Source organism: Dermochelys coriacea, chromosome 8 (genome assembly GCF_009764565.3).
Source record: "Dermochelys coriacea isolate rDerCor1 chromosome 8, rDerCor1.pri.v4, whole genome shotgun sequence".
Classification (NCBI taxonomy): Eukaryota; Metazoa; Chordata; order Testudines; family Dermochelyidae; genus Dermochelys; species Dermochelys coriacea.
Window position 1 is genome coordinate 6,526,709 of NC_050075.1, and position 280,906 is coordinate 6,807,614.

The 280,906-nt window shown below is 49.7% G+C and overlaps 6 protein-coding genes across 9 annotated transcripts; 2 read left to right on the forward strand and 4 right to left on the reverse strand.

The window, feature by feature from the left end:
- Nucleotides 1-26,941: 26,941 nt before the first annotated feature.
- Nucleotides 26,942-37,631, reverse strand: SMIM3 (small integral membrane protein 3). The gene is made up of 4 exons (XM_043490749.1): nt 37,572-37,631; nt 35,578-35,839; nt 29,050-29,328; nt 26,942-29,008 (listed from the first exon to the last, which is right to left on the reverse strand). The coding sequence occupies exons 1-3, from the start codon at nt 37,629-37,631 to the stop codon at nt 29,132-29,134; spliced, it is 519 nt and encodes a 172-aa protein (XP_043346684.1). The 3' UTR covers nt 26,942-29,008; nt 29,050-29,131.
- Nucleotides 37,632-44,250: 6,619 nt separating this feature from the next.
- On the forward strand, nt 44,251-62,423 carry DCTN4 (dynactin subunit 4). 2 transcript variants are annotated; one of them, XM_038412759.2, is made up of 14 exons: nt 44,377-44,599; nt 46,977-47,047; nt 47,628-47,806; nt 49,523-49,566; nt 51,321-51,428; nt 52,228-52,248; nt 53,240-53,313; nt 53,753-53,865; nt 55,068-55,177; nt 56,330-56,403; nt 57,337-57,391; nt 58,028-58,135; nt 58,617-58,714; nt 59,156-62,423. In XM_038412759.2, exons 1-14 carry the CDS (start codon nt 44,465-44,467, stop codon nt 59,367-59,369), a joined length of 1,404 nt encoding a protein of 467 aa, XP_038268687.1. In that variant the 5' UTR covers nt 44,377-44,464; the 3' UTR covers nt 59,370-62,423. The 2 variants fall into 2 exon arrangements, with proteins under 2 accessions (XP_038268688.1, XP_038268687.1); XM_038412760.2 differs by lacking the exon at nt 52,228-52,248 and having other exon boundaries at nt 44,251-44,599.
- Nucleotides 62,424-65,340: 2,917 nt separating this feature from the next.
- RBM22 (RNA binding motif protein 22) lies at nt 65,341-76,907 on the forward strand. Of its 2 annotated transcripts, none has more exons than XM_038414491.2 (11): nt 65,341-65,572; nt 66,214-66,267; nt 67,336-67,365; nt 69,219-69,351; nt 70,171-70,271; nt 70,432-70,604; nt 72,467-72,667; nt 73,360-73,524; nt 74,008-74,096; nt 74,720-74,851; nt 75,580-76,907. In XM_038414491.2, exons 1-11 carry the CDS (start codon nt 65,519-65,521, stop codon nt 75,708-75,710), a joined length of 1,263 nt encoding a protein of 420 aa, XP_038270419.1. In that variant the 5' UTR covers nt 65,341-65,518; the 3' UTR covers nt 75,711-76,907. The 2 variants fall into 2 exon arrangements, with proteins under 2 accessions (XP_038270419.1, XP_038270418.1); XM_038414490.2 differs by having other exon boundaries at nt 65,432-65,683.
- A 531-nt stretch (nt 76,908-77,438) lies between these two features.
- Nucleotides 77,439-90,363, reverse strand: MYOZ3 (myozenin 3). 2 transcript variants are annotated; one of them, XM_043520299.1, is made up of 7 exons: nt 90,039-90,363; nt 86,415-86,504; nt 85,743-85,897; nt 85,005-85,082; nt 84,031-84,169; nt 83,191-83,371; nt 77,439-79,451 (listed from the first exon to the last, which is right to left on the reverse strand). In XM_043520299.1, the coding sequence occupies exons 2-7, from the start codon at nt 86,494-86,496 to the stop codon at nt 79,277-79,279; spliced, it is 810 nt and encodes a 269-aa protein (XP_043376234.1). In that variant the 5' UTR covers nt 86,497-86,504; nt 90,039-90,363; the 3' UTR covers nt 77,439-79,276. The 2 variants fall into 2 exon arrangements, with proteins under 2 accessions (XP_043376234.1, XP_038270381.1); XM_038414453.2 differs by lacking the exon at nt 90,039-90,363 and having other exon boundaries at nt 86,415-86,986.
- Nucleotides 90,364-92,779: 2,416 nt separating this feature from the next.
- Nucleotides 92,780-152,463, reverse strand: SYNPO (synaptopodin). Its single transcript, XM_038414746.2, has 4 exons — nt 152,343-152,463; nt 134,961-135,903; nt 106,985-109,035; nt 92,780-98,858 (listed from the first exon to the last, which is right to left on the reverse strand). The coding sequence occupies exons 2-4, from the start codon at nt 135,442-135,444 to the stop codon at nt 97,842-97,844; spliced, it is 3,552 nt and encodes a 1,183-aa protein (XP_038270674.1). The 5' UTR covers nt 135,445-135,903; nt 152,343-152,463; the 3' UTR covers nt 92,780-97,841.
- Nucleotides 152,464-210,996: 58,533 nt separating this feature from the next.
- NDST1 (N-deacetylase and N-sulfotransferase 1) lies at nt 210,997-278,563 on the reverse strand. Its single transcript, XM_038413796.2, is given in 21 exon segments — nt 210,997-214,493; nt 214,821-214,923; nt 218,069-218,177; nt 220,857-221,027; nt 221,555-221,709; nt 221,712-221,728; nt 222,551-222,567; nt 222,569-222,595; nt 222,597-222,649; nt 222,652-222,675; nt 223,119-223,134; nt 223,136-223,216; nt 223,922-224,007; nt 224,010-224,103; nt 224,757-224,885; nt 225,646-225,831; nt 228,689-228,843; nt 230,025-230,112; nt 230,750-231,232; nt 234,511-235,368; nt 278,282-278,563. Coding segments are annotated over 20 exon segments (2,520 nt in total). The 5' UTR covers nt 235,021-235,368; nt 278,282-278,563; the 3' UTR covers nt 210,997-214,477.
- Nucleotides 278,564-280,906: the final 2,343 nt, after the last annotated feature.

The window sequence follows — 280,906 nt, forward strand, 5'->3', positions numbered from 1 at the left end:
AGCAGACAGCAAACTCTGGAGAGAAGCTCAGAATTGCAAGACATAAATGTGAATCCCTGAACTCATGAAAAACTGAATAGCTCCGGGGTGGCTCCCTCTGCTATGCTGACTGTAGCTGTCTGGGCTACAGATGAATATTCCCTAGTGGGATCCGTGTAGTTCAGGGAGGTGGGCTGAAGCTGCCAGGGACGGGGTCTGGATTCATCAGAAAGGGGCAATAAAGATTTGGGATTTTCCTGAGCACTCAACGGTGGCCTCACTTACGTATTTCCATAGCACCTAAGAGCCCTGGTCGTGGGCCAGGAGTCCACTGCGCTAGGCGGCTGTACGATGAGCATTTTTGAAAATGCCACCCTGAATGTTGGGCTCCATTTGACAGCGCTCCCAGGGGCTTACCATAGCCCCACAGGCCCCCTCTATGTTCAGCTGACATGGACAGTACCAGGAAGAGACAGGAGCACTTGTTAACGTGCCTGAGAGTTTGTTCCCCTTCAGGAAATGCTGAGCTCTTTAAGCTTTAGTGTCTTTATCAGAAAACAAAATAGCCTCCTTCACTTAATTCCTGCTGTGGGTGAAGATCTCGGGCAGGTGTGCTGCTATGGAGGAAGGTTATTGAGACTGGAGGGATTCTGGCTGGAGAAAGCAGTGTGTAACTTCTCTGATTTCAGCCAAAGTGCCCTATGCTTCAGAGGATTACATAGCTGGAGATAACAAGGAGCATCCCAGGTGCCTCTAGATACTCATTCTGCATTCTGCCAAGACCAATCCTGCCAACATTTAGAAAGGGTAAACAGGGCCACCTACATAATTACAGGCAGGTCAGCCTGACATTGATCCCACGTAAAAGAATAGAACAGCTGATATGGGACTTGATTAATAAAAATTGAAGGAGGGTAACGTAATTAATGCCAATCACATGGATTTACAGGAAATAGATCCTGTCAACCTAATTGGTAACATTTTTGATGACATGACAAGTTTGGCTGATAAAGGTGGAAATGCTGATGTAATATGCTTAGACGTGTGTCAGGTGTTGACTTAGTCCTGCTCAACATTTTGATTAAGAATCTTGAACAATACAAAATAAACACAGCGCACATTCAATGGATTCAAAACTGGCTAACTAATAGGTCTTAATATTTAACTGTAAATGGGGAATCATCATTGAGCTGGTATGTTTCTAGTAGGGTCTTGCAGGGACCAATTCTTAGCTGGATGCCATTTAACACTTTTATCAATGACCTGCTGGAAGAAAACATAAAATCATCACTGATAAAGTTGGCCACTGACACAAAGGTTGGGGGATTTACTGATGGAGAGCAATCTGGATTGATTGACAAGCTGGGCACAAGCAAACGCTATCCATTTCAATATGGCCCAATGTAAAGGCATACATTTAGGAAGAACATATGTAGGCCGTACTTAAAGGATGGGGACTCTATCATGGGAAAAGGTGATTCTGAAAAAGACTTTGGGGTTATGGTGGATAATCAGCTGATATGAGCCAGGACACAATCACCTCCGCTCCCCCGCTGCATAGCAAGATGTGGGGCCGTGGGCAGGGTGATGTGATGAAGCGGGACTGTTCTTAATGTTTACTCTGAATATTGTAGGGGTGCCTCAGTTACCCCATGCAGTTCTTAAGTATCTAGGTGGTGGGATAAGGGTGTATGATCATGGCAGAGCCCTAGAGGGCAGGTGTGTGCAGGGGTCTGGACACAGAGAATGGCCAACACCCTGTTTCCTGGCAACTGATGGTCTGGGCCCTTCCCCCCTGCAAGGTGAGAGCTAAAGGGTTGCAGAACAAAGGAATCAGGTGACCTCCTGGCCCGGAAAGGGACAAAGCCCAGAGGAGGAGGGGCTGGAGGGGGAGGAAGTTTGGGGCTGGCTGGGGATGAGGAGTGAAGTGCAGACGTGTTTGTCTGGCTCACTGCCCTCCCCAAATGGACCCAGCTGACGGGTCCTGTTCTCTGCACCTACAAGCTCTGTGTTAGACCATGTTCCTGTCATCTAATAAACCTTCTGTTTTACTGGCTGGCTGAGAGTCACATCTGACTGCGGAGTTGGGGGGCAGGATCCTCTGGCTTCCCCAGGACCCCGCCTGGGCGGACTCGCTGGGGGAAGCACACGGAGGGGCAGAGGATGCCAAATGCTCTGAGGTCAAACCCAGGAAGGTGGATGCCATGTGAGCTGTGTGTCCTGCAGACAGGCTGCTCACAGAAAGGAGACTTCCCCAGAGTCCTGCGTGGCTTCCTAGGGAGCAGTACCAGAGCATCGCCCCGGTTCTCCGTGACAGGCTGCTACAGCCATTTCAGACTGGGATTGAGGCTGGGGGAGCGGAAGTGATTGTGCCCTGGCTGGAGGGACCGGGCAGCCCCCCCTCCAACGCCCTCTGCGAAGCCCAGCTCCGGAGGGCAGTGCCAAGCCCCTGGACGTGCTCGTGGGGAAGGAGACAGGACCGGCTCTAGGCACCAGCAAAGCAAGCACGTGCTTGGGATGGCCGGAATGCCACCCCTGGAAATGTGCCGCCCCAAGCACGTGCTTCTTTGCTGGTGCCTAGAGCCGGTCCTGCTCACCATCCCTCTGAGCCTGCGGACACCTCAGTGTTACGCTTCTGATCACAGAAAACCCAGCCAGAGTGCGAAGAGGGGCCAGATTCTGGATTCGATGTGTGAGCAAAGGGACCCTCATGTGACTAACAACGTCAGGGCCAGGGCCGTCTCCTGACACCTTGGCAATCTCGCATGGTCCCAGGAGTTCTGTATTTAGCACCGGGAGTGTGATAGCTGCTCTGGCAGGCTCCCTCGGCATCTCCTCTCTGGGTTTGTTGGGAATGTTTGTAAGGGGAGGGCTGGTGTAGGCATGGGACACACCACCTCCCCGTCCAGCTGTGCCTCCCGCCCCGAATGCACCCAACCCACTGCAGATGATTTGACGTTCCCAGCTGGTGTCGGCACCGAGATGGGGATTGCAGCAGCCCTGGAAGGGAAGGAGAAGTGCAAGAGAGCTGTGTTAGCTCCATGCATAGAGCAGGGCAATTACTGCAGCCCCACTGACGTGCACGAGCCAAATGGGGTCATGCCAATGGTTAAAGGAGTTGGGGGGTGGGGAGAAGAAACGAGATCAGGGCTGTACACTCCTCCACCACAAGCCCCACCACACACAGCTAGAACAGAAAGCGGCTCCAGGTTCCACCATGGATCTGCCCAGGAGGGTGTTTAGGGTGTCAAGATGGGCAGCCGGCGCTCTGAAATCAAACACAGTGATCAGTGTCAGGCTGCCGAGGCCCTATTCCACTAACAGCTCCCGGGAAGCGGTGGATGAAGCACGAGGCCCGGCTTTCTGCGTGTCCACGGATCACAGAGTTATGTCCAGGCCAGTTGCCCTTGCGGGGGGTTGTACGTTTGCTGTCCCCACTGGGCTGGGATGAACTGTGTGAAAGATTGGTTTCAGAGTAGCAGCCGTGTTAGTCTGTATTCGCAAAAAGAAAAGGAGTACTTGTGGCACCTTAGAGACTAACAAATTTATTTGAGCATAAGCTTTCGTGAGCTACAGCTCACTTCATCGGATTCACTTCATCGGATGCATTCAGTGGAAAAACTGTAGCTCACGAAAGCTTACGCTCAAATAAATGTGTTAGTCTCTAAGGTGCCACAAGTCCTCCTTTTCTTTGTGTGAAAGATTGCGGCTCGTTCGCCCCGCGTTACAATATGCTGCGTGAGCTACTGGCATAATATAAGCTGGCCCTGCACAATCACTTGTGCATCCTCCTGAGCTATTCAATCCCTAGACCAGTTCCTCCAGCATTCAAGCCAGGGGGGATGGGAAGAGCTTGTTATGTCACATGCAGTTGTCAAATCACTAATTGCTGGCTGTGCTTTCCACGCACTGAGGTGTCTTTCACTTCTGGTTCCCCCCTTCTCTCTCACCTCCTTGGGTGGTGACCCCATGCCAGACCCCTATGGCAGCTGGGACACAGCAGAGCTGGCTTGTTTGCTGTTTGCTTATTCTTTGTGACATCTGCAGGCTTGGGTGAAAAATACACCATAGAAGAAATCAGCATAAATCTGGTTACCGGTGTACCCGTCTTTGCCTCAGCATAGTTCCCCTCCTCCCTCCCGCCCCAGCGGAGCTGGCTATGTGCAGCCCCACAGCAGATATGTGGGGCACCCCATTTCCATTGTATTTTCCCGGGCATGGGTTTTTACTCCCCAGGGGATGATCAGGACTTTCGTTTATAGCTCTGGGCCCAGCTGTCTCATAGAGCACAGAGGACGTGTCTTGGAAAGAGAGACAAAGGAGCACAAAATGCCTCTATTGGCCAGCAGAAAAGCCCTCAACCAGGGCTCTGGGTAGGCCACAGAGGATTGTAGCTAATCATTGTCACCTGGCTTATCAAAGAGCAGGGGGCTGCTGATGCAGCCATTGCAAAAGCAGTTGGCAAGGGAGGGAGACCAGCACAGGAGCCACCAGGTATTCATGCAGGAAACCACTCAATGGCCTGGACTAGAAAGGCAGTGGGGGCAGATGGTCGTGGGGTATGAGGGTTGGGAATGGATGCAGAGGGTCTAGGTGAGATGGAAGAGCAGCAAGTGCCTTGGGCGACAGGATCTGCCCAGACTGTGTAGAAATGGCAAAGTGAGTGGAGCCGAAGGCTGCTTAGGGCCTGGCCTAGGACTTGGGAAACCTGCCTGCAACTCCCAACTCTGCTGCCAACACCCTGTGGAGCATTGGACGAGTCTCCCTGCACCTCAGTCAGGACTGTTACAACCCCCTGGGGGCTTGTCTCTCCCACTGGCTTTCCTTAGGGGCAGAATGTGCCCAGGGCTTGGTGGCACCTGCTTACGTCAGCAAGGCTTTAAAAACAGCAGTCCATTGTTGCCTGCTTGGTTTGTTTGTCAGACCCAGGAAAGCAGGGGATCAAAGACCAGCCTCACCCGCTCCTGAAGTGCAACCTGGGATTGTTTACAACAGCCCTGGGACAGGGGAGAGGAAGGGAGATAGGGGTTGACCATGACCCTGATGCCTGGAATGGAGCCTGCAGAGATTTTGCAAGGTGCCATGGGGAATGACTGGAAAACCCTGGAATGGACGTTAAAACTCCCTCTAGAGCCGTGTGCTGCATGCCTGGAGGCCAGAGGCTGAGTGCAAAAGGAGGAATCTGCACTGCAGCTAGCACCTCAGCACCCCAGTCAGAGACCAGGATTCCAGGGTGCTCACGCTGCACAAACGCAGAACACAAAGACCGTCCCTGCATCAAAGAGCCCCCAATCTTGGTCGGAAGCAATTAACATTCAGATTTATCCTTTTCAGACCCTCCCAAAGCACCAACGGCAAATGCACCTTTGCTTTCCGGAGCAGGGCAAATGACTCCCAGCATACAATTTGCCTAAGGAATTTGGCCTCCTTTCCTCTTTGGGAAATAGTCCTGAACAGCTAGGAGGGCACCTCATGGTGCCTCTGTGAATGAAGTCCAGTCTATGGATTCCTCGCAACTATTCACTAGGGCTACGGCTTTCAGGAGTCACTATTTGAGCTATCTGATTGGTCACCTTCTATTGATTCCGCTCTCTGATTGGAGGCCTCCCAAACCCCCATGGAACTGTCAAGAAGTTTGTGGTATCGATCAAACCTGCCCCCATCCTAATATCTGGGTCATGGGTAAACCTTTGCTTCTTATATTTGCAACCCCCCCACCCACCACCACCCCTTTCACGATTTGCAAACACCGCTGCGGGTGAAACTTGGTTCACAAGAATGGCCCTGGAAAAGAAAAACATCCCCAGTACTCGTGCTTAGCCGAACAGAACCTGCAAACCCTCCGAGGGTCTCCTGTCCCTAGGTGGCTGCTCAGTGCATTCTGTGGGGTGGATATTTTCAGTCCACTTCCTAACTGGAGACGTGTCTGCAGCAGGAAAAATGACCTCTGTGTTGTATGTAGCTAGGTAGGCACTGTGATTTCATTTCCTCTGCACAGCACTTGGCATTTGGAGACACCTGCTGTGGAGGCAGATCTGGGGCAGCATGTTAGAAAGGAGGAGACGCTCGCTGGGTGCTCTCTCCTGGAGTCTTTCGTTTTGTTCTACCTTGATTTGATGTTTCCCTGAAACTCCAGCAAGCGTCATGCAGGCTGGAAGTTCGGAGCTGCTCTGTGGCTCGGGAGAAGCAGAGCTGCCATCACAGTTGGTACCAATGGGCATCTTCCACAATGAGAATAAGGATGGGCAAGGAGACCTGAACTCCCCGCTTCCTCGCAGCGGTGAACCCTCCATAGCAGAATCCAGGGGAGGGGTTAGGGTGGGGAAAGTCTGCCCCAGCCACTAGCTGGATAAACTGGGGCCCTTAATTTCCAGGCTTTTCATTCAAGCCCTTTTCGCCACCAACAAAGTAACGGAAAGGAAAGGGAGACGCCTGCATATTTCCAAAGCAGGCAACGTGTATGTCTTGTGCTGCGGCCCAGGAGAAGTGCTAAGGGCAGCCAGGACGATGCAAAGGAGGGGTCTGTGGATTAGACCAGGGGTCTCAAACACGCGGCCCACGGTATTTTCCTGCCTGCCCTGCCCCCCGCACCGTTCCGGGAAGCAGCCGGGACCTGGGGGGGGCATAGGGGTCTGTGTGTTGCCCTGGCCGCGCCTCCAGGTACCTCCCCCAAAGCTCCCATTGGCTGGGAACGGGGAACCGCGGCCAATGGGAGCTTCGGAGAGGTACCTGGAGGCGCGGCCAGGGCAACACACAGACCCCTGTGGCCCCCCTCCCCCCTCCACAGGTCCCGGCTGCTTCCCAGAGCAGCGCAGGGGCAGGGCAGGCAGGCAGGCAGGGATCCTGCCCTGCCCATGGTGCACGCCGAGCTGGACCCACCCCCCGAACCCCTCCTGCAGCCGAACTCCCTGCCCTGAGCCCCCTTCTGCACCCTGCACCCCGAACCCCTGCCCTAAGCCCCCTGCTGCACCCCACACCCCTCCTGCTCCCCAACCCGCTGCCCTGAGCCCCCTGCTGCACCCAGCACCCTGACCCCCTGCCCTGAGCCCCCTGATGCATCCCACATCCCTCCTGCACCCCAACCCCCTGCCCTGAGCCCCTGCAGCCGAAACCCCTGCCCTGAGCCCCCTGCTGCACCCTGCACCCCGAACCCCTGCCCTAAGCCCCCTGCTGCACCCCACACCCCTCCTGCACCCCAACCCACTGCCCTGAGCCCCCTGCTGCACCCAGCATCCTGACCCCCTGCCCTGAGCCCCCTGACGCATCCCACATCCCTCCTGCACGCCAACCCCCTGCCCTGAGCCCCTGCAGCCGAAACCCCTGCCCTGAACCCCCTGCTGCACCCTTCACCCCGAACCCCTGCCCTAAGCCCCCTGCTGCATCCCACACCCCTCCTGCACCCCAACCCCCTGCCCTGAGCCCCCTGCTGCACCCGGCACCCTGACCCCCTGCCCTGAGCCCCCTGACGCACCCCACATCCCTCCTGCACCCCAACCCTCTGCCCTGAGCTCCCTGACACACCCTGCACCCCTCCTGCACCCCCTGGGGGCAGGGAGGGGGCGGAGTTGGGGTGGAGATTTCGGGGAAGGGGTTGGAAAGGGGGCATGGAAGGGGTGGGAAGAGGCAGGGCAGGGGCAGGGCCTCATGGAAGGGGTGGAGTGGGAGTGGGGCCAGGGCAGCGGGTGCGGGGGTGGTCAGAGGTGTGGCCCTCGGGCCAATGTACTAGTCCTCATGTGGCCCTCGTGGTCATTTGAGTTTGAGACCCCTGGGTTAAACCAATGTAACTAACCTTCGCCCTTATTTGTCATTTAATCAGAAGTCAACAGGCTCCATTCCATTGCCTAGCCCCACGTTTGTTACTACAGATGTTTGGCAGGAGGTGGCTTGTGGGAAGTAAACAGGATTGCTCCTCCAAGCAGAGCTGCTCTGTGGTCTCCCTTCATTTTGGGCTTCTGCTAGGGCCTGGAGAAACTCCCGCGACCAGCTCAGAGTCTGTCTGGAATAACAGTGCCCTAGTGTTGCCAGCGCTCACGATATTTATCATGAGAGTCGCGATATTGGGTTGTTTTCTGAAAGCCCCAGCTCCTGAATGTGTGGGAAGAGAGAATCCCAGCTTTCATTTTTAAAAAAACTATGTTTCCAGCCTTCCTGTTTATGGAGAAAAGCTGGAAAATGTAACCCGAGTGCACCCTGCAGGCTCGGAAACTAAAAGGCAAATCAAAACTACGCCCCATGTAATACGCTTTTTAAAAACCCTCAGGATTTTTTCGCCAACTTCATGACTGGGAGGTGGGCTGGTTCATGGTTTTTGAATGTTTGGGGTTGCACACATGAACACCCCCTCCCCCAAAGAAAGCTTTTCATAGCTGGTATTTTCATATCAGATTGCTTGAAAAGTCCTTTTTTGGGTTGACTGAAAAACTGAATGCACTTGGAGAGACCAGGCTGGGCTGCAGTTCGCACGGGCTGTATCAAAACTCGCTAGCACCATCTTTAGGCTCTGAGATGTATTTATCTTAACTAGGTATAAGAAATATAGATTTGGGATAAGGAGACCCGGGAAGGGATCCCTAGTATCAAGCCTAGTGAGACATATACGTGCTCCCACTTCTGCACACAAGTTAACGCACCCTCATGCACCTGTGCAAACTGAAGCTTGCACTTTTGCAAGTGCATGCATCTGAAAACACATACTTTACACACGCACATGTACACACGTTGGCAGCTGCATGCTTTTGTATTTGTACCCACAACTCCACCCTTTCTGCAGCTGCACACACCTGGTGGCACCCACTCACTTTGACACATGTACACTGCAACACACTCCTACATGCCCCACGCATGTCTCTCTGCCACTGCTCAGGACCTTCCACCTTTCATTGCTGAATTCATTTTCTTCCCTTTAACCCGCTGGCCACCTTTCGAATCGTCTGCTTTGCCACTGGCTCCTCCGCAGCGTTTCGCTTGAACTGGTTCCACCCATTCCCATTCAGGTCAGACATCAGGGCCTAGGCTGGAGGAACTGAGCATCAGGCCAGGAGTTGCTTGTCCTCTGCTTCTGCTGCCAAGTGGGAGGTCTAGTGTGAAGTGGCTTTCTCCTGAGGAAGGAGAGGCCTGGCCTGTGAGTTATAGAGCTTGTGACTCTGAGGGGGAATGGAGCCCCAAACAGCTCCCTGCATTGCTTGCACTTCGAGTTCAGCCCTGCTTCCAACTCAGAGAACCTCCTATCCTTATTAGCCCATGCAAATGGGGAGAGAGCTCCTTATCTCAAGCTAAATGGCAGATCTTTCTCCTCCTGGGTTGGCTCTATGTTCTCTAATCAATGAAGCCATCCCCACATGTATTGGTCCCAATACACCCTCTTATCTGCTCATCTGACTGCAGTGCTAGCACCACCAGGGCATCTGCACTAGGAGACACTCAATTAGCGTTATGAGCTGTCTGGATCTGCCTGAACACAAGATTCCTGCATGTGCTCCATAAGCCCAGTTACCAGCATCAAGATCGCAGCAAAGCACGAGCCTTTGACGTCTCCCAGGAAGATTACGTCCGAAGGGCAAGCAAAGAATTCCCCATGCTGGTGAGATGAAACTTCCAGAGAAAGGCAAAGCCTCGTGCCAACAATCACCTCTTCTTTCCATGCCAGATCCATTTGGAATCCTTCCAGCTATGCAATCCCCTTCAGTACTCCTTTGTCTCTTCTTCTGGAAGCTCTTCACATTTGACATTCAGCCAAAGCAGGTTGGCAAGTTAATTGTTCAGAGTGCAATTCAGAGACCCATTAAAGACCCACTGGCGCTTCCTGACAACGTGGGGAAAGGTTCTCTTCAGAAACTATTCTGCTGCAAGAGTCTTTCTTTTCTGCACCATTTCCCACCGGTTCTTCATTCTTCTTTTATTTACCATTAACACTTCTGTGGTGCCTTTCGTCTGAGGATCTCAGAGCACTTTGCAAACATTAATTAATCTCCACAAATGCCCTGTGAGTTCAGCTTTACTGTCACTGTTATATAGATGGGGAAACTGAGGCATGGGGCAGGCATTGACCAGCATTCGTCTGTCACATGATAGAGCCACTGATTAGTCGCTCTCCCAATAAGCAACGGGATGCCTTTAGAAGCTGTGCAAGGGGAAGGATGCTCCAGCAGTTAGGGCACTAGCTTGGGACTCAGGAGACAGTGCTTCAACTTTCTGCTCTAGCACAGGCTTCCTGGTGACTTTGGGCAAGTCACTTAGTTTCTCTGTGCCTCAGTTCGCCATCTGTGAAATGGGGATAATAGCGCCGCTTTCTCTTGCATGGGGTGTTGTGAGGATAACTAGATTAAACACTGTGTCTGGTACTGCCATGCTGAGGGCCCTATAAGTAAGATAGATAGATAGATAGATAGATCAGTCCCTCCCCCTCCCCCCCCCGAGGGAGTAAAATGTGTTTTGAATTCTAGGGCTGATCTGGGCCTTTTCCATTCTTGTAAATGATGCGTCCTGGTCTGGAAAGCGCTTTCCTGCCTGACCCTCCAGAGGCTGCCAGGCCAATATCTGACCCACTGGGATGCCCTTCAGATGCCTCAGCCCAGAACGACCCCGCCATGATGGCACAAATTGTTCCATGGGCTGAATTCTTCCCCTGCACCAAGCCAGCAAGGCGGAGGAGGGAGTGCATTATGTGAAAATAATATATTTTAAAGTATAAAACAAAAAGTCTTTGTTTTCTAAAGCCAGGAAGTCAAATTCTGCCCTGAAGAATGGTGCCACTCTGGAGCAAATCCAATTACTTCAATGCAGTCGCTGAGAGCTGGGGATTGTCAACAAAGTACAGGCTGCATTACAGCCCCCTGAGAGCTAAAACCCATGACTGGAGCACGAGGAGCAAAAAACAATAGCTTGGATGGCTCAACTCAGATCAGCACCCGTGTTGCGTCTGCCTCTTGCAGCTCGTCAGCGGCCAGCAAAGGCATTTTGTTCACTGGTACAATGCCCATGTCGACGTCACCTCTGGAATTTGTTACCCAGGGAGCTGGTGTCAGTGATCAGACTCTGTGTTACTTCTCCTCCCTCCTTTAGTACCCTGACACTAGCTTGCATGCACTCCCCAGTCTGAGGACTTGGTCATCTGGTACCATGATGGGAGCAGGAACCTGGCAGAGGAATAGCCATGGCCTAGCGAGGAAAGCCTGGATGTGCAGCCCATGAAAAAGCCTCACCACTTTTTCCTGAGCACAGAAGCCAGGCCAGAGGCTGAGCAGGTGTCCAGTTTTGCAGCTGGAGGCATGCAAACCGGGAAGCTGTCTTTCCTGAATGTCTTCATGTCTTGGAGAACAGGGTTGTACCTTCAAGCTCTCACCAAGATCAAGAGTATGAGGAACAGTGCTCAATTGTAACATGCCGTGCAATTTCTTTCAAGGAACAATCTGTACAACCGGCAACATACGATTTATCTAAAGTCCACTTCGCCTTTGAACTTTTGTTCTAGTTGCACGGTACGAGGCAAAAGAATAACAGCTTATGATGGGTGAGGGACACCAGCTACCTTTGCATCACATCTTGGTGTAAGGACATTATTTACCCAGCTGTCTGACAGCAGCACTGTTCTCTTCAGGCTTCATAAATCTTCTGTACTTGCTGAATCACAGTGGGGAATCAGGCGCTCTTGGGATGTTGAGGAGTGGTAATACGGCAGTTGCAGCTTCCCATGCTATGCATGGACATTCTTTAGAGGTTTCACAGGTAGGAAAGAATATTGCTGGTGTTTGAATGGAGAGAAACGGATGGTGTTCGCGAGATTATATAACAGAGAATGGAGAATCTAAGAAGTGGGGGTTCCTGAGAGTAAGTGGGTTCATTTTAGCTCCCAAAGAAAGACTGGCCCAGTGGGTGCTAAACAAGGGGGTGGGAAAGCAGTTGTCAGTTCTATGTCCTGTCTTCTCTTTAATAATTCACTGAGAGAAGGAGGAGCAAATCCCAGCATCATGCTGGGTGCCTCAACCAGTCAGCTGGTCTGGACCAGCCACAGCCCTATTCACTTAGGGCTGCCAGGAGAGCTTTGTGCTTTTCAGGATTGAATAGGCGGGGAAGCTTTTGCCACACAGGTCAAGTAGGAGACAAGGGGATGGTCCAGTATTTAAGGAGCTTGTCTGGGACTTGAGCGATCTGAGTTCAGATCTTCCTACTCTTCCTGTGTGACCCAGTGATAGTCATTTTGTTTCTCTGTGTCTCCATTCCTCACTGTGCAACAGGGGTTATAGCTGTCTCTTACTCTTTACACAACAAAGCATTGTGAAGAGACTGCACCAGCACACGTGGGTCCCAAATAATGGTGTCTGCTAAATATACACAAATGGGCCAAGCCTAACTCCAGACACACGGCTGGCCTTTGGTGGTTCCTAAAACACAGAACATGGTGAGCACCAGCAGAGGGCTTACACACTATCTAAAGGGATATACCACCCTATTTCCCGGCCTCACAGGGCCATTGTGAGGATTACAGACCAAACATTAAAGATGGGGAAGTGTTCTAACACAACAGGACTGTGGACCAGCTAAATACCTTAGATAGACCAATATCTGGGGTGATATCCTGCCTACAGCAAACCTCCCATTGACTTCAATGACATCAAGAGCCCACCCATTGCTCAGAGTGGGTCCAATCCAACATCCGTTGCCCAGTGAAGCCACTGGAAACTTGTGAACTGACATAACTGATTGGCTGGGGAGCTTGGGTGAGTGCACAGCTGGGGGAAGGGAGGGCCCAGGACTGATCCTGCAGCATTATTCTGCAGCTGATTATTATTTACAGCACCCACAAACGTGCCTGGGGGTTGGACTCTTTGTAGGAATGCTTGTGGCTGTAAAATTGGCCGGATGACCTCCAGCCAGAAGCAAAGAGAACACACCCCTTTGCTGGACCTCTCGCAGCTCTTGCAGAAGAAACTCATCTTCTTGCTAGCCCCGAAAGAAGAAAACTCAGCCATCTGGGTGTCGTTCCCAGCCCCGGCACTTCGTTTCCCTGAAAGCTGTTGTTGTCTGAGCCTCTTTATCTGCTGCTTTGCCTGGCAGTGTGACAGAAGCACCCTGGCAGAGTCTGGCAGCTTAGGATGTGGGCACGTGGCAGGAGCTTGCTGCTTGTGTTTCCAGAACTAGCTGCTGTATGGCCCTCTTTCACTGCCCTGGCAACAACCTTTTGCCCTCGCCTCCCTCTGCCGTCAGCTACTTCTCAAAAAGAAAAGGAGTACTTGTGGCACCTTAGAGACTAACAAATTTATTAGAGCATAAGCTTTCGTGAGCTACAGCTCACTTCATTGGATGCATCCGATGAAGTGAGCTGTAGCTCACGAAAGCTTATGCTCTAATAAATTTGTTAGTCTCTAAGGTGCCACAAGTACTCCTTTTCTTTTTGCGAATACAGACTAACATGGCTGCTACTCTGAAACCAGCTACTTCTCAGTTACAGGCAAAGCCGCAGAGCTCTCAAAAGATTACACTTCCCAATAAGAGAGAGAAAGAGAGTGAGAGGCAATTAGTGCTGACAACTCTCCCAAATTTATTGCATGAATGGATTCTGGCACCTGCTGCACAAGCTTTTGTTCCTGCCTGAGAGCACACACTAATATACAAGCCATACAGGCCTCCAGTTTCTCCTGAAATTTCGAATGAATTAATTGTGTGTGTCTCCCACAACAATTCCCCAACCTCTGCCCCCAACCCCATCACACATCATTTCTCTCTCACACCCCCACCTTGCATATCCACATGCATATGCACAATCATGCATACTGCAGTCATGTCTCAGGAGAGCACCCAGTGAGTAAGCACCACAGACCAGCGACTTGAGCCCTGTGTGTCAAGGCCTGCTTATGCAATTGTGGGCATTGTCGCTGAGTCAGAGAGTCTCACTCATTATCTGGCATTGTTGAAGGTAGTAGATGAAGAAAAAGGGGAATATCAGATGTCTGACACAACTGACTGCTTCTCTTACTTCCTTACACATGTTTGAATTGACTAGAACGGGGCCAGTCACTCCAGAGTTAAGAATGCCACTGAGTTTCCTTTGTGTATTTTAACCTTTTGTGTAATGATCAATGTGGCAGGTATGGCAGCAAACTCATTCATCACCACCTCTAAATGTCAACAAATAAATAATTTCAGTGTCTAAAATGATAGGAGGGATCGATGCCCAGAAAGAATTTTTCTATAAAATTTGAAGTGAATGGCACAAGGGGTTCCTGAATTATGTCACCCTACAAAAAGAAATTCCTTCAGCACCTCACAGGATCAGGTCCTTAATTAAGAGTGAAAATGCTATTTGTCCAACCAGGAATATGTAAAATGTGCATAGGTGTATTGTGCATGACCATAAACCACCATACAGTTAAGGTTAGGAGATTCTAGATTTTTTCTGATTAGTGCTAAAATTGAACTGCTTGCTCTGGATGGATATGGTAGGATATTGTGTGCTTTGCTTCAGGCATTGCTCTGGGGCCAGAGTTAAAGTGATTTGTGTGCTTTGTCTGAGCAATGCAAACTATATTTGCAGGGCTTTTGACATTTGGGATTTTTCCTTGGCTCTGACATTCTTGAAAAATAACACACTATAATACTCGCTTATAGAACTCAAAAGAGTTATTGGACCACTGCAGGTAACAACTCCAGCACAACAGGCAGAGCTCAACCTTCCTACTAATCTCCACCTCCCAAATCAGATACAGCAACATAAATAACATAACAGACAACAACTTAATATTAAGATACAGATACAGCGCCATCTATTGGTGGAGGTGCTGCCATTACAATACAGGCAAACCACTGCTATGGGCCTGCTACCTTAGCTTCACCTTAACCAAGCTTTTTGTGTGGGCCTATAAAGAAGGAATGGCTTGGAGTCCAAGTATCAGGCATGACACAAATGCTTGCAGGAAAATCAAGCTAAGCAGAGTCCCCAAGGGCTGCTCTTGCACTCCTCCTCCATGCAGCAGGGCTTGTTAGCTATTAGATGGAGGGCAACCAGGTCTTCTGTTGGCCTGTGTATATATGTGATGCCCCTGCACCATGCTCACTGCCAAGGGATAACAACGTGGCACCTGGGAGGGAGCAAGGCATTAAGTGGGATTTAAACAACCAGGGAAAGACAGCAAGTGTTTGTGTGTGGCCCTGTCATGATAAACAGCACTATAGGAGATGTACAGCAGCCTCCTTGAGAGGCGATGGCAGGAACAATAACCAGAACCGTGCTATGTGCTCTGCCAGGGGCAGTGATGTAGTGACGAGTGAAAGGGTCAGCCTCAAGAGTGGAGTTTGACGTAGTGGGATGAGACGAGAGCCATGGGCATGGAGCCTGGTCCTGAACCCCTGCCCTGCAAGCCTGCCAGCTAAAAGAGACACCGTTCCCAAGGCATTTACAGAATGTCCCACATGGCCCCTGCTTGCCTCAGGATCTCCAGTCCCAGGGTCAAACACTTCCCCGTGTTCAGTCGAATTCTTCTGTATTCTTGGTGGGAGCTGAAGTGCTGCTGAGGGGTCTGGGGAAAGGGGGAGTGAGTCAGTAATTAAGGATCAGTGTGATGGGGCATATGTCGCACACTGGCAAATAAAGGGTTATCACAGAGCCTGAGGGCCCCGCTGGCCTATTCTGTGGCACCTGAAGGGGAGAGAGCTAATTAAGGATTAGATGCAGATGGGGAGATTCAGATTGGGTGATTCTTATAAAGGGAGAGGGTTAGGGGAGACACCTATGTTGGAAGGAGGAGAACCAGGAGACAGGAGTTCTCCTCTCTGTGGGAAAAGGAACCATGGAGAAACCACAGGGGTGGAGTTAGCCCCATGCTAGGCCTGGTGAAGAAACCAAACCCATGGAGGCAGTCCTGTCGGTTGGTGTCCCAAGAGAAGGGCAAGGAACTGAGAAGACCTAAGGAGTCTCCTGAGAATAACTGCCAGATACTCGGGGAAGGGCCCAGAGATACTGCAAGGAGACTAGAGGTAGGGAGGTGCCCGGGAGGCAGCAGTATGTCCAAAGGGGAAAATTTAGCAGCTTAACACAGGGTCCCTGGGCTGGAACCCAAAGTAGAGGGTGAGACTGGGCTCCCCTACCAGCCCCAAGGAAGGGCATAAAAGTGTGACACTATTCAACTCGGGGTGGGGCTGAAGACTGAGTCCAGGGCAAGGGCTGCGGAGAAGCCCAAGAGAAGGACCTTTTGGGACCTTTGGATTGTTTAGCTGGACTTCTGTAGCCCTGGATGGGGACTGAAAGTAAGTGGGACCTGGGCAGAGGCCAAGTCATCCAGAAGAAGTCCACAGCGGAACTAGGTCAGCTGACAAGATGGGAGGCTAGAATGAAAGGATCTCTGCAATGTCCCAACCAGCCACCAGGAGGTGCTACAGTGATAAGTAAACCATGTCCAATCACCCTTCAGAGTTTCATTCTCTGTCTCACTGGGGTCTCAGAGCATCCCCCCATTTCCTTTAGAGATCTCGCCATCCTTCTCATTGTCGCCACATCCACACGCTCTCCAACACAGACACCTCTTCACTCCTTTCCTGGGCAGGGGGTGGAGGCAGCCCCCTTGGATCTTGACCAGATTCCCAGAACAGTCCATCCCTTCTTGCCCTGACTGGTCCCTATTCTGTCATATGCGCAGCCCCTCCTCCATCGCCTCTGCCTCTGAAATGGATACAGGGGATCAAACCCCCAGCCCGCCTCAGTGAAGAGGTGTGGATTGGATTGACTGGGCACATTCACCAGGACTGGTGCAAGCTCAGGTCACCAGGATTTCCCCCCTGCAGAGTCAGGCCTCTCTAGGCAGCCATTTTACCTGGGTATCCTTTGGTGTCGTCCTCATGCTCAGCCAGCTTTCCCCACGCTCCGACTGGCTGCAACTACTGTCCAGGCGTCAGTCCTGGGAACATGTCCTCAGCGTAATGCTCCGGGACAGGTACCATTTTCCCAGCCTATGAACCTCAAGGGGTTGCTTTCCCTTTGAGAACGTGCTGCAGTGACTCTGCCTCCACACAACCTGTAATTCTATGGGTCTCACTGATGCTGAGATTAAAGGGGAAAAGAAAAGAAAAGAAAAGAAAAGGAAGAGCCAGATTCAAACAGAGGAAATGGCCTGTTGCTCTGTGAAAGCTCATCTCAATGGGCACCAGCTGCGTCACGACAGCAAAAAAGCAAAAGCTCCTGCATCTAGAGTGCTCATCCTCTGTCCCCAGCCCTTCACTTTCTTAAAGCTTGTCTAAACGAAAACTTCACGCATGGCCCATCTAGCCTGCCACGCACTAAGTGCTCACGTGGACCCTGCTGCTGTGCCCTAAAACCTCCCTGGTGTGGTCTGATCTTCTCCCATGTCAAAGTGGGGTGGAGCAAAGTGCACTAGAGACCTGAGTGTGCGGCAGCACGGGTCACATGGACACTCAGTGCACAGCAGGCACGTGTGGGATAGATTTACACCTCAGCTTGCCATCAGCCAAGTGTTCATTTAGATGAGCCTTTAGACCCAGCACATCTCAGACCCATTTACGGGTGTCCAGAAGGTAGTGGTCTAGTGGGTGGGGCCTTGGATTCTGTTCTTTGCTCTACCGCTGACCTGCAATGTGACTTTGGGCAAGTCACCTCCTTTCTCTGGTTCTCCTGCACTCCTTGTCTTGGTTAGATGGTGAGCTTTTTGGGGCACTCTTACCCCGTGCTTGTACAGGGCCTGAATCTTGCTTAGGACCTCTAGGTGCTACAGTGATATAATAAATAACAATAAAATCCTCAACAAGAAAAGGAGGACTTGTGGCACCTTAGAGACTAACAAATTTATTTGAGCATAAGCTTTCGTGAGCTACAGCTCACTTCATCGGATGCATTTGGTGGAAAAACTTATGCTCAAATAAATTTGAAAGCTTATGCTCAAATAAATTTGTTAGTCTCTAAGGTGCCACAAGTACTCCTTTTCTTTTTGCGAATACAGACTAACACGGCTGCTACTCTGAAATAAAATCCTCCTTCCTGCTCTCATGCACTGACTCCGGCAGGATTTGGATTGGCCCTAAATTCACGGACCAGAGCCCATCCTCTGGTCATTTGTGGTGCAAAACCCACAATGAGCTCCAGAGGCATAAGTTCTGCCTGGAGACTGGCTGCAGCATCAGGTTTCTTATTAGCAGTTGCTGCTGGTAAGAGATATGAAGAATAGCATCCCACTTTGGTTTCCTTATAATCTTCTAGGAAATAACCAGCCCTAGACTTGGCATCCTAGGCATACAGATGAGGCTTTCCCATTCTGTGATAATAGTTATGATTTTGAAAATGCTTCCTGTCCTGAATCCGAACAAAAACTTAAAATATCCAATCTTCACAAACCAAAAATCTGGAGAAAAAAAATAAATCAGTTCAGGTAAATTGAAACATTTCATGTCAATAACGTCTAAACATTGTCTTTTTCATTTTGACCTTTGTTAATATTCTCTGATTATATATGTTAACTTAAATTTCAAAACAAAAAAAGCAGTTTTGAACTGAGATGGGAGCATTTGTTTCGAAAATGTCGAACCGGGACAGTTGGAACATTTCTAAACTTTTTTTTTTCAAAACCAGAAATTCGTCAAAACCCCCCCTTTTTTGTGAAAAGTTTTGGTATAGCCAAATTGGCATTTTCCACCTAATAAAGTTTAGTTTAAATCCTCCCAGATAGCTCACGTAGACATCTCTTGACTGTCTTTAGAACTGGAGCTCTTTGGGGAGTGGCTCTGCTGGTATTCATGCACCTGGGATCATTACCTGAAAGCACAACGGACACTGCAGTTGCACGAACTATTTAGATGCCTTGTTCCCTTGATCATGAAGCAGAGGCAAGCAAGCCCAGCAACTCTAAGGCATCACTCTCATGGCAAAGTGTGTGTGAATTTCAGGTTCATTGCTGACAGGTTTCAGAGTAGCAGCCGTGTTAGTCTGTATTCGCAAAAAGAAAAGGAGGACTTGTGGCACCTTAGAGACTAACAAATTTATTAGAGCATAAGCTTTCGTGAGCTACAGCTCACTTCATCGGATGCATTTGGAGGCAGATTTGGCCTACATGGACGGGAAATGCCACTCCGTTCCTCTGAGAAATACCATGAGAAGAAAGGACCTGGCTTTGACCTCTGGTACTATGCCAATGGCCAAGAAAAGGCCAAACGAGTATTTGCTTATTTTATGTAATCCTGGAAGGGTCTGAGGAGGGATTTCCAATTCTTTGCTCTAACTCAACCTAAATTTAATCCCCAATTGTCATGCTTAAAAAATGGACCACCCCGTCCATGTCCTCCCCTCTGCTAGCCTTTTGGGCTGAGTTTTTCCCATAACAAGGAGGGGTTTGCAGGCATTTGGCTGGAAATATTTGCTCCAGGGCTGAAACTTCACTGCTGTGGGAGCAAGTCTTTCTTCTCCACTTTGGAACGTGGACAATACAATATGGCGGGGTGCTGATAAGGGCAGCCCAGCGAAATCAGCCCAGGCAGGTGTTTTCTTTGTATCTATAAGACCAACCCAACGTTGTTATTCCTAACGTGATGTTTTATGGACCATCAGCCGAGCAAATGTTGGGGTTAGCTTGGAAACTGCAGGGTCCGCTCGTTTTGTTTGCTAGGCCCAGAATCACACAGCACCAGGACATGCGTCTTTATCAACATGTGGGGAAGGGAGGTCAAAAGTACTGGATAGGTGAACCAAGCTCCGTAGGTCCCAAACTCCGTCCCTCGTCCTCCAGGCTTATGAGGGCTGGAAGGATGAAGAGGCAGCATGCTCAGTCTCTATGGGTTATGTCTCCATTGCTGTTAGTCCGAGCTAGCGTAGCCTTGGTGGAGCAGCCGCACTGCAATACGCTACCAGTGTCAGCCCCGTGTGACTGCATCCACAATGGTGCTGTACTAGCACACGGATTTCTAGTGGGGTATCCCATGGTTCTTAGTGGTGCATTAAACTGGACCACTCTACAAATTCATTTGCAGTGTATTATGGGAGAAGCAGCCTGTGCTTCCGGGGCTCCTGGGCAGAAGTGCTCTTACTGATATCAAACCACAGTTTTACAAGAAGGCTGGGGTCAGCTACTGGCCAACTGGCAGTACCGGAGAGGGCTTTCTTGGATGGCGTTTCTGCTCCAGTGCTGCGGAAGTGTAGCAGGAAATGGAGAGATGAGGTGGGTGAAGTAATATCTTTTATTAGCCCAATGTCTGTCAGTGGAAGAGACAAGCTCTTCCTCAGGTCTGTGCTGCTCAGAAGCATGTCTCTTCTCGTCACAGACATTGGGCTAATAAAAGATATTATTTCACCCACCTCATCTCTCCATTTCCTGCTACACTTCCGCAGAGACGGAACATTCAGTGGGGGTGTTTTAGTTGCTAGCTTTCAGTACTAAAAAGGGGGAAGGGTGTATGGGAAACCAGGACCCTGAGACTGCCAGTCCCCAGGAACAATGGGGAGAGGCCAGTGCTCCAGGTCAGCCTGAATGACAGGGAGGGCAGGCTAATCAGGGAGTCAGGAGGCCAGGGAGGTCCTGTCCTCTGTATGAGCTGGATTTGCCTGGGTCAGACAGACTGGGGCCAAGCTAAGGAGAAAGCAGGGGCCCAAGCTGAGCTGGGGAGCAGAGCTGGGCCAGATCCAGAGGGACCAGAAAAGCAGCCCCGAGAGAGCAGACCCTGTCCTGGGAGCAGAGCTGCAGCCCCAAAGCCAGAGGCACAGCCCAGGGAGAGCAGACTTGCCCTGGGAGCAGAGCTGCAGCAACCAGAGCCAGAGGGGCCAGAGACGCAGCCCAGGGAGCTGGAGGCAGAGCAGCAGCAGCAGTGCAGAGACCGAGTGGCGCAGCTGGGGCTGGAGCAGTCCGGAGCTGGGAGCGGTGAGCAGCTGGGGAGGCCAAGGGGGATCCTGGGCAGCAGGCCCAGCACAGGGAGGCACCTCAGCCAAGAGGCTCTGCAGGCCAGGCGTGAATCGTAACCCCGACAGGGCGGGGGCGACACTGGGAAGAAGGGTCCTACCACTTAGAGCCTGAGAGCATGTGGCCACCACCAGAGCGAGTGTCCAACCCACAGCATCCCTGCAGCACGGCCAGGGCCGGAGAAGAAGGCCTGGGGCTTACAAGGAGCAGACTGTGAACTGCCCTGACGTTCCAGAGACGCTGTTTGTGATGTTCCCTGCCACAGAGCGGGGTGATGTGTTTCCTTTAACCTTTCCCATTATTCCTTATTCTTTTTAAAATTAATTGTTGATTAAATAACTTGCATTTTCTTTAACTTGTATGTAATGGTCAGTAGGTCAGAGAAGTGCCCAGTGCAGAGAGAGTCCCCCGGAGTGGGGACACCCTAGCCCCTGTCCTAGGTGATCACAGCAGGGTTGGGGGTCGAGCCCCCCCAGGAATCCTGGGCCCAGCCTTGTTGGGGTTACGAGGACTCTGCCAGACAGGAGAGTGGAAGGGGAGTCCTCAAGGGCAGGGAGGCCAATGGGTAAATGAAGTGGAAGTGAGGACTCAGATCCTGTCGCTAGCCCACTTCACCGGGGTCGTGCAGAAGCCAGGAAAGTTCCCCACAATAGCGGGACTATCCCCCCGCTTACACATGCACTCAGCCATGCCTGCTAGCTCAGGGTTCAAATCGCTCATGCCCAGGAAAGGGCACTATGGGTAACACCTGGGCTAACTCCGCAGTGAAGACATACCCTTTGGGGAAGGGGAGCAATCTCTGATCGCTCTTGTGTGGCCATTGTTCACAGGCCCCAGAGGAAGCCACATCCCACCCTCCGTGGTTAGAAGGAGGGGAACCTGCATGTGGGGCCTCTGATGGGCTAGCACGGGGGAATAGTGTGGTGGTGGAAGGGTAGATCCCAGAGGAGATGCTTAGCCAGTCTCCCTCCAACAGCGACATATCACAGGGATGTTTCAGTGCGTGGCAGCCTCATTGGGGCCTGCAGAGCTTGTTTTCCAGGGAGTCTTTCCGGGATATTGTCTGTCTATCGGGGCAGTATGCTTGTCAGATATCTGTGCATCAGCCTCACTGAGCTGACAGACTGTAGCAATAGTCTGTGTGGGCAAAAGGCTCCCTTGTGCCACTGACACACACTGGCCCTTACTGTCTCAGAGATACAGGCATGCATATGGATGTGGTGGAGTAGCTGATATGGGGTGATATGCAGAACTGCACCTCTGTGCCGCATTGGAGGCCCTGTCTGTGCTACAGTTCAAGCCCTGCAAGAAACAAAGCCTAATTCATAGCATTCCTATCCAGCTGAATCTTAAATGTCCATGCAGTGCCTGTGTCGGGACATTATCTGCAATGCTGTTAGGTTCCAGGGAAAGAACCAGGAGATTCAGTTATGGTTTCTGGAAAAAAACGAGGGTAAAACCCATGTCAGTTGCTCTGGAACAAAGCCAGTTTCTTGCTGAAGGGCAGCATCTGCATTATGGTGGAAAGGAAGATTATTTTTACATTAAATAACATCCTCCAGATTTGTACTTGTCTTAGACTGAGAAATACGTGCAATTCATTTATACAGGCCTTGCTGTCAGAAGGATAGGCCAGCCACAGCTACTTCAGTTGGAGTGGAGATGCTCCTTTGAAATTCAGGCCTGTGGTTGCTTTAAATGTAGTCCCTGAGAAAGGAAAGCAGATGTTCTTCTGTGGTTTCATGGCTTCTTTCTGATCACTAAGCCCCTTCTTAGCTAACTCACCCGTGTGTTCCATCCTCAGCGAACTGCTGAGCTCCTGGTATGCCACACTGAGCATACGTTTGCCTTAAATACATATGTTAACCCTTTGTGTAACGAACAATGTGCTGGGCATGGCAGCGAAGTCATCTGCCCAATGCTTCGAGGTCCCTTAGAGAAGTGCTGCTGAGAATCATAGAATCATAGAAGATTAGGGTCAGAAGAGACCTCAGGAAGTCATCTAGTCCAACCTCCTGCTCAAAGCAGGACCAGCCTCAAGTAAATTATCCCAGCCAGGGCTTTGTCAAGCTGGGCCTTAAAAACCTCTAAGGATGGAGATTCCACCACCTCCCTAAGTAACCCATTCCAGTGCTTCACCACCCTCCTAGCGAAACAGTTTTTTCTAATATCCAACCTAGACCTCCCCCATTTAGGAGCTGGTCCAAAGCCTACTGAGGTCAGTGGGAGTCTTTCCATTGGCTTCATTGGGCTATTAAAGTTTAGCTAGGGGAGTGAGAAGAGTTTGAGAGGCTGAGGAGGGCTGGGCTGGGACTGCGGGAATATGTGTGAGGAGGAATCAGGGGAAAGCTTTGGACCTCACTAGCAGCCACAGGATAGTCTTAACTGACTCCAGATGAGGCTTTCAGAATATGCCAGGCCTGCTGGAATGAGGCAGAGGGATAATAAAAGGAATGTAAGTTGAAGGGAGCTGGGGGAGGGCTGCAAACGATTTAGTGGCCCAGCAGAGGAGAGGAATTTCCTCTTCTTTTTTCCCCAGGAGAATACATTCCTGTACCCTTTCTAAGCCTCCAGCATCAGGAAGTGTCTGTGGTTCACAATGAGAAACGGGTTCAGAGAAGAGCCAGCTAGCCAGGGCCAAACAGAGACGGTGCTTGCCTCCAAAACACAACCGTCAGCAACGCTCGCTGCTCCTCCCCTACTTCCCACACGCCCAATCCTGACCAACAGCCCCCCCGGAGCTCTGCACACTGCTCTGCCCAGTGCAGCTCAGGCCTGACCAGTAGCCTCCCGGGAGTCTAGTCTTCTGATCCACCCACGCACACTCTGCTAATGCCCTGCAAATAATCCCACCTGCCTTCTGTAGAAAAGTGGTTCAGCGGTTAAGAGGAAGCTTGGAAAATCCAATCCACCCACAAACGAAGTACAAGCCTGGGCAGCAAAGGCTTGTTTTGATAACTTAGAGCCCAGTTCTGAGTAAAGAGCCACTTCCTGCAGAGCTGCGGACACAGCTGTAGCATGCTGTACTGAAGCGTAGCAGAATAGCAGTGGGAGGGGACGCTGCATTTGTTCTTCCACAGCACAGTCTGGCGGCACGGTGCCCCATAACTACCTATGGCCAGGGGTCAGGGCAGCTGGGAACACATGGCCAGAGGCCACAAAAGGAATCAAAGATGGTGGAGCAAGTCAAGAAGGCAAGGAGCAGAGCCCCTTCCAAGTGAGAGGGTGGAGGAGGCCCCAGCTGCAGCAGGATCAGCCGGAATGAGATGCAGCACTAAATGCAGGGGGAAGGAAAACAGATTTCTCCTGCTCTCAGAACTGTTGTCTTCAGCGGGTGCTGGGAAGGGCCCCCCCCCATCTGCCTTTCCCCAGCATGGCACTCTTTCAGAGCTGGTTTGGAAGCCCCTGTCAGAGGCCAGGTGGCACGATGGACTGTGTGTTCTCTGGGAACATGCCTGTATCTCCTGAACAGTGTCCTCCGTGGCCAGGGACATCACGTTCCCTAGAGAGAAGCACAGTGTCTCTTGGGCAGCCTGTCCTCTAACAACCTGGGCTGCCTGTGGTCTGGGTCTGGAAGCATTTCCTGAGCTGTGTGTTTGCTGGATGTAAACAAGTATTTCCTGGGCACTGTGTACTCTGCCAAAAAGAGGCACATGCTCTCCAGTGACAGGCACATTTCCTGAGCAGCACTTTCTTGTTCCTCTGGGGAGATTTAATCCAATCCCTCTCCTTCTCTGCATGCTGAGCCCCTTCGCCCTGATACATCACCAACTGGTCATTCACAAAGAAAATCTATTAGCTCTTTCAATAATTGAATCTGCTGATGTTTTCTTGGGAATAATTGTTTCTATGTATTTAGGACTAATCATACCCAGTTGTCCAAATAAATCCCTTGACGAGAACTGAAGCTCTAGGTTTTAACTTTGTACGTTCATAATTTGGAGCAGCGCATGGCTTCCTCATTTACAAGAATATATAAAAAATATGGTAAGCTACTATAGATGTACTTGTCACGATCCCACAGCCAACAGCTCTTCTTTGGAAAGACGTCCATTCACGGCAGCAGGCTTTGGATCCAACCCTTTGATGGCTGAGCTTCCCACCTCCTGTGAACAACCCTGTGTTGCCAATGCAAACACAAGCTAGGCTGAACTGCGTGGGCCATCAGGCTGCCCAGGAAACGATGCCTGATGGCGTGTCAGGAGTGCTCGGGAGCAGAGGAGGAAGTGCCCGGTGTGCTCAGCAATGAAAGAGAGCAGGATCAGCGAGCGGTGCCAGGTGTGCCTGGCAGTGCCATGAGCGAGCATCTTGTGACGTGCCAGGGGCACGCTGAATTGGGAGCACGACCGGATCTGCGGGCAGTGCTGACCATCGGCACACTGGGGATCAGAGACACGGTTCCATGCCACTTCATTGCAGCTATATTGCTTTTAAATCTGTGCCTGGACAGTTCTCGCCCTCTCTGCCCCAGCTCATCCCCCCTCAAGCCACACACACAGTGGAAACTGTCACCACAAAGTCCTCTAGAATGACCAGGGTTTAGTTTGGATTTAACATTGTTTCTAGTCCGGGATGCCATACCGTTGTTATGGTAACTCAGTAAATACCCAGTGTTACCATAGTATCGAGGCTTCCTTCATAGTAAACAGGATGTTGATCTCTTCTCATTTAAGCAGCTGCATCGCTCCCGTGGCGTAGATCACTATCCACTGGGGCTGTGGCCCCAAGACCGTGTCAGAGCCCAGGTGGCATTTCCCAACAACTGCTGTGCCTGGTGCACATTTAGTTCCCATTGCCCTTAGCCGCATGGAGAACAGACATGTTTTGTCCAGGAATGGAAAGCTCAGACATTTCAAATCAAGGGGCCCACGGGATTAAGTAGCTGTGGGAAACACAGAAGATGTTAAAGCAAGGTCCTCTCTGCTCATTCCTGGTCCTTGTCCAGGTGGAAGTTAAAGATCCCATGGGATAACTCCAGCCTCCGGGCTAACAACGTGAGAGCTGTTGCTCATCATGTAATGGCAATTGTGTTTCCCCTGTGCAGGCCTGGCCTAACTCATTACTTTGTAAACTAAAATGCTTTGAAACGCTCTATGGAAAGGAGAATACTCCAGCACATGGAGCAGAGCAACTAGGAGTCAGGCCTGTAGGGTTCCGTTCCTGCCTCTATCACTGACTTAGGACCTGATTCTCCATCGCCTTGTACCTCATGCTGTCATTCCCATGGTCTGAGCACCCTGCACTGCCTGTACTACCGCAAAGTCCACAGGTGCCTTCAGCCCCAGCACCTTATCAAGCTGCACTGGAAAAATGCTACCCAGCCTGAGACGATTCTGCCGAAAGAACGTCAGCAGTGGAATGTACCTTTCCAAGCTGCATCACTGTATCGTCAGCACTTTTCTATCTCCCATTAGCTCCTCTGAGTGCAGAAACAGGGATGTAGACAAAGATAACAGCTTCCCACTGCCTCTCTGTGGTCTCAGAAACCTGCAAGCTTCCACCACTTTCCCACATCACAGCCTTACTCATCTTATGACTTAGCTCCGTCTCTTGTTTGCTCACGTAAAGCTGGTTTCAAACCCCAGATGTAAACAGAAGCCCTGCACCAAGAGCCGTGCTATGCTTCACGCAGTGAGGTTGTGGTGGTCACAAGATGACGGGGGAGAGGAACGAGTTATACAGATCAGTCTGAACCTGAGAAACTAAAACTTCATGCTGCAGCACCCCAGCAAACACTGTGAGTCTGTCTGGTTTTTGTTAAGAGTTCTGTGGGATTTTATCTTGTCCATTTGTTTTCCATTGACGCTATTTACTTTATTCAGCATATTCATCTCTCTTTTTGTAGATGGACCTACCTCTGTAATGCGGTGCACTGAGGACGTACACAGTATGTTACAGAGCACAGAATAAGAGATGGTCCATGCATTGAGGCGCTCCCCATCTCACACACGAACAAAACCAGGGCCACGGCTCAGGACAGGCAGGGAATGCAGGCAACGCTGCCAGTGACGTCAGTGTAGGAAGGATTTATGGACCTAATAATGTCCTTAGCACAGATAGAATGTCACGACATCCACACATGTAGAATAAAGTCCATTTATTCCATGGATTGGTGCAATATCACAGTTTATATGATGGTGATTTTGCTCACACATGTCCTATAAATACATTTATGTCACACTTTTCCTATGTACATTGCATTCACCCTCCTGTTCCTTTTTTCCCCATAACTTTTTCTTGCAACTCAAAAGGTGCAAACTTGGCAGCTTAAGTTTTGAGTTTTAGTGTCTTTGAAAGCAACAGCCAGTGAGCAATGGTTGCAGCTAGGTACAGCACGGCCAGCTTCTGGGCAGCCTTTCCACACATAGCTTTGCTAGTCCCGAGCTGCAGCACCTGCCCCTTACCTTTCCCCCGCTATTCTGGTCTCAGGACGCAACTCACGAACCCCCGTGAGCTTCCCCTGCTGTTCCGTGCCTGGGTCCAGCACATAGTACAATCAAAACACTCCTGTCTTGAGTTTTCCCAGTCCTTGGCCTCCCTCTCCTGGACACTGGCTGCTAACTGTACCATAGTACACAGAACTTTTCCGCTGCACAGAAATACCCCCTGAGAACACACAAACTCACTGCAGTGGTGCTTTAAGTGAATTGTGAGCCAGTTCTCCCAGTGAGAAGGGGGAGTGCACTGCCCTGCTAGCCCTAATGCATCCCTTTGCACTTACATACCTAGGCCCCGTTTAGGAATGTTCTGTCCAAGCAGTCTCAGCTGTTACAAGTGAGGATAAAATAACCCTGGGCTGCCTTCTAGCTTTGAGTCTATAACCTATATCCAGAGGGTGGAACCAATCCAGACTGGCTGCTGAGTACTAAGAGGGGCTCCCTTCTCCTTCTCCCCTCCCTGCACTTGCTCTCTGTGTGCTGGCTCGGAATTTGCATTCTCCTGTTTTGTTAACCGTTTCCTCCCCATCTTTGGGCGAGGAAGAGCGGAGGAGCTGCAGGAGAACTACTGGGCTTGCGCTTATTAAGGACATGGAGCAGGAGGGTCCTTCAGCACTGCTTTGCATCCAGCATGGATTTACCCTCTGGCGGCTGGTGACGGTCTGTGTACCACGAGCCCAGCTCCCAGTGCCCGGGTATCCCTGTCACACAGAGCACCATACTAACGGACTCCATGTTGGCAATCTCTGGAGAGAGGTCAAGGGCTGAACAGACCACCCAGACTGAACTGGCCCGCAGTCCTGGAATAGGGGCCTCCCTAGAGCAGGATGGAGGCATATTGCAACCTGGGACTGATCCTGGCTGGACCCAGTCAACGGGCACCAATCTAGCCCTTTCATTACAACGATATTAAGAAACCAGAACAAGGTGACAGGCCCAGAAAGGGGGTGACTGGCTGCCTGGGGGTGATGCCGTGTCACTCCCAAGAGCTGTTAGCCAAAGGGCCTTCCTCTGAAACCAACACCTAGTACATTTCTGGTACAATTACACCAAATGCCTGCAACACAGCAAGACTGACACGGCTGCGATTGGCCCCTTCACTGTGCTAATGATGTAGATACAGTCCCATGGCCTGGCAAACCCAGAAGCCAAATGCACCCCTGTTTTTGCCACCTTACATGGATCCCCTCCCCTCAAGCCAAATAAATTGCTTTCACTTAACTCCACTTCCCTTCCTTGTTCTTCTCCTGTGGCTGGGGGAGCTTGGGGCATGGAGACAGAAGATCCCAGCTATGAGGAGCCAGAGGTCACCAGCCCCTGCCCTCGCAGCGAGGGAGAGCGGCATGGCGCGAGTCGCTCAATGTCCAAGGCCACCGCATCTGGAAACCATTTCGACAGCTTTGCTCTCAGAAGTTGAACATTTTCTTTGCGGCCCCTGGCCTGCAGCTTCCCTGTCATTTCTGAGTGGCTCACCAGGTAAATACGAGGGGGCCATTTTGATTGGAGTGCATGAGATGAAGCCCAGACAGGGGCTTTCTGGGCCGCTGCACCCACTGAGGGGGACTTGCCCATCCAGACTCCAGAAGAAGCTTTGTCACCAGTTGGAGTGGGTGACTAACCTAGCTCCCTTGGGTGCATTTGGGTGACACACAGGGATTTCGGGTCCCAGGAGTATCAGCCTGTGCTTCCTGCCATGTCCTGGCCAGCACATTGATCCCTGCCCCTCCATGGTGCTGCCTCATATGGAGTCAGCTCAGGGAGCTGCCTGCTTTGCCCACCGTCTTTTTCTCCAGCGTGGTCTGAAGGAGGCCACCTCGGCCCTGGGCTCTGTTCTCACACGACCCCGTTGCGTATGGGGTGAGTCCGCACCCTGTAGATGATGACAGCCATGGCAGGGCACAGCACCATGAATGTCATGACAAGGATGGTGGCCAGGATGATCAGCACAATGACCCAGATGTCCAGGATGTGCTTGGGGATGACAGACGTGGTGGAATTTGGGCTGCTCATGCCTTCCGTCCTCTTCCTCTCTGCCACAAAAAGAAAGAGTTACGGATAAAGCAGGGCACAGAACAGCACAGTCCAGAAAAGACCAAATAGTTATATATTCCATCTCCGCCTTCCCCCTCCCCTCTCCTCCACGGTTCCCCCTATCGTACCCCCTCCTCATCTTCCCCATCCCATCTCTAACCCCCCCCCCCTCAATTACCCCTGGCACTACAGAATGGCCAACTGTCTCTTTCCATCTCGCTCCTGGCCTTTTCCAACCTAGGCTGAAAATACAACTTTCCTCCCCTGGTTTCTCAGGTCACATTAAGGCCTCAGCCTCCTCCAATCTGCCCTTTGCTCTTTTATTCTTAACAGCAGTAGAGCAGGGCCACAAGCAGGCTAAATGGCCTTTCGGGTGAGATTTTCAAACCCTACCCTATATGTCTGGAGCTTGTCTGGTGCTGCTGGCTAATGTATTTGGAAACCCTGCTTCAGTTTTAAACTTTTACAAACCTCAGTGCATCAAGGTACCTCCTTGGCACAGTGTATTACTTTTGCAAGCATGTGTATTTTGCAGCACTCTGTGCAAGGCAAAAATGTAAACCCGTGAACTCACGTTTCAAACAAAGAAGCTTGGTTTGACGATTAGAGAAGGAGGCTGGGTGCCAGGCCTTATTTCCATCTCTTCCATTGACTTGCTATGTGTCACTGACGAAGTACCTTACCTACTATGTATATACATATATAATAAATGTATGTAACTCCATTTACCCGCTGTTAAGTGGCCCTAGCAAAGCCGCTGTGACGAGGCCCAGCGTATGCAAGGCTTGGATAAAAGCTGCTGTAAAAATACTAATTGTTAATTATTTATTATTATACGACTTGAGAGAATGAAGCAGTGACCTGGGCATTCTAGCCAGTTATACTGTGATGTGTGAGTTGCTGAGGAGTGGAAATCTTTGAAATTAGTGAGAAGAAGAGCTTGGTGTAGCTCAAAAGCTTGTCTTTCACCAACAGAAATTCGGCCAGTAAAAGATTTTACCTCACCCATCTTGTCTCTCTAATATCCCGGGACCAAAACGGCTACAACAACCCTGCACAGGAGAAATGCAGCATCTGATTACCACAATATCAATATAGATATTATTTTAGGCTGGGAGTTTCAAATGAGACGAGGGGAGTTAGGTGCCCAAATCCACCATACATTCAATGGAAGTTGGGTACCTAATTCCTCTAAGCACTTTAGAAAATCCCAGATTTAAACTCAAGGCCCTGGCTGCCAGTGTCACGTCTGTTTGCACTGGGGATTTCCATGGGGATTAGGGATGGAACGTCCAACTGACGCGCTCCATCCTGGATCTACTTTTCTAGCTTCTCTGCTGGATTCTGACAACACTGGGCTGTAAGATTCATGCCGTGGCATCATCCACTGGATTCTGCTGCCCTTGAGGCATCTCTCTTCCCATAATTGTGGCTTTCTGAGTCATGGAGTTAATAGTTTAATTACCAGAAAATCATCAGAGGACACCATCAGGTAGGACTGACGGGCTGTGGTTTATCTTTCTGGTCTTATATCCACCCCCGCACTATCTGCTCCTCTTTCATGTCTTTCCAGTCAACTCTAGAGTGTGCTAGTCAGCAGAGCAAACCTCCCTCTGCCTCCCCCTTTCTTCTGCAGAGCTTTCTCAGAGCTGAGCCCAGGATCTGGGTGTTATCTTGTTCCCAGAGCTTAGTGGAGCAGTGCAACAATCTCTCTCTTAGGTCCTTATCTGGCCTCCATCATCATTGCATGTGAGCACCTCACACTCTTTTAATGCATTTATCCTCACACACCCCTGTGAGGTAGGGCACTGCTCCATTTCCCCTTTTAATGATGGGAAACTGAGGTACTGAGCAGCTAAATGACTCGCCCAAGGTCACACAGAGAGTCTGTGGCAGAGAAGGGAGTTGAACATGGGCCTCCCAGTTCCTAGGTTAGAGTCCTAACCATTGGACAGCCCTTTCTTTCTAAAAGGGAGGGACGGGGGGAAGGACATTCAAAGTAGGGCCTGGCAAACCTTTGTTTAAACAGAACCAAACATGACAAAGACCTGTCTCTGAGGTTCTCGGACCCATCTGCTTATGAACAATCAAGGTGTGATGGAGTGAGCAGAGCTGATTGTAATTAAATCCTGAGGGATGTAGGTGACATTTGTTGGTGTAAGGACTTTTACACCAGCTACACTGGTCTTCTGGACTGAGTCACCGGCTCTGCTCCTGGTCCCCCCAGGAACCCTTATCCTTCCCCATAGAGCTGAGCGTAATGAGTGACCAGGAAGGGGAGAGACGCATCTTTCCCAAGCTCTGAGCAAACACATTTCCCTGTATGAGCCTGGGACCCAGACCAGGCTTCACCCACTCCTGCATCACACATCTGTTTACGAAAGATGTGTCTGGAAGGGAGGACTGGTTGAAATTGGCATGCAAGTGTTGCAGGTCTGTGCACTTCCATGTGGCAGGGGAGAGGCCTCCTGATGTCATCAGCAGGTTCAGGCATGTTTCAGGGCAAGAACTCGCTGGCCCGTTTCAACTGACATTAAAAGCTAGTCTTCCAGTGTAGTGGGGGCTTCACTCAACAAAGACGACCTACTCTGTGCCCCGGCCCATCCAGAAATGCAGGGGGGGACTGAGTCAAAAAATAGACCTCTGGGAAGAACAAGCTTCTAGTTGTGCAGCAGAAGAAAGTTACCTTGGTCAAGGTGTAGATCTAGTAACCCCAAGGGTGACAAATGGTGCACACACTTAGGGGCTGATCCTGCAATCCTTACTCATCTGAGTGGTCCCGGGGAAGTCCGTAGTCCCAAAGAGGCGCTTAGAGGCTATGGCGGTGGACATTCTAAGTAGGTATCAGTCTGGGAGAAAATATATTTCCTCTTTTGCAGTCTCAGTGATGTGCCTTGTCCATCTCAGATGGCCAAGAGACACAGCTCTGATTCTCCTCCCCCTAGAGAAGACACTCAGAGTCCATCCCGGGTCAGCACTGAAAACTTGTTCTGTTTGAGGTGCGTGGATGAAATGTACAAGCTGATCTCCTTCTCTGGTGCACGTGCTAGTAAATGTTGGCCACCTCAGGTAATCCCAGGGAGAGAGCAGGATGGAATTATTTTGGCCCAAGCTCTAAATGGATCATAGAATCAGATTTTGAGGTCAGAAGGGACCATTATGATCATCTAGTGTGACCTTCTGCACAATGCAGGCCACAGAATCTCACCCACCCACTCCTGTAACAAACCCCTAACCTATGTCTGAGCTACTGAAGTCCTCAAATCGTGGTTTAAAGACTTCAAGGTGCAGAGAATCCTCCAGCAAGTGACCCGTGCCCCATGCTGCAGAGGAAGGCGAAAAACCCCCAGGGCCTCTGCCAATTTACCCTAGAGGAAAATTCCTTCCTGACCCCAAATATGGTGATCAGCTAAGCATGTGGGCAGGACTCACCAGCCAGATGCCCACAAAAATATTCTCTGTAGTAATTTAGATCCCACCCCATCTAACATCCCATCACAGGCCATTGGGCATATTTACCACTAATAGTCAAAGATCAATTAATTGCCAAAATTAGGTTATTTCCATTCCCAGCACTATAAATACGGCATGTGCACCTGCCGGCACAAACCCCCTAACGGAGCCTTGGATGGCGCCCTGCATGCTATGTCATTCTGGAGCTTTATCTCTGGTGCTGATCAGCAAGTACTTCCACTATTGCAGGAGCTTATGTCACACTCATACCAGCAAAGGTAGTGCAAGAGGACCCAAGATGTCAAGCCTCAACGGTCCTGCAGATAAAAGCCCTAATCTCAGCTAAAGCTGGCTGCGGATGTTAGGTCAAGGCTCATGCAGATTCAAAGGTCAGGCTGCACCCACAGCAGAGCTTTGAAAGGATTTCTTGAAACATGGGCTGTTTATGCAACCACCATGCCTGGTAATTGCTGCAGTACAGCACATTCACCCTCTGCTACATGAATGCTCATTAGTGCTACAAAGACTGAAGATCCCACCAGCACTCTGCTTAGAATCACAGAGGTTAAAGATGGATGAGGCCTAGAAGTTCATCCAGTCCCTGTCCACTGTCACTGCTTGGGGCTCAAGACCAAGATTCAGTGGCACTGTATTTGTGTCCGAACTGCCTCAATACTGCTCTGCCCATAATGTAGTTTTATGATTTGCCAAAGAAAACACCCCATAGGAGAGCAGGACTCAATTTTTGAAAATGGCGCTTCTGGCAAAAATGTATAACTCAGTGGAGCACCTAACGTGTGCATTTCCTGCAGCCAGGCATGCAGCTGTGGGCATGTGCATGCAAATTGACAGACAGACATCTAGATGGTCATTTGTAGGTGCATTTACTGTGATCCCGTGCATACGTGCGGTGATTGTGGATGCTAATTAGGCTCCAGTTTGGCCAGGCTTAATTCTGAAAATGTTAGGTTAAATGGCACCGAGTAGGGTAAATCCCTGTGTTATCATCTTTGGAGATCTGGGTTCGAAACTTAGCCTGCAGCAGGTTAAAAAAGGTAATGAAGGTTGGTGGCCATAGTTTAGTGCCCACTAGATGGGTATCAACATCACCACTCGAAACAACACGTGGCACAACTCTGTGCTCCGCACTGGAATAACAAGGAGTATTGCACCTTATGACTGAGATGCATAGGCAGAGCTGAGAGGTGAAAGGTTTGGGGCAGGTTAGAATAAACGTCCATTGCCAGAATGGGACACTTGCATTGAATGCCTGATTCCAGCCAGTGCTGACAGACCCTCGTTCTCCTGGGCACTGAATGTCATCCCAGTTTATAAGATATTAAATGTCACCAGGGAGGAAGCAACCTGCACTTAGGACCAGATGTTCCTCTCCCTTCCCCTTTGTCTGGGGTGAGGGCATGGCCCAAATGGGAGAGGGCTCAGGCAGCTTCCTACATTCTGTAGCACAGTTCCGATTAGCAAGGTTTTGCACCATCACACTCACCCACTCCCGATCTCAGCCCTAGGAAGCCACATGTCAGAGGGTCTATTCCCCACCTCCTGGGCGTCTCTCCTATCATTATCCAATATTTTGCTCTCACTCTCCCAGGAGATAGCCTGGCATCCCAGCTGGGCTGTATAACAAACCCTGAGCTCCGTAACTACACATGACAAGGAGACTTTTCTTTTTAATTCTTTCACCTTAAACTTCTATTAATGAATTTTTCCCCCCCTCACCCTTAATTTAGAGAAGTATCTGAGGAACATTGCAGGCTGGGCTTATTCTAACTCCACAAAGGATAAGGTGGCAATTGCTGACACTGCCCTTTTTGTGGAACGGGTCCGTAACTAGTTTTACTGCTAGCTGCTTGAATGTCAGAAAGAATTCTATCCACAGGGAGCTAATTTCCGAGTGGTCATATGTCTTCCCCACTCCAGCGCTAACACCAAAGCACTTACGCCAGGGACAGCGAGGAGAGCTGCTCTCATGGCAGAAGGCTGAGAGATCCCGGTGCCAAAGCAGCCATCATCCAATGTCATATCAGTGCCAGCAACCCTGAACTGAAATAAACATACAGCAAAGGCAATAGACTAGATTCTGTTTTCATTTATGCTGGTGTCAATCAATCACTTACTCCAAAGACGTGTGAAAGTGAATGAGGATCCAGCCCAGGCAGGTTAAGGCTGCTGCAGGAACAGGAGCAGTGACTTTCTTAACTTTTGAACATTCATCTATAATCATCTTTCAAAGATGGTTCAGGAATAAATTAGTCACTTTTACTGAAGCATAGGGGGGACTATCTGACATGGAGGCGCATGGGGGAACTAAGGACTGAGTTGCTACCAAAAGCTCTTGTTCACCCTGTAGCTCTGTCTCATCAGTGATTCGGATCATAAAGAGGGAGGGAGGGATAGCTAAAAGGGGAAACAGTGATTGCAGAATGAGGCAAAAGCAAAATGTGATGATAAACAAGGAAGACATGGACACACAGAAGTTATGAGAAAATCACACGTGGTCCCTCACTGTTGGTGGCTAAAGATCTCAGCAACAGCACACATGCACCCGTGCCTTTCCTTTCTGGCATGAGTTGTGTTTTCAGAAGGCAGGACTGGGCTAAGGGACCAGGAAATAAGACTCTGTCAAGCTACTCTACTTGGGAGATTAATCAGATCCTCCTGCACTTGAGCGTGTTTGAAATTCAGGGGCCAAATCCAAATTTTGCACCTGAAGATCATCTTTAAGAATGAGATGCTGCTGTGCTTAAAAGCTAGTGAAAAAAAGAGCTAATAGTTACCTGCTGGCGTCCTGGCAGCTCGGTGACTAGGGGACTCCTTGGGAAGAAGAGGAGAGAGAGACTCAGACCATCTTCCAAGGTAGCTAGCAGACAACTTTCCAAGCCACCATGCTGAACCAACACACTGGCTCGTAATTTTCTGTGTAAGAGAGGAAGATCGGTCCAGCCCTTCTGAGTCTTGACTCCACCCTTCTTCCTGGAAGCCCAGAGCCTGTGAGTGAGTGGGTGGGTGGGGAGACACAGTGCGTGTATGAGTTTCTCTCTGGTTAGATAGTTGCTGTGTGCAGTTATGTGCAGCCCTCTGCTCACACCCATTCCAGGAAGAGGGAATGTATAGTCTGACTGAACAGCCTTTGCCTCACTCACTAAAAAGGGAGCCTTTGTTTGCCTCCTTCTGGCTCAGTGCTGCCCAGTGGCCATGTACACACCAGGAAAGTGCGCACATGGTTTAAGGCAGTGGTTCTCAACCATGTACTCCTGGGGGTACCCAGAGGTCTTCCGGGGAGTACGTCAACTCACCTAGATATTTGCCTGGTTTTACAACAGGCTACATAAAATGCACTAATGAAGTCAGTACAAGGTAAAATTTCATACAGACAATGACTTGTTTATACTGCTCTATAGATTGAAATGTCAGTACAATATTTATATTCCAATTGATTTATTTGATAATGATATGGTAACAATGAGAAAGGCAGCCATTTTTCAGTAACAATGTGCTGGGACACTTTTGTATTTTTATGTCTGCATTTGTAAGCAAGGAGGTGAAACTTGGGCGTACGCAAGACAAATCAGACTCCTGAAAGGCGGACAGTTGTCTGGAAAGGCTGAGAGTGGTTTAAGGGTTCCAGCTGCTGCGTTCAGAGTTGGTGTGAAGGCAATGATTGTCAGGAACTGGGGCAGGAGGAGCAACCAATCAAAGGTTTAAAAGTCATGGATCCTGCTGGCCCCAAGCCCTTCCTGCAAATCCCAGCACCCTCCTCCATCATTCCTACTTCATCCCTGCAAATCCTGCTGCTCCCCTTCATAGAATCATAGAATCATAGAATATCAGGGTTGGAAGGGACCCCAGAAGGTCATCTAGTCCAACCCCCTGCTCAAAGCAGGACCAAGTCCCAGTTAAATCATCCTAGCCAGGGCTTTGTCAAGCCTGACCTTAAAAACCTCTAAGGAAGGAGATTCTACCACCTCCCTAGGTAACGCATTCCAGTGTTTCACCACCCTCTTAGTGAAAAAGTTTTTCCTAATATCCAATCTAAACCTCCCCCATTGCAACTTGAGACCATTACTCCTCGTTCTGTCATCTGCTACCATTGAGAACAGTCTAGAGCCATCCTCTTTGAAACCCCCTTTCAGGTAGTTGAAAGCAGCTATCAAATCCCCCCTCATTCTTCTCTTCTGCAGACTAAACAATCCCAGCTCCCTCAGCCTCTCCTCATAAGTCATGTGCTCTAGACCCCTAATCATTTTTGTTGCCCTTCGCTGTACTCTTTCCAATTTATCCACATCCTTCTTGTAGTGTGGGGCCCAAAACTGGACACAGTACTCCAGATGAGGCCTCACCAGTGTCGAATAGAGGGGAACGATCACGTCCCTCGATCTGCTCGCTATGCCCCTACTTATACATCCCAAAATGCCATTGGCCTTCTTGGCAACAAGGGCACACTGCTGACTCATATCCAGCTTCTCGTCCACTGTCACCCCTAGGTCCTTTTCCGCAGAACTGCTGCCGAGCCATTCGGTCCCTAGTCTGTAGCGGTGCATTGGATTCTTCCATCCTAAGTGCAGGACCCTGCACTTATCCTTATTGAACCTCATTAGATTTCTTTTGGCCCACCCTATGCTCCATTCCACCCTATGCTCCATTCCCAGGCATCCTGCACTGACCAGGGGTCTAAATTTCCCAGCCACTTGCACCTGGAGGAGCCTTGCGTTCTCCAAACCATTTCCTTGCTATTCCTTTGGAAATTTAAAATGAAAGAAAATAATTGTACCAGGGAGCTTGCTGCCAGGCCCAAGACTGAAGCAGAGAGGGCCAAGGGTCGTCGGCTCATCTCCCCTGGGCTGCTCTTCCAATGCCAGGCCTGGAGGCACTAGGAGGAACCACCTATTGCATCCACACTGAGCACCACCAGGGCAGGTCCCTTCTGTGATCATTCTCAGGTGCTGCTGGAAATGTGGGGACCCTGACTGAAGAGTTTGGACCTGCGGCAGCACCGAACCAAATTCCTTGTGAAGAGGGCTGCAGCTAAGCAGGAGTTCCTGGGGGAGCTGGGAAGTCCTGAGGAGGGAAAACAGACTGAAATTCTGCAAGAGAGGAAGGGGGTGACACGACACTGAGTTCCCTGAGGAAACGGAGACAGGTTCTTGGGTCGAAGACTCATTCATCCTCGTGGTTCTCTGCAGCCAACCGCTCTGCCAACCCCCAAGCATGCCCCATCCCCCGCAAACCATCATTTTTAAAAACATGTAATCAAGTTGGGTTCTTCTTCTCTGGTGCTCAGGAGTCATATTTCCACGCTTCCTCCACAGCCAAAAGGGCTAGAAACTTCCCTTCTTTTTACATAACAGCTGATGCCTGCATGGAATCACTTATCTCCAGGAACTGGGGCGATACGAAACGCAAGCCTGACCCTCAAGTCACGGGAATGGGCAGTTCTGAGTCAGCACGCAGGGCTCTCCAGTGTTCTGGGACCCGTTTGTTTTGCTAAGATTTGGCATGCAGTTCAAGATCCTGACTGATTGTGACAAGAAGGCCAGCTTTGTTCCTGAATGCTGATGGAATTTTCCACTACCCTGGGCGATATGAAAGGCCAAGGGGGAAAAAAAATCAGTCTCTTCCTGGTTGCCTCCAATCACTAAAAGAGAGAGTCAAAAACGAACCAGAAGAGCACCTCCACTTTTTGCAGCCACTCTTATGTATAGCTCAGCGAAGCAGGGCTTGAGAGCAGCCTGCGAACATGGGGAAGGTGTAAACCCCGGGGAGTGAGAGGGGTTGTCTGGGGTGGTGCCTGCAGGAATAACTAGGAGCTAATAGGGTAAAAGGGAAAAGTGAGGCTGATAAGCATCTGCACTGAGATGTTGTGAGCTAGTCTCCAGTGGGAAAGGTTGGAACTCCTTGAAACATTTGCAATTGGGATGCTGGATAATGCACTGCAGGGAACAAGCCTGCAGTGGGAGGGGACTAGATCAGTTAATAAGGCTTTTCCTGCTCTGATGTCTCTATGAAAACGCGGCCCCATGGAAGAGGTACACCTACAAGGGACTATCTATGTAGGGTACTTAGATGCCCATTACCCTAGTATCTGAGTAATTCACAGTCTATATCCTCACAACACCCCTGTGAGGCAGGGCAGCACTAGTATCCCTGTTTTACCGGGGAACTGAAGCACAGAGGGGCAAAGGCCCAGATCCTCAAAGCTATTTAAGCTCCTAATCTCCACTGAAATCAAATGGCTTGTCCAAGGTTAAACAAGAAGTCTGAGAAGGAGCAGGGAGATGAGGCCGGGTCTCCTAAGTGCTAGGCTAGTGCTCTAACCACTGGATCACCCTGCCTCTGGACGGTTTGCTACTATTCCCTTTTAGATGGTGTGAAACTATGCTGTCTGTACACAGAGCATGAATTGGTGATCATGCTGCCAATCCTAATGTTCCATCGGTTCTTAAAATGACCCACAAACAACTGGAGGGCAGAGGCAAATTGAGGCTGCTTTTTCACAAGAAAGTCCCGTTCAGTTTTTGCTTGCCAGTGAAACGTTATGGACCACATCCAGCTCTAATAGAAGTGGGTACAACTCCACTGGAGTCATTTGCGCCAGCTTACACCCATGCATCAATTAGGTCTCCTATCACCAGCATGAAGCAAACCAAGTGCAAAGAGAGTTAGCTGAGTTGGAGAATTTCATTGCTACGAGTGGGTGTAGAAAGAATACCAAGTGGGTCAATTCAAAGGGATTGGGACGGAAAATAGCCTCTCACACCAAGCCAGGAAAGAATTTGAGGAGGAAAATAATGAGAACATAGTAGACAAGAATATGGTGGGGAGGGACTGTAACCTCCGAATGTATCTGAGTAACAGGAAGCCATCTGAAATCACTACACAAGTTGCATCTATCCCCCACCTGCCTGAATGCCTAGAGAAGCACAGATGTATCTTGGTAAGAATGTGGGGAGGCTGGAGACTTTCTGTGCCTTTAGTGGAGCTGGCTCAAGCCCAGGAGATGCTAGTGGGAAACTCCAACGTGATACTGCAGAACTGGAATTAATTTGCAAACTGGACACCATCAGATTAGGCCTCAATCAAGACTGGGAGTGATTGGGTCATTACAAAACCTAACCCTAATTTCCGCAATACTAATTTCCCCCAACTGTTACTCACACCTTATTGTCAACTGTCTGAAATGGCCCACTCTCATTATCACTTCAAAAGTTATTTTTCCTACTTTGGTATCCTGCTGTTAATTAAATTGTCGTTAGACTGACCTCACATTTGGTACGGCAGCTCACAACTTTTCATGTATATATACCTGCTCCTGTATTTTTCACTCCATGCATCTGATGAAGTGGGTTCTAGCCCACAAAAGCTTATGCCCAGATAAATTGTTAGTCTGTAAGGTGCCAGAAGGACTCCTCCTTGTTTTTGCTGATACAGACTAACACAGCTACCACGCTGAAACTTCCCACTAACAATGACCTGCAAACATGGGCTTCTGGGCCTCTCACTGTCCTGCAGCACTTCCCAGTGGAGGATTACAAAACAGCACACATGGAAAAACTCCTAACTCCTTTCCTGAGAACAGCCAGGTGGGAAGGAAATCCCTAGCACACATCAGTGACTTTAATAATGCACTGTGCTTCTGCAGGACCTTCCATCTGAGGCTCTCTGAGCCAGGGATTCTCAAACTGGGGGTCGGGACCCCTCAGAGGGTCGCAAGGTTATTACATGTGGGGAGCTGCGAGCTATCCCAACCCCGCTTTGCCTCCAGCATTTAATGGTGTTAAATATATAAAAAAGTGTTTTTAATTTATAGGGGGAGGGTCGCACTCAGAGGCTTGCTATGTGAAAGGGATCACCAGTACAAAACTTTGAGAACCACTACTCTAAGTGCTTAGCAAAGATTAACAAGTTAAAATGCTCCAGGGAGGTCACTTATTTTCCTAATTTTACATATGGGGAAACTGATGCTTGGAGGGTTAAGAGACTCACCCAAGTCATGGCAGTGCTGAGTCTAGAATCCAAATATCCTGACTCCCAATCCCATCCTTTATTCACTAGTGAGGCCTGCTCTTAACATTCTTCTGGAACATATTCATGATGGATTAACTCTCATAGGTAACCCACTGCGTGGTTACTTTTCTTTTTAGAGGTAGAAAAGCAGTAAAAACCAGGGCCTGTTGTACCAAGTAAGTATGGTTTATTAACCGTTCACTGCCACCACGTCACTTTAAAGGCATGAGTTCCAGCTTCAGAGCCAATCTGTTTGAGTAACAGAGTTCATCACAAAATCCACAGCATATGCTCTTCTCATCCTGCAATCCAGGTCTCTCTTTTAAGACCTAAATCACTTGTACCAGTAATGTGTTTTATAAACAGGATGTTCTTGCTCTGCTGAGTCAAATACTCTGGATTACAACAACAGGTTAACAGAAAAGTCCTTCCCGGCAAGTACTTTTGTAGCGCAGAGCTGCTCTGCTTCTCAGCACTGTTACAGCAGAGAGCTACTGCCAGTCCCTTGGCCATAATAACTCTGGCACTTCACAGTCAAGTTTATACTCATCATGGTTTTGAGCAATGGTGAAAGTCTGGGGGTTTTTAAGGCACTTCCTATAAAAGGCAGGGAAATTCTGCAGACATGATGGCTCTCTATAATTAAAAAGATCCCAGCCTGGCACAGTTCTTCCTGGTTGGCATTGAGTGGATGGTGGCACCAAGTTTGTTTGAGCACTTATGTATTAAAGGGGATCTCTGACTAGATGGCTCAGCAGATTGGCAATGATTTTGTCAGTTATTGTAATTTATTTCCTGTAGTTTATTTCCTCAGTGTAGTTTACTATCCTGTAGTTTATTTCCTCAGTGATTCACCACCACCATTAACTCTGTTAACATAGCCCAGAGAACAGCATTTGGTATATGGCTGATGCCTAGGAGATGGGCAATTATGTGTCTTATTGTCTTTGGTTAGGTTCCACATAAACTTCAGTTATTGATGTCTGTTGTACCTCAGCGGCAGGCTTTTTACAAAATGTAATGGGGGATCCCAATAGGATCCCAGCCTACATCTCCTTCCCAGTTATGCATGTCAGCGGCACTACTGAGAGCTTAAGGGCTGATGCATTGATGTAAGTCACTCTGCTACCAATATCTCACTTCATAAAGCAATTTCAGATACTTTGAGCCAAATCCTACAGTCCTGGAAGTTGAAGGAAATATTGTCTGAGCAATGTAGTATGTGGCACCTTGGACACGAAGAGCAGTATATGTAGCCAAAACCTCTATTCTTTGGATACTGTGAGAATCGAGTGCAGAGTTGCCGACTGTCACAATTTTACTGCAAGTCTCGCATTTTGCTGTATTTCTTAAAGCCCCAGCTCCAGGAATGACAAGACTGCACAAGGATCTCAGCTTTCATTTTTTAAAAAAGTAAGTTTCTATCAGTATGGTTGCACAGAAAAACTTGAAAATGTGTAGCCAGGCTCAGAAAGTAGAAGGCAAATAAAAAGAACTTCATTTTAAAAACATCTTATTATTTTTAAAGCCAATCTCACAAATTCTGAGGCCTGACTCATGATATTTGAATGATTGATGCAGGCAACACTGCAAGTGAATTGTGATCCCATTCCCTCTCATTAGCTCCAGATCAGCTCTTCTTTTTTTAAGCTTAGTTTGATTGCGACCAGCAACCAGGCTGACCGGAAGAGATGGCAAGGTGAGGATGGATGGAAAGCACAGTGATCAAGCACAAAGCCTTGCACACAGGGAATGTTTGGTAATTCTTGTAATGATTTTTTCTGAAGAAGCTATACCAATTCTGTGCTGCTCCCCATCTGAGTATGAAAGAGTTATCTGTCCGACTGGGTGGTTGACAGCCCTGGCATAGTGCTGAAGCTCTGCAGCTGATCACCTCAATTATGTGTCCCAGGTCTCTTGTTAATCTAAAGGACGGAAGGAAAGCTGGGACCCACAACTGACTAGCGGGGACTGGGAGGGAAGTAGGGCTCCATACTCATAAACTGGCGCTGTGGGGTTTGTGGAGGGAGGGAGGGAGGGAAGGGAGAAATTGAGGTGATTTTGTAAGGGAACAGCAAGGTGAGATTAAGGGGAGTTGTGAGGTGCAAGGAAGGAGAGACTGAGGGAAGGAGAGCTCCCTGCAAAGTCAGACCTAGGGGTGGTGGGAACAGCATATCCTTTCTGGGAAAAGAAAAAACAAAGTCACAGAGAGATCAGCATGTCTGTGAGGAGATGCTGCACCATCAACTGAGTTTAGCAGGAGACATACAGAGCTATGGTGGCCCCAGCTGTTCAAACTGATTTTTATATCTTTTCTTACCACTGCTATACATAGTGCTATGAGAGCAACACATGAAATAAGGTTTCAGAGTAGCAGCCGTGTTAGTCTGTATTCGCAAAAAGAAAAGGAGGACTTGTGGCACCTTAGAGACTAACAAATTTATTTGAGCATAAGCTTTCGTGAGCTACAGCTCACTTCATCGGATGCGTTTGGTGGAAAATACCAAATGCATCCGATGAAGTGAGCTGTAGCTCACGAAAGCTTATGCTCAAATAAATTTGTTAGTCTCTAAGGTGCCACAGGTACACGAAATAAGTTGTCTCTGAGGCTTGAGACAGCATGAAAAGGTCTTGTTTTGATTCTCCAAGGAGGCAAAACACCCATTTCTGTGGGACAAAACCCAAACACACCAGAGAAACAAAGCAGTTATAATGGCTTCAAAAGGCAAGGCAGCATAGTTCTCAAACTATTTGGGGACACTTTGGGATGGTTTCCCAAGACAGGCGGTTGCTCAGTAATAGTGCTCTGTCTTGTACAGATTTAATTGTATTATCTAAAAATGCACAGACTTTTCCCAGTAATGTTTAGACCTGGGGACTTTCACACATATGGGCTATAGGCATAAATTTGAGTTCAGCTTGACGAAGTGGAAAGGGGCCATTTTGGCAAAGATTTCAGTGTCTTTTACATAACATGGCTTTTTTGGGTGTGTGCACGCCAAGTCCTGGATTTAAGCCGTTATCATTGTGCTCCATGGTTGGACACTTTTGTCTTATTGTCTCCTTACGTTTCCTGTCTGTCATGGCCACCAACTTACTCATAAGAACGTAAGCTCTTTAAGGCCAGGATCATTGTTCTGTTCTGTGTTTGTACAGCGCCTAGCACAGCGGGGTCTGCTGGGCACTACGACAACACAAATACGAGGGTCCAGGTCAGGAACAGAATCCGGCGGAGACGAAGAGCTGGCAGGAACGGGCTCAGACATCTCAGCCGCCAGTCCCCTGAAACCCAAGGGAGCTGCCCCAAGAGGGGCACAGCACCTGCTGGGGTACAGGGCTGGCTCTGCCGCCTGGCCACAATCCCTCCCGGTGGCCTGGCACAGGGCGGGCCCTGCCCCTGCTCGGAGTGGGGGGGACTATGGCTTGGCTGGGGGGTGCCCGGGGCCACCCCATGGCCCCTATAGACTCATCGCCTGCTGGGGCGCCAGAGAGCCCCCTATAGAACCACGTGGAGAAGGACCACGCCTCCCCCGCCCCCATGGGCACTACCCGCTGTGAGGCCCCCTCCACGTGACTCTCCCCGGCCCGGAAGTGGCTGGGTGGTCACGTGAGGGGGGCGAGGCGAGGCGAGGCGGTGGCTGCTGGGCCCCGGCTCCCAAGATGGCGTCGCTGCTGCAGTCGGAGCGGGTCTCGTACCTGGTGCGCGGCGAAAAGGAGATCCGCGCGCCGCTCTCCCAGCTCTACTTCTGCCGCTACTGCAGCGAACTGCGCTCCCTGGAGTGCGTCTCCCACGAGGTAAGCCCGGCGGCCGGGCCGCCGCCTGCCGAACCGGAGGGCGGCCCCTTGACGCCTATTGGTCACGTCGCCTGCCGCGCAAGCCTTCGGGTTCTTCTCATTGGCTAGCTCGCTACGAGGGGGAGGGACTGAGGTGGCTGTCGAGCCCTCTGCGATTGGCTCAACGGCATGAGGCGGGGTTGTTCCCACCAGGCTGGCTTCTTGATTGGTGTGTATCGCTGTCTGTCCGCTAGCTTCGTCTTCTGATTGGTTAGCGCAGGCACGCGGGGGTGGCAGCTACTCAGGCCTGTCTGGACAATAGGGAGGGGGCCTAGCTTCGCAGGGGCTCCCCATGTCCGAGGCAGGTGCTGCCCTGGGGGAGGGGAGAAGCCCACCTGGCCTCATGTGGGTTGGCTCCCCTCCCCCCCGTCTCTATCTTTGAGGGGATCAGCCCTAAACAAGCCCCCTCCCTCCAGTGCCCTGGGCAGAGTCTCCCCCACCTCCTGTTATTAGCCAGAGTGCCCCCCCCCCATGGCCTGAGCTGTCCAGAAGTCCTCCTGCTCCCCTCCCCTAGCAGGGTCTGGCCTTCCCCTTGGTTGCCTGATATTGCCCCTGCAGCCCAGGGATAACCCCAGGATGGCTGCTGGCAGGTTGGCACAGCACAAGGACCCACTGCGGTGTAGCCAGAGGAGCGCTGGCCTGGGAGTCCTGACTGCCACTGACTCACTGCATGGCCATGGGCAAGGCCTGCGCTTGGCTGCTCTCCCTCGCTGTAAGGCTGGGAGGAGGTGTGATATTCTCCAAGCTTTCAGAGGGATGGCGGGGCGGAGGGGGGAGTGTTGGCAGGTATAAAACTCTCCCCAGGCAAAGCACTGAATGCAAAGTGCGATAGAGTAGTGTCTTTTCTCGGGAGACAATGGCATGTATTGTCCATCACAAATAAGCTTGCATGGCCGCTGGGACTTGCTCTGAGTCCAGATTCAGGGTTCAGAGGTAGTATTTTGTGGATTTAAAAAAAAAAAAAAAGTTTTCATCTGGACTAGCCATTTTTTCTTGTATTTGAAATCAAAGTAGATTTTTGCAGGCAGGAATTTGTTTTTCAGCAATGAAAAGGTTCATTCAAGATCAAGGCCTTTTCACACTTAAAATCTAGATAGTGATCAACTGAGATTATGGAGAAATGTTACCCTCTGTCCAGAGACTGCTGACACTTGAAAATCTATCTTGATCAGCATGTTTATATCAAACAAAACACAAGAGATGTGTTTAAAAGCTTGCACAAGTTATTTTAATTAGTGAGGTATCAATTCCAAGGTTGCTAATTTGAGCACTGCAACTTCTTGACAATTATATTCAGAGGTGGATTTAGTAACAAGGTCATAAGAAAACTGCTCTGATTGTGTTTGTGAAACCTAAAACACAAATGGCTTAAGAAGTGAGGGAAATATTGTTTTCTATATGCAGATTACAACTTTTTTGAAAAAACGGTTATATTTTGACATATCCTAACCAAAAGTTGGAAAAATAATCTTAAAATGATATTCTGCCAAAATTCCTGGAGTTAGGCTACTGGTTTGGTTGCCTTCTGAAGTATCTAAAGACTTGTAAAGTACTCAAAGTGGAGATGAAATAATCTAATGTAAATAAAACTTCTGTTTGTTCAAATGTTTCAGCGTTTGTTAACAATGTAAAAGGGTTAGTAAGCTGGCTGCATCTCTCATACTGTTTATCTGAAGTGACTGAGCTAGTCATCACATACTAAGACAGGAAAAATCTGTATTGGCAGCCCCAAAACCTGAAGCAGTTTCAGATAACAGTTACCAGTTGTTAATTTCAGCTCTGTCAATAAAAGGCTGTATAAGGAGACAAAATATTCCCATTGATTTGTTCTTTAAGATACAAGATAACTATAAAACACTTTCCAGACTATTAATCGCTGACCTATGCAGTTATAATGCCAAAATAAAGTTAGACACATGGTGAGCATATATGGAAATAGAGTGGTCATATAGTTGGAAAACGATGAAAGGCCAGAGTACTCTATTGACTTAATTATTCAAGTTCAGAAACCGATGGCTGTTATCTTGAGGCTCTTGTAATCTTTAACATATTAAGGCCCAGTCAAACTTGGCCTGTTTCCTAGATAGTAGCATTTAATCCTTCTCGACAAGATCCTCTTCTGTGGTAAGATACTAAAGAGAAACTCCTTGCCAAGCCAGACTAAAAAATTTCAAACATCAGACATCTATCTTATATCTTCACTGACTTCACATTGCTGTTACGTTCCATAAAACATTTTGAAATCATGCAGCAAGGTGTTTCAGCTGCTGCTGCTATCCTGTCTGGAAATACACGCATCATGAGGGATGAAGTGACGTCTTTGTCTGTTGTTTGCCAGGTGGACTCTCACTATTGTCCCAGTTGCCTGGAAAATATGCCATCAGCTGAAGCAAAGCTGAAGAAAAATAGGTAAATTGGCTGCTTCTGTACTGCAATGTCTCCTCCTTTAAATCCCTGCTTTTTAAAGCTCCTTACTTTGAGCAATCTTTTCTCCAGCATTAATAATCCCCTGGCCCATTTATGTACTGTTTGGCCCCATCACCATAATGTGTGAGTTTCTCAGTCTCCCTCTCCTGAACTGTTATCCTAAGTTTTGTCTCACTTACATTGTGATCTCTTGTGGACAGGAAATGTGTCTCACTCTGAAGTGCTATGTATAATTTTTGGCACTATAATAAATGTTTTGTTCACCTGCCGTCACATTTATATGTTGTAGATAAGCTTTGAAATGACATTAAATCCCTAGTACAGTTTTCCAGTGTTACCAGCTCATTCTGTCCCCCCTTTGGCTGACTTTATGAAATCCTGTTCCTTCACTTATTGAATCTATATGAGCACAGTGTTTCCTAAAGCTGCTGTGAGAGACCAAAAATGCACATTTTTAGTTCTGAGTTGCTGTTCTTTAAGAACATTTCTCTAAGATTCTTATGTAACACTAAAGTTCTGCCAAGGATGCTTCAAGCTCATGACTTTCCCTTGTCTTTGCCAGGTGTGCTAACTGTTTTGACTGCCCATGCTGCATGCACACGCTTTCCACCAGAGCAACAAGCATTCCTGCTCCACTTCCCGATGACCCAGCCAAAACTACAATGAAGAAAGCATATTACCTGGCCTGTGGATTTTGCCGCTGGACTTCCAGAGATGTGGGTATGGCAGATAAGTCTGTTGGTAAGTAACTCAGTATTGAAGACAGGACAGTGACTAATGTTGGAAGAGAACATTTGTTCAGAAATATTAAATAACAAAAATTGCTCCCAGGTCTGTTGTGTATGTAACCTCAGTAAAACTTAACCACAGAATCTGAGCTGGATACTCCATCCTCTTGGTAAAAAGTGATCTTGCCACTTAGGGAGTCTCTGAATTGAGAAGTGTTAAGATTAGTTAGTTAGTTGTACTTCTCACCCTGTTCTACAATAGTGCCACTTGCCCAGTAAAAGATCCAATTGGATTAGGAACTCTTTTTTTTTCCCCCTTAATCAGAACAGTTCTCTATATAACAAACTACCATTATTTCAGATTCTTAAGTAGATCAGTTTGACAGCACAGATGCGTGATGTACTTTATGATAACTCCATCACTTCTGTAAATTGGCACTTCTATTAAGATGACAAAATATGAGAATTTTGAAGCCTTTTTAGATTCAGTATTTGAATTTAGGTTTTCCCTTCAAGGCATTTTTCAATTTTATATATTAAATCCCTTGCCTAGCAGGGTATATAGTAATTACAGAAGCTGCACAGTCTTACTGGTTAGATTAGACTGTTAAGACACAATCCTGACTTGACACAAGCAGATCCCTGTGGCTGCCCAGAACCCTGTGACTATAGTTCAGAATGAGTGCAGGATTGGGACCTTCCATTGCAAACTCTGAAGGGCAGGGACGCTGTGTTTTATTTGTTAATTGCCTAGACGCTTGAGTGTTGCATTTAAAAATATTGGATACCAAAGTGATGGATAGGCTATGTTGAGTTTTTCCTGCAATGGAAGCTTTTTTTTTTTTTATATCTCGTAGTCTTGCCATCTAATTTATATTATATTCCATAGGGTTTGGCTGTCATGTAACTAAATCATTACCACACTCTTCCTATTCCTTGGTTTTACTTACTTTGTATCATTTAATTTCCTTGTGTTTCACTTCATGATTAATGTACTGTAAATAATTGTTTTAATACTGTGTGATTAGACTAATAGTAATTTTAATTATGCTGTGAAGGGAGTAAGATCAGCTTATGATTCTTCAGTGACTTTATGTAAACTGGCAGGTGGCATCCAAATCTGGGACTCATTTATGGAATGGTTTTAAAAACCTAATCAACAGTTCTTGTTCACACTGAGACATCTTCGGGGATACTTTGAGTAGAGGTGGAAACTAGTTTACATTAATTCATCTGCAAGGACATTGTGATTCCCAAAGAATTTGACTTCTGAAATGATTGCATCTCCTGTCAACTACATAAATAGCACCCGTTAGGCCCTTTGATGTAGATAATGTGATTCTTTACAAGCATATTATTGGTTTAAAATGCTGTATAAAAACTGATCAAGTAAGCTACTTCTCCATGAAGCTTCATGTGAATAGCCTTCCAAATAGAGGAACCTCATGGACCTTTCTAAGACTTCAGCGTGGCGTTTCACATGATCTGTGCTACTGTTGGTGGCAGCCCCTAGTGTGTGGTTTTAGTGTTTAAACAAGCATCTTATTACAACAAACAGGCAAGATTTATCATGAAAAAATTGAAAACTTTGCCTACAACTTCTCATCTACAGCCTTGTCATGGAAAACACTAATGTTGAGTCTTAGGAACAGTTGTTCTAGATGCCCAGAGTATTGAGCATGAGAATCTTCTCCTTCTGAGGACTCTTGTTTGTTTTGTTTTGTTTCAGCCAGTGGTGGTTGGCAGGAGCCGGAGAATCCACATACACAGAGGGTAAGTGAAGGGGAGAGATTAAGCTTAAACCTTAGGAGGGTGGCATAGGACAGAAAGGCTCTGGTCTTACTTGTGGATCAGTGAATTTTTGTATCTCAGTTATTCTTAAGAAAGAAACTGTGGTTACCTGTAGTCATGAGGTCAGCGTCTTGGCTGAATTCAGCAGAAGGAAAGCCCCTGGAGAATGCCAGATCCTACCACAGGTGTAATATTTTATATAGTGCCTCTTGCACAGAACTTTGGGATCTTTCAGGACAAACGACATTCATACAAACATTGTTGAAATGCCACCAACTGGCATAAAGCATGTGTGGTGAGGAAAATGGTAGGGCCAAACCAATACCCTTATGAAAAGTGCCATGAATATTTAACATAACATAGATGCAAAACCTGTAGACATATCTCCACTGCTCTGATGATCAATACCTCCTCATAATACACCTTTCAAGATCCATGGGTCCTAAGCATGCCTATCACAACATGTGGTATACCTCCTCTAATGCCCCAGCAACAACTATGTGGGTGAAATGAGACAATCGCTATGCTCTCGAATGAACTCTCTCAGAAAAATAAGACAACACATCATATCACCTGTGGGTGAACGCTTTTCACAAAGTGATCCATAGCTGACTTCTTAGTCCTCATCTTCAAAGGAAACCTGCACACCAGGTTTCAGAAGATGAGCCTGGGAGCTTAAATTCATAACGTTGCTAGACACTTAATATCCTGGTCTTAATAAAGATACTGGATGTTTGGCTTATTACAACAATCTGTAACCCTCTAACTCCCCTTTTCAGTCCTACAACTGCAGAGATGTTAACGGGCTGCTTCACCTGGAACGGTCTATTACAATGTGTGTTAACTACTCATAGTAACCCTCTGTTCCACCCTTTATTTAGCTGTACCTTTCCCAGACCTGAAGAAGTGCTCTGCATAAGCTCAAACGCTTGTCTTTTACCAAGAGAAGTTGGCCCAATAAAAGATTTTTACCTCACCCACCTTATTTCTCTAATGTTCTGGGACCAACAGCTACGACGACACTGCAAACATGAATATTTAATGGCATAGATCAGACATGACTTTGCTTTCTTGGACTTCATCTGAAAGTTCCACATACAGAAACTAAGTTCCAAAGAATTGAAACTAATTGGAAGGATGGCTCTACCTTGACAGGAACACTTTTATTTTAATTAGCATGCAAACTGTTTAAAAAAACAAAACAAAACACCACTTCTTGTCTATGTGAACAGAAGTTCTTTCCTGGTCATCCCCTCTTCTAGGCCTGGAGCTCTCCTGGTCCCCAACATAATATATCTTACTATCCTCATCCTCTATTAAACACAGTTGGTCTCTGACAATGAGATTGCCAGTTGTTCTCAACTGGCCATGCCGTATTCTCCAGACTTTGGAGAGTGTCATGTGTTCCACCCAATAGCATGAAAAACATCTCAATTACTGAGGTAGCTGGAAAGTGAAAGCTGGGTAATGTGTTATTTTTATGATAGAATTGGTCTTGAGATGAGCCATGGTAGAGGGTGTTGAGGAGCAATGAAACGTCTGCTCCTGTTGCCCATTGTGTGGTAAGACTGAGACACATCTATACTTCCTCAATGTATTTTCTTCAAAATAAAACCAGTATTGGCAATGGTAGGAAATACTTTATGGGAAGGGAAACTCAACAGCTGGATGAATGCCATTGGCCTGTCTGGCATAGTGTTTCACACAGTATATAATTGATCCTTTTTTTCCTTCAGATTAACAAACTTGTTGAGTATTACCAGCAGCTGGCTCAGAAAGAGAAGATTGAGCGGGACCGTAAGAAGTTGGTGCGACGCCGAAACTACATGCCACTGGCCTTTTCGGTGAGCTGGGACGGTGATGCTCCTAGAATAGAAATAGTGGAGCACAGGAGCAGGGCTTCTTTACTGCCTCAGTTTTGAAGATTAGATGGATAATAGTGCTTGCCAGAAAAAGGGAAAGAGATCTATTAAGAAGGATTTAAGTGAAGAACCTATACTTAGTCATTCAGGCCTATTCGGGGAGGTGGTAGGATCAATAATCTTCCCTCCAAGAATTTCACTAATTCCCAGCCCCCTGCAGCTAATAATCCCTGAAGGATCTCAAAATCTGCTGCACAGACGGTGTGTGAAGGGATCAGCTCAGCTAGCACTGAAATGCAGCCACTTCTTATGTGAGGACATTGCAGCAGTTCTGACCCTGTGTAACACATCACTGTTTTTTAAAGGATAGGAAGAATCTTTATATATTGAAACTATATAGGGGAAGCTTAGACAGATCACAAGTGCCAGAGTTGGAATTTAGCCAGGATACCAGGGTTAATACTTCTCTGTACGATTCTGTACAGCTGGTCAGACGTTCATCAGATACTTGCCAACTGTCCTCCTAATGCAGGATTGACACATACTGGTTATCTGCTAAAAGTCTTAACTGAAGTTGGGTTTAACAATTTATCAGACCCGAATAGTACATTTATTGTAACTACTAGAGAGAAACTTACTTCATTTAGCAGAATAAGTCTCTGTACGCTTGCAACCTTTTGGTTAACTGTATAACCAGCCTGCTCTGTGCATTTGCTCTTGTCTTATGGCTGCATTTTTTGTCTCCGTTGCTACCTGCTGCTTTTTTGGGGGCTCTTCACAGCAACACACAATACACGTAGTGGTAAGTTTCTTCAGTTTCTGCTAGTGTTAAAGCTCTTGTAGTGCAACTTGAAACCACTCACGTACCAATAGTGTGTCTGAAGTCCAGCCCAGTTTGATTTTTAACATCGTTCTGAGCTTCATTATAAATCTTGTAATTTATTAACATAGGGTTTCTTTTTTTTTTTTGGCCCTCAGACACATAACATGTTTGAAAAAGAGCACTTGTCGACACATTGACTAAGACACAGTCCCTGCATAGACTAACACGGATGCCCAGTATGGGTGTCAATAATAATCTTCTTACCAATCAGCCCAACCCATCAGATGAAAACCTCTCATTTAGCTCCAGATGAAGCAAATTTTTGCCTAATAGGATGAGCCTTGCAGCAGTTCCTTGAAGGTCTGAGAAGTCAGGTTCTTTAGGTCTCACAGCAGCAGGTCCTCTACCTTTAGCATCCTGTCTCCAGCTGAGATCTAGTAAGTCAGTGAGCACCTCAGCTGTCCTTGCATATTATGGTCATGCCTAGAGGTGGGTAGACTTAGGTCGCCAGGTCCCATGCCATCCAGAACTTTAATCTGTATTCCACTTTCTCCATCTACTTCTGATGGCAGTGCAAAGTGGTTCAATCTGTAATATGCTCACACGTACCCACTTCTTTAAGGCAGGTGAGCTACTGCATTCTGCGCTAACTATAACTGAGTTGCCTTCAAGAGTACAACTGAGTTCAGCACATTGTAGTTGTTCAGCCTGGTGGTAAAATAATTAAAGCTTGACAAATCTTTGACAGTATACTTCTGCCCCTCCCAGCCCACAAGATTTTATATATTTTTACCAACAAGATTTGCAAAGAAAATCTGCGAATTATTGAGCAGAGAGGAAACTCTTCCAGTTTGCTTTCATTTGCTTGGCACCTATGCTTGTCATGCTGTCACAGGCTCAAGTTTGCTGTAGGCCTGTGTCCTGACAGACAGCAGATCTGGATTTGGTGGTACTGTTTTCCTCCTTGTAGGACAAATACGGCCTTGGAACCAGACTCCAGCGTCAGAGGCCTGGGGTGTCCATCAGTGCTCTTTCCGGACTCTCGTGAGTTTTCAGGGTTTGGTACATTGTCGGGAGGGATGAAAGGGATAAGCAGGAAAATAAAGATATAAATTGAGAAAGATGGTAAGTTATTTGATATTGTTGGAAAAGGGCTTCATCTCTACAGGAGAGCTGGGATCATGTAAAATGCCAGGGCAGAGGGAGTGAGTTCACTACTCAATCTCCATGCTGTCACTCATCTTGTAATTTACCCTACAGTTCCTAGATATTGCAGAGATCTCTGAATAGAAGTTAATAAAAGTCAGTTACTTCATACAGTGGTATGAGTTAAGAGGGAATCTCAGCCTTAACGCTGTTTTGTTGTTTTTTTTCTTTCGTTTTGAGTGTAATCTGACACTTTATTATGGTATAACATTTTCAGTCATTAAAGGTGTACCATGTTTAATGACTCCCTAATTTCTCTTTACTTTTTTTGCTTCAGCCTGAAAGAAGGAGAGGACCTGAGGGAAATGAAGATTGAGCCCGCTGATGCTGTAGAAGAAGTGGAACCTCTGCCTGAGGATTATTACACAAGACCAATAAATCTAACAGAGGGTAATGGCTTAACATTCCATTTTGTTTCTTGTGCTACTGCTTACCAGCTAACCATCAAGAACAGCCTACTCTTTGTCCACATTAAATGATCCTCCTGGGTTTTTAATGTTTGCATGTTTTTATTCATTATATTGCTTGAGATGGTGCAGTGATGCAACTTAGTAAAGAATTATGAAATCTTTGGCTTTTTAAATTACAGCATTAATTGCTTGAGGTCAGACTTCATTGTCTAATAAGAAAAGTTGAAGTGAAAGTCTGAAAAGTCTGGACTGTCCTGTTGCATTCTTGTGATTAATGACTATTTGCTTTGGAAAACTGGCAGCATTTGGAGGAGGAAAAGAGCAGACGTCCTTGTTAGTAATGACAGGAAATGAGGGAAATAGCTGTGCTGACAGGGAGTAGACTTGTACACTAAGCTTTATAATAACAATTGTGCATTACTTTGGCATAAGTTTTTAAAATAGTTTTACACTCCCTTGGATTATTTAGCTGGATTTTTCCTCCTTTGTCATGTCTTTGTAAATTGGCTGAGGAACTATGGGAGCGAATAGTATAAAATATGAAGTTCAAACAATCATCTAGATTTTCTATTTTGAGTATGCCATTGTGCTACTTAGGCTCTGTGCCAAATGTCTATCCTCTCCTTTCAAATCCACAAAAGCAGATGTTTAAGAAATCTGCATTGCTTTAGGAATACACCTTTTGGGTAATCCGGTGCATGAGTCTGAACTGGGCAAACTCCTTGGATCAGAGACTGCTATTTCTGTCTTGAACAGTGCACTGCTCAACTGATTTGATAATGAAAACAACAAAGAAAATTGTATTTTCCATGGGGGAGTAAAATTTTTCAAGGCTGCAATCAAGTGCTATTTCCTGTTCATGCCTAATAAATTTCGAATGGTCATGAAGTGGCTTTAAAAGTCTGGTCCCCAGTTTTATGGCTGGCTGTCATTATTATCATACCTATGTCTACAGTGCTGGGTCTTGCTCCTTCTTTGTATAGCTGGCTTGCCTTTGTGTCCATGTGCTACTGGAAATCTTAATTTTTTTTGATCAGGGCAATTATTGAATTACAGGAGCAGTGATGTATATAGTTCCTTAAATGGAGCAAGAGTATACTGTAATCTCAAACATACCACATGATTTTATGTGACTCTAGTTGAGAATTAAATTTGGATTTTTGTTTTCAAATATGTGCCCAGTGACTACCCTGCACCAACGTCTCCTGCAGCCTGACTTCCAGCCAATCTGTGCTTCCCAGCTCTACCCGCGCCATAAGCACCTTCTGATCAAACGCTCACTGCGCTGTCGGGTAGGTAACCGGAAACATAGATCAGCTTTTCCCTCGGCTTTGGAATCCTAAACTGTGAGGACCCAACTAGAAAACTAACTTGCAACTGCATTTTGTCTCTGAAAGTTCCAGCCTACAGTAGTGCTAAAGGATCCTGAAATAAGTAAACTTCTAACAACCAGCTCGATATGGGCTTGGTGAAGCATAATAAGTCCACTAAACCTGTAGGGCAGGGTGAGGCCCATGGCTGGAGATGAAAGGCCAGATTTTGAAAGTGTTTAGGTGCCTAAAGAAGCAGATAGGCACCTAACACCCAGTGACGACTTGCTTAGGCATGTCTGAAAATCCCACTAGGCACCTGTTTGCATCTTTATGGACTTAAATACCTTTGAAAATCTGGACTTAAATGCCTTAACTAGCTGTGAGATGGGAGTACCTTATATAGTTGGTATTATAAAATGGCCTTTTGTTTAAAAAAACAGAAACCAAACCTAGTCAGTAAACATGGAAAGTCAATTACCAGTGATATGACCCAATGCAGAATACGGATTCCCTTTGACATTTCAGTGTCCCAACAGAAAATCAGAGGACTGAACACAGGCATAGAAGCCAGGAAATCTTGAATTCATATCCTGGTTCTGCTGATGATTCACTATATGATCTTGGGCAACACATCTGTTTTCCATCTAGCAAACGGGGATAATCTTTATCTAACTTCCAGAAGACCTGAGGATTAATTAGTTAATATTTTAAAGTATTTTGAAGATGTAAAATGAGATCTAAGTGCTACATATTATTAGCAACAAATAAGAATACAATTTAATTTCATCTGAAGGAAAGGGTTGTAGTAACTCCGATTTAGTGCAGATTTGTGATGAGATTGTAGTCTTGCATTATGTAGTTGCTTGTCCATTTGTTTTTTGAAAATGGGGAGAGAATCCAAATTCTTAGGTTTTCAAGGTAGTACTGGAACTGGAAATTTTCAGTTTATCAGAATTTCGACCAAATGCCTTGACCAAATTCAGGACAATTTGTGTGTACTAGATCCTTAGGCTGACAGAATTAGTAAATAGAACATCCAAACTATGATACTTGCAGTTCCTATTGTTTATTGTGTGGCTGTACACAATGTGTGCTTTGGTGATGTTTAAAATATCTTTTCATCTCTTTTAGAAATGTGAACATAATCTGAGTAAACCAGAATTCAATCCAACATCCATTAAATTCAAAATCCAACTGGTTGCTGTGTGAGTATGCTGGGAATGGAGGGGGGAGCAGTATCTTGCTATGTATTAATATCTAGTTAAAACCCTACTTTACTTTCCTCCTCCCCCTCCCCCCCAGCAGTGGTCTTGATGTCAAAAATTCAGGAATAACCGGGGTGTAAAAAATAACATGGTAACAGAAACTAGTTGCGGACACATAGGAGCTCATGCAATGTTTCCTTAAGTAACCCAAGAAATTGTTTTTAATATATCTAGCAGAATGTGGTATGCAGTAGTGGAGAGAGTGTTGCCAAGGCTTAAGTAGATCTACAAGCACCAGCTATGAAAAATTGTAGGCTTTTCATTTAAAACTTAAGCAAAAATGATGATCTTTGATCCTTCAGCATTGAGATGTCGTTCTAGGTGGCATCATGCAAATGAGCACAAAAGCTATGCTAGCATAAACAGGTTTCAAGTAGAATCCATTGCTTTCAGGGACAATTACAGCATACTTGTGTTTTTTAAAATTACCCAGAGGGTACATATTATGAGGTTATTCTCAATGCAGTATTACTAGGAGCTCCCTTGGCACTCTGCTGTACAGTATCTCTTTAAAGAAGGTGATTTTAATGTCAGTTAATAATTCCCTTTAAAACTTTCTAGAACAATGTTACATTAGTTCTTTGAAATTCCACTTTCCCACTTTAGTCAAAAAGTAAAATGAAATTCAATAAGTTTGAACAATCTGAAAAAGGCACTATCTCTTGTTTAAAAAAATAAGTTTGTAGTTGATAAGAGTTATTTACAGAGCACTGGATTTGTCTGTTCTGCATAATTCTTTTGATTGAAATGTATCTTTTTAAACAAACTAAAGCATACAGTCTAAACAAGTCAGATATGTATCTTTGTGTTGGTGGACTCTTGACAGGCAGAGTACTGGCAAAAGCAGATTCATGTCATATCTTTCATTTGTAGCAACTACATCCCGGAGGTGAGGATCATGTCCATTCCCAACCTGCGCTACATGAAGGTCAGTGCTTCTCTTTTCTTGTCCTCTTAGGGTGGAAAGTAGAGTGTGAATGGTGGATCCACAATATTTTGAAAAGGTACTCTGGCATGATGAGGGACTAGGTTTGTGAAGGCATTAGCTTCATGTAACATGTATCTAAATGGAATGGAGTTAAACGGCAACTACTGCAGTTCAGAGAAGGTACCATAACTACGGGATGGCAAGATCTACCAGTGGTGTGCCTTATCTTGGTCTGGGATGATGTGGGTAAGAAATATTTTCACTTTGAATGAGTGGACTTAAGTGTAGTATGATACTGGTGAATGTCTCAGATGTACCAGTATGTCGGGAATGAGAGCTAATTGAGTTGGGAGTCAGAGTAACTTCCTAGCATACTTTTTCACTCTATAAAATTGTAATAGTGAGATGGAAGTGCCCTTCAGAAGTGTAACATGGCATAGCATCCTTTTTCTGAATACCTACATCCCATGAGGCGGATGGATGGTATTCATCAGCAGAGTATTCTGTAGATCTTCAGGGAGTTAATGTGACATAGTTCTGAAGGCAGCATTAGTCATCCTGAGGTCAACTCCTAAGGGTGAAAGCTGCTTTCTCGGTGTAATTGGTTCCTAAACTGTGCACCCTGTATCTCACCAGGAGAGCCAAGTTCTTCTGACTCTGACCAATCCAGTGGAAAACCTCACCCATGTCACACTGATGGAGTGTGAGGAGGGAGACCCTGATGACATCAATAGTACTGCTAAGGTATTGCACCTTCTTGCTATACAATCTGATAATGCAGAGACCTATTCCAGTGCACTGTGCTTTCATGTGGGCTGGGCTGGGCTGAGCAGCACCTAACTTCTCATAAGCTACAGGAGGATTCATGTACATCAGTCTCAGCCATGTGTCACGCTCCTTATGTGGGAGGTTTAAACCTTAAACCTAGTGCATTAATATCACCACTGTACAATTTGAGAAAAGTTGTAAATCACCTTCAACAGGTTTATTATCAGCATCTATAACTCAGAAGATGTAACTTTCTAATCCAAGGGAAAAGTGTGATAGAGACCATTTTGATAAGGAGGAAACAGAAAGGGTGGAGGAAAACCAGAAGACTCTCTTCTTCTCCCTCTACGGTGCCCCCTGACTTGACTAGCCGTCGGCAGGAAGTGCCTACTCTGATGCTAGATATGCAGATGGTGGGATGTGTGTCAGCACTGCCCTTCTCTGTATTGTTTTGCAGGTGGTTGCTCCTCCCAAGGAGCTCATCCTAGCTGGCAAAGATGCAGCAGCAGAATATGATGAGTTGGCAGAACCTCAGGATTTTCAAGATGACCCTGAGTGAGTTTTTTCCATCTTTCATGTGTGGGGGATAACTTGGTTTGTGGTACTTGCTTATATTCAGCAACTTCCTCTTCTGTTACTTTTCCTCAGCACATAGGCTTTTGTCAAGCTTGAGCAATGTAGAAGTTTTGGTTTTTTTTTTGTTTTTTTTTCAGTCTACAGTGCGGATTGTTCGGGAAACATTCACTTCTATATAGGTTGTGCATTGCAAGCTGACATGGCAGATTGAAAGCAGCTGTTCCAGCTGTCTGTTCTCTGGAGAATCATGCTAGCTTTTCAAGCAGAGTTTAAAACCACTAGTAGTAATTGAAAAATTGTATAGTTACTAGTTGGCATTAGAATAACTCAAAGATCTGTCCAGAGATGTTGCATCAGTCCCATAAAGAGAGAAGCTGCTTGAGACTTGGCTGATCTAATACTCTGCTTCTTATTTTGCAGCATTGTAGCCTTCAGAAAGGCCAACAAGGTGGGAGTTTTCATCAAGGTCACTCCACAGAAAGAAGAGGGCGAAGTGACCGTGAGCTTTAAGGTGAAGCATGAGTTTAAAAATCTGGCCACTCCAATTCGCCCCAGTGAGGAAGGCGATCAGAGTTCTGAGGTCATCTGGCTCACCCATCATGTGGAGCTCAGCCTTGGCCCACTACTCCCATAATGGCTTCCAACAGCTGGATCCATAAAGGTGGCCACGGGACAGACTCTTTTGCCATGACAGAATACATCCTGTTGAAATCGTGTTTGAAACCTCCTTTGTGATGTGTACACACACCACAAATTCCAGCCATGAAAGGAGGAGGAGGTTGCACGAGTCAGGGGAGGTGGAGGGGAAGGTAACTCTGTTGTTGGATGATTTGTTCTGTAATGCCCACTGTGTGAATCTGTGGCTTTCTCACAATACCACATGCTTGTTTAACTTGCAGCACAAAGAAGGCCATCTCTAGACCTGTGTTATCCCTTGCTGAAGTCACATTAGCATTACCAACAAAAAACCCCAAACCCTTACGCTGGCTTTCCTCTTCTCCACATCAATCCCATGAAGTCAATATTTAAATACTCAACAAAACAAATCCTTTCTCTGGTAGAGCCTGCTGTTCATGAGCAAACATTCCAGGGCTGTGGCCCTGTCTCTTCAGTTACAATAACCATCTGTTGCAGCAGCATGATACGCTCTTACTTGCTTTACATCCCCTATTAGAATCTCATTAGTTTAAAATTTTCTTTAGCCCATGCACTCAAAGGTGTAACTGGTTTTTATTCCCCGTTTATGAAAAAGAACGCTTTGCTCTGTACAGCTTGTTTGGGAGGCAATGGATCTTAAAAATTTATTTGCTTCTAGTGTTGAAATATGGTCTACTGTAGCTCTTGTGGGCTTGGCTTATAATTTTATATCATTTTAAGCCTTTTTTGTGAGAAACTGTAGGTTATTATGCATGGTACTCTAAGATTTGGGAGGACCAATAGGTCACTGAAGTGAAAATGCTGCTGCTTCAGTTTTTATTGAGGCTAGGACACTACTGAGTGCAATTTTTGCATTCAATAAATTTATTTTTAATGAATGGTGAAATCAACCAAAGAATATGACAGCTCAGATTATTTCAATACACACACAGCCTTTAAGGGTTCAGGAGTGTGCTCAGTATGTTTACCAGTGACTTGGGGGGGGGAGGGGGGCAAGTTGTGGGCTCCTTGAGCAGAAAAAAAATAAAAGGAAGAAAGGCTTATCCTAACCCTCCGCACTTCAGGAGTATATACCATGCCATAACATAAGCATAACTTATGTGCTACCATAAGGCTTATTTTGGCTGCAAGTCAGATCTAAAACCAATTACAAACAGCATGTCCATGACTCTGATTGTAACATGCTACTGCTACCACTAACTACAGTATTATAATGCAACCAGTACAGGATTTCTCTTCCTACAAAGATTTTTTTCAGTTGCTCTTAGTTAAAAGCGGTGACTTTTGTGAAACATCTCCCTGAATGAGCAGCAAATGCAGACCACAAAAATCTTTATCTTGGGGCTTTGATATGCAACCTGAAGATAACCAAGGGGCCTTCAAGCCCTTCCAGATATGCTCTGTTTAGTTAAATAAGGAACTTGTGTACTGTATGTGACTCTGCCGTTCTGTAATGTAAGATGTGTGGCATCTGGGAAAGGAGAAACATGCATAGTTTTACCTTAGTCAAATATTAATGTAATGAAAGGATTGGGTCATCATGGCATACAGGAAGTTCTACCCTTTTTATGTCCAGAGGGAGTCAAATGGATCTGCATCCTGTTTGACAGCCTTTGGGAAGGAGCTGCACCTTATCTGCGCGTTTGTGCAATGGATATCACAGCAGAGAGGGACTTAATGTTTACAAATTTGCGTAGATGATACACACATGTACAGCATGAGTTTAAGTGTAGCCAGTATTTATTCATAAATGTATAGTGTTAATAAGTGTCTGCTACTGTCTTATGTAACCAAATAACACTTAAGCTTTGAGTTTTCTTCAGTAGCCAAAGTAACTGGCAAACTATCAGCACTATCTATCAAAAAACATCTTTCCCAATCTAGTTTTTGGCTGGCTGGCTGGCTGATATTTTCAAACTGGTTAGCTCACCACTTGTAGCTGAGTTTAGATACAAGTTCGCTCTACTGAACTACACAAGAAAGGTTCTTTAGCACCTAGTTGTTTTAAGAAAATCAGATGTGCTCTGAATTGCTACCTTGAAAAGTAAAGGGCACATTGGCTTTGAATGGCTTAACTAGTTCAGTGAATTTCTTTTCCCTTAAAAGCTTATAGGAGATAGAAAACAGCTGAAGTTACTCCTGCGTATATTTGTGCAAAACATCTCACTTGTTCCAATCGAGAACAATGGCAGCACTCTGCCTTTACCCATGTTAACTCTATTAATGACAGATTATTGTGTTGCTTTATAGTTTAATTTATGTGGTGAACTTAAATAAAGCAGACAAAGCTGGCTTTTTTTATCTTGTGCAATAATAGTACTTAAGTGCAGTAAAATGTTAATGCTCAATGTGCATATGAGGTAGGGATCATTCCATTCATCAGTTACATGAGGGCTAAATTTCAACCAGAGTTGAGTGCCTTCTCTAAGACTGTAAAAGTGTCACTGGAAGAGCTGGAATCAAGAGCTCCTGATTGGAAATCCCATCCTTGCTACTGGATTATGCTGTCACTCAGCTGTTTGTAATGGACTTCAGTATTTTTTTCACATGAACTATTCCCAAACCAGTTTAAAACAGTGACATTGTAAACATGTAATTGCACTTCTGCCACTCTCTATCTTCATCTCTACACTATCCAAGAAGTATAAATCTCTCACAGGGGTGGGTAACATCTGAAATCCTGTATTTTAGCAATTTAGCCCTTAAGTTTAGCTATGGACTCAAAATAGGACTTTACAGATAACCAGCTGTATTGGGTTTAAAATGTTCTCAGCTTTAAGAGCTGGCCATGTACACTCTGTATAAATGACAGCAGGAGGATACCAGCACAAGGCACCTCTAGTTCTTTCATTCTATCAAAACAAGAATATAAAAGATCATTTAGAAACAAGTTTGTGATGGACAGGAGCACAGACTTAAGATGGTTTAGGGTTCCTTAACTCTCCATTTCCATAATTTCAAATGTTTGTCTTTCAAAGTTTTGCCTTTATTTAAAATTTCCCAGCTTTCAATAAAATTTTATTAAAACTAACAATACCAAGGTATGTTCTTTAAACTGATACGCAGCTTGGAAATACTTTTTGATTTTGGTTGTAATTATGAGAGGACAATTGAGGTTATCTTACTTCGTTCTTGAAGGTAACAACATAAGAATGTCCATACTGCGTCAGGCCACTGGTTCACCTAGCCCAGTAGCCTGTCTTCTGATAGAGGCTGGTGCCAGATGCTTCAGAAGGAATTAACAGAACAGGGCAATTATCAAGTGATCCATCCCCTGTCGTCCAGTCCTAGTATCCCGCAAGCCAAAGCTTAGGGACATCAGAACATATGGTTACATCCCTGACCATCTTAAGTCAATCAGTGGCTGTTAGCTATCTTCCATGAACTTCTCTAAGTCTTTTTTGAACTCAGTTATACTTTTGGCCTTTATAACATCCCCTGGCAATGAGTTCTACAGGTTGATTGTATGCTGCTTGAATAAGTACTTACGTTTGTTTTAAAGCTGCTGCCTATTAATTTAATTGGATTGGCCCTGGTTCTTGTGCTATGTGAAGGGATAAATAACACTTCCTTATTCTCTTTCTCCACATCATTCATGGTTTTGTAGACCTGTATCATATTCCCCCCTCCACACACACACTCCTCTCTTTTCCAAGCTGAATAGTCCCAGTGGGTGGTTTCAAAGAACTACAGTGACTCTAAGATCTTTCTTGAGTGATAACAGTGAATTTAGACCCCATCATTTTGTATGTGTAGCTGACATTGTTTTCCAATGAGCATTATTTTGCATTTATCAACACTGAATGTCATCTGCCATTTTATTGTACAGTTGCTCAGTCTTGAGAGATCCCTTTGTAATGCTTTGTAGTCTGCTTTGCGCTTAACTCTTGAGTAATTTTGTATCTTCTGCAACCTTTGTCACATCACTGTTTACCCCCTTTTCTAGATTATTTATTAATGTGTTGAACAGCACTGGTCCCCGTACAGCTCCCTGAAGGGGGGGTGGGAGGGGCTCTGCTATTTACCTCTCTCCATTCTGAAAACTGACCATTTATTCCTACCCTTTATTTCCTGGCTTTTAACCAGTTACAGATCTATGAGAGGATCTTCCCTCTTATCCTATGACTGCTTAAGACCCTTTGATGAGGTACCTTGTCAAAGGCTTTTCTTGGGTTCCCTTATAAACGTATATTACACCTTAATGGATAGCAGTACATCTGATAAACTTCAAACTTACATGTTCAGATTTCTTAATTTACTTAAAAACAGTCCATTTACAATCCTACCTTGATCACAGTCTTCAGAAAGTACGTGGTAGCACAATGCCTCCTGACTCCTTTAAAGTCCTTTAACTCATCTGCTTCTGCAAAAGGTTTTGATGCATCTGACTATGGTTTGAATGCCATAGACAGGAGTGCTGTAAAGCAGGAAGAAGTCCTTGTGGTGTTTTTTAAGATTCACAAGAAACTAATGTTCTCTGTGTGTGTATATCAATCTCTCCTCTGTTTTTTCCACCAAATGCATCTGATGAAGTGAGCTGTAGCTCACGAAAGCTTATGCTCTAATAAATTTGCAAAAAGAAAAGGAGTACTTGTGGCACCTTAGAGACTAACAAATTTATTAGAGCGTAAGTTTTCGTGAGCTACAGCTCACTTCATCGGATGCATCCGATGAAGTGAGCTGTAGCTAACGAAAGCTTACGCTCTAATAAATTTGTTAGTCTCTAAGGTGCCACAAGTACTCCTTTTCTTTTTGCGAATACAGACTAACACGGCTGCTACTCTGAAAAAAGAAACTATCTGTGGCTTATATCAACTGGACTCCCAGAACTAAAAGTGCTGTAAACAATATGTCAACTGTTAAACCTGCATTTGAGTACATGAGAGATTGTGGTTCTTGGCACCAGCGTGTCCAGCCCAAGGGTGAAGGTTTTTCACAACTGCTGGAACCTCTACAGTCTGTCTATGGATCACAACTGTTGCTGGATAAAAATATCCTTCCCCCCACAATGAAATTAATAGACCCTTAAAAACAGAGGCCCTACACCCACAGTGCTAATGGTAGCATGGTGGTCTTGCAGTTCCAGAGTGGTATCTGACAACTCTTCATCGGATGCTATCACACACACAAACCACATTGCATCCCCATGATGCAGCGCAGGAAGGGCTGGTGCTAATGGCTCTGCTAACAGACCAGGTCCATTCCTGGACACCACAGGTCTCAGAGCAGACAAGGGCAGAGCTCATGCTGTGCCCCAGGACGTGTGGCCGTGTCCTCGTCAGGCTAGACTGCGCCAGGAGTCTTTTTCCATAATAAAGTGGGAAGTTCCCCCCTCCGGGGGGGCGTCTCCCCCACCCATCCCCCCAGGGCGGGGTTCTCTCACCCCCCTCTCGGGGGGGCGTTTCCCCCACCAATCCCCCCCAGGGCGGGGTTCTCTCACCCCCCCTCTCGGGGGGGCGTTTCCCCCACCAATCCCCCCCAGGGCGGGGTTCTCTCACCCCTCTCAGGGGGGCGTTTCCCCCACCCATCCCCCCGGGCGGGGTTCTCTCACCCCCCTCTCGGGGGGGGCGTCTCCCCCACCCATCCCCCCAGGGGGGGGTCTCTCACCCCCCTCTCGGGGGGCATCTCCCCCACCCTTCCCCCCCAGGGCGGGGTTCTCTCACCCCCCTCTCGGGGGGGCGTCTCCCCCACCCATCCCCCCAGGGGGGGGTCTCTCACCCCCCTCTCGGGGGGCATCTCCCCCACCCATCCCCCCCAGGGCGGGGTTCTCTCACCCCCCTCTCGGGGGGGCGTCTCCCCCACCCATCCCCCCCAGGGCGGGGATCTCTCACCCCCTCCCCGGGGGGGGGCGTTTCCCCCACCCCACCCTCGGTCAGGGGCGCCACTGGGAGCTCTGGTCCCCTCCCCCGAGGTGAATTGAAGGGCCAGACGCCCCCACCCTCCCGCTCTCTATGGTTTAGCGGTGGCTGGAGGGGCCGCCGGCAGGGGGCAACGCGCCAGCTCTCCGGGGGTCACGCCGGGGTCACGGCCCTTCTTCCTTTCGCGGTGCATGCCGGGCTGCGGGCGGAGCGGCGCGCGCGCTTCCGCCCGGGCCTTGCCGCTGCGGGTACCGGGGCTGGTTCCAAGATGGCGACGTCCCTGGGCTCCAACACCTACAACCGGCAGAACTGGGAGGACGCGGTAAGGCCCGGTCGGGGCCTGCGGGGCCGCCACCCTCCCGCTGTGGGCGTAGCCTCCCTCGGCGGCCCGGCCCGGCCCAGGGAGCCTGGCGGTGGCGGGGCTCCGCTCGGGGTAGGGGTCGAGGGCCGTGTGGGCGACTGAGGCGGGTGCTACGGTGTGGGGCTGGGAGGCTGTCGGCCAGGGGCTCTCTCCCTAGGGGGGTGCCGGGCCTTGCTCCCTGTCTGGGGCCGCTGGGTGCTGACCCCGGGCAAATGACGGGCACCGACACGGTCCACGGCCTCCCCCGGGGTTGCTGGTGTCTAATCTGGGCTCCTGACCGCGTGGGGTCTTGCCACGTATTTGGGAGTGTTCTGCTTTTTCAATAAAAATAACGGGGAGCGGGGGGGGGTGGCTCTTCACAAGGCTTCAGCTAGTAGCTGGTTGGGACGTGTTGGGGGGGCCTTTGGCCCCCCTTTCCCCCACCCACCCACACACGTTGGGTAGTCAGAGCTTTAAATTAGTACTGTCCAGTCCAGCATCTTTGGTCTGAGAGAAGCAGACTGCAGAAATGTTGCTGCTGAACAGAGGCGTAATCTGAAGTGAGTTCTGAGATTTAGTCCTGACTGTGTTTTTTTTTTTTTCCCCCCCTTTCCTTGATGCAGGACTTCCCCATTCTGTGTCAGACATGCCTTGGAGAAAACCCCTATATCAGAATGGTATGTGACTGCTTTGAGTCATTGTCCTTTAAGGTGTATGGTGAGACTAGCTATTGAAGCACTGGTTTAGGGGACTAAAAATGAGCTCAGACAAATGACACAAGTAGGAGATGCCAAAATGCATGCAGGCCTCTGTGTGCTGCTTCTTGGCAGCAGAACGTGCGTGCACAGGGGAAGAGGGCTAGATTTCGGTATTGGCCAAGGGCATGGGGAACACGATAAAACAAATCAAACAATCAAAAACTTGAGCTGAAATCAAGACCGCTTGTCTAATGGTTAAATCATAAGAGATGGGATAAACATGGATTCTATCACAACTTTTGACGATGACTCTCTTCTTGACTTAGAGAAATGTGACCTACTGAAAGGTTAAATGACTTGCCCAATCTTTAAAATGTGCTTTGATATCATTTGATGAAGGTTGCTTGATCCTTGTTTAAATCCTTGTTCTTTTACCCAGTGCATTGACATCATCAGTGAAAGGCTGTGTACGTGTCACCATTCTATTTTGTTTTACCTTTCCCAACACTAAGTACAATCATGTAGCGTATTCTCATTTTAAACATCTACCTTTCTCCACTCTTCTCTTCCTAAGCACATTTTAGTCTATGCAATTCTAATGAGCTATAATTTTTAATGCAAATATCATCTGTGTTTCAAAGATGGATAGAGGATTTATTTTTATGTGTTACGGATCTCTGGATGTTTTGTCATTGTTTAGAAAACAGATATTAAAAATCTGAAGCTGAGGGGTTTCTTGAAAGAATTAAAAATGTTCTATTGAATATTCTGCCATCAGAAAAAATGGAAGGGTTTGGAAGTGTTTTCCTCCCACTTACCTTTCAAAGGCTCTCCAGATTAAGTGAAAGCCATAGGGTCAGGCATCTCCAAATGCAACCGTCACATAGAGAAAATATGCAGATGCTATGGTGGTACCACATGTGGATGGTTGGGTGGAAGAGATGAAAGCAGGGGAATATTTTCTAAGGCATGTAATATATGATCATAGCATTGACTAGTAGCTTGTGGGCTTTTTTTTTAGTAACTTTCATTTGATTTTTATTCCAGACCAAAGAGAAATATGGAAAAGAATGCAAGGTATGTTTGTCTTCATTGTAAGAGTTGACTTCTGGATTAGCTCATTAGTTTCCGTTTAGGATTAAGATATAATGCTGAAAATATCAGCTTCAAACAATTGCTTATTCTTGTTAACACTTTAAGGGTTGGGTTTTGCAAACTCTTGAGCATGTGAATGCCCTGATGCCTACAAATACTTGACAACAGTTAAGCTACTGGTGTGCTCACTGCTTATCATGCTGACCAATGTTGTCACATTGTTTCCTTGTATACTCCCCCATCTCTCTGTATCCATCTGTAGTCTCTTGTTTTACACTTAGATTGCAAGCTCTTTGGGGGAAGGGGCCATCTTATTTTTTTTCTGTTTTTCTGCAGCACCTAGCACAATCGGGTCCTGGTCTGTGACTGGGGCTCATAGGTGCTATAGTAATACAAATAATTAATAACTCTAGTCATGTGATTTATCCATGAAAGTCAGTGGGGCTTCTCATGTGAGTGAAGTTACTGATGATTGTACATCTTTTCAGGATTGGACCCTTAATTATTAAATCTGAAAAATGTTTAGGTTTATTTCCTTTATTTCACTATTTAGTCTGGTTATTCACTTAAAAAAAAAAAAAAGTTTGGAATTGTTCAGATTCACTTCTACTTCTAGTCATTTTCACTCGGTCTCTTGCAAGAGCATAGTGTTCTAAGGTTTAGGTTTCAAACCCTGTAAGAGAATAATTACACCTGAACAAAAATAACCTAATCACCTAGTGATACAAATTCCTTCCCTCTCGCCCCAGGAGTGTGTGGTGTTGCTCTTTAACCCCACCCTCCTAATGGATTCACTGAATCCAGAGGTTGGCACCAAAAGATGCAGTGTTCAGCACTTCTGGTGGGAAGGTTACTGACATCTACTTTTCCAGAAAGAGTAGATGGGGGGGGAAGTAATCTCAAAGAGGTTTGAATTTAAATGCAAACTAAGAAGAGAATCAGATTTATCAGTTGCTGTTCCTCCAAAAAAAAATCTCATAACATAGCGGTGGTTAGTGCTGGACTGGATTACTATTGAATTTATTTAATCAATCTAGCATTTTCCTGTTAAAAATTCATTTCCTCTTCACTTTTGCCTTGGCAAATGGGTGGTAGATGGAACTTGGCTTCCCTCTGGATCTCAGTAACTCCCCTGCCAACAAGTGGTTCATGCTGGGTATCTCTGATCAAGCCGGCCTTTGTGTTTCAAAAAGGAGAAAGCAGGAATCTTTAGTGATATCCCTTGGAAATATAAAGCAGAATGCCTTGTATTAACTCCAGTGGAGGAGTTAAAATGTATTGTTTCCCTCTTTTCCTCCTTCCTACCATCATCTCCTTTTCGTTAGGAAACCAGAGTGATGTACTGAGAGCCAGCTCCCCTTCCCCGAATCCAGTGTACAATGGAAGTAGAAACGTCCTCCCCACAGAGACTGTATGCATTACTTCAGAGTAAGGCCATCCTTTTCTGGGCCTAAATGCCTGTGGCCAGATGGACTGGGTCCCTTGCTATCCCAGCAAGTATATAATTTGCAAACATATCCTACAAATTAGCTGTAATGAACCTTTAGTGACAGCTCTTTGAACTAAGTAGAAGTTCTCTTTGCCTTGTGCTCTGAGCAAAGTTGCAAGAGTGTTCAAATCATTGCAAGAAAGTCCAGCCAAAACTTTCTTCTCCTGTCAAAATGGGTTTTTTGAGTTGTTTGCTTGAATTTTTATGTATTAAGGTAGTAACGTTAGGCAAGTGATTAAAAGGGAGGAAGCCTCTAGTAGTAGTTGAGTTTCCATAAGAATCTGAATGCTAGTGTCATTGCTGGCTGCAGTTAGAGTGGTACAAGTCACTGCTCTCTTTGTCTCAGATTTGTGCCAGGCCCTTCACAGTGTTTCGCTGGTGCCCAGGTGTTCGAATGCGCTTTAAGAAGACAGAAGTGTGCCAAACATGTAGCAAGCTGAAGAATGTGTGTCAGACCTGCCTGCTTGACCTGGAATATGGTGTGTAGCTGAGGTCAATTTACAAAAAATTCAAAGTACAGATTGAGACTTAATTCTGCTTATCTCCTATCTCCGCATAGTTTTAATACATCTCTAAATAAATGTGTATCTCCATGACTCTGTGTGCCTAGGGCATGGAGATGCATATTTATTTAGAGATGTTTGTATGAGAGAGAAGTTGAACAAATCTGACTGCGATCTCTTCTAGGATATACCAGAAGGCACATCTATATGCCAAATGGTGCTCCTGTCTGTGCATAAACTTTCCAGCTCATTAAAGACTAAATCGTGTCTAATAATTGTATCCATTCTAAAATAAGATCTTCCCATATACACTAGTGCTGTGATGTGATTGACTGTGTTCATATTACTGAGTTGCTATGAATTTCCAAGTGTGTTTGGACTTTGATACCAAATGGATCTTACTCTAACTGTAGAGAGGATTAGACTCTTGACATTGCATGCCCTTGTTCCTGGCAAAAGTAAAAATAGTTCCACTGGTGATGCTAGATGTAGGGTGAATTATATTTGATTAACGGAATCCCCACTATTCAAATATGTTTCAGTAGAATATGAAGCTTTTAAAAAACTACCATGAAACTAGACAAACTTTCAGTCTCAGTTCACTTTTCACAGCCGGTGAAGTAATAATATCAATAGGAAATTAATTAATGCAGTGTAAAACAACAAATCAGTACAGATTTGACTGCTCTTCAGGACTCCTGTCTCTGAATACATCTACGTTAGTATGTTATAATAACCACTTTTGGGCTTTCTGCTTTCGGTTAATATTAATTTTGTTCTTCCGTTTAATTTTAGGGCTACCTATTCAGGTTCGAGATGCAGGACTCTCTTTTAAGGATGACATGCCTAAATCTGATGTCAATAAAGAGTATTACACCCAGAACATGGAGAGAGAAGTAAGGAATGCATTTGTAACAGAATCTGTTGGTGGCTTATCTCACTTGTGCTGTAGATTAAATGAATTAGATAATCTTGAAAACTTCCTGGTTTATCTGATTATGTGCATCAGTTTCCTGTCCCAAGTAATGAAATATGCATTCTTTACCTACTGCTTAGATTTCAAACTCCGATGGCACAAGACCAGTTGGTGCTCTAGGAAAAGCTACTTCTACTAGTGACATGTTGCTTAAACTGGCTCGGACCACCCCTTACTATAAACGCAACCGACCCCACATCTGTTCTTTTTGGGTGAAAGGAGAATGCAAGAGAGGGGAAGAGTGTCCCTACAGGTACAGTTTTGTTTGAAAAGTTAACATGTTAACAATGGCTGGCAATATAGGGAATTCTCAGTAAAATGGAAGTAATGCAGTGTCTTCATAAGCATTTTTGCAGATGTTGCAGGAAAAATTACATAATAACAACCACACTGGGTCAGACCAATGGTCCATGTTGCCCAGTAGTCTGTCTTCCGATAGTGGCCAATGCCAGATGCTTCACAGAGAAGGAACAGAATAGGGCAAACATTGAGTGATCTATCCCTTGTCGTCCACTCCCAGCTTCTGGCAATTAGTCTTAGGACACCCAGAACATGGGGTTCCATCCCTGACCATCTTGACTAATAGCCATTGATGGGCCTATCCTCCATGAACTTATCTAATTCTTTTTTTTAACGCAGTTATAAGTTTGCCTTCACAACGTTTCCTGGCAATGAGTTCCACAGACTGACTCTGTGTTGGGTGAAGTAGTACTTCCTTTTGTTTGTTTTAAACCTGATGCCTGTTAATGTTATTGAGTGACCCCTGGTTCTAGTGTTATGTGAAGGGGTATATAACACTTCCTTATTCACTTTCTCCAGACCATTTATGATTTTGTAGACCTCTGTCATATCCCCCTTTAGTCATCTCCTTTTCAAGCTGAAAAGTCCCCACTCTTTCTAATCGCTCCTTATATGGAAGCTGTCCCATACCCTTAATCATTTTTATTGCCCTTCTCTGGAGCTTTTCCAAGTCTAATGTGTTTTTTGAGATGAGGCAACCAAAACAACACACAGTATTCAAGGTGTGGGCAAACCAGTGATTTATATAGTAGCATTATGATATCTTCTGTCTTAATATCTATCCCTTTCCTAATGATTCCCAACATTGTTAGCTTTTTTGACTGCTGCTGCACATTGAGTAGATGTTTTCAGAGAACTATCCACGATTCCAAGATTTTTCTTGAATGGTAACAACTAATATAGACCCCATCATTTTGTACAGGTATTTGGGATTGTTTTCCACGGTGCATTACTTTGCATTTATCAACACTGAATTTCATCTGCTGTTTTGTTGCCCAGTTTTGCGAGATCCCTTTGTAACTCTTCATAGTCTGCTTTGGACTTTACTCTCGAGTAATTTTGTATAGTCTTCAAATTTTGCTACCTCACTGTTTACTTCTTTTTCTAGATCATTTATGAATATGTCGAACAGCACTGGTCCCAATACAGATCCCTGGGGACACCATTATTTACCTCTCCCTCTCCATTCTGAAAACTGACCATTTATTCCTACCCTTTGTTTCCTGTCTTTTCATCCAGGAGAGGACCTTCCCTCTTATCCTATGACAGCTTACTTTGCTTAAGAGCCTTTGATAAGGGACTTTGTCAAAGGCTTTCTGAAACTGAATGTTAACTTAACATACATCACCAGTGAATGAATCCCTTTGCAGCAAGTTCTTTCTTGATCATACTGTGTGTATTCAGCAGTGAGCTGAAACATCAATCCCCAGAACAAGTGCAGCTTTTCTCTTGCATTGTTCATTGCCTCTCTTTGCAACATCAGTTCTTGCAGCAGAAAATACTGTCCCACAGTCAGTGATCTGAACATATCTCAGCAAGTAACTTTGTTTGAAACCAGTTTCATGGAACCTTGGTTGAGCTGTCCGAGCTGCTATTTGTTAAAACTCTAGGTGGCGAATGTTATAATAAATTAATAAGTAATTTGGGTTCTTAGGGCTCTTTAATTGTGTGTCATTTTGGTGTGATTATTTGAATACTGTTAGCTGCTAGTTCTCAGATAGCCTTTTAAGGAGAAAGATGGCTGTTGCAGTCATGTTAGTCTGGTGCAGTTGTAACAGTGCAATGTTATGAAATGCTTTGTTTACTCTACTTTAGACACGAGAAACCTACAGATCCAGACGATCCTCTGGCCGATCAGAACATCAAAGATCGTTACTATGGTATTAATGACCCTGTAGCTGATAAGCTTCTGAAACGGGCTTCAACCATGCCTCGTCTGGACCCACCTGATGACAAAACCATTACCACACTATATGTAGGAGGCCTGGGAGACACCATCACCGAGACTGATCTGAGGTACGTTGGTACATCTGAGTTTGCATTTGCTTTTCAGCTTGAAGACTTGATAATGGAGAATTAGCTTGCTAACATTTTCCTAAGATGCTTGTCACAGTGTTCATCTTTAGCAAGCATTTTGTTGAGGTTGCTATGCCTGAACAAGAATGAAGGGGGCTGTTCATCCCTTGCTTATGCAGCCCCTTCATTTGTCCATACCAGTCAGAGGTGAGTGACCACTCTCTTGTTCACTTTTCCCTAACCAGAAGCTGGCAAATAGGTCTATTTAGAGGAGCGCAGAATTTCTGGAGGTGAGAATACGGTTAAATCTAAGCAACATCACCTGTGCTGTGTTTAAATTTTTCTCTTCCCCTCCCACCTCCACCAAAAATCCCCCAAAAATGTATCATTGCTGTTGGTGCCCTGAGGATCTCATTTTACACTTGTACAGTTGAAATCCCCTCATGTAACCTCCATCTTCCTAATTCCTGAATTCTGAAGAAACCCCTGGCACTGTTGCTGCATAATTGTATGTAGGGATTAAAGTTCTGTGACAGGCATTTCCCATCTTTTCTAACACTGGATTTGAATCCATGATATAGAGGGGAAAGGGTGCTTTTCTCCCAAGGGTGTGAGCATGTGAGACCTTTAATTTATTTTGTGTTTTATGGAGAAGAGGAGCAGAATCCAATTTTGCTGTCCTTTCCTTGCAGAAATCACTTCTACCAGTTTGGGGAGATCCGGACGATAACCGTGGTACAGAGACAGCAGTGTGCATTCATCCAGTTTGCGACACGGCAAGCTGCAGAAGTGGCTGCTGAGAAATCCTTTAACAAGCTTATTGTCAATGGACGCAGACTCAACGTCAAGTGGGGGAGGTGAGCAAGTGGGAGAGGAAGAGGGGAAGCATTTATTTCCTTTTTGGAGGTTTTCCTCTGGATATTGTTTTTGGAGAATCCGCTCTTAACTGAGCAGTTCAGAATCATGGTACGGTTCTTATTCAAACTGTTCCTTATTCAACTCAAAAGTCTTGGTGACTTAGAACAGAAGCCAAGTGTGTAAAAGACCCAAATATTTAGTGGGTTGCCTGTCTTTTGGTGGGGAATGAGGTGTTGGAGGGTAATTGGCATTGGGTCTCTTTGAGAAATTCTATTTTGGGGTGGGTACGCTGCTGTCTGAAAAAACAGCACTAACTCCTTTTGTGCCAACTCCCCAAGTCCCTGCTGCTAGCATTCTGTAAATTCTTGATCCTTGGCCTGAAGTAGTGGGTCTGGGATTGGTGATGTAAAACTCTCTCTTGTGAGGGTCTACCACTCTGCCATCTCCTTCTTCAGTTCTAATGCTTTTGACTTTGATTTCAGGTCCCAAGCAGCAAGAGGGAAAGAGAAGGAGAAAGAAGGTACTACAGAATCTGGTATAAAGCTGGAGCCAGTCCCAGGACTACCTGGAGGTAAGGGAAATGGTTCCATACCAGTGATTGCCCTCTCAAACACACAACAGCAGGTCACTTGCCACCATGAGGCAGAACAGAGTTACACTTCTTGGTTTGCTCTCTATACCGTTGGGACCTGGGGCCAGTAGGGCAGCAGCACATCTCACTCTCAAAGCAGTTAATGAACCTGTGTTCAAATAAGAGCTGGCTGTATTTATGGGCAATGAAGGGATCTTTGGCTCGAAGGAAATTCAGGGTGACTCATGGCCTTTTTTACAGAGTGATTGAAAAGTTACAATGGCTTAGAATAAAGGCACTTAAATCATTGAGACCTTCTGTGGCATAAGATCTGGTTGTGTGTTCTTGATCCATTCAGTGTTATCTGTTGGGGCAGGCAATCCCAGTTGTTCAGGATTGGATTCAGGTGGCTTTTCATTGTGGAAGGGTCAGAGCCGGTGGAAGGGGTCACGGCTGTTGTTCTAGAGGTTCACTGGCATCCTGCGTCTGTTAGATATATACTACTAACAAAGTTCCTGTCGGGAGAGCTGATTGCAGCACTCCCCTTAGGGCTGGGGTGGATACTTGCTTATATTTTGCCTGCTAGCTTTCACCAGTAACCAAGGGATGTTTGTGTCTTGAAGCTCTTCCCCCTCCTCCAGCTGCAGAAGAAGAGGCATCTGCAAATTACTTCAACCTACCTCCCAGTGGCCCTCCAGCCGTGGTTAACATTGCCCTGCCACCACCCCCTGGCATTGCTCCGCCCCCACCTCCAGGTAATTCCCTCCCTCTTCCCCACTTGGTGGGGAGAGTTAGAACTATGTCCTTTACCAAAGAGGGCTGGAATCAGGTTGGTCTTGCCAGATTACCTACTAGCAGATGCTCTCTATTGTAGTTTTCTGTGGTACCTACTAAGTATGATCTGGGTTTATGAAACAGCTTGTACTGTAGAACTGGCTCTCTGTTAGACAGAACTGCCTGTGCTGTAATGTGTTCTCTGCAAAGTTCTGCAGTACCAGGAGAATCCCATAACCTGTGCTGAGGCCAATCCTGCTTAGCTGACGGACGGAATGTTAGTGTCAGTATTTGACTGTTTGTATATTCAAAACGTGAAGCCTTATCCCGGTGGAACTTCAAGAAGTGTTGGGTTTGTCCAGCTGCGCTGGATGGTCTCGTTACCCAAATACTTCTGGTATGTTCAGTGGTGAAAACAAAACATTTGGCAGTTGGTAACATAATAGGGAGCAGGGGAACAGGCACTCGCAGAATTGGAATCTACACTCTGTCATTGAATAGCAACATGTCCTCAGCTATTCATTATGCTGGCAGAAAGGTTAAAAGGGTGTAAATTGGGATTCCTCAGGAATTGGGGAAGGAGGAGAGGGGGCACCCTTTCTGTGGGCTCAATTATGTTTTGCTTATCTGGCTTGAATGACACATAGGCAACAATAAAATACTTCATCAGGATGCCTGGTAATCTGACACTTGTGTTCTGTGTCTGCAGGTTTTGGACCACACATGTTCCACACCATGGGGCCTCCGCCTCCCTTCATGAGAGCCCCAGGCCCCATCCACTACCCTTCTCAAGATCCACAGAGGATGGGTGCCCACGCTGGGAAGCACAACACTCCCTAGCACCCATTGACCTGTTCACCGTTTGAGTAGATGTCATTTTTTGGTTACCATGGTAGCATAATATGTTCAGCTGTGGGCGAGCTGGAGACTAAGCCTTGCTTCCTGCTTGCACGCACAGGGCAAGCTGAGCTCTGTTGTGTTGCCACTAGCTAATCTGGTCATTCATATAACCTGAATCATTCACTTACTATCATGGGTGGGGGATGTGGGAGGGAGGAATGTGGAGAGACGTGATCTAGAGGGTCCATGAATGAATTGTACTAGAATTACAATCCCATCAGTGTGTTCAATTTTGCACATTTTGAAATAAATTTTTCTCCTGGGGAAAAAAAAACACACCTTCAGCCGGTTTGATAGCCTCAGCAATTTACACCCTCAAATGGATTGGGATCTCTTGCACAGACTTAACTGGAAATGTTGCTAGTAATATTCATTCCGGAGTCAAATAACTAGTGATTCATCATTGAAAAAAGATACCAGGTCCTCTAGCACTAAACCAGAACTCTCCAAGATAATACTGAGGGGAAAGGAAACTATCATCAGGCGCACAACTTCCAGGGATTTCTCCTTCTACTTACTGTGACCTTTTTTTCTTTTTTGGGTTGCTTTTCTTCTGATCGTGAGAAAAAGTGGAGAATCCTAAGCTCCTATAGTTAGTCAGTTAAGTGCTAGGTAATGCAAACAATTCCCCTACTGTCAATTCCAGTATGAGCCAAAGAGGCGCTCAAGCAGCCATCTATTTCAGATAGACCAGCTGGGACCTTCCCGCCCCTCTCCTTGGAGAATGAACATTGTTACTGAAACTGCCAGAAATGAGACAGCAGTAATACTGCAAGCTTATCCAGTCTGAACTATGGCTTTTGTGGCCTTCGCGTAAAATGGCTCTCAAGCTGTGAAATGGACCAAACCGTTTTCCATTTGATTGTGTGATTTTTTTTTTTTTTTTTTTAAGAGCTCTGTGTTCATCATTCACCCTGGAGCATCTGTTCTCTGCATAAAGTCTGTAATTTAATACAGTGCATAGGAGTCCGGGTGGGGGATTTTAAAGTACAAAAGTCTGTTGCTTTGATGTAACTGATCTGTAGATATGTTTTGGTAAAGAGAAACATGTGATGAGATAAAGCCTTATTTACTTGTTTTTGTTTTTTAAATTAAAATGGGCAGATTTTCCAAATATTTGGACCCTGCTTCCAGAGGTAAAATTTGTCTGAGTATTGTCTGACCTTGCTTGGCTGAGCCCTCTGTCCTCGTAAAGATGAAGAGTGGCGTGAGATAGCTAGCGTACAGCCCCAGTTCTGCTTCATCGTGCGGCTCTTTGGAATGTAGGGCTAGGCCCCTGCTTAAGTGGAATGTGAAGTTCTGACGTTGCAGGCACCATGTAGGATCTTGCATAGGAGAATACGGTACACTAGGAGGTGCACTTGGTTAGTGCATTGGCCTTTCATCTCTGGAGACTTGGGTTTAACCTTGGCATAGGTTACAGGCAAATGAGTGTTGCTGGTCTCAGGTTTAGCCCTCAGTCAGTAATAATCCACAATATCAAAATACAGCACAACTTGGTACTGTTCAGGAGCTCCCAGAATAGCGTGTTACAGACAGGCTTTTGATGATCCATTGACAGATCTGTGTGGGGGAAGCTGGCACAGCATCTGCTTGTACTGGGCTTGACTCGAGCCAGTCAGTGCCTTATTCTGGAAGCACTAATTTGACAAGTATTAAACTCAGAGGTTTTAAAATATAGCTGCTTTATTTTCTTCAACCAGATTTCTGAATGTAAACATGGTCTCCAGCTCACAGGCAAAGGAGAGGGAGATGGGCTCAGAGCTGGACAGTACTTCATAGGCACAAACCTTTAAACACTTAGACTGGCTCTTTTACTTGTTCAGTTTGCCCAGGTGTGCTTCTGGGGGTGGGTGGAGGAATGAACATTCCCCACTTGAGTGTTGCATTGCAGTGGTGAGTTTCCCCAGATAGTAATTAACTGAGGTACATGCTTTTCCTCTGTATGGTCTCGTTGGTGTTAGAAACACAGTGGTTGTATGTTAGGTTATTTACAAATAAGGCAGCCTTTTAAAATTGCACATTTACCAGCCTGGATATAAAATGACTTGCCTAGCCTAACCCAATGATCCAAACAATATATTATTACTCACCCATTTAAAAAAAAGAAAACAAGACCAGTTTTGCAAGGTTACAGTAGGGTTATCGTACAAATTTGACACAACTAAACAAATGTAGAAAATGCAAAGTTGAGCTGGAGCTTTTCTATTCGCCAAGGTGAGTGGGAGTGTTTGGAATATACATGGGTTCTGATCTACCCTTTTTTTGGTAGCATTCTTCCTTTGATGGATAGCTCTGTTCTATATACTGTGCTTGTGTGCATCCGAAAGGCTGTGGTCAAAACACTCTTGTTGACTACTTTCTGCATGTGTTGCATGAAGGTCTTGCTAGCCATAGAAGTGTTTTGTTACGTAGGATGTCCTCTCCCCTAGTGGTACCACGTTAATCAAGCATTGATTTGTATGATCACATTGGCAATTACTTAAATATAGACGGTTTTTTGGGGCTGCGCCAATTGTGTACTGCATCTTAAATTGGCAGGATCTGATCCTGACTATTATTGAAGTAAAAAAGAAAATCTGAGCAGGATCAGGCCCTCCATAAATAATTGTAATTAAGTGGTGTAAATATTGAAATGGTGGTGTGTAAACTCGGACAGCAACCTGTTAGGGGTAGGAAAGGAAGTGTAACACACCAACCAGTAACTAGCAGGGAAAATGGCATAGGTTCCTGATTTTCCCAGTTCGGGTAGTGGTGATCTCAAGCACTCCCCTCACTTTTATGCAGAACATTTTTTTGTCTGACAGCCAGTCCCGCACACCCAGCCCGGGGTAGTTTCTTAACGGAGTTAGCATGTTAAAGGAAATTACATCTATCTCCTTATGTGTCAGAAAGCCATTAGTAACTTATTTCACTCACTTCCCCAATTACCACACTGCCTTATCACTCCCCCTCCCCATCTCAACCAAAATTACATTTCTACAGCACTGCCCTTAAGCTAGGATTTCTCTGAGCAGCCACCACCTGTCAATGCTGGTGTCAAATGTTTCAGCAGAACAGTTGCAAGGCGACTTGATGTGATGACAACTGGCTCTTATGCCATTTGCTACACCACCAGAGCGAGGACAATGTGTTTAGAATAAAGGCACTTAAATCACTGAGACCTTGTGTGGCATAGTATATCATGGATGAGGAAGTTTACTGGAATCCCATTGTTTTGTCAATGAGACCTTGTCTGGTCAATTTGTCCCCCTACCACAATAATGGACACCTAGGAAAACCTTGTAACGTGGTAGTCCAGGAATGGCTCTAGATGTGAGCTTGCTGGGGGGTGTGTTGAAGTGGATGACATGCTGTGGCCGCTGGGCCTTCACAGGGTGCATGGGTAAGAATATCTACTCCCCTTTTCTGCTGTGCTAAGGAGTACCTCTACCAGCAATTTAAAACAAAGCATGTTTGAGCTTAGCACAAAGCATTTGTGGGTAGGAGAAGGGAGTAAGGTTACATTACAGCTCTTCTGTCTCTGGTAAAATCCGTACCCAGCCCTGGGGTGCTCTGTTAAAGCTGGGTCTATTCCAGACAAGCTCCAAGCTGTTCGGAGTGTCTGTCTGAGCCGTCATCTCCAACCCAGGCACGGTGAACACATCATTGAGTAGCACTCCACCAAATGGAGTAGGAGTCCTGCATGCACAAAGGAAGAAGATTTTCACACATATCTACACACCTCCATTTAGCATTTTCATGGGGAGGGGGCGTACTTCTCCTGGTAGCCCTGGATGGAAAAAACACTTGGGCCTAGTTGATCCTCAAGCATCCAATAGCAGCCTGGTCACCTAGCAAAAGCCATCAGTTGCCAACCTGTGTCATGAATGGCAGCTGTCCTTCTTCCAGCCACCATAATCCCCACCTACTCTGTTTCCCTCAGGTCCTCACAACATTCATCTCCTATAGACTGAGCCTCAGACAGCTGGTCTTCATCCAAACTCCTGTAGAGAGACAGGGTTGCTTGTCTCACTACCTCAGCAGCCTTGGTTGAGATGGAAAGGTAGAGCTGGGTGTCAGCCCCCACAGCTACTACACCTGACTTTTCCTTAGCCACCCCTGCCAGCATCCATGTGTGTGTTGAACAAGAAGAGGCATTAGAGAGACCCCACACATGAAAGGTCTTAGGGCAGCAAGTCCTACCCTCTGCTCCCCCTTGTAAAGCAGAGTGAAGCCTCTTTTGTGCAGCCAAAGCCTTCTGGAAGAGACTGCAGCTGTGTTAACACTACCTCATGATCAATGCTGTTGTACATATCTTAACAAACAACCTGCTTCTCTTGGAATGTGACAAAAGAGAGCATTCGTGCAGGGGCTTGAGCTGTCATTTGTTCCTGGAGAAACAATATAAGGCTAGAGGTGTATTCCTGTGGAGTAGTTAGAGTTGTGCTGAATGTTAGGCCTTCATTTAAGGCAGAGCACTGTGTTGGGGGCAGCAGTAAAGGGTGACTGGGGGCATATCTACAAATGTCTGCTTTGGAAAACGTGCTCTGTTACATTGTCTACCCCGTTACTCAAGTAACGTGGCATCGTTTTCTCACAGCAGTGTCCCAGGAAGAAATAGGTGCTGATTGCAGCTGTGAGCCCCACTTCTGGGGGAAGTGTGGATGATGAAGGGTTGTTCCAGAAATGCTTGGTTCCCCCAAGGAGTATGTGGCAAGGTAGTTCTCAAAGCCTTGTGTTACAGCTCATGTAGGACAGGTACCATCTCCTTAAGCCTCTTCAAGGTCTTTCATCACCCCTCTGCCTTTTGTAAATAAACCAGCCTGCTTGAATTCAGTCATTGAAGAGGTTGTGAGCTTTCCGCCGGTCTCTTACAAATGTGAAATATCCCAGGGTTCATCTCACTTCATAGGCAGGATTTCTGGCTTCTCGCTTAATACAAAAGGCAGCATTCATTTTCCTAAGAGCTTTGGGTTGGATTTGTTTGGGGTGGGGGAGATGAGATCAAATGAAAAGAGGTGACTTTCAAAATCAGGACCTTAGATCCACAAGGATCATGCTTTTTTAAACTCTGTTTAAATTTGACAGCTGTAAATTCAGCTTCCCGGCACTTTGTGCCTCACTGAAGAGTTAAAATGGAGGTGGGAGACTTGGCTAGCATCTAGCTGTATTAAATATCAGTTTCGGGCTTTAAATAGAAGAGCAGCAGTTCAGAGGGAAAATAACACAGGGTGAAGCTAGGCAGCCTTATACATCATATAGAAACATGCCCCTGTTTGAGTTTCTGTCCAGAAATAAATACTGAGGTAAGGGCAGAGAAACATGACCAGCCTGAGAAACTAAAGAGCAAGTGACTGCAGCAACTCCCCCGTCCCTCTACAGCGTATGCCTGATGGAGCTGGGGACGGGGAAAATTCTAAATATTTGAATACGTTGAGGGGTAAGGAAATCACAATAGAAACCCCTTGGCTTTTCCACCCTTTGCTTCTAGCTGGCTTCCTTCCACTTCCACCAGGGCCCTGCTTTCTGCTAGCTGGCTCATGTGCTCCCTGCTAGTTACCCCGGGTCCGGTGCGGGAAGGGGTTGGCAAGTTCCTCGCTAATATCTTACATTTATACAACACCTTTCATCTCCATAACAACGCGGGGCAGCTACTTCCTGCATAACTCAAATACAGCCACTTTAGGGTTCGAATAAGGCAGCTGCTTAATGGGGCCCACTGACATTACGCAGCAGCTTGGGCAAGAAGTGAGGAGGAACACCGCATCCATCTGAAACCGTAGCAAGAATTCAGCTAGGCAGGATGTAATTATCCAAACAGCAGTTTGGCCGGGGGACCAGGGTGAACCCCAGACCTACACTCATGAAAAGGGATTTTTGGATCCTCAATGACCAGAAGGGGTCAGGGCCTCGGTGTTACGATTCAGCTAAAAGACATTGCTATGTAAGTTCAGTGCCCCTAACTCCACGCTAGGTTACTTGTTCTCTACTGACGGAGAAGTGAGAGTTCCTCTGCTGGAACCCTCGCTCCTGCTGTCTGCAGAACACGGCGCTCCCTTGGCTGTCTCCCAGCCGCGTACTTTACAAACCCAACCCTACTGTAACTTCTAGGATCTGAGGAGGCATAACAAAGAGTAAGGTTAACCCTTGCACAGAGTGCCTGGGGCTGCACCCTTTGCTGGTCGAAGAATTGTGACAGTTCAGTCTCCAGTGTGTGGCTGGAAGGAATCAGGTGACTTTTTAGCACCTTGTGTAAGGATTAACCTAGTGTCCTAGCTGCTTCTGCAGCTATCTGTCACCTTGTGAAAACTAGACTAGCCCATGAGCTGTCACTTAGCGTGGCCACGGCCAAGTGGGTGGAACGTAGCCTGCTCCGAGCACAGGCGCCAGCTCTGTGGTTGCTCCATGGCTCAAGCACCCATGGAAAAAAATAAGGGGTGCTCAGCACCCACCAGCCTCACTGGTTCCAGTCGGGGCTCACAGCTGATCAGCTGTTTGGTGTGTGGGAGGCGCTCAGGGGAGGGGGTGGAGCAGGGGTGGGAAGAGGAGAAGCGAGGGTGGGGCCGTAGGGGGAGGGGGTGGAATGGGGGCGGGGCCTTGGGGCAAAGTGGGTGGGGAGCAGCCACCAGGAAAAACACAAGTCAGCGCCTGTGGCTCTGGGAGGAACGACTGTGAACTTCTACAATGCTTTATATCTCCCGAGCACTGTGCAATCAGCGGTGGGTCCTCCCAATGCCTGTGTAACAAACATTGGCATTATGTTCTCAACCCTGTGTAACAGGTGGGGAAATAAGGCACGGTGAAGTCAAGTGACTTGCCTGAGGCCACCTGACAAGTCAGTGGTAGGGCTGGGCTTAGAGCTCAGGGGTTCTTTGAGGGAGGGGCTTTGCAAAGCGTTTGGGAAGCTTCCCTTTTTCTGTTGAAGCTGCCCTTTGATGGAAAAGAATTCGGCCTGGGCCCATTTATTTATGTTGCTTCTCTATGGTGTATAAAGAAGGCACAAGCCTGTATTTAGTTTCCCTTTGCAGGTCACCTTTAAGAGATGTCCTAAGTATTGTATTCCCTCTTGTAGCCTCACTGGGATCTGCTTCCTCTGAGGAGCACCCACGCAGGAATGCAATGGGATAGCCAGGGGACAGGCTGTAATTTCAAGAGATCCAGGTTTCCTGTGTGTCCCATTGCAGAGATGTCAAGGGTGCTCCATCTTGTTTTTGTGCTGCACAAGACCCCTGTCCTGCCCAGCCTTTCCCAGCAGCAGTTGCTGTAACCAGCAGCTAAAATGGGGTTGCAAGAAAAATTGCAAATAGAAGCTCTTAGCAAGGTCTCCAGCCATCTTTTCATCTCCAAGCCTGACCCATGCCCCAGGCTGAGTCCTCCATCAGCTCAGAATCACCATCATATCCCAGCAAACATGGTGGATGTGTCTGGTGACCGTTACCTGTTGAAGCTCCTCAACTCGAAGTGGCTGGGTTTCCTGGGCAGTTCAGGCAGCTGGCTCTTGCTCTCCACCCGATAGTCCTCACTGAAGAGGAATTCCTGCCAAGGGGAACAGTAGCTCTTAGGGATGGCAGTGAAGTTGAACTTCTCTGGTGGAACTTCTTTCAGCGGTCCAGAGTAGCCTGCATTTTGGAGACAAGGCTTTCATTACTACAGCAGGCCTGCAAGGCAGCAGCCAGCCAGCTTCACTGGATCCAGGCCTGCCCGGGACTGTCCTCATGCGGACAGGAACTCTCCCCTCCCATGGGAAGGGCTCGGAGAGCAGTGGAGCTGGCCAGGACATGGTTTTTCCCATGAAAAATGTAGAGAAAAATGAATTTTTTTCTTTTTATCTGAATGTTTCTTTTGTCCACTCACCGACATTTCAGATTGTCTGGGGTTTTTTTTTGACAAATACCTGCAAAAATGTATTTGTTTCCACAAAAGCATTCTATTTTTTTATCCAAAAACCCAACTCTTTTTCCACTGAAAAAACGCTTTGGCAGACTGCCCAGCCAGCTGTACTAACTAGGTTACAACTCTGCAAGTGACATCTCGGGAGGGGGCTTTTCTTGTCCCATGGCATGGCTGTTCCCTGATTGGCTATGGCTGGAGTAGTGAATTCTAAGGCAGCCCCATGCTACCCCTGCATTCACACCAGGGAGGGCTCCTTATCTTCTGCCACTGGGAATCATGGGGGCCACACGCCTTCTATTGATAACAAGTTCTGCAGGTCTGGCTCCTCATCACTTCATTGATGTAGCTCTGTTGTGGTGATCTTTTTCTGTTGGCAACTCCTTACCTGGGGCCAGGGCCTCGGGATTGAGGGCTTTACTCATTTGTATGACTTTGTTTGTCTTCTTGGGCACTTTGGGAGGGGTCCCCTGGCCTGCTGCTGCCACGTGAAGCTCAGTGTGATAGTTCTCCTGGCCCTCGGAAGACTAGAGAAGAAAGAGCGATAGGAGAAGGCTATGGATGGGCAACAGGAGAGATCTGCTCGGCTTGGCCCCTGACAACCAATGTAGAGAAGATGGAATAGCAAAGGGCAGAGGAGGGGACTTAGTTGCGTCTCCTGAAGGGTGATAACTTTCTTTCTCAGGGATGAGAAGAGCATATTGCCCTAGCTAGAGCCTGGCATGGCAGGGCCAGGTGCTGGGCAGGAACTCCCCCCATGCTCTTCTGCTAGCACGCTGTAATGCATTGCTGCAGCATCCCCTGCCCTGCTAGCCCCAGAACCTCATACAATTCCACCCGTAGGCCTACATGAGGACCTACTGGCCCCCTGTTTTCTAATCTTTGGTCCTTTCCAAGACACTTGCATGGTGAATTTGTGATGAATTGCTAGCATCTTGGAGGAAAACTACCACCTTGCTTCACTTTTGCCTGCCCCAGTGGGAGATTGTCAACCTAGGTCCCCAGCCATGGAAGGATACTTATGGAGGTTGGACCCGCAGTGCTCCTGCCTCACTCAGAAAGAAGGAAAAAATGAAATCAGGGTGAAATACGCTTACCTTCATCCCAACTGAATAGGCCAGCATGCACAGCGGGGCCCAGAGGGCCACTGTCCAAAGTGCCTTGACGTAAAGAGCATGCCAGCCCCCTCATGGCCCTTTCCAGCATGTTCTTGCTCAATGAATGCAGGGAAAGTGACAGGACACCAGGCAAAGCACTGATCTAGAGCTGCCAGTGAGGCTACTTCAGTAACTTAGCTCCAGCCCAACTGGCTAGCGCCATCCAATGCTTCTCTTTCAATAATGGTGCCTCAAGGACACTCACCAGCCATACGTCCGGTCTTCCTGCCAGGTCCCCCTCAGCCATGCCATGTGAGCCGCCTGCTGCCATCCTGCTCGAGCTCTGCGGAGGGCAGGGGGAGCGACGTCACTCTCTCAGGGGAGCACGCCCCACACACAGCCCCAGTGCTGGGAGCATGCAGTCAGCTTGAGGGCTGGCAGCGCACATGGTTTCAGAGCCTGGTTTCCTGGCTCTGACCCGGGGATCATTTCTACAGACACTGGCCACGGCAGCTGGCAGTGCCCGGTGGTGACAGCCCAGCTCTCCTCACAGCTCATGGTGCACGGGCCCACAACAAAGATGGCTGCCTTCCCCTCACATTCCTTCCCGTTAAAACATGCAGTTACAATAACTGTGCAGGGCTTCCTGTTAATGTAGGGATCCCCATATCCTGGGCTAAGAAGTGCCCTGCCTTTCAGGGGGCCTGCTCAAGTTATGCTTTACATGTACCCCGGCAAAGGGCGAGGGAGGTAGGCCGGGGTGCTGGCGTAATGCCTGGTGTGCGTGAGTGTTACAGCTCCCGCTCTGTGCCAGTCTAGAGGACCGACTTTATTACAGCCCCCACGCCCATTTCTGGAGCTTCAGCTCAAGCTGCAGCAGCTCCTGCCGTTAACTCTGGAGGTCCTGGTTCAGACCCCGGACTGTCAGCCAAGAGCGCGACCCTCATGCTGACCCAACAGGGTCAGCTCAGATTTGGGTTCCCGTCATGATGAGGCGACTCACGGCTCTATAGCCAGTAGGATGCTCCAAGATGAACTTCTGCACCCGCTTCTGCCTCTGTTGGAACAGCTGGGACCCCTTGTTTGTCTGCAAAGACAGCTCTTCCACCATCAGATCCTGGGGGATGCTGACCTTCTTCCCCAGGTCCAGCTGGGGGACTGAGGACACACACAGAGCAGGGCAGTGAAAGCACAGGTGTTACAATAGGGGGTTAGGGTCTCTGAGCAAGGGGCCAGTGGCTGTGCATGGGGCTGCCAGCAGAACCTCGCTCTGGGGAGAGGGTCAGCCCCTAGGAGTGACAAACATCTTGCATAGCTCTGCAGTGCCCACCAGGCTGGTTCAGAAACTGCACTGATGGGAGCCACATCCAGCAAAAGAGGTAGGGACTGGGGGCTTTGTGGGGGGATGAAAAGGGAGGATAGTAAGGGGATCCCGATGCTGGGAAGGGCTTCGAATAACATCTAGCGATGTGGTGTATGGGCACCATTAGTGTTAATTGACAATGTAGTGTTCATTCGTTTGGAAAGTCCAAGGAGGAGACCAGTAACATTAATACCCCGGAAGTCCAGGGGAGTTTTGCCAGTGTCTTCAGTGGGTACTGGATCAGCCCCTGTGGATTGCATGCGACAACCTGGGGCTACTCTGTAAGTCAGTTTAGCACAAGGCATCTCTTACCATCTCCCGCCATCTCCCTCACGATGGCCATCGCCTGCCTTTTTCTCTCTTGGGTGTGGTCCAAATGCATGATTGGGAACATCTTCCCACCTGGAAAAGAAGCAGACAAGCAGCAGGGCTCACACGTCAGGGCAGACCCTGGCTGCTACTCACACATTACCCCCAGGGTGCCAATTGCCCCGTCCCTGGGAAGAACTTATCCCAGGTGGAGTTCTGAGATTCGTGTGATGGCTTTTTGCAAACGGTTACCCTGGGGCCCAGCTCTGCTCCGTTTTGGAAAATATGCACAAAACCAGAGAGAATGTAGCTGGAAAAAGGGGGTTTCTCTTCTGCTTTATGGTCATAGGAACTGTATCATGCCACCACGTCACCCCAACTTCACCGCAGACCTCTCCCATTCATTTCAGGACCAACCCTCCATGTCTCTAACACTATAGAACTTTTCCAAGTGACCACATCCTGGCCCTCTGTGCTCTCCTCCCCGTTCTCCCTTCTAGCTAGTAATTCTTGGACTAGCTTCTCTCCAACCCTTCACACGCTTCGCCATTGCTGGTGCGAGAGCCTCCTCCTCCACAGCTCCTGCCACCTGGTGCCATCTCCTGCAGCAACTCGCCATCTGAAATCTCTGTGCTCCCTGTTCATGCCTCTTAATTCTGCCCTCTGTTGCTGGCTTTATGATTGAGCCACTCAATATATTCCCTAGGCCAAGTTTTTGCCCCAAGGCTCTCTGTCCCTGATACAATACCCCGTCCTGCATTAAACTCTGCCAAGCATTGTGGGGGGCTGTCTTGTCCGAAAGACGCTATTCAAAATATACAAATTAAATGTGCATTGCGTTGTATACTGAGCTTTCTGAGCTCAGCTACCCCTCTGCTTAGGCCCTGAAGCCAGAGCCCTTGGGACTGTTAGATTAGCTGGCTGGAGCGACGTTTATTCATAAACGTCTGCTCCTTTATATGTAATGTTGCTGGTGTCTGACTTAATCCATTGTAGGAGTGAGTTTCACAAGCTAATGAATACGTTGCATGTTTCCTTGTATGTATTTTGGGGCTGTATTCTACCCTAAGTCATGGTACAAAACCAATGCTTGGAACACAGGCAGAATAGGGATCTGTCATTTGATCAATCAATCGTATTTCTAAGGTTGCCTGTGCCATCTAAGCCTTTTAACTTGTACCCTCCTGAAGCCAGGAAGAAGCTGAAATCAGTCACTTTTGCTGTGTTTGCAAGTCACCCCCCAGGAAGGTCCTCACTGGGCGCTTTGTTAAAGAGGAAAAAATAGTCCCCATCTCATTCCTCCCCCCACCCCACCCCCGTAGAATCACAGACTTATCGAAGTGTCGGGCTAGAAGGGACCCCAAGAGGTTCTCTAGTCCATCCTGCTGCATTGAGGCAGGATTAAGTATACGTCTCTCCCCGTGTGGTGCACGGACGGATGGGGTCCCCCTGCCTAACGGGGCAGCAGGCCAAGTTATCAGCACCTTGCTCTGCTTTGTGGGTTTCGCTATGGAGACTGTGTCTGCTCCTTGCTGCTCCCTGAGCTCCCATTTAGCCATGGTCTGTTTTGAGCTCCTGACATCGGTAGAGCGGGGAGTTGTAACCCGGATCCTTTGGTCAGAGAGGACGGCATCCGGGGGTTCTTGGGAGGATGGTCTCAGCAAGCTTGGGGACTAGGTCTGGAGATGCTGGGTGGGGAGTTTGCTTAGGAGGGTTTGCTGGGAGTTTCAGGCCCTGCAGGTGCAGCAGCATTCCTAGCAAGTGACCCTGCTACAGCCATAACATAGAACCACAGGGGCTGCTTGTACAGGGAAGGGGGGAATTGATCCTCCCGATATATGGCAACTCCTCTAGGACTCGGTGACCCGGGGGGAATCCTCACCCCATTGAAGTCAATGGAAGTTTTGTCCTTGCTTTCAATTCAGCCTGGATCCCCACCCCGAAGCAATCAGAGGACACACAGCTTCCTGAAGGAAGAACCCACTCCTAGCATAGCTTGGAAGGGTAAACTGGCCTCCACACCTGCAGTCATGCAGGGTCCTCGCCTGGCAAAGATCTCTGGACTCAGAGTGGGTTCGTGTTCCACTCCCCATTTCTAGTGTAGCCAGGCACTGGCATATGGGTTTGCCATTGCCCCTCCAGAGCCCAGCCAACGGGCTCACTGGAGAGGGCCTGAGAGAGCTCCTATTCACCCTGCCCCAGAATCCAAGAACTAGAGTCACCCCATGGAATTAAAAGGCAGCAAATGTCAAACAACTGAAAGGAAATGCTTCACTCACTACAACCTGTGGAACTCACTGCTGAGGGGTATTAAGGAGGCAAATATTCCATTTCCAACAGGCCTAACGTACAGCCATGGATAAGATTAGCCTCTGCAGCAGCACTAGTAAGGAAACATTACAAGACACCTCATGCTCCAGAGTATAAGCTGATCACCAGCTGGGTACAGGAACAAACTTCCCCTCCACTGCAACTGGGGCCATTTTGGGGGTGTTACTCTCTGCAGCATCCAGTATGAGCCACTGTGGGAGGCAGGGTATGGGGTGAGATGGCCCATTGGCCTCTCTGTGCATGGGGAGTCCAATGTGAGTAGCCATTTCTCTATAATGTAGCCAACAACTCCACAGTGCTGCCCCACCCCCCAGCTCCCATGTCCTGAGTTGCTGCCCATCTTGCCCACAGCAGCGGCTACCTGAGAGCTGCAATGCCTGCTTTGCTAGCTCCCATACGGGGGTTCCTCCCAGCCAAGCTGACTGCTCCCAACCACCTCCCCAGCCCTCCCCTCTTCCTGGGGCTCAGGGATGGAGAGCCCCCATGCCCAGATCTGCTGAGTGGCACCCAGGGAGCCAGCTGCTGGCGTGGCGGCTTCTCGCTATGGCTCCTCTTCATGTCCATTTGCTTGTGTCACCTGCCCTTGTGTCTTTTCGATTATAAACCTCCCAGGGCCGGAGGGGCTAACTCTGGGTCCGGGTTTGTACGGTGCCAAGCACAATGGGGCCAGGGCCCAGCCCTCTGAAATAGACATGGGCAATAACACCCCCATCCTAGCCTGCTGGGGTGGTGGTATTTCCTCAACACCTGAACACACAAATGCAGGTCAAAGCCCTCTCCTGCCCAGCTATCAAGATTTTCCTCACCAGCACCAGCTACCCTGCCACTCTCTGGCCACCCATCTCTGAAGGCAGGGCTGCCACTAGCAGCAGCAGCAAGGGTAGCAGTACCACAACCCCCCTACAATAACTCCCCCCCGCTCCCCCACACAACTCCTTTTTGGGTCAGGATCCCTAGAATTACCCTGTGAAATTTCAGATTTAAATAGCTGAAATCATGAAATGTACAATTTTTAAAATCCTATGACAGTGAAATTGACCAAAATGGACCATGACTTTGGTAGGGCCCTAGCTATTAACTCTCTAGGTTCCAGCTCTCAGTGAGCCAGAGCTGAGCCAGCCACACGGAGATGAACCCTAAATAACAAAGGCGGGGGACAGCCTGCTTCTCAGTGGGGGTCAAACTCCAGCCTGCTGCTGAGTTCCCGCCTGCTGCTTTTGGATGTAGCAATTCTCCCCCTCCCGTGCTATTCCCCCCAGCCCTCCCCCTCCGAGTTCAGAGCCAAGCTCTTCGTACCTGACTGTGGCACTCCGTAGACTCTGTCTTGCTGCGCTGCTGTCAGATGAAAGGAGCTTTCCTGCTGTGCCCGCTCCACCCAGGGATTAGGCCTGGGGTTTAGGATTCCTTAACAGCTTTCACAAATCTACCCCAGGGCCCAGTGTTTGCCAGTAGCCCCTGTGCCTGTCTTACCCCCTCTGTGCCCTGCTCGCGCTCAGCCTGGACCATCGCTGAGATTCCTCTGTCCTAATCCATGTTACATCAGACATTTATTTCTGGCTGAGAAGGGGGCGGGGGGGGGAGGCAGTGCAGACCCCTGGTGAGCCAAGCTCTCGACTGCTAAGAGCACATACAAACACAGAGGTGGATGTGTGTATGTACACAGGTTTCAGAGTAGCAGCCGTGTTAGTCTGTATTCGCAAAAAGAAAAGGCGTACTTGTGGCACCTTAGAGACTAACAAATTTATTAGAGCATAAGCTTTCGTGAGCTACAGTTCACTAAGTGAGCTGTAGCTCACGAAAGCTTATGCTCTAATAAATTTGTTAGTCTCTAAGGTGCCACAAGTACTCCTTTTCTTTTTGTATGTACACACACATACACTCTCTCTCTCTCTCTTTCATGCTCATGCATACAAAGCCGTATGTGTGCACCCAGGTAAGGCGTTTACACACAAATGCATAAACATGCCCATATATATGCAGGCATTTGTACCTGCACATTGGGGGGGTGGAGGTATGCGGGGGTGGGGGGGTTAGCTATTGTGCAGCACTTCAAAGACAGATAGTGCCAGGGAAGTGCTAAGTGCCCTAGCAGGGGATACAAACTAATGCTGGCACTCAAGAAGGGAAGTTAGAAGCTTTCGCCAATAATGCCAGGGCAAAGGGGTATTTGATTAAAATCAAAGGCAATCCATTTATGATATATACAGGGAAATGCTGTTATGCGCTTCTTATTTATTATCATTATTTTTGGAGTACATATGTGTATGGAGTACTTCGCAAAACACAGAGCCACAAAAGGCCCCCTGCCCCAAGGCATTTACTGTGTCCAGTTTTGGGCTCCACACTACAAGAATGATGTGGAAAAATTGAAAAGAATCCAACGGAGGGCAACAAAAATGATTAGGGGGCTGGAGCACATGACTTATGAGGAGAGGCTGAGGGAACTGGATTGTTTAGTCTGCAGAAGAGAGGAGTGAGGGGGGATTTGATAGCAGCCTTCAACTACCTGTAAGGGGGTTCCAAAGAAGATGGATCTAGACTGTTCTCAGTGGTAGCAGATGACAGAACAAGGAGCAATGGTCTCAAGTTGCAGTGGAGGACGTTTAGGTTGGATATTAGGAAAAACCTTTTCACTAGGAGCGTGGTGAAGCACTGGAATGGGTTCTCTAGGGAGGTGGTGGAATCTTCTTCCATAGAGGTTTTTAAGGCCTGGCTTGACGAAGCCCTGGCTGGGATGATTTAGTTGGGGATTGGTCCTGCTTTGAGCAGGAGGTTGGACTAGATGACCTCCTGAGGTCCCTTCCAACCCTGATAGTCTATGATTCTATGATTCTACTCTAAAATTCAAATGAAGGGCAAAATCAAATCTGCAGAACTCATTGCTACAGGATATTATGGTGATTAAACAGTACAGTTCACAAGCGTGTTAGTGATTTAGAGGGGTAAGCATAGTATCTGCAGGGTCAGCAACGAGAATCAAATTACAAGAGGACGCAAACTTCACAGGTCAGGCCTAAGCTGTTCACCAGCTGGGGTCAGGAGGAGTGGCTCCCACGCATGTCCGGGTTGTGGGATAGCACCGCACAGCAAGGTGTAGGGCTGGAGCTACCTGAAGCAATCCATTGGCCGCTTTGGGCTCTTATTTAGACTCACATCTGTGTAATAATGCTAAGGGGGGGAGGGTTGTTTCTTCAGCTCACAAGCCCCTCTTGAGGAGCCTTCGCAGCCCAGTTTGTAGGAGGAGAGCGCAGGAAAGACCCCCCCCCACGGCAAACATACATGCTGCCATTACGGGTTGAGAGTCTCACGCCAGCCAGCTCTGAGCCGCATCACCGCTGAGCCCTGATGGTACCTACCCAGCCCGACCGGAGGATCTGTGCATTCCAGCCAGCTCGACTACAGCCTTCCACCGCTAGGGACATTGGGCAAAGCTTTTCTCCAGCTGTCGATATGGGTTCAAATCCACCACTGGCTCAATTGACCTGGTGGCCTATGTACTCTAGGGCTCCCTGGTGGCACTCACCCCAGCAGCTAGCGACGGGGTGGGGTGGGGGGGGTGTTATTTCCCTAGTGTAGATGAGATTCCTGTAGCTGCCCATCCCGCCTATGTGGGGCTCTGACACTGATCATTCAAGCAGGGAGCGGCAGACTAAACCCAGCTGAATTGGGAGGGGGAAGCCGGGGGGGGGGGGGGGACACACACAATGGGAAATGCTCATTCAGCTTTGCTGCCATCTGGTGGCCATTCCTTATCACTTCAGGTCTAGTGTAGGAAAGGCCGGAAGCCTACAAACCCCCCTGGTGTGAGCCATTTGGGAGCGCTAGCGAACCCCAAACTGCCCCTGCCATAAGCGAAATGCACGAAGCCTAAGGAAGTTCTTAGCTACCTTTAATTTTACCCCAAGTAGGTAGATGCTGCAATTGGGCCAGCTTGGACGCCCTGCATGCCTAGGGCACTGAGGGGGCGGGGGCGGAGGGGGGTGTCACACCTGGCAGGGTAGTCTGGGTTCAAAAGGACACATGCAGGCCAGACTGGGTGGGATAATGCCGGCTTTATTTTCGAGCGTGGTATACAGTGATGTGGCAAAATGCGTGTCAACGAGCAGCTGGTGAAGCAATGGCCAGGAGTTCCTGATGCGGTCTCTGTGCGGAACAAATGCACCTGGGCACACGACGGCCCAGCAGCCCAGAGCCGCTGGGCACATGGGGCTGGTGTGCCCTGCTTGAGCGGGTCTCTTTGCTGAGTAGTGAGTAATGGATCCAGGCAGGCCAGCCCCTGCGGCACTCAGACACCTGCTCAGTGGGGTCGCACTGCACCGTGGTGATGAGGCTTTGGGACAGTCCACTGGTTCCTCCCAAGGGATCCTCAATCCATGGGCCCCTTCCCCTGCTGGAGAAGTGGCACGCTCTGAATGGAGCCATTCCAGCCCCCTACCCTGCCCCCTCCCTCCCAGTGGGACTGCTCCCTGCCCAGCCCCCTCTGAATAACCCAGTTTAAAGGGCCCTCGCCCACTGGGCAGTAGGGCTGGCCAGTGTGAAAGGGAAGCCCAATGTGCGGAGTGGGTCTGGCTGAGTATCCCAGGGAGGAGCACGGCAGTCAGAGATGGAAAAAACTAGTTACTAGGGGCCCGCTCTAAAGCCCATTGAAGTCACTAGATGTCTTTGGATAAGCCCTTAGCTGCAGGGCTGGGATCTGCTCCCCAGCAGAGAACATGCAAGAGCCTATGGTGCTCCAACCCTGGAGGACATTTCATCTCTGGTTAGTGAGCTAGTTGTGTCCCTGCACTAATGCCAGGCTGCACGTGTACTGGGGGGCCCGGCAACGTCATTCTGCACTGCCCAGCACTCATCAATAATCAGTTAGTATTTATCTAACCTACAGCAACTAGCATTTAACCAGCTCTTGCCATGACACGCCCCATGGCCTATTTGGCTTGTGCTGTCCCAAGCGACCAGGTTTAAAACAACCCCCATTTCACACCTCCCTTCACTTACAATAACCTCTGCGGTGCCACTTCTCCCGCTAGCCCTCTCCTCATTGTCCCAGGGGTCTTTCTGAACAGCTTTCCAAGCCACACCACTCCATGCCCCAGTGCGCCGCTCAGCCCTACGGAGCATCACCCCTTCTCAGCACTTGCCCACACATGCTCTGAACACCTACCTGTCCTCCCTCTCGCCGCACACATCCTCCCTGCAGCAATGACCCAGCCCAGGCCCCCTCACTCCCAGCCACAGGGAGCTGTGCTTGCCTTGGCCATGTGATTGTCTCTGTGTGATCAGAGCGGGACCCGTGCACTTCATTGGCGCTACGGATCCATCAGCTACAGGCTGTGCAGACATCACAGGGTCCCACTCAGAGGCTCTTTCTAACCCATCCTAGCAAACCTGGTAATAGTGCATGTGATCTATAGCCAGGCTGGGGGTTTGGGTTTTGTGCTCCTTGCTTTGGTGCTGGTGTCAGATTCTTGCCTCTCACCTCTGCAGACTGAAATGCTCTCTGTAGCCCCAGGTCTCAGCATGGGTCAGCAGCGACATTAGCTTCCCCCACACATTATGTCTCTAACTAGGACCTTCAGGGGACAGCCACCAAATGGCACCAGTAGCAACCCTGTGGCATGAACCGCTGTCCATGAGACATTGCACTGGGACCCCACATTCTTTTTACATGAGCCAGTAAACAGCTCCCCAGGGAGAAAGACTTTTGAGCTCTCCTGGCCTGGGTGTCCCCTCACAGCAGTAACCTGGAAGCAAAAAAACTCTTCATGTCGTTACCAATCCCTGGAGACACCCAGCCCCACAGGGATGAGCTGGCTGGTAATGTCCTGGGCACTTTAGCTAATGACCAAAGCTGTGTGTATTGGAGACGGTGCTCTCTCCCTCCCAGCCCACTGGCCCCTCTCAGGAACCTGCCCCTCTTCCTTGCACGCCTCGGAGCAGGGCGTCTGGGCTAGAGCAGAGCTCGTCCCACTTCCTGCGAGCTGCCCCTTCGGCGTGTGCACCCACATTTCTGCAGCCCGATGGGGGCGCTATAGGGTGGAGGGGTGCTGGGGCGAAATGGACAGGACATAAACTTGCCATGAACATAAACTTTTGTGAAACCTTGTTTTGGCTTGTTTAGGGATGAAAAAGGTAAAAAAAGTCTCATTTTCAGGGTCTTTTCTGAAACATTAAACGGGCCGTTTCCAAAGAAACAAACCAGTGCCCCAGAGATGGCCCTGGGGGAGGGCGGGGGAGACATTTTTCCGTGAAAAAAATTTCACATTAAAAATTCCGAGGGGTTCAAAGGGCTCCTGCAGTTGCCCCAATAACCCCTAGAGGGCTCCACTTTGTGGACTGTCGCCTCCTCCTGGGAAAACACGGCCGAGCCCGGGGCTGTTCCCTGGCGGGTGCCAGGCGCTCCCCGGCTGTCGCTCTCTCTTGGCTTCATTAGTTTCCATGCTCCCAGCAGAAGCTGGCCCTGAGCATGTGACCCCCCCCCCGCTTCCACGCCATTCTTTTCGTGAAACCAGAGCAGCAGAAATGCACCCAGGGGGCTCTGGGAGGCCAAGCAGCTGCGGGGCAGGGCGGGAGGGCGGAGATCTGTGCACGGATACGGTAACTCCCTGGGCGAGCTGGGCGCGGCTCGGATGCCTGGGTTCGCAGAGGCAAACCTTTCCTCCACTTGCTTCCTGCGGAACAGGGGCCCCCCTCCCGCCCCGGCAGCGCGGTGAGAGTTGCGGAGTTTTTGCTCTGGCTGGGGTGAAAGGAAGCAAATCCATGCGTCTGGGATATGCCTGCATCCCAGCCCACTCCTGCCTGCACCCCATCTCCAGGTGCCCCAACAGTCCTTGAGTTGGCCCTGGTGTGGTGGCGCTGCACCTGGCGGCGCCTCATCCCTTGGCGTGCAGGAGTTCAGCAACATCAGTGCGCCAGGAGCATAAGCCAGGCAACCATGCAGCCCCAACGGCTCCCCACAACCCCACCCCGCAGGGCCTGTGATCAGCACCGGGGGCTAGAAAGCCCAGGGGCTGGGAATGGGGAGAACGCGAGAGCGCTGTGTCCCACTGAGTGCAGACGAGGACGGGCCGCCCTCCCTGGGCTCACCTGGCATTAAAGCCAGGCACACTCCTGCCTTGAAAGGTTAGGGCAATAAAAACACAGGATGGCCAGCTTATCAGGGGCAGAGAGGGTAACACCTGACACTGCTCTGTGCCCCCTGCCAGATCATAGGCTGCATGCCACGCTGCCAAGCATACAAAAGAGAGAGAGAGAGAGAGAGTGGGGGGATGGATCAGCCCAGGAGGGGCTGGGCTGGCCAGGGAAAAAGCAAATGGGCTAGGACGTTGGTTTTCTTTCCCCAACACTCTGTGCATGGCTGGGGACCATGACGCTGCCGGGGCTCAGTGGAGAAGCTCTGGCTGCTCTGGGAACCTGCAGCAGTGAAATACCGTTGTACAGGCAGGGTCAGCAGAGCAGTCTATAGCCTAGGCCAAATTCAGATGCCCCCGGTCTCCCCTCTAGTTTGCAGCGGCCTCTCTCGGAGACTGTCTATCAGCTAACAAGGCTGATGATTCACCCGGTGACTCCCCGCAAACAGCCTCTGGGCCAGACGTGCTGCCGATGACTCCAGAGCCCCATGGCCAGGTGGGTGGCAGTGCCAGGCCTGGCCCAGTGACAGGACGGCACGCGTGCCTGTCTGTGCATTCACCTAGAGCTGGCCTGGACAGGGCCTTGTACCTTCCCAGGGGACTCCTTCCCAAGTCCCTCAGCACCGCTCCAGTGGGCTCCTTTCAGCGCCTCCTCACAGCCAGCCGGAGCGGTGCAGGGCAGGGGGAGTCCTGCCAGGGCCGAGACAGGGCCCGGGACCCATCGGCTCCATCCATTCTGCCGCGGGCCACTTGCTAAGAGGGAGCCCACCTCCAACCTCACCCCCTGCTTCCGCTGCTTGGGTCTCGGGGTTGTTCAGGGCTCAAGCCCCCAGGCAGGGTCCAGGAGGCCACAACAGCCGGAGAGGGCAGCTGCACACGCTGCATGGCTCTAAATCTCTGGTGGCTCCAAGGGGGAGCCTTGGACAGGCCTCCCCGGCGTCCGTTCTCCAGGAGCCGGCTTTAGCTACAGCCAGCTTGGCAGGGGCGGATGGAGCACAGTCGCGGGATGTTGGTGTGGGGTGTAGGCTTTGGTCACAGTCCCGCAGCGGGGCAGGGAATGCCGACTCCTTCACGCCCTGCCTGGGCGCTGTGGATCGACCTAGGGCACGACCTGCCCCCCTGCCAGGGGAACTCCGGCTCCCCTCTGGGACATGAGCTCCTAGACTCACCACGCCTCCCTCGAGCGCAGGGAGCCGCCCTGCCGGCGGGGCCCTGTGGCCGCAGGATGGGAGCCAGGATTTTGCTGTTCACTCCCCCGAGGCAGCTCCAATCTCTCTTGGGCCCTGGCAGCTCTGCCCTTCCCCTCAGGCAGCTGGAAGCAGGCCTGATCCATGGCTCTGCAGAGCACACAAAGGAAACAATGGGATTCAGAGGCAGCAAGCTCGAAAGCACACGGCTGGCGGCCTCCCAAGTCCCCTCTGGCCACTTGCTGTCTTTTGCTGGGGATTACGCGGCCGGAAGGACAGTCTCGGGGCTGCCTGTCAGCCGTCTATGTCCCCCTTATCCCGGGAAGAACAAAAGCAGCGCTAGGCTCCCTAGATGTCATTGCTGGCTCCAGTCCAGGCGGGAGAGCACAGTCTGGGAAAGCAGAACACATGCAGGGATGGAGTTATGGGCTCAGCAGTGGTGTTGGCTTGGGGCAGGAGCGGGGGGAGTCTGGATCCAGCAAAGTTAGCGGGCACCCTCCCATGGCTGGCTGTCGCAGGCCAGACTGCCATCTGCAAGGTCCCTGCTCTCTGGTGCGCCGCCTGTTGACTAAGCTCCTGGCCCGTTCTAATCCCGCAGCAGGTTTGGGGAGAGGTGCCGTGGTGGTGGGGAGAGAGAGGGACTTGTTATCATCTGTCCCCACAGCCCCCAGCATCCTCCCCCCCGCTGCGTGGCTTGGCCTGCAGGACCGGGTGCTGACGAGTCCATGCATCAATTCAACGGGCTCCAAATGCATTCTTGCTCACTTCACTTGTCTCCTCCTGGCCTAGGAGGTGCAGGACGCTTCCGAGGGCAGGCGGCCCTGTTTCAGCCGCACACTCCCGTTCCAGCCCCGGGGGCAGATATTAAAGCTGCGGATCCCAGGAGACTTGACCCCAGAGTCTTCTGAGTTGATGGACACATCCGAGTCCGTGGGGGACCTGGAGGTGTAAAGCTTCACGGGGGACCTCGCTCCCGCAGGGGGCGACTGCACTGGGTGAATGAAAGTCGGCAAGTAGGAACCCAGGCTCCTGGGACTGGTACAAGAAGATGAGTTGGCTGGTAGCACCCCAGCGCCGGTGGGTGGCACGAGAATCCTGTGGCCATCTGTCCAGGTGGCTTTTGGAGATGGCACTGGATTCCTTGGAAAATGGCTGCCTGTGGTGCCAGGGCTGCTGCCAGCTGCTGCGTTGAGCGCTGGTGCCCTGGTGTTTGCAGGTAATGTGAAGGACCTGTGCCAATCCGTCCTGGCTGCGCGCGGCGACTGCAGTGGGCTGACATAGGTCGGTGAGTGGCTGCCCAGGGTCCTTGGGCTGATGCAGGATGAGGTGTTGAATTGTGGGGTCCCGATGCTGGTATGTCTGTGCCCATCCACCCTGGTGGCTCTCGGAGACTGTGGACTCGGGGAGTGGTTGTCCAGGGCTCTTGGGCTGCTGAATGGGGATGCGCTGGCAGGTGGTGCCCTAGCGCCGGCGGGCGGCGTGAATGGCCTGACGCCGTCAGTCCCCAGGGCTTTGGGGGAGGAGCTCTTCCTCCTGGCAGCATTGATGATGTTCCTGGCGAGCCGGGCCTGCATCTGTCGGCTGGCCTTGGGCTCTGCCTCCTGCCGCAGTGGGGAGAGGGACCTCTCGCTCCACGATGGTGACATGGGAGGAGGGGGGCTCCTCACACTGGCTGCTCGCAGGGCCTCCGCAGGCCTTTCCTCAGGCTCCGGCGTCGGGCTCGCCCAGCCCTCGAAGGGGCTCGGCTGGGGCACCAGTCGTGGGGTCCGGGTCAGGGAGGCAGGCAGGGACACGCTTCTTTCCTGCAGGGGGAACACAGAGCACGGCTGAGTGTCAGGCTGACAAGGGAGGCCGGGGCAAAGAGCCAGTGAGGGACCCTGGAGACCGGAGCATTGGACTGGGAGTCAGGGCTCCTGGCCCCGCCACTGACTCGCTGCGTGACCACAGCCAAGGCTTGTGACCTCCCGGGGCCTCAGCTTTGCCGCTGGTAGAGTGGATAATTACACCCACCGCGCTGGCAGCTCTGGGAGCGAGCTGTTAATAGCTGGCAAGGGCTTTGAGATCCTCAGATAGCACAGAAGGGCAAACCCTTCCTCTGTCTCCTTCCCCCTTAACCCCGCCCCACCCCGCCCATCCCTCTCAGCCAATGGCAGGGGCAGGTTGCTAAATGTAATGGCATGCCAGGAAGCCCCACCTTCAAAAGGTGGGACTTCCCAGAGTGAAGCCACACAGCTGGCCAATCAGCACCTCCCAGCCAGGCAGGCTGTGTGCCTACAATACCAGCCTCACCCACCTGACCCCTGCCAGCAGAGACAGCACAAATCCTTGCGAGACCAGCTCTGCCGTGGTTCTTCCCCAGCCCCGGCTACAACGCCACGTGCTCAGCGCCCGAGGAGCGCTGTGCCGGGGGCAGGCGGCAGCTGGGCGGTGACTGGGTTATGTTAGCACCGTGGGTCCATTTATTCCATCCCGGAGATCGGGAGAAGCAAACCACACGTCCAGGCATTTTTAGCCAAGAACATCCTGCTTTCTTCTAAAAAAGAAAAGGAGGACTTGTGGCACCTTAGAGACTAACAAATTTATTAGAGCATAAGCTTTCGTGAGCTACAGCTCACTTCATCGGCTTTCTTCTGATGCTCTCATCTGCCCGGCAGGCACTTGGGCTCTGACGCTGTGCCCCTTACTCACGCTGGGTAGCGCTTGCTCTAATCGCCTTGGGACTACGCCCCCAAGTGGGTGCTCCCAGCGTGAGCGAGGGCAGCAGCACCGGGGCCTCCCTTGGGTCATGTTCAGTACGTAACGCCTCCCTTGCCCCTTTATAGCCTGGTGCCCATTAACCACTGCAGTGCTGTATTCCTGCTGTCTCCTGGGGCCCTGCGTAGCTCTCCCTCCTGGCCCGGTTCTCAGGAGGAGCGCTGGCTTGGCACATGCCAGGCTGTCCCCAGAGGCATGACGCCCAATCATGCTCTCAGCGTCCTCAGTGCATGGGGAGGGCTGGCCATCGGGGGTAGCCCCCTCTGAGCAGCAGGGAACAGAGCAAATGCCACTCTGCTCCAATGGTTGGAGAGATGGCATCCAGCCAAGCTAACGGAGGGGGGATGCAGAGGACGGGGGGGGGGGCGAACAGGACGGCCCATCATTAGGTTGTTCTTGTTCTGCTCGCTCCTCCCCCCGTGCTGCTCAGAAGCACAGAGCCTCGTTGACAAGCGGGTGAGAGCCCTGTCACGCAGGCTGGCCAAAGGGAGGGAAAGCCAGAGACAGGAGCCTAGCAGGACAGGTCCGAGCAGGGCATAGGTGCCCAAGGAAAGTGACAGTGGCTGGGGCCTGGAGCACCGGGTGCAGCGGGGACAATGCTTCCTTGGTCCAGTAAAGCAGGAGGAGACAAGAAGCCAGGGCCAGGGCTTTCCCATGGGTTGACCCTGCTCCTGCTCCCAGTGAGCTCGTGGGCACCAGGACAGAGCTCAGCTCTGAGGGCCTCGGGCTCATCAAAAGCCCAGTGGAGCCCTTCCATTGATGTCAATGGTCCTTGGTTTAGGTCCCCTCTGAGCCTCCCTTCCCGTTCCTTCTGCAGTGCTGGATCCACGTGCCCTGACTCGCTCTCAGCCCAGCTCACGCTCACGCCTCCTAATCCCTGTGTCCTTGGCACGGGACGTGCTCCGATTCTGTTCCTAGCCCGCGCGCTGCACACGGGAGGTTCAGCACCCCCAGCGCTTGCAGCACACCATCTGTAGGCATGCTGCATCATCACAGCAGAGACTCAGCCCCAGGGCACTGGGCTCAAACACCTAGGGATGGTTTAAGGTTGGGCTGGGCCATGCGGGAGCTAAAGAGGAACCCTTGGATCTATCTCACTGCTGTTCCCGCCAATCACCTGAGGCCCTTCCGGTCACCTTCTGCTGCTACCACTTGTTCCTGAGCCTTGGCAACACGTAACCTCAGCTGTGCCAAGGATACGCAGCCTCCAGCCCAAGCTCTGCCTCCGACCATGAAACGGCTCCGGGTTGGACACTCCTGCAGGGAGTGGTTCAATTCCCTTTAAAGGCAATACTCCAGCTTTCTGGAGGTCCTGTCTCCCAGCCCAGGAGCTGCAGAGGGCACCAGGGCATGGGGCTGAAATGCCTACCAGGCCCGATGGGACCCAGCTCAGCCACAACCCAGACAGCATTTGTCAGCTGCTTTCTGACTAGAGTCTCCAGCTATCCAGCAGGGAGAAGCAGCTCATGGCACATGGGCATCCCCTGCAGGTGCAGCCAGGGCTGCCACGCTGGGCTGGTGTGAAAGAGAATGAGGACAGACTGAAAAGTTTCATTGAGACACACAATAAAAATCCTCCCTCCTCCAAAACCCAATTACCCCGCCCTGGTCTGGCCTTACCAGCCAAGGGGAACTCCAGAGGAGCATGCTAGGGCATGCCCTGCCTCTGCAGGGGCATCCAGGCCTGGATTTGCAGTGGGCATGTTCAGTTGAGACATGGAATTGTGCCGAGCAATCTCCCCTGCAGCTGACGATGGGCAGTGTCCTTGGGCCACTCCAAGGGGCAATTTTAGCCCTACCAGTGACTAATGTCGATATAGTTGTGGGGGTGGATGTGCGTCTGTGCATGCCCCTGCATGTGCACACATGTGCCTGTCTGTGTGTGGGCATAAGGAGGTGAGATTTCAGCAAATGTAGACAGACCCAAGTCAGCTTTCGTCAAGCTCACTTGCTAAAATAGCCGGGAAGATGCATTACCATGGGTGGCAGCATGGGCTGGCCACCAGAGTACATACTCAGGATCCCAGGTCGGATGGCACTCAGACAGCTAGCCCATGCTGCTGCGGCTTCACAGCTATTGTGAGCAAGCTAGCTCACTCCAAGCTAGCTCACGCATGCCTATAGAATAGCGGCGGAACTGGTGACTTTTAGGTAGTGTTCCAGCCAGAAGCAGGGTGGAACAGATTCACCTTGGGTCCTGTCACTCCGCCCTGACTTCACTTTCCTCTTCAGGAAGATCAAATTTCAAACTAAGTCAGGGAAACATCACAACAGCAAATCAACCAAGTACCAGAGTGGTGTGTAGCGTAGGAGTGCTGGGGTGGTTTTTTCGGAGACAGAGACCCTGCCCTATGCCATCCCACTGACTTCACATGCTAACCCGCGTTTACACAGCACCTCTGATTCCAAAGGTGCTCCCAATGTTTTACACCCAACGGGACAACTCTGCTGCTGGAGTACATTGACACAACTCGGTTGACTTCAGGGGAGCTTTGCTGATTGACACCAGCGGAGGATCTGGCTCTATGTGTACAGAGCGAAATGGCAGGGGGAAGCCGAATGTAATTAGTCACTAGGCATGCGGTCGGGCAAGGGCATCACCAGGCCAACTTTTGCCCAAAATGCATGACGGGATTGTTGATTACCTGTCACATCTCTCTGGGCCCATGACAACAGGATTGCCCTAAATGACTCCCTTAAATGACCTAATGTGCTTCTCCATACTTAGAGCACCAGCAAAGCCAATACCCAAGGATGGCAGAGCACAAGAGGCCCCTCCCCACTACACCTGCTGCCTCCAGGGGGGTGGTGATGGAGGAGGAGGGAGTTGGAACAGAGAAGCTCCTTGGGGCAAGGACAATCTTTTGATTCATTATCTGTACAGCACCAGGCACGATAGGGTCCTGGCTCAGGGCTGGAGGTTCTAGAGACTCCCACCAAACAAATCATAAATAATAACCCTGAAGCTACAAGACAGGCCTGTTAGTTTTGCTACTCAGTGTGTTGAGATCCAAGAGGAAAGAGCAGAAAACAGATTAGAGGTCTGTGCATGTATTCAGAGCCAGTAAAGAAAATGGACACAGAGGAATTAGAAGCACAATCGAAAGTAACCTTGTTAATATGGAAAAAGTGGAGAGACCAAGTGAGCTACAAAAACTTTACTAGCGTCCTGCCCTGGATTAATTCAGCAGCTGGGATCGCAGGCTAAGTTTCCAAAACACATGCTCAAAAGTGAAGGGAAGGCACTGAACGGTGACAGCTTCCTCTCGGCCCGGTTCCTTTCTCTGGCACACTCCTTCAGCTGCATTTGTTCCAGGATGTGCTGTGAGTCACTGGCCCATCCCTTCCCCGGGAAGAGCCAACCAACCTGACACTGCCCAAACCCATGATCTAAGGAGGAAATGAGGTTTGTCCAGGTGCTGCAGCACCTAAAGGCCTCGTCTAGCTGGCAAGCGTGTCTGGGCTTCCTTGCGTCACTGTTCTGGCTAGTGAGCCTGGAAATCAGCCTGGAGCAACCTCTCCTACAGCTGGCTCAGAGCAGCTCCAGTGATGACAGTGGGGGTTACCCGCATCCTGTGGCATAACAGGCCCCCTGTGCCTCCCCCAGCTCGTGTCTCCCTGGCACAATCTAGCCAGGGAGCTGCCACGCACTGTACTGTAGCTATCTTGTCACTTCACGACAGTAAACCCCTCCCCAAAGGCTTGGCCAAGGGGCCCTGCAGCCATCGTTCAGACCTAGAGTGGGGAGAAGAGTAAATCACATTCTTCACCCCACAGTCAAAGATTTGATGAAACTCATTGACTACATTATTTCACGAGTATCGTTTGACCTTCTCTACCTGGATCAAACGCCCTGTGCAGCCAATGGGGGTTTGACCTGAGTAAAGACTGCAGGATGAGCCTCTTCCCCTGGAAATACCCAGCTCTTCCACGACAGCCAGTAAACACCCAGCTAGCCCATGAGATTAACCCTGTAATTGTCCCACTATTCCACGACACCTGGTAAACACCCAGCTAGCCTATGAGATTAACCCTGTAATTGTCCCGCTCTTCCACGACACCTGGTAAATACCCAACTAGCCTATGAGATTAACCCTGTAATTGTCCTGCTCTTCCACAACAGCCAGTAAACAATCAGCTATCACGAGATTAACCCTGTAATTGTCCTGCTCTTCCATGACACCTGGTAAATACCCAGCTAGGCCATGAGATTAATCCTGTAATTGTCCCGTTATGCCACAACACCTGGTAAATACCCAGTTATTGGACCCTGTAAATGCCCTCTTGCCATATGGTAAGCATCCTATTGTTCCATCCCGTAAGTACCTGACTTACCAACACCCTGCGACTCCACAGGCACTTGCCTTATATGTAAATCTGTTTCCATTGTATAGCCTTTGCCTTATCGCTTCTGACCTATGCCCTCACCAGTGAAATGGCAGGTAGCAGGTACAGTAAGCAGTACTGGCAATTCCCATGGACTGTAAATAACACATCATCATTTTGCCCTGTATGGTAATGTTTCATTACCCTGTCTGCTCCTGATGTTGATTCCCTGTCGGGAATTGTTTCACCAGCGTCCCTGCTTGGGAATGCTGACGTGAGCTTTTCACTCCTTCCATCCTGGCCTGGCAAAACAAGGTGTCAGCCAGGCTAGTGGGATCACAGAGAGACAAGGCAGATTAGACTGTAGCATTTGGGGCAACAGCATAAATAGTGTCCCAGCTGTGGGAATTTTGCATGTTTATTTTACTAGCAAATCGCCTAACGGAACCTGGGTGTAAATTACGGTGCATGCCAGAGACACACTATAAAGTGCATCCGATGAAGTGAGCTGTAGCTCACGAAAGCTTATGCTCAAATAAATTTGTTAGTCTCTAAGGTGCCACAAGTACTCCTTTTCTTTTTGTAAATACAGACTAACACGGCTGCTACTCTGAACACTATAAAGTGCTAGCTGTCGGTTTAACTGGAGACCTTTCCTCCAACTGCTTTTTAACAGAACAATTGGCACTATTCTACATAGCTGTCAGTTTTCTTATCCCTGACGGTTATTTTGCAGGTAGCCTGCTTTCCCCTGTAGCAGTCTCTCCTGTGTGTGTGAATAAACCCCTTGCGTGACTAGGTGTCCGTGAAAGGGCTTTTTCTCTTGCATTCTAGTATATGAAGCAATATCCTGCAAACTGCAGAACGTTACATTCCAATGTGAGTGGAGAGTGCTTCAGACATTTGCAAACCTGAATCCGTACATTAAATCTGATATTTAGTCAACTAAATATAAGGAATAAAAGAGACCTGATTTGCAGAGCTAGGGCTGGTCAAAAATTAGCTGGCCAAACTTGTTTTCAATGGAAAACTGGGGTTTTGACTCAGTGAAATTCTTCCCCATCAGTGTTTTCTTTCCATGGAAAATGTAGAGGAAAAATTGTTTTTTTCCAACTTTCCCTGAAAATTTACCCAAATCCCCCTTCCATTTTCTGACCATTTCTACTCAGCCCCTACATCTCCCATTAACTGCAGTGGGGCTTGTGAGGGCTAAGCACCTCTGCAAATCAGATTTAGATTTAGATGCCTTGATTTAGATGCCTCAATATGGATTTAGGTGCCCACCTGTAGGCACCTAAATCCACCTTTGGTTGGAACATTTTGGCTTAAACAAATACATTGCTATGTCAGGTTTCGAGCCCTAGATAACCATGCTCTTGGCCAGCTGAGGAAACCCAGTGACACCCATTTGAACCTTGTTCCTGGAATCTCGTTAAGCTGCACTGATGCCTGGGACCCACTGTGGATGAATACGAGACTTGGTGTGTGAACGCACAACCTATTCCAGAACAGAGGAATAACACAGCCCCAAATGCACTTGCTTTGTTGATTTGAGGAGTGTGAGAATACTTGCTAGTGCACAAGTGTCTGTCCGGCAGGGGCTAGGTTCTGCTCCCAGTACATTCAGAGGAACTCCGCTGACTTCCCCTGACACCCGAGGTGACCATCTGGCCTAAACCTTTAATAGCACAGAAAAACCCATCCTGCAGCATCAGCTGTGACGTGCTATGTGGCCCTAAGCTGTCCCTGTGGCTGGCCTCTCACAGCTGCTGTGCCATCTTTAACAAGAAAGCACTGTGCCCTCCCCTACACACCCCAGCTGACTAGAGCAGAGGGGCTCCAGGACCAATGCCCCCACTCCTCTGCCCCGTTGCAGAGGCTAATACCATTGACCCTACAGAGTGCCAAGGGAGTACGAAGTGCCCCCTTTCTCGTACACCGAATAGATCTGATGCTAATTCTTAGCTGGGAAGGGAACTAAAGAACAGGCGGAGACTAGCAAGGTTCTCCTGTCATCTCAGTGCTGCAGTGGCACTCCTTGTGCTCTGGGGGGGGGACCTCGAGTGATGCTGTTAAACTAAGGCAAAGAACAGAAGAAAACAGGAGAAACGTCAGGAGCAGGAGAAGAAAGGAGACAGAAATGGAAATGCCACCGCCCCCCTCTGGGAAGCCCTTTGGTAAGGTGCACATGACATAGTCAGTGGAGAGAAGAGGCTGCAGCTGAATGGCCCGCGAAGTTGCTGAGAAGACACGCAGAAGGCTTTGCAAAGCGGAGATGGAAATTCAGAAGGCTGAGCCAGAGGATTGATGCTCCATAACGTTGCCAGACAAGGGAAAAGAAAAGGCACCAGAGTTCCTGCTGTTTCAGTGAAGCTTCTAGTAATGATCTTCTAGGGTCTGCACACTGGGCCTCTTATTAAACTCAGAGGATGCATCTACTGCTTCTCTCTCCCTCCAGAATCCAGTCTGCAAAACTGTCCAGCTCTCATTACATGGACTGGGCTGGGCTGGCTCAACAAGCATCTAGCTCTCTCTGTAGGCTTTAGGCTACACAGCGCACTCCTCCTCCCCTGGCCTGGCCCTGCATCAGATACTGCCCAGATTTTGCTCCTCTTGCTCAGTTCAACATCCTCAGGACCATAATGAGCCAACAGCTGGCAGAGGAGGTCTGGCTACAGAAGGGCATGTTCTTTGCATTCAAAAACCTCCAAGCTATTGGTTGGTTAGTTTGGGTTTGTTTGGTTTTCTGCACATCAATCACCAGTTAGATATGACTGTGGCCAGTTGAGGAACCCCTAAAACACACATTCTAACCCCATTACTTGAAGTAAAAAGAAGGTTTCCACACCTGGGGTTCAATCCCTGCATTCCTGGTGGAATAAGAAGGTCTCGGAGCTTGGAAGACTCCTTTGGCTCTTGGTGACAAAACTCTGGAAGGGGATGCAAAGGGAACTTCTGGTGGGGCACTTGTTCTGATGTCTTGGGCAATAAACACAGTCCCAGAGGATGGAGAAAGAGGACCATATGTTGGCTTGCTTGAACTTGACAGAGCAGGAGAATGAAAAACAGGGGAAGGTGTCAAGGGAGATGTTGGGCACGAGGTATGTCTCGTGTAAGAATTAGAGTTGGGAAACATGGCTTGTGGCGATGGTGCCCCTCTTGGCAAAGACCTCACCGGTTCTTTAGCTGGGGATAGGATGAACAAAGATGATTGGAGTTGGTACGGCTGCTGCTTTGAGATTTCCAGCTCCTGTTGGGAAATCTCACTCTCCATGATGTTGCTGTTGTACAAAGATGCTGGGGGAGTTTTTGATGACCTGGCTGGACTCTGGGGTGGGTGTTTGAAAACCATGGGTGTTACATGAATATTGGAAGCATACTTCCAGGATGGAGGCAGAGACATGGTGGGCGAAGGGGACCTGGCCAAGCCAGGGTGTGCCGGGGACTCAATGACATACTTCTCCATCCTTGACTGCCTTCTGGCAAACAGTTCAGCTCCTTTTCCTTTCGCTTCGGTTAGGTTTTGATTGGGTTTCATTTGAGGCTTAGGCTGTATGCTTGGGGACTTCAGGCATGAAGACCACTCTGGGGCATTGTCTGAAGAATCCAGGTGAAGCCCACCTTTCAGTGCATTCTGATGCAGAAAGTTGGAAGCTTCTGCCCCAAGAGCAAATGGTTCTTCCTCTGGGACTGGTTCTCCTTGCTCCTTCTGCTTCTTCCTTACATCTGCATTCTGCACTAAGTTCAAAAGATCTGGGTTAGGAGCCACCTTTGGCTTTTCAACAAAGGTGAACATGGATTTTTTAGTTGTTCTCCGGGTTATGGACTCCTCTAATATTCCTGTTTTATGCAAGGGCGTAGATCTGCTTTCTCCATGGTGAGGCCCTTGCAGAATGAGAGGCTTTTGTTCTGCACTAGGATACAAGGCTGAATATGCAGGAGGTGACCTAACCCTAGTTACTGGAGGTGGACTGAACAAGGTCTCTGCATAGGTGGGGGGCGGAGGAAGTTCTACCCCAGGGCTTTTCTCCGTTGGTTGGCTTGTTGTAGCTGATGATTGAGTCCCAAACGGTCTTGCTGTTCTGTTCTTCACTGGCATGGGTTTAGCCAAAGTGAGGTGAACTTCGTAATATTGTTTATTGGGCTCCCCATTCCACTCTTTGCTGGTAACAGGAACAGCCGTCTCTTTGCTGGTAACTGGAACAGCAATCTCTTTGTCAGTCATGGGCACATTCTGCTCTTTGTTAATAACTTCTCCATTCTGCTCCTTGTTGATAACTGGGGCCGTCTGCTCCTGGATGAGAACTGGAGCATTGTTCTCGCTGTCAATCACCAGTGCATGTTCATGCTCATTGGCGCTAGGTTCTTGCACTCCGTTGGTTGATGCCACCTTTATGTTCTCCTTTAAGTAGATAGTTAAAGGGACCTGCTGTATGTCTCCACTAGGAGACTCCTTGAGGGATGGCACTGGGATTGTTTGGGGAAGGATCTCCTGACTTTTGACTTCATTCTTTGGCGGGGACTGTGTTTTCTCTAGGCAGGTATTTTCCTCATATTCTTCCATATTGCCTTTAAGGATCTGCAGTCTAGGATCTTCCGTGCAGAGCACTTCTTTCAGTTCTTTGCTGCCTTCTAAAGTCTGTCTCAAACGCAGCAATTTCCCCTGGTTTGGGAAGCTGCACGGAAAAGCTCTTGGGCTGCCTCTTGTGGCTGCTTCCTCCCCACTTTTTCTGGTGCTTGCCAAAGTGAGCTCGTTCACCCTCTGCTTGCGCCTGTTGAAGAGCAGCACACCTTTGGAGTGTGAGCTGGGTGGGTTCGTTAGCTGGGCTGCGATTTTCTGGCTCCTGGCTTTAGCCTCTTTAAGCTCCTTCTCTGAGAGACTGGCACTCCTGGAGAGATCTGGAAGGAGAAAACAAAGAGAGGGTAGTATGAACAAGGAGGGACCAAGGAGCCTGAAGAATGCAAAACTCCATTTATCTCTGCTTATTTTCTTATACTCACACACACACACACACACACACGTCTCCTCTCTGCTCACGTTGGATAGGACGAATCCTGCATTTGAATCACTTTGTCTACTACTGTGAGTCTCTAAAACTGAGAGAGCTAAAGCCCAGTACAGAATCCAACAAAACACTAAAGCCGGCAAGAACTCAACACACATCAAAGCAAGATGCTTTGAGCAAATCAGTGACAAAATCCCCCCCCCCCCCGCCTTGTAGTTTAGGAACAAGAGGGCGGCGGGGGGATGTTGACCAAACATGCTCCCCTGTAGGTACATGTGGAGTATAATGGGGATCACGCTGCAGGGACAATAAACAAAGGGCTGTGGTGCAGATCCTGGAAGATGATGGAATTAAGGAGAATTAGTCTTCAAAAAAAGGGAGCTCTAGGTGGCCCCTCGGGTGACTGACAGCTGCAGATTGCATCCTTGGATAGCCGTGGGGACTGAATGGGGGGTGTTGCAAGACTTTCCATGATAGCACGGAAAATTAAATCCCTCGCACTGCAACTCAAGAAGTATCTCTTGTGTGTAGTGGGGGAGGGGGATATTGAGCCTCTATTGTGGAGTGTCAGAGATCCTCCTTCTCTCCCCATTTTCCTAGCCTTATGTTGCAATGACAGTATTTCCAGCTGGGGAGCATGGGATAGGGCTCCATCTAGATCCTGTCCATGATGCTCCTACATTTGTTAGCAGGGTAGCTGCAGAGCAGGGGGTGCACCCCAGTGGGGTGAGGTGCATCCAGCCCCTGCCACCCTGTGAGCCACCGAGTATAATGGAACCTACTGGTGTGATGCCTCCCGTTCCATCCCCTGCCCTGCAAGCCCCTCAAAGACAAGGTTTCAGAACACTGATGAGAAATGGGATTTTGAACAGAATACAGGTTGGAGCCATCGTTGCAAGGCAAGGAAAGGCTGTGCTATGCAATTATGCTGATTTGCAGTAACGTTCAGGAATAGAGATGAATACCAATAGCCAACAGCCCAGTGCAGCAGGCTCAGAGGGGAGATGGGGCCTGTACAGCTTCTCTTCTCCACTGCATGGGAAGTGGCAGGGACAGGAGATTTCCCTATGGCAGCCCCCACATCACCACTGGTCTGGGCCATGCAGCATCTTCCAGGATCTTAACCAAGATGCAGGTGGCTGCTCCAGCATCAGCAGGGTCTATAGGGCTGTTCCTTTCACACAGAGGGATACACTCAGAGAGAGGAACAAGCCCTGGAATGTCTTAAGAACACAGGTAGCTCCTGGGTCATCAAGTCCAGTCTACAGCTACAACTCAGTCATAGACCTCCATTCGCTTGGGTCCAGGATCTAGCACCCTGCAAGGTGGGAGGGTCCCAGAGTTCGGGCTGCAGCACCACAATTAAACAGCTCCTTAGCCCGAGCCCCGCAAGCCCTAGTCAGCTGGCACAGGCCAGCCACGGGGGTGTATTGCAGTGTAGACACACCCTAGGGGCCTTGTCTCGCAAGGAGAAGAGCAACAGCCGGAGGTACTGAGCACCCTCAAGTCCCATTGAGTGGAGAGATTCCCAAGATGGCACCCTGCTGTCTGCAGTGCTGAGAGGTTCACCCAGCAACAGCCATACTTCATCGCTGTGCAGCCTTTTCAAACCTGGAGTCGTTTCTTGCTCTGCATGAGCTTGTTCCCCAGCATCACAGCCTCCGCTCACTTAAACTAGACCTTTGCCTCAACACTGCAACTGGAGGCAGCCTGTACCAGGTGGCTGGCACTACCCATACACTAGAGATGAGAAATCAACGCGAGTCTCTGTCCCCAGAGATGAACATGCAGGAGAAGCTCCAGAGGTTTGGTCCAGGGCAGCACAAAAAGGCTGGATGCTTCTCGGCACTGCATTGGCTTAGAGACGGGACTGGCAGTTTAACCCGGGCAGTATTTCTTGGATGCTTTCCAGCACTCCTTGGCTCCACTGGATCCTGCAAGAATTGTCTTGTGTTGTTACAACAATTCCACTTCTGGCCCCAGCTAAAAGCAGGAAGCGCCTGAGTTGAGTGGGGAATCAGTTTATAAAAGATTCTCCAAAGTTCTGCCAACCCTGGAAAACTTCAGTTCAGGCACAGGGCACCGTTTCACCCATCCCTGCTCTCGACCCCGTGCAATGCATCGCTGGGGGCTAGTTCCGAGTGATAGGGGGCAGTGGGGATAACTGCACTGGTTATACATTGCCGTGGAGCTGGCAGTCAGGGAACTAGATCTATACCAGACGTCCATAGTAGGTGGGTTTAATGTAATCAAAACAAGCAGACAGGAATTGGAACAGAAGCCTTCTGATCGTGTTATGGGAAGTCTACCCCTGGCTGCAGCAGTCTGGCAGTTCCCATCACTTTCCACGCCTGTCTGCAGAAAGAAGCGAGCTGTTGTCCATGTGAACCTGCTTGGGAGAGCACCTCGCTGCCTTCTATACCTCGCTGCCTTCTAAGACCATGCATTGCCTTTGGGAAGACAGAAAAGCCCCCAATTCCTTCACTCCTTGCAACATAACAGTGACTTTGAAAAACAAACAACAAAGACAACCACTGGGTGGTTGCATCCCTGTCTTCTTTCTAGTGTGTGTGTCGAGCTTTGCTTTATGGTTGCAGTGACTGTATTGGAAAGGAATTTATTGAAAGACTTCAAAAGGTTTCAGGTTGCAGTTCATTTGGTTTCAACCACCCTGCACAAACATGCTCAGAGCAGGAACTTGGCCGGCTCTGAATTATCTCACAGATTCCCCTGGCTCTTTAGACTGTCCAAGCGTTGGCTAACCACAATGCACACAGCCGATATAAAGTTAGGAAAATAAACCTTGCTTTAGCTGGAAATGTCACAGCATCACCCATGGGTAACCCCTTGGGCGGCTGATGAACCCTGTCAATGCAATGTTTTGTTGGGTTTCGAAGCAACACAAGATGGCAGCATCTGCCAGGAAAGCTGTATATGTTGTGGCCTGTCAGATGCAGCCTGAAGCAGTGGTTCAATCTAATTAAGCCACAGGCTTCCTAGAATAGCACCCACTTAGCATTCCATGGAAGTGCTGAAGACATGCCAATTGCGTGACTCTTAACCCACCGAAAATCCATTTATGGGCCTCTGGGCTCTTCAAATGGTGGACAAAAGGCTGGATATGGGTCAGAACAAAAGCTGTTAGCCAAGTCCAAAAGGATGTGGAATGCATTTTCTCTGGGTGAGCAATTTCCTAGGAAGCAGTGTTCTGAATCTCCCATGATTTAACCCAGCTGATTAGAGGAAACATCAGAAACAAAGTACAGTCATAAAAAGTTTACAGCCAAATGGACGACATTCCTAACTGGATAGCAGGGTTGACGCTGCAGAGCCTCTGTCTGGGCAAAGACTATTCCCAACTCAGAGTCCCCATCTCACGCTGGGATCAGAATCATGCTAGCCACAATTAGGGCTATACCCAGCTATTGCTAGCAAAGTCCCAGCACAGTTCCCATGGAGAGGGAATTTCTTCAGCCAAAATATGCTACCGACCTCCATCGTTGGGAGGGAAACCATACTAGAAGCTGCTGCAACTGTCCACAATCACACGACCATGGCAGCAGCTTGTACTGTTCCCATCCCAGCACGGATCCCTGAGCCTCAGAAAAGAAGCTGAGTCAACTTTTGTGTAGTTAGCCACTGGCTCCTCTCATCACAAGCTGCTTTTGGAGCTCCCGCCTTCTCCCTTCCTTACACGGGGGGAATCCGAGGTGACGGGGCAGCAGCGGGATCCCAGAATGGGCCGGATGGATGGCAAGAGGAGACAGAGTGGAATGTAAACAGAGGGAGAATGAAAGAGGGAGGAAAAAAGAGACTGATGGAGGGAAGGTGGGATGGAAGGAGGAATAGGGAGGAGAGGCAGGAAGGGATGTGGCTGCTTCTTAAGGCATCTACCACCACCCTGGTGTTTGAAAAAGACAGATGGGCCCAGCCCATGAAATTCAGAGCAGGAACTGCCCTTCTCCAAAGCTTGAGGGCATTTGATCTCAGGGCTGGTTTGGGTCCCTCTCAGCCATGCGAGGGAACGGTGCCCGCCCCAATGTGACCGTTGCTTACATGCATGTGGGCACAAGTTCTTGCCTTGCTAGGGCATGCCATGGCACTCTGTTACCACATGTGGGCCTGGCCTGGTGAACCTTGAACCCTCCTATCTCCCTGAAGGAGGCATCTCCCAGGCAGCAGCTGGAGGAGGAGGAGCTGAGGACCCGGCTCTGATATCAGCTTGCCTGATAACCACCCCCTGCCTGGAAACCAGGGTCAGTAGGTGGTCTGAGAGGCAGCGCCTGTCTAGATGAAACATGTAGCTAATGCCGGCTGACAGCTGGGCTCCACTCCCCTGCGCTGGTTCTGCTCCCGCTCTCTCTCCCCATCTGACAGGGTAGCCAGCTGGAGGGGCACCAGCAGCCACAAACTCCAATCCAGATGACTAAGGGATGGGCCATCCCAATAGCTGGGGTTGGGTTTTTTTGCTTGGTATCCGAGGCGTCCAGCACAGGGAATGGTCACAGGTTCCACCCTGCCTCCCTACCCACATCAATCTGTCCCAGAAGAGACACCACTCCCACATTGCCCAGCGAGGGATGCTGAAGGAGGAGTGGCAGGAATGGGTCTATTTGGGTGGGGCAGGCTGAAGCAGAGGAGAATCGATCAGACTGCACGCCAGGGTGAGCAGGCCAAACATGTCCTGTTTCTGTGGGTAAGAAGCCAATTGCCTGCAGGGTGCAGGAATCTTCCCGACTCTAACAATTGCCTTCCTCCCATCGCTGCCCACTGCTGGAGGTCATCAGACCGTGGGGCTGGCCATTCCTGTATTCTCTGGAAATTACAGATTATTGCTGTAACACCCCAGTGGGAGGGAAGTCCTGCAGACCGAGGCTGAGTCCCTGCCAATTGTCACCCTTTTATTAGCCCCCTTGCAACCATGGGGTGGCCACCAAGCTCCAGCTGAGGGGACGGGAAGGGAATTCCCTACAGGCTCTGGGACCTGGCATGGGGCAACACTACTGAGAACACAAGGAGACTCTCTCTCTCTCTCCCTTGACCTCATGGATCTCCCGGACGCACCCAGGGAGCAAATGGCAGAGCTGGGGACCCAGCCCAGGGCAGCACAAGGACAAGAGCGGCTGGAGTGACATTGCACGTTCAATGGCTATTGGCTTTGTCAGTGCCTTTTGCACCTGTTCCCCTCTCCTTGGTCAGTCCCTCTGCCAGTGCACCTCAGTCCTGACCACCTGCCTCTCCTGCTAGCCCTGAGCCCCTCCCACCCCAGCTCTGCCAACACATGGCAGTCTTACCAACAGTACCACACCACCTGCTCTTCCAGTCCTGGGCCACCATGCTGAATGGGTGGCAAGCTCTTCGGGGCTAGGGTCGTCCTCTCCTATATGTTTGTACAGCACCTGGCACAGTGGGGTCTCGAGCTACCGCAATACAAACGTTAAACAATAATAATAGCAAGGCTGGATTGGGATTCTGTGCTGTGCCTGTAGGGCAGTGAATGAGGGGCTAGCCAATTCTGATTTGTGGCCTAGCTCAGGGTTGCAGCCGAGATCTCCAAAGGTGAAAGGCAGGTGTATCCCCACCCACCAGCTCCCAAGTCTCCAATCTCCGTAGATGTTATAACAGCATTCAGTTTTGCAAGATCCCTGTTTGGGGAGGCATCCAACTACCTCTCACCGGAGAGCGCCGTACCCCCCGGCTGAGCTCTGCCCATGCTCAGCCCTCAGCATCTGCCTCCAGCAGGGAAAGGAGTGTTTCCGATCACACCGGAGTGATTTCTCGGAGACGCAGGGTGTCCCACGAAGCAGAGGGGTTTGCTGTAAGCGTGTCAGGACAGAGTCACGAGCCAGTCCCTGCCGGGAACCCATGGGCATCTCTGTTTGATCTGGCGGCAGATGAAGGCCGACAAACACGGCCTTGAACCAAAGCTCCACAACTCCCAAAAGCCACAGGACGTGCTCTGATCTCTCCTCAGAGCTTATTCTGAGGAATCCATGGTAACTGCCCAGCGGTGCTGGCTAAAGGAGGGAGCGGGCGCATGCATTGTATGCTGCTACCAACCCAGCGCCCCCAATTCAGGAAAGCACTTACGCACGTGCTTAAGTCGATGCTACACGTTTAAAGCTCAGGGCACGCTTCAGTGTTTCAGGGTCAGGGAGCAGGGCTGGTACTTTGGGGCAGCTCAGACTGCACAGAAATCTCACATGCAAGGGGTTAAAATTCTTCCTCTGTCTCATCCTTTGCAAGAGACCAGCAGCCCCAGGGGACAGGGGTCTGGCCATGCTTTAGGGGTGCACATAACCCATAACGGGCAATTGTCAGCGCCAAAGACCGTGCTCTGCTACTTAAGCCACTCAGCTGGGCTACTCTGGGCATGTGCTTGGTAGCCTATTGCCTATGCTTGGTTATTGGCCCTAAGCCATGCCCTCAGGCCACCATAGGCCCCAGGCAGGTGGCAACATTTTGCCCCATTATAACTAAAGCAGGGATGGGGGTTGAAAATGAATGTAAAAGCCGGTGATGCAGGGAGCTCCACATGGCGGGGGAAAAGACGGGGCTTTCCATTGGCTCTCCCCTTCCAATCTGTGCCCCCTGGATAAGTGAGAGCCTGTGTCATATGGGGTTAGACTGAGCCTTCCGGCTCAGTCCTGAGGAAGGGGTGGTATGTGGCTGCGCCCCCCAGGAGGGACTCCAGGAAGCAGCTGTTACTTAGAGACACAACCCTCCCATGTGTTATTTCACCCCTTTCGGCGACACCCTACCCCCGCACTGAGCACCCAGCTAGCTATGGAGACCAGCAAATGGGGGGGGGGGAAGAGAGTCAAGGCTTCTCCCACCCCCTGCCCTCTCTCTGCCCACGTGCCCAAATTGGAGAGTATTAGGTGAGCAGCCCTGCTCTCCCCTCTGCATCCAGAGCCACAAGTGAAGCAGCTGTTCCTCGGGTAAGCAGGGAGTAAGGGGAACCCTCGCTCCCCTTTAATTTACGGCACAGCTGATCAGTGCCTGGGGACAATCTAGCCATAAATCAGCAGCAATTTACTATGATAGCTGAGCAGATTTTGACCTATGGAGAGAGTGTGTGTGTGTGTGTGAGTGTATGTGCACGCACGTGTCTGCACAAGTGTAAGGGAGTTCCATATGTGTGCATATAGGAGGAGTGTAAGAGAGGGAAAGAGAGGGAGAATATGTGTGTAGGAGTGTAAGGAAATTCCATGCGTGTATGTGTGTGTGCAGCAGGAGTGTAAGTGAAGGAGTGTGTGTGTGTGTAAGCATGTAAGGGAGTCCCATGTGTGTATCTGTATGTGCATGCAGTAGGAGGAGTGCAAGAGAGGGAGTGTGTGTGTGTGTGTGTAAAAGGGAACTCCATGCATGACGCCGGCAGGGATGCTCTGGGCTGTTGCTGACACTAAGTCCAGCTTCTCTGATCATGTCTGAAGTTAACTCCCATTCGTTTAATGCATTTTTCATTTTCTTGCCTTCTGTGCTGGTTGGGATCCTTCCAGGCTATTTTAAGCAGTGGTTCAGACTGTAAGCCTACCAGCGAAGGAAGGGCTGCATTACTAATCCAACCCTTTCAGAGAGCTCAAAGTAAGAAGACAGAGAGCTCCAGTGAGGGAATGCTGGTCTGCGCTGGAAATTTCCTTTTCATCCCACACAAACCTGCCCCTCGACGCAGCGTGAACGGGCTTGTGGAGACTCCCCTGACTCAGACAGGCCTCGTTTCCTAGCAGGAGTTGTTCGACCCCCTGAGGAGTTGAGCAGCTAGGGCACAGCGAAGCCGAGCAAGGGGCATGGGAACGGCTGACACCTCCCCGCTGGGAGCTGCACGCGAGAGCGATTGAGCTTATTCCTGTATTATTTCTATACCGTCTCTCTGAAATAAACAAAGCCTCGAAACTATGGTTGTGCGCTAGGCTCTGCCTCAGTTAACACACACTCAGAGCTCAGCCCTCCTGCCTCGCTCTGTCCTATTTTCTGTTGTAACCCCTGCTGCGTCTCGTCTTAATTCAGGGTTCCATGAGCAGCCCAGGAGATGGAAATCAGTGGGACTCCTTGAGGCATATGGTACTATTCCATGAGTAAGGAATCAGATACGCCTCTTCTCTGCCTGTACTGCACTCAGTGCTGTGAGGCTCTGATCCCGGGGCCTGTTATTGGTTACTAGCCTGCCGGTGAGTGCACTTCTAGGCCTTACCACCAACACACAGCATAAAGCCTGGAGTCATCCATTTTGGGCTTATATCCCATTAAGGCAAATTAGTTCTGCCAACTTGTCCTTGTTCTCCAACACCACATTCAGGACTGGGCAGGGCGCTGTCTGGGGAACTCCCTGCCTCAGGATGTCTGTCAGACTCCCTGCGGGGCTGCTTTCCAAAGCCATTGTTAACCGTTCCTGTGAGGTCAGCGATTCCATGAGTGTAGAATTCTCCCAGTTCTCATCTGGCAGTCGGTGCAGCTGGGTGGGGCCGGAGGTGGCAATCCATAGCTGGGATGAGTCAGGGGTGAATGAGTGTGCTCCTCTTTGCAAAACGCCATGTGGTCCTCCAAGGCGGTCAGTGGGCATGAGCCCAAGCCTGGGTCTCCCTTGCCCAAGCATGCGCAGCCTCTGGCTGTGAGGAAGCATTTAACGCAGGGAGGAGTGAAGCCCTATGGAGGACCTGGGAATTCCCTCTCCAGAAACCAGCAACAGCCCTGCCCCAGAAGCCTCGAACGGGAGGGGGATGAGCAAACCGGAGCTGGGCAGAGAGCTGGCAGGGAATCCTGCAGCAAGGTCACCTGGGAAGTGGAAGGGACACTAGCGGTGCAGGAGCAATGGCTGCTGCTGCAGGGACAGAGTGGGCTGACAGCTCTGGGCAGGGGAACAGATCTAGGGAGCAGTCGCAGCATGGCCCCAGGGAGCCTGAACCACACAGTACCCGAGAATCAGTCAGAGCCCAAAGGGAAGGAGACCCCTGATTGGTGACTGAGCGGGTGGCGTGGGGCAGAAGCACGGTCCTCTTCATGTTCTGCGTGGACGGGAGGCACGGGGCCGTACGTTGCTGCAGTTGGCAGGGGGCAGGACTACCTGAATCTGCAGCTGAGCGGTCGACCCAAGGCCGGACCCAGCTGAGAAGGCCAGACCAGCACGAGGGCGATGCTGGCAGAGACCCGCCTCAGCAATGCCCACTCGCGCTGTAGAGAGACCGGGACTGGGGCAGGCCCATCCCCCTGGCCGCTCGGCTCCAGCGAGGCTGACAGGGCTCCCCCCCAGCCATGAGTCTGATTGTTGGGAGTTTATTCAGCACCCCTCATGGGGATGCCTCAGGTTTACTCCAGCAGTGGCTTTGGCTCAGCAGTGCTGTGGGCCCTCCTCAGATGGGGAGGTGTAATGCAGCAGGGGGAAGGGTGGACTCTCACCCCTCCGCCCCCATAGCGACACAAACCCAACCAAAGGGAGAGGCGACACCCACTACGGCTGGAGCGTGTGTCTCTTTGCTCTCACAGCCTAGGCAGCACTGCACTTCTGCGTGTCCCTCTCCGGCGTCGGCCACACCTTAGCACAACCTGTCTGGCTCCGGCAGAGGGATCGTCCCCAGAGCCCTCGTCACATCATGGCAGACAGGACACCACTAGGGGAGGATTCACTGCATGGGCCTCGAGACGTATAGGACCCTCTATAGCTGCCAATGGACAGCATGCATCTAAAAGCATTCAGGGGTGCACGTGTGTGCACTCTCTCTCTCACACACACACACACACACACACACACACACACACACACACACAGAGTGTCTCCTCTCTCTCCCCTACTGTCCCACCGACTCTGCCACAGTCCCCCTGCTATTTCTTCCCGATTATTCTTCATAGCAGGAAGCCATGGCAGGGGGACCTGGAGCAGGGCCAGGGGAGGCAATGAATGGGACATGTCCTCCCTGCCGTATGCTGTCAAGGGGATCCAGCTCCTCAGAGTGGGATGCAATTCAGGGTGAGGGGCCCCAGCCAATCTTGGCAGCATGGGCCCTCCCTGGTCACACCTGCAAAGCGGTGCCGGTTGCTGCGGATGCAGTCTGCAAGGAGCTGGACAGGGTTGCCCCACCACAGCGCTTTCTGAGTGCGAGGGCCATGCAGTCACGGAGCGGCACAGAGCCAGCACCAAGCGGCTAGCCTCTCTCCAGGCGGATGGCCTCACCTCTGGCGGATGCCCTGAGATCTATATGCATGGGGGGATGAAATCCCGGCCTCTTCTCTGTCTCTCATCAGAACAATGACCGGGAAACTCAGGGAGCTGTGTCTGCCCTTTAGGCAGGGCCCAGTGTACACAACAGAAACCCATTCAGTCTTTAGCAATGGGGCAGACTGAGGGGAAGTGTCAGAGAAATCCAAAATCTCCCTCTGTCCATCCCACACTCATCGCTGAGTGGCTGCTCTCCTCCAGCCTTGCCTCTGAGTAAACAGAATATGGCCCAGTGTTGGTAGACACGAGCCAGGATTCATTACCTCCGCTGGCTAACACTGCCTCTGGGTGAGTGGCTACCACGACCCTCTCACTTCTTCCACAGAGGTGAGGTCTTTTTCTCCTTAGCCCGGCCACAGTGGGCCAACTTCATCCCTGGCGCAATCCCACTGATTCCAATGAGTTACACCTGGGATGAACGGGATCCACCCTCACCATGGCCCTAAACGTGCTCAGCACTTCACAAAGCAAATATGGAGACCCAGCCTCAATCCACATCTACATACAGTACATGGGGATGTCCCATGGGCTGGTTTTCGAAGTGGAGAATGTAGGTTCACATCCTGCATGTGGACCTTCAGGTCAGCACTTGGGCCCCTGGAATGACACTTGTCTGCCTTTGTGCAAGTACGGCCTCTGAGTGAGGGATACGGAGGTTACAGCATGAGGTCCCTGGCTGAGAATGAGGCGCAGGGCACGCCTGTCTGTGCACACCAGAGCCAGCTGAGAAGCAGGAAGAAATTAAGGAACATTTTTGGAAAATTGTGGTTGACGGGAACATTTTGCTTCGTTTGAAATTTTCCAGCTAGCTCCGCTACGAGTGAGAATGCACAGCCTCTCTTCCCTTTAGACTCTCCATTGTACAGAGATGACAATCCGCTTCCTGTGGAAACTCAGAATAAACACGTGCACACAAATTCACACCTCCTATAGACACCCCTCTCTAACGTGCATCCTCCCCAAGCCACACACACTCACATCCTGCGAACACCTGCAATGCACATCCTCCTGCACCCCCACCCCTACACAGCACACAGACCTATGTCCAAAGCACACACCCCCATGCATTCTCCCTACACAGCACTCCTTTACCCTACACATCTTACTATACAGATAGGGGGAGAAATGCACTCCCACTTTCCCTTTCATATCAGGCGCCTCTGATTCCCTACACTACTAATCCAGGGGGAATTCCCCTTTTTTACAACACTCCTCTCCATAAAGTGCACAACCAACACTTCCCAGACCTTTAGCAAGGGGTCCCTCTGTGGACTGCGTGTACAAGCATTGTACATCTCCTAAGGAGGAGATTGTACATTGTACATCTCCCTGTCTCCACAAGTACGCAGGCAACATTCCTCATATTCTCTTTATTCTGTATATTTCTTTAAACCCTTGTGTTTTTTTCAGAATGTGCACCGGGCAAAACCCAAAGCAAACTGGCTGCCAGACAACTCACAACCACCCACCTTCCGCTATTATTTAATTAGTGGATGCGTCTGATTCTGTTCCTTCGGAAACGCTCTCCCTGCCAAGGGAAAGGTTGAATCATTTGGCGAGGAGGAACGAAAGCCCTCCCCGTGTTATTTTAGCACCTGAAAGCACGGCCTCTACCTCTCCCTCTCGCAGTGAGAAGCAGATTTAGGGGGAGCTGTGAACTCCAAAAGGTAGGGAGCTCAGTGGGGCTTTAGCAAAACTTCCATGCTGACAAGCTCCATCATGCACTTTGCAGCTGTGTCACGGCTGGCCCCCACCCATCTCTCCAGCTTAACTACTTCTGTTTGACAGGATGCAAATTCCTTCCCCCAGTCCCACAAAGGATTTAGCCAGCTCTTTTTTGGTAGCTCCATTGTCCCAACACGGTGCTCCCTGTCCATCAGCACTGCGATCAGGGATGCATCCCTGACTCAAACAGACAGCACCAGACTAGGATCGGCCTGTTTGTTCCTACGGGGCTGGCGGGGAGGGGGAGGCTAGGATAGGGTGTAAGTCAGGTGGAATTGATTCAACCATGGTATCTCCTGCCTGGGGCTGGCTGCTTAAATGTGCTTCTGTACAGCGGGTTCGGGGAGTGAGAGAAGCTCTCGTGGGATGTCAGAGAGACAGACTGGAGACTGCTGCAAAGAAAGAAAGAAAGAAAGCATATGGTTCTCTTCTCCTGGAAATGATGAGTCTGTCTAAAGCAGGGACATTGGAGGTCAAAATCTTCTCTCTTTTTTTAAAATGCAACAAACATTTGCCTTGGCTTTGCTTTGGCAACAGCACAGAGGAGGGAAGCAGTGTTTCCTCAGCCAGCCAGCGCGGCTGACACTGGCTGGAGAGGGGCCAGGCTCGGCCTGGGCTCCATTTTCAGCAGGGTCACCCTCTCGGTGTTTATTTCTGAGGGAGAACGGAGGAATATGGCTGTGGAATGCTGGAGCTGCTGAGAAACAAGCCACAGGCTCCAGATGTTTGTGAATTTCATGCTGAACGACTCCAAACCCGTCCAAGTTATGTTGTGTCCAAGGCTGCCTGAGAAGCAAAGCTCTCAACGGAGCCATTTCAGAGTCTCTCAATCTTGCTACTGCCTTTTAGTAGCAACCGGGGGGGGGGGGGGCTTTCGGGCTTGCTCTCTAGTTCTGAGGATGAATTTGCTATTGGGCAGTGAATTCCTGCTCAGACCAGCTGCACTGTGAAGGTCAGTCTCACTCACAGGCCAACACACAGCATCACCAAGATGCATGGGCACAAGTGTACATACACGCACTCTGCTCAGTATGGCAGAGACAGATGTTTTCTAATGGCCTCAGCACAGGCCTGGGAGCTAGGAACTCCTGAGGTCTAACTCTGACCCTCTAAGCCAACTACACTGATTTACACCGGATCTGAGGCCTTGGACAAGCCACTTACAGAAGAATTTTGAAAAACCAGCCACTGATTCTGGGTGGCTTGAGTTTGGAGCATCCAGCAGTAGACCCCCAAGGGCCTGGTTTTCAAAGGTGCAGAGCACCCACATCTCCCATCGACTCCCACTGGAGATAAGAGGGTCCAGCTCTTACGAAAAGCAGGCCCAAGGCATCTCCAGGCCCATGGGCATGCCCAGACTCCGCACCCACGCTGGAGAACGCTGACCTATCTCCCCTGTCTCAGTTTCCCTTGCTGTGAAGCACGGAGAATAGCACCAGTTCCCCACCTCCCAGGTGTATGAGGATGAACGGGTTGGTGCACGTCATGTGATCCGAAGAAGAAAAGCCCTGCTTAAGCCGTAGGCATTATTATTGATGAAGGCATTGCCTCTGGCTTCATCTGAGCGCTTCTACTGAAGCCCGGGACCAGCGGGCATCCGTGCTCACGCACCCTCCATTAGGGAAGGGTTCCACAGGGGAGTTTGCAGGTGACCCTGCTTTGTGGCACTCCCCTCCCCACAACCAGCTCAGTGTCACTTTGTCCTTTCCCAACTTTTAGAAGGTACTTTACCTTTTTTCCCCTCCGATGGGGATATTTTCTTAAATGGCCATTCTGGTCCCTATATTTATCACTCCACATTGCCAGTGATGCCAGCTGGGTTTTCTGTCAGATATTCTAGGTCTTTTTTCATCAAAAGTCCATTTCAAATGTTCCTATTCAATTATTATTACTAATAATAATCGCTATTGTGTGGCTTTTTTGCAGGGCTGACCAGCACTGTGAGCCCTCCGGCAATGCAGGGGAATTATAGCTAATACAATGATTATTAACTGTTACAATTATTCCTCTGCAAAAGCACAGCCAGACCCACACCGCCAGCTCCCACCTGCTGCAGCCGTGCTTCGCCCTGGCATCGCAAGTGGCACTGCGGGACTTAGCCCATTGGCATACACGCCTCCCATGTGCAGTGGCATAGACATAAACTTAGCACTGCCCTGCACACACCCCTCCCTCCACGCCCAAAGCTGTGCTCTGGGATGCATTCATTCTGTCGTCCCTTGGCATCCTGCCTTCCATCACCAGTCTAGCTCCAACAGGGGCCTTCCGCTTACCTGCCTCCCCTCCCCACTCCATAGCTCCGATTCAGCCGTGGACTGTGGTTATTTAACCTGCGGGACAAAAGGGCCACATCCATTCCTGGCCCAGGAATAGGGTTTCTGGGGATGGGTAGGACGTCTCGTCTCCTCAGAGATCTGAGCAGCAATCCCCGCCTGCCATCAGAAGTTCTGTCTGGTTGCTTTGTAGCTGGCTGCTGGACTGGAAATCATGAGAAAGGGGAGTTTGTGATGGGAATGCTGACAGACCCTGAAATGCAGCAGAGTTGCTGGGGGCTACTGGGTTATACAGGCATTTGTCACTTTAACCAGCTCCTTAGGTTTCCAAATGTCACGGGCATGACTTCCAGCAATGCCCCCAAAGCTCAGGGCTTAACAGCTTTTTACTGACCCGTCAGAGTCGACCTTTTTGCAGCAAGGACATGGCCTGTTCCTGCAAGGCTGAGGAAGGGCTTTTTTGGTCACCCTCCCCTTCCCAGCCAAAGAGAAAACAGAATTCCTCCCTGCTCAGCTTACCTAGCAGTGGCAGGGTCCGGTTGCAAAGGGCTATTTTGCAGAGGGAATTGGAACTTGCAAACCCTCAGGTGACTGATGAGATGAGAACCTAGCTCTTCCTCAGACTGTGATCTTACATGTGATCCAGGCTACCCCTGCATCAGACCCCGACGTGATGCCCGGTGACGCAGATATCGGTGTCAAACAAGGGCGAGACCCTGGCCCCACGGATGCCAATGGGGGTTCGGTGGGTCATTGACGTGGATGGGCCAGGATTTCACGCCAAGCCATTTCTGCTGCTTTGTTGCCTATTACTGCTACAGTTGCCGAGCCAAAGGGTACCTTGGAAATAGCAAGGGAAAGTCTCCAAACCCATTGTGTTTAAAGGTCCCACAACAAATCCAGACACAAAGTATCATATGTGGAGTTCAACTGTGCTGGGGACACATGGGACAGCCCCTAAGCCAAAACAGCAGGGAGCACATTTGGGGAAGAAAAGAAGCGACTTGGCTGGATGAAGGGCATGCTGCACTCTACCTCCCGTGCACTGAGACCACCTATACCAATAGTTTAATAGATGAGGTCAATGGCGTTAATGGGCTGGAAGAGGAAACATCAACTCCCAGACTCAAGATTTGGCAGGTGATTTTCAACACGTTCGATTTCGGTTTTCCACCAATATCCTGCTCCCCATCGGGCGCTTTGACATTCCAAAGCTCCATGGTTCTCCTCCAAGACATCTAAAGGCCCAGTGGTATGGAAGAGAGCTCAGGAAATGACACTGCACTGAACAAACGATCTGATTCCAAACAACCAAGGAGAGAGGGCATGAATCCAACTCCAGAGACAGCACTGGTAATATGGTACAGGAAACACAGACTACGCGGGAGCAGCAGCCAGCTCTGGCCAATGAAGAGCTTTCTTCCACGCCCGAGAACCCCATCGCCTCACACCACAGTGTCACTGGCAATCCACGCACAAATGAAGGTGCCTCGACCAGCCGCTGGAGTGTGGGGAATACGGAGACAAGTAGGAAGCTCCATTTCTGACCAACACAACAAACCAGGGCAGAGTTCTTCCACGTGACAGCAGAATGAAACGAGATCAATTCAGTCTCTCAGTAATGGCACCAAAAGCAATTTCTGAAACTTGGCTTTATGCCTCCGAGCTGCTTACCGAGACCAGTGTCTGCAGCAGACCAGAGACCCTCCTGACAGAGTCATGAAATGAAATGTAGTCCCGTCCAAACGTACCCAGATGCTCACACTCTCAGAGAAGAGTCGCTCTTCATATGATCCTTGTTTTTCTCCCAGTGGATTATCTTGGATGCTGCGAGGTGGAGGAAGAGCAGGGGCTGGCTGGGTTATTTGCCTGAGGTTCTGACAAAGCTTATACCAACTCTGTGGGAAAGGTACTTCCCAGATAATGCCAAGCAAGGGGAGCACCTGGATTCCATTCCGGTAACAACACGACTGTATCAGGTGTGAGTTGGCCTTTGTGCAGCCTGGCTTTATGTTACCTAATGTGGCTGAGTGATCTTATGACACAGCTTGTAACCTGCAGCGGGGAAGATGATCAGGTGGTGGATAGGCTCCGGTCTCCAACAGATTTGTAGGTGGGACCACTTTGCTTCTCCCAAGCCAGCAGGTTGGGCAGTTCAGTGGTGACACAAGTACCAGAGAACTGAGTGATAAACCTTTCCACCAGGCACCAAACTCAGGGAAAGAAATCGTGTTCATCAATGCCACATCTAAAACCACGGGGGGGGGGGGAGGGGGAGAACTTTCGCTTCAATGTTTTGAGCATTTGACAAGAAAGAAATGAAGGCATGTTTTCTGGCAGGAAACAACTGACCTTTCGCCTTTACTACAGCTATGTGAAACTTTCTGCCCACAAACCAAATCAATACATGTATTTTCCAGTTCTGCTTCGGGTATGAAATTTCGGCCTCCTTTCTGGCCTCAAATCTTCTTCCCCCCAGATGTTAAAACTCCATGTGACCTACGGCACTATAGACCCAAAGGAAATGTCAATCCTAACTTGGTCAGGGGGAGCCTCACCCCACACTTCCCTACTTTGGGTAGGTTCCCAGCTTTCTGGCGGGACATGCCACAGATGTCTCTGGTGCTCTGTTTGGAAAGGCTATGGAATACAGTGGTCTGGCAACATCTCCCTGGGGCCATCAGCGAACGCAGCTGAAACACTTAGGGGAGTGTCTAGCTTCCTTTTGCATGCGGGCAAGAGGAGATGGGAAGCAGGAGGAAAACCTCACTGCCTTTACAAAATATGGAGGTGTTGGTGGAAAATAAATAAGTGGGTGAAAGCTGGGGATTGCATCCTGCTGCAGACGTGAGTTAAAACTTCAGATTAACCCAATAAATCAACAGCCATCACAACATACCCTACAGTAATCCCACTGAACTCCAGTGCCCAACAATCCCTCCCCCTAGTTCCTATTGCCTCTGTCCTGACCCACAAGTGTTCCAGGAGGCCTTCCCCAGTGCCATGGTGGGCTGCACACACTCCGTCTGAACCTGCGCTAAACTGCCACACAGAACGCAACAGCTTTGGAAGCAGCAAACGTTGGGGCTCTGGCAGGTTGGTCAGTGCAGCAGATAAAGCATCCGTATTTCAACTGGTGGCAGCCGTGCTCCTTCAAGTGCAAATCACCAGCACGTCCCTCTCAGCCCTGAGCGTGGCCAGAGAGCAGGCTCTCTCCTCTGTATAGATATGTACATGGGCAACCACACGCAAAGCAGCTGTGCGGTGCCAGGGAGCAGCCCTGGGAGCCCCAGCTAAAGTCCCGGGAAGAGGAGGGAGCCTGATTGGCTCTCATCTGCGGAGGTCAGATGCCGTATCTTAAAGAAAGGAAAATTAAACTTCCGCCAAGATAAAAGGGGAAAAAGGCAGCTGTGGCAGAGGTGGAGGGAGAGGAAAAAATAACTGCACCACAGGAGCTGATTCTCAGTCTAGTCCAGGACACAGAAGGGTCTGCATCCAAAAGCCAGCACCACTGCCATTCAACAGAGAAGCCAATGCTGAACAAGGCAGGGAGACCAAGCTGTCACCTCCTTAGAGGAGGCCTTCCGAAGTGAGGGTGAGGCACACTGCAGGGCCATCCCATCGCCCCTGCCTGTGAGGCAGTTGCTCCGCACAATAACAGAGAGCATCTAGCTCTGGGCTGGTACATCCAGCACCTAATTCACTTCCAGAACTACATCTTAGTAAAGCAAACAACAGGAAGTTTGAATAAAACAAACTGCCCCCGGGGCACAGGTGCTGGAACTAGGGGTGCTGGGGGTGCTGCCACAGTGCCTGGCTTGAAGTGGTTTCCATCAGATGCAGGGTTAACAGTTTGGTTCAATGGCTCTCAACACCCCCACTGTAAAACTTGTTCCAATGCCACAGCCTGGGGGCTCCTGCCTCAATATCAGAAGGTCCTGGAGTCAGATTTCTGCATAAGGCATCAGGCAAAGGAGCAAAATCTGAAACATGGGCAGACCTGGAGGATGATCCCAAATGATGAGCAACAGGTACAGTTGGTATCCAGTAAGACCAACAGGTGTCTCAAGGAGAACTTCTCCCCTCAATCCAGCCTGCCAGTGCCTTCCTCCCTGCATTGGGGTGCAGACGTATCCCTGGGGGAAATCTGGGTTGTCTGAGTATTGCCAGGATCTAGCGCAGCAATGCTCAGACTGAGGCTCAGCAGCTGCAAATGGCTCTTTAATGTATCTCCCTGCAGCTCTAGTTTGCAGCATGTGATATTCAAACACCCTGTGATTTAATTATTAACCAGTCTAAGTTATTAGCCAGTCAGGGTGCTCTTACTGTGTTATTACCCAACTGTACTTGATACAATAATCATATTTGGTCAGAATAATCAAGACACTATATAAAGACACTCCTGACCATGACTCTCTTGGGTAATGCCGATCACTAATTTGGCTCCTGAACCACCGAGGTCTGAGTAGCACTGCTCTAGGGCAACAAAGCCATTGGAGCCACCTCTGACTAGTCCTTCCTTTGCAGGAACCAGGGACCTACTGGAGAGATCTTCTTGTTCAGATTGATGTGGAATCAGGCACTCAAGGGGGACTTTAGGTGGGTATTTCTTAACACCCTTCGGACAACACATAAGCAATCTCCTTGGGTGCAGACAGGGTGCAAACAGGTAGGCCTCCTGTCTCCAACACAAGGTGGTGTGGTTGCGGCTGGGGGGTGCAAAACCCCATCCAATCAACCGGGTCCATTCACACATCCTGCCACTTGGCTTTAACACAGGACAAGGTCTATGCCTCCAGATCCACTCCTACATACTGCACCCCTTCGCAGCTCCAGCATGGACGCTCTACGATACCCAGCTCTGCGCACAGCAATGTCCAGGTGTGGTAAAAAGCAACCCAAGTACGTTTGCAGCAGAGAGCTGGAGCAGGCGGGGAGGGGGGCCTGGCGAGCAACCGACCCGACCCGACCCTCTCTGCACTTCTCCCAGCGCGAAGCGCTGCAGGTGAACGCCGGGAGACAGAGGGGGCCCAGCTCTCCGCTCCTGCACCTGCACCTGCACCTGGCTGGGATTACAGGACCCGGCTTCCCAGCTCCGCGCTTGGGGCAAGCAGCCGTTCTGCATTACCCATTAATATCCAGGTTGCCCATCGTGTCTCCCTCTCTCGCTCACACACACGGGTGTCAATTTACGGCGACAGAAAACAACCCCCGGGGCTTGTTTACGTCGCAACGAGAGGCGAAGCCGAGTTGGTCCCCAGCAGCTAGGAACCCCCGGAAAGTTCCCCCCCGCCCCCCCGCAGACCCCGCTGGAGCAGGCGGACGAGAAACTGCCCTTTGCATCGCGCGGCTGGGGGGGGGAGCTGGGGGACCCCCCAGCGCTAGCGGCAGCTCATCCAAAAGGGATCCGCCGCCAGAGAAGTTACATCAGCGCGGAGCTGCCCGGCGCGCCGGGAGCGTGGAGAGACCCGGGGCGCTCCCGGCAGAGGCGGCAGGTCCCCTCGCCTCTGGCCGCCCCCAGCGGTCACTGGCCTTAGGGTGCTGCTGGCCTGCGAGGTGCGGGATGATCTGGGGGTGCCCTGGCTGCCCCCCGAAGCAGGACTCCCCCCCCTTCTCCGCCCAGCTGCAGCCCCGCCAGCCGCCCCTGCCCCGGGACACCTTTGCCCCCCGTTACCTTGGGGGTTCCCTTTGGGTCTGGGCTGGTTCCCCGCAGGGCGCGCCGTGCTCTGAGCCGCTGCCCCCCGCCGCTGCGCTTTAAGCGGCCGGGCTGGTCCGCGCTCCCCGGCCCGCTGGATCGGGTGTCAGCAACTGGCCGCGTCTGTCAAAGCGGCTCCTCTGCCCCTGGCCGCCCCGGCGAGCAGGAGCCGGGGACTTCGCCGCTCCCCGCTCCCCGCTCCCCCTGGCTCTGCCGGGCGGGGAGCCGCTCCGCCAGCAAAGCCCATTGTGCAGAGCCAGCCTGGCTGCCGCCAGGTCCTAGCGCTGCCCGCCCCGCCCAGGGAGCCCGCTGTCTTTCACTTTCTCCCTGGCCTTGGGCGGCTCATCAGGGGCTCAGGCCACAAGAGCCAAGTGGCCCTGGGTGACCAGAGGTCCCGATTTCATAGGGACAGTCCCGATATTTGGGGCTTTGTCTTATATAGGTGCCTATGCTCTGTCCAGATTTTTCACACTTGCTGTCTGGTCACCCTCTAGGGCTTTAGCAGGGCACTCTCCTTTGGCTGGCAATGCACTATTGGCAAGCTCCGGAAAGGGGAACTCCCCCACTAGAGAGGGGGCTGAATCCTGTCCCCGGCCGTCCCCCTGGAGCTCCCACTGGGTGAGGGGGGTGAACAGGCCATGCTGCCACTCCTGCACTCTGCAGCTGCTCACTGCTGTCCCTCTAGGGGGAGATGGGGCAGTTGTGGGGGGAGGACTACAGCCATCCACTTGCCTGAAGCCTGCTGCAGCTGTTCTTGGTAATCCCTGGCCTGGAGCAGAATCTGTACCCCAAGCTGTGTGAGTCTCCCACCCCCTGTCTCCATGCTGGGGACTGATTGCATGCTCCTCTAGCCCCCAGAAGGATCCTCCCTGCAAGGCCAGGTTTGCTGGGGTGGGGGGAGAGCAGCCTCTGTTCCTCCCCTCCTAGCCCAGCTTCTCTTTCAGCAAGATCCTGCTGTGACATCATAATCCTGTCCCCATGACATCACAGGCTGTTGCCATGGAAATGATACTGATGTCACAAATTCAGCATTATGATGTCCACTGGCTGGGCAGGGAAGAAGCAACTCCGGCTTCAAACTCAGATACAAGTAAACAGGTCTATGTATTTTCCCAGGTGCCTAAGGGAGTTAGGCACTTTGCATTTCACTAGGATTGGCACACCCACTTCCTTTAGGCTCCCTGGAAAAGCCCAGCCCTAGTCTGACCCACTGGAAAGTCTGGGAACCTATTGGAAAGAGCAGCAAAATCCCTCTTTAAGGATCCAATCCTGCACCCAATAACATCAGTGCCAGAGTTCAGCCGTTCAGGCTCAGGCCCTAACTAAAGAGAAGGGAAAAGGAGTGAGTCTCATCAAGTCTCCTCAGCTAGGAGGCCAGAGGCCAGGACTAGGGGCCTTGAGAATGGGAATGTGGTGCGGGGGCGAGTGAGACGCTCTTGGAAATTCACCCAGGAGTGGGGTGGTGGGAAATGATATCTCAGAACTGACCACAGGGGATGACAGTGTGCAGCACTGCACCTCTCCACCACGATCCAGGGGGTAGGGGGGCTCACTGGGCCCTTCCTTATACTGTCAGCTATACTTTTGTTTGCCAATGCAGCATGGGGGGCAGGAGGAGTATCCCACAAATTCCCTGTCCTGTAAGAAAAGGCATGAGGGGCTCCCATTCTTGGCCCACCGCTAAGGGAGGCCAGATGGTCTATTGAGCTCAGTTAGGCATAAGGCCCCTGTTACCAGAGTATCACAATCCTTAGTGTATTTAGCCTCGCAGCATGGCTGGGAGGCAGGGCAGTGCTACTACCTTCCTTTCACAGATGGGGAACTGAGGTACAGAGAGACTAGGCGACTTACCCAAGGTCACCCATGGAGGAGCAGAAATTTGAACCCAGGCCGCCCACGTCCTAGGCTAGTAGTGCTCTAACCATTGGAGCATCCTTCCTCACCACTGGTGAGGGTGCTGGAGACCTGGATTCAATTCACTGCTCTGCCAGCCACTTAGGCCCAGAGCCTCATAAGGATTTAGGTGCCTAAAGTCAGCCTTTGCCTTTCTGTGCCTCAGTTCCCCAACTATATAATGGGGATAATTGCACTGCCCGGCCTCCCAGGGAAGTAGCGGGGATAAATAGATTACAGATTGTGAGGGGCTTCAATCCAGTGGCGATGGGAGGTCAGCTATGTAAGACAGATAGCAAAGAGGATGTTCCCGCACTTGTGACTGGACAGGTTAAGGACTACAGTATGGACACTGTATCAACCAATCTGGCCGTGGTTCCATTGCCATTTCTACCAGGTGCATAGCCACCCCTTCCCCTGCCACCTACACTGAGCACAGGGGAATGGCAGGCCCCAGCATCACGGGAAAGTCGGCCCCCTGGCTAAATAGCATCTCGCCTCTTTCATCTGTTTTTTTTAAAGGCATTCTTTAAATATATATCCAAGGCTGAGGGCTAGAATCACCACACCGGCATTCCTGCCTGTTTCCATCTGAGCTGGGGGATGGGAGGGGATGGCTTCTCCGCTTTATTCCATGTGTAGTTTTCTGTTCTCAGTAACTAAGGGTTTGGTTTTGTGTATTTCCATTTTTAAAGGGAAGCTGGGGCTGCTGGAAGTGCCAATGCCACAGTCCCGGTGAGTGAAATCCACCCTACGGGCACAGCAGATGGCAGGAGAGGTACAATCCTTTCAACCCCACGCTGCTCTAGCCAGATCCAATAGGAAGGGCAGATTCATCGTCAGGGGCTCAGACTATGCTCAAGCGGTCCCACTGGTCCTGACACTGCCACCAGAGGGCAGCACCAGTCATGAACATCTCTCTGCTGGGGATTGCACTCACACCAGTATCGACATCTCACAAAGGCCTCCTAAGAACCAACACACGGCAGCCGAGCTGTTCCCGTATCTGGTGCACCTCTCTCTGTTGAGCGCTGTGACTGGGTTTTAATTCCACTGACATTACTGGGAGCCTTTTTTTTCTGCAGTGACATGGACCAGGAAGAGGAAAAATGCCCGCTGGGAAACCTTGAAAGCTACTCTTATGTCGAGACAGTTGTGCTGACATCTTCTGTATTTTCTCTCTTTTTACCTACTTTTTTTTCATTGCTGGGGGCATCTGGCTCAAACCAGGCCTTTGCTTTACAAGGCTTCAGTTTCTCCAGGCATTTATTCCCCACCTGAAGCAAAAGGGCCTGATCCTGCAGCCAAACATGGATACAAGACCTGATCTCCCAGTGAGTTGCTGTTGCAATTCTGATGGCTCACAGGCAGTGGCTTACCATGACCTCGCTTGGAGAAAGAGCTGGGATGGACAAAGTGTTTCTAAAAAACAAACAAACCCTGTTGAGTTGCTTTAAAATTCCAGCTGTGCTTTTGGACTTGGGGCATGTGTTGTGAAAGCGTTGAGGTTGGATACAATGAACCCTGACCTTTCTCAAAGGAGAGCCACCATCCTGAACGGAGAACAACGGCAGACCAGGAGATGATTTGGATCTGGCTGGTCTGGCTCGCAGTGTCCTGCACTTCACTCGCTGCTGCCAAAAGAGTAGCTAATGACGCACACGTACAAATAGTATGGCCAAGGTTTTCAGAAGCAGCAAGTGATTTGAGATGCCTCAGTTTTTGAGGTTGCCCATCCTGAAGTCCCTCAAAGGAGTTTGATTTGAAGAAGGCAGGTGCTCGGCATTTTCTGAAGATCAGGCATCTCAAGTCAGGCACCCAAACCCAGAGCTCCCCCTAATCACGAGTCCCTTGAAAATCTTAGCCTATGTGGATAAATAAAATAAGCTGGGGGGAGGGGTACTGGCAAATCAGGGTGCAATCAACAAATCTGCTTTTTCAATATTTGGCAATTGAGATAATAACTGATCAGGAACAAAACATCAATAATGGTGGCAAATGTGTTAAAATAATGGTTCCTGGGTCTGTAATTCCATAAGAGCGGTTCTAATACTGTAAAAGGAGTTACCATAGGCTTCCGACTGAGGTTACAGCTAGAATACAAGAGTGGGGGCGTTATTAACAGATGGGTGGCTTTGCAAGTGGCTGTGTTTTGAAAGGGTGGTTCAAAGGGTACTTAGAGCCAGAAAAGAGAGACAGTTACAGCCACGCAAAGGTGCTTCTAATTGAATGGGTGTAGATGGAAGTGAAGTGTGGGAATCGAGGAGATTAAAATAAAGCACCTAATTTTTAAATAGAGCTTGAAATAGCGGTAAATATGCCCAATGGCCTTGATGGGATGTTAGATGGGGTGCGATCTGAGTTATTACAGAGAATTCTTTCCTGGGTATCTGGCTGGTGAGTCTTGCCCACATGCTCAGGGTTTAGCTGATCACCATATTTGGGGTTGGGAAGGAATTTTCCCCCAGGGCAGATTGGCAGAGGCCCTGGGGGTTTTTTGCCTTCCCCTGCAGCGTCACTTGCTGGAGGATTCTCTGCACCTTGAAGTCTTTAAACCATGATTTGAGGACTTCAATAGCTCAGACATAGGATAGGGATTTGTTACAGGAGTGGGTGGGTGAGATTCTGTGGCCTGCGTTGTGCAGGTCAGACTAGACGATCATAATGGTCCCTTCTGACCTTAAAGTCTATGACTCTATGACTCTATGACTCTAAATATACAGGAGTGGCTAGCCAAAGGGCAAGTAATGGGGGACCAAGCCATTTGCTTTTAGGTCACCAGTTCTAACAGAGCCCAGGTTGGGTAGTGACCACAAGTTATCCTCTGATGGCTGATCAGGAGCTGGGATGAAATGAATTGGACGTACCACTCCCACTACAAGCAGACAGGTGTTCCACATCACAGAAAAAGCCACCGGAATTGGCCAGAGCCAGCATCCTTCCTGGCAGCCTCAGCGAAGGACCCACAGACTCAGTAGGCCATGGAGAATGAGTCAGCCTTCCTCCCACAAAGGGCTGCGGGGGGGCATGTCTGTTCTGTGGCTAAGGGGAGGGTTGCAGTGTCCGGCAAGGGTAACCTAGCACCTAGCACTGAATTCACACACACTTGGACAGAAAAGGAACTGAGAAGCTCCGGCAGCTCTATCAATCAACCAGGCCTTTAATCAGGGAACACGAGATGGCTGCTTCCTGTAAATCACATCCCTCCCCCGCCCACTGCATTGGAAAGATTTGGGATTTCCATCTGTTCAAACTGTGTGGTGATGACCAAGCTCCAGGCATCCACACCCCTTGGGATGTCACTGGGCTTTCCCCTGGGGAGACAATTAGGGAGGTTGGGGGTTTTCCTGTGTCTGACTGGGCAGGCCGGCCAGGGGATTGTCCTAGGAAGAGTTGTAGAAATCACTCTACTTGGCTAAGGGGAGATATGACTGAGGTCTACAAAATCATGACTGGTGTAGAGAAAGTAGACAAGGAAGTGTTGTTTACTACTTCTCATAACACAAGAACTAGGGTCACCAAATGAAATTAATAGGCAGCAGGTTTAAAACAAATAAAAGGAAGTATTTCTTCACACAACCCACAGTCAACCTGTGGAACTCCTTGCCAGAGGATATTGTGAAAGCCAAGTCCATAACAGGGTTCAAAAAATAACTAGATAAATTCATCTAGGATAGGCCCATCAATGGCTATTAGCAAGGATGGGCAGGGATGGTGTCCCTAGCCTCTGTTTGCCAGAAACTGGGAATGGGCGACAGGGGATGGATCACTTGATGATCACCTGTTCTGTTCATTCCCTCTGGGGCACCTGGCTCTGGCCACTGTCAGAAGACAGGATACTGGGCTAGATGGACCTTTGGTCTGACCCAGTAGGACCGTTCTTATGTACTTATGGTGGGTAACATGTTAGGCCCCCAATTATTACACTTAGCCTGAGTGACACATACCCTTGCAGACAGGGTGTGACAGAACCGTGTGGGGAAGGGGCAAGAAGGGATTTCTGAAGGTGCTTTGCTTACTTGCTTTCTGCGGCTTGCCAGCAGGGTAAATGAGGACTCGTTTCACCTTTACCACTTTCCATTCTTCACTGGGGTCCTCTCTGGTGCTAACCCCAGAATGAAGCAGCTCTGGGGCAGACCGTGGCAAGTCTCTTGTAGCTGGGTACCCACAAGCAGATGCCAAGCTGTAGCTGTTGAATTTGGGCCCCAGCATGTCTCCATTGGTATTCCTGCTCTCCCACTGGAGATGGTTTCTCAATTTTCCTCCTGACAATTCATTCTTTTCCTCCAGCTCCTCCGGGTTAAAAGGGCAAATGGCTCCAGTTGGCTGGCACCTTTGGTTGCCTTCCTTCTCTTTCTCCTGCTGGAGAACCAAACAGCCATAGCCCACTTCTGGGTCCACCTTTAGAGTCTCAAAGCCATAAGAATGCTGGCTTCTTTCACTGGACCCAGCACAGCGGGGCTGAGGTTGGAGACAAGGCTGCAGTAACGTTGCCTTAAGCATTGTAATCCCTTTCTGCAGTCTCTTTGGGCAGGGTTCAATGCTTTATGGACTTTCAAGAGTGTTAAGGCTCAGTCTATTGTTCATACTCTGGGGACTCTCTCCTGTATGGGATAATCCCATAGAATAATCCACTGTTGCAGGGGAGAGCGTCAGGGTTACTTGTGGGAGCTGAGCTGTTCTTCACCCTGACCTGAGAACTTTCACATACATTGGGACATGGGTGTTACTGAGAGCAGGTGTGGTTTCTCCTTTCAAAGAGGAACCACACGTTTTTAGCTGTGAAGTCAGAGTCCCCAAAGACCATTTGAATCCTCTTTGTCTTTCGCTGTAGTCCCCAGATCTCCTACTGGGGGAGAGTGGAAGACTGGGCTGAGGAAACATCAGGGAGGAGCCTTTTCGGGGGATTTTCCTTTTCCAAAGGTGCATCAGGCAGGTGAAGCAGCTTCAAAGACAAGGAACCTGAGCGAACAAAATGGAAAGCATGACAGATGTGAGCATATCGGCAAATATGGGCCTGCTCTGGTCTGAACCAGTGCGGCAATTCTTGTGCTCCTAAGACTGCACACTTCATCTAGGGAGAATTATGTAGAAAAGAAAATAATAATGATCCAGATGATCCCCTCCCATTAAAATGACATAAGAGGGGCCTGGGAGAGGCAGTCTCTGCCAGGATCCCCTCGCAGAATCCCCCCACATCACCCTCCCAGCTCCCAGGCAGCAAAAGCCATGTGGCCCATCAGGAAACCTCCATGATCAGATCTTTGAGGAGTGACCTGGGCCATGTGATGTGAGAAAAGGAGAAGGGCTGTGGTGATGTGCTGGAACTCTAAGTGCCCTGGGGGAACAAGGAGACAGGAAAGTGGCATTCTGTAGGGGAGAGAGGAGAAAGACCGGATTAATTTATTGGTACTTAACTGCAGGATTGCTGGGTGCCTGGATTCCTCACTGCCATGCAAGGAAAGTGTTAATTCCACTCCTCTGCCAGGGCCTGTACTAGTTCTCTTATTCATCACATTCATCCCTTGTGGGTTTTTTGAGGATGAGATGACAAAGCCCTGAATGGGGTTCTATTGATGACTCAAAACCATTGATAAATTCCACACATTCTGTGATGGCAGCATTAGTGCCAGCTCCCTCCACTCCCTGTCCAGTTACATCCCTGGGCTAATTGCCTCAAGGGGAATAGAACAGAAAGGAATTCACCGGGCAAAGAGGGAAGGCTGACCTGGGGCTCTGCATTGGGCCTGGCTGGAAGCCAGGGGAAGAACCTCTATTCCTGACTGTACCATATGGGGGCCACTCAGCGTGGGACAGGGGAGAGGAGATTTCTGTCTGTACCATATAAAATCCCTCCAGTGAGGGCCCCAGCTAGGACGTGTTAATATTTCAAACTGGTCTAGGTCCTCTGGCCATGTTACTGAATCCATAATAGCAAGAGTTGTGGGAGTTCTTTCTAACCCAGTGTTAACCTGGGATCCCTGGCTAGAGCAGAGACAGATGAGCCATGTTATCTGTCTAAGGAGTTTTTCCTGCCACCTTTCAGCATCGTGTCTGGGCGCCCATAGCAATAGCAAAGACCCTAGTGGGCTTCATAGAGTCTGTGGCATTGCTCCTTTTCCAGGGTTCCTCTCTGTCTGGGTTACAGTTTGGTCTGACTGTTTGTTTCAGGTGGAGGTTTGGTGTGGAAGGGGGTGTCCATGATGTGAGGGTCAGTCTTGCTGTGGTGGGAAGGCTCCTTTGAAGCTACCTTTCAGGCTGTTTGCATGGTTTGGTGAAATAGCATCCAACTTGGCTGATGTCTGGTCATGCCAGACAAGGAACAGCAGCGGTGCACTCGATCCCACTCCGACTAGCTAATGACAAAACTCCCATTGACTCCCTTGGGTAGCACGCGGCTAAACCAGGCCATATTGAAATATGGATTGACTAACATGGTTTCAGCGCAAGCATGGACAGGGTCATAGCTGCTTCCCTCTCCTTGTGCTGAGCAATAGCATGAGTGGAGAATATGTGTGAACAATAGCACAGTGTGTCAGTTAAAGGAGAAGGGTAACAGAACGTGTGGGGCAGCTGTTGTGTGTGTAACAGCAGAGACCAAATCGGGGGAAATGCCCCTGGAGGGAGTCTCTTTTGATCTATTTAACTTTGATCTATTTAATAACGTAAAATCCGAAAGCCCTGTGCTTATATCACAGCCCGATGGTACTTAAGTGTCATTCCTTAGTGCACTGCCATTCAGAGACCTCTGCCTAACTGGGATTATAGTAGGTCCGCAGACCCCCTACTGTACACACACAGAATAAAAAGACGGCCCCTGCCCCAAAGACCTTACAATTTATCTATGCCTATGTCCATTATATGTTGAAGGTCATTTATATCTTAACTGGGACATGCTGCAAGCCACCTGATGTCTCTTGAGCCACCTGGACCTGCCTCTTGTCATCTGAAGAAGGCTCTATGCCTCTGGTTTATCTGAAATATGTGCAAAGAGAAATCATCCTCGGCTCAACTGCTCAGTTGGCTGTATGACAACTATCCACAGAGGGTTCTCTTTCAGAATCTTTTTCCTCCCTCCCTCCCATCACTAGAAGATTTCATTAATGGACTAGTCATCATGGCAATATGTCAGCATGAAACACATGAATAATCTGTGCTGTCTCACTCAATCCTTTTTTCCCCCATGAGCTTCCATGAGAACCCATATCAGTCTGAAAACCTTCATTCAAAGGTGCGTCCTGTTTTTGAGCAGAAACTTCAGCGTTCTTCATGCCTTCAAATTTCCAATTTCCCTTTGGGCTGAGACCAATTTGCACACAGAAATGTAAATTTCCACAACATTTCAAAACAAAACCACTTGTTTCACAAGAGGGGTTTCACAAGGAACAAAAATTCTGGTGGGTGCAAAATGGCCTGAAATGAAATTGAGAAGATTTTTCACATGCAAATATTCACAACAAAATTGTGCCCACTTATGCACGTTCCCCAGCAAATACTCTTCACGTAGGGGCAGGATCCGGTGTCATTACTGATGATGAGAAGTACCTTACAGTGAGTTGCTCTGCTGATTTCAGCAGGGCTACTGATGCAGGCAGGAGCCTCTCAACATGGGTAATGCCAGCAGAATCTAGCCTGAACTGGTAACCTGCGTAGGAAAAGAATATTTAACTTGACTTGTCCATGGATCACTCGCATCTCCCAGGTCTGGCTGGCCAACAAGAAAAATAGTTGCCCTGATTTTATTTGTAGCCACTATAAATTAATTATTTTCGTTGTTTAACATAGGCACCAGCTACCACGGAGCTTGCTAAGAACTCCTAAGTAAGGCGATAAGTTGTAGCTTTTGTACTCTACCTGTGCATGCAGCCAGCCATCTGTGACCAAATGTGTTGCACAGTGCAATCTCCATTGACACAGCGAGTGGGGTTCAGCTTGGGCCATGAGCAAAGGAGACTCTTGCTGCTCTTCCCACTGCTCAAAAACAAGGGAGGCTCCAGTATCCCTTCGCTCCTTCAAGACGAGCTGCGGCTCTGATCTGATTGCTAGAAACAGACTGTACTGATCCACAAAGACTGACTAGAACATCTGAACACAAATGGGCCACAACCTTCCTTGAGAATGCCACCTAATGGCTGCTGCCTGTTGCCCATGCTGCACTGCAGGGCGGAGTGTACATAGAATTAGCTGGGCCCTCTCTGCACAAAGCCCCTGGGCAGAGCAATAGGAAGAACTGAGCAAAGCATAGAGCCAGGAGGGCAAATCCTCCATTTCATTTGCCGTTCAGTGGCATTTACAAGAGACCTGAGACTGGGGATGACCAGAGAGCAAGTGTGAAAAATCGGGATGAGGCAGGGCGGGGGGGAGGGGGTAATAGGTGCCTATATAAGAAAAAGCCCCAAATATCGGGACTGACCCTATAAAATCAGGATCTCTGGCTGCCCAACCTGAGACAAGGGGCTAGTGCTCGTTTTCAGCTTCTGTGTCAGTCAGTGGCCCTCTCAGATATTTAAGTGCAGGTCAGTGACTTATCCAAGGAACACAACTAATTAAACTTTAACGGTCCAGATCCAATTTGGGGCTGGGCTGAGCTGCCAGAGAATAGGGTTTTTCGTACCTGGATTGTAACTATAGGTTTACATAGCAAATTTCCCTTAACTGCAGCTGGGAATTCCATCTACATCATAAGATAAGAAGAGCCAGACAGGGTCAGACCAAATTGTCCATATCCATCTTGTCCGTATCCTGTCTTCCGACAATGACCAATGCCAGGTGCCCCAGAGGGAATGAACAGAACAGGGAATCATCAAGTGATCCATCCCCTATCACCCATTCCCAGTTTCTGGCAAACAGAGGCTAGGGACACCATCCCTGCCTATCCTGGGTAATAGCCATTGATGGACCTATCCTCCATGAACTTATCTAGCTCTTTTTTGAACCCTGTTATAGTCTTGGCCTTCACAACATCCTCTGGCAAGGAGTTCCCACAGGCTGATTGTGCGTCATGTGAAGAAATACTTCCTTTTGTTTGTTTTAAACCTGCTGCCTATTAATTTCATTTGGTGACCCCTAGTTCTTGTGTTATGAGAAGGAGTAAATAATACTCCCTTATTTACTTTCTCTACACCAGTCATGATTTTATAGACCTTTATCATATCCCCCCTTAGTCGTCTCTTTTCCAAGCTGAAAAGTCCCAATCTTATTAATCTCTCTTCACAGGGCAGCTGTTCCATACTCCTAATCATTTTTGTTGCCCTTCTCTGAACCTTTTCCAATTCCAATATATCTTTTTTGAGATGGGGTGACCACACCTGCACGCAGTATTCAAGATGTGGGATTAATATTGAGGCAACATGATATTTTCTGTCTTATTATTGATCCCTTTCCTAATGACTCCCAACATTCTGTTTGCGTTTTGGATTGTCATTGCACATTGAGTGGATGTCTTCAGAGAGCTCTCCACAATGACTCCCAGTTCTCTCTCTTGAGTGGTAACAGCTAATTTAGACCCCATCATTTTATATGTATAGTTGGGATTATGTTTTCCAACGTGCATTACTTTGCATTTATCAACATTGAATTTCATCTGCCATTTTGTTGCCCAGTCACCCAGTTCTGAGAGAACTGTCCCCTTGAGAATCCCCTTTTGCTGGTCCTCCTCTGTCTATTTAGTGCCTGATCCTATAAGCTGTATGGACTGTTTCAGGTTTGTACAGGCTGCATGGGTTAGTGAAGCACGTAGGGATGGGCCTCTAGGTCACAGACTTCTTAAGGGAGGGACTTCTCTTTCCAAATTGGCCAGGTTCCCACACTCACCCCAAGGCTCCCAGTGCCACCTTAGGAGCTCCTGGCCCAGCCATCCTCCACACCCCAGGGGCTCCACCCACAGGGGCCTCTAAGCCAGGCCCCCTGTCCAATCCCCATGGACACTGATCAGGCAAGGGGCATAACTTGTGCCAATTAAGGCGCTTCTGGCTAGGCCACATCTCCACTCCCATGCTCACCTATGGCCAGGGGTGAAAGTAACTTAAAGGACTTACCGGTACACCGGAGTCCTATACAGGGGAGCAGGGCCTCAACAGGAAGGGGTGGGACCTCAACCAGAAGAGGAATCCCTGGACCCTTTAAATTGAGATTTAAAGGGCCCAGGGCTCTGGCTGCAGTAGCAGTGGCTGGGAGCCCCGGGCCCTTTAAATAACCAGCCTGGGGAAGCCGGTAGTGTCAGCGATGTACCCGCTCCTGCCAGTACACTGTACCGAACCGGACCGGCTTACTTTCACCTCTGCCTGTGGCATTACAGAAACAATCAAATAAATAGCAATAATAATACTCCCTGTATGGGCAGGGTAATTAATGGGTGACCTTGTGACTTACCAACTTCAGAGGCTAATATTTACTGGCTGAGGGTACATCTACACAGCCGGTGCAACTCCCAGCTTGGGTAGACATGCTCACCCTGCCAGCTCTGCCTGAGCTAGTGACTAAAGCAGCTGCCATGGCAGTATGGGCGCTGCTGCCCGTATTCATACCGAGGGTCTCGGATGGAGGGGCACTCAAGAGGCTCGCATGAGCTGCCACCCTGTTACTTGTGGCAGGCTTGCTCAAGCAGGTCTAGTGTGTGTACATCTTTCCGAGCAGGGACTTACACCGATCAGCAGCAGGGTACGCAAAGACTATCCGCCCCATCGCTCCCTGGCAATCCACACTGCAGATGCCCTGTCAGCAGCCATCGGAGCTAAGGGTTAAAGATGCACAAAGTACTGGTATGATCTGTCCTTTGTACTGTCTCTGCCAGAATGAGATTATGGTCCCACAACACTCCCGTTGCCTGCAGGGACAGGCCAGGAACAAGGCTGGTTTTTCGTTAAGATGCTGGGTTGGGAATCAGGCTGTCGGGGCCAAAGTTTTCAAAGCTGGATGGCGAAAGTTAGGTCCCTCACACTATCCTTAGCCATCTAAACAAATGGCCTGACTTTCCAAGGTCATGGACAGGATCTCTCTCTGGGGTTCATTTCTTCCGCCTTCGTGTTCTCACCCTTCTGGATCTGGGACGAAGAGGCACTGAGTGCCTTCCACATCTAGTCAACACTTGGTCGGAGCGGGGCCCTAAGAGAATAGGCTTTGGCTTCGGTAAGAAAAGTTCAAGTTTTAAACTTGTGCCAGGGCAGGGGGGGAGCCATTTACTGATAAAAACTGATGGGGAAACAATCTTCCTCTCCATGGTCTATTTCCCTTCCGACTCCACTGCATCTGATCCCGAGCAAACTCCATCCCCCCACCCCCTCCGGCCACCCCCGCAAAAGGGAAAACTCAAGTGAACGTTGCGCCTCCTACACAAACATTTTTGGCAGGCGCTGGCGGCATTCGTGCTGCCAATCCCAGTGAGAGGGGCCTGACGAGAGCCTCCCGTATGACAGTCCCATCTGTTGGGGGAAAGCACGCGGCTTGCCAGCACAGCTCGACGTGTCCAAGCCACCCCCAGCCTCACTCGGCCCTCCAACCTTCCAGGAGGGAGGCTGGCTTGGGCCGCGTTCATGACTCAGGATGTTTTGAGGGAGGCTGGAGTGGCCGTCTGGCGATGGACAAGGCTTCGAGGGGTCCATACATTGCTCCTAAAAGTGGCCATAATGTGCCCAGGAGCTAAGGGGCACATCTGCAAAGCGCTCAGTGAGTGTCATCAGGCTCACCCTTGTGACACCCCTGTGACAGCCAGCAGGTGACAGGAATGGCATGAAGTGTTCAGGGCTGAATAGCCCCACAGCGTGGGTCCCTCCTGCAGAGGGCACAGGAATTGGCGGGCGTAAGTTGGCACTGCCAAAATTGCCTACCCCTTGCTCCGTCAGGAGTGGCTGAGTTTGGCTGCCAGCTTGTAGGGCTGGCGGGGGCTGGCAGATCCCCCCAAGAGCCCTCAGATCTCAGGGCACCCACCTCTGCATTAACTCTGTGCCTCCATAATACCTCCTGTGTCCCTCCTCCCTCTCCTGGCAGCAAAGGCCCGATGGAGCCATGCTGCCTTGATTTCCTTTGCCACTCAGCTCCAGGTAGCCCACCACAGAGAGCAGGGCTTCAGGAAGATTATCCCTAAGTTCCAAACACCAGCTGCGCCGGGGCCAGGAGAGGTTGATTTTGGGGAGACAGAATGGTTGGCTGATGATGAACAAGGCCTTGAGGGGTCTGGCTCTCACACTGGGGGTGAGATTATCCGGGTCAAGACAGGGTCCAGTGCCTATATTGCTCCTAAAGGAGCCCGCCATTGTGTCCAGCAGCTAAGGGGCGCATCTTCCCCCCTTGTGGCCCTCCGCAGGCTGGGTCCCATAAACCAGCTACAGGAATGCACTGTCCATCTGCTGACGCCTATTGGATTTAGCACCTTTCATCCAAGGATCTCCAACCTCTTTACAAACGAGAAGCATTACTAGGTCGCAGGGAGGATGGGACTAATGTCCTTTGTATTGCAAATGTGTTAGATGAAGTGCAGAGAGAGAACAGAAGGGTGTTCTCTTTAGTGGTTAAGGCCTAGACCCTGGGGCCAGGAGACTGGCATCTGGGTCCCTGCTCTGCCTTCCTATTAAGTCACTTCTCTGTGACTCCTTTTCTGAATCTGTAAAACAAAGAGAATGGAACTGTCCTGTCATCCTCAGAAGGGTCTTGTGCAACCTGATTCAGTCCCGTTGGGATACCATGCTGAGATCCTCACAGGGAAGGCGCTGTACAAGAACAAAGCGGTATCAAGTTACTCACCCAAGGTCACGCTGCACACCAGTGGAAGGGACCCAGTCCCCAGCTCGAATCACAAGGTCAGACCATCCCTTTCTAAAATAGCCCAGCAGCTATCAATCCGGGAATTCTCATCCTTCTGTCTGCGCCAGTAGCCGTGCGCCCAGCACTGTGGCACTTGGAGCACCTCTCTTGCTCAGAAATCCCAAGCTGTGGGAATCTCGGAGACCAGCCCAGGCTGGAGTTCAGGGTGAGGGAATTGCTCCCTCCCACACCCCACTTGCATTGGGGTGAAGATCGGCCACTCCAAAATGGAACCAACATACCAAGCGGGAGCCATCCTCCAAAGAGATGGCTCAAGAGCACAATGAGAGGGGGGGCGACCCGCTAGGACTCCAGGCGCAAGGGCTGCGGGGCCTGTTTGATGCAAACTGGAGACTTTGTTACTGGGTTCTGCAACAGGCTGTCAGCAAAATGAGAGAAAGGCAAAGTGGCCAGGTTGCTTCCTCTCCTCCCCCAACCTTCCTGGGGCAAGTCCCAGGTCTGATACACCAATGAACCGTGGGGGAGGCAATGGCTCAAACAAAAGATCCCGGCAACCAGAGGGTCTTGGAGTTTAATTCCAGCTGGGTCACTGGCGTCTTCTGTGTCTTTGGCTGAGTTGTTGATTTCCTCTGGCCACGGTTCTCACAGACCAGCTAGCAAATGAACCAGAACCTCCTGGGAAAGCAAAGGCAGCCCCTGAGCTGAACAGCTGGCCAGCCAAAGGAAAGTGCATTACCTCACTAGAAGCTAGGAAGGGGCAATGCTGGCCCAGAAATGGGGACAGTGTTCCTTTAAGTGGACCAGCTGATCTCCCCAGATGCCATTCCAGGTATAGCTGTAACTGAGTGCAGTTTGGGGCAAAGCCAGCACTGATGCTGCAGCCCTGTGCCCAGACGCCTTCCATCTGTTGCGACCTCATATCAGATGCCCACCTCTCCCTGTGTTCCCGGGGGCCCGGTCAAGACGGGTTGAAATGCTGCCTGCCGCGGTGGGGCATTGCAAAGACTGCGAGCTGGACAGCTGGCCAAAGCTTCCTTCTCGGGATAAACCTGCCCAGCTCTTGGCCTTCTCCTTGTCCCGCTAATGCCTCCTAGCGCACAATGAGAATGGGCCAGCTGTGCTCCACTGAGAGCGTGGGGCCGAGACACTGGGGGCCCAGGGGGCTAGCAGGGGAGACAAGACATTCCCAGCACAGGGAATACTGAGACAGTTCCCTCCCTAGTGGGAGACTGGCCAGTTCCCTCCCTGTAGGACCTCGTCTCTGGGACAGCCCTCTCCCAGCAAGGGATGGGGGTATCTCTAGGAAAGCCCCTGCCCTGCTAGTGTGGGATGGGGTGAGGGTGTCTCTAGGATACCCCATTCCAGCGTGGGACAGGGGGATCCTTAAGTGCCCTCAGGCAGAGACTGTGGGACCTGCCTGGCCCGTGGCGATTTTATTCTTTCTCCCTGGCTTGCTGTGGTCCCAGTGAATGGGCAGGGCCAACCTGGCCCCGACAGCCTGCCCGAGACCCTGATGTCAGCGCTCTGCCCTCTGCAGTGTTTGATGCAATATGAAAAAAACCAACCGTCTCCCGTGGCTGATTTACTACCTTGGAGGAAACCAGGATGGAAAAAACATTCCAGAGCTCCTGTCCTCAGTGCGTTCCTCGCAGCGGGGACACCGCAACCTCCCACTTCCTGAGGGTGGGGGGGCACCGGTGCTGCACTGGGCAAACCACCAACACCTAGGAAGACCCCTGCCCCGCCTTGCACCATCTGAAGCATGGTAGGTTGGGGTTTGGGGATGGGGGTCAGGAGAACAGCAAGCAGCTGGAGTGGGGCTGTTTGGCAGGTGTCTTGTTAGCACCGGGCGGCATCCTTTTGATTACCTTTGCACCGGAACGGAGCTGAGGAGACGCTGCAAAAATTGGGGCGGATAGTGGGGGGTGGGAAGATTATCCGTTTAAACGTCATTCCCCTCTTGCCCCCTCCACCCACTGCTTCACTGCAGGAGCTTCCAGGCCTGTGGGCTCCAACCCAGCCCCACATTGCTGTGAGGCTTTGTCCTTTGTCCTTTCCTCCCCCACCTCAGGACTCCCTGGGATGCAGTTAGTTGAGTGAAAGGAGAAATTGGATCCTCACCAAAGTGCTAAGGCCTCTTGGGGCCTGACTGCAGCTACTCCCCACAGCCCAGTGGCAACTGCCTCTGCTGGCCCCGATGGTTGTGAGATCATGAGTCTCCTGAGCACTCAGCTAGGGGTATGGACCCAGTGGCTTCCTGGCGCTGGCTGATCCGGGGTAGCTCCCTCTGCTGACTTGGGCACTTGGCCTGGAGGTGATTAAGAAAAGGCTGATGGGGAGAAGGGGTAGGAGTGACACTGGGAGGGCGGGGGGTGCCCCATGCACAGGTTCCCCTCCCGGTGCGAGAGCTGCTCCCATTGTTCTCCCTGGGCACTTTGTGCAGCTCTGCCCTGCAGCGGGAAGAGGGCAGCTACTTTGTATTTTGCGACAAGAGGCTCCTTCCTCCCATGATCCCTCACATGCATATAGGCCACTCTGACTAAGTAACCCCTCAATAGCATCCCAGACCCACCACCCTCCCAGGCTCCAGCCTAAGCCCCAATGTCTACACACTGATTTTTCAGCCCCAGAGCCCCAGTCAGCTGACCCGGGCTAGCCACGGGGCTTTTATTTTTGTGGAGATGCACCCTGAGTGCCCTCGCTTACCCTCTCAGAGCTAAAGTGGAGTTTAAATCTTGCATCGCCGTGGTGCTAGTCTTCTGCCCAAGAGAGAATTTCACTCCTAAACCCAACCCAGATTATGCAAGGCACTGTAAAGACACATAGCGAGAGAGTCCCTGCCCTCAGGAGCTTCCAGACTAAGGAAACAAGACACACAAAGGGGCAGAGTGAAAACAAAGACACAAAGAAGCTAAGTGACTTGCCCTTGGTCCCACAGCAGGTCAGTGGCAGAGCTTGGACTAGAACTCACGTCCTACTGTTATGAAAACTATAATAGGTACATTGTGTGTGTTTATGACTGAGATGGGCTCAAATCAGGGCACTGGTTTGCTCCCGACTCCCAAATGCTGGGGAAGTTCAGCTCTGGAGCCAAATCCTGTGACTCGAGCTGAACTCTATTTTGAGCCAAAGCAGAATGCCAGATCTGGGCACCAATGAAATATGCGGAAGTTTGGACTCTCTTTAGGATCTGAACTTTGTGACTCAACATATATCTGATATAGAGGGAGAAATGGGAGTTTTGCAACATACAGCCTTGCAAAATTTATCAACTCAAGCACCTGCCCTTAGCTGGATGATTTATGAGAAAGAAAACCTCATATTTTACTCACCTGTCCAAAAAAAATGACTCAGCTGGAGCGAGGAGGATTTTGCAAGGCTGTGTACATACAGACATTCGCAAATGCCACATACAGCCATTCCTCCTCCCTCACTTTGCTCGCCCACACACTCAACCTTCTCGGCAAGGATTTAGCAGATGCTGTACGGCGGTCGGACATTACTAAGACTTCAGGACATTTATAAAACACACTTCTGAACGTGTGCTAGCATCTGATGAAGAATCATAAATAATGAAAGCCAAACCACATGTCAAATAAAGGAGCAAAGTACGTTTTGTGAGGTGGTATTCCACTTTGTTTTTTAACGTATGTTCCCAATAAAACTGGCAATATTCAGTAACTTGCAATGGGTTTCCCAATCAGCAGTGAGAATTGGCAAAGTTCTGCTCTGTCCTTAAAATCCTCGCTGCAGCTGGAAATCAGTCCCTCTTTTGGCCATATTATAACCAATGTGTCCTATTTCACAGCTGCAACATGGTAGATATGAAATATGACCTGTAAACAATGCAAAACACCCAGATAACTTGAAACGCCGACTTAAACATGACTGCAGTATGCAAAGTAAGTGCATTCAGCAAAGTGATGATTGGCAACAGAGCTGAGCAAAATTTTTCGCCTGAAACATTTTTTGGCACAAAATGCAGACACTGATATGTCACATGAATTCATATTGATTCTGGTTCATTTGGGGGAAAAAAACTTCTGGAAAAAAATTCAGAATGTTTTGTTAATATTTTGGAAATTAAACATTTTGATTTTTTTGGTTCAAAAGAACTTTTCATGTTGAAATTTCCATTAATTTTATTTTACTATTCGAAACCATTAAAAAAATTGCCAAAAGGAAACAGTGCTTTTCTAGTTCAACAAAATGTTTGGTTTGACCAGAAATAGTTTTTTTTCTGACTTTTCAATTTGCCAAACATTTTCACTTTCGATCCAACCTGAACTAGTTCCTCCTCCTTCCCCCGTGAACTTTTTGAAATAGCCAATAAATGAAAAATCCATTGTTCGTCCAGCTCTAATTGACAGTTCCTTATGAGGTCACAATCCCACCACCCAATTGCTGTTGAAAACTATCTATCTCAATATTACCTTCCCCACCTTTTCTCCCTTAAAATCAAATAGTAAACTTCAAAACCTTCTAGCGTTTTTTCTCTTTTATCAGTATTATTTGCATTATAGTGACTCCAAGTAACCTCAACTGAGATCAGAGCCCCATCATGCTAGGCACATGGTAAGGGACTGTCCCTTCCTGGAAAACCTGATAATCTAAATAGGCAAGGAGGGAGAAAGGATTCCTATCCCCCTTTAACAGCAGAGACAGGAGTTGAATGGAGATCCTTGGAGGCCTAATGCCTCTGTTTAGCCTATTGCCCAAGAACCTTACCAAGAAAAAATTGCATGAGGGCAACATTGTGCCTCACTTTAAATGTGTAACTAGAACCTGGCCTTCCAATGGCAGCTGCTACCGGTTGCTGTCTTTGTTAGGGACCTCCTGGCCTTCCCTTCCCTTCCTACCCTGAGCCTCCCTAGAGAGCAGCTTGTATCACACTGGCTCCTTACCGCCTTGCTGCGTCATCACTTTGTCCTCTCCCCATCCTGGACTTCTATCCTGTGACAAGATTGGGGCCCAATAAAGCTCTAGCAAGACAACTGGTTTTCCTCATCCATGCCAGGTACTGCATGGCTGGATGGAAGCACTCAGGGCCATGTTCCAAGGGAAGTCGAAACAACTGCCCCTGGAGCAGGTGTCTCCAAAGTGCCTGCACATGCTCGCAGATCAATTGCACTCCCGGTGGAGCAGAAACCAGCTGTTAGCTCCCTGAGAGCACACCCACCTCCCAATCCTGCCAAACCATTACTGAGAGCCAGGTGTTTCCATGGCACCTTGAGAGATGCTCCATGGGTATCTTGGTCCTTGAGGCCAGCACTCCCTTTCCTGAACAAGCCAGGAGTCACCCTCAACCAGGGCCTGCTGCTGCTGCAAGACTCTGAGTGCTCAGGTTAGGTGCTGTGTCCCTTCATCTCCCATTACTCAGTCCTTACTCAAGCAAACTTCCTTTGAAGTCAATGACCCAAACCCAGAGGGGCAGGAGCAGAGCTCCGGCAGCCCCTCTTGAAATTGCTGGGAAACAATGCGTGAGTAAAAACCTCAGCATTTGGGCCATTGACTTCTCTGGGAGCTAAGGGATACTACAGAGGTGAGATCAGATAGATACACAGACAGGCTTGGTTCCTCAGTGAGAAGACAGGGAGTTACTCTGAATTTGCAGTGTGTCCCTGAGCTCCAAATCTGGCCCATAGTGAGGTTGCTGTGTGAACCCTCTGATTATACACAGGATGGTCCCACCATATCTCGAGAAATGGAAATTACGTTTCTTCCAGCATGGGAAATCAGTCAAGCGCCATTTCATCCCAGTTCCCTCTCAGGCACTAACTATCCTGGGGGGCTTCATTCCGCTAGCCTTGAAACGGGGAAGCTAGTTTGAACATATCCCGTTTTGTGAGTGACACAGGCGTGATGATGCAATCTGGCCTGGTCATTGTAATAAGCAACTCTGGTGGTTTCCTACTGCTCTCCCGAGCACTGTCATATCCTGAGCAGTCGGGAGACGTTTCCACTGCCAGAGGGATAGCATGACAACCTGAGCACGCCCACCCTAATAGCAGGACTGTGAAGCTCTAACAGTAGCAAAATCTCCCTGTGAGACAGATCTTCTTCGAGAGCAAGATCTAATCTAATACTCTTGCATTTCAAAGCCAATGCGAGGGATTTCAAATAAATACATTGTGTTTGGTGACAGATGCGGGGGCTGTGGTGGTGATGACTGGTATGAAATATTTTCACCTTGAAAGGGAAGTTTCAGAAACGCCTGGACATGTTTGTAACCATGGGGAGAACTCTGCAGAAGGCAGTTTTACCGTCTGTCCAGTCAGGTACGGAATCTGAAAGTTCTGTAGCAAGCGGGGGGGGTGTGTTTGTGTGTGTGTGTGTCAGTCTGGATCCAGTTCTTGCAAAATGCCTGTGCAATAGAAAGAAACACACTGAGGGCATATTCAAGCCAGTCCAAACAGCCCCCTGCCTATCAGTTCACGCCTGAATTTTCTGTTTTCTTTAGTATCCTCCTTTCCTGCCCTCTTTAATCCCTTCCGTGCAGGACACTCTGTAGGCGGACCAGCTCTGCGAATGATACCCCTTATGTACTCCAGCTCCCTCAGGAACCAATAGATGTTCTGTGGTCCCAGGACGGCATTAGCAAGGACTAAGGCTTAAAACTTTCTCTGCCTATCTGCCCCTATGGAGGTGCCTTCCTCCCCAGCACCAGCCTCAGTGAGCCTCATCAGGCTCTGCATCCCACTTGCCTGCCCCCAGTCTAAGTCTTGCTTTCTCTACATACCTATTTCTTTCCCATCTCCCCCCTCCCTGCTCCGGCTTCCTGCCTTGGCTTTTTATATGAGCTTCCAGCACCTCTACCAACTCCTCTGTTGGTCCCCAATACAGCGCCCCCTGCTGGCCATCTGAGATTTCCCACTCTGCACTGGAGGGAAGTAGCAGTATCCTGAGCTGAATGCCAACAGGGGGGCATGTGGGTGACACCTGCAGTTGCAATCCCTCACCTGTTCACTTCCATCGCTTGCATTTGGAGGAGGGGAGGGGAAGCCCTGCCTCTGCATCCTATGCTCCTACAACACAGAACCAGCAGGGCCAAACCCTGAAGCTCTTACTCAGGCAAATCTCCTGTTGGACCAGATCCTGAAAGTGCGCTGAGCACGTGCCAATCCCACTGATGCCAAGGGGTGCTGTCTCTGCGGAAGCAGCTCAGGATTTGGGGAAGGAAGAAAGGAGGATTTCTACTCCCCGGGAAGTGATGGGAGCCCCACGGCTTCAGCCATTTAAACCAAGACTGGACCAAGCACTGGTGAACGCTGTGCAGGGAAGAGCCCTGCACTAGCAAGGGGATGGACTGGGTAGCCCAATGGTCTTTGCCACCTCTCCTGTGGCATCAGCAAGGAATGGAGACATCTCCCTTTGAAGGCAGCCTGTGATGGTCCGGTGATGTGACAGGAGGATAGGACTCTCCCATCGTATTGCAGTAGCAATTCTACCGCATGGTATTTCTCATTCTCTTGTTTTATCTCATTCCCTTTCCTCCTTCCCTAGCCTCTGCCTTTGTCCCCCCACCACTCCAGAGAGACATGACACCTCCTGGCAGCCTGGATGCACCCAGGGAAAGGTTACATATTCTGCTGGATTCTGAAGTGGGAGGAAGGGCCTTTCGCAGTTGGGATAGATATTGACACCTTCACACATCCAAGATCTGGCGGGGGGGGGGGAGGAAGAGGAGCCACAGATAATCCATCGGAAGAGGAGCCACAGATAATCCATCGGCTGCATTTACTTCACCCTCCTTGGATGGGAGGGTGTCCATATCTGGAGAGACTGGCAGCTGGGAGCATTTTTTACAGTGACAAAGACTGATCAGTGGGCCCCACGGGACAGCTGGGCCTCTCTACCAGCCCCCCCCTTCTGCGTAGTCACAGAAATGACCATGTTCCCCACAGGAAAAAGAAAGGGGAGCTGGTGGGGAGAAGGGGATCAGCTCACCCTCTCCAGCCTGCCCACAGGGTCAGTTTTATTTCTCCGGTGGCCTCAGACAGCGGAACCCAGAGTCCTTCTGCCCAGGGCTACACTGATTGGCTTCTCCTGGACCATCTGATATCGCTCTACCTTATTGCCCACCCCCTGGGTAATGAAAGGGATATTGTTCAGGGCAGGAGGGGGCTCACGCATCCTTCCCTGCAGTAGGTAGGCGGTAACTCCTTGCAGTTGCACATCCTCAGAGCTAAGCCCTGAGCGCATACACGGATACCAAAAGCTGGACCTGGCCAGCATCCCTCAGCCCAGCTAAGACAGTCCAGCTCCACGGACAGTGTTTACAACTCACAGCCAGCTGCTGTGCCAGGGAGGAACGGGCAGTTGCATTTAGAGGGGCAGGAGGGAATGCCCTGCCTCAGCCTGCAACCTGAACTCCAAGGAGTAGCACCAGCTGGGCGCTATTTATAAATGGAAGAAGTTTCCGCAGTATCATTATTACTCTGATATCACACTGTGCTTTCTCTTTCCCTTTCCCTTCTTTCTTCTGCTCCTTCTCCCTTTCCTACTTTCCTTCTTCAGCAGGAAAATACAAAACATCTGATCGCCATGTGGTTTCCTCACCCTCTGTCTGCTCATCCAGAGCCAACCCTCAACCTCCTGCCTCATGTATTCGCCATCTCCCGACCCCTACCCTACTCACTTACCTGCTTCTGGAGAGCGAGGGCCCCAAGGCAGGGTGGGCACTGCCAGTCTTAGAATCTTCCTTCCCTGGCCACTTCATCCTGCATCTCACAGAGCAACTGGGTCTCCTCTGTCTCCCTCCGTTGCCTGAGCAGGAACGGAGGAGGGCAGGGTGAAAAGGGGGGAGAGGGGAGGAGGAGAGGGAGGAAGGGAGGGGGGGAGAGGAAACTTTAATAGCACAGAGCCCCTTTTGTTTCCAGCATATGGTATATTTCGGACATACTGAAGGCATTAGACACCTATATGAAAGTGCTTACACTGGAATATAAATGCAGCCCGTATCCAGCTCTCCAGGAAAGCATTCCATCAGGGATCTGGAGCCTGGCAAAATCCAAACAGAAAAGGAAAAACGGGCAGCTTCCAAAGACCTCAAGGTTTCTCTTTCACCTGGACAGTCCTTCCAAGCTCTCTGGGGATGTTCTCCGCTGATCCAAATGACTGATTACTTTTAGCAGAGACGTTGCTCCCAAAGAGTAAAAGATCTGGAGAATTCCAAAGCAAAAGGGCCCCTGTCACAGACAGTGACCATTGAATTACAGGGAGAGGTTGGAGTTTGGTTGTCTCACAGGGGCACTTGCAGAGTGAGCCAAACCCAAAGAGTGCAGGCAAAGCGTGACAAGTGGTGGTAGTGGGGCTGTGGTGGCAGCAGGGGGACTATGTAATGTTGGTGCCAAAGGAAAGGAAGCTTCCCTGTTACATCCATTTGTCTCAAAAGCCCTGGTGGACTCTCCAGAGGCTGTGTCAAATGACTTGCAGATCTCAACAGCTCTAGTCACTCAGCTGATCCCATAGGGAGGGGAGGAGGCAGAAGGGTGATGACATATCTGCCGCTGGCCTAAAACAATTTATATACAAGTCTGGAGTCACGGACCAAGTGGCAAAACCTTCCGTGCTGCCCTCTCTTGCCCAGCAGGCTGTAGGGGAGAGCTGGGCCATACACAGACCTGGCAACCACTCCTTACAGCCTGCTGGAGACTAGCATCCAAATGAGCACTGATGAGATTCCTTGACCTGCTCAGAGCCACTTGGCATCTCATGGGAAAGGCCAAAAACACATTTGGGAGTAGACGTTTATTCTGTTCACACATTGTCTTCCCCCCCTTTCCTCCTCCTCTTGATCTTTCTAACTCGCCTGGAGACCATGGGGTGGTGGAGGGAGGATCTGGATTCTGCAGCTGCTGCATGCACACAACTCCCGTGGCGCTCAGCGGGGCTGTTCATGCCCATGTGAGTGAAGCTCAGGATCTTTGTGGCTTAGGAATTTGCCTGCATCTGCCTCTTCGTCATTAGGGCTGTCCTCTATGAGCTCAACATAGAGAAGGATGGTTCTGTGGCTGAGACAGGGGGCTGGGACTCAGGAGACCCAGCTTCAAGTCCCTGCTCTGCCACAGACTTCAAGTGTGACCTTGGGCAAGTCACTTCATCTCTTTGTGCCTCAGTCCCCATTGGTACAATGGGATAATACTTTCTTTCCCCCTATGTCTGTGATCAATTGCAGCTGTGAGCTTTTTGGGGCAGAGAACATCTCTTGCTTTGTATTCATACAATGGCCTCATTTGGAGCCTCTAGGTGCTACCATGATACAACCAATAATAATAATAATAATAAATAATAATCTATTTCTACAGTAACCACTGGAGATGTTAAAGGGGGCTGGGAGGAGTTCATTCATTCTGCAGTGCCAGGTATGTCTACACGGCACCCTAAACCCAGGCTCTGACTCAGGTTTGAGCCCTGGCCACTCTTCTATCCACATACAAATCAGCAGCACTGCGATGGGTACCCGCATGGCCCCACAGTATGCCAACATTTTTATGGCTGACTTAGAACAACGCTTCCTCAGCTCTCGTCCCCTAATGCCCCTACTCTACTTGCGCTACATTGATGACATCTTCATCATCTGGACCCATGGAAAAGAAGCCCTTGAGGAATTCCACCATGATTTCAAAAATTTCCATCCCACCATCAACCTCAGCCTGGACCAGTCCACACAAGAGATCCACTTCCTGGATACTACGGTGCTAGTAAGCAATGGTCACATAAACACCACCCTATACCGGAAACCTACTGACCGCTATTCCTACCTACATGCCTACAGCTTTCACCCAGATCACACCATACGATCCATTGTCTACAGCCAAGCTCTACGATACAACCGCATTTGGTCCAACCCCTCAGACAGAGACAAACACCTACAAGACCTCTATCAATGTTCTTACAACTACAATACCTACCTGCTGAAGTGAAGAAACAGATTGACAGAGCCAGAAGGGTACCCAGAAGTCACCTACTACAGGACAGGCCCAACAAAGAAAATAACAGAACACCATTAGCCATCACCTTCAGCCCCCAACTAAAACCTCTCCAACGCATCATCAAAGATCTACAGCCTATCCTGAAGGACGACCCATCACTCTCACAGATCTTGGGAGACAGGCCAGTCCTTGCTTACACACAGCCCCCCAACCTGAAGCAAATACTCACCAGCAACCACACACCACACAACAAAAACACCAACCCAGGAACCTATCCTTGCAACAAAGCCCGTTGCCAACTGTGTCCACATATCTATTCAGGGGACGCCATCATAGGGCCTAATTACATCAACCACACTATCAGAGGCTCGTTCACCTGCACATCTACCAATGTGATATATGCCATCATGTGCCAGCAATGCCTCTCTGCCATGTACATTGGTCAAACTGGACAGTATCTATGTAAAAGAATGAATGGACACAAATCAGATGTCAAGAATTATAACATTCAAAAACCAGTCGGAGAACACTTCAATCTCTCTGGTCACTCGATTACAGACCTGAGAGTGGCTATTCTTCAACAAAAAAACTTCAAAAACAGACTCCAAGGAGAGACTGCTGAATTGGAATTAATTTGCAAACTGGCTACAATTAACTTAGGCTTGAATAGAGACTGGGAGTGGATGGGTCATTACACAAAGTAAAACTATTTCCACATGTTATTTCTCCCCCACTCCCCACTGTTCCTCAGAAGTTTTTATCAACTGCTGGAAATGGCCCACCTTGATTATCACCACAAAAGGTTTTCTTCCTCCCCGTGCCCCCCCACCTGCTGGTAGTAGCTCATCTTAAGTAATCACTCTCCTTACAGTGTGTATAGTAACACCCATTGTTTCATGTTCTCTGTGTGTGTATATAAATCTCCCCACTGTATTTTCTACTGCATGCATCCGATGAAGTCAGCTGTAGCTCACGAAAGCTTATGCTCAAATAAATGTGTTAGTCTCTAAAGTGCCACAAGTCCTCCTGTTCTTTTCACACAAATCAGGATAGCTTAAGTCAGCAAGCACTCAGGATGTGGGACCTAGGGCCCTGGTAGAGGGTGGATCAGAGCCCGAGTCCCCACTGAGACTTGGGTCCAAGCCCTGGCATTTTGCAGTGCGGCTGCAGGTCAAGCCGCAGACCTGAGTCAGAAGTCTCTGTAGTGCAGCATGGATGTGTTGGCACGGCTGTAAGACCCGGGTCCAGCCATTGTGAGCCCAGGTTTAGAATGCAGTGTGGACACTCAAGCGTGGGCTTGGGAACACACGCTCGGGTCCCCCAGACTTGGGCTTAGCGCACAGTGCAGACTGGCCCTCCGAAGCCAGAGTTCCCAGTGTCAAAGTGCTTCTCTGGTGCTGAATTATTTCGGTCTAGTCACTGGGGGGGAAGAGTGAGCAGTTCGGAGGAGGTAGCTAATTGAATAGGCTGTTTACACACCAATAGCTTGCTAATCAGCAATCAACAGGCAAGGAGCTGAGAGATAGCACAGCCCAGGGCAATGGGAAAACACACACTACCTGATTCCGTTGTTTGACTCTGTGTGGTGCGCTAACACAGCGGGGCTGGTGTGCCACTTAGGGTTCAAATGTGACCCACAGAATCACGCAAAGCAATGCCCAGGAACCTTCCCCTTCAGCACAGAGGGCTGCCCAGTGCAGAGGCCAGAGGTTCCAATAGGAAACGCCCCAGCTCACGCCGAGCAGCAGGTGCGGGCAGTGCAGACTGGTGGTGCCGGAACGCCATGCTCCGGGAACCAGTGCATGCTGGGATCTGGTAGGAAGACATGGATGGCTGCAGTCTGCCCCAGTTCATACGAACGAGGCGCACGCCCTGGGCTCCTGGCAAATGGCCAGCATGGACCTTATATGGACAAACCTGGATATGACCATGCCAGTGTCAGCTCAAGGCTTCCACCCTGTCCCCCTGGCTGCCAAACCAACACCTAGCCAAAGGGGCACAAAACCAATTCAGTTTCCACCCGCAGTGCAGCAGGGCTCCCCTCTGCGCCAGTGACTGCTCCAGAGTCCAAAACAGGGCGCCTCTCCCCCAGCATTCATACCTGTGGCTAGGGCCAGGGAAAAGGCATTGAAATGAGAACATCCTGATGAGCTCTGTGACTGGACTCAGATGAAAGAGCATGTTGTCCCCTCTCCAGAACTGCAGCAAACTTCCAAATCCCAATACTTCAGCAAGACAAGCGATGGCCACAAGCCACGCGCACTGGGCAGGCTGCGTGGTTAATTGGCACTTTGTCCAGCGGTGAGCCCGTCGCACTCCAATTTGAAGTAAAAAAAAGCAGCCAGTAAAAAGCCTTTATAGCTCTTCAGAGCTCATAAACCTGCAGGGCTCTAGCAAGGGGCCACTTGATTGGGGGCAGCCAGGAAAATCGATTGCAGATTTTGGTAAGTTAAACATTACAGCATTGCAAGCCCCGAAGCCTGGTTAGCTGAGTGGACCCCCAGTGGCAGAAATTAAACAAGGGAAGCTTTATGGGTGCGGGGGCGGGAAGGAGCACTCTTGTTTTCTCTCCTCCCATGCCCCATTCTCATTTTCTCCCTTGGCTAAGGTACTGCAGACTTGTGAGGGGGGTTTAGAGAATATATGCAGTGTGCAGAACACATCTCTGGCAAAGCAGATCCTATAGGAGGACAAAAAGAAAAGGAGTACTTGTGGCACCTTAGAGACTAACAAATTTATTTCAGCATAAGCTACAGCTCACGTCATCGGATGCAACATGAAAGCTTATGCTCAAATAAATTTGTTAGTCTCTAAGATGCCACAAGTACTCCTTTTCTTTTTGCGAATACAGACTAACACGGCTGCTACTCTGAAACCTTATATAGGAGGACAATCACTCTGTTTGCCATCTAACCCTAATAAAACTCCTCAGGTGTTGTGCCCTGAAGGGACACTCCCCCACACAACAGGAGATACACAAAATTGCACGTATAGACCATGTTTTCAGAAGCTGCCCGCATCGCCTTTGTCTTCTGTGATTTCCTCTAACTTTTTCCATTGGGTTGTATCCCTTAAAGAGACTGGATGCTCTGGTTTAATTGGGACCATCCTGATGTTTCCATCTGATAGCTTGGTGGCCTAAGGACCATTTCATCTCATCAGTCAAAGCACCTGGGTGCTTGTTTGTTTTTTAATAGCTACAGAATGTTTGTTCCAGCCGCCCTGATGTGCAATGGGTGCACAAAGCGCCTCCCAAGCATGTGTCACACCACCCATTGTTCAAGGCCAAAGTTTGGCCGGGCAACAACTTGCAATGTGAGCCCGAGGGGGCAGTGACCCAGCCTCCTCAGTGTAAAACCCCTGCAGGGGTCAAGAATCAAGGCTGAAGGGGGAGGGCACCTGGCTGCTACCAGAGCCATACAGAGGAGGGAACTGAGGACACTGGAGTGCAGGGGAAAGAGTCTGAGCTCAGACACCACTTTGCTGTTCCAAGTGGCACTTTCCTGACCCAGGTGGGGCAGCCAGAATACAGAGCACTCCAATATTCGGTGACCCTAAGAAACATTGCCACAAAAATGCTCCGGTTTTGGATTATGAAAGTAGGGTCACTTGAGCACCCCAGAGCTTCATGCTCATCCAGCTGGTCTGTCTCCTCTGGAATCTCCTCCCATAACCCCCAATCCCAGTGGTTCTCAAACCATGGTCCACAAAGCAATTCCAAGTGGAGCTGCGTGCGTCCACCACAATGGGGAGACATCTATCAGTCTTCAAGCAGCTTCCTGCCAGTGGTATCCTAGCCCTGAAATCTTAGGCTTCCCACAACGCAGTTGAACTAATGCCCCAGCCCACTCCCTGCACACTACATGGCTATTTCATGCCTTTCTTTACTAAGTGTTTCTTTGCTGTGAAATTAGCCAATGCGTACGCCTGGTCACAAGTTTTCCATCTAAACTTATTTTTTTTAAATGGAAAATTGGGTTTTTGTCAAAACAAATATTGCCATAGGAAGTGTCTGCTTTCCTTGAAAATGTCTGATTTTCCGTCAGAAAACCATAAACCTAAAAACTGAACATTTTGGCTTTGGCAGTATTTAGATAAACTTTTTCCAGTTTTTAGGCAATTTTTTTTTTTTTGGTTTTCAGCAGTTCTCAGGTGAAAATTTTGTGGGCTTTGGCAGTTTTCAGGCAAAAACTTTTGGGTTTGGAGTGCTTGGTTTTTTGAGAAAAAGGCAGAATTTTCCAATGGGAAAAAAAAAACAATTTTCCAAACATCTCTATTCACTCGTGATCAGATTTGATGAGAAGACAAAGGTGCAGGGGAACCAAACCCAGGAGAAGAGAGCTAAACTGCAAAGCAACCTGGAGAGATGAGAGCAGTGAGGTCTTGACAGACCAGTTTAAGTCTCAGTATAAGTAAATGTGATATCCTACACCCAACGAGAGGAAATCGGCAGCATGGATTCAAGCAGCCACACCTGTTCCATTAATCACCCTCCAGTTTCCTAGTATCACTTTCTAAGTAAGCCAAGCACTAGAAGATGTGGAGTTCAGAATGCGACATATCCACAAGTGGATCTCTTCATTGAGTAGTCCACAATCTGACCATGTAGGAGCACGATGACTCCACCTTACCTCCTTGTAGGCAGTCGTGACCTATTGCACCATTAAGTTGCTGCTCTTGTTCTTTGCTGAATGTATAGATCTCAGTCTCTTTGTTTGGCCTGTTCCAGATCGCTCTTTGGATGCATTTATTGATGGTATGACAGCATCACAAGCTATAGAATTGATCTCTCCCTCTTGTGTTCCTCTTTCTCACCCCCTCCCTCTGAGCCCCCTGCCAAGCTGTCTCTTTCCCCTCCCCACACTGTAACAGCATTCTAGCTGCTGACAAAGGACATTTAATTATTCCCAACTGGAGGTGAGTCAGAAACATACATTGCTCAAGTTCTAGGGCACTGAGCAGTATTTCTGCTTTAGAGACTGGGGCTCAAACTCAAGGATGGCTCAGAAGTGAAAAGGCGCTGGGTGGTCTCTCGCCCAACTCTCCATTCATGTGTACTGCAGAACTACCCCATCACTGGGTTTGATTGGCAGTTTCTGATTAAGAAGGAGAGGCCCAGGATTTAAACAGGATGGGTGGCTGCGGGTCAGGATTAAGGTGCATTGGCAGAGCTGGAGGGTGGGTCCCAGGATTGGAGCAGCAGGGGGGTACTGCAAGCTAGGAGGGAGGAGCATTGACAGAATTGTGCACCAGAGCAATTGTATAACCATAGCGCACCAAGATGTCATTTTTACAACTGACTTCCCCTTTAAGGGCTTGATCCCACTGTTGTTGAAATTGATTGGCTTATTACCATTCAATGGGTGCAGGCTCAGTCCCTAAATCCTGACTGTTGTTCAGTTTCCTATGATTTTATTCCTTTTCTTTGTCTCTTACACTATACTCTTGGGAAGGCAGAAAAGGGAAGATAACACAGAAAGGCCCCAGTGGCCAGGCCTGAGCAGGAACATGAGAGAAGAGCATCGCCGCAGAGCACCAGCCAGAACTGGGAGCGTGTAGACAGCTATATCAAATGTGCAGCTTTGTTTATCGCACTGGGAGCTGTTGGGGACGATTATGTAAATATATATTTTACAGATGTTCTAACCACATAGTATTTATGCAGTCGAGAGTAACAGCACTTCCCGCTGCCATAGATACAGCTTGTCATGTCAACAGGGTCCAACCATCTGCTTGGGGAGTCTGTGGACGTTCAAGGGCTTTATGGCTCATCAAAGCAGCCGCACAATAAGCATGCCTTTTGGAGCAAGCCCCGTGAGAAGACAGCGGGAGTCCCTGAAGACAGCGGTTGGATGAATCTTTTGCATGAAGCCAAGAGGAGCACCATGGAGGGATGCCAGGGCTCAGATAGAGTTCCGAGGCTGCTTTGCACCGTTCACATGTCAGATGCATGTAAGCGTGTCGTGTGGCATTAGCTCTTTACACAACAAACATAATATGAAGGAATCTCATGGCCAAATGGGGCCCAAATAACCATGTTTGCTAACTCTATGCACGGCCTAGCTACGTATATAAATATTCAATTTTTTTTTCCAGAGGCAAATTAGGCTTTAGACAAAACAGAAATTTGTACAGCAAGTGTCTCTGTTTTCCTTGAAACATCCTGAAAAATTTCAGTCTTTGTTTTTTTTTAACAAAAAGATGAAAATTTTCAATGGAAGCCTCCACCCGCTGCCACCACCACCATCTCTGTTATTTTAAATCATACACAGCTTCTTTAATAACATCAATTCTGAGGCCCGAGAGGGAGGAAGACCTTCTCAAAAATGTCTAAATCCATCTCACTTCCAGGCTCTGGATACTCTTACAATCCAGAACTGTCACTTTGCCCAGTTCGCTGGACTTCATCAGCATATACTGTACAGCCCCATCCCACTGGTAAGTAATGGTGGGATGCTGTCACTTTCCTTCAAATCTGTTGCACACAGATTTATGAATCTTAATAACACCATGCATGGATTCTTAGCTGCTACAGCATTCCAGGGCCCAGTTGCTGTAAGAACGGTATCTGGGTGTGTGTCTTAGCCTGTGAACTTTCTTAACCTTCCCTCTACCACACCTCACAGATCCATTGGCGACTTTACTGGAAGTCTTGATTCGTGGCAGGAAGAGTCTGGACAGCCAAGTTTGTTGTGGGAGTCATGAGAATTTGGAGAGAATGAGAGGAAATGGGTGGGGTGGGGGGAAGTTTGATGAGGGAGGGGGTGCAGAGGGGAAGGAATTTTTCCTTCCCAGAGTTTTGGCTGCTTCGGTGTGAACTTGTATAAATTTACTCCTTATCTCTCAGACCATTTGATGTTTCTATGAAAAGAAAACAGTCTGCAGAAAAAAAGGAATCTTGATATAATATCCCTTTGGCATTGTAAAGAATGTTAAACGGCTCTAATCGGCTGGGCCTCTTCAGCACACTGGGGCTCGCATAGTTCTGGGGGGAGCCACTTCAATCGGACAAAGAAAAGTAAAAGAGCAGCTTCTTATGCTGGGAGTGAGCCGCCCAGACAGGTCTGGATTGAAGATGGAGGGCGGCCTCTCTCTTTCCTCCCTCTCCTCCCAGGGGGAGGAATTAATGACTTCAGAGTATATTTACCCAGGCCCTGGCAATCTTCAAGTCCGTGGTTCCTAATCTGGAAAAAAAACAAAACACAACTGCAGGCTTATGAACCAAGATGACTTGAACCAAGATCATCAGATCCAAACTCGGAGCCGAACTCTGAGGCTCGGCTCTGTCTCCCTTTCTGTCTTTCAGTAGTTAAGTCCCATGGCCCTCAGCCTTTTCCATACCACAACCTCATCTTACAACATCAACAAAGTTTCAGGAACACCCCCCCTCTTCCATCTAGCCATAAAGAAAGGGAGAGAGGGCAGGACCCCCAGGCCAAGAACCCATGTTCTAGATGGCCTAAGGTTGATACAACCACCCCTTCCTTCCAATCTACGAGAGTTCAAAAACAATGAACGCTACTAGCGCTTTGAGCCTTACAGGCAGTGGGCCAAAATGAGTGAGCTGGAGAAAAAGGCACCTGCCGACAGGAGAAGAATGAAGGGGGCTACATAAGACCCACAGGTCTTAGGAAATCCAAGAAAATGTAAAGGGCTCTGTTCTGCCTTCAGTCAGACGCTTACCCAGCAATTTACTTCAATGAGGTTGAGCTGCAAAGGTGAAACAGAGAGCAGAAACAGGACCCAACTGTCTAAACTTAATGCCGTGCAGTTGGAATAACCTGATTCACCTATATCAGTGCTTAAGATGCCTTTAGGGGGTCCGGGTGAATAGGAAAACCATAGCAAGATATATAAGCAAGATGCCATGGGGTGCATTAGCCTATGTTTCATAGAGTTTAAGGCCAGAAGTGACCACTAGATCATCCATTCTGACCTCCTGTATAGCACAAGCCATTAAATTTCCCCAGTAACTCCTACACCGAACCAATAACTTGTGTTAGACAAAACCAGTGGTTCTCAAAGGTATTTGATCGCATCCCCCTCATTGTATCGGCAGTAGTTCACGTCCGACCCACCCCCAGCCACACAAGTGCATATACCAATTTTTTAAAAAGCCAACATACATCACTAAATATTAAAACCAGCAGGGCATTGATTCAAGCAGAGCCACCGAACCACTGTGATCAGAGCAAAAGCAAAACCCTGAGATTGTGTTCGATGCTTACAACGAAACGTGCACACCGCAGCGTAGCAACTAGATTAACATACAGAGAGCAACGACTTTGTAAAATGCTATGCCAGAAAATCCATCAAATGCACAATGCCTTCTAGAGTGAAACGCACAGCACCATCTGAGGTCCTGGTATGCCTGGAGGAATCCGCTTGGCTAGTTATTCATTGCTGTGAGTAAAATGTGTGCAATACATTGTTTTTCTTAAAGCTTCTCATGCCCTGCCCCCCCAAATACATTTCACACACCCCTCCCCCAGAAGGGCTGATCCCAGTTTGAAAACCTCTGGATTAAAGCATTTCAGTTCTCAGAAAACTAAATTGTTGTGTGTATCAAAGTGCATAGGGATACAGGCACTAACCTAGGGTGACCAGGCAGCAAATGTGAAAAATCGGGAGGGAGGTGGAGGGTAATAAAAGCCAGTATAAGAAAAAGACCCAAAAATCGGGACTGTCCCTATAAAATCGGGACATCTAGTCACCCTACACTAACCCCTTTTTTGGATCTTGCCAAGAAACAACTGGAAGGCTCAGCCAGACAAGTAAGACACAAACTATTTAAGATCCCCGCAAGTGGCTCAAAGCATCAACGACACAGGAATCATCTACTGCATCTACACTGGGAAAGAGGTCACCTCACAGACAGCCTTTCAGACAAGAATCTTATTAAGCACAACACAGGCTCTGAAATATTATTATTCCCTTGGAGAACTGGTCCTCTTACAAGTACTGTAGTTCTTCTGATTTACAGCTGCAATAGCAAAACCTGCATGATATTCCTATGGCATAATAATAATATTCGATCAGATCTGGGAATTATGGAGCAAACCCCCAGATAAACTGTCACAGCCTCACAACACTAAATGTGTCGAGGTATGTGCATTTCCTTAAGAGGGACAATGTGGTGCAAATTCAAATGGTGTGTGAAAAAAAATCTACAATAAACTGTATAATTATAGATACTGCTGTGATCTTATGGAATATACTTGAAGGCAAACGAGCTGAAAGCATTATTTTAAAAGACCCAACCGTATGGGTTTCTCCTACACAGTCCAGTGACTTGCTCATATGGATCGTGCGTGGAGTTATCTCTGAAGACCCATGTCAGCAAACGTATGACTAAGAGCTGAGATGCCGTGCAAGAAAACCGATTGGTGGAAGTCACTACTGGGTCTACCGGAAACTAGGATCTAAATTGCATGATGAGCGTCAAGGGAGGAGGCAGGGCATTTGCAAGGCTGAATTTGTTCCCATCAATATTCTAAATTGGTACAAGCTACTCAGCTGGTCCACTTGCACCCACGTATACCTGTTTTTTGACCAACTCACCCCCAACGTGGTCCTTACAAGAGCATTTACATCACTGCTGAATTTGGCCCTAGCTGTACAGGAAATGACTCGCATACAGGCACACAGATCACTACATTGTCGTCATACAGTGAAGGCCAGTTACATCCTTTGACGATACGGCGCTATTTTGTCATGCAGAGATAACAGCTGGGCAAAACAACCGGCCCACCATCCCGCCCCTCAACACACACACACACTATCTGCACTTAGGTGACAAAGGTGCAAAGTCATAAATATGCATTCACCCCACAAAACAAAGCGAGAATGGCACTGCATATTGCACTGAAATTTCTCCGACCAGCACAGGCCCATACCAATGGATACGTGTCCCCCCTACGTGGAAACACATATGCTCCATATCTGTAATGTGGCCACATGATGTACAAATCAATGCCGAAACATGCACTTTCATGCATACACCAATGCCAAATAGGTATATTCATGTATACACAGGCTGATGAGATTTGCTGGGCTGGGTAATTCATTGATGTCAGGAAAGCTTTGCTTAGATCTAGCATAGGGTTTTACGCTGCCTCCAATCACCACAGTATCTGAGCCCCTGCCATGAAAAAAAAATATCAATAATGCAGTCCCTAGTCATGGTGTCTCTGACACTTCTCTCTTTGCAGGGGGAAAAAAACCTCTGCTTGTGGCATTTTTAGTTTGGCTGGTTGCTTTGGTGGCTGTTACAGGAGTTTATTTTGGGGTGGGCGTGGGGTATTATGTTAGATGGGTGTGTCAGTGTCGGTTGCGCCATTCTGGCTATGGTGCAAAGGCTCGTCGAGGAGGAAGGTTTTGCAGAATGTCCTAATGAAGCTCAGATGCCACATCCGATTCCCAGTGAGATTTTTTCTGCCTTTATAACCAGTACACAGCACACCCCTGCAAATTGGCATGATGCCCACAAACACACCCTTCCATTCACTCTGCACTACGGAGTCCCCTAACCCCCACAGCAGGTAAAGCCAGGGCCATTGGAAGAGCCATTCTGAGCACGTACAAACTCTGCTGTGGGTCCTGGCCATGAGCTCATTGAAGGAACTGAGGGAACATGAAGGTTTCAGCCACAAGGCCAAACTGAATGATAAGCGATGTCCAAACCGCCAGCTGGGCTTTCTAGCTGTCCTGTAAAAGGCCGGGAGATTTTTACAGCAGGGTCTGTTACCCAGCTTTATAGCGTAACTGCCCTTTCAACCTAACCAGAGATAAAGCAAGTTCTGTGGAAGTTCCAGTTGGGCCGCAGAGTCTTGAGTTTCCTTGCGCTCAGAAAAATTCCTCTTGCAGTCGTCTCTGACACAGACGGCTTTCTTTTCTCCTTTGAGAAACCAGACAAATTCTCCTTGGGCACTAACGGCAAGAAAGCCCCTTTGTTCAACTCTGCAAACAGGGCCACGCCACGGCCTACCCCCGTTTCCTAATTACCGCCTCCCGCGCAAGGCGCTCAATCCCCAGTGTCTAGCCAACTGCCCCAGCATTAACCTTGTGTTTGTCTAAGTGATCTGCCTTCTCTGTCCAACAATATAGCACTGTCTATCCTGCAGCCCACACCATTTCAGGGGGCATGCAAGGCGGAGCATGGGGGAGCGCGCGTGTGTGTGAGAAAGAACATGAGCGTCCGTGTGTGTGTTGGTGTGAGCGTCAGCCTGCCTGCCTCATCTATTGGGAACGGCTGAGGTGGGGATGCAGACACTGGAACAGCGCTGAAGAGACCTTCACCTTACGGCTGGTTGGGAGCAGCCAAACATTTTGATCGAAGAAAGAAGGCAGAAGAACAAGCCTGGGCGGGAGACGGGGGGGGGGGGGCGGGAACTCGGCCCTCCATGCATGAGCAGCCATTAATGAGAACCAGCTGAGGATATTCTGCCCCTTCGCTCCTTCCCTCCCCCCCCACCCCGCCCACACCTCCTCTTGGCTCACCCTTGGGGTCAGTTTGTATTTTCATAAGTCTTGATTGCCGAGAAATTGGAGGCTTGTGTGCCAATGAGGGTCTGATTTGTTAATGGCAGGCCCGAGGCAGAGTGCACTGAAACATGAGGAACTGAATTACAAACTCCAGCCAAAGGACTCCTAACAGGGTGGGTTAACCCCCCCCCCCCCACCTCTCTCTGTAGAATGGCTGAACATCTGTGCAGCAAAACCTCCGGGACTCCCCATCTTTCCCTTACTAATCAAACACATGTAGATTAGGGGCATGTGTTTTCCTTGTGGATCCTGCCTATCACGCATGCATTTTATGTGGCTCAGGTGAATTATTTGGCTCCCATGTATTTCATATGGGACTTTCTTCTTATGAACAAAAAAATGCCATATGAACAATGGAAATCACATGGAAGTTACACTGGAGGACATGGATCCCCCCCACCCATGTGAAAGGTGGGGTATGGGAACATGCCTCCCATTATCTATGTAGCAGAAGACCTGACCTAGTCAGTAAAGTGAACTGAGCCAGCAGGCTTGATCCAACAGGTTTGTGTGTAGTGATTTCCCTTCTTCTCCTTTTCTCTGGGCTGTTTGTGTGGCGGTAGTGGTTGATGCAACATTATTATTTATATTGCCTGGACCAGGCCCCATTGTGCCAGGCACTGTACAAACACAGAACAAAGACTACTGGTCACCTTCTGGTCACATTTTCTACACGGACCCTCGTTACCAGCTTCGAAAGCAGAAGCAGCTGGGGCACCAAAAAAAGAGTGACGAAATCACTGACAACGATTAATAAGTAATAATACATAGCACTTATTTAGTGCTTTTCATCAGTAGATCTCAAAGCATATTAGAAAGGCTCCCCTCTGCTTCTTCGTATGGCATGTATTTGCATGTGGGTGACAAATAATAGAGGTATAAAGCTGATGCGTCATTCGACAGAACTGTGGGAGAGAGTCATTGATAAGAGACTAAGCAGTGACGTAGATATTAGTGCAAATCAATATGGCTTTGGGCCAGGAAGATAGACCGGAGACGCTGGCTTTGCATGGAGGCAGCCAGTGGAAAAATTGAGAGAGAAAAGGAAAAAAGTGTTCACGTGGTATTCACTGATCTGGGAAAGGCCTTTGACTCAGTTCCAAGGAATGTCGTCTGGTGGGGTGTGAGGGAGAAAATGGTACCAGAACTTTATATGCGGCTTGTTTAAGCCATGCAGCCAGGATGGGCAGGGATGGTGCCCCTAGCCTCTGTTTGCCAGAAGCTGGGAATGAGCAACAGGGAAACGGTGGGCTGTCATCAAGGAAGACATGTCAGCATGTGCTATGGTAGAGGATATGGCATTGAACAGAGCACTTTAGAGCGAGAGAACTTGTAGAGCGGACCCCATTTGATGGGATTAATGCAAGGAAGAAGAAATACGTGTGTGCGTGATGTTGCTCTCAAGTGCAACTCATATTATGTTTGCAACATCAAGGTCAAACAAACACACACAGCCTCTTTCACAATAATACCACTTTCCTTAGGACACTTCTGCAGCAAATAGCAACCAGCTCACAGAACCCCAGCCTGCCTGCAGAGCCATAACACCTCCCAACCCAATCCCCTCTTGCTCTTCTGGGTTGGTTCCTCCATATCTCCCGGGGGGGGGAGGGGGCTGGCTTTCTATGCCAAGAGCCATTCAGCACAGAATAGCTAGTAGCTAGAAGCCTGGTAAGGGGATATCAGGGCTGCTCACAAAAGCTAGTGGTAGAGGGGCTGCTTTTGGTTGTAAAACCCCTCAGTTCAAGTCCTAGCTGGGGCAGGTTCCCTGCAAGAGGCGACCTCTCCACAAGAAATGTTCAAATGACTATTTGTGTCTGAAATCTGAGGGGAAAGAGGGAGGGAGCAGCGAACTAAATCCTCCGTCTCACTTCTCCTGTAAAATTCCTCTGTCTCCTCAGGACAGAGTTCCAGAGCTGTTCGTCAGGGCGGCATCTCTTTACGCCTTCTCCTTTGACAATATGTTTCTGAGCGAAAGCCCGAAGGCTAACAAGCTGTCCGAGCACAGCATCCCAGCGGATCTCCCCGCTAGGATGGCTCCTTATCTGATTGGAAGAGCTGGGACATGGTTAACTTGAACTGATGAGACATTTCCCCCCCTCTCTTATAAAGTGTCTGTGTTCAAGGAGGTATCTTTGGCATCATAGATTTTTCTCTCGGGTTTAAAGCCTAATCAGTCTTGGCAAAAAACTCTTCCCCCTTCTATCCCCTGAGTTCCTCTCTGTTCAGCCTGATTCCCCTCACTTTCATCTGTGCCTCTAGTCGGCTGCCGCCTGTTACCTTTCCTCCTTGACTAAGGGAGGACAAAGTTAAAGTGTCTGCTCCAATTTCCTCAACCTGTTTACCCTGCAGTTACAGGATGGTTTTGACCAACAGGAACTAGGATCCAGGTTTGGTTTCAAGCCCATCTCTAACACTAAGTTCTGAAGAGGATCCAGATTCAAACTTTGCTCAGACTTCTATACCAGGGCCAGCCAAACTCTGAATCCCAACACACCCAGAAACCTCTCTCTCCATTAATCAAGCGCCTGATCTCAGGCAAAAGGGCTGGTATTTCCATTCCCCATGTCATACATTTCTCCAGGCCATAATTCCAACACCTATACCTCCTTGCAAGGAGGAGCCAATAGGTATGTGAGCTGAAAAATGGCTGTAGGAAAATCCATGATGGACCTTTATACATCAAGTCTGTTAGGCTCCTGGAAGTCATCTTTCTTCCAGCTGTGTTTCTCTGGTGTCTAGATCAGGCACAGAAGGAAGAGCTCTGGACCAGTGAACTGTTGACAGTTCTTCATATGACACATCTGACAAGCCGTGGGCCCAGCTGCAGACAAGCAGCCAGTGCGTTCACCCACTCATGCTCCATGTGGACAGCTCTTCAGAATAACAAGTCAGAAGGCAAATGCTCTGCAAGGCCTTGGAAAGAAGCATGTTGGGATCCAGACACAGTTCTGGGCAGCTCTTGTCACAAATGCTAACTGCCCAATAGCTTTGCTCAGCAAGGCACTTCCTTCTTCCTTTTGCTCCAATATCAAATACCTTCCAGCAGGGCTGCCCTATAGGGAAGCTCCCAGAACTTCAGGGTCAGATGCACGAGCAACCAAAAAGTCTCTGACTTCAAGGGTTTCTCAGTGAAGACACTACCAATGGTGCACCCTGCTGTCATCACAGGGAAACCCCAACAGTGCCCAGGTCAACCAAGGGAGACCTTGTTCAGCCCAGCAGAGCAGCCTGTCTACAGCCACTATGCCACAAACACACAGGCCAGCAGCACCTGTAAAAGCATTCGGGGATGGTGGCATCTGCCAAAGGGATTTTGTCTCTGGAATGCCCATCATTACACAGCTGTTTGCGACACTGTGAGGAGGGAGCAAACAGATGTTCTGGGTAACAGAGTGCTTCTGTGGAACCCTATGGCCAGGAGATGGATGAGCAGGAGAGAAGTGTCCTGTAGGGTGAGCCCACACATGGCAGTGCAGGAGGCTTGCTGGGCAACAGTAACTGACTGGGATTTCACTCATCATGGCTGTCCTGGGCACGCAGACAAGTGTTTGGGGGTGGGGGGTTCAAGAGAGCTTTGTTCCTCAACTGAAGGCTGGTTTTGATTATTTCAGTGCCGTCTGCTGCTCGTTCTGAGATCCACACAGCAGGTCGTGGACTGCTCCACACATCTGACCCGGTGCAATAGTGGTTAGCATCCACTCAGTCATGGGGCAGTGGTGGGGGAGCCTGGGCCCACCCACTCCACCCGGCTCCAACCCAGGGCCCTCGGCAACATTTGACCTCCAAGGTGGGGAAGACCCTCTGAGTCTGAGTTACCCTCCCTTGGTTACTTCCTACCACTGCTTCTGGTCCCAGAGAAGGAGAAGGAACCCAAACCATCAGCCCCAGCCAGGTTCAGCACTGATACTTAAGGACGGGCATTTCCAGCCCCTTTTGGCAGGTGCCTTCAGAGTAGATCTATCCTCTTCTCCAGCCTCCTGACTTTTGAGCTGGGTTGCTCCCTTTTCAACCCTGTCTCCAGCTGGAGCATGCTCTGCAGGGTTGGAGGGGCAGGGCTAGCTGGGCCCAATACTGCCCTTTAACCCCTTCCATCCCAGTGTGGGGTTTGTATACCTCATCACACAATACTACAACGCAGGATTCACATGCTGTGATAAGACACACGTGCATGCTAGTGCAGCTGTGTCATGGTTCACACTCCAGCCTCTGAATGTAGCAGGAGCCATGTACACCCCAGCTCATCAGCAATGACAGTCACGTTAGCTAGGATGCTCTAGGGTGGGGCTGCGGATGAGGGGTTTGGGGTGCAGGAGGGTGCTCAGGCTGGGACCAAGGGGTTTGGAGGGTGGGAGAGGGATCAGGACTGTGGCAGCAAGTTGGGATGCGGGGGTGGGGGAGTGAGGACTCTGGCTCTTGGTGCGGGCTCTGGGGGTGGGGCCAAGGATGAGGGGTTTGGGGTATAAGAGGGTGCTCTGGGCTAGGACTGAGGGGGTTGAGGCGTGGGAGGGGATAAGGGGTGTAGGCACTTACCTCAGGCTGCGCTTATTTCAGGCAGCTCCCAGAAGCAGCAGAATGTCCCCCCTCCGGCTCCGATGCAGCGGCGTGGCCAGGCAGCTCCATGCGCTGCCCCTTCCACAGGTGCCAATGGGAGCTGCGGGGATGGCGCTTGGGGCGGGGGCAGTGTGCAGAGCCCACCGGGGAGTGTAGGAACTGGAGGGGGGACATGCTAGCTGCTTCCTGAGAGCCACACGGCGCAGAGGCTAGCAGGGAGCCTGCCTGCCCCGCTACAGGGGCGCCGCCAACCAGACAGTCAAGAACCCGGTCACCGGAGGCGCCAGGATCCCTTTTTGATCAGGTGTTCCCATCGAAAACCGACACTTGGTCATCCCAGCGCCCGGGGGTCTCAGCTGCCGGCCCTGCACCCGGCTGCTGGCCCCACTTCTGACTCCCGGCCCCATGTTGGGAGCTCCACTCCCAGCCCCACATGTGGGGTACCGGCTGCCACACCCCACACCTGCCCCCCCGTTGTGACCCCGGCTCTCTTATCCCTGCCCCCCACTCCCAAAGCCACAGGCCCTGCTCCTAGCCCCAGCCCTAAGGCGCACAGGGGGCATGGACAGGGATGGAGGGGGCACAGCTCCCCCACTCTAAAAAGTGTTTCAGCGCCACTGAAGTGAGCTTTGCAGCAAGCCCCAGGTGTGGGCCAGTAAAACCTTCCCATCTGCCCACCATGCTTTACATTGAAATCATTTGAGGGAATTCTAAGTGTTTTATTGAGACTACTTTTTCGCACCCCGGTACCCCGAAACACCAGGTCCCTTTATTGTCAGGAGCCCAATCAGCCAGGACTCAGAGGACAAGGAAAATTTGAACTAATGCACTGAAAACACCTAAAACAAATATCTACCATCACTTTTCTATACTGACTAATGCCACCGGTTTAAGATCTGCTCTCTTAGGACCTGCCAGAGCTAGAAGTAGAAATGCTGTGTCCCCACTGGGAACCCACGATTGTTTTCTTTCAATTGTATAAAGCTCCCATTTCTAGCTCCGCAGTACCAGGGGGGGCAGGGCTGAACTGGGATTATTTTGAGTGTCAGACCATTGTAATTTTGAGGGAGAAAGAAAGAAACATTTTCATGGCAGGTTGTGGGGGGGAAGCAAGTTCATTTTGTTTAAATGTGGCTTTTTTCTTCTGAAAGTTGCTCAGAGCTTTAGAATGGTAGAAACCCTGGTCAGGGGAGGAGTAGGGGGCAGCGTGTAAGCCAGGTGGAGAAGATGTGTGATAAATGCAGATTTCAGAGCAGCAGCCGTATTAGTCTATATTCGCAAAAAGAAAAGGAGTATTTGTGGCACCGCAGAGACTAACAAATTTTTTGAGCAGTGGCATTTGAGAAAATACCACTGAATGCATCCGATGAAGTGAGCTGTAGCTCACGAAAGCTTATGCTCAAATAAATTTGTTAGTCTCTAAGGTGCCACAAGTCCTCCTTTTCTTTTTGATAAATGCAGTTAGTTATACGGCTCTGATTTATATCTCATGGATATCATAGAATCATAGAACTGGCAGGGACCTCGAGAGGTCATCTAGTCCAGTCCCCTGCACTCATGGCAGGACTAGGTATTATCTAGGACCATCCCTGACAGGTGTTTGTCCAACCTGCTCTTAAAAATCCCCAAAGATGGAGATTCCACAACCTCCCGAGGCAATTTATTTCAGTGCTTAAACACTGTGACAGTTAAGAAGTTTTTCCTAATGTCCAACCTAAACCTCCCTTGCTACAATTTAAGCCCATTGCTTCTTGTCCTCTCCTCAGAGGTTAAGAAGAACAATTTTTCTCCCTCCTCCTTGTAACAACCCTTTATGTATTTGAAAACTGTTATCATGTCCCCTCTCAGTCTTCTCTTCTCCAGACTAAACAAACCAAATTTTTTTCAATCTTCCCTCGTAGGTCATGTTTTCTAGACCTTGAATCATTTTTGTTGCTCTTCTTTGTTGCTCCAATTTGTCCACATCTTTCCTGAAATGTGGCGCCCAGAACTGGACACAATACTCCAGTTGAGGCCTAATCAGCACGGAGTAGAGCAGAAGAATTACTTCTCATGTCTTGCTTACAATACTTCTGCTAATACATCCCAGAATGATGTCTGCTTTTTTTGCAACATTACACTGTTGACTCATATTTAGCTCATGATCCACTATGACCCCCAGATCCCTTTCCACAGTACTCCTTCCTACGCAGTCATTTCCCATTTTGTATGTATGCAACTGATTGTTCCTTCCTAAGTGGAGTACTTTGCATTTGTCCTTATTGAGTTTCGTCCTATGATTTCATCATAGCACATATGTGGTCTACATTATTTATAATAAATACAGTATGCATGTGTGTGTGTGAGAGCTGGAGAGGCACACTGGATACGCACATGGATATGTGTGTGAGATGGTTTGCACGTAATGAATCTCTGTGTGTGCAAGTCTGTGTAATGTCATGTGTATGTGAGTTCACCCTGTCCTGGGGGTTGGCACAATCCTATTCCATCACAGATCACAGGCACCAAGTTCTGTAAACTACTTGCAATCAGCTGCATATCAACTTCCATAAAGACTAAAAGTCTGGGGAAGAACTCCAAGCAGTGGTGCAGTCCGAGGAAATGAGGGCAGAAGAATGTCAGAAACAACTGTAAACTTCCCAGGCAATTGCTCTTCCCTGTCCCTGCTTAGATTGGGTCAGGCCTTCAGACTGTTTACAGAAAACCTAGCTCACCAAGAAATCCATCTTCCACTTCCTGTTGACTGCAGAAAGACAACATTTAAACTGAGTCAGAAGGCCGGGAAGTCTGAAACTCAAGTGAATTAATATCCTCTATTCATAAGACAGAAGGGGGCTGCATTGAAGTCAGCACGACAGGGTCCAGAGGCAGTTAGAAGCCTGCAAGCAAGTTACGTGTTTGCCTTTGTAACTGAGCTGATCATAGTTGCCATTCCAGGAAGTCCCACCTCTCAAAGACAGTACTTCAGAAGTGACATCATCGAATCAGCGGCTAGTGATTGGCTACGGCTGAGACTATGTCATTTGTGGCAGGACTCGCCTTTCAGAATGGTTCCTTTTGGAATTATGTTACAACAGAGCAACCCCCACTGGTCTGGGCTGCCAGAAGCATACCTAGGGATAGGGCTTGGGATGATGACACTCCTAGGTGGACCATTCCCACATCAGGCACACTCTAGCGTCTAATGATTTTACTTTATATATGAGCCCAGATGGGGTCTAGTTTCCGGACATGCTGCATAGCCACACATCAACAGAAATTGTGGGTGATCAACAGCTTGGGAAACAAGGTCAATACTACGTGTATGTGCATCCGGTGATCCCAGCGTGGGGGCTGGGACTCAGGAGGACCTGGGTTCTATTGCCAACCGGGTGACCTTGGACAAGATTTTGTGGCATGATTTCATCTTTTGTAAAATGGTGGAAATCATATTTACCAAACTCTCAGCAGGGCTGGGGAGAGGACTTCCTTTAGAGCCATTCTGGGTGTTTGAAAAGGCAACTCCGCTTTAGACACGGAACATGCCACCTCTCCGTACCGGGCTTTCCCTGGACGCCTCCCTCCCGTATCCTCTCTCTCTCTTTCTACACAGCATTCTGCCTCAGTAAAAACCACTTCTCAGCTGTCTTGCGTTTAGTGGAGCTGGTAGTGCTCGGCCTAAGTTCCACTCAAGGCCAGGCTCCATTGTTGCGAAGTTCTTCAAAGTGTGGAGTTCAGCCAACCAGAAAGCTCAGCTTTGGATACGGCTGCTATTTACAGCCTGAGTCATCATCTGTCACGAACCCAAGAAGCCAGAGAGGGAAAACTCAGCGCTGACCTGAAAACCAGCTTATTTTTCTCCAAGTCAACATAAAGGGATCAACAAGACATCTCTTTTTCTCATCAACATGAGGCACTTCGCTGGCAGTGGCTATGTGCCGGAGGGGAAAAACCCTCCCCAACAGCTAAGCTCTCTCCCCAGCTCTTGTCTCCATACTGTCTTCTCTGCTACTCTGGATCCATTATGTGCTAGGTGCTGTACAGAACACATGAAACCACAGGCACAGCCTTGGCAGGGGCTCCAATCCTAGGCCCCAATCCTGCCATATGAGCCACATGGGAAGGGTATCCTATGTCCACACTGGGTCTTGCTGAAGTCAATGGGATTCGACGCCAGGCACAAGAGTCTGCCTGAGTGGATCCAACTGCATGTTCGGCACCTATAAGCTGGCCAGACAATGCAACAAGCACTGGGAGACCTGGAGGAGAAAGCAGCTTAGAAAGGGAGATGATGTTGTTTTCAGTTTTCTCTTTTCTGCTGTTTTAATCAGTGATCCCCATCCCAGCGCGCCCACCTCCCTCACACACCTTGGCAGTCCCCATCCCAGCGCGCCCACCCTCCTTGGAGGTCCCCATCCTGGGATGTCCATCCCCCTGGCCCTTCTCAGCACTCCCGATTCACTACACCTGGCCTCCACACTCACCCCAAACAGATCCTCCTTTGAGAGTCACTTCTTCCCCAGGGCACAACACTGCTGACCTACAATAAATTTGTTAGTCTCTAAGGTGCCACGAGTCCTCCTTTTCTTTTTGCGAATACAGACTAACACGGCTGCTACTCTGAAACCTGCTGACCTATAGTTTGCCTTCTCCACTCTGTTAGTAGCAGGGGGAAGAAGGGGAAAATGAAAACATAAATAACGGCCCAGGTTCTCTGATTTCCATCTCCTCAGGGGCCCCAGTGAGCCTGGGCCTACACTGGCCTGTCTCAGGCTGCTAGCCATTTGGGGCAGGAGCCATCTTCATTTCTGTGCCTGGCACAGCATCGAGCACCTGGCTGGAAATTATCAACAACGACGATATTGAGACAGTAGAAATTAAACTCAGCTGTCCCAATAGATCAACACAATCCGACAGCACTTGGCCTTCACCCAGCATCACTGGGTGCCACTTGTCTTGCACCCAAAAAGTCTTATCCCAGAAGGGAGCGCTTAGGAGCAGCCGCCAAAGAATCTCCATCAGCCACCACTGCTTGTGCTCCCGCACAGTCCTCCAGCCTCTAGACGGAAAGGTCAATACAGCGAGCTGGGAGCCAGTGGAGCAGCTCCACTGGCTGAGCTAAAGGAGGTCCCCAGCAGAGGTCAATGGTAGTATCTCCAGCCATACAGGCCTGGTGGAAAGCGGTTTGCAAATAAACCCAGTTGCAATGGGTAACATTAAATGCATAAATGAGTGAGCCCCAGCAGTGTTGAGGCTCAGCTTACATGGGAGTTGCCGTGCTGTGAAAGTGATTTGAAGTAAATTATACACACGCCTTACATGCACCCCAACTCCTCCTTGTCCCTGTGGCCTGCACCTCCCTTCCCATCCATGCACCATTTGCCACAATCTTTGGCCCTGGAGGCAAGGCCAGTACTAATCTACTCTGATAATAATGGAGTGTCCCTAGCCAGGGTTTCCTAATGGCTTGTCCCTACCTGCACAGGCCAGGGAAATGGCATCAGCGTGTCCTTGTTAGTCACAAACCCTGTTTAAATAGGATTCTGGCCACAATGGTTCCAGTGCTGCCTTCTTCAGTGGCTGTGGGCTGCCCCTGCTCATGGCTGGTTAGCCTATAGCTTGCCCTGCTCTCCTTCACCTCTTTGTTTTGGGTCTTGCTCTAATTTTCTTTCCTTGGATGCTTTCAGCAACAAAATTGTCCCAATTCCTTGAAAATCAGGCTGTTTCACCAGGAAACTAAACCTATTTTTCATGTCTGCCTCAGTAACCATTAGCCTGGCCCAGCCAGTGGGATCCTGAAGCATCTCCCCCGTATGCAACTTCCAACAGCCCACAAAGCAGGGCTTTGGAGACCACCCCAGATCTGGCCTCGGCTGCACATCTGCAACCCAGTTTGCTTCCCTGCAAGGTACCAGCAACTCCCATTCACCGAAGCCAGTGGGAGAAAAATCAGACCTCTGGCCTCGTCCAGCATAATGAACTAGAGCTCTGGGACTGCTCCCGAACTCTCCCCTCGTAGCCTTATGTACCGAGATTATTCCAAACCCTGGAACATAACAATTCCAGCAGACTGAACAGAGACTGCAGCGATACACTAGGTCATGTGTTCACCAGCTGCTTGGAAACCATTTCTTGTCTTCGGGTCATAAGTGCAGATTTTTATAATTATTAGCTCTGGTCATTTACCATAAACTATTTATTCTGGCTCATTCTGAGGGATTTGATGCATGGAGGTCTGTATGTACTCACCGAGTGCGTGTGTAGGGTTGGGGGGGTGTTGACTATGCCCCGTGTTTTGTACAATAGTGAGTGCTGGAGAGATGGGACTTTGTGCATCTGGGACAGCGACACAAGTTATGTCTGTGTGTGTGTGCATGCGTGTGCATACACAGCTGTAAGAGAAGTGTGCCCGTATGCCCCTGATTGTGCAAGAGTGAGTGGTGTGTGTGTGTGTGCTGTGTCATCTATAAATAGACACACGGCTGTGCGTGGCACATGGGCGGGAGCCGTTTTCACTTTGGGGCGCTTGGATGAGCGTATCCAGTTCCATCTTTGGATGCTAACGCTACATAAAACGAGCACCGGGGCACAACCTGAGTGCTGATTTGAGCACCCACTTGTGGAATCCGGTATCCTCGCGACACTAATTTCTGCTTTGTCAATTACAACATGCCCCCCCTCACCCCAGCACAGGGCACAGTTGCTGCACAGTGATTCATTTTAATAGTAGAAATTGCACTCAAAAGAATGAGATTTATAAAACCAAAGAAAGCAGGTGCTCACTAGTGTGAAGCGCAGCACGAAGGGGGTTAATTGCAGAGATGGAAGGGGAAAGGAGAGGCTTTTAAAAGCGGGAGGAGAGGAGGTAAAACTGGGTGTCGATAAGACACACCCCAGCCTGACACCAGTCACCTGGTGCCTGATGGCACAAAGGTGGGATCTGTGTAGCTAATCAAATGAGGGACTGGGAGAACCCTTGACTGTGGAGAGGCCGTGTGCCAAGGGCTTCCCATTCCTAGATGCACCAGATGAAAATGAGGGCAAGGGCAACTGTGAGTTCACATTGCTGAGGAATGTGGCACCCAGTGCTCCCAAATTAAGGGTGGAGTGGGAGCAGGGGTGATTCCTGCTGTTGTTCACTGGGGCTAGAGTGCCTTTTCATGCATTATTCCTCAGCATGGAACAAGTGCTGGCAAATTACCGTGGAACAGCAGGGGAAGCACAATGTGTTACCTGTAAAGATGTGAGCCAGGAGACAAAGGGAGTCTTTTTCCAGGAGCTCAGCCACTCCCGCTTCCTGACTTTACCAGACTGGGGGAGAAACAACTGACTTTCTGCAAACCTGGGCAGCTGGGAACTGGCTGGCCTGGCCTGTTCTCCCTACCTTGAGACACTGAAGGCTGCTGTTTCAGAACATCTGGCTGCTGGAAAGAATCCAGGCCTAGCTGTTATGGCTAGTGGTGGGATCCTCCTTTCCCTCCGCTCCAACAGCGATGCCATCAATCACCCGTCTGAGCCCGGCTGGTGTGAGCGTGCACGGCGCATGGAGAACTGTGGGCATTCCAGAGTAACGGAGCATCCTTTCCAGTCCATTTATTGTCATGCTGTAGCCAGCGCTGGTACAAGGAATGGGGAGGGGGCACTTCAAACCTGGGCCTAGCCAGACATCCCCTGGCTCTGGAAAGGATCAGGCGAAGCGGGACATGGAGGGTAGTTTTTCATTTTCTTTTCAACAGCGAGGGAGAAATATTAATTATCTTCCCCCCACCCCATCAGTCTCTCCCTCTGGGAAGATATCAGCTCAGCACATTCCTGCTTTAGAAGAATCTGAAAATAAATTGCCCTTCCCTTCCTTTTTAAATAATTACAAGTCTGCATTCCCCATCTGTTGTCCCACCTCCAGTTTCAGTCGGTGCCCCTGTCCTTTCTCCCTTCTGGGGGCCTTTGGCTACTCACAAGTGTCTCTGAATTTCCACAGGGCAGATCTGGAAACAAGCAGGCGTGTTTGGGGGTGGGCAGATTAAAGATTAAATGGGCCAAAGCAATAGATGGAAGAGAGACCACGCGGGCTGGAGACAGTTCAAAGAAATGTGTGTTTTGCCTTCAATGTTCTCCGTTATGAGAGAGACTAAGAACAGGCCCCACCGATTTCCCAGGGTGTAAAGGAAAGGTGGGAATGGGGATCACTTCCAAGTGTGCACTAGTGTCTTAAGCACAAAGGACATTGCAACCTATCGGCGGGTCCGGCAGGCTGGGCTTTCCAGCCCCTCCCCATGCTCCACAGGTAGAATGAGACGGAAGATGGGATCTTGCAAGGGAAGTGCATGGCTGCCATCTACTTGCAAAGCCTTATCCCACCCACCAGGATGCAAACTAATGCCTCCCACCATTCATGAAGCCGTGAGAGTACATCTCCTGCTGCAGCTGGGAGGGCACCTCCCAGAAGGTAGCCAGACTCATACTAGCGGGGTTCGAGCTAGCACGCTAAAAATAACAGTGCGGCTAGTGTGGCTCAGACAGCAGCTCGGGCTTTCCAGCCTACCCGACAAGTTGGGTCCAAACTCAGGTGGTTGGCTTGGGCCACCGCAAGAGCTGCTACTTTTAGCTTCCTAATTCCAGTCGAGCTAGCGCAAGCCTGTCAACCCGGGCTGGCAGACTCCCGCTGCGGTGCAGCCCGACCGATTGTGCCATGCACCATTGGTACTGTTTACCCGGCAACTGGTTGACTTACACTGGCATTGGCACAGAGAGTTGACACCAGTCAGACAATATAAGCCAATCTCCCCCGACTGGGGAAAGTGAAAAAATAATTTCTAAGAGCAAGAAAATCCAGCAGCCTTTTATTTTGTATCTTATTCATTATTATTATGACGTAAGGCAACATGAAGGGTGCCATATTCAACAGCACTCAATGCCAGCCTAGCTCTTGCTTTCCGTGCTGCCCATGGGCGTTTGACAGTCCTGCATGGGTCCATCTGGACCTTCGCTCATGAAGTGGCTTTGTAATACGAATAAACTCCACCAGGGATTAGAAAGACACACCAAACTCCTTCCACTCGTAGGTCTCCCCAGATGAAAGGCTAGTGGTTTATCCCACTTTGCCTTTGAGAGGCCAATACTCAGTCTTGTAGATTTCGTTCTTATGGAGGACTGGTCATTCGGCTCTGCATGCACGGAGGTTCTCCTCTTTGCTCGAAAGCCCTTCTGGCAAGTTAGTTGGAGTATTAGACAATTACTCCAAAATCATTGGGCATTACTGCAAACATCCCTGTCTTGTCAATGGCCCACTATGACTTGGCCTCGAGCAACAGAAGAGGGGCATAACATTACATGGAAAGGATGAGACTACACGCTAATAATTGTTGCCGGCCTATGGGGGAGGCAGAGCCTGCCTCCACACTCGTCATGTGGTATTTATGGAAAGAGGCAGGAGAATCCACATACATCCAGGCAGAATATGAAACACGAGTTGCCGCTGTTAGCCAGCTCAGCTTGCGTGTTAGGGATGTGCTGCTGGGCCTGCTAGGGGCTGGGGGATCACAGGTGGTCTGGTAAAAATGGATTGGTTGGTTTTTTAAGGAGGCTGCATGGCTGTGTGATTTGCACAGGTGCCAGGTTGCGAGGGCAAGAGAGAGGAGGAGGAGGCTGTAACTCTTGGAGTCTGACCAGCCTGCAGCTGCTGGGGAAGCACCTGACATAATGATTGCAAGTTGGTGAGGAGAAGCAGTGGGGAGGGAAGGCAAAGTAACCTGTCACCCGAAGATCTGCAAAGCTCAATGCTGGAAAAGCCACGCCTATTCTGTCCTGACAACGATGTACATTCACCTGGGGCAAAGTCCAGCACTACACTGAACACCCACACGATGGTCATAGCTTTTTACAAGTTGAATTTTCTGCCACGATAGCTATCACAAAGGAACCTCATGACAATTGCACAGCCCCAGCTAATCAACAGGGTGCTGAAATGGTGCCAGCAGCTGATGACCTGTCTATGCTAGCGTTGCTAACACCAGTGGAGCTGAACTCAGGTTAGCTACAGTGGCCCCCTTGAAAACTTTTCCTTCATGTACAGAGGAGCTGACAGATCTAATCTTGGTTAGCACCACATGGTTAGCTGCTGTGGGATAATGATAATACCTAGGTCACCTATGGCACTTTTCATAAGTAGATCTCTTAGTGCCTTACAAAGCAGGTCAATATCATCATCATCCCACCTTTATAGATGGCGAAACTGAGGCATGCCAGAGGGACATGGCTTGCCTAAGGGCAGCCAGCAGGCTAGTTGCAGAGCTGGGAATGGAATGCAGGTCTTCTGACTCCCAGTCTAGTGTTTGACCCACTAGGCAACACTGCCTGATGTCCCAAAGAGCCGTCTGGTGGGGAATAAGCATAAGCAGCAAGTACAGAGGACCTCTTAGAAACAAAGAGCTTGATTTTCAGGTAAGCCTTGTTGGAAATTAGCAAAAGCACCAGCCAAAAAGAAAACAAAAAAGGCTTGAAACTTGGGAATTGTGCACGGCGCTGACAAGCTACAACCCAGCTCTGTCATTGTCCTGTCTCCTTCCTCTCCCCCCCCTCCATTGTCTTAACACCCACGTGCTGGGTCTTGCCTTAACCAAGGTCCTGATCCTGAAAAAGCCCTATGGACTCAGAGAATCTTTGCACTGGCCCAGTTTCAAGAAGGATGTTGATAATTGGGGAGGGTTCAGAGAAGAGCCACGAGATGATTAAAGGATTAGAAAACCTGCCTTACGGAGATAGCCTCAATGAGCCCAATCTATTTAGCTTAACAAAGAGAAGGTTAAGGAGTGACTTGATCACAGTCTGTAAGTGCCTAACAGGGGAACAAATCTTTAATACTGGGCTTTTCAGTCTAGCAGAGAAAGATCTAGCATGATCCAACAGCTGGAAGTTTAAGTTAGACAAATTCAGACTGGAAATAAGGTTACATTTTTCACAGTGAGAGTAATTAACCACTGGAACAACTTATCAAGAGTCAGGAGGATTTTCCATACTGACAATTATTAAATCAAGACTGGATGTTTTTTCTAAAAGCTCTGCTCTAGGAATTATTTTGGGGAAGTTCTATGGCCTGCACCCCACTGCATGGGGCTGAAGGCCGAGGACTTCAGCCCTGGGCAGCGGGGCTCAGATTACAGACCCCCTGCCTGGGGCTGAAACCCTTCGGCTTTGGTCCCCTTGCCTGGGACGGTGAGGCTCAGGCAGGCTCAGGCTTCAGCCCCTCCTCCTGAGGTCATGTAGTAATTTTTGTTGTCAGAAGGGGGTCGCGGTGCCAATGAAGTTTGAGAGCCCCTGTCCTAGATGATCACAATGGTCCCTTCTGGTTTTAGAATCAATTAATCAATTAAAAGGTGGCGCCTTTGGCTGCAAACTCCAAGTTGCAGGGACTGTGTCTTATTGTGCATTGTACCAGCACAAGCATTTGTATCTTGCTCTGTCTGGGGGGCCTGGTCACTACTGAAATGAAACTAAACCACAGCAACAAGCTAGCATAGTCGGATCTGGGTTTGGGGCTAGAATTCAACAGCCCCCTTCAGGTGCAGGGGTGGTCAAATGCAGGTTCCCAGTAAGATCCCACCTATTTTACAAAGGAGTCTGCTGATATAGCTACACCGTCAAAGCTTTTCTAAGGTAGACTAGGCCTTAGAATGCTGATTTCTTTGCACTTTGAGCCTTGCTTGTTTCACAGCTGCATTTGGTTTTATCAGGCACATTTTGGGTGGTTCAATTAGGTGCTTAGAAGTTTTGCATCATGTCTTTGTGATCCTGAAATTGCCCTTCATATAGTGAATGCTGTTTGGGTTCCCCTTGTATTTCACTGCATTATTCAAAGGGAGTAACATTGCCAGCTGTTGCCTTGCTCAGCTCTTCCTGAGACCTCCAAGAGCCTTGTAGATTTAGCTCCCCAAAGAAATGTGAGTGCTTTGTGAAGATCACAAGAGCTATGGAGACAGGCAATACTCACAGTGGTTCAGATTTTGCAACGCCTTGTTCTGTTTTCTGTTGTGTAAATCCCAAACCAAGGGTGGTTCAGTTCCAGCATCTATATGATTCAAACCCCAAAGCACTGAGGAAAGTGGGTGGGTTTCAAATTGATACTGGGCTTGGCTCCTCTCTGAATCACATAGAGCCAGGCAAAAGCAGAAGAGATTTTGCACATCCCAAATCATGGCAGTCAGGAGTTGTTTTGGAAACCCAACAACGGGGTAGATCTGGAGCTTCGGTTTATTTGAACCACTGAAGATTGTCTGTTTTGTGGGGAAGCAGCTCGGGGTTTGGCTCGCTACTCTTTTCCCATTGAGTGTGTCAGTTTAACTAGGCTCTGTAACAAATATTCCAAAATTAACCTACTCTAGCCACACAAAGAGTCGTTTTAAAAAAATGAAACTTGCCAAAATCCATCTGATCTGTTCCCTACTCCTTGCCTGGGTTTCCTTTCCCTTCCCTGCTGCTTCCCCTGTCACATGCTTATTCTTTTCTAACTAGTGCTGGGATTCCCTCCGAGACCCCTTTCCACTCGGCTCCCCGAGAATTCTGTTCGATGCCCTGACTTCTGTCTGTACCCATCATTGGTGTCACAATTCCACACGGGGTGACCACCATCCCTCCCATGTGGGTACAAACGCTGTGCTACAACATCACAGAAGGATCTGAATGGGAGAAAGCAGACACTGAGCGGGTCCACCATTGCCTTTTATTTTATGATCAATGAGTTCACGCGCATTCAGAAGGGTCACTCGGCTCTCAGGTATGCGTTAAGCATGGAAGGTAGTGGTAAAAGAGGGAGGCTTTCAGGTCTTAACTAAGGAGATGAAGGAGTTCTGCACCTTGCAGGAGTGAGGCTTCAAGGAGCAGCAGCAGAAGGGCAAGCTGCTTTGATGAAAGGGTTAATGGTGAGCTCAAAAGAATCACGCTGGCTTGCTGCAGCTTGTAGAAAGCATATGTGTGTACTTAGCAGAGCCTTGCAAAAGGCCTGTCTCTCTCTGCTCCAGCTGCTAGTAAGCTGGAGAAGGAGCTCTCCCTGTCGGGGGCCCATCTCACGTCACAGGACGCCCTTGATCACACCACCAAAGAAAACCACCTCGAAATTTGCCCTTGCAGAATTGAAACAGCATTTCTTTAAGGGATTGCTCTGCAGATGGAGCAGGCTTCAAAGAAGTCAAGAAACAGACTCTGCTCCCCCGACCCCATCCAGGGAGCCCCCTTCCAGCATTCACACTGGGCCGCCTTCCTGTCCCAGCATCCCCAGCCAGGGGATTGGTACAAGCTCTTGCCAGCTTGGCAACTGGGCTGTTTGGATGAACAATGCCAGTCAATGTTCCACGCTCCAGCGTCTAGACGCTCCGTGTATTACAGATGGGGTGGGAATGTGGCGTCTGACCCTGCTGTGTACTTCTTCCCTCCTCAGAAGCTGGCTTCCCCCCCCCCCGGAAGAGAGTATCGGTGCTAGCGCGCCACGGGAATTCCAGGGGCCTGAGCCTTTCAAAGCCCTTTTCAATCCTGCAGCAGGACCTGCTAAGAGCAACTGCCAGGTTCTCTCCCTCTCCACCAGTCAGCTCCAGGCTGGCTGCCTGCTCCAGCTCTGACTCTCTGGGGGCCTCTTCCACGGGCTTTTTAGGGGGCTGCTCCCAAGGATGGGTCTTTCCATTCAAAGGCTACCTCCCAGTGAGCCCTCTTCGTGGGCACCCGAAGGACCCAGTTCCCAGCGGCAGAGAGTTCTGTACTGGAGTCGATCGCTCCAACCCTTCTGGACAAGTGCAGCCAGGAGCCCAGTTCTGTGACCGCTCACAATCCAGGATAATGCCCGGTTGTGAGGAACGGTGCTGAGCCAACGAGTGCAGCTCCGTGTTCGGACCTGGTACTCCTCTTCACTTCACTGAATGGCCTGGGTGTGCTTTAGAATTGCTCCTATTTGATCCGGTGCCCAGGACGGGCTTGTGCAGTGAGGCAAAGGAAATCTCTCTCCCTTCATCCTTCCCCTGTTCTTGCCTCCAGAGCATTCTCATGGCCAAAGCCGTTGGGGCTGGGTGGTAGGAAGCAAGTTTGCTCACGCATGCTCAGTGCGGCATGTTGTAGGGCAGTAACAAAACACGGGTAGCCCACCTACTCTCACAGAGAGCGCTGGGACATTGGATTTGGCTCTGAACTTCATGTTTGGCCGTGTTGGACCCAGGCTTCTGGCTCAGGCCTTCTCTGTGGAAGCAGTATCAGGCTTTGCTGTCAGCTGCAGATCCCATCTTTGTTGAAATGCACCTGGCCCAACTGCCTTGTTATGCAGGAGGGTTAAGGACACACTGGAAAGGGAAGGAAGAGAAAAGTAGGCAGCAAAAGAGGGTATGGTAACGTGAGGGGGAGAAACAAAGGGGAGGAGACAAAGGGTTTGACTCACTCCGGCTCTGTGTGTCACAAGAGCTGCCCTTGTCCCCCAAGGGCAAGTCACTCGTAGGGGAAGGCTGGCAGTGTGCACACCAGTACCACTGCCTCCTTAATAGGGTCCACCAAGAGCAGGCAGCTGGGGTTCCTCTAGGAACCCAGCCAGCAGAGACTGTCTGGGAGATATTCTGTACTAGCACATTTCTTGAGCACCATGGGCCTGTGCTTTCCAAGGCCAACTCTACCCAGCTCCTGAGTTGTGGACCCTCAGCAGAACAAGTGTTGCAGGCACCTTGCACCTGTGAGCTACCCTCTGGGCCAAGCCTTTGAGAGCAGGAAGCCCAAACCCGGGGTTACATCTGGGGAAGGGGAAACATGGGCCACGAAGTGAGACTCACCACCCGAAATAGGGCCAGGAGAAGATACAAGAGGGAAGAGGCCTTCAGGCACGCATCAGACGTTTTGAGACTGGGCATTTCCGGGGTCCAGAAGCAGGCCAGCTCCAAAGGAACCACAGGCCCCGGTCTGAGGAAGGGGTCTCTGCTGTCCACCTGGGACTCCTCACAGGCAGCAGTTTATGAGAGCCAGGCAAGACAGAAAGGAGGAAATTGCGCCCCAGGTCTTTCCAGCTTTTGGCGAGTTAATGACCAGGCACGACTCCAGGTCCAGGAGGTCATTCCAACACGTGGCTTTAATAAGCAGCATTGAGAGGGACAATGGCTTCTTGTGAGAGAAGCATATGTTTCACCTCAGCAGCAGGGAAATGGCAGGTGGTGAGGGTAGGAGTTGGCGGGGGGCAGTGGTGGAGGCGGGGAAGGAGATTTCAGCCCATAAATTACATGGTGCTATGGCAGCGCTTGCATTTAATTACTGCTGATGCTCCCTCAGGCTAACGCAGAGGGCGTTGTACTATGTACCTTGCTAATGGAACAGGCCCTGCTCTTTCCAGTCAGCAGGGGGACTGTCAGGGTGTCAGTATGGCAGGGCCAGGGCATCACCAACCTCTGGCTTCTGAGGCACGGAGCTGGCAGGGACCTCCACAACCCAACCGGGGCCGCATCTCCTCACCTTCTGCTATCGCCCTTTACAAGACTCTATTGGGAGCCCCAGAACACTGCTGTTCTTGAGGCAACAATAAATAATAATGGTAGCAAGACTAGAAAATGTCCTGTTGGGAGTAGTTCTGCACTGACGAGGAAAGGGATCTCTCTCTGACAGAATCATTTCATTTACTGGCCTGTAGGAAACATAGGGCAGCAAGCAAACAAGCCAAGGCCCTTCATACAGTTCCCCCAACTCATCACTCAATTGCCGTCACCCTCACTCCCACTGTGAGTCAGACAGACACTCAGGGATGGACATGCCGGGACCATTATGTCTAAGCCAGACCTTTCTGGACTTCGGAGGGACTTGGAAGGATTTCTGTCACTTGGGACCACCTCCCAATGGAGATGACCCCTCACTAGAAACTTCTCCTTCCTGAGGGTGAGAGAGACGTCCCCAGCCTGAGCTCACATGCCCTGGGGATCAGAGTGTCACAGGAGTTAAGAGATGGAGCCAAGATGGAACTTGAGAGGTTTCTGAATAGGATGATAGGACAGGTTTGCCTGTGATAGCAATGGACTGGACTCAATGACCCAGGAGGTCCCTTCCAGTCCTATTTTCCTTCGTTGATGGGAAAGCCCTTTAGGGCCATCCACTCCCAGTGCAAGGTGGCTTTCTACTGCATATGTTCTAGTACTTTGTCCAGTCTAGGGACCTGTCTATGCTATGGGGACTAGAGCAGCCTAGCAACTGCGCCATAGCTACATCGGTGTAACCCTGTAGCATAGACACAGTCCACTGCGACATCACTGGAGGAAAACCACATCCCCAACAAATGGTAGCTCATCGACAGAAGCCTGCTAGCTGCATCCACACCAGGGCTTAGGTCGGCACAGCTGTCGTAGAATTTGCTCAGGCCTCATTTTTAGGCCTGATCCAGACCCAAGCCCGCCTGATCTGACCTGACCCCGAATGGGTCTAGTTGTTTTCTGACCCGACCCTTCCTTCAAAACCTGAGTTTGCAGCACCACCTCTTCCTCCCGTGAGGCTGGCTCCCCCTCCTCCTGCCACGGGGTCGGGATGGTGGCTGCACTGCCTGCTGCCTTGGGTGCATGCCATGGAGAGCGAGAGGCACTGTGACTTCTTGCACACTCACTCCATAGTACACATGGTGCAGCAAGGTGGCAGTGGCCAGCTGGAGCAGGTCATGCAGCTGCCATTTCTCCTACCCCACTGGAGACCTGACTCCAACCTGACCTGAGCCCAAGAGGGTCAGTTGTTTTCCCACCTGACACAGACCCAGCACCTGTGGCTGGGTCCCCATCAGTTTCGGGTTGCAAGGCTCCAAGCTACGGTGCTCAGGGGATAGAGTTTTCTCACCCCAGCATGCTGTAGCTATGTTGGGCTAAATGATAAGTATAGACAATACTTAGGTTTCAATGACCAGAGCAATCAGCCTTCCACCATTTTCCTTAGAGACTATTCCACAGCTCAGTGCATCTCCTTGACATGACGTTTTCCTTGATTTCCTACCCAAACTCTCCCTTTCTCCATTGCTCCCCAATGCTCTTAGTTATTTGCAATAGCTCCTCATTTAGCAGCACCACAAAATTCACCCCACTTTCCAGATCTGGCTAATCAATGAATCTGGTTAGAACAACTCTCGTGAATAAAGTTAGTCAAATGTGCAAGTTTTGCAGGATCACGCTTTCAGGAATTCATGAAAGCCTTGTAAAAAAGGAGGCAAGGGAATCGTTAGAAAGTCTGCTCATATAAGAACCAGCCAGCACTGGGTACAGGAACACTATGGTGTAAAAGGGCACTCTTACAGATCTGAAAAATGACGTTGCAAACATGAAACCTTCTTAAATCACCCAATCAGCAACCTTTGGCAGATATGCCGAGTATAAATATGTCACTAATTTTTAAAAAAAAAAAAAAAAAAAAAGGAGTACTTGTGGCACCTTAGAGACTAACAAATTATTAGAGCATAAGCTTTCGTGAGCTACAGCTCACTTCATCGGATGCACGAAAGCTTATGCTCTAATAAATTTGTAGTCTCTAAGGTGCCACAAGTACTCCTTTTCTTTTTGCGAATACAGACTAACACGGCTGCTACTCTGAAACTAATTTTTTAATCCTCTTACTCCTGGGAAGGGCTGGGAGATATAAGTGAAATGATGTTTTTCCTAAATGATTTGGAAGTCATGAGGAGATAAACATGGGACCCTACGCGACAACTTCGGCAGAGGTCATCTATTGGTGTGGAACTGCGCATTACGAAAATTAGTTGACAAACCCAAATTGTATTAATGTGAGGCTCCACTACCCAAAACTCAGATACTTACACAAGTAAAGTTACACACATGTGTAAGTCTTTGCAAGATCAGGAGCCAATTGTTTCATTCTTTTTTCTTCTTCAATTTCTTTTCTTGTTTAAAAACAAAATTGTAGAAAACTCTGTTAATTCAGCCATTCTAAAGTCACCATTAACGTAAATCCAGTTTGAAGGCAATAATCCCCATAGGCAGAAACAAATTTTTGAGATCTATAGTTGACATTTAAATCTATTTTACTTCTAGATCATTTTTTATATTTAAATTCAAAGGGATATCATGCAAATGTATGACTCATATTTACAGTCATATTTGGAAATATAATTAGTCATACATCACTTATGGTAATATATAATTTATAACATCTTCAAAATAAGGTATTTATATGATAAACATGGTTAAAGGAAAAATATAATTGCATATGATTGCATCAGGGTATATATATATTACACACTACATGCCTATATAAACACACAGCAAGGGCATAATATTACCCTAGGGTTAGAAAGAGTATTGCAATTGAGTATTGTTCCGTCAGGGTACAGAATTAAAGAAATATTTTGCATGGCTTTTACTCAAGGAAACAATCACTATTTTTTAAAGTACATTTTCAAAATAAATAAGAATGGTACAAACTGTACTTGGAAATGCCTCAGCAATTCTGTTGTGTTGGCCATCTGTTTCTTGAAAGCGTGGCATTGCTGAACATGTGCAGAAAAATGGTGCCTAGATCTGTGTGATATATGTCTGAGTTTCCTGGACAATCTTGCACAATTATAAAGATCACATGATGCTGTTTCCTCCAATCAAATAAGAGGACAAAAGGAGATTTTTATGGATTCATACCATTATATCTCCACATATACCATTCACACATAATTCAAACCTTCAAGTGGGGTCTTCCCAGACAATTGCAATCATAAATTCCAAAAATTTCTCTCCATGGTTCTGCTTAAGAATCTCAGCAACGTCAACATTCTTCTCCTTGTGACTTTTTATTGTCTCACCGCATTGTCTAGACATTGCCTCCCTCAAATTCCCAAGATTCTGGCTTCCCACAACAAAAATGCAATAAATATATCTGTTAGAGAAACTAATCCACCCTAAACAAAGTGCTACTGGGGGTCAGTTAGGGCAGACAAGAGAAGTATTTCCCAATATAATGTACAGCTGCCATCCCGATGATGGAGATAGCAGAAAGCTGCCCTCTCCCAAAACAGCTAAAACCAGAGAAGCACAGAGTGGGGAAAGCAGATGGCATTGTAGATGCTTAGCATCTGGGGTTTGAGAGATTGCTGGCTCAGTGCTATGATTTGGGCCAGATTAAGGCTGTGTCTGCATTAGTCTTTGTTATGAAAAATGGCTCACCACTGCAATTCCATCGATGGTAGTGCTAACGTAGACAGGGCCCCAGGCCAGAAGGGACCATTAGATCATCTAATCTGACCCCTGTCTATCACAGGACACTGAATTTCTTCCAGTTACTCCTGTATTTAGCCCCCGTTACTTGTGTTTGACTAATACATGTCTTCCAGAAGGCATCCAATCCTGATCTGAAGACATCAGAGATGGAGAATCCACCACTTTCCTTGGCATTTTGTTCCCACTGGTAATTTTTACAAAAATCAAACATTTTCAAAGACAAACATTATTTTTTTAGATTTCAGAAGATCAAAACATTTCATTTGAGAGGTACGATTTTCAAAAGAGAAAATGTTTGGACGGGGGGAAAATTGCCCCTGAAAATGTCAGCACACAAATAGATCCGTTCACTGGGAAACACAACTAACTGAGAGAGTCCAAACATTCATGATATTTCTGTTTCCCTCCAAGCAGCGCGGCTCACCAGCTGATACAAGAGCCAGACAGGGCAGTCCTAAGAGAGAGTCTCTCAAAGACAGGCTACATGTCTGAACACAGAGTTAAGACCCCTATGTGGCCGATACAGTCCCACAGTTAGCACCTTGACTTGCTGCTGGTGGAGATAGGTGGGTACAGAATCCTGGCACACCTAGGGGGCACCAGCAGCTGCTTTTCTATTCTCTGCCCATCTCTGGTCCCATTAACACCCTTCATTCCACGCACTGCAGATCCTGACACCAGTTCCACAGCCTCAGGAGAAATGCTGATGGGTTTTTTTTTAAATAAAGTGAGTGTTTTAAAATGTGAACTTCGCTCCAGTCTCCTGTTTTATGAGCATTATGTTCGTACACTTCCCTCCCCCACCCCGCCCCCGAGCCTGCTCATTGTGTGGCTGAACAGCACTTTCTAGTAGCAGATGGACCTTTCAGGGGAACTGAGTGGCCATAAATCATCTTCCTTTCCAGGCCGGTAATTCCCCAGCAATGATCCCTGCAGGAACCCTGGAATCTCACAGTTTTGTTCTCACTTCTTTCTTCCTACTGCTTCCCTTTTCCCTCTCGAGAACCTTCCAACCGGAGCACTTGGAGCAAGTGTCAAGTGTGTCCCTCCTCTCGTCCAGCAGCCTCCTGCCAAAGTCTTTGCTCTGGCAAACTCTATAAGGCAAGTGCCGAAACAGCAGCTCTGCTCTCAGCATCTGATGCGCCTTTCCAGCCCTTCGCCATCTGACAGTCAAAGCCTGCAGCGCAAGGAAAGGGGGCAGTGGTTTCTAATGCTCCGCCAGTACTGCCAATGTGTAGACCTCCTGGCTCCATAGCCAGGCAAGCAGCATTGCTCTCATTTTGCAAGTGGGGAAACTGAGCAGGGGGCGGTTTATGTGTTTTACCCAAGGTCATGCTGCAACATAGTGCCTGAAATGGAGCTCAGGCTTCCCAGCCAGTAGCCCTACTCAGTGAAGCATGCTGCCTGCTGGAATACAGAGTATACACCTCTAACGAAAAGCAGAAGGCTAGCGCAGGAGCTTCCTTTGGCTAAAGCAGAGTATTCCCCTGTTGTGCACATGTGATTGCGCCCCGTGGTGTGAAACACCAGCTACGCATGGCCCTGCCTTTTCCCTCAAAGAGAAAAGGGGCTCTTGCTGTATTACAGGGAGCCTGGCACGTCCTGCTCATCGCCAGGAATTGGCTTACCCACTACACAGTCGATTGGATCTCTAAGGCTATGTCTTCACTGCAAAAAAAGGTGTGGTTTACTTCAAGTTATAGCCTGGGAGTTGTAGAGCGTGATCTTGGTTAGCTACATCCAGATAAAAACTATAGCACCTTGCTTCTAAGGTTTCACATCAAGATAGCCAGCTCCATCTAACAACCCACCTTTCCCTGCTGCCACAAAGACAGAGTCTGTAATAATCTCTCTTACCTGGCAAAACCTGCCTTCTGCCACAGCATCCCAGGTAGAATAGGATCACCATGAGTAAATGTCAGGCCTTGTCAAGCAGGAGGCATATAGAGGCGGGGAGGGGGCGGGGGAGGTGAGAAGTGTCCCTCTTGGTTAAATATAGGGCTCTGAGAGAGCTGGTGCCTGCTAGCAAGAGATGCTGGGCTGAGCCACTTATCTGGACCCATGGGCCTCATGATATAATTCACTATCTGCCCAGGACTCCAGCTCCTAATCTTGCACGCTGGCTACTTTGCCCATGTGCAGGCCTGAAGCTGCAGAGAGAGGCTCAACACAGAGCTTGAAAGAGAGACGTGGGAAGGCACAGTCCCCAGAGAGCAGGGCAGCCCCCTCCCACAGCCAGCTCGGGTGGTTGAGGAAGGCCCAAGGATATTAGAAAGAGGATTCAGATACAGCACTGCTCTTGCGCCTCTGGAGACATGGGTTCAACCCCCGCTTTGGTTACAAGTGAAATGAGGTTGGGCCTGAGGGAAACAGTCCCCTGCTTTACCCAATATTGCCAGTCCAATCTGGCACATTTTGGAACCCACTGTGCCCAAGAAAGGAGGCCAGGAATAGAACAGCGAGGGAGGGGGACTCCAGATCAGGGTTGAAGTGCATGGACAGGGTAGGGAGGGGGCCAGTACCACAACAGATGGGGATGCTGCAAGTTAGAGTCAAGGGCGGTTTTGTTTTTTTTAAAGTGGCAATAGGGTTTGGGCGCTTTCCTCTTGTAGGCCATTTTGGAAAGCCCAGCCTGGGTTACAATGGAGCAGCTGGTCAGGAGTGAGGTGCATGCTGGGGAAAGATGGTAACGTGGCCTGATCCAAAACCCATGTGAAGACTCCCATGAATGTAGTGGGCCCTTAATCTCGGTGCCAGAGGTACAGCGCTAATGCTATTCACCCACACAGGGGCCTGGGAGGAGCTGGGCTGGCAGGTGCCGGGGAGAATTGCAAACGAGCGTTGTTCCTGGCAGCACAGAGCCGGTTGTTATTGCTGGCAGGGCTGTGGAGGCCCTGGGGGCAGCGCATGGAGCACGACGGGTACGGAGTGAGGCCCCCTTGGCAGAGGCAGGAGCACGGGGCTGGAGCAGTAGCGAAGCTGTGGTAGCAGAGCTGCCAGGGTGAAGCGAACACGGCCCCCATCTCGCTCCAGGCTATACACTCCGTCCCGCCGCGCCATCCCCTCACACAAAGGTTGCATGCAGTCAGAGGGCAGCTCCCTGCAAATCCCAGCTCCTGCCTCTCCTCCTGCTAGGCTCTCTGACCACCCAGAGGCCGAGGAGCCCCCACAAGTCACCACGGGCTAGCTTTGCTGTAGGCTGCCATGCAGACCTGGCTCAATTGTTCATACCACTGTGGGGTCTGACCTAGGGTGGAGCCGCCCTGTTGGTGAGTAACAGCCTTAGCACAGACCAGGGCCCCTAGGGCATGGGGCTGTGTGGGCTCCCCACTCCCGCTCCCTTTGGTTTAGGACAGCTGGGCTAAGACATCACCCTAGCTGGCTCCTCCCCGTACCCCATTTCCTGAGCACTTACTGGAACTCCTCAGATGTGAATTAATCATCCTGGCCCAGCTCCCAGCCCCCAGCCCAGGGACCCTGCATGCCCCAGACCACAGGGACAGAACGGGCCAGCCGGGAAAGCGGGCTGGGACGGAGTGGGACTGAGGAGGAAGAGCAGAGCAGCAAGCAAAGCCGGGATGTGTCTGAGTCAGGAATCCCCATCCAGGTCTTTCCTCTTCCTCGCGCTCCCCTCCTTCCGCGGGAGCATGGGCCCCGGGGAGCGGGGCCGCAGGAGGCGAGGCTAGGTTCCCGGCTGCATGAGGCCACGCACGCAAACGCCGGGGCCTCACCCTACGACGTCAGCTCTTCTGCCAAGCCAACCTGAGCCAGGGGGGCAGGAAACTCCTGCTGCGGGGCATTCGCCTCTCTCCCCTCTGCCAGTCCTCGCGCTGGGCTCACTCCATCCCTCCGGCCAGCAGGGCTGGGTCCCCTCCATCATCGCCCGGCCCACTATTCACGTTGGCTTCGGCTCTCCCTCTGGTCCCAGCGTGTTCTTTCCTGCCTCGGGCTTTGCAGTGGGGAGGGTGGGGTTAGCCGGCGCGGCTCCAGGCATCGGGACCTGGGGGTCACTCCGAGGGGAGGATAAAGCCTCTGGGGACTTAAGAGCTTTGGAGAAGAGCTGCTGTTGGGGGCACCCTGGGTGGGTTGGGGCAGGAATCCAAGGCTGGCTAGTCCCAGAACCCCTGTCGTTCTGGGGCCCCTGCTCCCATCACCCCACGGGCCTGCAGCAGCAGGGCTGGTACCTGCCTTCCCACGGACAGAGGGAGCCCAGCTCTCAGCCCAGCTCCTTTCTGCCCTGACAAGCTCCTATCCCGCCCCCACACCCCCCAGCCCTGCTGTGTTCTCTCCAGCCAGGCTCTGCAGGGCTCAGGCACCCGCTTTGCGCTCTCCACCCCCCCCCCCCCGCCTTGTGCCTGTGCAGGACAGGGGCCCTTGTGTAAGCGCCGGGCCCTGGCAGGTTTGGGAACGGCCCAGTGAAGGACAGAGCACCGGCCATCCGGCACCTCCAGTCAGGCCCCAAGGGGGGCTGGTTAATCTCCGCTTCCTTTCCAGGAGCCAGGAATGTTTGTGTAACCTCCCTCCCGTGCAGCTAGCCTGCCTGTTCCTTTCCTTCGGAGTCACAGCCAGGTCACGGCTGAGCCCACCCGGCTCCAGGTAGAGCCTCACACCTGGCCCTGCCCAGGCCCCCCCTACTCAACGGGCCCTGGAGCCGGGACAAAAGCAAGGGGCTACATGGCTGCTCCTTCTCTCCCTGCACTGCCAGGCTGAAGCCCTGGTAGGGCTGGGGCTGGGGAGGGATGAACGCTGAATCCTGCCTCCATGCCAGGGGGCTTGGCCAAGGCCCAGCACACGGGCAGGAGCAGTGGCCAGATGCCAAGGAGCCGGCCTCCTCCGTGTACTGCAGCACGTGGCCCCGGCAGGGAGTGCTCGCTGGGAGCAGAACCTCCTGGCAACAGAGACTCGTGGCAGCACTTGGCACCTGGGCCACCCCCTCTGCCAGAGGGCTGGGCTGATACCTGGAGGGTGCCAGGCGCTCTATTGGAGCCAAGTTCTGGGCTGGGCCATGGCTCCCTTGGCACGCTCCAAGCACTGGGTGGGTCTCAATGAGCCCCATGCCAGGACTTCGTTTTCCAGGAGCGCCTGGTTGACACGCAACACACTGAGCCCCAGAGACCCCAGCCCTGAGCAGGACACAGCTCTCTGCACAGCGCCTCACCCAGGCTCCCCTTCTCTTCTGCACTGTGCCTTCCACCTGCACAACCCACCTCCTGGCCACGCTGGGCAGGGGACACCTTGGGGCCGTGCAGTTGCTGGGCTGCTCCCCTGCTGGGGCAGCCAGATTGCGGCCGAGCAAAGGCCCTGATGAAAGGCATGTCTGTTGATTGCTGCACAGCCTGGTTTGGGGCAGGGGCAGGCCTGGTCATATTGCCAGCCCCCCAGAGCGTGCCAGCATGCAGAAGTCCACGAGCCTGTGCCCCATTGCTGCCTACTTAGGCTCTTACTCGGGTTTTCTCCCCATAGCATCTGGGCACCTGCTTGGTTCGGAAAGGACCTGCCCCAGCAGCTTCAGCCGGAACTAACTACATAGACATTTGAACCCAGATCAGCTGGTTGTAATGCCAATTGGCGGGCCTCATTAGGGTTCCAATAACTGGACCTTGGCTGAGCCAGCAACTAGGGCTCCTGGTGCTGGGGTGGGCTACCACAGGCAGGGGTGGTCAAAGGGCAGCGATTTCCCGCAGCTGGGTACAACACAGTATGGTTCAGGAGCACGGGAGTTAAAGGGCCAAGCGCTGGAATGTTGGCTGGGGCTCTCCCTTCCTGTCGGAGAGTCCTGGCGGCCGCAGTTGTTTGAGCCCCTGGCCCTTACCCAGCCCTGTCTTGGTTTTTGCCTCGTTTGCAGATTTTCCAGAGGCAGAAGCTAAAAAATGCCGCTGGCCGCCAGCCAGGCGCTGGGGACGGCTCGGGCCCTGCGGACTCAAAGCCGCCCTTCATACCTGCTTTGCGAGGGCCGGAGAGGCCGCTCGACGCCAGGAGCAACCCTGGTTGCTGTTCCAGCACCGAGGGGCCAAAGCCAATGAGCACAGCGGGCTGCAGAGACGCCACGGGCCCTGCTGCGCTCAGCCACACGGGACGGCCGTTCTCCCTGCAGGCAGCCTTCAGCTCCCTGCGGACAGGGCACCCAGAGCCCAGCTGTCCTCAATCCAGCCTGCTTTTGCCCCCCCCCCATCTCCATCCTCGCACTGCCACCACCCCCAGGCGGCACGGGCCAGGCCTGCCGAGAAGCGGCAGCTCCGGCATAACCTCGAGGTCTTCACCTGCAGCAGCAGCCCGGCGATGCCGGGGCCAGGCTGGGGGAGGCGCCGGTGAGTGGGACCGGGGCTCGTGCCTCTCTAGGGTGCCAACTATCAAATCACACAAACCCAACACCCCTGCCCCATCCCCTGCCCCAAGGCTCTGCCCCCACTCACTCCATCCCCCCTCCCTCCGTCGCTTGCTCTCCTCCACCCTCACTCACTTGCACTGGGATGGGGCAGGGGCTTGGGGTGTGGGAGGGGACTCTGGGCTGAGCCTGGGGCAGAGGGTTGAGGTGCAGGAGGGGGTGTGGGCTCTGGGAGGGAGTATGGGTGCGGCAGGGGGTTCAGGGCTGGCAGGGGATCGGGGTGCAGGAGGGGGTGGTCAGTGGGCTCTGGGAGGGAGTTTGGGTATCACGGGGCTCAGGGCTGGGGTGCAGGAAGGGGTGCAGGCTTCGGGAAGGGGCTCAGGGCTGGGGCAGAGGGTGCGGGCTCCAATCAGGCGGCACTTACCTTGGGCGGTTCCGAGTCCCGATCAGTGTGCAGTGGGGCTAAGGCAGGCTCCCTGCCTGCCCTGGCCCCGCGCCACTTGGTTAGCAGCCAGCCCATACCTGCAGCTCCTAGGCGGCGTGGGGGGGGGGGAGAGTAGCCCTAGCCAGTGGGAGCTGTGGAGTTGGAATTCAGGGCGGGGGCAGCGCACGGAGACCCCCGTGCCCCCTCCGCCGGGGCTGCAGAGACGGGCCGGCTGCTTCTGGGAGCAGCACGGGGCCAGGGCAGGCAGGGAGCCTGCCTTAGTCCTGCTGCACCGCTGGACTTTTAGCGGTCAATCTCCCAGTTTGGCTTCAGAAGCTTCCGGGAGATCAAGTCCGACTCAGGGAGACTCCCGGCATAACCAGGAGGGTTGACAACCGTATGCCTCTCATAGGGCCCAGGAGTGGGACAGGAGACCCCAGTGAAGCCAGCCCTCCAGGGTCTCTGAGCTGGGGCTGCCTCTAGGGTGCAGGTCCTCCCACTCCATCCCAGTGATTGGAGAAAAGGGGGTGGGCAGGTAATCCAGCCTTTCCCCCCCTTGCATCCCCCAACCGCCCCCATGCACCCCCCAGCCATGATCACATCCCCTACCCACACAAAAACCACAACTTTAACAAGCTGTGGCTGCAGCTTTCAGCCCAAAGATTCCCATCTTTCTCCCAGCCTGACTTGCATCTCTTTATCGCACAGCAGGACCTAGCTGCCAAGGCTGGGCCCCAACTCCGGCAGGAGGGACTTGCTGTGTTAACAGTGCCTCCAGAGGACAGCGGTCAGTCTATGTCCCAGAGCTGAGCCGGGGAAGGGCCAAACCCAGTCCCCCAGCCGCAGAGCGGAGCACTCTTGGGTGTGGGGAAGGCTCAGCTCTGAATCCAAACTCTGCTGCTCAGGGCTGGGGCTTGGGGGGAGGCGGAAACTGGCCTGGCCTGTTGGGATGCATATCAGCCTGTCGGGTCACTGCTCTGTCTTTTTGCCTGGTGGGTTATAATTTAAAATATGTTCAGGCAAGCAAAAAAACAAAACCACCCCCTGACTGTTTATCAGCAAGGCGAGGAGCTCAGCAAGCAATGGTGGCAGAAGTGGGATATTCCTCGGGGAGGGAAGCTAGTTGGTGGTCAGGCAAAGTGGCACAACCTCAGCCTGCAGCCTGGCTTCTTGCCCACCCCTTCCTCCTCGAGCCGCGGAGCAGCAGAGCCGCTTCACCACTCAGCACTGCCAGGCCAGGAGCCCAGCTTGCTGCAGATGTACCTAGTTTTTCTCCCTTCGTGCAGCAGGATGCATGGCCGCTCCAGGCCCTGCCCTACCCAGCGCCCTCTCCCCTCTCTTCCCCTGCCCCCAGCACCGCTTGCTTCCAGCAACCGCGGAGCCTGTGGCCCCCACTGGGCAGCACTCCACTTTTCACTCCGACAGGTTAAAACAAACCTGGCTGATGCCCTGTCTGGTAGTCATTAGGCTTAGTCTTCATTTCCGCACGCATTTTCCACAAGGCTGAGACGGGGAGGCAGGAGCAGGCAGGTCCGGCTGGCTCCTTAGGTCAGTTTCTGGTTTTTCAGCTGGAGGAGACCCCCTAGTTTGAAGGCAGCATCTGAACATTTCTCCGGGTGGGCTGAGCTCACACGCCAATGGCTGGCCAGCCAGGGCACGGGGGGAACCCCCTTCACCTTCTGCCACCCGCTAGAAAACTCAGCAGCTGTGGATGAGTGCGCCCCAGGGACAAACGCTAGCACCGATACCCATCCCCCACGCCCCTGCCCCCCAAATACCCGTCCGTCCCATCCAGTGGCGGGTGGGAGGTTGATAAGAAAACAGCTGTTAGTTCTTTCCGGCTGCCCAGGGATTTATCAACAACACGGGGAGAGGGGAAGCAAGTTCTACAATTATGAAAAATCCCTTGGCAGCGCCCGGTTCTAATCAGACCCTCGTTCCAGGTCCAAAAACAACGGCTCCCTCTCTAACTGGAGGCATTTCTGGATTCTCCCCGTCACTCCTCTGCTCGCTGTCCTTGGGCAGCAGAGAGCAAGGGGCACTATGCACTCTGTGCCCCCTGGTGAGGGTGGTCCTAGGAGAGGGGAGAAGAGCTCGGGGGTGGGAAGGAAGGGTGTGCTGCTGGGTGTGCCAGGCTTGCACACCCACCTGGGGATCAGGAATTTGCTGTGTTCCTGAAGGCTGTTGTGTCTGCCTGCTGGGGGCCGAGGGGCACGAGGGGGTCAAATCCACCCCTGTGGTGTAACTGCAGCGTTACAAGCAGGCTGGATGCATTACTGCAGCCACAGCTCCAGGCCGGAGCCCCCCCCTTCCAGAGGGCCAACAAAGAGCTTCGACATGGGCAAAGCCGGTGGAATCTTGTCTCAGCTAAAAGTCACCCCCGGCAAATCTCCCCAGGGTGCTATTCAGCCATGGGGGGGGGGGACTACTGTACTTGCAGCAGACTCCTTGGCAATAGGAGCTGTGTTCCCTTCCACCTCCGGCACGCCTTGGCCCAGGACAGCAGGCGGGGATGCTGCAGCAGCAAGTCCATTGCTTCCCCGGGCTGTGGCTGGTGGGACCTGGTGCCTTGGAACGGACACTGCGAAAAGCACTTAGGGGGTGATCGATTGTAATGCATGTCCCGTGTCTGGTGGCGTTCGTTTGAAACGTGTTTACTAGGCTGTCAGGCAGCCCCAGGGAGGCAAAGGCCAGTCGCAGCCCTGGCTGATACACTAGAGTTGAGGCAGATGGACCCCTCGCCTCAGAAACCCTCGGGGGGCTTCCAGCCATTGGAGCTTCTTAACCCCTGTAGAGCCCTGCTGGCAAGAAGAGAAAGTGTGCGTCCCACTGTGTCCCCTGCCAGCCAAACAACTGCAGCCCACCAAACCAACGCGTCTCCTCCAGGGAAACTTAACCCTGAGGTTAGGAAACATTCGTTCTTACTGCAGATTTCCCTCCCCTGCCCCGGAGGGGATCTTCCTGGAGCTGCAAGATGTCACAGGGGAAAAAGAAGTCGTGCAGTGTAGGCACATGTATGCAAGCAGGATCAGATGGGGGATTTGAACCTGCATGCATGGCGTGGGCAATGGGTCCATCCATGCTTGCACTGGAGGTTAAATAGGCATGTTGTGCGTAGCTGTGGCTGGGTGCAGAGGGATAGTGTTGCATGTGTACATGCTTGTGTATGTATGTATATGCTCCTCTGTGTGTATGGCTTGTGTTTCAAGCATGCCCCTGTACCTGCGTACATGCATTGGGGGCATACTCCTGCTAATCGCAACTGAGCCTGTGCACTCATGCGTGGGTATCTGTACTGACGTGCTTGGGCCCGCCTGCAGTCATGCATGCTGGCGTGAGGCCCTTCAGGTACATTAGTGTGCAAGCAAGCATGCAGGGTTGGACATGAGCCTGAGCATGTCTGTGTGCTTGCGATGGCTGCACAGACACCTGCATCCTTGCACCCAGCCCTGCACAGGTGTGAATGTGGAGACGGCTATAGGCAGAGGGAAGATTAAGTACCCAGCCCAGTTTGCTTCCATGGTGTTTTGTTGACAAAACTCTCGGGAGTCAATTACAGGCACCAGGTGTGTTGCACAACAAACAGGAAACCCAACACAAGAGGTTCTGGGGAATGTTTTTGTCTCTATGTTATTGGATCTCTTTGCAAAGCATTCCACAAAGCAACAGCAGGACCCAAAAGCTGACAAGCACCCCCACCCTCACCCCTTAATCCAAGCAGTGCTTTAGTGGCTGTTTGAGTCCCTGGCCAGCCAATGGGAGGGGAGAGGACTCAGGCAGATCCTGTGCACACCCCCGCTTCAGTATTACCGAGCTTGAGGCTCAGGGCCCTGTCCTGTTCTTCCCAAAATGCAACCCTGTCCCTTTAAACACCTGGTGCTCTGACCTCCACGGGGAAGATGGCTAGTTCTCAGAGAAGTGTCCTGGAGCTGGGCGCCTGTCTGCCTGTGGCAGGCACTCTGTTCATGGCAGGTCCAAGGCCCCATCCGCATTACATCCTTGGTAGCATCCCCTCCATGCTGTACACTGGGGAGTTTGGTGAAGACAGAGCGTGAAGAAATCATTCAAGGCCTCACCCAAAGGCTGGGACAGGAGGGGGGTGACTTACAGACAGCCACGCTGGGCGTGTCCAGAGTTCTTTAAGAAGAGAGATGGGCCTGATCCAAACCCATCTAATCTCGAAATTCTGCCCCGGCCTCAGTTCCGTATTGGGCCTGTCTCTGGCCCAATCCACCACTTCCCCACATCTGAACACCCCAAACTTTAGGGAAGTTTGGATTCAGAATCACAAGAGATTCAAATTCCCTGGCTCCAACCTATCACTATTATGCCCCAGTCTGAGTGTATGAAGGCTCCCAATGGCTTGAGGCACAACCCTGTGCCATACATCATGGCTCACTAGTCATCTCTAAAGGGCCAGAATCTCCCTGGGCTTGGAAAGAGACCAGCATGACTAACCACATCCAGCTCCCCCGTTCTCTTACAACCCAGGATAGCTGCTGTTGTCCCCAAGGCATTGCCGCCAGATCCTTTGGCACAGAGATCTAGGGACCCACACACTGCCCTTGGTGCCCGTTGGGTGTGGATGAGACAGGGCCAGGCCAGAGAGAGCATGTCCAGTCAGACTGTCCTGAGATTCTTAGCCTTGGGCGCCTCCCTGCCTTGCAAGTAGCAGCTGAACGACAAGCATCTTCCTCTCTTGTAGGGGCAGCACCGCTGGTGGGCTGGTGGGGACAATAGCCCTGTATGGGATTGAGATAGCAAGTGGGGGAGGCAGTAGAAACTTGTTATTCCTTCTTACGCCAGAGCTAGCTGCCCCCACTCCAGTCAGCCCCTTGACATCCATGAGCACCCTATAACAAGAGAGAGGCCCTGCAATGGCTTGGCTTTACAGACTGTCTTTGCCATGCCTAGCACAGTCATTAAGGCAGCAGCAGCTACGGGCTGAGATCTCTGAGCAGGTCACTCCAAGGGGCGGGAGTCTGCCAAGTTCAGTGCTTCCTTCCTCACACGGGTGACGGCTTTGAAGTCCCTTCTGGAGACCCAAGCCTAAAACGGGCCCCAGTGCGTCAATGTTGAGGGAAATCTATTGGCTTTGGAACCATGCTCATCGCAGTTTCCGGGACATCAGGGACAGCCTGACAGGAGGCAGGTGGCTCATGCTGGCAGCTCCATAAGCTCTGAGCTTTAGCCCTCTGCCTGACCATGCCACGCAGGGAGAGGCAGCCGGGGGCTAGAGCCTCCCAGTGTTTTAATGCTAAGGTGCTGAAAATGCTTAGCACCCTCCTTGCCCGCTGTGGTGCCCCACTCGCAAGGCCCGTGCTGGAGTCGGCATGCATGGGACTGTATTGCACCAGGGCTGCTAAAAAAAAAAAAAAAGGCCAGAGTTTATTCATATTTCTTCCTCGCAAGATTTTTAAGGCAACTTCATGACTTTGAGGCCTGACTCGTGATTTCAGAGTGCCCAGGGCTGGCAGGACTAACCCTGCCTCAGGCTCACCGCCAGCAGCGGAGAGATCCTTCAAGAGGGTGCAGTCTGCTCATTGTAAGCCCTTCTGCCCCGATGTTACCACTGGGATGAGGGATCAGGGAGGCGCTGCAGTGGGCTAAATGCACAGGCCTGATCATCTCTGGGGCCTGTCAGATCACAAGTGGAACAATTGCAGCACGTCTCAGTTTAGCTCCAATCACAAAACTGCCCGTGTTTTGGATCCTTGGTCTGTAGAGTCGTAGAGTTTTAAGACCAGCAGGGACCATTATGATCATAGATTCATAGATTCATAGATACTAAGGTCAGAAGGGACCACTCTGATCATCTAGTCCGACCTCCTGTACAGCGCAGGCCACAGAATGTCACCCACCACTCCTATGAAAAACCTCACCCATGTCTGAGCTATTGAAGTCCTCAAATCATGGTTCAAAACTTCAAGGAGCAGAGAAGCCTCCCTCCAGTCAACCATGCCCCATGCTACAGAGGAAGGCAAAAAAAACCTCCAGGGCCTCTCCAATCTGCCCTGGAGGAAAACTCCCTCCCGACCCCAAACATGGCAATCAGCCAAACCCTGAGCACATGGGCAAGATTCACCAGCCAGATACCAGGAAAGAGTTTTCTATAGTAAATCAGATCCCATCCATCTAATATCCCATCTCAGGGGATTTGGCCTATTTACCCTGAATATTTAAAGATCAATTACTTACCAAAATCCCATATTCCCATCATACCATCTCCTCCATAAACTTATCGAGTAGAATCTTAAAACCAGATAGATCTTTTGCCCCCACTGCTTCCCTTGGAAGGTTATTCCAAAACTTCACTCCTCTGATGGTTAAAAACCTTCGTCTGATTTCAAGTCTAAACTTCCTGGTGGCCAGTTTATACCCATTTGTTCTTGTGTCCACATTGGTGCTGAGCTTAAATAATTCCTCTCCCTCTCCTATATTTATCCCTCTGATATATTTATAGAGAGCAATCATATCTCCCCTCAACCTTCTTTTAGTTAGGCTAAACAAGCCCAGCTCCTTAAGTCTCCTTTCATAAGACAAGTTTTCCATTCCTCGGATCATCCTAGTAGCCCTTCTCTGTACCTGCTCCAGTTTGAATTCATCCTTTTTAAACATGGGAGACCAGAACTGCACACAGTATTCTAGGTGAGGTCTCACCAGTGCCTTGTATAACGGTACTAAAACCTCCTTATCCCTACTGGAAATGCCTCTCCTGATGCATCCCAAAACCGCATTAGCTTTTTTCACAGCCATATCACATTGGCAGCTCATAGTCATCCTATGATCAACCAATACTCCAAGGTCCTTCTCCTCTTCCGTTACTTCTAATTGATGCATCCCCAATTTATAACTAAAATTCTTGTTATTAATCCCTAAATGCATAACCTTACACTTCTCACTATTAAATTTCATCCTATTACTATTACTCCAGTTTACAAGGTCATCCAGATCCTCCTGTATAATATCCCGATCCTTCTCCGAATTGGCAATACCTCCCAGCTTTGTATCATCTGCAAACTTTATTAGCACACTCCCACTTTTTGTGCCAAGGTCAGTAACAAAAAGATTAAATAAGATTGGTCCCAAAACCGATCCTGAGGAACTCCACTGGTAACCTCCCTCCAACCTGACAGTTCGCCTTTCAGTAGGACCCGTTGCAGTCTCCCCTTTAACCAATTCCTTATCCACCTTCTGATGTTCATATTGATCCCCATCTTCTCCAATTTAACTAATAATTCCCCATGTGGCACGGTATCAAATGCCTTACTGAAATCTAGGTAAATTAGATCCACTGCATTTCCTTTATCTAAAAAATCTGTTACTTTTTCAAAAAGGAGATTAGGTTGGTTTGGCACGATCTACCTTTTGTTAAACCATGTTGTATTTTGTCCCATTTACCATTGACTTCAATGTCCTTAACTTATTTCTCCTTCAAAATTTTTTCCAGGACCTTGCATACTACAGATGTCAAACTAACTGGCCTTTAGTTACCCTGATCACTTTTTTTTCCTTTCTTAAAATAGGAACTATATTAGCAATTCTCCAATCATTCGGTACTATTCCTGAGTTTACAGATTCATTAAAAATTCTTGCTAATGGGCTTGCAATTTCAGGTGCAAGTCCTTTAATATTCTTGGATGAAGATTATCTGGGCCCCCCGATTTAGTCCCATTAAGCTGTTTCAGTTTCGCTTCTACCTCTGATATGGTAATATCTACCTCTATATCCTCCTTCCCATTTGTCATGCTACCATTATCCCCAAGATCCTCTTTAGCCTTATTAAAGACTGAGGCAAAGTATTTGTTTAGATATTGGGCCATGCCTAGATTATCTTTAACCTCCGCTCCATCCTCCGTGTTAAGCGGCCCCACTTCTTCCTTCTTAGTTTTCTTCTTATTTATATGGCTATAGAACCTTTTACTATGGTTTTAATTCCCTTTGCAAGGTCCAACTCTACTCGACTTTTAGCCTCTCTGACTTTATCCCTACATCTTCTGACCTCAATTAGGTAGCTTTCCTTGCTGATCCCTCCCATCTTCCACTCCCTGTATGCTTTCTGCTTCTTCATAATCACCTCTCTAAGATGCTTGCTCATCCAGCTTGGTCTACAACTCCTTCCTATGAATTTTTTCCCCTTTCTTGGGATACAGGCTTCCGATAGCTTCTGCAGTTTTGATTTAAAGTAATCCAGGCCTCAACTACCTTTAGATCCATAAATTCTTCAGTCCAATCCACTTCCCTAACTAATTGCCCTTAATTTTTGAAAGTCAGCCCTTTTGAAATCAAAACCCTAGTTGCAGATTTATTTTTGTTAATCCTTCCATTTAGTTTGAACTGAATTAGCTCATGATCACTTGAGCCAAGATTGTCCCCTACAACATTTCTTCTATGAGGTCCTCGCTACTCACCCAAAATTAAATCTAAAATGGCATCCCCTCTAGTAGGTTCAGCAACTACTTGATGAAGGAATCCATCAGCTATCGCATCTAGGAAAATCTGAGCCCTATATTATTACTAGCACTGGTCCTCCAGTCTATATCTGGGAAGTTAAAGTCTCCCATGATCACGCAGTTTCCATTAGTATTTACTTTATTAAAGACATTAAAAAGGGCTCTATCCATATCCAAATTAGATCCCGGAGGTCTATAGCACACCCCAAGCACTATCGTAGGAGAGGCTTTACTAGTTTTCTTCCCCAATGTAATTTTTGCCCAGACAGACTCTGTCTTATCCATGCATCGTTCTTATTTCTTTACATTCTAACTCATCGTTGATATACAATGCTACTCCACCCCCTTTACCTTTGTTCTGTCTTTCCTAAACAGCACATACCCTTCAATACCTGTAGTCCAGTCATGACTACTATTCCACCATGTTCTGTTATCCCTATAATATCTGGTTTCATCTCATTCATTGTCCTGTATAACACTCAAGCCAAAGAACCAGAACCTGTTCTCCTGTACGGCTGGAGCTCTGCACTCAGGACTACCCCAGCTAGGATGGTGCAAGTCAGGTGCTGGGTTCCTTGGCTAGAGCAGCAGGGGATGGTGCATTAGTTCCGTGGATGCAGAACCAGGCCTGGGGAAATGCATCAGTGGCTAGTGGGGCTCGAGGTGCATTGCAAAGCCAGTACCAAGTAGCTGGCAGGGCCAGCTGTGATGGCGTCGGGCAGTGCCAGGTCTGCACTGCCGCCTCGAACAATGGGTTGGAGAAAGAGAATCCACAAGTTCTCCCTAACGTTTCAAGAAAGGAAGAGGCAGAATCGTCTCGTCCCTCCAACTATTTGCGGGGAGAGACAGGAACAACTGACGCCTAGCTGCTCACAGCAGGAACTTGTCCTCAAGCACTACCCAGGGATAAAAGAAAAGGAGGACTTGTGGCACCTTAGAGACTAACAAATTTATTGAGCATAAGCTTTCGAGTAAAAAGTGAGCTACAGCTCACTTCAGTGGATTGCATGCGTGGAAAATACAGTGGGGGATGCTCGGATGATCATGCATCTGATGAAGTGAGCTGTAGCTCACGAAAGCTTATGCTCAAATAATTTGTTAGTCTCTAAGGTGCCACGAGTCCTCCTTTTCTTTTTGCGAATACAGACTAACAGGGCTGCTACTCTGAAACCTACCCAGGGTTAGAGCTTGTGCTGGGTGGATGCTGCCATCTTGTGAACAAGTTCCATCACTGCATGGCGGGGAAGACACTGGTCTGGGATCACTCCCCCTTCGCATTTCACAGGATCCTTAGGGACACAAGGGTACTGCCATATAGGAAGGAACATCTCACCCCCTGGGGTCACCACATGCCAAGTTCCTGGACCCTGTGGCACATGGCAAGACAACAACAGAGTACCCAGCCAGCAGGCCCTGCAGCTAGGCTGTTCTTGGCTGGATGAAGACCTTAGTTCATGGCTGTGTATAGCTCTCCCTCCCTGACCTGCCATGGCTATCCAGAAAAGCTTATTATTCAGGTGGAAGACAACCTGCTAGAGATCCAGGGCCTATCTTCTCTGGACTTTACCTCTCGTAAAAGAAAAGGAGTACTTGTGGCACCTTAGAGACTAACAAATTTATTAGAGCATAAGCTTTCGTGAGCTACGAAAGCTTATGCTCTAATAATTTGTTAGTCTCTAAGGTGCCACATTTACCTCTCGTGTTGGTAAAGGCTAGCATGGACATGCCCCAGATTTGATCAGACGTGATCTGAGCCTCAGGGAGAAGAGCAGGAAGTTGTAGTCTGGGGCAGACATACACAGGGGAGGGTTCCTTGCTGGCCTATGCAAATGTGTGAAGAACCTCAATTTAATCAGCAATCAACTCAAGCAACAGAAAACTAGTTAAAATGATATGCCGGTGACAATGGTATCACAGCAGCACCATAAAAAGAGAAGGGGAAATAACAAAAAGGAAGTCATCTGCCTGGAACATGCACAGTAAAAGAATTAAGAGACTTTCCTGGTTTACTGTTCCAGAGAAACTTGGGCTGAAACCACCCCAAGGACAGGTAAGAATCAGTTGCTGTGTCTTTAACACAAAGTCAGTTTGCTGCCATATACAATCCCAGGTGTAACGCAATCACTGTAAAAGGGATCTCTTAAATACTGTTACACTGCAGGCTCTTGGTGGCAGGAATAGGTGTTGTTACAGCACCTAGTATTGTCCACGGGGCCTGAGGGCACTAACACAGTAGAAATAGGAACAGGCATGTCTAGCTAGAGCAGGTGTTTCAATTTGAGCTAGCTCCCCCCCCCCCCCGCCCCTGTGATCCCACTGTTTATCGTGATGATGCAATAATAACGGGGATTGTGCATGTCCCCCTGGTGCTGTGTGGGCCAGAAGCCCTATTCACTACCCGATTTCCCTCGTGGATGGAGTGGCAGGGATGCGCAAATTGCAGAGCAGAATCCCAGGTCTATCCCTGCTGTTGCCAGGACACTGAGCTAGCAGGATGTGCAGTAGCCTAACACTAGCCCACTGGGATCCCAGATTTACTGTACACCCCCATCTTATTGCAACCCGTTAAATCCAGGCTTCCCCAGCTAGGAACTTGGGGGCTGGATCAGTCAGGTTTGGAAGGCAAAATCTTCCAAGCTTTGGGTCTCCCATGTTTATTACTTGGGGCTTATTTTAAAAGGGGCCCACTAACTGGAAACCTAGTTAAAATTAAATGGAGTTAAATTAGAAGTCATTTCTGGTTCTGTGCCTGAGTCTCCTTGCCAATTATTGGGGTTTTATGATCTCATTCTGCTCTGTTTCTCTTCTTCATGAGAGCCATCCACAAAGAAAAGGGGAAGAGACTAGCTGGGGAGCAGTAATCTGCACAAGTTTGATACACAGTGCTGTCAAATACATGGAGAGAGAAAAACATTTCAGTCTTTCAGTGACAGTCATCTCCGGTTGTCTGGGAGGACCGTCGGCACCGTTTTCCAGAAGATGGCTGATTGCTATTCAAGAAGTGGCCGCATCACCTTTATGGTTGTGCAACACTCAGCGTGCACAAATGAGGTGGTGTCGGCAATTCACAGACAGGGAGCTTAGAACGTTGAATGCAGCCTCCGAAACACTGAAACCTTGTGATTTAAACTTATTCAATTAGGCCCTTACCAATAGGATGCAAAATGACTCTAATCAGGCATTGGGGCCTGTACTTATACCACAGCTGGGATCAGGAATCAGGACTACTTGAAACCCTGGCTTGTGATAGGACCATGGCACCAGAAAACCAAACTGATTGCTTCAATTAGGGCTTGCAAAATACCAGATCTGAGCTTCATGGCCTTCAGTTTTGTGTAACAGAACAGGTTATTTCAAAGGGAGGGAGAGAGAGAAAACATCTGAAAACCAAGAGTAAACCGCACAACATATCTAACCTCTTTTCTTCTCAGCTGTGACCATTTGCCTGCAAACTGGGCATTAACCACACGGACCCAATCTAGCACCAAATCTCTGCAGTGAGTTTCAGTGTTATGTACTTCCCTCTCATTGACTTGGGACTTGAAAATCTATTAACCAAACCACCCAAAAGCTAATGTGTTTTTCTTTTTTACTTTACCCTGCTGGTACTTGCAGCAGCATGGACCTGAACAGGGACTTTCCCAAGCTGCGAGCACCGATGCCCCAACAGAAGCGTGAATGGAATGTGTATAGGGTACCAAGGTGTGTGCGTGGAGAAGCCCAGTGTGCCAGGCAGCACAAATCCCACTGAAAGGAAGTCCAAGAACAAGTTTGCATTAAAAAGCCATGGCACTTGTACTCCCAGTTCACGAAGGGAACGTCTGCATTCAAACGGGAGGCGCGATTATCCCAGCTCTCCTCGAGCTAACACACTACCAAGAACAGCGGATCAGGGGCAGATCTATCAGGTATGTACCTGCCTGGACCCTTGGGTGTGTACTGGGGTGGCTCGCTGAGCCGCTGCCCTTGCTAGCCCGTCTCAAGCTAGCGCAGGTGCGTCTGTCTATATGAGCTGAGAACCACCTTCCAGCTCAGATACGGCTGCACGGAGGCCTGGTCTGTGCAGTTTAGGTAGCTGTGTAACTATGTGAGTGAGGGGGTGATTTTTACCAGTAGTTATACTTGTCCCATCCCTCATGTGGGCACAGGTATACCACTCTACAGGTACCTGAGACCAGGACGGCTGACTTTCCTTCCCATACCTTTATACCAAGTAGCTGTGGCCAGGCTGGGAGGGTTGAACTATCCGGGAACATTCAAGCAGTACAGCACATGCATTGACAAAGCTGTAGGATGAACCCCTTAGGGAGCAAGCCGATCTCTCTAACCCTGACATTCTGTTTTCTTTCAAGATATTGTTCAAAAGCAGAGGCAAGGCAAGTGACTACAAACAGAGCCCCAGTTATTAGCAGTTAGTTCAACAGGACCGTACATTATTAGTGAGAAAGACTGAATACCACCCAAAACGGCTGGGTTCAACAAGATTGAAAGGAGGGGCAAAGACAACTCTGAAATCCCCCCCTCATCCTCCCGCACCTGCCCCCCCCAGGAAATACCGACTTCTCCCACCTTCCACCCCGGGGGAAATTATACAGAATTTCATGCAAAAATAAAAACGGGAACCCACAGGGGGCTCCCTCTTTTGTCAATAACAAAAGGTAAAAGAACGGTTTAAAAAAGCCCAGCTATTGGGAATCTCTCTCCCACTCGCTCTGCAGCACTGCCCAGCGACCGCGCTAGTGATCGACAGAGCAGGCGTGGCAGGTACTATTCCCTCTCGTAAAGTGCAGGCAAAGCCACGGCAGCACTTAGGGACCACTCCAATGGAGGCTTTTGTCAATACGCACCCGGCTAGGTGGTTCGTTCCTAGGGTACCCACCTCCGCCCATTGGCTGCGCGAGGGCTGGTGGGTAGGAGCGCTCAGACACACTTCCCCGTGAGCTAAGCTGAGCCCAAGACACCCGACACAACCAGGACAGACTTGCATCAGTGGCTGGAGAAAGCACTTTACGTTCATCCTTTCTAGCCTCGCAAGATCCCTCTAAGGACAATGGGCCTGGGCATGCAGGTGGGAAACTGAGGCCCTATTGTGGGATCCTGGATTTACAGACACCATGGGAGTGAGCCTTCCTCCCTCTTGAAAGGCCGAGATTTTGCATGGAGTGCTTTTTTGCTGCCTTTTCCTTCCTGCCGCTGCCAATCACCAAGGGGTCGGAGAGTCCAGTTCTCCCCTGGCTTCTGCAGACAGCAGTGATAGGAGCTGCCTAGGTGCCAAAAGGAGCGTGGGCTCATCTGGCTGTGAGGGCTGCTTCCCTGCTTCCAGCCGGCCCACTCCTACCCTGCTCCGTTCCACCTGGGAAGGTTGATGCCGTGGTTGCTCCCAACCAGAGACTGCAGCGTCGCGGAATGAATCAGAGGGGGGCAGAAGCTGCAGGTTGTTCTTTATACGAGCCTGTGTTGGGGGCTGGCCGAACGGTGACTAAAGGAGACTAGGTAGGACTGGGCAGTTGTAGGGTGTGTCAGGCACTCTCTGTCTCTGCATAGCCTGATGTTTGTCCACATGTGGCAGGGCAGCAACGAGCCGGCAGATCAGCACTACAGAGCCAGTTGCTGGAGCTAGCTGTTATCTTGGCAGAAGGCAATGGGAAAGGGTCTCATTGTTAAACCCCACGGCCCAAGGGGGCTATACTACACATTGTGGGCACTGCACATGCACATCAAGGAGGAGAAGAGACCCTTAGAGCAGGGAGCTCTCACATGGCTGCAATGTGCAAGCATGTGAGTCCAGCACTCTCAACAGAGATTAGAGAGAGAGAGAGAGAGAGAGGAGAGAGGAGAGAGAGAGAGGTGTGTGTGTGTGTGTGTGGTGGTGTGTGTGTGTGTGTGTTGTGTGTGTGTGTGTGTAAGAGAGAGCGCGCGCGTGCACATGCAGACGCTTAGACCAACCCATAGCACTAGTGATTAAACACTCACCTGGCAGGGCCACAAAGCACCTCCCAGGCACCAGCCCTGACTGCCGTTTCAGACTCGCGTCCCCACGAAGTGAGTCCCCTTCTCACCCACACGGCCACCGTGGAAGCATTTGCTCGCACCTTAAGACGCCTGTTTGAGCGGGAAAGGCAAAAATCCAAGATGGCAGCGACACTGTTGGTGTCATCATGGGTATACTGAAAACTCCAGCATACCATTCGTTGGGATCAACGCTCCCCGAGCCATGGCACAGTATGCACACTAATCCACACGCACAGGACGGGGCGATAAACCGGCCTCGCCGGCTGCTGTGCGTAAGGGCCTGTTTCACTCGCTCCTTCTTACCGCACTCAATGAGAGAGAGCAGTCTGCTAGCCTCAAACTCAACGCCCAGCCCTGCAGCAAGGAGAAGCCAGAAGAGAAGAGAAGAGAAGAGAAGATGTCCTGGACTCTTCTGCTGTAACTGCAACAAACCATGGAGCAGGAGAACATTCTGCTTCTCCACAGCCTGGCTCCAGGGAGTGGGGGTGGAAACTGCAAGAATCACGCTGCATTTCACTAACACCTTCCCCCCAAAACTAGAGGGAACGAGCCGACCCTGGCCTGCTCACGGCTCCTACTCTGGTTATTCAAAGGGTAGGTCTACCCTGGAGTTGAGGTGTAATTTTCAGCCCAACTAGACGTACCCGCACGAGCGCTCCTAGCACTCTAAAAAGAGAAGCTGCAGGAGCTCGGCAGCCTGAGGACGGCCCTAGGGCCTGGGTGCGATCGGACTCAGCCCACCCTGCCACTTCTGGTTCTAGCTCAACATCTGCCCGAGCCGGAAACGACACCTTCAGCTCCAGTGCAGACGTACCCAGTGCTGCTTAACAGCGGCCGGAAGGCGGCTTGGTGCAAAGAAAAGGCCACGTATAATACTGAGACAAGGGCAGTGTGTGTAAGCTCAAAGCTGGTTTCTCTCATCCACAGAAGAAAAAAAAGATATCTCCTCCCCCACTTTGTCTCTCTAATATCCAGGGACTGACACAGCTGCAACAAACACTGCATATGTAGAATACCGTCATTGAACAGGGCTGCAAAGGGAGGCCCCCCCGACTGCTCTCGGGGGAGGTGAGTGTCTGAGGAGAGGAGGAAGCTTTCGTGTTACTGCAAGTGCCAGAGGGGACCCGTGGCACTGCTGTTTTAAACAGCACTAGGAATGTGCCTCCGGAGAAGGGGGCTGTCCCAGGACGGGGCAGACTCACAGAATCAGAGCCTAGCTGGTGCAGAGGACAACGCAAGACCATTAGCACGCCCCAGGGACTAGGTCTATGTAGATCTCTCACTCCCCACCATTTCAGCATGGCACCATGAGAGGAAGATGACATGGAACTCAGTGACTGGCACGGGGGATGCCTGAATGCCTATGGGGGAAACCCTCCTTGCTTTTCCCTTCCCACCCAATCTCCTTGCTGGGCCCCCTTCCATGTGAACGAACTCATGTGCTAATGCAGTGACATGCAGTTGGGGAGATACCCGATGAATTAATCTTAGGTGATTCTCAGCTCCCAAGAGTACTGGGTCCCAGAACCCTGCACAAACCCTTGGAACCTGCTCCATGAGACACTGGCATTCATGTCGTCTTCTACTGTCTCCTCTCCTCATTCCTTGTTGGAAGCCCCTTCCCCAGCCTAGGCTTCCCAGTTCTCTTTTCCAAACATCTGTGGAGCAGCGAGATAAAAGAACTCGCCCCATCCCACTCTTCCTCCCCGAACTACTACACCCAGGCTCTCCTGGCCCACCATGCAAGCGGCTCATTCAGTCAACAGCACTGTCAGATCACTTCTTTTGGGGTTCTCAGCCTTCCAACTGGGTCTTCCCTGACCCTGGGCCACCTTCGCTCCTAAGTGAGCGATATACATCGTCAGCCTGCTTAGGGATCCAGGACCTTCGCCAAGGAACCAATGGCCACAGCTCTTCGTTAGCATGGCTACCGGCCCCGCCCACACCGGGACAGCAACTCGCAGGAAACCTCAACACTGAAACACTGGCAGTGCATAGAACTGAGAGAGAGACAGAGATGGAGCAGCAAGGTACTTATCCCGTCATTAGAAAAAGAATTGTCCATCACTGGTCAGTAGATAGACCAGCCAACCGCACCGGCTGCCACCTTCATGCGTAACAGTGAATGAGGACAAAATAAACCCTAGTATCTCAGATACAAACTTGTGGCACCAGAAAAACAGAACAAAATTATTAAAATACTTTAGCTTTTAGTATCCAAGAGGACGTGCTCAGATCCTTTCGGCTTGCTGTTAGTCCAATGACTGCCCTGCCTGATGTCTTCCCCCTTCTGAGCAGGTGGCTTGTATATCAAGCACGTTCCAGTGACGAGGCTACTGGACAACCTCAGTCTTTTACCACAGAAAACACCCACGTATATAAAACCGTTGCAACACGGGAAGGGGGCAGGGTACATATTTTAACTTCGTAACCACTCTGGAACCAGTTCTCAGTTCAGTTTCTCTTGCCATGATGGGACAGATAGTCATCTGTCAAGCTCCCACCCTTCAACAAAATAAAATACAATAAAATAAAGGCTTGGGGGAGGGCAAATTCATTGGTGACAAACTAAATATTGCCAAGTCTTAAGTCTTCTTTAAAAAACCCAGAGACCTCTTCAAGCGTTTAGCGCTAGGTCTTGCAGGAACCCAGGGCACTCCATTCCTTTATGCGTTCTCACTTTGCTTGTTTGAAACTTAATTGCAGACTTGGGCCGGTTGCTTCTAGCCGGCCCCTTTGTGCCTCTGACCTCAAACAGCCCATTGTGCTCCTGTTCTCCAAGCTAGCTTTGCAAAGAGTTGTTCACATCTTGGAAGGGTGCTCAGCGTCTCAGTATCTGATGAGGAGAGACTCAGAGTTGCTGTAATACTATCTAGACATGGAGAAATTAGTCCCATCCAGGTGTGGAGAAGCAGGGAATCTTCGGGAAATCCCACCTCATCAGGAAAGTGACATCACAACCCAGGAAGTGACAGGAACCTCAGAAGACAACAGCTCTTGGGGAATCTGCACTGGGTCTGCAGAGTCAGGCAGTCACGCACTTTAAGGGACCTCAGAAAGACAGTTTACTCCCGTACGCCACACTGATGACCACATGGGTTCTCGCTCAAAGACCTTGGCCGAATATTGCTCAGAATGCTTTTCCCTGGTGGCTTTTCCCTACCGCTCCTGTCTGTTTGGCTCGGTGTTAGATTTGGGATCTTCTTCATGGGCTCGCGTCACTATTGCTCAGTAAGGCGAGGATAGCAGCAGCTACCTAGCATTCTGGAGTTCCTCCCGCAGCCAGGTTGGCAGCGTCTGACCCATTTTGTACAGCAGCTTGGAAAGCTCTATATTGTGGTCCCGGTAATAATCCCTCAGGAAGGCTCGAGACTGCAACAGAAAGAGGACAGAGATCATCAATAATGGTAATCGTTAGCATGTGCCAGGAGCTGCATTAGAGTGCTCCAGCGCTTTGGATGTGAACCGGACCAGCTTTTCACTATCCACCCACCAACCCCTCCCTTCCATGCTCAATTACTAAACCAGACTCACACATGTAAATGCAGTTTTCTAGTGCACTCTGATGTACATGCCCCGCCCCCATCCTGTGTTCTGCTGAGACACACAGATGTTCTACTGTTAGCTGGGAAACTATTTGCAAAAACAGCAAAAGCAAGGCTCATTTAGTGGCAATCATGCAAGGTTTCCTATACTCACATCTGAATCCATCTCGGGGTATTTTCTCCCTTTGCTTTTCCCCAAACACTTGGTTTTCCCTCCCTCCAGCAGTTGGCACCAGAATCCTTTCTTTGGATCAAACCTACAACAAGAGGGAGAAGTCAGTAACATTTATCAAAACATGCCCACAGAACAGCTTTGTTCTAAGATCCTCAGGGATGGACAGCTCTCCAGGACATGGGTCTGATACTAGTCAATGTGTTCATTGACGACTGTGGATAATGAGTGCAGAGCATGCTTATAGAATATGCAGATGACACCATAGCTGGGAGAGGCTGCAAGCACTGTGGAGGCCGGGATCAGAATTCAAAATGACTGTGACAAATTGGAGAACTGGTCTCAAATCAACAAGATGAAATTCAATAAAGACAAGTGTAAGTACGATAGTTAGGAAGGATAAAAAAAAAAAAAAAAAATCAAATGCACAGCTACAAAATGGGGAATAACCAGCCAGGCAGCAGTGCTGCTGAAAAGATCTGGGGGCGACAGTGGGGTCACAATTGAATACGAGTCACCTGTGTGATACTGCGGCAAAAAAGGCAGATGTCACTCCGGGCTGTATTAAAAGGAGTTTCACACGTAAGACACGGAAGGTAATTGTCCTGCGCTATTCAGTACGAATGAGGCCTCAGCTGGATATAGTGTCCTATTCTGGGCACCACACTTTAAGAAGACGTGGACAAACTGGAGAGAATCCAGAGGAGTGCAACAAAAATGGTAGATGGTTAGAACCCTGACCTAGGAGGAAAGGTTGAAAGAATTTGGCATGTTAGGTCTTCAGAAGAGAAGGCTGAAGGGCACATGACAACAGTCTCCAAAGATGTAAAGGTAGTTATACAGAAACGTTGGATGTTGTTCTTGTCCTATCTCAGTGGACATGGAGAAGTAATCGGCTTAGTTTGCAGCAAAGGAGATTTGGGTTAGATATTTCATAAAAACTTTCTAACTATAAGGATAAAAGAAAAGGAGTACTTGTGGCACCTTAGAGACTCACAAATTATTAAGAGCATAAGCTTTCGTGAGCTACAGCTCACTTGAAGTGAGCTGTAGCTCACGAAAGCTTATGCTCTAATAAATTTGTTAGTCTCTAAGGTGCCACAAGTACTCCTTTTCTGTTTTGCGAATACAGACTAACACGGCTGCTACTCTGAAACCTGTAACTATAAGGATAGTTCACACTATCAGAGGCTCGTTCACCTGCGCTATCTACCAATGTGATATATGCCATCATGTGCCAGCAATGCCCCTCTGCCATGTACATTGGCCAAACGGGACAGTCTCTACGTAAAGAATGAATGGACACAAATCAGACGTCAAGAATTATAACATTCAAAACCAGTTGGAGAACACTTCAATCTCTCTGGTCACTCGATCACAGACCTAAGGTGGCTATACTTCAACAAAAAAGCTTCAAAAACAGACTCCAACGAGAGACTGCTGAATTGGAATTAATTTGCAACTGGATACAATAACTTAGGCTTGAATAGAGACTGGGAATGGATGAGTCATTACACAAAGTAAAACTATTCCCCATGGTATTTCTCCCTCCCACCCCACCCCCCACTGTTCCTCTGATATTCTTGTTAACTTGCTGAATTAGCCTACCTGCTTGTCACCATGAAAGGTTTTCCTCCTTCCCCCCCCTGCTGTTGGTGATGGCTTATCTTAAGTGATCACTCTCCTTACAGTGTGTATGATAAACCCATTGTTTCATGTTCTCTGTGTGTGTGTATATAAATCTCTCCTCTGTTTTTTTCCACCAAATGCATCCGATGAAGTGAGCTGTAGCTCACGAAAGCTTATGCTCTAATAAATTTGTTAGTCTCTAAGGTGCCACAAGTACTCCTTTTCTTTTTGCGAATACAGACTAACACGGCTGCTACTCTGAAACCTGTACTAGAATAGGTTACCAAGGGAGGGTGTGGAATCTCCATCATTGGAGGTTTCTAAGAACAGGCTGAACAAACACCTGCCAAAGATGCTCTAGGTACGCTGATTCAGTGTGTGGGGTTGGCCTAAATGACCTCTCAAGATCCCTTCCAGCCCTACATTTCTAGGATTCTGTGAGATGCTGGCATAAGAACAGCCAGACTGGGTCAGACCAAAGGTCCATCTAGCCCCGTATCCTGTCGTCCGACAGTGGCCAGTGCCAGGTGCCCCAGAGGGAATGAACAGACCCGGTAATCATCAAGTGATCCATCCCCTGTTGCCCATTCCCAGCTTCTGGCAAACATCATGGGGATGCCTCATCCTTCTTGCAGACCATCACTGCACTTTGGTTTGTAATGTTTCACAGCACTTTACAGGACACAGCAGTCTGTGTAGACAGCAAGCCAGGCCTGGGGTTAAGTAGAGATTTTTACAGGAGCACTGCCCATGGTAACTTATGGTTTTAATGGCATGTTTTAATTTCTTAAGCTCTTACTGAAGGGCTCTCCTAAGAAAATATATTTTAAAAAAAGCTGTCATAAGCTGGGGAGGAATATTCTGTGGATTCTAAGTTGCAGAGGAGGGAAAAGACACTAATAACTCAATCCTACCAAGCACTCCCTTTCTTACTATGAAAGGACAAGAAAAGTTGCCAGATGGAACTTCAGTATGACCCACCAAACCACCTCCCTACCCCATTTCTGGCCCTGGTGCAGGCAGCTGTGTCTAGAACTCGTGCATGGGTCCGGATGGTCACAGATGGTTCTTTGCCAACAGTGGTTCCATAGCACCAGAAATACAGCAAGGCAAAATACGGCACTGGCCAAGCGGAATGACAGACCCTCTGTCAGGGTCACAAATAAGAAGCGCAAAGGGATGTCCAGCATCTTGGCAAGGAAGGTGTCGACTTCCCTTCCTCTGCTGCAAGCTTCTGGCCTGCAGGAGGGAGCTCACAAAGCTGTAGTACTGGTGTCTCAGGAACCGTGTTCAGAAAACCCATCCAAGCCCCAGGGAAGGAGGCTAGGTGCGGTTCTGGTCCAAGCAAATGTGGCTTTGAGTCCTGGGGCAAAATGTTGCCGCACTGAAATCAATGGCGGCTTTGTTGTGATGTCAGTGGGGCCAGATTCCTCTCTACCATGGCGCTTATCCGCTTCACTGCCGCATTACCAGAACATCCCCTTGAGGTAAACCTGCTACGGGGGGAAGGGAGAGAAAGCCCAACGCTTGGAATTACGGGGCCGCAGCCCTGAGGACCACGCCAGCTGAAAGAGGAAGAGGAGGGTACGAAGAGAACTCACGCCAGGGTTTATGGTAATCTATGAAGTTCGTCACACCAAGGAACTTCTGGACTGTTTCCATCACTTTGGCTGGTTCCGTTCGGAGCAGCTTGCCATCCAGAACAAGGATCTGCAAAAATCAAAGGAGAGCTGCGGGAGGGGGGTCTAGTCTGGTACCAGCTCCATGCTGGCTTCAAACTGGATCTGTCCCCGCCCCCGAGAACAGACAGGTGCCTTACATAAGAACATAAGAATGGCCATACTGGGTCGACCAAAGGTCCATCCCAGCCCAGTATCCTGTCTACCGACAGTGGCCAATACCAGGTGCTCCAGAGGGGGTGAACCTAATAGGTAAAGATCAAGTGATCTCGCTCCTGCCATCCATCTCCACCCCTCTGACAACAGAAGCTAGGGACACCATTCCTTACCCATCCTGGCTAACAGCCATTATGGACTTAACCTCCAGGAATTTATCCAGTTCTCTTTAAACCCTGTTATAATCCTAGCCTTCATAACCTCCTCAGGCAAGGAGTTCCACAGGTTGACTGCGCTGTGTGAGGAAGAACTTCCTTTATTTGTTTTAAACCTGCTGTCCATTATTTCATGTGGTGGCCCCTAGTTCTTATATTATGGGAACACGTAAATACGTTTTCCTTAATCACTGTTCTCTACCCCACTCATGATTTTTATAGACCTCTATCATATCAAGCTGAAAAGTCCTGGACACTGGGCTGCTACAATCTGCTCCTTAGGTACTCGATAGCCCCCCAGTGTCCGAGCACCCACCATCTTTACCCTCAACAACCTCTGACAGGGTGGACAGGGCTACTTCTGCCATATACACATACACGCCAGCACACACACACGTTCGTTACAGATGGGGAACTGAAGCACAGAGAGACAGTGATTTGCTCAAGGTCACATGGGGCAATCTGTGGCAGAGCAGAGAATTCAATCCAGGCTCTCCAGCCCCAGACTATCACCCTAACCACTAGACACAATCCTTCCTTCTCGCCCCTGCCAACTGACTCCACTTCCTCATCACTGGCCTGGCCACAGAAGCCACTCGAAAGCTGCCGGTGGCTGAATATGCAGCAGGTGAAACACGTCACATCAGTGCACCAAGCATGATGCTGATTCTCCATTCACAGCTCGTCCTCTCTGTCAGAGCCCTCAGTGAGCTAGGAGCGAACTAACCGCTCAGATGGCCCTCCTCCTGTCCCACTCCAAGAACACCCCCGCCAGCAGCACTGATGCAGCTGTGGACAAGGCACACTCAATGAAGAGTGCCCAACCTACAGAACTCCCTGCTGCAGGAGGAATTCATGGCTTTCCTCCTTTAGAGCACAATGCAAGGCAACAAACCTGCATGAGCTCTTTCAACTGCAGTGACTTTCAGGCAAGTCACTTTTCTCTGAAGAACAGAGACATCGGGACCACAACACCACCAATGGTGAATCAAAATACTGGCCCAATTCTCACACTTACGTACACAGAACTGCACATTTACAACTGCAGGTGTCCAAGTTAAGAACATAAAGTGTGCACACACATGGTCATTTAGATGCCAACTAGCCATGTGCATGCACAAAATCCGCCGTTTGCACGGGCACATCAAGGTGTACGGTTGTGTGCACACAGCTGCATGTGTCAGAGTTTAAAAAAAATCTAGCAACACATCCTTTCCAGAACCATGCCAAGACTAACTCTTGTATGCAGTGCATAGATGGTATGGTGACCAGTGTGCTGTAACTACACTGAGAGCGGCCAATCACAAGGTATAAATCCGCTGCAGAGAGCACTATGAAATACAGAGCTTGTGTTATTTTTGTCATGCACTTTGATGCTGCAGTCCACAGCTAGAAAGTGTCTGAAGGGCATTCAAAGGACATGAAACAGTCCCATAAAACTTTCAACACCATACAGTCCTGCTGTGCCTTTCTTCTGTATTGTGTTGTACCCTTTAGGTCCTTTGGTTATAAGCTCTGTAAAAAGGAACCCTGCAATTTGTTTGGCATAGCATATGGCACACACTCAGCAGCCTGGCATAATAGCCCACCAGTGGTACATATAATCACTCTCCCATTACCACACTGACTGGTTCCTTCCTGGTCTGGACAAGTTTTCAAAATTTCTTGTCACAGAAAAGGGAAGGAGTACTTGTGGCACCTGAGAGACTAACAAATTTATTTGAGCAAAAGCTTTTGTGAGTCTCTAAGGTGCCACAAGTACTCCTTTCTTTTTGCAAATACCACTACACGGCTGCTACTCTGAAACTTTTCTGTGACATAATTCTAGTCTTTTAATCCCTTTCCGAGTGTCTGAGAGCGTCAAAAGTGGGACTGAAGGCCGAGCTCCTGGAGCCAGATGTCTCTGATGGGTTGACACCTCTCTGCACACTTGTTCAAAGACACACACACCCTGCTCCAATGCAATGTGATATGATAGGAGAGGAGACTAATACATTCCATGCCATCTCCATCCCCAGGATCTGAAGAAACCACCACAGAAACTGGGAGTTGGGCGAAGCGGATGTTTTGCACTCTGGGTCATAAACCGTCACAGGTCCCAGAGGCATCCTGTTAAGCTGAGTTCCTGATCACAGCTTTCCCCTACCAGGGCTGGGTATAGAGAGGATGTTTATGCCAGAGGCAAATGGCACATGCTCCATGAATCCCACTGTAGCGGCTTTGACAATGGGATTCTGTGCCCAAACGGTGCATCACTGCTGTCTCCCCCCACAGAGGGAGTGCTCTCGGCACCGCTGTTTGCGATGAGAACAACCGCCCAGCGGTTTTGTCCTTCCTACCTGGTTGGCATGATAGCTGCTCAGCCAGCGCTCAATGTGGGTGGCATACCAGCCCGGTACGAGGCAGCGGTTCTGTAGTGTCCGGAGCTTCTGAGAAGCCTCAGGGCCAGCTGTGATCACCTCGTGGAAGGTGTATTTCAGAGCGACTGGATCATCGTGAGCTCGCTGGTGCTGTTTAACAGCGGCAAACTGGTTTAGTGTCTCAGGCAGCATGACAAAACCCCAGTGGCCTGGCCAGCGCTACCGGGATCTGACTCCAAGGCTGTCTGTGTGAGCTCCTGGGAGGTTTTCTGAGCGCCAGTGCAGTCACTGGGCTCCCAGCGTCTAGCTTGCTGCTTCACACAGAACTGGGGGGTACGCTGCACACACCACACCCTGTTCTGTAGGGCTCTTTCCCTTCCCCGGGGAAGTGTCCCGGGCCCCAGAGTAACTGTTACCCCACCCCACCCTAACTTAACAGAGCATTGGATCACCTCTTCCTCGGACATCGGCCCGAGGACGCCCATCTCCTCCGTGCAGGCCAGGGCCCCTGCCATGGCTGCCAACCCGCGGCCACCCTGCCGGAGAGTGCAGAGCGCGCCCAACCCAGCGATTTTCTGTTCATGTCCCACGCAGTGCCGCACCCCTGCCCAAGTCAGCCCCAAGCAGGAGCATAAGGAGCCGCCTTGTGGAGAGGCGGCGACAGCCGAGCAGCTGACCTGGTACCAGGAGTAGGCCCGTCTGCAGGTGTTTATGAGGATGGTGATGACCTTGGCCTTGGAGAGCAGCACGGCTGCCCGCCTGGGGGCCACTTCCGAGTCAAAGTAATTGGCGCTCTTCTCGAAGTAGAAGTCAGAGGTGGTGTTGGATGGGATGGGAAGAATTCCATGTACCTGCGGAAAGGTCACTGCATGAGGCGGGAGAAAGAGAGGACACTCGGGGAGGGCAACAGAGAAATACTCCTGGCCCCCTGCCCTGGAGGCAACAGAGCCGGACTATTGTATATCACGCGTTCTATATTCAGGATCCAGCACACGCTACCGTTTTCCCCCCCCCCCCCCGCAGCTGCCCTGAACAGCCACCTTATGTCTGACCACCACTAGTCCTCCAGCACCTGGAGAAGGTCCTGTCTACACTACAGATCGGAACGCGATGGAACTGTTCCAGGCAACAAGTGTGCTGTGACCCCAACCTGGGGCTCTACCGTACATGGGTAGATCAGCCCCCTTCCAAGTGCAGCTTGGAGTCTCCCACAATGGAACGAGGGCTCCCTGGAAGGGGTATGTTGATAAAACACAGTGAGGCTGCCCTCTGTGAAGATATCTTGGCACCGGGCCCTCCCTCTTCCATCACAATATAAGAACTCAGTGGCCATGGCACGACTCAGAAGAGGGCAGAGATTCGAGTAGGTGCCGGCAGCAGGCCCAGTTCACATGGGTAATTGGGTGTGTTTATTAAGATGCTCTGCAGATGGATCTAGACAGGCACTTTCTTTGCTCAGCATCTATCAGCCTTACTGAGCCCAGGGGCTTCTTGGCTGAATGGGTGTCTAGTGGCAATGGACGTCTGCTAGGGGAATGTTGGACTCCTGCCCTGACGGTGCTGGTCCCATGAGCTGGAGCCACATGGCAAACCCCATGCACAGCTCTTCGCTAAGCTTACGCTTCCCCCACCCCCAGTACACCCGGCGCTGGGTAGCATGAAATAAGGCCTACCAGTCAATGCCCTTGTGAATAATTGTGTCCGTTAAAGAACTGGATCCTCCTCAAAAGTCTCCGAGCTGGGGTAGTTACTGCTCAGGTCCGGGTGCATCCCAGGAACAGGTAGAGGGCTGTCGTCCCTTTAAACGGAAAGGAAGCAGAGCTGAGGTTGGGTGCACAGCAGTGACCACCCTGCGCCTTAGCAAACCAGACAACGTTCCCTCCCTCTTTGCACAGGCTGCCCATGCATGGCCATTCGGAGCACCCAGTTCAGGTTCCCGCTCCAGCCCGGCATAGGTAAGGCTTTGCCATCCTCCAAGGAAGAGATGGAGGTTCTAGGACCAACTAGAGGAACAATACCAGCTCAGACCTGCCCAGTCCTCCAAGGCCACAGGAGGTAGGCAGAATGCAGGGAGGCACCTGCTGGCCCTCCGGATGGAGAACCAGACAATCCCCCGAATAAAGAGAAATGGCACAAACCGGTGCAATAGCACAGCCAAAGCGGCGATGCGTGCGCTGGGATCGGCTGCGTCATTGTCACTGGTTCTGTGCTGTGCAGCTTGATGGAGGGGAACTGGAGTACCTGTTTTCTGAGGTCCCAATGATGAGAAGCTTTGGGAACCGGTCACATGTCTTTTCTTTGGACCAAATGTCCTTATGCCGCTTGTCCTCACAGGGATCCTGAAACACCAGAGTAGAGGATCAAGGAAGTGCAACCTGGGGGTGGCTGGAGAAGAGGCCTCGATGCCCCATAGGCCTTTAATAAATACAGTGAAGACTACCTATTCTCGTTGATGATGGGTGCCAAGGTTGTAATGAGGAGGGAGAGCTAGAGGCTGCTGGAAGGTCAGCACAGAGCTGAAACCCCTACAGCAGGCAAGGGTTGTCCAGCAGGTAGGGCACTGGACTAGGAATCAGGACTTCCTGGCCTCTACTCCCATCTCTGCCGCTGGCCTGCTGGTTGACCTGGCCAAGTGACAGCCCTGCTTGTGCCTCAGTTTCCCTGCTGTAAAAGGGGTTAATGAAACTTACCCTCCTTGTAACGAGCTTTGAGTCCACGATACAGATCTGTGCTATGCAGAATCCGAGTGTTACTATCACATCCCTTTCTGCACTCTGTTGTGAGCCCTGGAGCAGGATATGGTCGGGAGCAGGACTTGGTGTGACACCCTGGCATGGATTCTCACTTATGAGGAAGGCAGTAGGGGAGCAGAACCTCGCACTCTGCATCGCACGCACTGTGTCGAGCTGATTGGCTGCTCGCTTTCAAGAGAGCCACATTCACATCACAATAGAACAAAATCCAGCCCTGTTTGCCCCTGTGGCAGTCTTCATTTCCCTGGTAGCCCTGAGCCTCCTGGCCCCCATTCAAGCCAGCCTCTGTACCTGCCACAGTGGATCCTTCTCCTCGAGAAGATCTGAAAGTATTTCTGCTGCCAGCTGCATGGGCGGCAGCGTCTGCAGCTTCAGGTGGTCCAGGAGTCGAGGAAGCGGACCAGGTGTTTGAAGGTGTACAAACCCAGGCGGTCGTTGCCGTAATTGGACAGGTGGGTCATGAAGATACTGATCTGGAGCGGAGCAGCAAGAGGACAGGACAGGAGTTAGTCAGTGCTCTGAGTCCATCTCAGGACAACTTTACTTTGCACTTTGGTGCGGCTCTCGACACTGGGGAGACCTGGGCCCAGCTCTGAACTGGGAGGAACAAACCGGGACCGACGCCGATGATAAAGTCGAGGGACCCCGGACGTGTAACACACCCATTAGGAGAGCAAGGGTCTCTGTCCTCCTCTCGTGGCTGCTTCACATCACAGCTACCAGCCTTAGTCAAGGAGCAGAGTTTTATGCTTTTAGGACTGAACGTCCCTGGGTCAGACCCTGCTGCCAGCCCAAGTGGGGTCAGTTACAGATGACCTGAGCCCCCCAGTTTGGGGAGGAAAAGCCACGCAGGAGACTGGGACTCTGTCTGGTCTCTGACTCTCACTTCTGAGACCAGGAGCGAATGGGAGTGCTGCAGAGACAGCCTTTACATCACTCTGTGGCCAGCCCAATTCAAGGGCCAACATACTAGGCCCTTGGAGGAGACCCTGCCATCCTCCTCGACCACAGGCTGAGCGCCCCTGGCCATCACAGGGAGACTCATCTACCTCAGCTGAGGGGACAGGCCTGTGTGCGCCAAGGGGCCCTTCCAATCTCTGCAGAGTACTCTCAGGGCAGCACTCACAGGATTAAGTAGCACAGTCAGGAACAGCTCCCCTCCATTGATGATCTTGTCCAGTTCACTGGAGCCGCCAGGGTATTCGTTATAGAAGATAGTGTGCGTGAACAAGCCACAGGTCTGTCGCGGGAGTACCTGGGGGCAGAGAGGAGTCAGAGCAGGAAGGAATCCGGTGCTCCTTCCTCACCATGCCAAAGTAAGGGAAGATCCGACAGTATCAACCTGCCAGGTATTAGCACTGGCCTCAACATCACCTGGAAACCCACCCCGACGAGATTCTTCTACTCAGGAGGGACGGAGCTGGGCTGCTCCTGCCCCCTTTGGGGAGGGGGAAATGCTCCTGACCTCTGAACCACACACACGCACATATTTCCAGGGACGGGGAAATCTTTGTCTTTTGGGATCTGATACCCCTAGATCTTCCAGGGATGCTGGGAAATCATTACCATGATCTCCTGAAAGAAAGGGCGGCTCTTTAGCAAAGGGACTTAGCAACAACAACAGCCGCCACACCTGGCAGGATGCTGGGACACGTACTACAGAGGTGACTAGGTTAGCAGCAGTAAGGTGGGTCTTGTTCCTCCTACTGACCGAGTCACAGAGCCAAACCGGTCCATTTAGCCCACCCAGCCAAATCCACCTGCACCGGTTTGCGACAGTGGAGATTAGACCGGGGCTGAAATGCAGCGATTCCATTTCATGCAGCCCAGAGAGATGCACACAGCTGAGCGTCACTGCTGGGCAACGTTCAAACCAGTGATTGACCTACTGGTGTAGAGTTCCATGTCTTAGCAGGAACCCTCTGAGCCAGCCGTGCTGGCGACCCAGCTGATTGTGAGAGGTTTAGGGCAGGGAGGGGGCCCAAGGAATAGCTGCAATGCCCCGATTCACCTACCATGATCCCATTGTGGACAAAGCCCCGTCGGTAGCGGGCTGGTTTCAGATGGGGATACTCCTCTGTGCTCGTGACTTTGATCGCCCAAACCTGCTTCCATGCTTCATATAATTGCACGTGGACAGGGTACACGCCGGAGTGGTGGGGTGCCACGGCGTACCCCATGTCGGTGGGGATGCCATGCTCCTGAAGGGACAGGAAAGAGAAGGTGATTCCACTAAGCTACAGAATCAGTGAGCTACAAACGACCCAGTGGAAACCTAACTCTAGCGGAGCTCTTCAACGGACAGATACATCGCTCTGAGGTTTTGCTTTAATAGGGTTGGGTTAGCAAGGAAGAGGGGCAGAATTCTCAATTCTAGCTCCCAGGGAGCATGGTCCACTGAGTTCCTTGCTTTGTCCGTGACAGTGGAGGTGAGTATCCATGAAGGGGAGAGCCAGCCCCCGCTAGAGCCAGGTACGCTGCAGGGAGGCACTGCACAGTCCGACCGTACACAATCCTGCCAATGCACATCAGTCGTGCCCTGCTATTCCAAGCCTGTCGGCTGGGCCACACGGAGCAATGCGACAAGTATCCCCCAGGCTGGGGGTGCTGAGTCATCGCATTTACGATCCAAGCTGGGCTGGAACAATGACAGGCAAAACTCCCATCTGGTTGGCGAGAATACAGTGCTTAGCTGAACCCTTTGGATCTCAGCCCGGTTTTGGCACAAAGATTCAGTTCGGGTTCAGCTGGGGAATGAGAGGTGGTTTGCTAGTTACCTTATCAGAACCAGTGTGACCAGCCTTAGTTCGGATCCAGAACGCCAGAAGTGAAAAGACTAGCGCGTTAACACAATGGGCCATTTGAAACTTTAGAACCCTTTGGGGGGGGTATTAACTCCCCACATAAAATGTTATTTGTCGCTTCTTACCACCCACTTCCCTCCATGAACACAAAAGGGTGTTGATGTTTTATAGGTTGCAGAAGTTCTCTCCCAACACAGAACACAGGCACTACCAGGCTGGATCAGACCCATGGTCCATCTAGCCCGGTATCCTGTCTAGTAAGCCAGATGCTCCAGAGGAAGACATAAAATACCCAGAGCACACCTGGCTATTGCTGGCTCCTCTATAGGCTCGAAGTCAAGCTGCTAACCCAAGTTAAAAGCTGAGCTGCTATATCTTCACCACTATTTCAACCCAAATTAGCTCACCCTTTTTGCTGCGTAGATGTACCCTTAGTAACTGGCTGATGTCCTGAAACCTGAGGATGTATAGACAGGCATTTCCCAGCTCATACCACCTTGGGTACCTTATTATTCATGCAACCCGAGTAACCAGCTTCTTAATTCTACTAGCCTCTGCAGATGGAAAAAAGGTGTGTTGCTAAGTTGCATTAACTAACACAAGGTAAAAGCCTAGCGAAGGCCTAGCAGGTTGTAGTTTTCATATGAATTAGCAGGTCGAAGTTACCCCCAGGGTCCCAGGTCAAGATAAAGACTAACTCACCTGAACACTTGTCTTCACTAGGCTTGTACCTGGTGTTAGTGCCCTCAAAGTAAGAGCGTATCCTCCTGCCTAGGGAAGACAAGGCCCTAGACTAGACTTTCCATGCGATTGCCTGTTCACTGGATGTAGCGAACACACTGGATTAGCGACTCTGGACACTCTCCACACATTTGTTCCAGGCAATCAAGCACCAGTGTTGTAGTCTGGAACAAACATTTGGGGCGGGTCCCGAGTAGACTTTGCCAACGTGGTAGCTGCCTCCAGTTCATTAACTCCAGTGAAGACAAGTCCTCTGCCTTAGCCCTGGGCCAGGGCTATACTTAACACTTAGATCCACTTAACTACCTCGCACAGCGGTGGGAAAAACGTCAGCCTTGTGCTACACGGTTAGGTCGACCTAACCCCCGCTGTGGGAACAGCTAGGGCAAGAGAAGAATTCTGCCCTCAACTGCCTCCTGAGGGGGTGGATTTCCTGCAGGGAAGGAAAAATCCCTTCCACCGCAGTAGGAAGCATCTACGCTATGGCACTACAGCAATGCAGCTGCACCACCTTAGCGCTCATTGTGTGGACACAGCCATGGTGTGCGCACAGTTTCGTATCGGTATCATTATTTCAGATGTGTGTATGGTGGGGTGAGGGGGGGTTACCCACAATAGTTATACTGTACAAGCCCTACTGTAGATGCAGTTACACCAGTATAAAAGTGCTTACACCAGGCAGTATGGCTTATTTCCTGGAATTTAGCTATATCAGTATAATGCCCCTTTATATCAATATAAGTGCGTCCACACTGGGACGAGGTTTGTATATTGGCATAGTTAAAGTAGTACAACTTGTGTGCAGACAAGTCTTTAGGCTTAAGTAAGCACCTGTGGAACTCTCTGCCACAGGATAGTTATGTATGGGGTTAAACTCTCTCTGTTTTAAGTTTATTGCCCCCCCCCTTTTTTTTATTTTAAAACGAGGATATGCCTTGTTCTTGTGAGGGAGGGGATGAACAGCAACACAGGGGCAGCCTTCTTGATGCCACTCACATTTCAGATCGTCTTTGACCTAATCTTTTTAGTCTCTCCCTGCTGCTCCACAGCCTCTAATGCAAGAGCAGACAGATAGGTTTCCTCGTACTTCTCTGTCTTAGCATCCCGCCTAGGGAGCCAGTTAAACTGCATTGCCTGGTAGGAGATGGAGAACTAAAGGTCAAACAAAACTTTATTCAAAAGACACTTGGGGATCTTTTAAAAAGGTTCCAGAGGATTCAGTGCTGAGAGGTCCTCAAGAGATTTCTCTGCACAGATACAGACAGCAGGATGGAGGGGTAGGGGGAGGACAGGGGGTGAAAACTGGAGGAGAGAGGGATGACATAGCAACTCCTGCTGCTCTTATGCAATGTTCTTCCTCCTGCTCGTTACCATGCTCCCCACAGAATGAGCTCAGTCTGAGAAGGCAGGAGGAGAGACACGAGACCAGGGGGCGTTGAGATGCCATCTTTAACTCCCCAGCCCAGCAAGCATCCCCCATGGCTAAGCACCCGCCAGCTGGCATCTTACTCACGACAGCGAATTTCTTGTTCATGGTCATTTGCTCTGCTAGCACCGACTGGTTGTGGAAGAGGTGAGGCTGCATGTGACTCCACATGTGCGGGAACCACCAGAACTCCTTCACGTAAGACAGCAACAGGTCGTCTCCTTCGTCTTCAGCATCTGTGCCTGCCGGGGCCAAACCATCATCAGCATCAGTCCCGCCACGCAAAAGCCAAAGAACTCAAGCCCGGCTCACGCGAGAGTCTGAATGCCCGGCTCAGGTGGGGTATGGGATTGCAAAGGGGGATGCTCCGAGACTGCAATAGTGAAATCCAGCAGGCAGCGAAAAGCTCAGAGACGGGACCTTACACTGCCCCACATGTGCTTTCTGCTGCCGCTCGGACCCCTGGAGGGCCAGTGGAAAGGAGCAGCCACGTGAGAACCCCCAGAACACTGTTGTCATTCTGGAGCGGATCATTATCTTTGCAGTGACCAAAGGTGCAGTTGGTGTTTAGCAACCTTCGCTAGCCCTGCCTCTGTGAGAGCAGGGAGAAATCTGGCTCTTCAGTCACCCAGTAGCTCGGAAGGTCCTGAGCCCATCCCAGATGGGCTCTGGCGATGGCATAAGCCACCAGAGCGGAGCACAAATCCCCAGCCCCCAAGATGGATCAGCCCCGTATTGTTATGGTATTGAAGACGGATTATTGTTAACAGGTTCGAGCGTCTATCTAAGCATCTGTTTAGGTTTCACATTCACCAGGCATCGCACCCCATTGAACGATGCCCAGGGGAACGAGCCAACTATTGCTGAACGTGGTGACACTGCGACTGCACTCACATGGCTTGTAACCTCAGCAAGACACATGCCAGAAGTGCCAGGAAGGGAAGAGAGCCCGAGCCCAGGGGTAGGGCCTGGCTTCTAACCCTGCCACTGGCCAAGGTACTTGCTCTCTCTCTCTGCCTGTGAAACGGGGCTAACGGTGGGAAGTTTTCTGCCATCTGCGGCTCGACAACGCCAGAGCAGCCCTAGGGATTCTGACTGGCCAAACCCAGCAAACGTCTTTGCCAGCTAATGCATTGAGTTCTGCTCGTTTGGTTTTCCAGAGGAGAGACTAAAGGGGCAGGGCCCCCTTCTTTCAAGCTCCTGCCATGATACAACACTGCAGAGGCCTGCGTCTCTCAGGCAGAGAGAGCTCCGGGAAGGGGCGTGGTCAGCTGAGGCTCTTCTACAGCTGCCATCTCCGTGGTCCCGGACGTCTGGGGGCGGAGGGGTTTTTAAGCTGTGCAGGATAGATGCCGCAGCTCAGCAAGCCCAGCAACAGAGAGGGACAATGAGGGTCAATGGAGGCAAAGCTGCCCTGCCTCACCTGTGTGGAAGAATTTCCCTGAGTAGCCCAGGTTGAAGGTGAAGTTGGGGATGTGAGTGCGCAGCTCATTCTGAGTGTCAAACAGAGCCTGTGGCAGGGAGAGAGAGATATGACTGGTACCCGATACACATCATCAGGCAGTAACCCGCACCTTCGGCACTGCCGTGCGCTCCCGCACGGTGCACAGGGGTCGGGAGTCATGCGTGTGACTTCTGCTTCGTGTACTCTAGCAACAGCAAGCCTGTGGAATGGTTCACACCCCCAGCTGATGCTCTGAGGGCACTAGAATCTCCACATCAGTTCACTAGGGCCACAGATGGTGCACCAGCATCCCAGACACCCCCACAGCCCTTGCTCCGTGAACCAGCATCCCAGACACCCCCACAGCCCTTGCTCCGTGAACCAGCATCCCAGACACCCCCACAGCCCTTGCTCAGTGCACAACGGAATTTGTGCACCAGCATCCCAGACACACCCCCAGCCCTTGCTCTGTGCACCAGCATCCCAGACACATCCCCAGCCCTTACTCCATGCACCAGCATCCCAGACACACCCCCAGCCCTTGCTCCGTGCACAATGGGCTCCGTGCACCAGCATCCCATACACACCCCCAGCCCTTGCTCCATGCACAATGGGATCTGTGCCCAAGTGCACCAAGACCAGGGATCCCTAGTCACATCAGAATCCATCGAGAGCACTGGCTGGCTGAGCTGGGACAGCGGTACCTTTACGTCTTCGACCTTCATGCGAGTGCCCTCCTTGCCCACGAAGATGTCATCGATGTCCACCAGGAGGTAGCGGTCGAGGGGAAGGGAGAGCCTCTTGCTGGTCAGGAAGGAGACGGCATCCACAAAGACCAGCTTGTGCAGCCAGAAGTTGAGGTTGTTCCCGAAGAGCACTCTCTGGATGCCGTCGTGCAGGCCCAGGTCCTGCACCACGGTGGTGTGCAGCGCGGCGTCGACACTCATGTGCGGGATGGACTCTGCTGACTTGGTCTTGGCCAGGAGCACTGGCTCGTAGGTGGAATGGTTGGACTGGAAGACGGTCCAGTCCTCTCCTGGAAGCAGGCCCTTCTCCACCTCGCTGGGGCGCGTGATGTACAGGAGCGGGGATTTGGGGTTGATGCTGCAGTCCTTCAGCCCGAGGTTGGAGTGGAGAAAGAGTGGGAAGCCCTTCAGCTGAGCACTCAGCAAGCTGTTCTCGTTGGCCTGCCAGGGGAGAGCCCACAGACTGAATGAGAAAGGCTTCAGAGGGAGAGGGAAGGGGCAGGCTGCACCATGGCATTTAAAGGTGTGCAACTCACATTCCCCATGCCTCCCTTGCAGCACCCTGTGCGCCGTTCCCCCACACTCCCCTCTGGCTGATCCAGACCACCTCAGTGCTCAGAAGCAAGTCGTACCCAGACTGCATCACCTGGACAGATAGAGGCAGCAATGCAGGGCGGGTGGGGGAACGGTTTGGTCAGATCCAGAGGGGGCGGGCAGAACAAGCTGAAGGAACACAACCTGGGGGAGCAGGAAAGGCAGCACATCACAAGCTGCTTCCCAGCCACCCCGTGAGAAGGAGAACTTGGGGAACCCCCTGGATTCACACACTCAGGCTCTGAGCCCAGTAGCAGCCACATGCTACACAGCAAGTGCCATCTCCTCTTCTGCAAAAGAGGGAGCTGGCCTGTCCCCCACCAGCCACATGGGAATTCTGCAGTCTTCATTCCCCAGTGCTCTCCTGAAATAAGGCACCACAGCCGACATGGCCTTTCACGCAGCTAGGGCACCAAACCTAGAGTGTTGATCTTCCCCCTAAAACTGAGAACTCCCTTCCTGCCGCGCTCTGCACCTCCCAGGCCTGCTGGACTGTGACCCCTGCACACACACCCACTGTTCTGAGCAGAGAGAAGACTTCCAGGGGGAGGGCTGTTGCACAGACACGTTGTCCCGTCAGTTGCTGACATTTAAGCTTCCATCACTTGCCATGTTTTAGTGCTCTCTGTTTGGACGGGGGATCCCAAATAGGATCCCATTTCAGAGGCTAAAAAGGAGCGTATTGGCTCATCAGACACACTGAGCTGCAGACTATTAGAAAGCAGGTAGCAGAACTGCGGGACAAGGTGTTTGATATACCCCACAGATTCAGCAGACGCTTCCACGCCGTGATCTCGGCTGGGGAGTTTTCCAGCACGAGCGTTAGAGCGCACGAGTCAGCAAGTTACAGAGCACGACTCACCGAGTTCCTGGACAGTCCAATCTGGGGAATGCAAACGCTGGGGACAGCTCAGCCCTGTAGCTGGGCTGCTGGTTCCGCACCGTTCACACCCACACGGGGACTGGAGCCCATCCATCTGCACACAAGCTGCTAATTGAAACCAAGAGCTGCGTGCCTGAAGGGCTGCTCCAGAGGTGTCTCTGCCCTGCTGGGCAGACAGGGCTGGTTTGTGTCCCAACCCTGGCGCCCTTGGACAGCAGAGGCTGGAAGTGCTACGACGGGGCATGCCTTGCTGCTAGGGTGTGGGGGCGCCAATCTCATCCCACTCATCAGCGGCCCCCGCTGCTCCTCAGGGGAAGGCTCTTCGATCGAAGGAGTGGTGGGGTCGAAAGGAGGCCGCTGGGCATGCCAGAGGGGAGCGGATTCCTCTGGCAAGGGTCTGGACAGTCCCCTCACGGGCTGGGAGCACATCTGGAACGCTGATGGCCTCGCTCCACGGGTGGGCCCAGCCAGCCTGCATCCCGCCTGCGCTCCCGGCACTGCAGAGTCTTCCCAAAACAGCTGCGCTGGTGGACACAGGCCAGCAGCCCCTGTGGCTGGTATTTTATATTTAGCTTATTGGTTTCATAGGCAGCAAGGGTTTCCTCTACCGCTGGCCCTGAGGCTGAATACACTGTTTAGCGTTGGCTCCCGTTCCTCTCCTCTGGCCAGCAATGGCTCGGCCAAAGGGCCCGGGGGCTTTACCGCACTCGCAAGTGCGGGTCTCTACATCTCAGGGGTCACTGCTTAGAAAGTGTCTCATCAGCTACTTATTTATGACCTTCTGGGGGGTCAATTCTGGGCCAAATTTTCTCTAGTATAAACAGGTGAATCCAGAATGACCAGATGTCCCGAAGTTATAGGGACAGTCACGATATTTGTCTTATATAGGCACCTATTCCCCTCACCCGTCCCAATTTTTCACAATTGCTGTCTGGTCACCCGAGGTGTATCTGCATTAGCTTCAATGAGGCTCCTCTTGTTCCCAGCAGCAGAGGGCTGGGTTCTCTGTCTGCTCACATATTTGCACCCACAGGGATTTATTATGTCTTGAAATTCAGTCCAAGCGGCTGGACTCTGCCCAGTTTGCTCCAGCAGGTCCAGCTCCCCCCACTGCCTGAAGCTGGGAAATCCTAGTTACAAACAGAAGAGCATGAAATCAGAGGCACCATAGAACCGGAGCTTGGTGTGAACAGAAAAGGGTTCCCAGTGCCATTTTCCCACCAGGGAACCCCACTGTGCTTCCCAAACATCTGGAACGGAAGGAAACAGCACATCCCTTCTACTGGGAAGGCCAAGTTCCCCACCGCTGCCCAAGCTGACTGAAATCCAAAGAGACAGAAAGCAAGCATGAGGGATTGTTTTCCAAAACTCAAAGAATCACAGGAGACACCCAGCTAACTCTTTGCACCTGTCCTTGATACAGCACCCCCTTGCAGACCAAAAGGAGACACCTCCCCAGCTCTGCTCAGAAACAGACAGACAGCTCCCAGGGACCAGCCGATCTCCCCGTGCCGTCACCAGCAGAGCTAGAGAAGACGGCAGCAGCATATCCTCATCCCCACACGGGGGGGGGAAAAGGGGGGGCAGGAGGGAGGGGTGGTGTCTGTAAATCTGCACTTGGCACCAATTGGAAGCACAGCCCTGGGTTTATTAGGCCCCTGAGGGAGACATTTAAAACAAAGCAGCAGTCCCCATGGAGCGTGCCCGGAGCGCGCACTGGAGGGGCCTGCTGTTCATGTGATCCTTCCTGTGAGCAAACCATGATGATCTCACGTCAGCTGGGAGTCTGTTACTCACCCAACAAATGCCCAGGGCCCAGTAAGGCCTGGGGAGAGCTTCTGCTAGTGGAATAGTTTGATGGGTCAATCCCAGGTCATCACGCTCCCATCGTAAGCAGGTCAGAAGGTCTCCATCTACTTCTCCACCTATTTAACCCACCCCTTTACCCAGATACTCTCTCTCAGAGCTCTGCCATCAGCTGCCTAGCCTAGCAGGGCTGGACCTAACTCCTCCTATGGCCAACCAATTGACTACGCCTCAGCGGCTCGTCTCAGCACAGCAAGGTGATGGGACCCCAACCGAGATTCCCAGTGGCAGCGAGGCAGGGGATCCAGAACAGAAACAGACCCTGGGTATCTCCCAAAGAGCTTGTCTCTTGCCACCCTGCCCTGCACAGAGAGCCTGGTTGACCTTTTGTCTCCCCAGATGGCCCGTTCCATCCCAGAGCTGCATCCCCATGTACCTTGAAGAAGCCGACAACCCCCACGCCGTACTCCACGCAGTACTTATCCAAGAGCTCGCGGTTCCAGGCGTCCAAGTTCACATACTTGAGGATGTTCTCATAAATGATGAGCGCGAAGCGTCCCCGGTCCTTGTCGGTCAGGGTGGGCATGTCCCCCTTCCCGGGGGCAATCTCTGTCCGGTATTTGAAGCGGCTGGATTCCAAGATGGCAATGATCTCCTGGCCCAGCTGAGAGTACAGACTTTCCACGAACACCAGCACCAAAGGGTCCGTGCGGGATGAATCAGCCACCTTGAAGGACTTCAAGGGGAGCAGGCGTGAAGGGGAGATCTTGGGTTCATCACAGTCTGGGCCCGGGACATCCCCAGAGGGCTCCAGGCCCCGCTTCCACCCATATAAATAATATGCCGAGATGAAAACACTGATCAGGCAGAAGGCAAAGAGCAGGAGCAGCACCATCTGAGGAGACACCTGTCGGAAACCCCTCCGGAACCTCCCCAGCATGGTCATCCTTGCTTCCAAGAAGCCACTGCAGGTTCCTCCCCACCCGCCCCCACCCCGCCCCCCCCTCCTGCTCTCAACCCCCTTCACAGGAAAGCACAGTCATAAATTAAAATACTAGCAGGCTGCGTGTGCGTGTGTAGGATCTCCCAGCCAGCAGTCGGGTATCCCCCGTCTTTTTCATGTCACCATGGCAAATCCATTCAGAGTCCCCTGGCAGAGCAGAAACACCAGCAGCGTCCTGGCATCGACCTCACTGCCTCTTCGGGGTCGGGCGTTTCTCTCAAGTGGTGCAAGGGCACGTCGGCTCCCTGGGTCCGTTCACGGTGGCCCAATTCTGCTGCAGCTCTGGGCGCGCTGGAGAGAGAGTGGGGAGACAGGGGCATAAGCAAGCAATCCTGGAAAGAACGCGCAGAGGGGGCTGCCTATAAAGTCAGTGCTGTGGGGGCATCTCTCAGATCCTTGTGCTGCAAACACGGAGGCTGCGCTGCTCCAAACCCTCTATTTATGCCACAGTGGATCCCATTTAACAGATCCCTCCATATGCTCATTTGCATGCCAGAACCCAGAATGCTTTTCAAGCTCCCAACATGCTGGTGCATCATCTGTGGGAACAGAGCAGGGAGTCTGTGCGTGTATCTGAGAGGCAGCACAGTCTAGTGGTTTGAGCAAATGATGGCGAATGTGGAATTCCTGGGGTCTTAATCCCAGTTCTGCTGCTGGTTCACTGTCTGGCTTTGGGCAGGTCACAATTGCATTGTCCCTCTGTTTCACCATCTGTGAAATGGGGATAATACCACCTACCTACCAACCAGCTGCAGGGAGATGGTAAGAGAAGAGCGTGGGAATCTCCTCCCATTTTAATCCATTCAGAGTCAAATGCAATTTAAACATGCACACGTGCCCCTATTTAACAACCAGTCTGGTCCCATTTTCTCAGCTCTGCATGCCACTTCCAAAGCCTTGGCCTGCAAGGCTGCAGTACTTCCCTGCCACAGAAGTGCTACGTGGTGTCTAGTCCTTGCCATGGCCCTCAGCCCAGGGCTGTATTTCAGCCTGAAAGCTCAGCCCAGACCTGGGTCTTTCAGGATTTTGGGTGATCTACAAAAATTGCCTCAAAAAATCTGAGGTCAGCAATACACCAAGGTGCTAGGAAGACAAAGCCAGCTCTAGTCACCCCCTGCCTCCAATTTGGGAGAGGTGAGGAGTTGCATGAAGGGGCTGACACAGCAGCTACGTATAGATCCCCAAAGTTCAGGTATTTTTAAAGAATCATAAATGACTGAAAATGCAGAAAAAAAGCGCAGCGCAGAGAAATGCTTTTCCAATACTCTGGGCCCGGCTCCAGTCGCATTGACACTGGGGCAAATCTACTACTGAACCCAAGGGAGTTATTCTGAGTTTACACCAATAGCCGAATCTGATCCTCCCTCCCCCGTCCCCTGGTTTATTTGAGAACTAGAACACGTGCTTGAGATGGGTGGGAGCACATTCCCTGAAGGAGAGGCCGGCAGGGCAGGATCGTTCACGTCCAGGCAGCAGAAAGGGCCTTGGCATTTAAAGGTCTACTTTGGAAAGACACCTGCAGGGAACTCTGCACCTCAGAGAGAGGAAGCATCAAGGCCTCAGCCCATCTCTCTCGCCTGCCCACAGCAGTGCGCAAGACCGCAGCATCACACAGGATCTGGCAGAGATCTACCGAGCCAAGCGGTGTCTATGCTGGCTTAGCTGCGGCGTGCAGCGGACCGCAGTCATCTCTCACTCCTCCGGGCGCCCCCAGCCCTGCTCTGCATGGATCAAACCTGCCCAGAGACAGCCGGAGAGGATAGAGAACTAGGTCAGTGGCTCTCCTCGGGTTTCACACCTTAGCAGGTGGATCGGGCTATTAATAGCCTCTGATGAGTCACCAGCATTACAGGGAAGGCTTTTCCAAAGGCTGCACAACCCCATCTTTCACGTAAATCACTCGGAGGCTGCCTGCCTCCAGCTCCCCTCCCCATCCCCCCAGCACTCGCAAACACAACCAACGTCTGCAGCCGACAGACAGATGCCGTGGGCCCCCGCCCCAGCAGGGACTGCCGAAGGGGCAGAGAGACCTCCCGGGAAGCCAGCTCCACGCACTCTGCAGTCTGGGTTGCGGTGTGGAGGGCTCCGTGTTGAGTGAGCAAATGGTTGCTTTAAAAATATAATCCAGAAAAATAATGGGATTACGTTTTTGTTGGCTGAAAAGTAACAGGGATTATACGTTGCGACTTTGCCTGGTAATCCTGTCAGTCCTGCCTTTGCCTGGAGCCAGGCGATCACAGGCCTGCTACTGCAACAGCCTCTGGACCAAATTCAGAGGGGAGTTGACATCCTGCCCCTTTCACAAGCATATTGCACTAATCCAGATGCTGTCTAGACTTGGCTATGTTGACACTGCATCAGGAGGCGTGATTCAGCATGTTTAGGCACAAACCAAAGGTGGCTTGAGTAACAATAGCAGGGAAGCCCCGGCACCTGCCCAAGTCAGCCCTGCCTGCCCAGAACCCCAGATACATATTCGAGCAACTGGCCCATTACGCTGCTGTTGTTCCTCAAGCTAGCTTTGATCTAGCTATATCAGAGCTAGCTTGGGTACGTCTACACCTACTGCAATAACAAATCCTGACTGCAGCACAGACATCCCGAGACCCCCATCCACCTACCAATGGGGAATGTACCTTCCTTCCTTACGCATCACCGGGGGATTCAGCCCAGCAAGCTGGACTGAGCGGGACTCACATGCCAAGGGGCCAGAAGAGAGGAGCGGAGCGGGATAAATAGCTAAGGATGTAAAATACAGCAACCCCTATCCCTGCTTCAGGCTTCCCAGCGTGTCAGTGACACCAGCCTGGATTTCCTCACTCATCGGGGAGCGGGCACAGGCCGATCTAAGGGAGTCAGAGCTGTACCGCCTTCCACATCGCCTCTGAATCTAGCTCTTCCTGTGTGACATGCGCAGGATACCAGAGTCAGAAATAGACCAGAACTGAGCCCCAAGAGCTGATGAAGCCACAGGTGCCCTGGCAAGTCATGAGATGTCAAAATGAACTGAATTCTGCCCTACCCACCAGCAACACCCACTCCTGGCTCTGGCAGCGGAACAGAGCAACTTGAAATAGAGCCAACTCGGTAGAAAATAAAAGGGGAGAATCCTCACCCCTAGTCACTGAGGCGCACTCCTTTGCCACTCTACCCAATTATAATTAACTAGATACAGAGAGAGATGCAGCTTTCCCCATTCACATTTATACATCCCCTCCCTGCCCTCACTCCCTTTCTTGGTCTCTCTGCACTGTGCAGCCTTCATACTGAATGTGTTGCAATGACCAAACTTCAGAATACTGATGGAATTCCCAATGCAGTTCAGAGCTGCTGGGGTACACGACCCTGGTTCGGAGAAGGCAGGCTTTGCTCACTCAGCACGTATGGTATTGGTCTTTCACTCCACCCCAGCCTCAGCCTGTTTTTCCCCCCTCTCCACTCTGCCTTTCACCATTTTCCTAAACAGGGCAGGAGCCCAAACATCATCAGAGCTATCGTGACCAGGGTGGGGAGGTTGAAGTTAGGCAGGATGAGTTTCTGCATCTCTAATTCCCAGACCTGAATGATACAGACAGTCCACCAGGTCTAAAGATGGGTCTGAAGCAAACACATCCGAACTCTGTGAAAAACCAGAGTTGGCTAGGAATTTGTCACCTGGGGCACATCTCTCAGGCAATGAGAAAGTGACCAGTCACTTCTAATGCCAGCTGATCACAAAACAGAAATATTTTTCAAACATTTGTGTGAAAAACATGTCCCTTTTTTTGCTCAAAAATTTGAGTTCAACCAACTCTATTTGTAATAGACAAGCAACGTATGGTATGAAGAATGAGACCATCCCCACACTTAATCTCCATGCAAGGAAAACAAAAGCATAAACAGTTAACATTCACTCATTATTTTAAGATTGCATTTTGAGCTTTAGCTGCAAGACTTAATCCCTGAAGAAAACCAAACCCCCTACACCCTGCAAACCAGGTGGAATATACATCATTTTGGGGCATCATGTCATGTGTTACTTGCAGATGGCCTCACTCAGTCCATTCAGCTGAATGTACAGGAGTGAGATCTTTGAGAAATGCTAATTATCTATTGTGGTGCAATTCTCAGTCACCAGGGATGTCTGTTCTGCCTCAATCTCTCTCTGACTAGGTATCTTTTTAGGCATAACCGCGATCTATAGATTATACCCATACAAGTAAACAAAACAGCATGTGGTGATTAAAGAGAACCCCAGCACCAATACACCACAGTCTGGACACCCCAGAAGCAGGCCACCGTTACCCTGGGCCAACAGAATTCTTTTCAGACCCCGCTTTTTTTGCTGTTCTATGTAATAGTTTTTAACTCTGATTCCCCGACAGATGTGTTTTAATCATAGCTGTTATTTTAACTATCCAATATTGTATTAGTATTCCATTTCACCTGCTTCCTCATATACAGGCAGGGTATTTCCTGAAAGACCTGGGCAGGCCTTCCATCCCCCACTATTCCCAAGTGAGAACGCAGCATGCATGTCCCTCTTGGCCTCAGCAGGGCAAAGACAGGACAGCCAGTTGCATTACCCTCTCTCTATCCTGCTTACGCTTTCTAGGAACCCCCAAGGTCGCAGCTCCCCAGGGCACAGTACTGCCTCGCGTTAGCCTAAGCTGACTGCAGACCCAGTGCTCCCTGCCAAGGTGCTGGTGATAATGAATGAGATGCTCCAGTGGCCATAGAGATACCATGGCAACACCACACTATTGGGAAATGCTACTATACCCATCCTCGTCGACTGTAGGTTAAAGCCAACACCCTGCATTAAAACAACCCTCCTCTTCTCCACTTTGCAAACTGGTGGGGAAGAGGGGAGGACAGTGTATGCACCCAGCTGTGGCTCATTACCCTTTGCAAGAGAAGGGCAACACCCAGTTTCTTCTGGTCTGGAGTGCAAGATCACCACTTGCTGGAGGAGAGACAGTAAGGAAAGGAAACAGCTGGCCACGATCCCTGCTGTGCAATAGAGCCTGTGTCAAGTCTGGGAGCGTTCAGAAGAAATCGTACAAACACATACACACAATCTCTACATTAGAAAATTCAGATCCAATGAGGCTGCTTTCCCCTCCTGCTGGAGTTCACAGCTGCCCGCTGGATTAGGAGTGCTGCTGAACACTCCAGTTTAGGCTCCAAGGGTGTGTGTTTACACTGCACCATTAACTCAGGCTCTTGCCCCTGGTTTCAGCCGTTAACCCCCTACTGTCCACAGAGCAAAGTCTCTGACCTGGGGGTGGTGGCACTTTAAGCCTGGGCTAGCTGCCCTGGCTAGTGGGGTGGTGGGGGTGAGAAGCTGGGCTCTGCTTTCACTCAGGCTGGAACCCATCCGCTTTGCGGCAAGGATGCAGGCAAAAAGGCCACTCAATAGTGATAGTCCTCCAATGCCTTCCCACAATTCCCCCTCAAGGACAGTCAAGTGTTCCCACAACTAACTGGGAAAGAATCCTAGAGCACCTCAGAACAAAGGACCCTGGGATACGTCCCCCGACACACAAGAGCAGAAACACTGCAGACATGGCTACACAGGTCGGGCTTTGCAGTGGGGAAGGCTCACAGAAGGCGAGGCTAGCCCAGCTGCTCACTCCGGTTAACTGTGCAATGCAGAAAAAGTGCAGTGATCCTTGTACAGGACAGAGAGGCGAAGCAAGGCTGGACAGGCCCAGGAGACTGTCTTACCGTGCCTCATGAACCCTTATAGTTAGCTTTGATCACCACATCAATGTCCATTTTCATCTTCAAAAAACTGGAACGAACCAGACGCGTGCAATCTGTTAGCAACCCATCACTTGGCTCTCATGTTTCAGCTCTTCCTGCCTGCCTGTGTTTAGGTCAAAGCCTCTTCGGAGCAGGGGTCTTGTCTTCTTACCGGTATGTAAAGCATCATGCATTCCTGGCACTACACAGCACAGACAAGCAGAGTTCCTAAGGCTGGCTGCAGAGATGCCACACACTTTGGGTTGGATCGACAGGAGGCGACTCAGATATAAATGCAGAGAGATGACAATACGCTCAGCCCTTCCCTTATGTGAGAGGCAGAGCTGCACCGACTGGGAGATGTTAAAAGGTGGAATGAGACAAACAGAAAGGCAGGGAGAAGCCAGAAGCTCTTCTTCCCTGCAGGCCTTCTGCACCCAGCCTATAGCTTTCCCTGCTTAACCCCACTGATGGTTTCGCCTAGCAGCTGCAGTCCTGCTCCATAATCTTTCTGGGTTATAATTCACTTATTGTCTTCCCTCCATGGATCTCAAAGCACCATAATAAAAACAACAAACTCATCTCCCCCCACGAGGTGGATATTATCACCTCCATGTGACTAATGGGGAAATGAAGACACAGAGAGGCTAGGTAATTTACCCAAAGCAAGGCCAGCTGTGAAGCCAGGGACAAAATCCCCATCTCCTGCCTACCAACCCTGTGCTTTCACCACTAGACAACACTTCCTCCAAGGGCATGGGCTTCACTTGTGTTCACTGAGGCCCATTACATACCTGTTCTGTATAAAACAACCTGCAGACACAGCCGGTCGCTTCAGAGCAGGGTGTTTTCAAACACAGAGTCAGGGCAGATAGCAAAAGTTCTTTGCAGGTTAATTTCTTTGCAACCTCTCCCATGCCAAACGCTCACAACAGATCTCAGTCCCTTAAGCCCAGCTCAGCAACTCCCACTTAGCAGCTCTGTTCAGCCAGTCAGACAGGGTTTCCCAGTGCGACAGCTGTTTGAGTAACAAGAGCGCTGCCACGTTTGACCAAATTGTGCTTCTGCAGAGGAACAGTAATACTTAGCGCTTTTAATCTTCCAAGTGCTTATTAGACATTAGTTAACCATTAAACTCCCTCACTCCTGGCAAACAGCACGTTCTCCAGCACTTTATTTTGATGGGAAATACGTACACACGCACACACCAAGTATCTCTAGATCTATATTTATCTAGAGAAAGATGGAACAGTTTATCAAGTCACACGTCTTGGCCCCGCTAGCAAGTTCCTCCTCAATTTCTTATTTCTTTCATCATTTCAGATCGTACCATTCCAACCAGCCTCCTTCTGCCACCACCAATCCTTCCTCCTGTATGGAATAAAGTCACAAGCCTTCGTTAGTGACATCAGAGTTCCCATGGCTACAGGCTGCGAAGTGACAGCCAACAGATTTAATGTCGATGCATAGAGAGGCAGAAAAGGAGACAGTTACTGACAGGAAGAGATTTTGAAAGCATTTGAAGCATTACAGCATTTGACTATAATCACCGGCAAGAGAGAGAGAGAGAGACCAGGAAAGGGTGGGGGGGAAGAGGGAGAGGAAGTGTTACTTTCAAATCAGCCGGGGCTTTCTGAGGGAGCTCTTATTGCTGCATAGCACTTTGAGAACTTGTTGGGTTTTTTTTAATTCAGTTTATAACAGTCAGCCGCTGGAATCTTAACATTGAAAGCTACTTCCCTTGCTGGAATTTTCCATCTCTTCGCTGCACATGCACACACAAGTCGGCTCCCCTAGGGCTCCTCACAAGCAGATGGTGAGATGCACTGGGTTTGTCGCCGTACCGTTAGCAGAGCTCACGAGGGGTTGGCTCGCAACAAGAGGCCAGACTGGCTCTCTGGTATGTGGGCACAAGTGGGAGCAGAACTCTCCATCAGACCCATCAGCTTATCCTTAGGAGGTCTTTTAAGGCATCACGTAACTGGGCATCAAGCGAACTGGCATCTAGTCCTGGCTCTCCCTCTGTGGCCTGGGGGGAAGTCACCTTTTCAAACCTGTCCATGAACTTTGGATGTCTTTGGGTTGTAGCCCTCTGAGGCCTGATTTTCAGAGGTGCGAGTACTGGTTGCTCCCATGAAAGCCAACTAGGCTGCTCAAGGCATCTCGAGATGGGTGGAGCTACAGGTGCTCGGCACCTCTGAAAATCAGCCCTAAAATGGGTGTTACAAAGTGAGCCACCGAAAAACTGAGGCATCTACAGGCAATTAGGGCCCACATTTGAAGACACGGGCCCTAGCGTCTTTGTGCCTCAGTTTCACCATTTGTAAAATGTGATACTTTCCCTACCTTAGAGGGCTGTCCTGGAGTGAAACGCATTAGAGTTAATCTGTGCTTTTGAGATCCTCACCTGGCAGGCACTACTGAGGAGCACAGTATCAGACAGTAGCTAGGCAGTTTGGAAATCAGTATCCTATTCCAAGTCTCTGCCAATAGTCTGCTGGGTGACCTTAGTCAAGCCAGCTCCCCTCTGTGCCTCAGTTTCCCCTCCCACCCTCAGTCGTGTCCATTTAGATTGTGAGCTGTTTGGGGCAGGGTCTGTCTCATTGTGTTCATACAGAACCTAGCACAATAGAGCCCCAGTCGAAATTGGGGTCACTAGGTGCAACTAAAACTAATAATACTGTAGAGTGGCTCAATCCAATGTGCTGCCACCATTGATTCCAGGTAGCAACGGGAACCGAAGCCTCCCTTATGGAAGAATTTCTACGGACCCAGCGAAGGGGAAAGAAAACCAGTGAAGGGCGGTCGGATTCCGAGCTGAGCAACACGGCGACAGTTCAATATTTGTTTTTTCCACCTCCAGAAAATAGTTGCACATGCTGAAGCCTTTTCCCTCGGCGCAAATTAGTTCCACTCACACCATCAAGTCTGCAGGTTGCCACTAAGGCAGAAACTTGTACTGCGCTTTTGGCCTCTTCGTGTCACTGCCTGGAACATGTTCACGGTCTGCCGTGCCGAGCGCAACAGGGCATTAGTCCAGCTCGCTACGCGGCCTTCCGGAAGCAAGTGGCGATGGCTCTCTACCAGCCGGGATGACACGGCAGCTCCCTGCATAATACCCTGGTGAGCTTTTCCAAGCCCACAATGTGTTGTCGAACACACGTGCCAGAGTGCACTGCCTCCATGCGATGCACTACTCCAGAACTGTGCCATGCAGGAGACTAGAGTCCGAAGGGCCCTCGGCTGGTTTATTGCGGTTGTGCCCCGCTCACTAAGCTTCTCCTCCCCCCCCACCATCATATTTCACCTCCGGCAGGAAGTTGGTACAATACCGGTACCTTCATAAGTGACACAGGAGCAGACAGGGCAAAGGGTCTTTTTAAAAAGGACCATCAAGGGTGACAGGCCCATAATTCCACTAGTGCTAAAAACAGCTTCTTTTCAATCTCCTCCTGCTCCTGAAATCTCTCTGCTCCGCCCTAGGGAGGCTGCCATGTTATTACAGCGCTCACACACCACTTACCAAGGCAGCCCGCCAGCCACGAACTCGGAGAACCAGGGCTCCTGGGGCACCCGCAGACAGGTGTGCAAAAGGGGCTCAAGGAAACAGACTGCACAGCCTCTTCCCCCAACCAGCTCTGGTCCTGGGAGCCAGCCAGAGAGCTCTAAAATATACAAGAATCCTGCTCTACCAGTTCATTTAGTAGGACAAAATTCGGACTCGCTTCTCTGCTGGGGGGTAGTGAAAGGCGAAGCTGTAGCACAGACAAAGCCCTGATGTTTTTAGCACTCTACAGACAGTCTACACTTCCCCAGCTGATAGAACTACAGCGGTGGTGAGTTATGGAGCACGATTTTCCGTAGGCAGGGCCTCAGGGAGTGAGAGTCTGGTGCGTTTCGATACACCCTGCCTGCCATTAATAGCTGAGCGGGAATGCAGGGCTAGGCAGGTGTGCCTGCCAAAAACAAGCCGGTATGCTAGGTGCAAGAGTAAATTCGCCAACTCAGATGCTGTCCGTGCCGTTAGATTTAATAAATCAAATTACTCTACTGTCTATAAACACAGATGATCAGACACATATCGAGGTCCAAGAAGGTGCATTTGCCAAGTCTGCCAAATGTCACCATGAAGCTATTTCTGCTGGTCAATTGGTATTTAAATAACTTGCAACTCTAGATTTAACAAGGATTGTAAGGGTGAAATCCTGACTCCACTGAAGTCAATGGGAATTTTGTCACTGATTTCAAGGGGCTGCATGTCACCCTTTATCTTAAAGGGGCAAAGTTGTCTTAAAAATCATCCTTTTCTCTGCAAAGTTTTACTTTCTGCTATTTCTTGTAACCCCTAAAATTACTGAGGAATACCAAAATATTTCTTTCAGTCTGTTTACTCTGTGCATTTGACAACATTGGGGTCTAGTCAGTGTCTCCGGGTTTGTATGGGTCTTGTGTCACGTGGCAGAGAAGAAAACATTTTTTTTAAAAGGGAAATTGTGGTTTTACAACCACAAAAGCTGGTAGGCAGATGCTGGGGTCGGTGCAGCACCTGAAAATACTTTAACCTTGTTTTTTTAACTGGATCAGGTGTCCTTTCAAACAACAGCTGGTTATTAAATACACATGATCGAAAATTGGGATCTAATCATCATCTATGGGGATCAAACCACAGTGACATTAAATTTCACAGACATCTGATAGGTTTGTAATATACACCCAATGTCGGGACCTGGATTACACATGCTGCTGTGGAAAGAAGTAACTGAAAGCCATTTCCCATTCATCCTCTGGGCAGACACCCATTCAATGCCCAGTGGAACAATCCATTCATTCCTTTGATCGTATCCCTCTCCCCAGCTTTCTGCCTTGCTCAGCACGTGCTTGTGGTAGAACCTGTGCGCTTACCAAACCCATCTCCACTCACGTTACAGATCACAGGGCAGGAAATCTCTCGTCTTTACAGCTTTGCAGCCAAGCGAGAAACTCTTTCAAAATGCTTCCGAGTTTTGCTCCTGGGGAAATTATAAAGCGCGAGCAAAGTGCCAGAAAGTTGGACTAAGGGTGGGGGCAGGAGGGGGGATGGGAAATCACACACACACGCCCCAACATGCAGGGAACCACCTTTCACGCTGTCCCCATTTGGTACCCTGAAGGCTGGCGGTTCGCCACTGTACTTAACGCACCCACTCCTAATCTGAGAGCCCTGACAAACAGCATTATCATCAAACCAGCTTTCCAGGCATACCCTCCCTCCCCCGTAGCACTGCCAGCCAGCGTCAGTGTGCCAGTCATCATGAAACATTAACACGACAGCTCCAGACTCACTTCTGCTTTGTCTTCTTCCCTCCTGATCTGGGGCAACTGCTCTCCCAGGGAACATCACTGCTTTTACTCAGGCTCACCATAAAGAGAAAAGGGGTGAGGGATGTGCCACACTAGGGTTAAAGGGAGAGGGGAGGGCAGAGAGTGGAAAACTACTGATGGCAGAGACAGAAAACTCTCCCACTTTTGCAGGAAATTAAACGAGTAGAATGAAAAGCAGTGGCCTCCTCTTTGCCTGCCACCCACACGCTGCCCAGAGTTACACCCCTGAATCAACCGCTACTGTCTCTTTAAAAATTGCGCTAAAGGAAATAGGCAGGCATAGCCATGCAAAAGCAGTCTCCCTGGAACAGTGGTCAGGCATCCTCATGTGCCCACAAAGATAGCGACCCCACCAACTGGCTCTGAACTCTCCCCAGGTCTGGGTGCTGCAAAGCTCTTTCTGCCCAGCTGCAATTTTCAATCAGAGGCCACATGCCCACCTGGTCATTTTGACCATGGAGAAGAGATTGGGGCATAAAGGAGGGCAGAGGAGAGGAAACCCCAATGTCCCATTAGCCTGAGCAGCAAGAATGGGAACCCCGCTGGGGAAGACAGTAAGCAAAGCGAACATGAAGCTGCTGGCTCCATTTGCTTTCCCACGGCTTTGTACTGTTAAATTCGGAAAAGCCACAGCCCTGCTAATTGCACGGTGTTTTCACACCTATTTTGCACATGGGCCAAGTTATGAGGACACAGCTGGGTTCAAGCTACGATGTAACAACCCTTAGCCAAGCTGGAACCAGATCCCAGACTCAGTTATAAATGTAACACAGCCCAGGTAACTCAGAGCGTGTTGGTTTCAAACCAAGGGAAGGAGTTGTAATTAACCCTTTTAAAATACGATTCCACCTGAAATGATTTCCAACAGGGTGCGGCTGGCTGGTGTGGACAGGGATGCTTTAACATACAATGCGGCGGCATAATGGCCCATTTACACTGCAAAGTCCCACTGGGCCAGCATACATCTAGGCTGCAAGTCCCACTGGGCTAGCATGCAATTGTCTGGCAATCTGGGTGCAGGGGAAGGCATTTAGTTTGTACTATGGCTGGGTCAGCTTGGTTATAAAGCCACGATGGGGAGCCATGTAACAGCCTAGCTTAATTCTGTCTTACAAAAGGAGCGTTAGAACAGAGACCCCCCTACAGGTGCCAGACAGATGCACGCTGGCAGGATTCCATATGTATTGTGGACAGGCGCCAAATGAACAACGCAGTCATTGCAAATATTGGGAGGGGGCAGGACATAGGGCCTGATTTTCTAAAGTGACGAGTATCCACAACAGCCACTGAACTCCCTGGCTGCTCAGCTCCAGCCCTGAAACTTAAAATTAGTGATCACAATTCAATCAAACAGCCTGCTGGAAACAATAAGAACTTTGGAATCCTCCTGCAGGCCATGCGGTATGGGGCCTGTGCTTTTCAACTGGGCCTGGCCGTTAGTCAAGAGCCACCGGGAAAATCCAGGGCTCTAGGAAGGTCATTGGAGTTCGGGTGAAAGGGGTAGGATGGGTGTTTGCTGGAGAAGGAGACTGCCACTGAGGAGACAGACTGCGGTCCCAGCCAGCACTACTGGGGTTATGCTATTGCCACTCACCATGGCCATTTGTGAGCTGCTGCTACGAGAGGAGCCAGAGGTCAATCCTTTTGTGAGGACAATGTTGAGCAGAGGAAAGCTTGGTACAGCTCCTGCTGGATGCCCAGGGGAGGTTTCTGCTCACAGCAGAGCTGAGCTGCTGCAATCCCAGTGAGGCTCAGCTGGGGTGGGTGTGCAGGATGTGAACATGCACACACTTCTGAACCATGCGATTAGTGAGCCACTGGAACTCCTCCCCCTCCCCCCCCCCGACCACCAAGTCTGCTCTGCACGCGTCTGATCTCCGGCTGGCCAGACCCACAAGCCTCCAGAGGGGACCACTGGCTTTTCCTTTATGAGCCCAGCTGTGCCATCTCCATCCACACCAGTGCGGAGCTCAACCATCCCCAGGAAACCAGGGGTAGAAATGAAGACAGCCCAAAGCACCTAAAAAATATTCCCCCCAGCCACACTACATCAGCAGCCCTCTTCCAAGGAATCCTCCAGGAGTGGGGCCCGCACAATACCATTTCCTCCGCTTTAACCAAATCCCAGGGGATGGCCCCATTCAGCCAGCCCCACAATCTTCCCTTATGTTCACAGAGGCCCTGCCCTCAGCGGTTGCACCTCCAAGGGAGACTGAACAGCTCCGGTATTAATTGGCCACATGGGATCAGTTTATTCTGCTTTTCCAGAGTATAAAGGGGAGAAATGTCATTTGAAAACCCTGACTTCCCCAACACACACACAGCCTTCACCGGAGACCTGCTCAGCTGAAAGCATGTGAGAGCCACTGGCGCTTCCCAGCTTCAAGAGCTAGAGGCAAAACAAAGGGGACAAAGTATGAAACCAAATCCTTCATCTCGCTGCGAGGCTTCCCCTCCATCTTAAACCTGATTGTGCCCACCTTTCAGGAACGGATTAAATATAAACCTGGACGTGCAGGGGGTTAAGGCTGGTGAATCTCACTGGAAGTCTGCATCAGAATCCAACTGTTTGGGGAAATATTTGATTTCAGGGGTTGGGGGAGGAAAGCATAAATAACCAAAGTTACAGGTGGAATCAGTGAGCTCGGCGGGTTTACAAGGCTGGGACTGTAAATGAAACCAACCCAAGGATCACCATGCCGGGGGTGGGACATGAATCCACGGGAGTCTAGTCCCAGTTCTTTGGGTTGGGATTTTCAAAGCCATCTAGTTGAGCTGGAGGTCCAGTTTCATTCAGTTTAGGGAACTGGGTCTCCAAACCCCTTATTCAACTTCAGGGGGAAATCAGCATCTGTGCCCAGAGTTCATCCCAGGAAGGCACAGAACCCTGCCACCTGTGCCAGACAACTCAAGGGACCACTTTTATGCCACGGACGCTCTTCCTCTGGAGATAGTCCCTAGTTTATTCAAGTGACCCTTTCTCCTCCTGTCTCCCCTACTTCCCAGCTCCCCTGGTGACATCTCTCACACTCTGCAATCTCCCATTGCAACTTGGCTCTCACTGTACGGATTCCAATCCTGCTGGCTTGAAACCGGTAAATGGGAAGTGGGGTGGTGGTGGGCGCCGTGCCCCAAGGAAGGGGAAAGTAACGGTGACTCCTCCTCCCCCGTCAAGAAGCATGTCACTGTCAGACGCACCCAAATACGTTCCTCCCACATCCCCCTCCCTCCAAAATTCCTTCATCTCTCCTCTCCAAGGCTACAGCCTTCGTTGCTCCTTCTCATAAATGAATATTGCCTGTGGTTTTTTTTTTAAATAAGAATTCCTCTCAAACTTGCAAGCTGCCCTTTGTGTCCCCCTTCCTCCTCCTCCCCCCCCCCCCAACTATAAATCTGATCTTGGAGACAGCAGGGGAGTCTTGTCTGGACTAGCACTCGGTGGGGGAGGGGGTCCCAAGAGATCCACATATCGACTCATTTTTAAAAATATGAAGCTGAAGGTAAACACTGAAAATGCTGAACCTGGAGGTGTGACAGAGGTGCTGCGAGCCAAAATGAATTAGCTTTTCTGGATGCAGTAGGGCAAGTGGGAAGAATAGGATTCCTTTGTTTCATCTCTTGGGATGGTGAAGACTTTTCTGATGCCTCCATTAAACAGAAATGAACAGTAACTGGATCCTGTCGAGGCAGAGAAGATAGTAACATGGGTGATTAAAGATCTCAGGAACTCTAACGATGCAGGTCAACAACTGCTGGTATATTTTTTTTAAGAACAGGATTGGATTTGTGTGTCCTAAGATGTTTCTGCATAAGTTGTTTAATTAGCTGGTGGCAACAGCTGATTTCTTTTGTTTTCTTTCTCAGCTCTTTCCTGGAGGGAGGGTGAAAGGGCTTGAGGGTACCCCACAGGAAGAAATTCCCAAGTGCACCTTCCTGGGTTCTCAAACTGGTTTTTGCACTTGGGTGGTGGCAACACCTACCCATCCAAGATCAGAGAAAAGCTGTAAGCTGAAAAGCCACCACCCAAGTGCAAAAACCGATTTGAGAACCCAGGAAGATGCACTTGGGAATTTCTTCCTTGGCAGTTTAATACAAGCCTGGAGTTGCCAGAATTAATTTTTAGTATCCTTGCGGGCCCCCACCTTCTGCACTCGAAGTGCCAGCGTGGGGAATCAGCCTTGACAGCACGTTTGTAGAGAAATTTCAAGACGCAAAGCACTGCTGAGAATTATTATTGGAACAAAACCCTAAAGTCTGAAGAGCGTGGGAGTCGATGGGTAATAAGTCAGCACCATCATCATCCTTACAGACAGCTTTTCATTTCCAAACCAGTCTTCAGACAATAGTTACACCCCAACAACTTCCCTGTGCAATCAGATATCATGGCAATGAAGCACAGCATAAAAACGTAGGCTGTAGTAATGCTCAACGAATGCAATGGAATTCCACAGTTACAGTGGGTGAAGAGGCACCAAAAGCTTTTGTAAGTCAAGATGGCCCCATCAGAAGTGGATGTGTGCACCTCAGGCCTGTTCTATGCTTCAAAAATTTAAATCAACCTAGCTACGTTGCTCAGGGCTGGGGTGCACCTGGAGTGCCATAGTTAGCTTGACCTAGCCCTCCATATAGACATGGCTAGGTCAATGAAAGGACTCTTCCGTCGACCTAGCTACTGCCTCTTGGAGTGATGGGTTAACGACACTGATGAAAAACCCCTTCCATCGACTCTACGTTACGGTGGCACAGCTGCGGCATCCATACACCTCCAGTCTGCATGGAAGTCTGTCCTGCTTAACCAGCCAGCCTTTGGGAAGAAAGCTGCCTTTCTTTCTGCAGAACTGCTCATGGGAAATTCCTAGATAAGGATTTTTCTAAGTCCCAAAGTGGAAGCTTTCATGGGTGCAACCCTGGGGCATAAACCACCCTTTAGTTAGCTGGAGTGGGGGTAGTCAGACCCTTCCCCTATCCAGCAGGGAGTGTCGTGTGGCACTGGTATCTTTGAACAGTACTCAGAAGAGGTCATTTATTACCTCCACTTTGCAAATGGAGAGGCTCCAACCCACAAAGGGAGTCACAGCAAAGCCAAGCCTAGTGCTCAGTTCCTAGTCCCTAGCCCACAGGAAGGCCATGACAGCAAGTGTTATGGTCATAAACACAAAGGAGCTTTGACCACAGCAGGCTGCACTTCCTGCATATATCAAATGAGCGCTTCACGATGCTCCCACTGACACTAATCCATACCAGACAACAACGGCCTCCACAGAGAGGGCAGGTACAAGTCCCTCACCCTCCCCCCTTGTTCAGAGCTCACCGCTGTTCACTAACAGCTAGGCCGTCACTCTGCAAGTTGTTCTTAATAAATAATTCAGAACCTCCCCCCGCTTCCCCCGATTCCATTACATACCCTGGCTGCAACTTGAAGCAGATTCCAGCCACCTTGCATCACAACACACAGTCCCAAGACAACTAGGGAAAGTAGAAGGAAACTGGTTTTTATTTTAAAAGCAAGAACCTAGAGGTGTTTTTTCACTGCCAGGATAAAAACCAACTTCAGGTGAGATTTCAGAGCTGAGCCTTCCAGCAGGCCAGGCAGAATCTGGGCCATTATCACTACTGCTGCGGGAAATCAAACCAGAGATGCTAGGTTTGGATTTGTCTCTGCCCTCAACACTGAGCTTACAGTTCTCTAACTCTTTCTTCCTCCTCCCTCTGGCGCGTGCTCAGTAGCAAGGAACAAGAGAAAGTGTCAGAGCGGCAGGATTTTCTGGCATTAATGGGGTGCCTATGGCTGGATTAGGGTTCCTTATTTGTAGTGTGGAGTGGACAACTCTATTATAGCCCTGGTCTACACTAGGCGTTGAGGTCGAATTTAGCAGCGTTAAATCGATGTAACCCTGCACTCATCCACATGATGAAGTCATTTTTTTTTTTTTTACTTAAAGGGCTCTTAAAATTGATTTCCTTACTCCACCCCTGACAAGGAGATTAGCGCTGAAATCGGTTTTGCTGGGTTGAATTTGGGGTACTATGGACGCAATTAGATGGTATTGGCCTCCGGGAACTATCCCAGAGTGCTCCATTGTGACCGCTCTGGACAGCGCTCTCAACTCAGATGCACTGACCAGGTAGACAGGAAAAGGCCTGCGAACTTTTGAATTTCAATTTCCTGTTTGGCCAGTGTGGCAAGCTGCAGGTGACCATGCAGAGCTCATCAGCAGAGGTGACCATGATGGAGTCCCAGAGTCGTAAAAGAGCTCCAGCATGGACCGAACGGGAGGTACAGGATCTGATCGCTGTCTGGGGAGAGGAATCCGTGATATCAGAACTACGTTCCGGTTTTCAAAATGCCAAAACATTTGTGAAAATCTCCCAGGGCATGAAGGACAGAGGCCATGACAGGGACCCGAAGCTGTGCCGCGTGAAACTTAAGGAGCTGAGGCAAGCCTACCAGAAAACCAGAGAGGTGAACGGCCACTCTGGGTCAGAGACCCAAACATGCCGCTTCTATGATGAGCTGCATGTCATTTTAGGAGGTTCAGCCACCACTCCTCCAGCCGTGTTGTTTGACTCCTTCAATGGAGATGGAGGCAACACGGAAGCAGGTTTTGGGGATGAGGAAGACTATGATGAGGTTGTAGATAGCTCACAGCAAACAAGCAGAGAAACCGGTTTTCCCGACAGCCAGGAACTGTTTTTCTCACCCTGGACCTGGAGCCAGTACCCCCCAAACCCACCCAAGGCTGCCTCCTGGACCCACCAGGCGGAGAAGGGACCTCTGGTGATTGTACCTTTTAAAATACTATACAAGGTTTAAAAGCCAGCATGTTTAATGATTAATTTGCCCTGGCATTCATGGCTCTCCTGGATATACTCCCAAAGCCTTTGCAAAAGGTTTCTGGGGAGGGCAGCCTTATTCCATCCAGCCTGGTAGGACACTTTACCACTCCAGGCCAGTAGCACGTACTCGGGATCATTGTAGAACAAAGCATTGCAGTGTATGTTTGCTGGTGTTCAAACAACATCCGTTCTTTATCTCTCTGTGTTAGCCTCAGGAGAGTGATATCATTCATGGTCACCTGGTTGAAATAGGGTGCTTTTCTTAAGGGGACATTCAGAGATGCCCGTTCCTGCTGGGCTGTTTGCCTATCGCTGAACAGAAATGTTCCCCACTGTTAGCCACGTGGTAGGGGGAGGCAAAATGCGACCTTGTAACGAAAGCACATGTGCTATGTATGTAATGTTAACAGCAAAGTTTACCATGAAAGAGTGTACCCATTGTTCTATAAAATGTGTCTTTTTTAATACCACTGACCCTTTTTTTTAACTCCACCAGCTTCATGCGTTTCAAGGATCACAGGATCTTCTCCTTCCCAGAGGCTAGTGAAGATTAGAAGGCAAAAAAAACGCACTCGTGATGAAATGTTCTCTGAGCTCATGCTGTCCTCCCACACTGACAGAGCACAGACGAATGCGTGGAGGCAGACAATGTCAGAGTGCAGGAAAGCACAAAATGACCGGAAAGAGAGGTGGCGGGCTGAAGAGAGGGCTGAAGCTGAAAGGTGATGGCAGCGTGATGAGAGGAGGCAGGATTTAATGCCGAGGCTGCTGGGGGATCAAACTAATATGCTCCAGCGTATGGTTGAGCTGCAGGAAAGGCAGCAAGAGCACAGACCGCCGCTACAGCCCCTGTGTAACCAACCACTTTCCTCCCCAAGTTCCACAGTCTCCTCACCCAGACGCCCAAGAACATGGTGGGGGGGCCGACGGCCACCCTGCCACTCCACCCCAGAGGATTGCCCAAGTAACAGAAGGATGGCATTCAATAAGTTTTAAACTTTTAAAGTGCTGTGTGGCCTTGTCCTTCCCTCCTCCACCACCCCTCCTGGGCTACCTTGGTAATTATCCCCCTATTTGTATGATGAATTAATAAAGAATGCATGAATGTGAAGCAACAATGACTTTATTGCCTCTGCAAGCGGTGATCGAAGGGAGGTGGGGAGGGTGGTTAGCTTACAGGGAAGTAGAGTGAACCAAGGGGCGGGGGGTTTCATCAAGGAGAAAAACAGAACTTTCACACCGTAGCCTGGCCAGTCATGAAACTGGTTTTCAAAGTTTCTCTGATGCGCACTGCACTCTCCTGTGCTCTTCTAACCGCCCCGGTGTCTGGCTGTCCATAACCAGCAGCCAGGCGATTTGCCTCAACCTCCCACCCCGCCATAAACGTCTCCCCCTTACTCTCACAGATATTGTGGAGAGCACAACAAGCAGTAATAACAGTGGGAATATTGGTTTCACTGAGGTCTAACCAAGTTAGTAAACTGCGCCAGCGCGCTTTTAAACATCCAAATGCACATTCTACCACCATTCTGCACTTGCTCAGCCTGTAGTTGAACAGCTCCTGACTACGCTCCTGTGTATGGCTTCATAAGCCATGGCATTAAGGGGTAGGCTGGGTCCCCAAGAATATCTATAGGCATTTCAACATCCCCAATGGTTGTTTTCTGGTCTGGGAAGGAAGTCCCTTCCTGCAGCTTTTGAAACAGACCAGAGTTCCTGAAGATGCGAGCGTCATGTACCTTTCCCGGCCTTCCCATGTTGATGTTGGTGAAACATCCCTTGTGATCCACCAGTGCTTGCAGCACTACTGAAAAGTACCCCTTGCGGTTTATGTACTCGCTGGCTTGGTGCTCCGGTGCCAAGATAGGGATATGGATTCTGTCTATGGCTCCACCACAGTTAGGTGGATTCTGTCTATGGCCCCACCACCCATTGCAGCAAAGCCATCCACTATGACCTGCACATTTCCCAGGGTCACTACCCTGGATATCAGCAGATCTTTGATTGCGTTGGCTACTTGCATCACAGCAGCCCCCACAGTAGATTTGCCCACTCCAAATTGATTCCCAACTGACCGGTAGCTGTCTGGCATTGCAAGCTTCCACAGGGCTATTACCACTCGCTTCTCAACTGTGAGGGCTGCTCTCATCTTGGTATTCTTGCGCCTCAGGGAAGGGGAAAGCAAGTCACAAAGTTCCATGAAAGTGCCCTTATGCATGCGAAAGTTTCGCAGCCACTGGGAATCGTCCCAGACCTGCAACACTATGCGGTCCCACCAGCCTGTGTTTGTTTCCCGGGCCCAGAATCGGCGTTCCACTGCATGAGCCTGCCCTATTAGCACCATGATGCCCACACTGCCAGGGCACGTGCTTTGAGAGAAGTCTGTGTCCATGTCATCATCACTCTCGTAACTGCGCTGACGTCGCCTACTCGCCCGGTTTCGCTTAGCCAGGTTCTGGTGCTGCATATACTGCTGGATAATGTGTGGTGTTTAATGTGCTCCTAATTGCCAAAGTGATCTGAGCGGACTCCATGCTTACTGTGGTTTGGCGTCTGCACAGAAAAGAGGCAAGGAATGATTGTCTGCTGTTGCCCTGATGGAAGGAGGGGCGACTGACGACATGGCTTACAGGGAATTAAAATCAACAAAGGGGGTGGCTTTGTGAGAAACTGAATGGCCGCCTCAAGGATAGAACTCAAAACCTCAAGGATAGAATTCAAAACTAGGTTTAGCAAGCCATTGATTTCACAGAGGGAGGGAGGGAGGGAGAAAATGAATACAAAACAAATCTGGTCTATTTCTTGTTTTGAGCCACTTCATCTATCTTTATACATCTTGCTGGCAGCAGACTGTGCAGTACAACCACTAGCCATCGTCATCTCCTGGGTGCTCAGCAGAAGACGGTGCAGTATGACTACTGGCCATCATCTTCTGCTGGCTGCAGATTAAAAGACAGTGCACTGCCGGTAGGACTCAATCCCCATAACAAGGGAAATGACCTGGCTGAGTCACTCCCATGTTTGCCCAGACGCCTGGTTAAAAGAGCACTCAGGACTACGTCGATGACGGCTACCAGTCACACTGCACTGTCTGCTGCCAAAAGGCAATAAATTGCTGCTGTGTAGCAATGCAGTACCACGTCTGCCAGCACCCAGGAGACATACGGTGACGGTTAGCTGAGCGGGCTCCATGCTTGCCATGGTATGGCGTCTGCAAAGGTAATTCAAGAAAAAAGGCGCAAAACGATTGTCTGCCCTTGCTTTTACGGAGAGAGGGAGGGAGGGAACGGGGGCCTGACAATATGTACCCAGAACCACCCGCAACAATGTTTTAGCCCCATCAGGCACTGGGATTTCTATCCAGAATTCAAATGGGCAGTGGAGACTGCGGGAACTGTGGGATAGCTACCCACAGTGCAAAGCTCCAGAAGTCGATGGTTGCCTCGGTACTGTGGACACAATCCACCGACTACATGCACTTAGAGCATTTGTGTGGGGACACACACACTCGACTGTATAAAAACGCTTTCTACAAAACCAACTTCTATAAATTCGACCTAATTTTGTAGTGTAGACATACCCATAGAGACTAGACAGAGATTTTCAAAAGCAGCTAGTGAGTTTGGGCACCTGACGTGACACCCTTAAAGGAGCCTGGTTTTCAGAAAGTGCCAAGCATTCATCCTCTGAAAACCAAGCTCCTTTAAGGCATCCCTAGTCACTTTTGAAAAGGTGTAACGTGGTTCCTAACACGGTTCTATAGACCAGCTGAACCAAAGACAGCCTGAGATACCAGCATCGGCCACAGACCATCGGCACGAATTCATCTCTGCAACCACTAGAACTCAACCCTTCCATCAGTATGGACCCCGTGAAAGGTTCATTTTCCTTTCAGATAAAAAGCTTCTTTGATGACTTTCAACAGTGCCAAATTTGGGACTGTTTCTTGAAAGGTACGAGTCCAGCAGTGTGGTACGTGTGTGAAAGACTGTCTCCTGGACCGGACCTGTATGTTACACACCTGTTAGTCTGTTCACCTTTGTCTTGGACATCTTGTAAGAGACTCATTTTGCAGTCCACAGGGCTATGTCTTTAGAAGGGAGACATACTCATTTTCCAGAGCCATGAACATGAAGGCATATGGGCTTTCTACCTACAAGGGAGAGATAGATGATTCTGCAGAGGACACTGGGTAGCTAGCCCTCTGTCCACAGTGGCACTACCATGTCTACCCTGGGCTGAGAACACAGCTCAAGAACCAGGTTCTTACCACTCCGAGGTTGGTAGGCGTGGTTATGGCCAAACCCAGTTGAAATCATACTGAAAAACAAGCCTATTTGTAAAGAATGGTCGTAATACATTCTATCACGGGCCAAGACTAGTAGCCCTGGGCCTTTTCAACTGCGTATTTAGGCCTACATTATACTATGGGAGCATTCATAAACAAAGAGCATTAAATGATGGCATATTCAAACAAACCTGTGCTAATCCAGCCGTAGGCATTTGCAGTTATCTGGATGCTACTACACACTGTTACATACCTGCAGGGGCATGCACGTGCATGCGTCCTCACACCAAACCCTCCCCGCTTAGGGCTAGCGTCCAAGTCCCCACTCTCCTAACACTGGCCTTGTTGACGAGTACTTTATGGTGCACCCGAACAACTGGCTAGGAAGTGCTGGGATTCTTCCCCCACCTCCTCCTTCCAACACTCCGGGCACATGTCTCTACAGTGAGGGGTTGGGGAAAATCACTTGATAAAGCTGGTTCTCACCTTCACTATGCCATTCAACCATAAGGTCAATAGTCTCGCCCCCAGGTGCTGGAGGAGAGGTTCCTAAGAGGACGGGGAGCAGGAGACCAGGGCTTTGGGAACATGGAACATTCAGACAAGCCACTTACCCAGCGGGAGCAAACCCTAGGGCGGGTGAAGAGCTATCTAATCCTCAGGACAACGGTGGGATCAGAACAAATGGGGCTAAATGAATGAATGCAGACTGCAAACCAGGGGAAGGTTTTAACCATCGGAGGAGCGAGGTTCTGGAGCAGCCTCCCAAAGAGGGCAAACAACCTGACAGTTTTAAGATACTGCATGAGACGTTTACAAAGAGGATGATATGCGGGGTTGTCTGCAGTAGCAGGGGATGGGGTTCGATGACCCAGGAGGTCTCTTCCAGTCCTATGTCAAGAACTCGAAAGCCATGACTCAGTAATGCTGATGGCCCGCTCCAGCCTCTTCCCCTCACAGCCAGCAATCTCTGGGGAGGGGAAGTGAAACTAGCAAATCAGAAGTTGTCAGCTACTCCCAAATGCAGATGGGCTGCATGACATAGTCATTTGCCACCCGTAATTGTACAATCCACACATACAGCATCGGGAGCAACTCTCAGACCCCCACCAATTCCATGGCTCATTGCCACGTACAGACAGCTCGGAAGAGAAAAGGGCACCTGCAGAATAATTTGCTCCAAATGCTGACCCCTCCCCCACCCCCAAACTATGCTTAATCTAGTCTCTGCTATGTGTTTTGCTGTCAGACGGCCTGGGAAAGATCTCCATCACCGGGTGGAAGTTGGCACACTAGCCAAGCATGCACAGTGAGGCATGGCTGATGCTAGCACTGCTCAGCACCTCCCACAGTCTGCCAGGACATAACCAAGGAGAAGTCTCTAGCCTCCAAGAGCCCAGAGAGCACTCCATAGACAAGACCAGGTGCCGTGGAGTTGGGTCTCCAGGCTAATCCACATAGGTCTTTAAATCCCCTCCCCCTCCCCGTTTCACATTTTAGAGAGAGAGATTTAAATTCTAGGTGGTGGAGTGCAATCCCCAAGTGACAGCCTTTCCTGGGCAGTATTACAATCAGTGCACACCACAGCGAATGTTTGGAAAGCCCCGGGAAGAGGAGAAGTGCTTTACGAGGCTACAGTTACATATCCGGTGCACACGAAGGGGAAGGAAACATTAACAGCTAATTTCTGCCCTCCTCACCAGTAAACCCACCCTCTCAGGGATACTCGCCAAGGCCACCGGACTGTCCAGTCCCCATCAGAGCAGCCATCTTGATTATCACTACAAAAGTTTTTTTTCTCTTGCTGATAATAGCTCATCTTAACTAATTAGCCTCTCACAGTTTGTATGGTAACTTCCAACTTTTATATGTCTTACTATATGTTTCATTCTATGCATCCGATGAAGTGAGCTGTAGCCCACAAAAGCTTATGCTCAAATATATTTGTTAGTCTCTAAGGTGTCACAAGTCCGCCTTTTTTTTTTTTTTTTAGCAGATAAGGAGCATCTTAGCCAGAGATTACTCGGACTTCTGAATTGCTGAGCAAACAATAGCTCCCTCAAATCAAAGGATAAAACAAACAACTGCTAGGGTGCTTTTATTAAGGACGGGAGGATAGTGGCACTGGAATATTTTTTAGTAATAAGGGTGCTGAAGGCCAGCCCCCTTAGCCCTGTCTGCACCCCCATCCCCTGTCCACCCCCAGCTGAGGCTGGGAGCAGGGCTGTGTCCCCGGGAGGGAGGGACCTGAACGAGGGTAAAGGGGCCGAGCCCACAGCTGGGGGCAGGTGTGCAGCCAGGAGCAGAGTCCCAGGCAGTGGCCGGCAGCCTGGACCCCATGTGCGGGGCCAAGAACAGAGCCCCGGCCCTGGAACCGGGCGCAGGGCCCCAAGAGCGGAGGACTGGGAGTGGGGCCCAGGAGCAGAGCCTCGGGTGCGGGGCCAGGAGCGTGGTCCTGGGCACAGGCCCCGGCCAGGGAGTGGGGCTGGCAGCCAGGATCTGAGCCTCAGTTGAGGGGTTGGGGAGCGGAGTGTGGGTGGAGGCCCACGAGCAGGGCATAGGTGCGGGAAGCACCCCCAGGTTTTTTGCACAGAGCCAGTGGCTAGGGAGTGAGGTCAGTCCCCAGGACCAGAACTGGGGAGTGGAGCCCTGGGCACAGGACCAACGGTCCCACATAAAACATGGGGGTGCTGCAACACTCTCCGTACCCCTACTTCCCACGCCTGTGCAGGAGGGTAGTTTTCTGTGCCTGCTACCCAAAAGGAAAATGAATTAATGTATTTTCTTTGGTTACAGGAAAAGATGACCTTGGAGTGAAGGCATAGGACGTGGAGTCAGGACCCACTACATGACCTAGGGCAAGTTACTTAGGCTTTATCTATATTTAACAGGGGTTGCCAGTATAAACTAGTATAGCTAGACTGGCACCCCCGCCTGCTCCACTGGGACCCAGCTTGTGCCCACAAAAGAGGTTTTTTGCCAGCAGAGCTTAAACCACGTTCCCAAACAGATTAAGCTAAACCAGCAAACAGACTTTTATGCCGGTGTAACTGCATCTGCATTATGGCTTTTGCAGGCACAGATAGGTCCGGTAGAGGTGTATTTTTCACACTCCTAACAAGCAGAGCTGGGTTGGTAAAGCTTTCTAAGATAGCCTAGGCCTTCAACTCTCCAGCCAGAATACCCAAAGTCACTTTGAAAGTCTTGGCCTCTACACCCCAGCTTATCGGGGACATCATCTACCTGTATCACAGGCCTGGTGCGAGCACTATTTAATTAATGTGTGTAAAGCGCATTCAGCTCCTTGGATGGAAGACACTGCAGGAGTGCCAGGTATTGTCGCATGGATTTTATGGGTTTATAAAACATCCAACAAGCCACCTACACGTTAACCATCCCCTTGGCTGCTTCTCCATGGAGAGGGATTTCCATTGCTATCTGCTGAAGGGTATAAGATGCTGTACTTGACCCTGGTATGCATTTGCATGGAAAAAATTCAGAGTTTCAATATCACAGCTAGTAGGGCTCTTTTCAAGGGTAGGTAGGGTCAACTATCTCCTTTTCTAATAACATTGTGACCCGAACACAAGCTGCCTATAATGTTGTGCCTGCTCCAGCTGTGAACAAATCAAGTTGTAGGTGGGGCAGTAGAAGCCAGCTAGGAATACTGACAAAATCCAGGCAGAATTTATTCAAAGTCCGCAGTATTTCATCCACTGGGGATTTTAGCAGAAATCTCCCCTGCATTTTTCAGCTCTAGCTGACTATTTCCCCTCCATTTTAATACCAGATCCTATTGGTAAGGCACATTCAGAAGTTACTAATACGATTATTCACATGAAGTGCTGCTGCTGGACCAAGTTTTATAGAAATCCCACAGATTGTGCATCTCCCAGGCCACCAATTTTAAATCCAATATTTTATTTATTTCTAATAAAGCTGGTTAACATTCTTCAAACAAAATGGGTTTGTCAAAAAAGGTCTGTTTTGAAAATGATTTTTTCCCCCCACAATTGTTAACACTTGTGTATGTATATAGCGTGGGGGGGAATTGGTTATTTTGGGATGGGAGAGGGAGGATGTAAATCAGATTTTGGTAAAATGTAAAATTTCTATAGCCACTTCGCTAATTTTTCAACAACAAAACATCAAATATTTCTCTAAACATTAAAAGAAATGGGTACCATTTCAAACATTTCACAAGGAAAACAATGCTGACATTCCAGCAGTTTTTGTGAAATTGGTTTCCATTTATCCATCAGCTCTCTTGCAGGTGATTCCGCAGCCACCACAATCATCCTGCTGCTGAAGTTTCAGACTGCATTGCTCAATGAAGTATGGGGACGCTGGTGATTCATAGATACTAAGGTCAGAAGGGACCATTGGTGACTTCTGGAACACAGCCTTGTGCTACCGAGCCATGTCCCACCCTGCCGGATCCATTGCTAGTAAAATTTACCAGGTTTGCCATTAAGGAGATCAGAACGTCAGCATTCTCAGAGGCCTGGATGGGCCAGTTGCTCAAGCAACCATTCTCTGACATGGACAATATGGCCAGTTATCGTGACTGAGAAGGTTGTGGCGCGAGACAGTTTTCCCAAGACTTAGCTGCATCTGATTACCTTGAATAGCATTACATCTCGATCTTGATTGATCCAGTGGGAGCCAACCCTTGCCCAGTTTTGAAGGGCACAGAGGCAGGGACTGACCAAAAGAAAGCAAAAGTTTACCAAATCACAGTTAGCCAGCCAACATGTCCTTCTTAACGGTTCTGAAGAGTGAGCTGGAATGGTGCTGCAGCCACGTTTAAACCGCACCTGTGCGTATGTCTTCACTGCAACTAAAAACCTGCAGCTGGCCAGTGCCAGCTGACTTGGGCTAAGGGGCTGTTTAATTGCAGTGTTGACATTCAAGCTCAGGCTGGTGCCCGGGCTCTAGGGCCCTGCGAGGTGGGAATGTCCCAGAGCTCGGGCTGCAGCCCTAATGGTGAAATGTCTACACTGCAATTAAACAGCCCCTTAGCCTGAGCCCAGTGAGCCCAGGCAGTTGGCACAGGCCAGCCGCAGGTGTCTAAGTGCAGCGTAGCTATCCCCTCAAGGTCTCAGCCACCAATGTTTGCAGGGAGGGACAGACAGATGGATGGACATAAACACACACTCCCCTGAGGTCCCTACTGAGCCAAGGAGACAGTTCCCAGATCCCATATAGCCCTGTTTATGCTGCTCAGCTCAGCCATACAAATGAGTTAGCCAGAACAGCTGTTTAAATCAAGATTAAGCAAAGTTCAAGCACCGTAGCATTTGCCCCAGTGCAGAGGGAACTTAGCTCTCCAGAAAACAGCAGGGAGACCCTAAACACACGGAAATTCACCTGGCAACAGACATCTTGTGCCCCTGGCAGTAGCCCAGTAGACTATAAAACCCAACTGTGGCTGGGTAGCTTCTCTACAGCCTACTCACTGGTTAGACACACGGGGCTGCAGGCAGAAAGGCTGCCCAGTTTTCGAGAAGGGGTAGCCCTGTGGCTTTCGGGGCCTCCTTTCAAGGTGGGTCCACAGACGAATCAGAGCATGCTCTCAATAGCCAGGCTGCTTACTGGTCTATTTCTGCCAGCACCTTCTTTTGGAAATGCACGTTTCTCTCTCTCTCTCTCTCTCTCTCTCTCTCATCTCTCCCTGCCATCCCTCTTTCTCTCTCATCTTGGGACATTCACATGAAAGGAACAGCAGGGGGGAAGCACAGCCGCAGCCTCAGACTCCAGCCTGCCTAAAGGGAAGCTTTCTGCATAAAGTAGGCCAGCAATGGCTTTCATATCATTAGCCTTCTAATACTCCATCTCCCCTCAGCTGGTCCTGCCCTTCACCTCCTCCCTGGCCAGGTGACACATTCCTTCTGCTAGATGCGAGCCATGTCTGGCCTTGCTTACCTCGCAGCCACCAGCTGATCCAGCAGATCATACCACAATCCTCAGTGCCCAGCACAGTCTCAGCAGCAGATTCAAGGGCCTGGCTGAGCACAACCCAAACCAAGTGCCTTCTAATTCAGCAGCGGTACTGCGATTCACAAGGGGCTCCCAGTGCACCAGCATCCATGAGCCTACAGAGACAGGGCACATGCCCACGCAAACACATGGGGCCGTGGATACCAGATGCCGCACACACCCAAAACCTTCCTGATGCAACGTCAGAGGAGGGTAAGAAGATAAACTCAGATCTAGGGCTCGTGCACTTTGAATCCTAATCACATCACAGACAGCCCCTTTCGCCATTCAAATTGCCTTTCAAGGAGAGCCTTTTAACAAGAGTCTGCACTGTGTTTTAGCCCTCTGCGGTTAGAATCATTATTGCAATTTCTTGTATCAATTATTCATTGGCTTGGGGAAAAATATATATATTATATTGATCTTTTCTATTCTAGGACTAAGGTATGTGCAATCTCCCTTTCTGAGGGGAAGGCAAAAAGCGAGCTGCTTCCTTTGCTCAGGCAGAGCCAACATGAGCAGTCTGTGCTCGAAATTTAGTTTACCATAGACACTCACTCACAGGCGAGGATCAACTGCTCCCTCTCCCCCTTCAAAAAATTACCTCCGCTTTTACAAGGCGAACAAAATGTGGGTTTGTGCCCTGTTAAATCACGAGAATAAATAACATCACCACGTATTTCTTCTCTGGCTCTTCCCTTCTGTCAATCTCAAAGCACTTTACAAGGTGGTCAGATGGGGCACCGAAACAGATAGGGGTGTGCTCCAGCCATCCCAGTAACTGAGTCTCTCCAGTCCCAATCAAGCATGCTATCCATAGGCCACACAGCCTCCCCTTTAGCTTCTTTATGACATAAGATGGCCTGAAAAGGTTGGGTTTGTTTATAAGGTTTTGCCTTCCCCGGACTTCCCCACTTCCCCACAGTTTCAGGAATCCAGATCTGCTCTTTCCAAGAAATCCTCCAGCAAAAAAAGACGGAAGACTCAGAAATGAGTCTTGGGAGTTGTAGCCCACAGAGCTAGCTTAGCCCTTTCTTTTACTTAGCAGTAATGCAGGGAACCTACAGGCCTGTAACCTGTAAGACCCTGGCTTAAGCAAGTTAGCATAAGTAAAGGGCGCCTATGACTTTTAGCATAGATAAATGGCCCGACAGTTACCGTAGATCAGGGCTCGGCAACCTTTCAGAAGTGGTGTGCCGAGTCTTCATTTATTCACTCTGATTTAAGGTTTCATGTGCCAGTAATACATGTTAATGTTTTTAGAAGGTCTCTTTCTACAAGTCTATAATATATAACTAAACTAGTGTTGTACGTGAAGTAAATAAGGTTTTTAAAATCTTTAAGAAGCTTCATTTAAAAATTAAATTAAAATGCAGAGCCCCCGGACCGGTGGCCACGACCCGGGCAGTGTGAGTGCCACTGAAAAATCAGCTTGCGTCCCGCCTGTGGCACAAGTGCCATAGGTTGCCTACCCCTGCCCTAGATTTGGGGGAACTAAGAATACCTTGCTCAAGAGAAGGAGCTGGTACATACCACCACCAGCCCATCACAGGAACCCTGAACTGACACCGGGTTGGATATTTTAGGATAGAATCATTGGGAGATGTTTAACCACAAACTTGCTTTAGCAGTTGGTGACATACATGATCATGAGCGAACAGGCATTAATGTGTTCATCTATAGGATAAATGCACCCCAATATTATGAGGGTGAGGAAGTTAGATACACACATGGAAGGCTGGGCATCTGAATGAATATTTGTGATAGTACCCAGACCCTATAATAAGCCAAGCCACCACGTTGCGGGGGCTAGATGTCCCTCACTGGCCCTTCAGATCTTTATTGTCATCTACCACCAACCTTGGGACATTTGGGGAACCTGGACCATCGGACTCATGTGGCATGCCAGGTATGGGGCTGGTCCTTTGTGTCTCACCACCAGGTCCCTGAGGAAGGGTGTGAGTATATAAGTATATGAGCATATGCAAGGGATGATACCAAAGATAGCAATAATACAGTATTACGGTTACTTGTTCCTGTGGATTGGAGCTTTCTTGTCTTTACTTATTGTTTTAATAAACATGGCCAAGGCTGTGCTTGCCCTCGGTGTGAATGTCTTTGCCATACGTGACAGGGTTCCCTACACAATATTAATTCTGTGGAGCCTGATTCTGGGATGAGAACCCTATTACCCCAGCTCAGTAAATCAATAGCAATTGGCAATCAATACAATTATTATTAACCATTATAAAGGATCAGGCTACAGAGTTCTCAGTCCTTAATTCAAGCTGCTGTTGAATCCTTAACTAAGAGCATTTCTTTTGTCAGTTAAATGAAATAGGTTCTAACAAAATAACCCTGAAGTGTTGTAAACCAAAATCCCTTCCCTTAATTAATTAGTTTCGCTTTCTTGGAATCTGCTGTGTCATAATCCTAGCAGTTCTCCAGTGATCCATAGTGTCTCACAGGGTGATCATGGCCTGAATTTTAAGTGCTTAAAAAAAAAAAAAAAAGAGGCAGGAAATTACCAAAAAATTTTTTTTAAAAAATCCCTTTAAAATTACAAAAGTAATCCAGGCCTTCTTTATACATCATACAGAAGCCAAAAAGCATGCAAACTCCATTTCCCCCCCACCCCTGGCACGTCACCTTTAACCTCTGCATAACTTCTGAAATGTGGGCAGGATGGGAAGGGAAAATAAGACTACATGATAAACTGAGTATGACAGAGCGAACAGCAAGCATGATAAGCTGACCGTCAGCTGATGGTCAATAAGAGAGGAACCCCTTCCCTGCCATGCACAAAAGACCAAGCCCACAGCTGAGCCGATACTTGCCACAAATGAATTATTTGCTTTGCCAGATCGTTCTTAGCAATTTGCCAAGGCCCGTCTGTAAAATGGAGATGCGTGAGCTGGCTGATTTCACAGAAGGGTTATGAGGGCCGGTTTGCAGTGCGCTTTGAGATCCTTGTGGGAAAGGTGCTGTAGAATTGCAAGACATTGTCCGCAATGGCAGCAACATTAAACCCATTAAAACAATGCAGTGATCTGTCTGTGCTTCCTGAGTTGTAGCCACCCCTTAAGGGAGACACGGGTCACAAAGTCTCCACTGCTTATTTCCTCCTGATTGATTTTTCTTGACAACTTCCCATGATGGGGATTTTTGAAAATGCCTCAAGGTGGAAGTCCCAGTTAATCATATCTAAAAATAAGGACATTTTCCCTCCCCTGTTCCGCACTCACCTCCCCTCTTCTTGCCAACGTATGTATCACAGATTATCAGTTTCAGATGGATAACGGAGCCATACACCGACTCCATTAACAAGAACTGTTCTGTAAGCAGATGCTCTCCAAGCTAACTGAGCCCAAAACGTAGGTTTTGTAAAAAAAAGCCTTCCTAAAACCAAAACATAGACCAATTCAGCGTGCCCCCTGAATTCTGCTGCAAACAGTTTTTTAAAAAAACAAATAAATAAATATTCCCCAAAATTGCTGCAGCATCAAGTCAGTTTCTAGGATTTTCCCTTCCAAGTTTTCATGCACTAACTAGAAAACGCTCTAGTGTGTCCCCTATCAGTTTCATCTACTCACTTAGACTACAAGCTCTCTAGGGCAGGGACCGGCTGCATGCCAGGACTCTTGTGATCAGACCATGCATAATAAATACGAAAAACCGTAACAAACACCACTCTCCAACCCAACAAATTAAAAAACAACCCTGACGGGTAATAAACAGTGAAGAGCAAATGAGATTTGCAAAATCCTCTCCTTTTTGATAACCTACAGTGTTACTAGGAACACGGTTTCAGAGTAGCAGCTGTGTTAGTCTGTATTTGCAAAAAGAAAAGGAGTACTTGTGGCACCTTAGAGACTAACAAATTTATCTGAGCATAAGCTTTTGTGAGTGAGCTGTAGCTCACGAAAGCTTATGCTCTAATAAATCTGTTAGTCTCTAAGGTGCCACAAGTACTCCTTTTCTTTTTACTAGGAACACGGTGATTTTTAAGCCCTTTTAAATGCAGTTTCAGGGCCCCAAGTTCAAACTCTCTGTTTAGATCACTGGTCATCAGCCAGGTTTCTGAGCTCACCCAGACAAGTGGCATTTCCTTTTTAAGCACGCTGCCCCCTCTAATAGTCAATCTGCCCTGAGCCACAGGAGCGCCTGTCCACCTCATTGTCATTCCAGCAGCAACAGGCAGAATATGTGCCATAGGAGGTGACCTCCAGAGAGCATCTGCTGCTTCATTCTGACCTGTCTCGATGATAGATACATTGATAAAACTACCCTTCCCGACATTAAAGTCACATGTCCTAGTTACTTCAAGCCAGCCAGATTTTTTATCCAATGCTCTTTGTAGCACATATTCCCACAGCTGCGTCCCACAGCTCAGACTGGTAACAACCCAATATTCCATTAAAAACTGCCAAGGGCTCAGACAGTTTATCAAACACACCCAGTAACCCAGCACTGGCCTCACTGCATTGGGCCATTCGTAATCTGTAACCCTGTAAACAGCAACAGACTAGCTCAAACCTTCCTGCAGAGTTAGAAAGGAAAGGGGATTTCTGGGGGCAGTTACCTGACATGGGGAGGAGGTGCACAACGACAGATTTTTCTCAGCTCCAGCTACTTCACCTGCAAATCATTTTCCTCCAATATAATCATGGAGTTTGCATGACGGCACAGCCCCTTAGGCAGATGCTGGGGTTCGATTCGTCTCTCACTGGGTATAAATAGGACTAACTCTGCTGAAATCAATAGACCTACACAGGTCGAAGATGAATGAGACCCTAAAAGCTTTAAAAACAACCAAACCATATATGGCATTTCACGTCATTGTATCCAGCATCATTGCCCCTCACCAGACGGGGTAATACAGGAGACATGGCTGTACAACCAAACCCGTGTTCTACAACCCACCTTTCAAACTAATTTGAACACAATACTATTTTTGGACAAATACCCCATTAGCCCCCCCCCCCCCAGCCATTCACCACCCTACAGGAGCTAGCCTGTGTGCCCTGCAGTCGTCCACTTTGCTTCCAAAAGGTGGGATACAGCACCTCACCTCAAGGATGCTGACCATTTGGACAAGGTGGCATTATAGATCACGCTACACCGGCATCAGCTGTGCGATACTGAATCTCTCATTAGCCCTTTGACTCCTACTCATACTCCATCCTTACTTATCACAAAGACCTACAGAGCACCTCGCCCGGCCTGTTATAACAGCCCTATCTGCCGCATACACAGCCCTTGCATTTGCATATCAGTTGTTACAGTCTTATATAAAAGACGCTATAGAGCAGAAAGGACCCACTTAGCCCAGGATTGTTCCAAAGAGCACAAATATCCAATGTGGACCACAGGCCACCTTACCCTCCTTTTATAAAAGGCAATGGCACCAAGTAAAAGGTTGAGAGGGATTCCCGCCCTTCTCACATGACAAGCATTCGGCCTTATCCGCCTCCTGCTTCCGAACTCAGGGAAGCACAGATGTTCCGATAGAACCTGCATTCCTTGTTAACATAATCTTCTTCAATCACTGGGCTAAAGAATGCTCAAGGCGCTCAGGCTGCAGGCTGGCGCTAGACAGAGAGAGGACGTGGCTGGTACCTCACCTTATAAGGTGGTTGAGAAAAAAGCAGATGGCAGTTGGGGGCATAAGTGGAAAGCCAGCAAGTCTCCCACAGAAGCATCTGAAGGAATTCAGATTCTCTCAATCGTGAGAAGAAAGCCGCAGTTAAGAGATAGTAAACGCTGCAGGGTGGCGGGCTGCTTCATGTGTGCTAAAAGGCGGTTTTTTTTCCAATGAGGTTTATAATCATCTTTGATCAGAAGGAGAGCTGCCAGTCAGGCTGCAAGTCTGCCTTGAAGATGATGGAATTTAAAGAGAAGGGAGCCCATCAAACACCCAGATTAAGTAATTCTAGAAGTAGAGATCTGTCTGTCATTGACAAAACTGGGCACACCCACAATTACACTCTAGTGACAATAAACCTCCAAACAAAATGAGCAGACTGACGAAAGGAGAGAGTCTTTTGTCACCAGGCTGTACTAGGCAAGATCAACTTCCAAAACACTTTAGGCTCCACTGGTGGACACAACTTAAAATGTGGTACCAAGGGCGGATCAGATCCCCCCTGCAGATTTCTCTGGGCAAGAAGATTTGTCTCCCCACAGCTTGTTTAATTGGTACTATGTTTCTATATGCGAGTGCCATGGCCACAACGCTCGAAACTGGATGCCTGAAGTAGGGCATCTAACAAAGAGCTGACCTGCTTTTCAGAGGTCTTGAGCACCTACAACTCCCACTGATTTCCGTGAGAGCAGATGGATGCTCATCACCTCTGCAAATCAGGTCAAACACATCCACTTTGGGTCCCTACATGAGGCTTTCATGTTAGAACTTACATAGTTGAACATTTTGGCAGTTATTGGTATTTGGGGGACATCTCTCTGCTCTGCACAGAGGAGTGGGGAAAGAGACCTAGAGGATTTCAGGCCTCCCCTATGTAGCTGACTGTGATCCAGGTGGAGTAGTAGTTTGGGAAGCCTTTGTCCTCTCTGGGCAGCTAGGAAACAGGCCCTGCTGTGATCTGAAGCCATCTCTTCTTGCTGGGGAAACATAGCAGCTGCAGCCCCAGCTACCCTGGAGCTCGCAACCTAGAGCTAATCACCACCAATTCCATAAAGCTGTGCAGCCTGCAGTCACGTGCGGGGTGCTGGGTTGACTCATTTTCTGAAGGCTCTTGCCCATGACTTTTTCAGAGCAACATGATTCATGAGAGACACTAAGCCCCCTCCCTGCAGCCGTGCTGCTTGTGACTCACACAGACTTCCCAGCTGTCCTGGAACTCCAGATTTTCCAGATCCCCAGCATCTGAGGACAAAGAGGGAACCAGAGTGGGGGTAGGCAGGAGGGTGTCAACCATTTCAGTCATTTCTCCTCTCTCAGTGTTTCTTCACACGGTTCTCTCCCATTGGCACCATGCTCAGGAACAAAGCCCTTTAACTCCTCCAGGGCCAGAGTTCATGTGAAAAGATTTCCACAGAAAGCAGCACTGGCAAGTCCCCTCCACCGCACAGCCCCCCCATTTACTGGTTTCAGGGAAAGGCATGGGGCTGTGCTCATCCTGACCTGCCCCCCACACCTAGCACAGCCTTGAGTTGCAATTTAACACAGCTTTTTAAATGCAATTGTATTTGTTTTGCTGTCGAAGCAAAGCAGTTCTTTGCCCCACAAAACCTAGCAGATGTGGCCAAAAAAACCCAAATTACCGGCCAGGGATTAAGATTTACCTTTCCCTAAAGGCCACTGCTTGCTACATTGTATCCTGGAGCTGGGCCTAATACACTCTGATAGACAAAGGGCCCAAAACAGTTTTAAGGTCCAAAATCTGTGAAGCAACTGGACTAGAAACATATGCTTTATAGACTGGAAACCCTAGCTCTCCGTGGGAATAAGACAGTCATGTCTATTCCTGGCACAAGATATAGGACTTTAATAATCTTGCTTCCCTCTCCATCACCTCAGTTTGGACATAATTTTAGCAGGCACTACATAAAGGAAAGTTACAGATAGAAACTAAGGCTTTATATCAGCTGAAAGCATGAAATCCCATCTCTAAAACCTCAACACTAGCTCCCCTACTGTAACCAGTGGCCCGTGAGGCAATGCCCAGTGGACTGAGATTGCTGGCAGGTAACACGGTGCATGTCTCCTCCTTGTCTTAGGCACGGCTAAAAATACTACTTTCCCATGGATGCAATTTCGGTAGCTGTCATGGGGACATAAAGCAACTGGAAATGGGACTGGGTCTGCCATCTCAAACAGGAAGGGATGGTCTTTACTAGACAGCCTCTCTATGGGTCGAACATGCCATGATAAAGTTTGAGGCTTCCTGGCCCAAAGCATTAATCTTGCAAACTGTTGGAGTTCTAGATTATCAGATGCTAAAATCAATGCATGGTATGAAGTGGGGAGGAGGGGGATGGGAAGCGAGATAGTAATCAGAGGGACCAGAATCTCCTGCTAGCTTTGGCAGGTCATCATTGTGACAGAGGAGCAGAAATGCTTCAAAGCAGTGGTTTTCTATCTCTGGCCCACGGACCACCTTAGACCGTGTCTAAGGGGTCTGTGAAATATTGTTACCACCATAGAACAGTGGTTTTCAACTTGGGGCCCACAGATTATGCCTATGATTGGAGGTGTGGACCCCTTTAGAATTTGAAATTTTTTAGGGTTCCACAAATGAAAAGAGATTGAAACCCACTGCTTTAAAGACCAGCAACATATACAATAATGACAGCATCTGCACCATTCAACAAAATCATGAGAATCCCACCCTGCAAAGGATTGTAAGGAATTCTGCTGTTTTTCCCCCCATAAAAAACAGCCAAGCAAAAAACAATCATCAAGTCTTCATCCAATTTGCTCTGTCTGTAAGAAATAGTTGAAGAAACTGACTATATAGGCCCCACGCCTGCAACTAATAGCATGCAGGTGGACTAATGGGGTTCCAAACGGATGCAGCAGTCTGCCCTGGTACTGTCAATTGCAGAATTGGGCCTCAGTCTTTGTACATATCTCCACCTCCCTTGACAGCTGCATTGGTGATATACTATTTGGGATTTATTTTAGTTCAGTAAAGAGTGAAAATTCCACTCCAGGCTGAAAATGCACCCCAACCCACAAAGCAAATAAGCTGTAACTGACATATTTTATAATGATGTCATGATGACTACAGTTGGAGTTTGTTTTGATATTCAGATGCTTCTGTCCATCTAGGTACTTATATGGCCCCTACCACTGTAGATGAGCACCTATGCCTGGCTGCATATTTTCTACTTTGAAGGATGCTTCTAGGGGGATTTACATCATTGCACTATTAAAGTTATGTCAAAAGCACCTAGAGCACGTGACAGATACCTCTACCTTCCCAGTTTCACATATAAAATAAACAAGCAATCCAAAGGACGAGGTTATATGCCCACATCTAGAAGAGAACAGAACTACCAAGTCTAAGGGTATATTAAGGTTAACAGAAGTCAACATTCCATTAAGATGTATGAGGACTGTCTCCCCATTCTTCTACCGGTGCAGCACTGTTTCTATAGGTGTGGCTACTTAGTAAACAAGACAAACAGCCCACTGATTTCTAGTGTAAGCATTATCTCCCTAAATATTACAGCTGCAGATCTCACACTATGCAGAACAAAGTAAGACCAGCAAAGTGAACCTTGCATTGCCCCAAAGTTTCAATTATCTCTAACTGACAGAATTTGAAGTGTTCCATTGCCCTTCATTTATACACACCAATAACACAGCTGCAGTCCCCCCAAGATAGGTAGGACAGGTCTGGTTAAGCGCTGGAGACGTTCCCAAATCAGAAATACAATTTAAAAAAGCCGTATGGAGAATGGAGAAAGTGAAAAGAGCGATAGTTTTGTGGAAAAAGAGAATAAAATCAGTAGGCTTGGAAGGAACTGATTTTTATCAGTAAACATCGATTTCCCCAAGCACACACAAAGCAATGAACGAAATATTTCCATCAATATTAACTGAAATTTATACATAGGCAAAGTAAGAAAAATGCTGCTTGATAACTTTGATTTAAGGATATTTACTTTGTATATTTTGTCATGTGGTGTTGACAGTTTGTTTTAATGGTCATAAAGCTTTAACTTTCTGAATCACAAGCTCCACCATCAGTAAATAATTGTCTGACCAACCCTATTGTCTGACACCCCGGACCCATTAATACCCTGCAACTGTGAAAATTTAAAATTGAATAAAAAATGCCTAAAAATAAGCATCAATATTCATCGGTGAAATCATTAAAGAAACAAAAGTCACATTCTGCCAAGCCTAAAGTTATACAACTGCTGTTTACAGTCTCCCCTCAATATGTTCTGGGTAAGCTTTGCTGCGTGAAAATAGGAGATATTTGTTCATGACATTTAATGAGAATAAAAACATTTGAGATTGCATTCCAGATTAATTTTGGAATGCAAAGTTTCTGGGTGGTTTGGTTTTTTTCCCCCTCAAAAGCACCAAAGTGGTAGTTTTCATATCAAAACATGAAAAATTTAAGTGTCAAACATTTCAATGAAAAAAAACCCCACCTTTAGTTAAATACATTTCTAGATACTGAAACTTTGTTTTCACTCAAAAATAGCCCAATTTGCAATTAAGAAAAAGGAAAAAAAGCACCCTTTCCCCAAGTCACAGATAATGCTAAAGACCTCCCATTTTGAGGTTTTCAAATTTTGTTACAAATCTTTTACATGCATCCAAGGCAGTGATTCTGCAAGTCATTGGGTGATTCTGCAAGCCTGTGTGAAGCAACTTGTAAGATGAGGACCCTATGGAAGACATAGCAGACAGCTACAAGGAGAGAAAATGGGAGGAAACATCTTGGCTGTGGCCTGTAGGTAGGTGGTACCATTCCAGAATCATAGAACTATAGGGTTAGAAGCGGCTGCAGGAGTCATCTAGTCTAGCCTCCTGCCAAGATACAGGATTTGTTATGTCTAAACCATCCAAGACAGATGGCTATCCAAATGCAAATGATAAATAATAAAAGGAAAAATAACTGCATCCGACAGACCAGAAACCACTTCCAGTGAAATTCTACCTACTATACAATGAAGTACAATAATGTCCCAAGTTGCTGCCAGAGACTGTAGGGTGGCTTAGAGACTTCTGTAAAGCAGGGCTCTACTCTATGGGCTTGGCTACACTTACATTTTATAGCACTATAACTTGCTGACTCAGGAGTGTGAAAAATCAGCCTCCCCCCCCCCACGAGCGCAGCAAGTCAGAACGCTTTAAAGCGCTAGTGTAGACAGGCTCCCAGCGCTCGGAGCTAATCCCCTCATGGAGGTGAATTACCAGGAATGCTGGGAGAGCTCTCTCCCAGCGCTCACGCACAACTTCAAGGCGCTGCCACAGAAGCGCTTTGAAGTTTCCGTTGTAGCTATGCCCTATATATTGATGCTTTTAAAGAATGCTACTCATTAAGAAACATTTGCAGTCAAGTTATTCCTTGTGTCATCTCCAAAGGGAAAAGAAAAGGAGGCTAAAGGTACATGACGATGCCTGCATCTCCCCGCGTTGGTGGGGTGTTATAACCACCATTCAGCACACCGAATTAAATTCTTCTGTGGCATAAAGGGGCCCTTGCACTTTTATCATTTAATTTCCTTCTTCTCCACCCTTTGCAACGTTCACTCAGAAGCCAGAAGCTAGTTTCCTATTCAATTCATCTTGGTTATTTTATCTGGAAAACAATGATTTCCTCTCCTTCTGTTCCCCGTGCAGCTGAAATGAACAGGGATGTTGTTGTTTATATCCTTGTTTATGCACCATCCTCAGTCAAGTCAAGCCAGTTCCAAGAATAGCTATTGTAGCAATCGCTACTGTGACTATCAATCCCGCAAAGAGGCTGCTTTGTTGTTGAATGTGTTATTTTAAAGTTCTTGGCAATGAAGTGATGTCGCAGGTTGTTTTTGTAAGTAGATATGTAGCGTGAACAACCCCCCTCATGATTCTAAGCTATTGTTATTAAACATTTAGTAGCATCCAGAGGTCCCAAAGTGCTAGGCACAAATGTACAGACCCTGCCCCAAGGAGATCACAATTGGATCTGCATAGGAAGGCATTTGCATGTGGTATGGAGTTTCCAGCTGTCAACATGGTTCTGAACAGAAACAAGGACTTTCCCCTTATGAATCAAATTGTAGGATTGGAACCCTAGCGTAAGAAATGCAGTTTGCAGTTTACAATCTCGGGCACAGTCTCTTATATTTATTGGAAAGATTATTAAGCAGGAAGGGCTTGTTAACCAGTCGCAGTAAGAGGATTGGTATCTAGGTGCATGAGAAAAGAGGTTTGCCCAACTTGGCGAAGAGCTGCTGGGAATTAAAATGGAATTTTTTTATTCTGTTAATAACCAATCCGGTCATTTGTTGTTGTTTAAATGCTATTTGGTATTGTCATTCAAGGTGACCGGGGGCCTCCCTGCAGAAATTGAAGCTGCTTCATGAAGTCTCCAATCAGAGCAACACAAAGATATGCCATTGTAGGTGTAGAACATTAAAGCAATCCACAGCAGCAATTTGCAGATTGCCTTTAATCCTGTTACTTTTAATTAATGTAATTTACGCTTCTCCAGAGCAGTGACATTCATGTAGTTTAAGATCTTATACATGTCTCCTTTTGTACATGTATGTTGCAATAGTGTTTGGATTTCTGGAGAGGTAGTCTTTATTATTTATTACTAGCATTACCATAGTGCCCACAGATCATGGTCACCTGTACAGCACCGGCTAATTCAAAGCCTGTGACACAGAGATCTCGGAAGTTAACATATTCACATTTATTCCTGCATAATATTTACTGCTGGATTTTTTCCTTCATAATTCCTAGCACTGCACATTTGAAGAAGGGAAGGGTTGAAGGATATCAGGGGATTTAAAGCTTGATAGAGCCAAGAGACATCTCTGAAGAAGCTGGGGCCCCTTTCATCTTGCAAAGCTGGAAAGGGGGGATGGGCAGGGGAAGAAAGCATCTCCAGGCTTCAGCCACTTCAAGAGCTTATTGCTGTTTATATCACAAAGTAGCACAGAAATATCACCTGCAGAATGTGCCTTGACCTACCGAGCAGCTCCCCCACCTTTCCTGGCTCACATGCTTTCTACGGGCTCTACAATTCCACATCGTCTCCTTCTAGGAGTGACGCAGGGAGAGCTGCCAGCAACCACCTGCAAGCAGCTGAACCACTCTGGTCATCTCAGAGAGATCCCAGGAGCAGTTTTTGGCAAACCTCCAGCTCTGAACCTCATGCTCCCCTCTTGAAAGAAGGTAATTGCATGTTAATAAATCATCTTAACAGAAGCCCTATCCGTGTACCTCCGTCCTACCATATCCAGATACACCCCACCCACTCACTCCACTCTTACCCTCCCTCTACCCCTCCCCTCCTCACCATTCTCCAGAGCCAGGACAGGGAGGATCACTCGCCTTCTGCCATCCCTCCTACACATGGAGTTACTTCTGCAACCTCTTCAAATCCCACCTGAGCACTTGCCCTGTAATCCTTACTTGTGCCAGCAGCTCCACAGAAATAAATGTGACCACTCCCACGAGTAAGGGTTTGCAGGACAGGGCCAAATAACTGAAAATCCTTCAGGCCAGGGATCAGTCATTCTATAGCTTTGTGTACACCCGCACTTTTCAGGAAATTTCCCACCACTGCACTACCGCCCACAAGGCACTAATGCAGACAAGATCTCCACACCTTCACCACCATTTTGGGTATGCCTAAAGTTGGATGACCCAGTGGCAAAATCCCCCATGGCCTCTCCACACTAGTACTGCCGCCAAGAGAGCTGCAACGGTGCTAACACAAGAGTGGAAGATTTTACGTAGCCTGTGAAATACACACCTACAACATCTGCCTTTTCCCCTGAGCTCACAGTCAGCTCCTTCTTTGTGTAATGCACCCTGCAATGCTCTGTTCAAAGAGCCCTGTAATGCAGTAAGTTGTGTGGCGCTCACCTGGCATCACTGATGTAACAAGCCAGCAGCCACTCAAATGACTCCACGTGTCCCAAATACGAAAGGAATTTTGTCATGTTAATTGTTACATCTGTTCAAGAAGAGAACCCCCCCCCCACACTCTAATTCATTATGTTAAAAATACACATTTCTCTTACAAAGAGGTGCAAAAGAAACACACTAAAAGATGAGTAAGAGCACTGTCTATATTCTGTACCAATAGTCCCTGTGTCTCCACCACTCCTCTGGGCTTTGGGGCCTCCCCATATTTTGGGCAGGTAAGAATAGCAGGTCCAGGAATCAAGTCCCCAAGGATGTACAAAGCCCTGCGCAGGAAACACAAGGTAATATTTGGAAGTGCGCCCCTGGCTATTTTGACAGGTTTCAGAGTAGCAGCCGTGTTAGTCTGTATTTGCAAAAAGAAAAAGGAGGACTTGTGGCACCTTAGAGACAAATAAATTTATTTGAGCATAAGCTTTTGTGAGCTACAGCTGAATGCATCCGATGAAGTGAGCTGTAGCTCACGAAAGCTTATGCTCTAATAAATGTGTTAGTCTCTAAGGTGCCACAAGTCCTCCTTTTCTCCTTGCTATTTTGTAACTCCTCAACCCTAGCTACCTTCCAGGAGAGGCTGGGAGGATCAATTAAGGGCTGCAAAAGCACTCTGAAGAGGAAGAGCAAGGTAAGCGCCAAGCATTATGTCAAGCGGATATTTATACATTATAAGTATCAGTATTTGTAAACCGTGCCCTGGCCAGGGAAGGGCTCCCACACAGACAGCAGGAACGGCTTTAGCGCAACCCGCCCAGATGAAATGATTTGTTCTTGTAGAGAACAAAATCAGATCCAGTGGAGAAGCGTGTGTTTTTCCTAAGCCATTGAAATGCAGACACCGCATCCCGGAGAAGGCGGCGGGGGGGAAGAGAAGTGAAAGTTACAAAGCGGGGAGGGAAGGACACGCGATTGCAACAGGGCACAACAGAAACCCCCCCCCCCCCCCCCCCCCCGAGGCTGCTCTCTCTGCCGGGAAGCCTGGACACATGGCCCGGCCAGCGCACCGAGGACAAAAGTTTCCCTTGCTCTCCGGAATGCGGGGGGAGGCGGCGAGAAATCCCCGCGAGGGGCCCGCCCGGCGCCCCCCTCCGACCCTCGCCGCCGCTTCGGACCCGGCCACCCCGCCCGGCGGCGCCCCGGGGGCTCCCCCTGCCCAGGTGGGGGAGAGGGGCGGCAGGCCCCCGCCCCGCCCCGCCCGGCAGCTGCCCGGCCCCGTTCCCGGGGCCTCCGCGCCCTGCCGCTGCTGCCCGGCCCCGTTCCCGGCGAGAGCCGCCCAACTTTAGCCCCGTGCTTCCGCGCCGGTGCAGCGGGGCCTGCAGGCGGCTTGGCGGCGTGCGCCGCCCACTCATCCCCGGGGCGGGAGGAGACGGACCGGCCCGCAGCCCCGTTACCTGCCGGCCGCATGGTCCCGAGCCGAGCCCGGCGCAGCCCCCGGGGAGCGGGCTACGGGGCCGGGGGCAGGCGGCGGCTCGCCCGGGCCCCCTCCCGCGCCGCCGGCGGCATGCAGCCCGTGGGGAGCCGGGCCGGCTGCTCTCCGCTCCCGCCGGCCGGCCAGGGAGGGGGCTGCAGGCGCTTCGCAAAGGCCACGGTGCCCGCTCCGCAGGGAGCCCCCCGGACACCGCGGCGGCGCCGGCTGGTGCTGCTGCTGCTGCCCGGGGTTAACCCTGCCGGTCCCAGCCCCTCCGCGCGGATCCGCCCCCTGCCCGCCGGGGCTCCCCCCGCCGCACCGCCCCCGAGCTCCACCCACCCCGCCGAGGGGCCCGAGCCGCGGCGGCCGCGCGTCCCGGGGGGAGCCGCGGCGCTGAGCCCGCCGCTCCGGGGCAGATCTCAGGCCGCCCAGTGAGCGCGGCAAGGGGGCGCCTTGCACCGCTAGGCGCCGGCAGAAACGCAGCCGCAGGGCTGGGGGGGGGCCCTGGACGCGCGCCCCAGGGTTACTGGCTTCCAGCCCAAAGGGCCTTCGCTCTGCAAACTGCTCCCCGCAGGACCTCGGTGTCAGGGGGCCGCGGGCAGGACCAGGGCCGGACCGGGCGGTCAGCACTGGACAAACGGGAGGAAGGGTCAATAGTCAATTGCATTCAGCTACTGGCTCCGGCGCTCACCAGACTGGCCGGTCCAGTGGGTACGATTTCAGCCTGACTGACACGTCCGCCAGTGCATACCTGCCTCCCATTCCTGTTGACCAGGGGCGTACGGTCATAACAGACCCAACGTTTTGCTCCAAAAACAAATGAGTAGGAGGGAGTTTTATCTCTGGGTTAAAGTCACTTGGACTGGAAGCTCCTTGGGGCATGGACTGTCTTTTCGTTGTGCATGGCTCTGATCCCTGAATGGACCCTTCACTCTTGACTGCATGACAAGTATTAATTACTAAAGAGTTTAGCAAAACCTAGGGGAGAAGGTAGCAATATTTTTCTCTCTTCACCCAGGTCTGCCTAGGATTTCACAGATGCCCCTACGCCTCACACCGAGGCCACTAGGAACTTCATGGTGACAGCATGAATACCGATCTTCCAGTTTCAAAAGCACATGGATGGCAGAAGAGAGATCACTTGAGCATTACCTGTTAGGTTCACTCCCTCTGGGGCACCCGGCATTGGCCACTGTCGGCAGACAGGATACTGGGCTGGATGGAGCTTTGGTCTGACCCAATATGGCCATTCTTATGTTCACAGGCCCCTACCATTTGAACTAACAGAGAATCTCAGCTGTACAGGGCCTATGACACACAGCTGAGCATCAGCTGTTAGACACACCAGTGCATGTAATAGAGCCAGTAGAAAAATGGTGAATATTCAGTGCAAAGAATTTTTGAAAATGTTCAAGAAAAAAATAAAAAATTCACAAAATTGTGACCATCTTTCCCATGGGCAGGTGTCTATGTCTGTCTATATATAGACCACATACATGATGATCAGACCTTTGTGATAAATTACATTTAATATGAACCTTTGATCACCTCACCTCACCTCCACTTTGCCCACTAATCCATCTCTACCTGGATTGCTTCTAACATTCCAAATATTAGCTTTAAGCAGAAAAAGACATTTCCTTCTTTTCCCCAAATCTTATGCTGGTCCCAGGTAATGGGGAAGGTACTATTTAGATCTGAATCAGTACAACGTTTTAAGGCCTGATATTATGTGACTTGTTGTGTCTAGAAACAAAAACTTTATATATCAGTTTGGAAATCACTGTATATAATCAGGACTTGATCAATTGCCCTGGGATTTTTGGCTGGTAAATAAACATCAGTAGTTTTTTTTATGATCTTGAGTTCTCATAGCACATGGCAGGTTAGTATATTTTGTGCCCAGGATGGTAACTTTTAATGTGTGATATGTCTAAGTCACCACACACACGTCCCAATATAAAATCTTCATACCATACAATGCCATCATGTATTCTGGAAACACCATAATTTTTTTTTAATAACTATGAGAGAAATTGCTTAGAGGGTTGGGTTTTTTTAAGTGTTATTGTTTCTAAGTTTGGATCTTTCCTCCTGTGAATTTGATCTATTGTCTCATAATTTTAATAACCTTTAGTATATTAAAAGTTATTAAAAATAGACAATGGGCCAAATTCAGACCTGTCGTCAGCCTGTGCAGCTCCACTGACATCCCTCAAATTACATCCCCTAATACCTGGGGTGAATTTGGCCCTGTGGACTTTAAATACAACCCTGTTCTATATAAATACAGGAATGGGATGAGAGATGTCAGTGATGGTCTCTGATTTTCAAAGCAAGGGATTGGCAACCGAGACTAGATCTTATATTCCTAGCTCTAGTGCTATTGCCATGGCTTCAGTTTACCCATGTATAAAATGGGGATAATAATACTTACTTACAACAGCCTTATAAGGTAAGTATCCGTTTATGTTTGTAAAGGGCTTTGAGATCTTAAATGAAAGGCACTACATCAATGCAGAGCATGTATTAATTACTATTATTTTAATGTAGTTAGCTAATGATTCCCAGGAGTCAGAGAACCTGAACTGATTTCCTGTCCCCTCCT

Coding starts and splice junctions, on each gene's coding strand:
- SMIM3 (XM_043490749.1), bottom strand. CDS start 37,631: ATGAGCCGACGACCCTTGGCCCTCTCTGCTTCAGTCTTGGGCCTGGCA. Junction 35,840..37,571: donor GCCTGGCAGCAAGCTCCCTG/GTACAATTATTT, acceptor CTATCTAACCAG/AGAGAAACTCATACACGCAC. Junction 29,329..35,577: donor AGCTGCCAGGACGCCAGCAG/GTAACTATTAGC, acceptor TTTTTGTGGCAG/AGAGGAAGAGGACGGAAGGC.
- DCTN4 (XM_038412759.2), top strand. CDS start 44,465: ATGGCGTCGCTGCTGCAGTCGGAGCGGGTCTCGTACCTGGTGCGCGGC. Junction 55,178..56,329: donor AACGCTCACTGCGCTGTCGG/GTAGGTAACCGG, acceptor CATCTCTTTTAG/AAATGTGAACATAATCTGAG. Junction 56,404..57,336: donor AAAATCCAACTGGTTGCTGT/GTGAGTATGCTG, acceptor TTTCATTTGTAG/CAACTACATCCCGGAGGTGA.
- RBM22 (XM_038414490.2), top strand. CDS start 65,519: ATGGCGACGTCCCTGGGCTCCAACACCTACAACCGGCAGAACTGGGAG. Junction 66,268..67,335: donor AAAACCCCTATATCAGAATG/GTATGTGACTGC, acceptor TTTTTATTCCAG/ACCAAAGAGAAATATGGAAA. Junction 67,366..69,218: donor AATATGGAAAAGAATGCAAG/GTATGTTTGTCT, acceptor TCTTTGTCTCAG/ATTTGTGCCAGGCCCTTCAC.
- MYOZ3 (XM_043520299.1), bottom strand. CDS start 86,496: ATGTTCCCAATCATGCATTTGGACCACACCCAAGAGAGAAAAAGGCAG. Junction 85,898..86,414: donor GAGGGAGATGGCGGGAGATG/GTAAGAGATGCC, acceptor GTGTGTCCTCAG/TCCCCCAGCTGGACCTGGGG. Junction 79,452..83,190: donor GAGTTGAGGAGCTTCAACAG/GTAACGGTCACC, acceptor TTGTGCATGCAG/GACTCCTACTCCATTTGGTG.
- SYNPO (XM_038414746.2), bottom strand. CDS start 135,444: ATGCTTAAGGCAACGTTACTGCAGCCTTGTCTCCAACCTCAGCCCCGC. Junction 109,036..134,960: donor TGGCAAGCCGCAGAAAGCAA/GTAAGCAAAGCA, acceptor TTCTCCTTCCAG/ATCTCTCCAGGAGTGCCAGT. Junction 98,859..106,984: donor ATGCAGGGATTGAACCCCAG/GTGTGGAAACCT, acceptor TTCCCCCTGCAG/GAAAGAAGCGTGTCCCTGCC.